Genomic DNA, 288,358 nt, shown 5'->3' with positions numbered 1-288,358 from the left:
ATACTTTTACTTCTCTCTCCCTCACATTTTATGTTAGTGATGTCACAATTTACATTGCTTTCATACTGTGTGTCCAATAACAAATTATTATAGTTTTAGTTATTTTTAATAAGTTTGTTTTTTAAACTTTTAAACTAGACTTGTAAATGAATTACACACCACCATTACAATATTAGGGAATCTGTCTTTGACTATATATTTATTTATTTATTTATCACTACAAGTAAGTTTTACACATTCGTATGTTTTTATGATGTTAATTGGCATCTTTTTATTTATGCTTGAAAAACACCTCTTTTTGTCTTTGACTTTTGACAATTAAATTATAAAAATTCTTAAGCTTAGCCCTTTTCAGTTTCAACTTATGTGGGGTCCTTTGGGCCTCATGAAGCTGGATGGCCATTTCCCTCCCCAAATTTGGGAAATTTTCAGCAATTATTGCTTTAATTAGATGTTCTGTCCCTTTCTCTTTCTCTTCTCCTTCTGGGATTTCCATAATGTGTATATTGTTTCTTTTGATGATGTCCCATGAGTTCTGTATGCTTTCTTCTGTCTTTTTTATTCTTTTTTCATTGTACTCCTCTGACTGGTTATCTTCAAATGACCTATCCTCTAGTTCACTGATTCTTTCTTCTATTTAGTTAAGTCTGATACTGAACCTCTCTATTGAATTCTTCAGTTCAGTCACTGTATTCATCAGCTCTAGGATTTCTGTTTGGGATTAGTTTTTTTATGGTTTCTATTTCCTGTTGAACTTCTCATTTTGTTTATGCATTATTTTCTTAATATTTTTTAGTTGTCTGTGTGTTCATATAGTTCATTGAACTTCTTTAAGAGGATTATTCTTTATTCTTTGTCAGATAGTTCATAGATCTCTATTTCTTTAGGGTCAGTTATTGGAACTTTATTAGTTTCCTTTGGTGCTGTCATGTTTACTTCATTCTTGATTCCTTGTGTTCATATCTGTGCATTGGAGTAAGTGGCCTCCTCTTCCAGACTTTACAGGTTCACTTTGGCATGGAAAGGCCTTCACCAATCAGCTCAGCTTGGGTTACTGGATGATCTGTGGGCAGGTGGGACTTGCTACTGGTGTCTTTAGTTGGGAGATGCCACTGCCCATACTGTAACATTGGGGGGTGTGCCACTGGCTGAGCTCTGTGGTTGGGTGGCTCTGCTGACTGGACTCCATGTTCAAGTAGGGCCACTGAGTGGGTTCCTTGATGGGGCAGGGCTGACTTTACTCTGCAGTCATTCAGGGCCACTAACTGGGCTCTGCAATCACCTCTAGTCGGATGAAGTTGTAGTCTGTGTTCCCTGGCATGGCAGTGCCACTGGTTAGATTCTGTGATGATGCAGGGTTTGGGCTCTGCAATTGCTTCTGGTTGGGTGGGGTCTCAGAACATGCTCCCTGACCAGATGGTGCCACTGGCTGGACCCCATGTTCAGTCAGGGATACAGGCAGGGCTTCAAAGTTGGATGGAATGCTCTATAGATCTCAATTAAGTCCTTCTGGTCTAATGTGTTATTTAAGGCCTGGGTTTTCTTACTGATTTTCTGTCTGGATGATCTGTCCATTGACATAAGTGGAATGTTAAAGTCCCCCATAATTATTGTGTTACTGTCAATTTCTCCTTTTATATCTGCTAACATTTGCCTTATATTTTGAGGCTCTCCTGTGTTGGGTGCATATATATTTACGATTGTTATAACTTCTTCTTGGATTGACCCCTTGATTATTACATAGTGTCCTTCTTTGTCTCTTTAAATATATCATGCCACTCTCTCCTGACCTGTGGAGTTTCTGCTGAAAAATCAGCTGATAACCTTATGGGGATTCCCTTGTATGTTTTTTGTTGCTTTTCTTTTGTTACTTTTAATATTTTCTCTTTGTATTTAATTTTTGTCAGTTTGATTAATATGTGTCTCAGCATGTTCCTCTTTGGGTTAATCCTTCCTGGGACTGTCTGCGCTTCCTGGACTTGGCTGACTGTTTCTTTTCCCATGTTAAGGAAGTTTTCAGCTATTATCTCTTCAAATATTTTTTCAGGCCCTTTCTCTCTCTTCTCCTTCTGGGACCCCTATAATGCAAATGTTGGTTCATTTAATGTTGTCCCAGAGGCCTCTTAAACTGTCCTCATTTCTTTTCATTCTTTTTTCTTTCTTCTGTTCCATGGCAGTGATTTGCTCCATTCTGTCTTCCAGCTCACTTACCCATTCTTATGCCTCACTTATTCTGCTGTTGGTTCCTTCTAGTGTATTTTTCATTTCAATTTTTGTATTCTTCAACTCTGCTTGATTCTCTGTATTTTCTAACTCTTTGTTAAAAACTTCTTATAACTTCTCACTCTGCATCCATTCTTTTTCCGAGATCTTGGATCATCTTTATGCTTGTTATTCTGAAGTCTTTTCTGGTAGATTGCCTATCTGTTTCACTTAGTTGTTCTTTTGAGGTTTTATCTTGTTCCTTCACCTGGAACATACTCCTCTACTGCCTCATTTTGTCTAAATTTCTGTGTTTGCAGACTCAGTTCCACAGGCTGCTGGATTGTAGTATTCTTGCTTTTTATGCCTGTCCCCTGGTGAGTGACACTGGTCTAGAGGCTTGTGCAGGCTTCCTGGTGGGAGAGGCAGGTGCCTGCCTACTGGTGGGTGGAGCTGGGTCTTCGCCCTTTGGTTGGTGGGGCTGTGTCATGTGTCTATAGCCTGCTGTGGGCTCAGGAGGTCTTTAGGCAGCCTGTCTGCTGATGGGTGAGGCTGTGTTCCTGCCCTGTTGGTTGTTTGGCCTGAGGTGTCCCAGTATTGAAGCCTACAGGCTGTTGGGTGTCTTGGTGCTGATGACCCAAGCAAGATATCTGCCTCCTTGACATTCACATAGCTGAACACTCCCCAAAGTCTCCACCACCAATGTCCATGTCCTCAGGGAGAGCCACAGTGACATCCTGCCTCCCCAGGAGGCCCACCAAGACCAGCAGGTAGGTCCGGCCCAGGCTCCTATGAAGTCACTGCCTTTGCCCTGTGTCCTGGTATGCACAAGACCTTGTGTGAGCTCCCCAAGAGTGGAGTGTCCACTTCCCCCAGTCCTGTGGAGCTCCTGCAACCAAGCCCTCCTGGCCTTCAAAATCAGATACTTTGGGGGATCCTCCCTCCGATGCCAGACCCCCAAGCTGGGGAGCCTGACATGGGGCTCAGAACGCTCACTCCTGTGGGAGAACTTCTGTGATATAATTAGTCTCCAGTTTGTGGATCGCCCACCCAGGGGGTATGGGATTTGATTATATCATGAATGCGTCCCTCCTACTGTCTTGTTGTGGTTTCTTCTTTATATCCTTGGATGTAGAATATCTTTTTGGCAGTTTCCAGTCTTTTTTATTGATGGCTATTCAGCAGTTAGTTGTGCTTTTGGTGTGCTCATGGAAGGAGGTGAGTCCAAGGTCCTTCTACTCTGCCTTCTTGGTTTTTGCCTCTCAGGGCTTCACAGTTGGATGGGACCTCAGGTGCTGCTCTGCAGTTAGATAGGGCTTCATGCTGTGCCTTGAAGTTGGGCAGGGCTGCAGGCTGGGATCTGTGGTTGAGAGGGCCCTCCAGCTATATACCTCAATTGGGTGGAGCTAGAGCCCATGCTCCACAGATGGGCAGGGTCACTGTCCAGGCTCCCTGCCTGGGCAAGGCTACAGGTTGTGTTCAGTAATCTAGCATAGCCATAGGCTGTGCTCTGTGGCTGGATATTACCACAGGCTGGGCTCCAAGGCTCCCTGGCTATGCAGGCCCAGACCAGAGGTCATATTAACAGTTGGGCAGGGCTGTTGGCTTTGATCCCTGCCCAAGCAGGGCTGCAGGATAGGTTACACAGCTGTCTGGGTTCTTTGACCAGTCAAAGAACTTTGGTCAAGCAGTCCTAGAAGCTATATTCAGCAATTGAGTGGTGCTGCAAATTTGATTCCCTACCTGGGTGGAACCATAGAATGGGCTCCATGGGCAGTACACCTCATTAACTAGGGACCCAAATCAGGTAGAACTGACAACAAACTTCTTTGGCTATATGGAGCTACTGGCTTGGTTCTCCAGATGGGCAGAGCCACTGGTTGGGATCTGGGAGGTAAGACCCAAGTGGGCCTCCTGGGAAGCATCCTGTAATGATCAGGGAGCTGGATGTCCACCTTATGAGGCTCTGTTTTTCACACTGGAGAAACTGAGGCCCAGAGAGTTTATCTTGATGCAGCACTGTGCTGGCCTGAGGGAGGGGCAATGCAGTCAGAGTGTAGCTGCTCCTCTTACCCTTCTAATGTGGTCCTTCTCAATCCCTGTGGTCCAGGGGAGAGGATTCAGCCTCACTCCTGGGTTCTGGGATTTTCACAATGCAGGCTTGTCTATGGATAGTGGATAGTTTGTCTTTCTGTGAGGGAAACTGAAGTCAGAATGACCTATGTTGTCATCTTGATAGTATCACTCTCTCTGAAGAAATATTTTCAATTCAATATACCATAAATATACTTTTTAGTCCTCAGGTCAATCCTGTATGAAGAGTGTATATTCTACAGTCCATTACAGACATAAAGTCCATGGAGAAATTTTTTATCTAATTTATAACTTCAGCCCATTATTCTAGATTAGGTAAAAACTGAGTTTGTTTTCTAGCCCTCTTCAATGAAATGCCCCACATAGCCAGTGATGTATACACATTATATAAGATTTTAAATTATCAATAAATTTGGTTGTGCTGTCAAAAAGTTGCTTATTAAGAGGCAGAACCTTTAATTAAGGCAAGGTTGCATTTGAAGACGATCACCACTAAATGCACCACCAAAGATCAGCTGGGAGGTGGTGAAGCCAATGCGCTACCTAGGAAACAGTATGGCTCCTACCAGCCGATTGCTCATGGAGTGAAGATTCTGAGTGGTTTTTGCAGCAGGAGAGACATGTCTCCAACAGCTCAACTCTATTTTCTTGACCAGTCTCCCCTGCAACCAGGGACTCACATTTATTAGGTTCCTTGGTTAGTTGAACCTTCCGGAGTCACAGAACATGTGTGGGCAACTAAGCAGCTCACACAGACATCAGACTCATGACCTGGGCCTAGGCAATGCTAAACAACTGGCAGAAAGGTAGCTGCCAGTGTTGGACATTAGATATGGTCACAGTGGACAGCAAGGCGTGGCTTAGGCAACCTCCCAGAACTGAAGGGCCCTCAGCCCATGCTGTGTTCTGTGGGCAGGATGTGTGTAGGGGCCCAGCAGCTGCTCTGTGCCAGCACAGGTGGAACAGCTGCAATGAATGGGCCAAAGAGCCACCTCAAAGGCACACTGTGCCCAACTTCAAACACATGGCCTTGCTCTGGACAGCTGAGAAACAGCAGCAGCAGTGGCAGCAGCAATAGCAACAAACGGACCGCCTGACCCCAGCCTTGGTGGGGAGGGACAGAATGACTCCCTATTGTGCAAAGCAAGCCAGCAGGTCTCACAAAGCTCTGTCAATAGCAGCTGCAACCACCAGCCAAAAGTTATCTTTACATGTGAATAATTTGGACAGAGCTTCTGGTCATGCAGGAGTTCTTTCTCAGCTCAGTCAGCATAAAAGACATCTCAAAAATTCCATCAGTATTTGTCATAGGTGTAAAGGCAATTCTGCTGTTCCTCTTCTACTCAGCTCTGTTAGAATTCTTTCCACATCTGCATGGTCCTATTTCATAGTTAACGATCACTGATAGGGCTCTAGCTCCGGTAGATGTCAACTTAAGTAGAGAGAGACTGGTTATATACCCTCCTTGAGTTCTCCTGCTGTGCAGCTCCATCTGACTGCGTTCTTGGTTCTTTCTCCAAAGCCAGTGTCTCCAGGAGGAATGGACATCATAGATAGATTCATGTGTATTGTCCCTCTCCCCACCTAATGGGGGGTGGTAAGAGTTTGTAGAAACAAGGCATACGGGCATCCCACCACCAAAAACTGATTTTGAATTTTACTAGCTCTTTCTAAATGCGTACCCACCCTGCATCTTTGTTGTTGTCATGTTAACTAACTCTCAGAACTCTATCCCTGGACAGCGAACTGGTTGATGTTAGCTGGAATGCTCACTATTATGCTCAAAAACCATCAGACAGTTTTCTCTCAGTCCCCCATACTGTGTTCTTCCCTGATGTCATTTCCAAGGGTACCAACCACAACTGTACTTTGGGACATATTTCTTTTTTTTTTTTTAATTAATTAATTTATTTATTTATTTTTGGCTGTGTTGGGTCTTCGTTGCTGCGCAGAGGCTTTCTCTAGTTGCAGTGAGCGGGGACCACTCTTCATTGTGGTGTGTGAGCTTCTCATTGCAGTGGCTTCTCTTGTTTCAGAGCACAAGCTCTACGCACATGGGCTTCAGTAGTTGTGGCACGTGGGCTCAGTAGTTGTGGTGCACCGGCTTAGTTGCTTTGCGGCATGTGGGATCTTCCTGGACCAGGGATTGAACCTGTGTCCCCTGCATTGGCAGGCGGATTCTTAACCACTGCTCCACCAGGGAAGTCCCTGGGACATTTCTTAAACTGAAGAACTGTTTTTCTAACTAATTCCAATTTTGACTATGATGGTGATCTTGAGATGCTCTATAGCAACATTTCCCAAATTTAGAGGCCTCCTCCCTGATGAACTTCAGGGGAAATTGAGTTGGCTCCCTTGTATACATAATCTTTTTTTTTTTTGCGGTACGCGGGCCCCTCACTGCTGTGGTCTCCCCCGTTGCGGAGCACAGGCTCCGGACGCGCAGGCTCAGCGGCCATGGCTCACAGGCCCAGCCGCTCCGCGGCACGTGGGATCCTCCTGGACCGGGGCACGAACCCACGTCCCCTGCATCGGCAGGCAGACTCCCAACCACTGCGCCACCAGGGAAGCCCTGTATACATAATCTTAATCACTACAAGTGAATGTTTAGAATAAGCTAATATACTAACTGCTTAGTGTTATTTAAAAAAAAAATAACACTAGATATTTGAAAAGGAAAAACTTTTCAGCTTCTCCCCAAGGGATTAAGAAAAAATGTATAAGCAAGAAACTTCTAGTACTACATATAGAACTTCAAATATTATTCCACAACTAGTTTCCTTATTCAGTTTTCATCACTGTATTTCTCATTGCTGATCCTTTTCCCTTTTAAAACTCAGGTATTTTTTACTGTCTTTATTTTAAACCCTCCCATCCCCCACCTTCTTTCCTCAGCCATAATATGCAACAATCCGAATGTTTCAGGAATAGCTTACTTTATCTCTATATTTGTGCCTAGTTCACTCTGGAAATCCTGAGCCCATTTTGTGAGGTACAGTTTAGTCTATTATTAGAACACAGAGATACAAAACAAACTTCTGTTCTTCAGAAGTTTTAGATGCAAAGAACAGGTCCCAAATAGTGAGAGTCAAGTGGTACCTCTTTGGTTTCTTCCTCCCTCCCTCCCTTCCTTTTATCTTTCTTCCTTCTTTTTTTCTTCCTTTCTTTTCTCCTTCTTTCTTTCTTTCTTTTCTTCTTTCTTTCTTTCCTTCCTTCCTTCTTTCTTTCTTTCTTTCCTTCTCTCTCTCTCTCTCTCTTTTTATAGTTGTGGCAAACTATACATAACATAAAAATTACCATTTTAAGGTGTACAATTCAATGGCATTAAGCATTTTCATAATGTTGTATAACCATCACTACTATCTACTTCCAGAACTGTTTGATCGTGTGAAGCAGAAACTCTATAACCACTAAACAGTAACTCCCCTCCCCCAAGTCCCTAATAATCTTGATTCTTTCTGTCTCTATAGGTTTGCCTATTCTAGGTATCTCATATAAGTGGAATTATAAAATATTTTTCTTTTTTGTGACATGCATATTTCATTTAGCATAATGTTTTCAAGATTCATCCATGTAGCATATATCAGAATTTCATTCCTTTTGATGAATAATATCCCACTGCACATATACCACATTTTGTTTATCCATTCATCCATGGACACTTGGGTTGTTTCTACCTTTTGGCTATTGTGAATAATGTTGTTATGTCTGATTGCTTTTTGAGCAGCTTAGATCTAACAGGTAACAAAGGTGTCTGTTTAGAATATTGAGGATTTTCTGAGAAATTTTTAACCTAATTCAAAGTATTCAGAGACTTTGGGTGTATGCAACTGCCTGTTAACTCAGTTCTATATGACCTTAAATTTCAAAAGCTAATTAAAAAAATCAGAGAACACCATAGAATTTATATCAAGGATTCTTAATGACAATCTCACAATCCCATGTTTTTATTTATTTATTTATTATCTTTAATTTTATTATTTTTTTTTGGCTGCGTTGGGTCTTCGTTGCTGTTCGCGGGCTTTCTCTAGTTGCAGCAAGCAGTGGCTACTCTTCACTGCTGTGTGCAGACTTCTCATTACAGTGGCTTCTCTTGTTGCAGAGCACGGGCTCTAGGTGCACAGGCTTCAGTAGTTGCAGATCGTGGGTTCAGTAGTTGTGGTGCATGGGCTCTAGGGCATGCAGGCTTCAGTAGTTGTGGTGCATGGCTCAGTAGTTTTGGCTTGCCGGCTCTAGAGCACAGGCTCAGGAGTTGTAGCACACGGGTGTAGTTGCTCCGCAGAATGTGGGATCTTCCTGGACCAGGGATCAAACCCGTGTGCCCTGCATGGCAAGTGGATTCTTGACCACTGAACCACCAGGGAAGTCCCTCCCATATCTTTTAGATGCACCCAATATTGTAGCAAGAAATATCCAGAGATTACACATAGGCCCAGAGTGTTTTATATGACAGTAGGTAAGAGGAAATCACTGTTTTGGCACAAATATCACATTTTTTTGTGTGAATTATCATTTACTGTACTTTATCCTCAATTCTGCATTCTGTTATAGCTGTAAAGTCACATCAGAGATGAAATACATATTCATTTTTAGAAATTATGGGAATCAAAACTAACCAAAATTACCAATAAAAATTATCCCTCTCTCAGTGGGAGTCATTAGATAAGAAAAGTTACTATTTCTCAACTCAGAGATTTTCTCCTCTAAAGCCATATCAGATTCCATCTGTAATAAGTATATAGGTGATTTTGTCACACTCCTGTCCACCTTCTTCACCTACCTTCTCTCTCTTTCCTTCCCCCCTGCACTCCCCTTCTCTTCTCCTCCATCCTGAACTCCTAACAAATGGGATGCTATGTATATTTGCCAGGATTTACTTACCTACCTGTGAATCTCCTTGTCCAAGAGATGTAGACATATCTACTTCTCATTCAAAGTTAGAACTATAACCTGGAAAGCTTTTTGCTGGGGCCCAGTCAAAGAAAAGTTCGTCTTTGTGAGAAAATGGAGAGTTTTCTGAGCAGTCTATGACCTCAGGCCTGTTGAGTATGTGGCTTTTGCTGGGAATGCAGCAAAATTTGTGCTGCAGATAATGTAAAAATGCGCTGAAAGTGGTGAAATAAGGGTAGTGGGTTCTCAAGCATGTACTTTTCCTGTGAGTTTAGGGAACTGAAGACAAAATGTGTTACAAATTGTCTCTCTCGTGGTGACAGTGGCATGACGTGGTCCTGTGAACCCTCATGCACTGGAATTAGCAGTGAAGCAGGTGGGCAGCGTGTATGAGGGAGGTTGGAGAGGAACAAAGCCAGTGATATCCAGAAGAGGTGTCTTATTCCAAAGCTATGCCTAATTTGGAAGTCACAGTTCTGGTCAAAATTCAGGGTCTTAATATATGTGTTCCCTACTCTGTGCCCAAACCTGGGACCATCACCTATCTGTATCCCCTGGCTCTTGACCCATACAGTATAATCATATACTAACTACAGTATACTAGCTAACATTTTGAGCTACAATGTTCCAGGCACTATTTTACAGCACTTCACAGTAATTCCACGAGAAGGTTATATTGTTTTCATACCCAGTTTTATTGATGAGACAGCTGAGGCTTGATGAGATTGAGATATCTGTGGTTACACAGCTCATGAAAGGCAAAGGTAAAATCCAAGCCAGACGTGTCTCCCCCCGGAGCCTACTCCTCCAGCCAACATGCTTCACTGTGGTGGAGGCACCATCTCTGTGGCTTGTTACAGCTTGAGGGCCATTGGCAATGGCTCCATGGGTGTCTTGAAACCGCCTCTCTCTGATGCCTCGTGTTGATGTCCCCCAATATATCTCACTTGCAGGGCAGCAGAATCTCTATTCTTGGGATCCTCATCCTTTGTGCATTCAAGGTCACACCCCATTTAAGTGAGAATCGTAATATACTCTGAGAAAGGCAAGCCACCATAACTCAACTCTGCAATCCAGAGTTATCTTGGGTACTCAAAGCTCCCTGCCTCTTGATTCAAAGTCAAAGTGAAACCTAGAATAAGCTTGTCCAATCAAATGATGAACCTACTCACCGGTGAGTATTCATTCTTGTTTTACACCAACATATTGCTGGCCTCGATTCTTGTCCGATGGATGTCAATCTTTGCAAGTGGTCTTGATCCTGAGGACTTCCTCTTAGTGCATCAGCCCGGATGGATTTCCTACTATGTGGAGCAACCCTACTAGGTTCTGTGAAGAGAACCCACACTGTGACAGCCCTGGCAGACCTCACTCACTCCAGTGTCTAGCACGTGGCATTTCTGGAATGAATGAATCCCTCATTCTAGAAATCACCTAAAAAAAAAAAAAACCTGGGTGTACAGCTGAATGGAGCCCTTGGGATGAGAGAAACTACACTTCTTAGAGGAAAAGAAAATGTATCAACTCTCTTGACCCCAAAGTCACTTTCTTTGGCCTGCTCCCAAGACTGTGCTACAACCAAAACCGACCACTTATGTCTCCCCCTCCGCCTTCCTTCCTTCCTGTCCAACTATTTGGACTATCTATCGAGTTGAAAAGCCCGTAGGAAGAACTTAAAAACCACTAAAGTTTCACCACACTCTTCATGCATGGAGTATTCTTAACTATGGAATAATGAAATGACGGCACAAAAACTGTTTCCCTGCGCTCACTTTCTAGAGCACAGGTTGTGGGTGCAGTTTCTGCCATGTGCACACATGCCTGTGTGTGTTTCTAAAGCAGGCACAATAACGTTATGACCTAATATATGCATTCCACACACTAAAGCAAGTGATTTTTGTCTCTACTTAGAGTTGGAGAGAGAAACATGCATCAGGGTTAAGGGTAGTCCTTTGACCTACAGCTCTGTGGGTGGCCTGAGTGGGGACAGGGCTCAAGTTCTGCCAGAAGATGGGGGGAATAAAGAGGAAGGTGGGAGCCTATGCTGAACTTAAGCTCAAGGCCCTCCAGAAAGAGGCCCCTGAAGTGTATTTCTTCCTCGGTTCATTAAGCTTGGACAGGGAATATGGGAAAATATGGGGCAAGCGAGCAGCCATTTTCCATTTTTTCTTACCTATGGCCATGGTGCAAGAATATGGTGGGAGCAGGGAGTCCATAAATAGTCTGGCTCTGGTTTAAAAGAGACAGTTCCTTTCACCATCACAGTGTTAGCATGTGCTAAAAATGACAATGCCATCCAGTGTCAATGGTTCCAGGGAGACCCTTCATTGCTAGTTACAGCAATAAACCCGCTGGTGGGTGGTCCCACTGCTGGCCGTCTTCATTATCATTTCATTGTGCTTGTGAGAGGCCCGGTGCACTTTGGAACTCTCAGGCATTTAAAAAGGCTTTCAGGCATTGGAGTGGCTTGACATTCATATTTATATATCACACTTGCAGGGCAGCAGAATCTCTATTCTTGGGATCTTCATCCTTTGTGCATTCAAGGTCACACCCCATTTAAGTGGGAATCATAATATACCCTGAGAAAGGCAAGCCACCATAACTCAACTCTGCAATCCAGAGTCCTCTTGGGTACTCAAAGCTCCCTGCCTCTTGATTCAAAGTCAAAGTGAAACCTAGAATAACCTTGTCCAATCAAAGTATTTGAGTTTACCTTAGAAACGATAATGTTTGGAAACTTGGGAAACTTTTTCTTTTTTTTTGCGGTACGCGGGCCTCTCACTATTGTGGCCTCTCACGTTGCAGAGCACAGGCTCCGGACGCGCAGGCTCAGCGGCCATGGCTCACAGGTCCAGCCGCTCCGCAGCATGTGGGATCTTCCCGGACCGGGACACGAACCCATGTCCCCTGCATCGGCAGGCGGACTCTCAACCACTGCGCCACCAGGGAAGCCCGACTGGGAAACTTTTTAAGTTGACTTGCCTCCTTTAAAAAATATCCTTCAATGGTGCATTTATAAGCAAAGTGGGCTTCTCTAAATCAGAAACCTGGGCATCATAGCCAACTTCTCTTCTCTCTTTATACTGTGGGTAATCAATTCCGGGCACTTCTATTCATGAAGTATCTATCTTTCAATCCCACACTTTCATCCTCACCCTAAACCTCTAGTATTGCTCCTCTCTCTTCTGTCCCTATACTGCTACCAGGATAAATTGTCTAAAATATAAGCCCAATCATACCAGGTTCCCCAGAGTAAATGTCAACTTTCTTAGTATAGCCTAGAGGGATCTTTGTTGCTCCGTCTCTGCCTACCTCAGCTTCTCCCAAGTGCCCACACCCACCCTCTCCTCCAGCCACATCTCTGAAAGGGCCTTGCTCCCCCACACATCCAAACCCCAGTGTCAGTTCTTCCTGGGCGTGAGGCATTTTCTCTTAATTTCTATTTCTCCTTGAAAACTCAGCTTCAGCATCTTTACTTACCCTGATGTATACCCCCATGACATACTGTGCACACCTCATAGACAGCATGGCCCACAGAACTGTCATTGTTGATTTGCTGGGTTGCGTTTCTCACTGATCATGAGCTCCTTGAGAACAGGAGCTGTATTTCTTCTTTCTCTGGATCCCCAGGGAGTCCACAAGCCTGACCCATAGGGAGAGGGCAAGTGGTTGTTGAATCAACTATGTTTTGCTAAATCACACTGGAAATAATCTTTCAAGGTGACAGCATACGTTAAGAGTCTGAACCCATCAGAGTGATAAATAGCTTCTTATCACCCCTTGACATCATATGAGGAACAACTGAAATTCTAAACAGGAGGCTGTGAGAGGTGGACTTGGGAGGACCCTTGAAAGGCTGGGGGAGGTGGGACAGGGGCACGTGCTGCTTCTCCTCCATGGCCCTCCCGGGCGCTGTTTGCTCCAGCACGTGTTGACTGGTTTGCTTGCTTTCATGGTTAGTTTCCCATTCCCTCCTGAGGAGATGGCGGTGGCATCGGGATCCTTCCCTCCACCCAGGCCACCGATGGTTCACCTGAGAATCTCATAGCAAATGGCAGAATGAGTCACAACACCTCCAGGGCCAGGAGGAGATATATTCAGAATTTATCCCTTAAATAGAGCTCCCCAGGGCTTCCCTGGTGGCACAGTGGTTGAGAGTCCACCTGCCGATGCAGGGAACACGGGTTCGTGCCCCAGTCCAGGAAGATCCCACATGCCGCGGAGCGGCTAGGCCCGTGAGCCATGGCCGCTGAGCCTGTGTGTCCGGAGCCTGTGCTCTGCAACGGGAGAGGCCACAACAGTGAGAGGCCCGCGTACCGCAAAAAACAAACAAACAAACAAAAAATAACAATAGAGCTCCCCAGCATTCACAGAAGTATTTTAGTTGATAACTTTGTGAAAAATGAAAAGGGGTTCTTCCTCCATTTCTGAGAGTGAGTTTGAGATTAGGTTGGAGAAAACATTCTGAGAAATGAGACTAGGGTAGAGTTCGCTGAAAGCCCCGATGGGCGATCTCCACACGCCCTGGGCCTCCCTCACTCTGTTCCTGACCTCCCAGGCACGCGGCACACTGCCGCCTGGCAGGCTTCCCTCGTGTTTAGGTGGCCTTTGTTTAAGCATCAGATGGATGTTTGCAAAATTATTTAAGTGATTTCCCACAATTTATTCCAAGCATTTACCGGAGTTGGCTTCAGGAATTTTAAGTACTGTGTAAACTACAGATCACTTCCCTAAATGCCCTATGTCCAGCATTAGTTTTACATTTTAAAAGATGGGACATGGCATAGTTATCAAACTACTGCCAACTCCCCAGAAAGGCCCTGGGTACACGGGAAATGCCTTCAAGGGCCCTCCTAGTGCTGTCCAGAGCGGCTGCCCCTCAGTGTGGCCCCCGACCTGTTCCTCCCTCCACCACTATATTCTCCTTAAGACCCTTCCCCAGACACCTTTTCTAGAATTCAAAGACACAACCTGAAAAAATCTGAGAATTTTTTGAAGCCCAAGGATATAAACTAAGCCTCTTACAAAATACGATTGTCCTCTTTCTCCAGTGCTGTAAGCAAGCTCTGACTCACTTCCCCTCCTGGATAGGATTTCCTCCTGCATGTACTCCCAGTGCAAAGGGATTCTTTGAATGCCTTTGCCATTACCCCTGCTTCTACAGTTTGTGTCTCTTAATATTCTTAGCCCTTGCTGAAGGTGTTTCTAGCCACATGACACCATCTCCATAGCTTTTGGCATTACCCATACTGGCCTCACTTCTGGGGTAGTCCCTGGGGATTAGTCACCCAGCATCTTCCATACGCTTCACTAGGCATAGATTAAGTTGTTCTATGTCTAAGGAATCTCCATCATCAGAACTCAGGCTCCCCCTAGCCTAGGCAGGCAGGCCTGCAGCAACCCCCAAACCGGGGAGAGTTCTGCATCTTTCAGGAAGTATCAATGACAATTGACCCTTCATGTCCACAGGGAATTGGTTCCAGGACCCACAAGATACCAAAATCTGCAGATACTCAAGTCTCCTAATAGAAAATGGTACTTGCTATTATATCTAATATATATAATACTATGGTATTTGCATATGACTTACACATATCCTCCTGTATACTTTAAATCATCTCTAGATTACTTATAATACCTGATATAATGTAAATGCTATGTAAATAGTTGTAAATATAATGTAAATGCTGTGTAAATGTAAATGCCATGTGAAGAGTTGCCAGTGTGCATCAAAGTTTGCTCTTTGGAACTTTCTGGAATTAAAAATATATATATTTTCCATCTGTGATTGGTTGAATTCATGGATGCTGAACTGACGGATATGAAGGGCCAACTGTACATTTAGTGTCAGTCTGAACGAAAGTTACAATTTAGAAAGTGAGCAAAGCAGACTTACAGGAGTACACAGGACAGACCAGTCTTAATCATGTACTTTAAGTATCCTCACGTGATCGAGACTGAACTAAACTGTAGACCCTACTAAAGCCTCTCAAGGAGGTAGTCACAGCTCTCCTACGTCTGTTCTTGACAATTAATCATCACGAAATACAAAAAATATCAATTATACATATATAGGTATGCCTATGATCTATTCATATTTCACCCTGAGCATTGCAGGGTAGTACATGCAGTGTATTTTGATGTTTTCATGAGTGTGAGAGTTTCTGGTGAGAATGATCCCATTAAAGAAGTAAGTTCATTTTATTAAATCTTACAACATTTTTCTGTGATAGATGAAAAGAAACATAATCTTAGCTTTTAGTTTGTCAGACATCTTACATTCTAATTGAGGAACACAGGGAACAAACACAAAAAACAAACAAATGTGATCATTTCAAGTAATTCTAAGTGCCCTGAGACAAAATAAGGCTCTATAGGAGAAAGCACCTGGGGATTGGGGTTGGCAGGCAGGGCACTACTTGAGCAAGGGCGTGAAGAAATCTCCGCCAAGGGGCCATTTGAGCTGAGGCCTGAATGAGGGGGAGACTGGCACACAAAGATCTGAGGGTCTGAAGAGTCCTCCAAGCTGTCAGGACAGCAGGAGCAATGGTCTTGAGATGAGAATGAGCGTGGCTGAAAGGCCAGTGAGGCTGGAGTGTAAAGAGCAACAGGAAGAGGGGTTTCAGGGGTGGTCAGAGGGGAAGGCAGGATCCAGATCGTGGTGGCCACTTTGAATTTCATTTTAAGCATAATTAAAAGACATAAGAGAGCTTTAGTGGGGGTCGGGGGTTGGGGGTGTGTGTGACATGAATCTGATTTATGCTTTAGTAAATTTACTTCTGCTTTGTGCAAGATAGACAATAGGGGTCAGGGAAGCAATTCAAATGAGAGATGATGGGGCCTTGGGCCATGATTGGAGATATAGTTTAGAAGTTGTACAATAGATTGGATGTAGAGCTTGAGGGAAGGAGAAGTATCAATAATGACTCCAAGGTTTATAGTCAGAGCAATTGAGTGTATCATGATGCCATATATAGAAAGGGAGAAAGTTTGGTCATGATGGAGAGGAAGTGATCTGAGAGAAGGAAGGAAAATCAAGTTCAATGTTGACACTGCTGATTGAGAGGTACCTGTTAGTCATATGAGTGAGGATGTTGAGATGAGTATTTGAATCTGGAGCTCAATGAGCTAGATAAATAAGTGCAATGGTCAACAGCAAAAAGGTAAGTCTTAAATCTATGAGACTGGATGAGATCACCTTGGGAGAATGTAGATGAATTAGAAAGTCAAGAACAGGGTCCTGGGGCACCCCAACACTTAAGGAGAAGTGGAGAGAAGGATGTATGAGAAGAGCCCAACACAGAGCCACTGGGGTATAGGAGCAGTCCCTTCCTCCAAATGCTGCTGAGAGCTCCCACAGGAGGAGGGCAGAAAGCTGACTCCTGGCTTTGGCATTGGCAACCTTGATCAAAGCCTTTCTAGTGTAATGAAGGGGACAAAAGTTTGGTTGGATTGGTTTTAAGTGACATTGAGATGTGAGGAAAGGGAAACGATAAGCCATAACAATCATTTCAAGGATTTTCCTCTAAAGGGAAGCACAGATGTGAGGCTGGACCCAGAATGGGAAGAGGTGTCAAGAGACTTTTCAACATGGATGCTATTGATTCTTGTTTGTTCACTGATGGAAGTGAATATAAGACATAGAGAGAAATTAAGGAAGAAAGACAGAGATGAAATAACTGCAGGAGCAAAGTCCTTGAGATAAGCACAAAGGATGAGATTCAGATCATAAATGAAGGACTTGGCCTTAGAAAGAAGCAGGTACACTTCCTTTTAAAAAGAAGCAAAGTGATTTCAGTTCAGTAGCTTTAAGCTCTTGAGTCCCAGCGAAGAATAAGTGGATAGGTAGGTTGAGCAAGTATTGGAATTTTAATAAGCATGCATGATCGAGGAAGAAAGAGGCACAGTTGTTAAGGGTATTTGCAAAGGAGTGTTTATGCTGCTGGGCCAGGAATCTCAGCTAAGAAAGGAAGTGAGAATATGTGTGTGTAGGAGGTGGTGGTGGTGGTGATGAATAGTGAAAAAGTGGAGGTGGGCCAATAGATTGTCAGTCATGCTAGTGTCACAGTACTATTTGAGGGGGATAATAGAACAGTAACAGGAAGGATAGCAGATGGTGGTCAAAGGGGAAGGTGCCTAAACTTGAGATTTTGGAAGTTGTTCAGTTGTTGTTAATGACAAGGTCTAACGTATGGCCATGAGTGTGTGTAGCCGACCTCTAGAGGAAAAGGTCTTTGGAGCAAAGGGGATCAAAGAAATAAGAGGCCCGGATGTTAGCTGGATCATCAACATAGAGGATGAAGTCACCATGAATGATGACAGTGGGAAGGGGGTCTGTAAGCAAGGTGCCCAAGCCGTCTCTGAATGACCGAGAGAACCTGGGAGGTCAGTAGGCTCAAGAAATGAGGAGCAGTGATGAGTAATGAAGTCTGACGATATTTATTTCAAAGTAGGGTTTTGAAGAAGAATAGAGGAAGCAGCAAAGAGAGCAAGGACACCCACTGCACCTCTAAAACTTGTGATATGTAGGGTGTAGAATAAAAATATCTTCCTCTTGCGAGAGCTTCAAGGAAAGCAGGATCCTCAGAACAACACCAGATGACAATGAAAGCAAAAAGGTGGTGGGAACTTTCAGATGGGGAAAGAGGAGAGGAAACTTCAACAAGTTACTTAATGTTTATTAATGTTCAGGGGGACAGCTAAGACGTACTCTGACCTTTTGCTCCAGTGTCCTCAGGGTTATTTGCCTGGGATCCACAAACCTTCACAGCATTCCACAGAGCTTGCCATGTTTGTGTTAAGTGAGTCCTAGGACTAAGGACCACACTATAGAGATGGTCTGTCTGGAGATCAAATGGCTCTGAAAGATCTGTAATTGTAAACGGTGCCACAAGGCTGCCTACAAAAGGTTATAATGTGGGACTCACATAACACATGCTGTAACCCAACTAAAGGATGCCTGCAATGAAGGGAAGGCCCTATGGAATGCTGGCCGTCCTGACAGCCCACTCTCTCTGTCCACACTTCTCTCCTGGAACTGATCCTGGTCACCTGAACTCAAATATCATGTTTTCAAAGGACTCAATAAGTAAAGGAAGAAACCCAGATGCTATTAGGTTTGAGGCCAGAAAAGTTAAATGTTCTAGGAAGGTTCTGAGCCATTTAGTAAAAGGACACTTCAGTCTTCAAGACCAGCCCCCCTTTTTGTTTTGTGGTATTTTTAGAGTAGTAATAGTCACTGCTCATGCCTAAATGAGGAATCTCAAGGTCATTATGCCTGGATCCTAATATCTGTGATAATAAGCATGTGAAACTAGCTACACTTCAATAATAAGTTGTAGGGAAGATTTCATAATATTTTATACTGACATAACATTTTCAACTGACAGAAAACAAGTGGCAGAATTCTGAGGAAGTATTTGCTCCTAGGTGGAGTATACAAAGTTTTAGTATAAAGGAAAATATTTTGTCCAAAAGTATTAGTTTAAAAATGGGCTTCAAATGGAAGTGATTTCAGTACTATGATTAAGCCTATATACATAATTGATTCTATTTTCTTGATTAAATTAATTGATACATTCAGGCAAATGACCTGTTAATTCTGTCAAATATTTGATTTTTTAAAAACTCTGCTCGACTTAAAGGATTTGATGACTTGAGTCCAAACATGCACATCATCTTGGTGGAGGTATCTACTTGCTTCATAGGGATGAAAACTTTAGTTTACATTCCTTAGATTAGACTGATTTAGAGGAATTGAGGGGGTTTGGTGATGTTTAATATACATTTATGAGAACAAATTTCTGCCATTACAGAAAGTGATAAGAAACCAGAAGTGGGAACCAATATAAAAGTAACAGCAACTGACATTTGCAATGATTTTAAAAAAGAGAGAAAAAAAGAATTGGTGAAGTTAACTAAGTAGTGATGATCTGAGAACAATGTTCTTTTGTCCAAGGTTAGCATAGATTTGAAAATCTGGTGGAGAACTCAACTGACACACAAGCGCTGCATTGCAGATTGCCCCCTTTAGTTAGTCATGTCTCTGTGGTAATGCTCTTATCGTTCTTTTGTGTCCTTTGTTACATGTGCAACCATAGACCACAGTAAATATCCATATTTGCTGACAGTGCCCTTTCCTACTCCTTGGTATATTAGAACTTACTTTTCTCACATCTCCAGAAGCTTTCAACTCAAGGAAAGCTTACAGATAATCTTGGTGATTAAAAGAGTTGTGAAATATAACGCCTGATAAATTCAGGGAAAGAAATTCTTCTTTTCCATGCCCCACAGGTATACTAAGAGGCATTCAAAGAGCCAGTGGAATTTAAGGATGAAGGAAAAGCCTGTGAAGTCTTCCAGGAAAACCCAGCTTTTCTGTAATAGAAACAGAATTTCATTCACCATTATTACAATTGCACAAAAAGGTATCCTAAGCCTTGATTAACTGCTTGCTGTCTGAATTCTTAGTGTTTTCTGAGAGCTATCTGCCATGACTTTTTAAAATCCCAATTAGAGTTTGTGAAAGAACTGTTCATTTTATTGGTAAGGCTTTGATATCTAAACATACATTTTACCTGCATATCTTTCTTATTTGAAGGCATACGAATAAATGTAAAATAACGGTTTTCTACTCTGGTTTGGTTTCATAGCATGAGGAGGCATGCCTACCTGAATTAGACATTTATAGGTTGAAATCCTATTTTTTTTTAACCTATGATATGGGGAAGATAACTCCTAAGTCAGGTTTCTTTTTTTGAGCCTCACCTGATATAAAGCATGAGCAGCCCCAAAATCACAGTAAGCACTCAATAAATGTAGGTATTACTAGCATTATTATCTGAAACCATCTGTCTCACTCTTGGGACAACCTTCCAACTGGTTTCTTGCTTCTTCTCTACAGAGTAGCCAGAGTGACTTTTTTAAACATATAAATTAGATCATGTCATTTCTCTACTTAAAACTTCCAGTGGCTGCCCATTGCTCTTAGAACAAACTGCGAGCTTTGCTGTGGCCCACAGTGCTGCAGCACCTCCGTGATCTGGCCCCTGCTTGCCTGTCTCATGGGGCTTCTTGCCATTCACTCTTCTCCTCACTCTCTGCTGTGGTATCTAATGTCTTTTTGTTCCTCAAATGTGCCAAGGTTATGCCCATTGCGGTGCCCTTGTATTTCCTCTTCCAGGTCACTGTTCTCCCAGATTAGCCGGCTCCTGTTCATTGTCATTTAGGTCTTAGATCTAATGTCGCTTCCTTGAATAATCCTTCCAATCAGTCTTAAGTAGCTCTCCTTCTACCCCACGAACACTTCATCCAGTGACTCTGTTTTATTTCCCTCATAGCACTATCACTACCTAAAATTATCTTCTTAACTGACTAGATAATTGTTTTATTGCCCAGCTTCCCCAGTAGAATATAAACTCCATGAGCAATATTTTCTCTTTAGCAAATAATAATTGTTCAATAAAAAGCTGCTAACAAGTGAATCAATGAAGGAGTGAAGGCACTCATGAAATTCTTATAATCCTTAAAACAAAAATATTATATTTTAATTAAGCTGTGGGTGTGTTTGTATGTGCAGGATATAAAGATTTTTAGTGGATTGTCATGGGTAAAAATATCAATGGTGACAGGGTTTCACAATTCTAAGAAAATTCAATAGCCTCTCCCAGGAGGCCAGAGCCTTAGGGAACACTAATGGGAGTGATCTGGCTTTGATATGTGTGCTTAGCTCAGACTAAATTAAGGCTTAATGTTCATCCTTCTTTCTAGGTATGGTAGAATCCCATACTTATATGGGCAATAATATGGAACAGAGGTGAAGATGAGAGGACCTCCATCACGTGTGTTTATTTCCTCAGCGTTTGATTCACTGAAAAGACAAAAGAAATGGGAGGTTTTACTGATCTGAGGAAGTCTGAGCTCTCCCATGTTTCTGTCTTTTCAGGTAACCACACAGCCTCATCCTGGGGGACAGGGAGATGATAAAACATAATTGGCCTCTTTCCAAACTCCTTAGAATAGAAGTTCATGGAAAGACACACGGACATGCGTAGACCCACCTTCAGAATGCCATGTCTGCTGTCCAAATACACATTGACCTCTGCCTTTTCAAAGGCAAAATTTGATCCATTAATGTTCTCCAGTGTTGGTTTCATAAAGCATTTGGATAGGCCCTTCTTCACAAATGAATAAAAATGAGTAAAGTCCTCAGAATCAAAGGAAAGCCAGGACTGGCTTCCAGAAGCACGAGGCAACCCAGAGAGTCCATCTGCAGCCAAACCATGCAACAGACCCAGACACAGCTTAGAGGCTGGCAACAAGTCTGCCTGCAGGATCTGCCAAGGAGCCAGATGCTGTTGCTTCCAAAGCTTGGCATCAGGGCCCCTGATTGCCATCCAACAAAGAGGAAAAATAGGAATGATATAATGTGGTGGGATAAAACACATCCCACCTCAACCTTTTTTATTACTCACTGGAAAAAAATATGGAAGATATTTATGGGAAAGTACCAATGTTTTTGGAAATATTGTACATACATTAGCTACAACACTATTTTTGCCAAATGGGAAATATATTTAAAATATGCAGTCTGCGTCTGTCTAAAAATAAATTGTCATCTTTTCTGATCAATGTATATGTCCAGGATATGGAAATGACTCTGCTAATTGAGGATGCTGTCAACTAGTGCACTTGTAAGTTACTAAGAAGTAAAGTTGTGAAGAAGTCTGTCTGTGTATGTGCATAAAATAGCAATTAATGTTGTTGTCATATGAAGTCAGTTTAAGAAAGATTGGGCTTTGAAAAAGAACTATCCAATGAAGGTGGAGTGTTGGATTTCATGGTTATATAAAGTATTAGGAGTTATGTTAGGTTGGATGAGATAAGATGTTTATGAAAAAGTAGAATGTGGTGAAGAATTGTGTTTGCCAAAGCTCCAGGGTGATATTAATAACCCACTATATATGACAAAGTACTGGTATACAGTGAAAATTCATTGTCATTCCTCTTCATCTGTTTAAATTAGCAAATTAATATCACTTTTGATAATCCTTGTGAAATTTCTATTGTTTTGAGAGTGACTCAGAATTCCACATCTAAAAATTAGAAAAACAAGGCAGTAAAGGGATTGTATCTTCTTTGTCAGGTGAGGTGAGGATGTAAACAATACCAGTGTGCTTCCACTTTTCCCTGGATTCACGCTCACCTGAAATTCCACCCTTGAAATCACTGCAGGCTTCGGCAGTACAAGCGGAGTTGATTCCAGGCTTCAGCTAAAATGCATATTGCCTCAGCACATTATCACAGACAAATTCGTCATCTTAGCTTATTTATTGACGGGCATTTGAAAACAAGGGACAATCTGTGGGTGAGCAAGGACACGGTGAGGGCATCAGGTAAGGCAATCCTGGAGCCCGTTACTGACTGAGGGGATGTAGGGGTCAGTGCTCTAACCACGTGCAACCCTGGGGAAAATTCACCCTCTTCACTGCTTGGCCAGGTTGGAGCATCATTTCATTTTCTGTCTCAAAACTGAGAATCTAGGACAAATACCTAAAAGAAACAAGTTTTTGGTATAAATTGCAGCTGTTTGCTTTCTGAGTTATCCATTTAAATGTAATTATTGCAACTCAAATATTATTTCTTAACCCAAGATGCTTGGGTTTCTCAAATGAATGAAAAATGACAATCAATTAGAATATGAACGATCATTCCAGACAGGAAAGACAAGGTTTTCCATTTTATTTTAATTTTTTTTGATATTTCATACTGCTTTCACACTTCACAGAAAGGAAAATAACCCAAAGAAATACAGCGTTTTTATGTAGAACCTCCTAAAGACCTTCTCAATTCCCTAGACCCTGTTTCAGAGAAAATCATTGCTTTGAAGGGAAGCCTGAAAAGGCTTGGGCTCAACTGCCTGCCCCATTCTTGGGAAAAATGTATACACACAGACACAAACACTTGTCCACTAGATCCCACACGTCCTTCAAATAAATACCCAGGGAGAAATTAGTAGACTCTTCTTAATTTTCAGATTTTGAAAGATCAGGCTATCAGGGCTCTCTTCCTTGTTGATCCTCCAATCAACCAGGATGTCGATTGCTGGAACAAGGCAAGTCTGTACCGATCTTTTACTCACTATAGTATTTACATGAAAACAATACCAGGTAAGGAAAACCTGAGAAAATGATTTTATCTCAAATTTGACCTTCTTACTATTTACTGATTCTCATTAGTTCCCCCAAAAAGTGGAAAAGAGGGTCAGACTATAATACCAGTAAAACCAAAGAGATTTTCAAAAGTTTATGTTCGATACATTTCCAAATTGAAGCAGGAGATCAGGTTTAGCTCAGGTTAAAAATGTTATGATATAAACACAAATTCATCACCGTTACAGTCTGCAAATTGTGCGTACATTCCAGAGGGTCAGGCAAAGGCCCATGATTTGTGTCACTGTAGAGAATGATAAATCACTGTTGAAGACATAACAAGCAGAACCACCGCCACCGTGTAATACATCATGATGCACCCCAATCTCTTCCAAACACTATTTACAGTTATCAGGGGTTGAGGACGGCAAAGCACAAATGGATATTAATCTTTACACTCCCAGCCCTCGGCCAACTCAGGGTTCCTGCCTCTTAGAGCCTGCCCATGATTTCCAACAATGTGATAAGCTCTAGTTATGTGCAGTCTGTCCACAAGGGATCAAATATAAATATTTCCAAAAAGAAAGTGTTTCAAATCTCATAAATCAAAGCCTGTGAGAACTCTGTCACTGTAGCATTCTGGAAGGGATTTGTGAGAATTTGTTCCAGAAAGGAGCTGCTGAAGTAAATGAATGAGGCCATGTTACGGGGAGAAGACGGGGGAGAGGTAAGGGTGGAGCCAGCCACGGGGAACTGCAGCAGAGAGGCTTTCCCACCACAGAGCTCTGGCACTTGAACTGGAACCTTTTCTCTAAAGGCTATAATGTAACTGCTATTTTATCTTTATATATCCTGGCTTCCTAACTACAGATTAAATGGGTGTTTGTCTCCCTGACATCCAACATATGGCCTCAGGTCAGGTCTATGTTCACACCTTCTTAGTCCTTATACTTATTTCTGAAGATTCCAAATCCCGCCCTATACCACATATATCAAAATGTACCCACATCCCACATTTGAAGGTATTTTTTTGCTACAAAAATAAAGTTTAGAATGATACTTTTGCTTTTGAAATTATATGGCTATGAATAATTTAAATCATGATTGGTGATGGCTTCCTGGCAGCTCCTGTGTCTACATAGGAATTCTTGTAAAGAGAAAATCTATACATTGTGTTCAAGTGTAGTGTAATTTTTATTAATACTAAATTTAGCGATTAAAGAAGTGGTGGTTATCATATCATGTTCTGCAAAATAAATATTTATTAATTTCATTTTTATAGTTCTCTTTTGAGACAATAAACTTTTCAGTTCTCAGATATTTTCTTGGCCCCTAAATGCCTTGTCGAGTGGTTAACGTTTGGAATTAGCTGTCCCAAATCCTGAAGAGCCAAAGCATAGCTTGAGGGGATTCCATCCATTAAACTCTGCATCCCTATGACCTGAGTTCCCCCAGATCTCCGGTTTCTCTGTAGGTCTCTGACAATAGAGCACACAAAACTCATTTTGGTGCCCAAGGAAATTATCTCATGGTGGAAGGGGATACCAGAGGGCAGTATGCAGGCCACTGTAGTGGTCTGTCATGAGGATGGCTCCAAAGAGTCAAAGAACAAGACAGGGGCTTCCCTGGTGGCGCAGTGGTTGAGAGTCTGCCTGCCGATGCAGGGGACGCGGGTTCGTGCCCCGGTCTGGGAAGATCCCACATGCCGTGGAGCAGCTGGGCCCGTGAGCCATGGCCGCTGAGCCTGCGCGTCCGGAGCCTGTGCTCCGCAACGGGAGAGGCCACAGCAGTGAGAGGCCCACGTACAGCGAAAAAAAAGAAAAGAAAAAGAACAAGACAGTCCCTTTTGTGTTGCCTATTTTTTGATATCCTTTTCAATAGACCTTTAACCTTGAGATGATAGCTTCTTCTGGCAGAGGCTTCATCTTTGTCTTTCTAGGCCCAAGACATGCTTCTGAATTTACACTCCGTCTATTGGCTCGGCAGTGAGTTTCCTTAGGATTTAGGCTCTAGGCACAACATTTCTAACCTTGGTAGAAACTAAGAGAATGTGCCAGCACCTCCTTCTCAGCTCAGTTCGGGGGAGTATCTCTCTGATTTGTCTCCCTAATTTATTCTACTTTCAGAACAGTGCAGAGAGATACAGCCTAAGATGTATATTTTAACTACCCCCTCAGTTAAAATAGGCAGAACTAGGAGTTCTTCCTTCTGCTTTTTTTTTTTTTTTTGTCTCTGGTCACACTGGTGGGCTCCACTCTCCTATTCTGTACTGTGGAGGCCCCACCTTGGATCAGGCCCATCTTTTTTGCCTTAGTCTGTTCATGTGGGCATGACTCTGATCATGCAGATTTACCTCTCTTGTCTTCCGGAGTGTTTTATTTTTCACAAAAACACCTCTGGCTTTGTATCAATCCACCCTGTGGGCATTGCCACACTCTACCCTGTAGCTATCTCACCTTTCCCCTCCCAGCACGCAGACCCACACTCACAAAGCTAGTTCGCAATGACCACATCACACTAAGCATTTTATTTATTTATTTTTATAAATTTATTTATTTTTGGCTGCGTTGGGTCTTCGTTGCTGCCCGCGGGCTTTCTCTAGTTGCGGCGAGCGGGGAATACTCTTCGTTGTGGTGCGCAGGCTTCTCATTGCGGTGGCTTCTCCTGTGGCAGAGCATGGGTTCTAAGCGCACGGGCTTCAGTAGTTGTGGCATGAGGGCTCAGTAGTTGCGGCTAACAGGCTCTAGAGCGCAGGTTCAGTAGTTGTGGTACATGGGCTTAGTTGTTCCGTGGCATGTGAGATCTTCCCGGACCAGGGCTCGAACCCATGTCCCCTGAATTGTCAGGCGTATTCTTAATCACTGTGCCACCAGGGAAGCCCATACTAAGCATTTTAAAGGCAACCCTCAATGATTTCTCCCTGGACTTTTTAAATACTCAAGACAACATTTTTATATTTTACTTTCTCTTGGTTTTCTTCCTATTTCCCTGGTCATTCCTAGCAAGTCTCTTATCGAGCTGTCATATTCTCAGGAGGCCCACCCTGATACCCTATTTACAACTGCAACCTTCACCCTCACCCCCACCCCCAGTATTTCTGTCCCTAAGATAGTTCTGTTTTTTATTCTTTAAAACACCTGCCACCTTTTAACCTACAGTGTAATATACTTATTTATTTTGATGTTTTATTACACAATTTAAAAATCTCCTCACCAGAATGTAAGCTTTATAAGGACAAGGATTTTTGTCTGTTTGATCTCTGATGTAACACAAACATCTAAAACATAGCATGGCACATAAGAGATATTCAACAAATATTTGTTGAACAAATAAACAATACTTCTTCCATCCCCTAAGGTGGGGGATTTGATAAAAATTTCTCCCAACTGGTGCTATAATCTCTTGATTAACAATTATAAACATACCCAAGGTATTTCATCTGAAAATCCTTTGGGATTCCCAGGTCCCTGACTTCCTGGTCAGACTGAAAATGCAGCCACCTCATTAGCTGTGTAAACATTGCAGATGGAAGAGAAGCCATCATCCAGGCAGGATTTAGGGGTGTGTGTTACCTGTGTCTCAGGTAACTAATGTATTGAACAAGCATACCCAATAGGTTTCTTATTTCTTTGGAGCACATTTTGTTTGTTTGTTTGTTTAATTAAGACTTCACTAATAGCAGGAATGACCACAACAAATGTAACAATACATTTATTTTTCTCAGAGTGCTCTTCAAATTGTGCCTCAAACAACTTACAAATATGGCTATCAAAGAGAAGTCAAACTAAAGAGTGGAAATTCCATCTATCTGGCTTTGCTTCAAAAGGCAGAACTAAGACCAATAGGGAGCTATCACAGAAAGGTGTTTGAGTATAAGGAAAAAAGTTCTAACAATTAGACCTATTAAGAAATGAAATGGTTGCCTTGAATATGGAGGGTTCCAGTTCCTGGAAGAGTTTACACAGGGACCAAACACCACATGTCATGGACCCTGTGAGAGCATTCCTGTAACAAGCGGAGGTGACCTTGGAGGTCCTTCCTGGGCTGAGAGTCTGTGAGATCATGGGTTAGAATGGTCACTTCCATCACTCACTTCTCTTAGAGGACAAGGAATGGAACGTTACCTTAGCAGGACAGTGGGTAAACTGAGGCACGAAAAAAATGAACACATTACCCACATTTTCAGAGTAAAAATTCATGAAAAGAGCACCCGTATTTCTGAATCCCATTTTCCCTTCACATCAGATGTAATTAGCTTTCAAAGTGAAAAGTATCAATCAAATGTGAAAGGCAAGGCAGAAATGTTTCCATATTCTTTCCAGTTGGGTTAAAAGGAAACAGCTCCTAGCAATCAAAATTCACTTCACAGAACTCAAAAGTAAGTTGAAATCGCCTGTGATGGATAATCAACAATTTTTAATTGCCTTTCAGAGTAGTCAACAGAGTTCCAATAGGGAGAGAATTGGGAACCGATAAAATGAGTATCAGAGGTGCTCACATGAACAGTGTAGACTCACAAGTTTAAAGCCTAAGAGACCGCTGTCTCTGGACATGGAAAAAGCGGATCTGAAAGCTTAGAATTATACCCAATACCACCAGCATGATGCTTCTCAGTTAGGTGTTTGTAATAGTAGGAATCCACAGTCCCGTCTACAAGCTCTTGAAAGAGTCATGAAAAATTATTTGTTTTGAACCTATCTATAAATTATACTTGTGTCCCACAAAGCGGTGCATCTAGGGAACCTTAAAATCAATTCCAAAATACCCAATACCACAGTTGCTGCTGCCACTCGCCTTGCTTCTCCTAGACATAGTGACAAGGGCTGGAAGATTCAAGGAGAGCTTTGTGTCTTCCAGGCTCCAAGAACTCTTTGTAATCTCCAAGACGGGAAAACAAGAAGTTGGGAGAGGCTGAAATTATATAGACTTTACTTTCAGAACTGGAAAGACCCAATAAGATTTCTTTATATTACTCTTTACATTCTAGATATTTCCAAGTGAATCAAACACCATGAGACTATGAGTTCCTTTAGAATTTTTCTCTAGGAAATCCCAAGTCTTAAAATTTTGAGGGGCATTCTTCTTATGAAGTAGAGGGATTATGATCTATAAGAAAGATATAAATTCTAAAGACAAAAAGATGCCATTAAAGAAACTCACTGCTTTGGAGATTTATCCCATAAAAGGTCCTAGGATTCCAAATTGAAAAGTCATATAAACCCATCACTGCAGTGTTGAGGAAAGGAGTTTTTCTCTTTCTATGTAATACACAATTGTGTTGAATAAAGGACTTCTTGGGTTCACACTACTTCTCCCTCCATCTCTGCTCCCTGAATGTTCTTCCTCCCCACATGGGCTAAGATGTAACTTGGCCAGACACCCTCAAGTGTTTGAGTGAGGTTTCTAAAATTTTTTTTAGTTTTCTACAATTTTTAAAGGTTACAGTTATTACAAAATATTGGCTATTTTCCCGGTGCTGTACAACACATCCTTGAGCCTATCTTACATAGTTTGTACCTCCCACTCCCTCTTCCCTATAGTGTCCCTCCATCCCTCCCCACTGGTAACCACTAGCTTGTTCTCTATATCTGTGAGTCTTCTTCTTTTTTGTTATATTCACTAGCTTGTTGTATTTTTAGATTCCACAAATAAGTGATATCACACAGTATTTGTCTTTTTCTGTCTGACTTTTATTTCACCTAACATAATGCCCTCTAAGTCCATCCATGTTGCTGCAAATGACAAAATTTCATTCTCTTTTTATGGCTAAGTAGTATTCCACTGCATATATATATATATATATATATATATATATATATATATATATATAATATATACCTCACATCCTCTTTATCCATGCAACTTCGGATGGACACTTAGGTTATTTCCATGTCCTGGCAATTGTAAATAATGCTGCTATGAACATGGTGCATATATCTTTTTGAATTAGTGTTTTTGCTTTTGTGATATGTATATCCAGGAGTGAAATTGCTGGGTTATATAGTAGTTCTATTTTTAGTTTTTTGAGAAACCTCCGTACTGTTTTCCACAGTGGCTGCACCAATTTACATTCCCACCAACAGTACACAAATATTCCCTTTTCTCCACATCCTTGAGTGAGTTTTCTTTTTTTTTTTTAACCCATTTGCCCTTGAGTTGGTAAGAGAGATGGTCCTGAGGAACAATTATCTACCTGTTTTAGTTCTTCAATCAACTATAAGATGAATCCCTTCTAAAATTAAGAGGTTTGCTGGAGGTAAATTGGAAAATTGATATGCATTTCCTTATCATTGGCCATCACCCCTCATTAGTGATTCTCTCTGAGCTAGTGAGTACTAATTGTCAGGGTTCTCTCTCCTCATTCTTTCTTTCCTCAAATGATCACTTTTTGTTCAAGTTCACAAAGTTGGCATCCTGTTTCTTTTTGCTCTTTGAAGGATGCAGCACAGGGGCTTGGCTGCTCTCAGTACCTTGAATTTTGGCACTTGGAAGACAAGGCTCTGTCCTGCAAACTATCAATCACTGGCACTGAACTGTGACCATTTCCTTACATGGAAGGTATGTTTGGAAAAGGGAAATATCTAGAAGAGATGTCAGCAAACTATGTCTCGTAGACCTTTTCTGACCTGCCACCTGATTTTTGCTTTGAATTTTATTTTATTTATTTTTTATAGTTCTTATTAGTTATCTATTTTATACATATTAGTGTATATATATAGTTATATACACTAATATGTATAAAATAGATAACTAAGTATATAGTTCTTGTTAGTTATCTATTTTATAGATATTAGTGTATATATATCAATCCCAATCTCCCAATTCACCCCCCAACCACCCCCCACCACCCACCACTTTCCCCCCTTGGTGTCCATATATTTGTTCTCTACATCTGTGTCTCAACTTCTGTCCTGGAAACCGGTGCATCTGTACCATTTTTCTAGGTTCCACATATATGAGTTAATATACGATATTTGTTTTTCTCTTTCTGACTTACTTCACTCTGTATGACAATCTGTAGATCCATCCACATCTCTACAAATTACCCAATTTCGTTCCTTTTTATGGCTGAGTAATATTCCATTGTATATATGTACCACATCTTCTTTATCCATTTGTCTAATGATGGGCATTTAGGTTGCTTCCAGGACATGGCTATTGTAAACAGTGCTGCAATAAACATTGGGGTGCATGTGTCTTTTTGAATTGTGGTTTTCTCTGGGTATATGCCCAGTAGTGGGATCGCTGGGTCATATGGTAATTCTATTTTTAATTTTTTAAGGAACCTCCATACTGTTATCCATAGTGGCTGTATCAATTTACATTCCCACCAACAGTGCAAGAGGGTTCCCTTTTCTCCACACCCTCTCCAGCATTTGTTGTTTGTAGATTTTCTGATGATGCCCATTCTAACTGGTGTGAGGTGATACCTCATTGTAGTTTTGACTTGCATTTCTGTAATAATTAGTGATGTTGAGCAGCTTTTCATGAGATTCTTGGCCATCTGTATGTCTTCTTTGGAGAAATGTCTATTTAGGTCTTCTGCCCATTTCTGGACTGGGTTGTTTGTTTATTTAATATTGGGCTGCATGAGCTATTTATATATTTTGGAGATTAATCCTTTGTCTGTTGATTCATTTACAAATATTTTCTCCCATTCTGAGGGTTGTCTTTTCTTCTTGTTTATGGTTTCCTTTGCTGTGCAAAAGCTTTTAAGTTTCATTAGGTCCCATTTGTTTATTTTTGTTTTTATTTCCATTACTCTAGGAGGTGGATCAAAAAAAATCTTGCTGTGATTTATGCCAAGGAGTGTTCTTCCTATGTTTGCCTCTAAGAGTTTTATAGTGTCTGGTCTCACATTTAGGTCTCTAATCCATTTTGACTTTATTTTTGTGTGTGGTGTTAGGGAGTGTTCTAATTTCATCCTTTTACATGTAGCTGTCCAGTTTTCCCAGCACCACTTATTGAAGAGACTGTCTTTTCTCCATTGTATATCTTTGCCTTCTTTGTCATAGATTAGTTGACCATAGGTGCATGGGTTTATCTCTGGGCTTTCTATCCTGTTCCATTCATCTATATTTCTGTTTTTGTACCAGTACCATATTGTCTTGATGACTGTAGCTTTGTAGTATAGTCTGAAGTCAGGGAGTCTGATTCTCCCAGCTCGGTTTTCTTCCCTCAAGACTGCTTTGGGTATTCGGAGGCTTTTTTGTCTCCACACAAATTTTAAGATTTTTGTTCTAGTTCTGTAAAAAATGTCATTGGCAATTTGATAGTGATTGCACTGAATCTGTAGATTGCTTTGGATAGTATAGTCACTTTCACTATATTGATTCTTCCAATCCAAGAACATGGTATATCTCTCCATCTGTTTGTATCATCTTTAATTTCTTTCATCAGTGTCTTATAGTTTTCTGCATACAGGTCTTTTGTGTCCCTAGGTCGGTTTATTCCTAGGTATTTTATTCTTTTTCTTGCAATGGTAAATGGGAGTGTTTCCTTAATTTCTCTTTCAGATTTTTCATCAATAGTGTATAGGAATGCAAGAGATTTCTGTGCATTAATTTTGTATCCTGCAACTTTACCAAATTTATTGATTAGCTCTAGTAGTTTTCTGGTGGCATCTTTAGGATTATCCACGTATAGTATCATGTCATCTGCAAACAGTGACAGTTTTACTTCTTCTTTTCCAATTTGCATTCCTATTATTTCTTTTTCTTCTCTGATTGCTATTGCTAGGTCTTCTAAAAATATGTTGAATAATAGTGGCGAGAGTGGACATCTTTGTCTTGTTCCTGATCTTAGAGGAAATGCTTTCAGTTTTCATCATTGAGAATGATGTTTGCTGTGGGTTTGTCATATATGGCCTTTATTATGTTGAGGTACGTTCCCTCTATGCCCACTTTCTGGAGAGTTTTTATCATAAATGGTGTTGAATTTTGTCAAAAGCTTTTTCTGTGTCTATTGAAATGATCATATGGTTTTTCTTCTTCAGTTTGTTAATATGGTATATCACATTGATTGGCTTTTGTATATTAAAGAATCCTTGCATCCCTAGGATAAATTCCACTTGATCATGATGTATGATCCTTTTAATGTGTTGTTGGATTCTGTTTGCTAGTATTTTGTTGAGGATTTTTGCATCATATTCATCAGTGACATTGGTCTGTAATTTCTTTTTTTTTTTGTAGTATCTTTATCTAGTTTTAGTATCAGGGTGATGGTGGCCTCACAGAATGAGTTTGGGAGTGTTCCTTCCTTTGCAAATTTTTGTAAGAGTTTGAGAAGGATGGGTGTTAGCTCTTCTCTGAATGTTTGATAGAATTCACCTGTGAAGCCACCTGGTCCTGGACTTTTGTTTGTTGGAAGATTTTTAATCACAGTTTCAATTTCATTACTTGTGATTGGTCTATTCATATTTTCTATTTCTTCCTGGTTCAGTCATGGAAGATTATCTCTTTCTAAGAATTTGTCCATTTCTTCCAGGTTGTCCATTTTCTGGCATAGACTTGCTTGTAGTAGTCTCTTAGGATGCTTTGTATTTCTGCGGTGTCTGTTGTAACTTCTCCTTTTTCATTTTGAATTTTATTGATTTGAGTCCTCTCCCTCTTTTTCTTGATGAATCTGGCTAAAGGTTTATCAATTCTGTTTATCTTCTCAAAGAACCAGCCTTTAGTTTTATTGATCTTTGCTGTTGTTTTCTTTGTTTCTATTTCATTTATTTCTGCTCTGATCTTTATGATTTCTTTCCTTCTACTAACTTTGGGTTTTTTGTTCTTCTTTCTCTAGTTCCTTTAGGTGTAAGGTTAGAGTGTTTATTTGAGATTTTTCTTGTTTCTTGAGGTAGGTTTGTATTGCTATAAACTTCCCTTTTAGAACTGCTTTTGCTCCATTCCATAGGTTTTGGATCGTTGTTTTTTCATTGTCATTTATCTCTAGGTATTTTTTGATTTCCTCTTTGATTTCTTCAGTGATCTCTTGGTTATTTAGTAATGTATTGTTTAGCCTCCATGTGTTCATGTTTTTTACATTTTTTTACCCATTTTGATCAATTATTATCTTGATAGTAATTGATTTCTATCTCATAGCATTGTGGTCAGAAAAGTTGCTTGAAATGATTTCAATTTTCTTAAATTTAGCAAGGCTTGATTTTTACTCAAGATGTGATCTATCCTGGAGAATGTTCCATGTGCACTTGAGAAGAAAGTGTAATCTGCTGTTTTTGGATGGAATGTCCTATAAATATCAATCAAGTTTATCTGTTCTATTGTGTCATTTAAAGCTTGTGTTTCCTTATTAATTTTCTGTCTGGATGATCTGTCCATTGGTGTAAGTGAGGTGTTAAAGTCCCCTACTATTATTGTGTTACTGTCAATTTCCTCTTTTTTAGCTGTTAGCAGTTGCCTTATGTATTGAGGTGTTCCTTTGTTGGGTGCATATATATTTATAATTGTTATAGCTTTTTGTTGGATTGATCCCTTGATCATTATGTAGTGTCCTTCCTTGTCTCTTGTAACATTCTTGTTTTGTTTTTGTTTTTTTTTAAGTAGAAGGAAGGATTATTTATTTATTTATTTTTGGCTGTGTTGGGTCTTCGTTTCATGTGAGGGCTTTCTCTAGTTGCAGCAAGTGGGGGCCACTCTTCATCGTGGTGTGGGAGCCACTCTTCATCACGGTGCATGGGCCTTTCACTGTTGCAGCCTCTCTTGTTGCGGGGCACAGGCTCCAGATGCCCAGGCTTAGTAGTTGTGGCTCACGGGCCTAGTTGCTTCATGACATGTGGGATCTTCCCAGACCAGGGCTCAAACCCATGTCCCCTGCATTGGCAGGCAGACTCTCAATCACTGCACTACCAGGGAAGCCCCAATATTCTTTATTATAAAGTCTATTTTATCTGATATGAGTGTTGTTACTCCAGCTTTTTTTTTGATTTCCATTTGCATGGAATATGCTTTTCCATCCCCTCACTTTCAGTCTGTATGTGTCCCTAGGTCTGAAGTGGGTCTCTTGTAGACAGCATATGTATGGGTCTTGTTTTTGTATCCATTCAGTGAGCCTGTGTCTTTTGGTTGGAGCATTTAATCCATTCACGTTTAAGGTAATTATTGATATGTATGTTCCTATTACCATTTTCTTAATTGTTATGGGTTTGTTTTTGTAGGTCCTTTTCTTCTCTTGTGTTTCCCACTTAGGGAAGTTCCTTTAGCATTTGTTGTAGAGCTGGTCTGGTGGTGCTGAATTCTCTTAGCTTTTGCTTGTCTGTAAAGCTTTTGATTTCTCCATCGAATCTGAATGAGATCCTTGCTGAGTAGAGTAATCTTGGTTGTAGGTTTTTCCCTTTCATCACTTTAACTATATTTTGCCACTCCTTTCTGGTTTGTAGAGTTTCTGCTGAGAAATCAGCTGTTAACCTTATGGGAGTTCCCTTGTATGTTATTTGTCATTTTTCCCTTGTTGCTTTCAATAATTTTTCTTTGTCTTTAATTTTGGTCAATTTGATTACTATGTGTCTCAGCGTGTTTCTCCTTGGGTTTATCCTGCCTGGGACTCTCTGCACTTCCTGGACTTAGGTGGCTATTTCCTTTCCCATGTTAGGGAAGTTTTCGACTATAATACCTTCAAATATTTTCTCCAGTCCTTTCTCCCTCTCTTCTCCTTCTGGGAACCCTATAACGTGAATGTTGTTGCGTTTAATGTTGTCCCAGAAGTCTCTTAGGCTGTCTTCATTTCTTTTCATTCTTTATTCTTTATTTTGTTCCATGGCTGTGAATTCAACCATTCTGTCTTCCAGGTCACTTATCCATTCTTCTGCCTTTGTTATTCTGCTATTGATTCCTTCTAGTGTAGTTTTCATTTCAGTTATTGTATTGTTTATCTCTGTTTGTTTGTTCTTTAATTCTTCTAGGTCTTTGTTAAACATTTCTTGCATCTTCTCGATCTTTGCCTCCATTGTTTTTCCGAGGTCCTGAATCATCTTCACTCTCATTAGTCTGAATTCTTTTTCTGGAAGGTTGCCTATCTCCACTTCATTTAGTTGTTTTTCTGGGGTTTTATCTTGTTCCTTCATCTGGTACAAAGTTCTCTGCCTTTTAATTTTGTCTATCTTTCTGTGAATGTCTTTTTTAATATAAATTTATGTATTTATTTATATTTGGCTGTGTTGGGTCTTCATTGCTGCGCATAGGCTTTCTCTAGTTGTGGTGAGCAGGGTCTACTCTTCGTTGTGGTGCATGGGCTTCTCATTGTGGTGGCTTCTCTTGTTGCAGAGTACAGCCTCCAGGCGTGCAGGCTTCTCTTTGTTGTGGCATGCGGGCTCAGTAGTTGTGGCTCATGGGCTTAGCTGCTCTGTGGCATGTGGGATCTTCCTGGACCAGGACTTGAACCTGTATCCTCTGTGTTGGCAAGCAGATTCTTAACAACTGTGGCACCAGGGAAGTCCCATAATGAAATTCCTTTTTAAAAAATGCTTCCTCCCAGCTAGTTGTTACCACCTGCTCCTCGCATTTCCTCCTTGCTGGTGGAAGGGCTGGTGTGCTGGCTTCCACGTCGTGTTCCTCTCTGAGGTCCTCAGGGACTAGGGCAGCTGGGAAAGCCTCAGGTAGAAGTCACCAGGGGAACCAGGGAACTGGACTCCCATCCACTCCAATTGCAACTCCTGTTACCTCTCTGAAGGCACAGAGAAGTATGAGGATGGTCACATCAGGGGACAGTTTTCTTGGGGAATATGAAGTAACTAGAATCAGCTCTCTCTTCTGACTCTAATAGTGGCTCACAGATCCTTGTTTAATTATTTACTTGCTGAAACTGATCTTTGCTTTTGACCTCCAAGATTAACAGTCTAGAAACTCCTAGAGGGAGGTACTGTTTCTTATCCATATTTGTGCTGTATATATGGTGCCTGGCACAGGGCTTGACATGCAGTTGGAGCCTAGTCATTGATGTCTGATTAATGGATGAATTAACAAATGAATAAGTTAATTGACTGGATATTGGGGTGGGGGATCCTTGAACATTTAGCCTCATCTTTTGTGTAAGACAAGGATGAAAACAGAAGGAAAGATAAGGGGACCCAGAATGGAGATGATTCTGAAAAGGAAAAATGGCATCCAGCAAAAGCCGGAACTAGCAGCAGCCCAAAGTGGCCCAACTGTGAACAGTCCAATTGTCCAACTCTGGGGCTCTCAGCGCCAAACCCCACTCTCCCTGCCGCCAGGCCTCCCCGGGCTCGATGTCAGAAGGCATGCTGCTGCCGGGAGCAGTCATGCGTGTTCCCTCAGCAGCCCAGGCCTCAAGGAGCCGTGCCAATCTACCTTCCATGAGCAGGGCCAAGTCGCTTCATCCAGCAACTCTCCAGACCCCTGTCCATCTCTGACACTTGGGGGATGGCAGCTCCCAGCCCACAGTGAGCAGTTTCAAAGAAAAATGCAAAAGCCATTTCTTTACTTTTGGCTCAGGTGGTCCCCAACTGTGTCAGGGCTACTAGATGACTATTGATGCATCTGAGTTATTAACAGTTTCTGCCTGTGCTTCTGTGTTTTGTAGGGCTGTCTCTTCTCTCTCAGGGACACCACACAGGCCCACGGCCTGTTGCAGGACCTGCTCTTGCAGCCTGGGCACTCCCTGTAATGCCAAACCATGGCACCCATTTCTGGGGTGCTGCCCGTTCCGCTCTTGCCCTTTGAGAACGCCCACTGTCATCTAGGGCTAGGCAGAAACCACACTTCCCCTGTTCATTCTCACTTATTCTGGTTCAGCTTTAAATGCTCTGTTCTTCTCTGTTCTGGGGTATTCAGGGCTAAACATTACAAAGCCTTCGGATATGCGGAACCAGTTCCTGTATCAGCCTGTCCTGCCTTTGTGGGGAGGCGTTCCCCTGATTTGGGGGAGGCAACTCTGACATTGTCTTCAAAGAAGCAAGCAGACTCTCCAGAAGCCACGTGATAACCATGAGCACATGCATCTTCACCTTATCTTGGAGATGTCTGGTTAGACGTTCAGGTCTAACGTCAGACCATCTGGGTTCCAATCTTGCCTCTGCAGCTAACCAGTGGGGTGACCTTGACCAAGTTATTATTTTGTCTGTACCTCAGTTTTCTCATCTGAAAAATGAAGATGAGGGTAATGCCTGCTTCATAGGGTTGCTGTGAGAATCAGATGAGTTAACATCTAACACATTAGTGCCTAAGCAATGTTAGTTATTATAACGATTCCTGGGCCACTACAGTGTCAGGGACCTGGTCCTAATCCTTGATGTTGGATGCTTATGGGAAATACTGGACATTCGGATCTTGGCTTTGCCTCTTGCTAGCTGTGTGATCGAGGAGAGAGCATGGCTGCTTTGCAGCCCATTTACCTCATCAGTAAATGCAACACCTATATCTACAAGTTGTTACAAGAGTCCAATGAGTAATGCAAATATAAATGCTCAGGAACCACATAAAGCTACACAATGTTACACGGTGTTTGGTGATTGGGTGATATAGTCTAGACAAGGTGATTGGTCTGTTCTTTCTTTAAAAGTCTCCTGGGAGAGAGATTCCAACACTTACCCCAGGAGCAGTCTGATGCTATGCTACCCTGATGGTGGGTAAGTTCCTTTTTTTTTTAAATTGAGTTGTAATTGACATATGACATTATTTTAGTTTCAAGTGTATAACATAATGATTCAATATTTGTATATTTTGTGAAATGTATATATGAAATGATCACCACGCAAGTCTAGTTAGCATCCATCACCATGCATATAGTTACAAAATATAAGTTCTTCTTTATGTTGCTTTAATTTCTCAAAAATGGCCCTATAAAGTATGGGCAAGAATTAGTCATCACCACTTCATAAGATAGGCTAAGAGGAAAGAGGCTGGCCAGGAGGCAGAAGGCCTGACTCTGGTCTAGGTGTCCAGTGAAATACCCATGTCCCTGGTGCCAGCTATTGAACTTTCCCTGACTGAAGTCTTCTCATCACTAAAGTGAGGACACTAAGGACATATTTGTTTATTCACTGTTGTTTGTTCAACACTGTTTATTGCACCCTCTTCCACAGTCCGCCCTGCATAGGGTACATAGTATGGTGGACAGATCCGATGAGGTGTTTACAGAAGAAGGGGAAACCTCTGGAGGGCTGCACCAGCTGCAACTCTGCAGGTCCAATGTTACCCACTTGGTCTACTTTGGAAGTAGACAAAGCTGCTTTTTCCTAAAGCTCCCACAAATTAAATTGCTTAGATTGCACATTTATGGACATCATCATAAACCCACAATTATAGACAAATCCAAACAATACATGGGTACAAATGGGTACCAAGGACCCTGGCAATGCCATTTTTAAGGTGTTTGTTTTTCTTCACTTTATCACTGCCTGCTCGTTGGTTGAATCCCAAAATGATCAACTCTGTGAGTGAGGGATTACATGATGTTCTCAGTAGATCTAGAATCCTGGGAAGGTACCACATTGCAAGAAATCTCTGGTTTGAGTGCTCTCTCCAGGGCCCTAACCCTTGCCCCTCCACGTGAAAAAAAAAACACCTTGCTGTATGTTTTCAGTCCTGTAGAGTGTGTGGGGAACTGCTTGTCCCCATTTGTCTCAATGGGAGCAGTGTGCCTGCATCTGCAGGCTTACCTGGCACAGGGGACTTTTCTGAGCAGTGAAGCATGGGACAGCCAGATCCCTCTGGAAATCATGTCATTCCTGCCCCCTGCCTGTCTGCATCCAGAAAGATCAACCAGGGGACCTGAGCCGTGATCAGTGCCTCACCTCCTACCCCTACTAACTCACCAACCACACCCTGAAGGTGAATTTTGGAAAACACCCAACACCTAGCAGAAGTAAGGAAGCCTTCGTGCCTTTAAATTCTGCATCTGGAGGTCACGACTTGTGTGTGGTTGTTTAACCGCCAGCAGCCCCTTTCTAGGCCGGTCTGCTGGGCAGCTGGTGTGTCACCAGCCATTTGCCAAATGCACAGGGTGCTATACACCTCACTAAATGACAAGTTGTGAGGAGAGGAATCAGGATATACGTGAGGGTGGTTGGAAAATATGAGTGTCTGGGAGAAAAGGCAACTAGAGCAAAAAAGCAATGGAAGAAGGCAGCCTTCCCAAAAGTAAATGAAAATGATAAAAACCTATGTTGATCCTTCATTTGCATAATGCTACCAACACTGTGTATCAGGGTTAGGTTTCTGTTTCTTGGAGAACCAAGTGGTAGTAGGTAGTAAGGACTGTGAAAGATTTATATTTTTGACCTGGTAATTGATGCTCTAAGAATATAACCTAGAGGAGTGACGCAAAAAAAAGGACTAGCACGAGAAGAAAAATTTTTAAAGATACATTAAAATATATATATATAAAATATATATAATATATATATTTATTTATATATATATTTATATAAATATATTTATTTATATATATACACACATATACGTACATATATATACATACGCACACATACATATATACACCTTGGGATAAAATTATAGATATAAATATATAGAGAGATATTTAACCCAAATATCCATAAATAGTGGAATGACCAAGGCCCTTAGATATCACCACAGTGACTTATTTGATGGCCACTTAAAGCGATACATATGGAGTCTATGCTAATATGTGGAAACATGTTTATAAATCACATTATGTGGACAATACAGAGCATATATGCACACATTGATGGAAGAAAATGTGTCCATGTACAATTTCAAGGCTTGGGGATAAATTTGGAACCATGGAAATTGTTGAAACTTAAAATTTGGGGTTTTTTTCTGTCAAATAAATAAAATTTATTTATTTGACAATAAAAATAAAAATTTTGAAGTTAAAAAGAGAAGTGAGGATGTGGTATAGTCAAAATAGAACATGGAGAGCCCTGAAAGTGATTAAGAGAAACAAAACTAAAGCTCAGATCACAATGGAGTTCGAATGAAGACCCTACTCTCCCCATCTACCTTCCCACCTCCCTCCATCACTGTCAGGCCGCCCACCTTGACTCCCTCTTCTTTTAAAGTGTTGCCTTCCTAACTCCTGCCTCATCTCCTCATGGGTTAGAAAGACTGAATGCCTGGAGCATTTCTGAGTTCTTCCCCAGTCTTTTCCAGGTCCCTTCTCCCAAGGCCAGGCACCGATGATGGAGGCCCTAGAGTTTCCAAGAGATTGCACCCTGCATTTCGCTGCTCCACCTCTTTCACGGCAAGCATGTGAAGGGAGGGAAGGCATATTCCACAGCCCCAGAGTCCAAATTTGCCACTGGCAGCAGGTCTCAGAGCCCCAGGTCCAACAGTGGGCTCCCCTGGCCCAGCCACGAAACATTTATAACCGCTCCAAGCAGTCCTCTGGCAGAGAAAAGCAAACTGTGAGCTCAGGAAGCTAATGACCTTGAAACTATCCATTTATCTTGGCCTTTCCCCTCTGTGTGAGATGCCACAAAAAGTGCCAGTCTCTCTCTTTCTCTCTGAAGAAGAATGGATGTAGCCAGAAAGCCACGCATGCTTCACCTTGGCTTTTCCTCCTGGGCCAAGCCCAGGGCTGGGCTACCAATGGGAACCAGAGGGGAAAGGGAATCATTCTGGATCATGCAAACCACCTTCCTGAATCCTCCACATAGGGGAGAGAGCTCACCTGAGTTCTGCTTCACAGCCTAATGTTCGTCAGCTTCTCCATAAATCTTCATAAAGAGACAATGCTGATTCCTACCAAACCTCCTGCTTGGAGCCAGAAGCTGGGGACACGTCTCCCAACTCGAGCTGTGCTGGCAGCCAGCGGTGGGCAACACAGCTCCCAGCTACCTCTGCCTTCCCACTGAGGAGAGGCGGGTGGCCACCCTAAGGAATTTGAGCGTCTGAAATCAATAGTTCTTCTGAGTTGCTCAGCATCTGCTTCGGTGGCTGCCCTCAGCCTGGCACAGGGACTCCAGCTCCCCGCTGGGTCCATCTGAAGCCAAGAGCTGGCACAGCGAGGTGCCCCTTTGTTTATGGTGTGGGCCACTTGGGTGTGAGATGTTTCCTCTTCTCTTTCCTGCAACTCTCAATTGGATTTGGGTTAAACAACAAATTCATGGACTGTGGCTGGGTTGAGAAGGCAACTTGTCTCAAGCTGGAACACAAGCAAACAAACCAACCAATCAAGACCAAAATCCACAAAGAAAAATACAATTACCGTGCATTTGAAAAAGGCAAAGCTGGTTTTAAGATCAGAAAGCTCCATTCCCCCAACATCTGTATCTTTCATTTTGTGAGATCTCCATTTTCTTGATAACTTACCTTTTCTTTTTCTCCCACCAAAGCTATATTTCTCTCCTTTAGCTGGATCACACCAGGGGCATGAATGTTCTTCTGGACCAGAACGTGCCAGGCCTCCTAGTTTCCTCCCAGAGGGCAAAGTGAAGGAAGGACACGGGGGGAAAACATCTTGAGGAGGGAGGAGGAGAACTAGGGGCTGATGTAATGTTCTCCCAGTCAAATTGCTAATTTGAGGCTCTTTCTCTTTAGGTTGTTTTTTTTTCTTCCCCCATGTTTGGCTTTAAGGATGAAAATGTATTATTTTCAGGTAAATCCACAGTGGCATTTAAAATTCCCAGGCTGCCTCGGTTACATGAAAAGGTAGTTTAGTTTGTTTTCTGCTGTATTAATGTGTGAAGTAGCTAAATTAATCCTTCCATATGATGTCTGAATAGGTTATTATAAGGTGCTTAGAGATTTGGCAGGCTAAGCCCCATCTTTCTTTCAAGATGTTAAGAAAATAAATGTAAATGCAGGAAACACTGCATGTGGGGCATCTGCTGTCCAACTTTACAATTTGAATGTCAGTGTAGAATTTAGGAAAAGTTAACCACAGGAACAAGGGCACAATCACTGGGCTTGATTCTTCCTCTGAACCTCCATTTAGTTACATTCAATCCTGAGGGACTTGAGACTGGATCGCTTTCCAGTTTACCAGCCCTGTTGTCTTAGTTAACACTCTTTTGTCTTCTGTCTAACAAAATCAACTTGACCTAGTTTGAACCAAGAGGGGAATTTTATTAAGAAGCTACTGGGATATCTCACAGAAGCCAAAGGCAGTGGGACTCCTCAAGGATCACGAAATAGGAACTGGAAGGAAACTGGAACTCCAGCTGTGCTTTTGCTCTTTCTCTGTGTTTGCTGTTTACTCTGCTTTCTCACTCTTCTCTGAAGGCTGGCTTTCTTTCATGCTGCTTTCACAGGGGGAGGATAGTAAACCCAGCTCCTGAGTTTTAAAATATTTCTTAATTCCATCCCACATGGAGGAAAATGCCAGCTCCTAAATAGAATTTTACTTTGCAATTGTATGGTTAGCACACCAGTGCTCTTTCTTGTCTCATTTGCACTGCTTGTCTGTTTGCTTTGTTCCTTTCTCAAAGCGTTCTGTTCTTGTTATATGAATTCCATACTTTTCACATCTCACTTAGTATGTTCTATTGTGTTTTATTCACTTTTCAATTTTTTCCTCTTAATTATCTCCCTTTTTTCAGGGTCAGTTTATTGTGTTTCATTCTGTTTTGTCTTGTTTTCACACTACTCATTTTATTCTGAGGTCTGGTTAGCTTTGCTTGTTTGTTTATAATTAAGAATGGGAGGGTGTCTTGACTTGTTTCTAGGTTGCTAGGTGGTTTTTTCTGCTGTTGTATGTATATGTCTGTTTTTCTGGTCTTTCATAAATAGGATTATTGGGACATTTGTAGATGTGAGCAGGGCTCAACAATTAGCAGAATAAGCAAATGAGGAGTTGGCAAGGAGGAGCACCAGGTTTGGGGCTAGGAGGGCCTCCGAATGCAAGCATGGAGAGGTCTTTACCCAGGGGCACCACGTCTGCTCCATCAACCCTAATTCCCTTAGCATGGGCCCCCTTTGTTTTGCTTATGTGTAGAGAACTAGGCTGCCTTCCTAGGGAGGGTGAAGAGAGAGGAATGGAGCTTGCCAACACAACAGGTACAGTCACTGAGTAAGTAGAATTGTGTACCTAGCAACTGAGCTTGCAGCATTTCCAGCTTTTGTGGGGCAATTTGCCTCTCTGTGTAGTAGTCTCCCGGCTTGTCTGGGTTGAGGCTTCCTCACTCTGTTTTGTCTGTTAATAGGCTTCCAAACTCTCTTTATATTCTAGAGAAATTTGTTGAAATATCTCACCTTCTGATGATTCTCTTCATATTTGTGGATTTATTCCTTTATATTCTATTGGACTCTCAGGAGAGGATAAAAACAAATACTTTGCTCATCCTGCCATCTTGAACAGGGAATTACTGAATCCAGGGTAGAGAATTTGATTGATCCATGTCAGATAATGTGTTCAGCCCTGTTCCAATAAATGGGGTGGGAAGAGCTCATGGTTTCTAAAGGCAACAATGTGGTGGAAGCGATTCTCATTGCGAGCTGGAAAGACTACTTGAAGGCAGCCACTGCACCATGAGAGTTAGGATTTGGGGTTTTGTTGTTATATTTGTGGGCTGTCTCTTTTTTCACCGCCTTATCCCAACAGAGCCTAGTCCCACGTAATTCCCTCATCATATCCTAAAGCAGGACTAGGTCCAGTGACAAGCTGGTAAATGTTTAACAACTGGCTCTCTTGGGGGAAAATTCCTGATTTACAGCATTTTCTGATTTCTGTGTGTAAATACTTGACTGATTTCAAGCTATCTTTATGACATCATTGAACACCAAGTTGGGAAGAAATGCACAAAATTGACTCTCGCAAGTGTGTGTAAGCCACCTCCAGCACACCACCAAGTAGGTCGGAAGCTATTGTGCAGTCTTAGCCAAAGCTTGGCCAACCAACAAAGTTGGTTAAATCCATTAAGATTCTTTGGCTAAAAGGAACAAATCCCAAACACAGTTTGATAAAGCAAAAAGACAGATTTACTGGAAAGAGCCTGGGATCGATCATGGAATCCAAGGAAGAGCTGAATGTCCAGGACTTGGGAAGAACCAAGATTGCTCTTGTGACTTCAGAAGCAGCATTTTCTGGACCTTCTCTCCAGAGTTCTCCCAGTTTTGTGACTTGACTCCTATTCCCAGCTTCGGACTCTAGTGGAAATTCCTAAGAGAGAATCTGATTACCCTCATTTAGGTGTCCTCACCTGGTAAAATGTAACTCTAATTTGAGTTGAGTGACAGTTAGCAAAAACATGCCTGCTTGGGGTACAGGACTTGCTATATCATTTGTAGAGTTCGATGCAAACTGAAAATATGGATTCCTTGTTCAAAAATTATCAAGAATTTCAAGATAGTGCAGCAGAGCATTAATCCAAGTGTAGGGCCCTTCTAAGCCCAGGGCCCGGTGAGACTTCACAGGTCATATGCCCATGAAGCTGGCCCTGACTGGGAGCTCACGCCTGTGGTCAAATTGTGGCTGCTGTCTTGGTTTCTCTCTTGGGGGATGTTGTAAGACATTACAACATCTCACCTGGGGGATGTTGTAAGGCAATTCCATGGAGAGCCCAGCTGGAAAGGGACTGAGGCTTGCCAGTCACCACATGAGTGAGTTTGGAAGTGTATAACTTGCCTTTCCCTCTCCCTGCCGCCATCCCAGCAAGGCTTCAGATGACACTACAGCCCTGGATGGTACTTCAACCTCATGAGAGACCTTGAAGCAAAGGCACCTCATGAATCCAAGCCTGGAATTCTGACACACAGAAACTACAAGATAATAAATCTTTTAAGCCACCAAGTTTTTGAGGGCACTTGCAAAAGGTAACTAATATAGTGTTATTCATTACTCTGATCTATTGAGGTATATTGTAATTTACACATGGGCAGTTGAGTGAGGTTATGGATTATATCATCTAGTTTTATCTAAATTCATCCTCATAAAAAAATGGACAAATTGTTTAAAAGATTCCTGCAAAGAAACTGGAGATTGAAGTTAATGCTGATAACACAAACAAACGGACCCCAAGAAAACGGCTTTTCATCAGACGTATTTAAAGGAAAAAAATAATCATGACTAACCAGATCTGTCAAGATGGTAACCAAAAAGTCAACATTTTTGAAATATGGGTTTACATCCACTTGAAATGTTAGTTTAAAATGTATAAAAATTATAAATAAGTAAATATTCACACATTTGTGTGAGCTCAACAATACCACACTGATAACTTGCAAGATCAAAAATGATTGGTGACTACCGTGCTTGGAATGGGAGTAGTGGAGAGCACCCAGTTCCCTGCTTTGAGGCCACCCAGTTACAGCACAATCACTGTAAGGGTGGGCGGTAGTCAGGTAGCAGGAACAGCCTGCGGCAGCAGTTTGAAATGAAAGGCCACTTAAAATGACCAGACTAGTATCCCCACAGTCCCACATGATGGAGACTTATTATTCTTATTTGATTATTCAAGGGAAGAGTAATCCCAGAAGACAGGAAATCCTTGGAAACACACAAATTATACATACAATTAAAAAAAATTTTGCTGTGATATTCATTCAGGAAAAAAACTTTAACATATGTACAGTTTAACACATAATAATAAAGTGAACCTATTGTAACTGCCACCTGGGTCAAGAATCAGAACGTTGCCAGCAGTCTGAAAGCTCTCCAGGCACCCTTCCTCAATCATATCACTCTTCCACTACCCTAGAAAGAGCTACTGTTCTGACTTTTGTAATAATCCTTTTATGGCTTTATTTGATAGTTTTACCACTTTGGTATGTCTCCATAAACGATATGGTTTGGTTTTCCCTGTTTTAAAATTTTATATGAATGGAAATCAGATTGTATGTATTCTTTCATTTTATATCTTTTGTTCAATGTTATTTGAGAGTCATTTGTGTTGCAAATAGCTGCATCTATTTTTATTGTTATATGGTCTTCTTTTGTATTAATATCCCAATTTATCCACTCTGTAGAAGAACATTTGGCTTATTTCCAATTTTGAATAAGTACAAGTAATTCTGCCTTGAACATTCTGGCATATATTATCCTGGTGTACACATACATGAGTTTCTGTAGGACACGTGTAGTGGTAGAGGCACTGAGTTATAAGCTGTATACATCTTCACCTGTAGTGGATAATGCTGGATTGTTTTCCAAAGCAGCTATACCAGTTTATACTCCACCCTCCTCTCCCAAAGTGTATGAGACTTCTCATTATTACACATCTTTGCCAATACTTGGTATTATCAAACTTTTTCATTCTTGCCAATCTGGTGGGTGTGTAGTGTTATCTCTTTGTGCTTTTAGTTTGCGTTTCCCTCATTACTAATAAAATGCTTTACCTATATTTATTGGCCATTTGGATTTATTCTCTTGTAATTTGTTGGGCTGTGCCCATTTTTCTTTTGGATTGAGTTTTTCTTATTGACATGGTGTAGTCTTTTAAATACATTGTCAATTTATTGTCAGTTATATATTACAAATATCATAACATGTAACATTTATATCTTCCTCTACCCTAAAGTTTGATCTTTTATTACTTTTATGGTATCCTTTGATAAACACAAGTTTTTATTTTAATGTAGCCAAATTAATAAACCTTTCATTTTTGGATCTTGTTTAAGGAGATATTGCTTATATTTCTTGTATGAAATTATTCTATACTATGATCTAAAGCTTGTAGTTTTACCTTCACATTTAGACCTTTAACCCACTTGGAATTCATCATTGAAAAGGCATTTCTTTCCTCACTGATCTGCCATTCACCTCTATCAAATATCAAGTGTCCACACATATGCATATCCTTTACTTGTTCTCTCTATTTTGCTCCATTGGTCTATTTGTCTATCTCTGTGCTAATACCACCTTGCCTCTACTATAACTTGAAACAGATTTGGAAGTAAGTCAGAAAGAGAAAAGCAAATATCGTATATTAACGCGTATATGTGGAACCTAGAAAAATGGTACAGATGAACCAGTATGCAGGGCAGAAATAGAGACACAGATGTAGAGAACAAATGTACGGACACCAAGGGGGGAAAGTGGCAGGGGTGGTGGTGGTGGTGGGATAAATTGGGAGATTGGGATTGACATATATACACTAATATGTATAAACTAGATAACTAATAAGAACCTGCTGTATAAAAAAATAAATAAAATAAAATTCAAAAATTCCAAAAGAAAAACAGATCTGGTGTCTGGTAGAGCAAGTCCTCTTACTTCATTATTTTTCTTCAGGAGAGTCAGGTATATTTTGTATTTACATCTAAGTTTTAGAATCAACTTGTCACATTCTACCAAAAAACCTTGCTTGGATTTTGACTAGGATTAAGATTACATGGAATCCACAAATCAGTTTGGGAAAATTAGTATCTTTCCAGTATTGGGTCTTCCCATCCATGAATATGGTATATTTCTCAATTTGTCTAGGTTTTCTTTAATATCTCTCAACATGGTTTTAAAATTTTGTCCGTAGAGGTCTTGCATATGTTTAAAAATTTTACATTAATTGCTTCATATTTTTATACATTTTGTTGCTGATTTATACAAATACAACTGAGTTTTGTATATTGCTATTGTATCCAGCTACTTTCGTAAAGCTCTTTATTAATTCTAATAATTTATCGGTAGGCTATTGTGGATTTCCTGTGAACATACTCTTACCTCCCACCCTCTTTTCCTTGCCTTTGTGCACTGTCTAGGGTCTCCAGTAGAATGTTCAATATTATAATTTTTATGCATATATCTTATACCTTTGCGATGCTATAAGCTCAATGAGGAGTGGATCACTGTGCAAAAGGGATGTTCAATAAGCGTTTGTTGAATTAATAATTGAATAAATGAGCTATTCCATCATCCAGATGGCTAACCATAGCAGATATCATAGGTTATCACAGAGGATGGGGACAAATCGAAAAACTATGTTAGGAATCCAAATCAGAACTGACAGGACAGAATACACTCCCGGAGCCCAAGACGAAGGTGCAGAGTACATAGATTAGCCTAGTAGAAGGACCTAAGCTTAGAACAGAAAGAGGGAGAGTGGCTAATTTTCTTAAACCTCAGGCATAGTGCTACGTGCTTTTAAATTCATAATTCTCCTCCCCAAACAAATTCCTTTTTTATTTTTATTTTTTGCGTGTGTTACTATGCCTCTATTGCTCTTATCTTAAAGCCCAAATCTTATATGATCTGGTTCCTGCCCACCTTTCCAGTCCTGGTCTTAAGACACTAACCCACCTTGCTATGCTAATCTCTCTGGCTTCTTTTCAGTTTCTAGCAAATACCAAGCTTCCTGGCCTATTAGTGCCTTGCATATCTTTTCCTTCTGCCTGGAATGCTCTTTCCACCATCTCTCCTGTCTGGCCTCTCTACTTATCTGTCAGATCTCTATTCCAATGTCACTTTCTCAGGGAAGCCTGTCCTTACTTTCAGCATATACTTTAGCTCCCCTACAAAGTGTATTCTTAAAGCATCTGTACTTTTCCTTAAAGGCTCTTAAAATAGCAAGTTAATCCCTGTGTCATCATTTGATTACCATCTCCCAGCTTGATTGTAATCTTCAAAAGGGTGATAACTGTGTCTAGCTTGTTCACTTCTGGATTCCCAAACACCTGGCCAGCATCTGGCACACACAAGGCAGGTGATAGTTACTCCCCAGACTGAAAACTGTAGATCTTCACTATTGGCTTTCCTTCATGCCACCAACTCTGAGTTTTTCCCATTGCTCCCAGGTGCTCTCAGATGCTCTCTCCTTGCTCCCAAAGCCTTGTGTCCTTAACTCTATTATGCCACTTAACCAGGTTTAACCCATTTTACCTCCACTTTATGCTCTCACCACCTGCACAAGTGCCAGGCCCATAGTAAGTGCTAATATACGTTAGCTTGAGAAATTAAATAAATGCAAATGAATAATAAATAATGAATAGACTGTGTATGTGTATACAACAAGTATTTGAGCCTTTCTTACCACGGGGCAGTCTCTTAAATGAAGCTAACTAATTGCAAGTTCTTTATGATAATTCAAGTAATTAACCTCCCTTTGAGAAGCTCTAAGATAGAAACACTTTATACTGAATTACAGTCAGTAGTGAATACTGTTACAGAGAGGGTCTGGTGTAGCGTATGCATATGTGGATGTGGATGTAATATTATATATATATTTCTTTCTAAAAAACTTACAAAAATAAAGAAAATGTCAAAGCCTTTTAAAGGGCGCGATCACGCTGAGTAATACAACCCTTCCTTGATTTTTACATTATTTCAGTATGAGATGTTTTTATGGCTCTTGCTAAAAATAAAAGACATTTCAGACTTTCTCAGTAAATGAAGCACTGCAGACTTTTCAGTTTTGTTGTTTCCCCTAAAATTAATATAATTAATTAAAATGCAACGTTAGTCTGATTTACAATCTGTGAGTCAATGAGTCACAGACTCTTTATGCTAATAGGGCAGTTTAGTTTTCTGAGCTGTTAACAAAAAACTGTGTCCCAGCACAGGGCCAAGCAGAACGTGAGTGACAGAGAGGCTCACAGAGAAAGACCTTCCTAACCTGACCGTAGTATACTTATATTGTGTTTGGAATAGAAGAGTCTAAGAATAATTTGGAAAGACAACTGCTTTTATCAAGTGTAAGAAATTAGTTGAACTGAATTTAAATGTAATTACAGGAGCAGCTGGTGAAGGCTAATTTCTGTTCATTTGCTTTCTCAGGAACTGCACCCCCATTCTGTTCCCTAGGAAAGGATCAGTTTTCAAGCTGTATATCACTGATACCAACTCTTTTTTTTTTTTAACATCTTTATTGGAGTATAATTGCTTTACAATAGTGTGTTAGTCTCTGCTTTATAACAAAGTGACTCAGTTATACATATACATATGTCCCCATATCTCTTCCCTCTTGCATCTCCCTCCCTCCCACCCTCCCTATCCCACCCCTCTAGGTGGTCACAAAGCACCGAGCTGATCTCCCTGTGCTATGCGGCTGCTTCCCACTAGCTATCCATTTTACGTTTGGTAGTGTATATATGTCCATGCCACTCTCTCACTTTGTCACCGCTTTCCCTTCTCCCTCCCCATATCCTCAAGTTCATTCCCTAGTAGGTCTGTGTCTTTATTCCCATCTTGCCCCTAGGTTCTTCATGACCTTTTTTTTTTCTTTCTTAGATTCCATATATATGTGTTAGCATGCGGTATTTGTTTTTCTCTTTCTGACTTACTTCACTCTGTATGACAGACTCTAGGTCCATCCACCTCACTACAAATAACTCAATTTCGTTTATTTTTATGGCTGAGTAATATTCCATTGTATATATGTGCCACATCTTCTTTATCCATTCATCTGTTGATGGACACTTAGGTTGCTTCCATGTCCTGGCTATTGTAAATAGAGCTGCAATGAACATTTTGTACATGACTCTTTTTGGATTATGGTTTTCTCAGGGTATATGCCCAGTAGTGGGATTGCTGGGTCGTGCAAATGAAGCAACTGACAAAGGATTAATCTCCAAAATTTACAAGCAGCTCATGCAGCTCAATATCAAAAAAAGCAAACAACCCAATCTAAAAATGGGCAGAAGACCTAAATAGACATTTCTCCAAAGAAGCTATACAGATTGCCAACAAACACATGAAAGAATGTTCAACATCATTAATCATTAGAGAAATGCAAATCAAAACTACAATGAGATATCATCTCACACCGGTCAGAATGGCCATCATCAAAAAATCTAGAAACAATGAATGCTGGAGAGGGTGTGGAGAAAAGGGAACCCTCTTGCACTGTTGGTGGGAATGTAAATTGATACAGCCACTATGGAGAACAGTATGGAGGTTCCTTAAAGAACTAAAGATACCAACTCTTATAGGCTGGTCTTCGGCTGGAGTCAGTGCCAGGAGCCACAGAGGAGATTACCCCTCTCCCGGTGTTTGCTGCCACTTGCTCCTCCCCTACCTTTGAAATGACACTGCCAGGTGTAAGTATCACATTGACCTTACTTTGAAAGTCTTGAACTCCGGTCCATTCTGATGGAATCTCTGTCTATATGGCACCTGATCCAGCATCCATGGTGCTTAGCTGCTTCTCCATGTTCAGAATGATGGATCCCACATGATGAGGAAAATTGTTGACTTCAAGAGCTGCTGACTCAAGTTCTTAAATGTCATCTACCTGGGCCAAATCGCTCACTTTACAGATCGGGAATGGAGACCCTGAGAGGGAGGTGGTCTGACTGCCCGTCCAGTGTTTCCTCCACCGCCCCATGCCACAAAACCACACCCCAAAAACGCTGTGCCCATTCCTTTCACATAGACTTAAAATTCTGCCCCTACCTCCAATCCAGGTCGATACACAAATCTGTGTATCCCCTCAAATGTGCTAAACTGAACACATAGGTGTTCAGGTCTTTATATTTGACCAGTCAAAATTGCCTTTCTTTGGGTCAAGGTTTTGCCCTTCTTAAAATATCAATCCTTCTGGAATATGTAAGACTCCTCCAGCATTTGCACCCAGTATAAGGAACTTACAAAATTATTTATAGGAGAAGAGATTTCCATAAACAGCAGGGAAGAATGAGGTAAGGAATCTGGAAAACTGGAGAGGTTTGAGGAAGCTGAACAAAGGAAGAAAGGCCGGGGACTCCACGTAAACGCTCAGCCCGTGCCACACCTGAGAGCCTAGCGAGCTCTCATTGAAACACCAGTGGCGCCTATGAAGTCACCGCTTCCCAGGGGTCATCCGGCTCCAGCTCTGGACTGGTGGCTCCAGCTAGGCCTGGGGTTTCCTTTCTCATGGGCAACTTTCCAGGAGCCTCCACACGACAGAAATACTGTTGCGAATTTTCTGGGTTTCTCCCTCGGAGAATCCCCAGATGACGGCATCCGGCCCACGAGGCTGCCCACAAGGCTGTTTTTGAGTTCCTTATTGCTCAAAGTGTGGTCCTCCAACCACAGCACACACCCCAAGTTTCCTGGTACTTGTCAGACTGCCAGGCACCTTCAGGCAGAAGCTGACTGACCCGGGGCAGGGCTCTGAGCTCTAACAGAACCTGCCCGGTAGAGAACATTCCCCACGGCCTTTACCCAGCTGGCCTCTTCACCCTCACTCACCTTGGTCTGTGTGCTTCTCCTTCCTCGGTCTGCATGCACGGCTACTCTGCCCATTCTCTCCCACCTGCTGGGCACGTCCCTGGGGTCAGAGCCTGGCCACTTCCCAGCAGCGCACGCACGTGAGCACTCAGAGGCCTGCGTCCTGCTGTTGCTGCAGGGACCCCCCATGCCCCTTGCCCCCCTCGGAAGAGTTCCCATGCTCCTGCAACTCTCTTGTCTGCAGGGCCCTATCTCCCCCATGCTGGTACAACTCTTTTTAGCCCTCGCGGGACAATTCCCAAGGGTCCTCCGATTGGCCCTTTATTTTTAGCCTTATTCCTGGATTGACTAACATAACACCTATAAGTGTTCTTCACCTTAGGCCCCAAGTCAGAATGTATTCTCCAGATATCTCAAGATTTGTTTGTGAAAACTTGGTCTCACAGGACTAAGAATCCAGACTTTATCCTGAGCCAAAGTTCCCAGTCTTGTTCTGAAAGGTTTGTTGCCTACAGCTTGGGGTTCCGATCAATGAAGTTCACAATTCCCTTTATGGGGACTTGACTATCCTTTTGCTCTGCCATGATTTGCATATCACAGGGCTTTTCTCAATTATTGGCCGGGATGGGAGGGGAAGGGAGGGCCCCAAAACATATGCGACTGTTGATAAATGTTAATAAAATCTGTGGGGGCAATTCCATCATTAACACTCACTCGTGCCTCAGCTCACGAAAGGGAGGGTGCTGGCTGAGTAATGGTAAAATCCTGGTCCAGTTCTCTGATTCTGTTCTCTGATTCTGATGTTATTTATAGCACCTGCTAGTCACTGAGGAGTAACTCGACTGTTGGGGTGTTTTAGGTTAAAAAAAAAAAAAGGCTGTGGTCTTTTCATCTTAGAGGGCTACTCAGCTGTAGAGCAGGTCTTACTGAAATCCTTCCTTCCCTGGTTCAGACCACAGAGCCCAATTTCCTGGCTAGGAGAGCTTGTAGCCTCCATCAGACAGCACTCTTACCCTCACACCTAACCTCCCCTTTTCTAGGCTATTATTCCTTATATGAAATTGTCTTTCTTTGTGAAGTCATTTGGTTCAACCCCTGCTAAATCTATTGTGACTCATATTCCTTCAGGAAGTGGCACACAAGAAAACAGATGGTGAGTGGGGGACCAAGGTGGGCGTGGAGTGGGGCTAGAGTTATGGTCTGCAGCACAACTGTGAGACACCTCAGGGTCAGCTGGAAGGTTCAGCTGGCCAGTGAACTTAAAGTTCAACTCTCAAAGGCCTGCAGGCGTCCAAGCTCCTGCATAGGACTAGACAGGAGGAGCCCTTTAGGACCAGACAAGAGAGAATTTTGTTCTCTGAGAATCAACTTGCAACTCAGCCCATGTGAGAGCTGTTCACCGAGGTGTCTCGGCCAGGTGGCAGATTTCTCCTGTTGTCCTGTAACTTGGCTTGAAGCGGAAGATGACCTGTGTCACCTGGCGCCCTGATAACAGAGAGCAAATTCCAGCAAAAGTGCCCATGCCTAGGCTGGCCATCTCGCACCCAGCAGGCAGCTCCCTGCCATCTGGCCACCTTAGAGAGCTCACAGCCGCTCTGCTCGTCGCCCACCTGGCTACGGCTGCTCCCAACCCCAGAGACAGGGACAGCATGGCCAACACTGGGCACAAACCAGGATTCGATTTACCTGCTCTCCTGCTCCAGGGACCAGGGACCAGGTCCCCTAATGCTATTGTGCCCTAGTTTTCCACAGAACTGATGCCCCATCCCTTGGGGTAAGAAATCTTTCAACCTTATTTACAAATATTGAAAAATTCGAAGCTCAAATGCATTTGTGGCATTCAGAGCACTAACTTTTGTCAGAGGATTTTAGCAGAGATTTCTGAAGGTATTAAGTGTAGAAAACAAGTACTGGGTAGATGGGAGTTCCAAGGGAAATCGTGTACCCCACATGTACATCTAGATGGTGTCTTTCTAATATAACGTTACAAAGAGGAGGTCCAGCAATAATATTGTCATGTTCCTTTAAAAAAGATTTTTAAAAAGACCAGGTAATAGCTTGTGATAATCCTACAAATCCGAGCACTTTATTTATTGCTTTATTTACACACTGACTTATTTTATGAGTGGATTACGAGAATTTATGTGATGAAATTAAAAATATCTAGAGATACATGGAAAATCAGAGACCAAATGCTTAGGATGGGAGGGAAAATCTGGCGTGCAGATATACGGATCAGAGCATTACTCAGATAACAGAGCTGAGCCACTAGTTAAGGATGGATGATTTCTGAACTCTCCTCGTCACTGGTGTTGGTGGCATCAACATCAACACCTGTGTGAGCAAGGCACTGGCTCTACATGGGCTAAGATGTGCTCGTGCCTGCAAGAAGCTCAGGGGTTTGGGGCAAACAGCAGGGATTCCTCCTCTGGACCCTTAGCCAAATGGGGCTGTGACACAAATTACTGGAGGAAAGAAGGCTGGGGTCAACAGCGTCTTGTCTGAGGTCAGAGTACACTTGGGAAATCATGCTAGCGACAGACTCTCTACCCGCTCTCTGTGCGGTGCTTCCCTCCACACACCTGTGTCCTGCCAGAAGCCCCAATTCTCTCTGGTTCAGGACCTCCCCAGGGACCTGTCTAGACATGCACAGAACAGCACCCAGAAACTGTTCCCTACCAGCTTTCCCTCGTCTATAAAAAGCTCAGCATTAGTAGCACATCTAAGGACTGAAGCGACTCCTGTTTTAATGTTTAACATCATCTTGCTGAGTATCTGCGTGGATTTGTTTATCTGGTGAAATCCGTCCCAAAAGGAAGGTTCAGTGTCTGATGATGGGGGAAGAATCCTGATGCAAGGGCAAAATCTTCACTCGGTGAGGCTTTGGGATCTCCAGAAGCAGCCGTAGGACATGAACCTCAGTGAGGGGAAGACTGAGACCGGGAATAGGAAGAATGGAAGGGAAAGTTTCCCCACCTAGCAATTTTGCTAATGCTGCTGTACTGATGGCAACAATGTCTGTCTAGGTTGGTTGTTGTCTTCACTTAAAATTAATACTATCTCGGGCTTCCCTGGTGGCACAGGGGTTGAGAGTCCGCCTGCCGATGCAGGGGACAGGGGTTCGTGCCCCAGTCCGGGAAGATCCCACACGCCGCGGAGCGGCTGGGCCCGTGAGCCATAGCCACTGAGCCTGCAAGTCCGGAGCCTGTGCTCCGCAAGGGGAGAGGCCACAACAGTGAGAGGCCCGCGTACCACAAAAAAAAAAAAATTAATACTATCTCATTATGTACCCATACATTGATTTGCTTTTCTCAAGTGAAATATTCTGCATTTGGTTGTGTCCCCATCTGTAGGCAATTTTAGAAAGAAGCACTGTCTTTCAGCACTCCAGCCTTATTCTGGATTTCTCTTGGTGGATCCTCACCCCTCAGCAGCCAAAGGTCTCATATTGTCCATTGGATATTCAATCTCTTCCTAATATAGAAGTTAAAAGCGTTCGTTATCTTTTTTTCCCGGTCTCAATAGTCATCAATTAAATTAGCTTAACATGACTCCCAATCTTTATTTACAAAAATGATACAGAGAATAAAATTTAAGAAAATACATACTCTCAGATCCAATTCTATACTCTTTTAGGTAATATTTAATTATTTTAGGCACTTAATTCAATGCTAGCTTTTTTTTTTAAATATTGTATTACTCAGAATTTTTCTTCTTGAGTCAAAATCCTGACGGAGAACAGTAAGTTCTATCTCTAGTTCTGTTCCCAGAGCTTGTCACTTCAAGGTCTCTTGGCATCAGGCTCCAGTTTGGAGCTTTTGCCTGTCCTTGGGTCTCACTTCAGCAGACCACGGGTCAGTGAGGGCAGGGGCCAGAAACACGGAAAGTGCTGAGCTCTTCTGTCATCAGAAAGCACCGAGCACAAATTCTGGCACAACCTCTCAGTCAGTGTCTTGCTGTTCTCATTGGCAAAAATTAGATTCATAACACCTACCACACGGGCACTTTATAAGGATTAAATAAAATAATATATGTGAAAAGCTTAGCAGGGTGCCTGGTACATAGTATTTAAACTAGTCACCAACTTCACCATTCTCCTGTTTATCATCACTTTCTCAGTCATCACCAACTCTTACAACTCTTTCAAGAAAAAGGTATGCTTTTCCTTTAAATTTCTCATCACCAGTGACCCTGTGGAAAGGTGAAGGATTTGGGGTCCATCCCGGCTGTCAGTCCTGGTTTTGCCATCTCGGACAATTTGCCTGGTCTCTCCAAGCCCCACCACTTCATGTGTAACGTGGGGATAACGGCTGTTTCCTCATGGCGCTGCTGGGAGGTTTAATGTGATGTGTGAACAAGGCATCTGGGTTTACTCAAGATCGGTTCCCCCACCTTTCATCATTTTTTCTTTCTCTGTGACAAAATAGTAGAAAAAAATCACATTCAAATGAGATGCCACACATCCACCTAAAAGCCTTGTAATGGCATAGGCAAAATATTTAGTCTCATTTCATCAGACTCTATTCTCTTTGGGCTCTGCTAGTTCACAATAGGTATTAATCACTTAATCATACAACCTAATTTATACTCAGCTGTTAATCAGTTAATGGCTCCTCCATAAGCATTTACATAATGTCTTTAGCCAGAAAAAACATGCACAGCCTCCCAGAGCCTCCTAAGAAGTGCCTCTGTGGTAACAGGGGCCAGCTTTAGGTGGATCTTCTTCCATAATCCCCCAGAAGCAGCCTCCCTGCCTGGGCCTGGGCCTGGGTTAGCTTGACTTGATGAGATCCCCATTAGTTTGCACACATCTGCTGAATCGCCTGCCCTTTGTTGGCTGCGTTTCTTCCCACACCCAGATGCACAGTACAATACACTCCCTGGCTACAGCTAATGCAAAGCTGGACTTGCGTCCTATTAGTGGACTGGGGCTGGTTGAAGAGACAGCAAGGAATAGGGAAACTTACATCTTCCAAACCTGGACACTTCTATCTGAGATAAATGCAAACCTGGACAGGGTGACACTGGGACAACGGGCACGAACCAGGGTAGATTGTCACTTTAGCAAGGGGTCTATATTCCTTGTAGAATAACTCTGAAAATCAAAGCTGAATGACATCCCATTGCACATTGTGGCCAGAACATCGGTGAGACGCAGGGTGCCCGTGTTGCACTGTTTTGACTGAATAGACAGCCACTATGAGCACCTGGGTGGCAGCTCAGCTTGGGTCAGTCACCGCGGAAGGGCTGTTAACCCTTTCAATGATGGAGGCTGGCTCAGTTCATTATCTAATCATGTTTCTAGACAACTGTTTTGGAAACAAGTCACGTCATGTTTTGAAGGAAGAGAGGTGGATGGAATCTAAAAGAAGGTAGGTCAAAGACTGACAGAGATGCCAGGGAATGATTGACAAGAAATGTGCGGGAAACTCTGAGAGGTTAAAAGATTCTGCCTACATCAAGTCATAAACTTCAGGTTAGTGTTGGGGCTGGGATGTCTGGCTGCAGCACACACTGGAAGAAGCCTCAGTCAGAGCAGCCACTGGTCTTCTAGCATGTCTGTGCTGAATAATGTTGACGTGAGGTGACTCAGCAATTGCTATAAAATGGATCTGGATTGGGAAAGCCGAGGACTTCTCTGGCCAGGTCAGATCCTGAAGGGTTAATTCAGAGTTTCACACAGTCTTTAGATTTGGTGCTGTTTCTGCTGCTGGGGCCACGGAAGAGGTAGCCAAGGGCCTGGTACGGTCTCCAAGCATTTCCAGCACACTGGCTTGGGAAGTAGGCTTTGGGTTCCAAGGATGGACGCCTGCATGGCTGGCCATCTGGTTTAATGCTCATCACACTAGCGTGGGATGCAGACAGGGAGCATAATTAGAGGCAGGATCAATAATCTGACAGAGGAGGAAGTTCACAGCTTCACAAATGAGCTCCTTAGCATTAACTAATTTATTCATTAACTCAATAATAATTTATTAAGGGCATATTATATGATGAACAATGTGGAAGGCTTGGTTGGACGATTGGAGAGAGGGAAGATACTATTATAAAGATATGTAAAAATATACCCCCTTCTCTTTATAAAACCCATACCAGGGGAGCAAGATAGCCATGCAGACATGTTATTAGAATACAACCTTAATAAATACTGTTTTTATAGGTGTGTAAAGAGTATTACAAGACTACTGGGAAATACACAGTTATCTGAGGAAGTCCATAAAGGTTTCACAGAGGAAGAACCTCTGTTTCTCCATCTGCAGAGTGGAAATAATAATGCCCACCTTGCAGAATTGTTATAAGACTTAGAGATAATGTATGTTAAGTGTTTGGCAAGAGAATGGGTACAAAATAAGTAGTGGCTTTATTAAATTAACCAGCTAGGGCTGTGAAGAAGGGCATTTCAGATAGAGGGTATACAGTGTGTAAAAACAGACATGTGAAAAGAAATAGTATGTTTTGGCATACTACTAATTTACATATCAGTTGGCATATTAGTAGTTTACTGCTTTGGGAAAGTAGGGCTTGAGAGGAAGAAATAATAGATGAGGCTGGACAGGTTGGCTGGGTCAGTTTATGATGGGCTAGTGTTGTTTTCAGTGAAGAGAAGGCCAGCATCCTTCAGGCTTACTTGTAATTGCTCTGCCGGGACTCTCTCTGAGTCTGGTTTCACAGGGGATTCCAGCTCAATCTGCCTCATTCTTCCTTCTCTGTCCATCATATCTTAAGAGCCACCATACCATTTCCACGGTTCCTATCCTCAGCTTAGCCATATGCCACCCCTCCTGATGCTTTAGCAGCCACATCTATTTAGAGATCTATTGAAAGTCATTTGTATCATTTCTCCTGCAGGTGCATTCTGTTCTAAGAATACCCAACGACAAAAATCAAACACGCAAACCAAGAATGACAGAGATCTTCACAATACCAAGAATTCATTGCTCTACGGACTTCAGTTTCTTCAAGAGTTAATTGGAAATAATAATGGCACCAACTTCATATGACTAAATGATGATTATGTGAGGCACATAGTAAGTGCTTGAACATGTTAGCTGTTATTATTATTGAGTTTATAAAATAATTTACCATTTAATACACTTGAGTACTTAATTATGTGCAAAGTGTCAAAAAATTCCTTCACAAACACACAATTCACCTACAACTTTTCAGGCAGATATATTCTGCAAAGAAGAAAGCACAAACATATGGGAGCAGTGTAATTTAATCATCACCTAATTAGCCAAACTATTTAAAATAGGCCTCACAACAAGCATCAAAACATTCTCACTTCTAAATGCCGGAAGCTGCGTCTTCCCGTAATTCTCTCCCTTGGAAAACTGTGAGTGGAGTGGCTCTTGGCTCCGTGCAGAGCTTCCTCTCTGTTACATTTAGTCCTCCCTGATTCTAGTCATTTCCTTGCTCTGTCATTAGATGAAGCAAGGACTGCTTCTGCCACCTTTCCTCATTCTCTTGATGTTTCCCCAGTACCGACTCTTCTTTGCATGGATGGGTGTGCCTGAGATGGTAATAATAAGAGCTAATACTTATTAAGACAAACTATGTGACAGAGACTATTTAAACATTCCACATTCAATCTTCCCAGTGAGATTGAAACCATCAGTGTGTCCATTCACTGGAAAGAGCCGGTGCTCTGAGTGGTTAAGTAACCTGCCCACTAGCTCTCAGCTAGAGAGATAGTGGTCTGGTCTTGGCAGGGCAGCCAAGACACACTTCCAGGCAGTCTGCCTCCTGCTTCCCTTAGAAAATCCAAGAAGAGTAGAAACCTTGGAGATAAGAAGAGGCAGTTGCTATGAGCTAACCCAGTTCTTACCTTTTGTCTCCCAATTAATCCAAAGCTTCTCTTATGGAGAACCCTATTTTCAGATTGTCCAGTAGTAAAATTATGGACACCAAAGCCAGGTAAATAAAAGATTTCGCTAAATAGATGACTTATAAAAATCTGTTATGACAAAAAAAAAAAGGCCAGAGAAACTTAAAACTGACAGTAAAAGAGACCACAGTCTTTAAAGATGAATCAAAAAGGAAAAAAGCTGTAAATACTGAGAAAACTCACCGAGACGAAAGTGCAGGAAGGTCGGCAGGAAAGTTCTATAGAGGATTAAAGTATTCGACAGACAACTGGACTAGATGATTTTTAAGGATGTTTCTAAACCCAGAGGTGCTATAATTCAACCATTAACATAATTGTTTAAATTCCCAGTTTTAATGTTTTTAGTTTCATGGAATAACTCACAGTAGATCAGCACAGTTTTGTGCTTCTATCTGCCTCCCAAATATTTCCACATCCAAATCCCACTGTGCCTCAATCTCTGTGCATCCCAAACCCAACATGTTGGCTCCACTGCCACCTTCTTTCTGTGTGCCTGATTTCAGTTAACGGCCTCACCATTGCCAGTCACCTCAATCTGATGGTCAGAGTCCTTCTCAACTGTTCCCACCTCTCAGGCTCCACATTCAACTGGTCAACAAGTACTATCAATATCTAAAATGTCTTCCCTAGCTCCTTCTTTCCAATCCTGCTGCCGCCCTATTGGTACAAGTAAATCATACTGCCGTATTTATTACAGACCAAAAGGTACAAAGATGAAAGTCATAGTCTTTCCCCTCAAAGAGCTCACTGGTAAAGGAGGTAGGCACATAAACAGATAACTCAAGATATTGTGGCAAGAAGCATAACGGAAGTAAAGTAAATGATACAATAGATCAATATATATAAAGTATCTTGTAACCTCTCACCTAGACACAAAACGTTCCTAGCCCACATGTCGTCTCTGTTGTACCCCCATCCAGTCCATTACGCACACTGCCGCCGTAACAATCTTCCTCTTTTTGTGTCACTTGGTGCACAGAAGCTTTGGATGGCTTACTCTTGCCTCTGGAGAAGTCAATGTTAAGGGCAGGTTTCTGAGTCCTGGTATATATACCAATTGTGGTTGAAGTGACAGGAGCTTATGAGCTTGTTCAGAGAAAGTATCCAGAGTGAGAAGAGAAACATATGAGAATGGAACCCTGGGAAAACAGTGGCATTATAAGATCTGCAGAACAGCTAGTAAGAGACTCAAGAAGAGTATTTACAGAGGTGGGGTGCAAACCAGAAAGGAGAAAATAGACAGGGATAATAGTGTAAACCAGACAATAGTAGCAAATGCTACTAAAATTTTATTCAAGAAGAGAACTGAAGGCAGGCTATTGATTGCCTATTGGTTCAAAAAAGCTAAATATGTCAGCTGATTGGCAGGATTAGAAATTGGGCTTCATTGGTTTGAGATTTGAATATGAAGTGCAGGAGGTACAGCAAGAAACGTAGTATCCTCTTCTAAGAAGGTTGGGAGTTGAAAATGATGTATTTAAAGCATTCTGTCTTGTTTTCAATTTTTTTTTTTTTCGCGGTACACGGGCCTCTCACCGCTGTGGCCTCTCCCGTTGCGGAGCACAGGCTCCGGACGCGCAGGCTCAGCGACCATGGCTCACGGGCCCAGCCGCTCCGCGGCATGTGGGATCCTCCCGGACCGGGGCACGAACCCGTGTCCCCTGCATCGGCAAGCGGACTCTCAACCACTGCGCCAGCAGGGAAGCCCCCTGTCTTGTATTCAATTTATTTGAGCCCAATAATTGTAATTGCTCTGCCGGTATTTGTTATTTAGATGCTGAGAGCAGAAACTGTCTTGTTTATCTTTAAATCCCTCTCACAAAACCCACAAAGTGTTCAATACATGTTTGTTTATTTAGGACAATGGTAATTTTCCTGTAATTAGTTCTTCTAAAATATTTGAAGTTGCTTGGAAATAGTTGCTTCCATCAAGGATTTCAAACATCGTTCATTCATCAGGGTTTTTTGGTTGCTGTTCTATTAGTTTGCATTCTCTGCAAAGAAACAGCTCGCGAAGCAAATATAAACTTTCACAGATCACATTTGAGTTATCAAAAATTCTGAACTTGTAGTGGACCAAATTAAGATTTATTTTTGTAATTTTGGCAGTCTATGAACTTGCAGTGTAAATCAACAAGAAAACAGGATTTACGTCTCCCCACCGCACCAGGAAACACCTTATAAGCAACTTTGATGGAAACTCCTATTACATAAAGCAAAGCGCCGCCAGTGTGCCATATTGGATGAGATATTGCAACTAACTTTCTCGCTGATCCTATTTCCTGGATGAACAGCGCCTGATACTAAATGGTCTCATTTTTAAAACTGCCTCAGCATACAGGTACCGGGGTTATGATTCTCCTGAAAGCACTAGATCCCCAGCCTGCCCACTGGCTCTGCACACAAAACCATTTATAATATGTAGCAGTAACATGATTGCATTTTCACACAGAGGAAATACATTACTATGTCCAATGAAAACATCCAAAGCTCCCTCCCGAGCCATTCTGAGAGCAACTCTCCAGCAGTTCTCCCTTAGGCTAGCCCCAGGATATTCTGGAACTCTAGTTATAATTCTGGCACCGGCCTCCTACGTCTATGAGTCTATGAAGTCTTCACCAAATCTTAGCGGGCGGAGAAGCGCAGATTCTCTGTAGCTGGCCTGAACCTTGCCAATTTCTCCCAACACCTCCTAAGCCTTTCCAAAATGGAGGGCTCTCCCAGCCTGCCCAGAGCCCGGGTCTATCAAGCCTTATCTGCTCTGCTGAGAACTGACATCCCAGGCTGAGATGCTGCCACTCCAGGTCCAGCCCACAGCGCCAGGCATTCAGCACCCGGGGTCTGTGCACACAGGCCCTTGCCGCTGGCACATCTGCATCTCTGGGGCAGAGGGGAGGCAGACAGAAAACACTCAAGGAAACATTAGGTCAGCAAGTCCCCTTATTCATGAACAGAGGGAAAGCAACAGAGCTGGAAGGGTAGACCCCGTCCCGACGGCGGGCATGGGGAACAAGTAGGACTCCCACCGTAGTGCCCCACACCTTCTCCGGGCTTCAGTGCAGGTCACAAAGTAGCACGGTGCCTCCATAACGTTAACATGTGATCTGAGTACCTAGGTGCAGAGCTTTCAGTCTCCGTGGAAGAAAGTCATCTTAACATGTCTCTTTTATGTTATGAATGCTGCCTTGACGCTCTGAAAAGTGGGTTAGCCCCTCAGGAGGAACACCTCAGCGCACACGCTTGCAAGCACTAAGGGTCCTAATCAAGCCAAACTCCTTCCTTGACCAAATACTCTCGGAAAAAGAAGTGTAAAGAGAGACATGGTCCTTGCTTAGCCTCTTGAGGGGATGCCAGGTTTTTAAATTGACATATAAAAAAGGTAATTACTTGGATCCATTGTAAACTTGAAAAGGCTTGATCCTGCTTCCTTTCAGCCAAAGAGGCACTTAGTCATTTCTTCTCCTTGTCCATCAAAACAGGCACTGCATCTAAGACATGGCCCAACTCAAATCCTGTAATTCCCTCTAAGTCTATGACAACCTTCCAAAATAAGCTTGTTAGCTTAAAATAGCCTTGTAAATAGCACTCACCAACTCACACGGAGCATACCTGAAAAAACTGCCGGGATTTAGCTCATCCTGGAGGAAAGAATGATGTACTTTCGGGCTACTGTTTTAGTAATCTTTACTTTAAAACATAAATTTTTATCTCTTTTTATTATAAGAATGAAACATGTCTGGTAGGGAAAATTTAGAAAATACAGCTAAGCAAAAATAAATAAATTAATGAATTAATTAAATGAACTGTAATCCCACAATGGAGATGTAACTTCTAACATTTTGTTTTGTATTCTTGCAGATCACGCTCTCTTTCTTCCTCAAGTCCATCCTCAAAATGGGATCATAATCCTTACTTGTGAGGCGATTTTAGAGGGTGAAATCTGTGACAAGAAATAACCATGGGCACATTGGACAGTTTTAGCTGCTGAAACCCAGCAAGCCTTGTGGAGCGTCGGGTCCTGCCCACTAGGTTCAAACCACAATGGCTTCATTGGGTTCTCAGCCACATGCTAATTCCATGCCACAGCTCTCAACACCGGGTGGGAGCGGGGAACTGGATAGCCAAGGACTTACTGGAAGTCAACATGTTTGTTCATCCTGGACCAGTAGCTGAGGCTGGGACAGGAGTGCCTTGCAAGGCGGATGGATAAAGAGTGAGGAGGGACCAGAACACAGAGGAGCGACCGGAACACAGAGGAGCAGGCAGGCGCTTGCCCTCTTCTCTGGGGAGAAACCCTGGGATTCTTTCTACCTGCGGAGGGCACGGTGGTCAGCGTCCCTTACGCTGTGCAGGGCTTGGGGTATGTCAGAAGAGGGTCCTTTTTCCAGCAGGTGAGTTATTTGTCATTTAACTAAAGGCATTAGGACTCCTTTCAGAAACATTTGATCGGCGCCCAGAATTTTAGCCTACAGTGTGGAGAAAGGAGGTCAATTTAAAGAAAGTTTTGATAAAACAACAGCAGCGGGCTTCCCTGGTGGCGCAGTGGTTGAGAGTCCGCCTGCAGGGGACACGGGTTCATGCCCGGGTCTGGGAAGATCCCACATGCCGCGGAGCGGCTGGGCCCGTGAGCCATGGCCGCTGAGCCTGCGCGTCCGGAGCCTGTGCTCCGCAACGGGAGGGGCCCCAACAGTGAGAGGCCCGTGTACCGCAAAAAAAAAACAAACAAAAAAAACAGCAGCAACAACAAAGCAGCCTCTTTAAGGGGCAAAGACCTGGGTAAGGTGTTTCTAGGGAGGGGACACTGACCCCATTTCCATTCTAGGGAAGGGACACTGACCTCATTGAATATGGATAAAAAAGCTCATGAAAGAAGCTAACCAAGCCCCGTCATTCACAAGCATGAAAGAGGGCCCCATGCGTCCTCATTCTGGCCACGAACCAAAGGCTCCATCAGCTTCGACACAATTAGTCCTATTAATATGGAGAGGCCTTAGGACTGCAGCAAATTCCTCTGGGCAGCCAACTTGCCTTAAATTATCTGCCAAGGCCTATCCAAGTGATGTTTGCACTAGAGTTGGAAAATATCAATACTTGGCCGGGGGTGGGGGTTGGGGTGGAGGGGAGTGGAACTCACATTTCCTGAGCTCTTGCTAACTACAGAGTATACCATATTTCTCTATGTCATCCTCACAAGAGCCCTAGGAGGCTCAGAATTACTGTTCCCATTTCACAGATGAGAGAGCTGAGGTTCAGACTGTTTAAGGGACTTGTCCAGGGTCCCACAAGACAGTGACAGGGTCGGCACTGGGAGCCCTGCCCACTGGTTCCAGAACTCATGCTCTTAACCTCCATACTGCTCTGATCTCAGCCCCCTTCACAGTGTTCTTTCTGCTATACCTTTGATTCTTTTTTCCTTTTCATAAGAAGAATGATGAGATTTTAGAGGTGATTACAACCAATGTGAAAGCTTAGTTTTTCATAGACTTACACGTCATGCAGGAAAGAATCTGAAGTCAGGATGGGGGTGATTTTTTGCATTCCTCTGCTGTAGCTTAATTAACAAGAAAACACAGTGCACGAAGACCGTGTAATACATTTAACATTTAATAATTATCCAACACTTAGCCAGTACTCCAAAAGACAGACAAACGGGAGAATCAAGAATGAAAAGGCAGGGATGAGAAGTGAGGCGTAGATGCGGCATTACAGGTTTGAGGGAGAAGATGAGGTTTGTTGTCCTGTGCATTCTTAGTGTCATTCCACTGCCCAAAGCATCACCAGCTAACACTGTTTCCCTTCAACTAAAAGAGTAGCGCTGCCCTGGGCAGGGAGCTGGCTGCCGAGCTCCCTGGGGGAGCCCTGTCCGAAGGACAGAGATTCCGATTGCGGTTTTCCAGGGGTGGGACCAATGGCCCTGGGCCATCTGTGCTCTCTGCTGGACCCCACAAGGCTTGACCGTAACAGCTGAGTGGGGCTAGGGTTGCAGCCTTCAGCACTCTGGAAAAAAACAGCTGCTGCGGTTCCTTTGCTCACTGGCCTGTTCTCCATTGGTGAGTGGGACATTACGGTCTTTGTTATTCACGCAGCAGTTGGAATCTCTGCCCATTTAAGGAAGGAAACCGCAGGGTAATCCAGCCCTGGCTGTGCCATTGACGAGTGACTCACTCCTTTCTGCCACATGAACTGTGGATGAACCCAGGGCCCCGGTGGCTCGGGCCCTTCTCAGACGTGGTCCATAGCCTGTACTCGGGTAGACTTAATGGATTCCTGAGGAATATGTGTGCTCTATATATTAAGTGAAATCAAGCTCTGTGCACCATAAACCATGCTTTTTGTTTGTTTTGTTAACATTAGAGAATAGGGAGGAAAAATTTCAGGTCTGGGAAAAGAACAAGAGCTCAGCCACATTGGTTTACCCTGAAAAGAATCCAAGTCAGTGCTCCCCCAGGGTCCTGGATGGTGGGGGTCTCATCCCAGGGGCCTCCTGGCCCAGAAAGGCCAAGGGCCAGCGCCGAGTAGAGCAGTCCTTGGAGCAAGGAAGCACCGGATTCCATCCTGCTCTGCTACTTACTGGTCACGTAACTCTGGGCAGCCAACTAATGTTTCCCGCCCTCAGTTTCTTCATCTGTAGAATGGCCCATTCTTGCTTCACAGAGGTGTCCTGAGAATAGGGTCTAGCACAGTGCCAGGGTGCATCCAAACTGACAATGTAGGTATATACACACGCATATGTGTACGTATGTGTATACCTTTGCATGCGTACTTGTGTGCATGTATGTATACATACATGCACACATATACAGATATGTGTATATATATTATATATATATATAAACCTATATAGATATCTACATATATGAAGTTTCTATTGTATAATGTATATATACACGTTCTGATTTGGGCCACCGAGTAGCTGGGACACTAGGCAGGGTTGGCAGAGGGCACACGGTACAAGGGAGTTTACTGTTGGCAGAGGAAGCAGTGTGATCCCCAGTGTCCACACCGAAAGAGCCCCCTAGGGGCAGCTGCAATGGAAAGAGCCCCCTAGGGGCAGCTGCAATGAAAAGAGCCCCCTAGGAGCAGCTGCAATGGTAGGAAGCTGATGTTTATCAGGTGGCTCCTTATCAGGGAAGCGCTGTCCTTTCATGCTGTTTTTGCTGTTTCTAAAAACAGAAACTAGAGGCTACAACTGTTGCCAAGATTCTTTAAGGGGAGACTCCGTTGGGATCCAGTAGCTAAAGGGCGCAAGCTACCACCTCAATAAGTTGCCCATGACCTCTGGCCAGAGGGCAGTGTGGAACCTGAGCCGGGAGGCGTCCTATGGGGCCCAGGGGCCAGTCCTATGTGGCCCAGGACAGACGCCCGCTTTCCTGGGCCTTTCTCTCCCTGACCCCAGGAGTTATGTTCCCAGGCCCTCAGGAGGAAAGCAACTTGAGCCAGAGCAGTCAAAAGAAGGAGGAGTGGGTTTTTTTCCTAGCAAACGACCCTGTCCCTACAATGCTACTAGCAGTCTTGTCCCACAACCCGGTACGTGACATAGCTCCCTGTGCAGCTGTCCTTAGTGATTTCTCACTACTTTCCACTTTTCTACTCTTCTTCTCTTGGTCTCCCATCTAGAGAGGAGGTTCCAGAAGCACAATGCCTGGTCGAAAGGAACTAGAGGAGCCAACAAGAGACTGGGTTCTTATGACCTCTGCTCAGTAGGGACTTTGGATCCCTTAACTCCAGAAAACCTCGGTGTCCCCTTTTGAAAATGAAAACAAGAGCACCCATTCTGTGGGTATCCAACGAGATTGCGTGTGTGTGTGTGTAAATCAATAAAACATTGCACACATGCACCTCTTCCAGGAATTTGCACACCTCAGGGACTCTAACAAGTCAGCTTATATTTTCATCACTACCACTGCAACAACATTAAAACACACAAAACCTGCATGCTATGGACTGAATTGTGTCCCTCTGACCACAATTCATATGTTGAAGCCCTAGCCCCCAGTGTGCTGGTATTTGGAGACGGGGCCTTTGGGAGGTGATTAGGTTGACATGAGTTCATGAAGGTGGAGCCCCATGATGGGATTAGCATCCTTGTAAGAAGAGACACCAGCTAGCTTGCTCTCTCTCCACCAGGTGAGGACGCAGCAAGGAGGCAGCCATCTGCAAGCCAGGAAGAGAACTCTCACCAGAACCTGACCATGTTGACACTTTGATCTTAGACTTCTAGCTTCCAGAAATGTGAGAAAATAAACTTCTGCTGTTTCACCCCCGTAGTCTGTGGCATTTTGTTATGGCAGCCCAGCAGACTGAGATACTACTGCACATCTCAGGCCTGTAACAGGCAGGCTTAGGATGCTGAAACAGCAATCTGGGGTCCATCTCTGCCCTCCTGGAGGACAGATTCCCAGCCTTGGAGTCAAGATACCAGTGGGCCAAGGGGTTTAGTTATCATGGGATGAACGCTGAAATTCTCAAAGGTTTTCAAAATCAATTTTGTTTTACTTTGGTTTTGAAATTTGAACGATTTCAGAAAGATATGGAACTTAAATGTAGGATGGATGTTGATAGAAATAACATACAATAATAGATGTTCTGCATAATGTAAAAGTGTATGCCATACAGCACTGTTTGGAGCATGCGGGCAGGTGCAGGTGGGAGAGACGTTTGGGGAGTAGCACAGAATGTCACAGTGCCGCAGAGCAGGAAATGACGGCACCCGGGCACACTGAGACATCAGCACATTTGCACTCACCCACCTTCACATCTAGTTAATGGATATTTCACAGTAAAGATGTTAATCCTTCTGGTCAATAGTTCCTAGCCAAATAATCAAAATAAAATAAATCACTCATCACAAGAAAAAAAATGTGTAACTGTATGGTGATAGATATTAACTAGACTTATTTTGGCGATGATTTTGGAATATATACAAATATCAAATCATTATGTTTACATCTGAAACTAATATAATGTTATAAATCAATTGTGTGTCAATAATGAATAGATAAATAAATAACTGTAATGGAATTTCCCCCCCTTTTTTCAGCAGCCATCTCTTTCTAGTCCTTTTGTCAGTGCTGTGGCATTAGAAGCCCTCCTCTGCCCCTCCCCACACAAGGTGGCATTGACCTTGCCCTTGAAGGAGAAGCCCTTGGCGGGGTTGAGTGGGGAGGCTCCAGTGTGGCTGGAATGAACCAAGGCACCCTTCCCAGGAGACCATGCGGCTATTGATTCCACCTGCCAAGTGTCTGGCAGGAGAGTGACCGCCTACCTCAAGGGATGCACAAAGTACCAACTGTGAGAGGTGCCGATCAGGCCACGCTGATCTGTTAGGGGACTACAGTGTGTGCCTTTGTGAGTGGAGGCCGAATGTGGCTCGGGTGGGAGGGAGGAGCTGGGAGACCGAGGCTGGGAGGAAGAATTATTACAGTAAGTGCTGTCTTTTTAGCCTGTCCCACAGCAAGGGACATGCAGCATTAGCTGCATTAAGAATCTTCATCAGGGCTTCCCTGGTGGCACAGTGGTTGAGAGTCCACCTGCCGATGCAGGGGACATGTGTTCGTGCCCCGGTCCGGGAAGATACCACGTGCCGCGGAGCAGCTGGGCCCGTGAGCCATGGCCGCTGAGCCTGCGCGTCCGGAGCCTGTTGCTCCGCAACGGGAGAGGCCACAACAGTGAGAGGCCCGTGTACCACAGAAAAAAAAAAAGAATCTTCATCAAATTGAAAATAGGCCAGAGGATGTCAGAAGCAGAATCACTATAGAAAAAAATTGCAGTCCTCTAGCACCTGCACCACGGTACCTGGGCAGAGCGAGAAGATCCCGCCAAAAAGGAAAAAGGAAAGAGAGGAAGTTCTTTTTTCTCAATTTGTTCATCTCCCATATTATCAAAAGTTTCTACGCTACCAGAGGTGTTTCCCGGGAAAAGAGAAATTCTGTAGGAACTCTATTTCCCTTAGGATATAGAGTGAAATATTCCCGACAAATCCAGCTTTGAGGAAGAAGGCCTGAGGCTCCATCTCAGATCCAGAGCTTTTCCCCCTGAGCTCCCCAGAAAGGCCTTGTGCTCATCCTGTTGTCTTGGATCAAAATGAGCAGAAACGAGCCCTGGTGGGGGGGAGTGGGATTGGGAAATGACAGAATTAAAGACCACTCACATTTGCAGTTCCTAGGTCTGGCTACAGAACTCCCCCCCCCACCCCACCGAGGAGTGAGTGGCCACTGCTTGCACACCGGGCTGCCCCAGGCAGGCCTGTGGCTCCTGAAGTCCCTCCTTGGTTCCATCACCACCGCCCCAAGGCCTCTGCCTAGGCTGGCTGCAGCTCTCATCCCTGGGGCTAGGACTGACTCTCTGTAGGACCTCTTACCCTGGCCTGCCTTGCCTGGAGGTACTAGTATGTTTGTTTTATTACCTCTTCTAAATGTTGAACTCCTTGAGAGCAGGGACTCTTATCTTAGGCATTTTGGGTTCCCCTGAAATTCTGAGCTGAGCGCCTTGTGAATGGCTGACATTCAAGACATGCGTTCAGTTGAAAAGGAATGGGAATATGGTACAGATATAGCCTCCAAGCTGCTCGCCCACCCATCTTGCACAAAATTACTGGGGGATGGAGTAAAACAGGATCCTGAGAAAGAGCTTACAAAGGAGCATGGAGTCCACTAACAAGCATCCTGGGGAAACAAGGTCTTAGGTTTCCCTGGGTTCCAGCACCCATGCTGCTTGTGAACACACAGCTCAGTGCGAGGGCCTGAGGTGGCAGCCCAATGCTGGAGGAACCAGCTGTCCCAAGGACCAGGAGGGGAAAGAGTGGAGGAAGGGGAAGGGGAAGGGGGCCGCTCCAGGGTGGAGACGCATCTTCCTGGGTATGAGGACTGGCAGAGACAGGGCTGGGCTGGGGAGAAGCATCACCTCCAGAAAAAAGAACTGCATTGGTGCCCAGATTGGGAGGAAGAGCTCTCCAGGCTGCTGGGGTCCAGAGTTTCCTGCGCTTTAACCAAGGAAGGAAAGAAGCCGTGTGAGGTGCTAACTTCCAGAAAGCGTCACTCCTATTGAAAATCCACTGGTGAAAGGTGGCTTCCTGCCCCACAGATGGAGAGAGCCCAGCTGCTGTGCTTCTTAACCAGGATCTTCCGTTTGCAGGGCTTGGTGGTAGGATCCCTGGGTTGTGTGGAGTGGAGGACACAGGTCTCTCTTATCCCACTCTCCGTGGAAACTGCAGGACAGCAGCACCTGTCCCACTGTCACAGGCCTGCCCCGCTCCCACTCTTTCTCCCAGCAAAGGGGACCTGGGCAGCCCGGCACAACACACAGAGGGCAGTTATGTCTGCCCTTAGGCCACAGTGAGAGAGACCATGCCGGGCAGGAAGGTTCCATTTCCAAGTAAAGGCAGAAATGCCTCCCAGGTGGCCCTTCCCTTAGATGATCTCTTTATATCTTCTAACCCCACCAGAAGGGGGAAAAGGGGAATTTAAAGAGGAGAAGGAAAAGTAGCAAGGTGGCATTTTTTTTTTTTTTTTTTTCGATACGTGGGCCTCTCACTGCTGTGGCCTCTCCCGTTGCGGAGCACAGGCTCCGGACACGCAGGCCCAGCGGCCACGGCTCACAGGCCCAGCCGCTCCGCGGCCTGTGGGATCCTCCCGGACTGGGGCACAAACCGGCGTCCCCTGCATCTGCAGGCGGATTCCCAATCACTGCACCACCAGGGAATCCCCACAAGGTGACATTTTTGAGTTTCATTGTCCACCGTCTCCTCCCTCCGCCACACACACTGTCACTTCATTACAAAGCAAATTGTGCTCCCTCAGACTCCTCAGGGCTGAGGTTTATCAAGAGCTTCCTAAAAACCCATGTAGAGCTGAGGGCTTAACGTCCCATTAAACCTTTATGCCACAGGGGATGCAATTCTGTTCACTGATTCCCTTAAAATCTAGAACGTGGGGCATAAACCTTACCTCAAAGGGGTAGGAGCCTTTCAGTGGGAGGTCTGGGTCCAGCTGTTACACACGAGATAAAGAGTGCCTTGCACACCCTCCAATCAGGTGATTTGGAGAAGCTCAGATAATGTGGGAATCATTGGAATACTGAAGTCGGCATGTTTACATAAGCGTAGGGAAAGGGAGATTAACATTCCTGAATCTCCAGTTCCCACGAAATGTCACACTCTCCCGCGAACATCCTCTTGCTGAATAAGGAGGAAGCAGCCAGAGGTTCTCTCGCCTGCCTTCCAGTTAAACTGAAACCAGACAAGGCAAGAGAATGGTGTGGAAGAGGGCTGTGAAAGGGAGCCTTGTCCCAGCTCCTAAGCCACGAAGGAGGAAGGTGAGGCCAGGCGGGGCTGCTGCTGGGGACAGACCCTCCTCTGCATCCCGAGCAGCTCCCAGCAGCAGCCCCGCCCCACCCTCCTCGCCACACTTGGGCCTGCCTGACTGTGGCCAGGAGATCAGACAGTGCCTCAGCACGGCATCCCCACATTAACTGCCCAAATAGAAACGCATCTGGTTGCTAAGTCGCGGCTCCACTGCTCGATTCTCCTTTCCACCCTACCCACAGCACCACTGGGACGCTGCTACTCATGCCCTGGTGCTGTTATGACAGCTCAGGGAAAGGAGAAAAATGGCAAGCATCTGTAGACTCGAGGGTCACAGAGCTTTTTATAGAGAGAAAAGAGGTAACATTGGTAAAGGCTAAGTGGAAATCCAGGCACTGGGTATAAATGCAAAATCAGTGGCCTGGATGGAAAGTCCTCTGAGGTTCCCGAGAGAGCCTGCCCCCAGAAGCCACCAACACTCTTTAGCCCTTCTTTTTTTTTAATTTAATTTAATTTATTTTATTTTCTAAAAATTGTTATTGGAGTATAGTTGATTTAAAATGTTGTGTTAGTTTTTGCTGTACAGCAAGTTGAATCAGTTATACATATATCCACTCTTTTTTAGATTCTTTTCCCATACAGATCATTATGGGAAATACTCAGAGCACTGAGTAGAGCTCCCTGTGCTATACAGTTGGTCCTTATTAGGTATCTATTTTATATATAGTGGTGTGTATATGTCAATACCAATCTCCCAATTTATTCCTCCTTCCCCCTTTCCCCCCTGGTAACCTTAAGTTTGTTTTCTACATCTGTGACTCTATTTCTGTTTTGTAGATAAGTTCATTTGTACCATTTTTTTAGATTCCACATATAAGTGATATCATATGATATCTGTCTTTCTCTGACTTACTTCACTCAGCATGACAATCTCTAGGTCCATCCATGTTGCTGCAAATGACTTTATTTTGTTCTTTTTTCTGTCTCCAACCCTTCTGATATTTAGGGGCATCTAAACAACACCTCTCAGATTGTCTCTCACTTCTGGAAGCCACACAAAATCTTTATGAATAGTGTCTATTCTAAATTGGAATCTGTGGTCCCCGTTGCTGAGGGCAGTGAGAATGAACTTGTACCTGAGGTAGCCATGGAAGCTCCCTGAGGAGGGAGGAAATGGAATGGGCCTGAGCTGACGAGTCGCCCATGATGGGATCTCTTAGCAGAGAGAACAATGCGACGCAAAGCCTGAGACATGAGACTGAGCGTGTTTTCCCGAGTTCACGTGAAGGCAGAGTAGTGAGGGGGGAAGAGCGTGGGGCTAGTTTGTGAGCAAATGATGGAGGGATTTAAATGCCCAGCTTCGGGTGTGGACTTGACATTTTAGGCCAGTGCTGGCCAGATGTTGTTCTGAAAACAGTGTTCTACCAGATGTTAACGGATGTTCCATGGCGGGGAAAGTTGTGCCGAAGGTCCACTCTCCACCCTCTTCTCTGCCTCCCTCTGTGCCCTGTAAGGCTGACTTCTAGCAACTGTATGGTTTGGATTCCTGTGCCCTTTGGTTCAGTGTTGGGTTCAGGTGATTGATAGGAAAATTGCCAGATGATTGGCGTGGCAGGAGAAAGAGGCAGGGCGCTTATTCCACCTTCATGTGGGTTGACAGTGGCCCGGTCTCGGGAGGTTTCGGCTCCCGTCAGGCAGTGGTTCTCAAGCCCATACCTGTCCTGGGCTCTGTTCTCTTCCTTATCCCAAGTTCCCTCTGTTGCTAGTCCCGCGGTACTCCATCTTCCCCTTGTTGGTTTCCTTAATCTGTTCACACTTTTGCTAAGAGTCCCTGCAATTACTTATTTGAATGAGCCATCTGTTTCCTGCCAGGATCCCAGTCAAATAAATTTGGGGGAAGTGCCTGAAAATTTGCAATGCTTATTAGCATCTTAAGGCTCCAAAAAGTCCTGCTGTAAAGCAACTCTTTAATTTTGTTTTGTCTACAAAATCCCTTTTTCATGGAATGCTTATTTAGTCTTACAGAATGTAAGAAAAGCTGCTACAAACTAATGGTCATTTGAGGAGAGGAGTGACATACACAAAGCAAAGCTTTAAGAAAATTAGTTTGACCAGTGGCAAGAGAGCATTGAAAAGAACAGAAGCAGGAAGATCTGGAAAGAGTACAGTAATAGTCTCAGTTTGAAGGTGTGATTTGGGTCATGAGAGTGGGATGGAGGGAACATGACAGCTGACATGCACGCTGTGTCCCTTCCGCCGGGCCAGTGGGGCTGGGCAACCACCCTTACCTCCAGTGAGAATGGAGCCACTGCTAATGGTAAGTTCCATGATTCAGCACCCGTGTTCTCTTTGAGAATTTTGATTAAGGGCACTTGGAGAATACTGTCTACTATCCCCCAAATTGACAGGACCCAGAAGTAGAATAAAATCCAACCATTAAATACATGCTACTTTCTCCCTGTGGTTGTGCAAGTCAAAAATAGGAGCATTTTCACTGAGAAATCTACAGATTTAAATAATCATGACGACATCATGAAAGAGGAATTGGGATGCCGAATTAGATGCTTTGGAGGACAATTAATAGGCCAGACCTTGGTCTCATGTTAATGTGGATCTGCTTTTTTCTCAAGAATCTCCTTGGTCAAAGGCCTGAATTTGTGAGGTTTTGTGTCAAAAGAACATTTGCCACATTCTCCAGCAAAATTTATTCAAGGGAAGAACACTGTTCCATTTGCCTGACTATCTACAAAGTCTAAAGACCAAGGTTGCCCCAGAATTTCCTCTTTTCCTTACTTAGGTGTTGCATCACGACCTGAGAGACCTTATCCACTTCTGCTTTCCTGCATTCACATTTCTGCTGCATACTTTTACCCCAGTTGAATCTTTCACAGAAATCCAGAGATGGAGCTGAGAACCCCAGGCCTCCGAATAGTCCATTGTTAAGGTGGTATAATCAATTCTCAGTTATTTGCAATGAGGAAAGGAAGCATTAGAGTTGATGGGAGAGGACTGCAGGAAGTCAGCTCAGCAGGACAGGACTCCCAAGGCAGAGAGTCCAGAGCCAGGGGCACACCCTGGCAGCAGGAAGAGCCCTCGGTCAGGATGAAAAGTGGAGGGAGGCCTTTCTGAGTAGTTTGGACTCAGTGCATGACAGCCTTCCCAGAGAAGAGCACATGGGTTTTCAGGACACACGATGACTGTCTCCAATACCCAGGGGCAGCGATGGTGCCGGGGGTGGTAGTGTGGGTAGCTAATTCTCTGTGGTGCTGAAGAGTGGACCTAGAATGAATGGTCAACTGATAGACTCGTGCTCAATTTTGATTGAACTGAAGGAATCTTCTGGTATCTGTGGCAACTCTCAGAGAGTTAATAATAATAATAGTACAGATCTGTCTATCACTGGCAGTTGCTTATAAATCAATTCTACCTGTATTTCAACAGAGAGCAGCCAAGCAAAAAGAGAGTAGAATTCTCCACTGATCTCAGATGCATAACATGGCCAACGCTAGAGCAGAAAACAAGACATACAAGCCCCCTTTGAGAAAAGTCTTTTATGCCTGAGTATGTTCAACGTGTTCGCTTGACACAGAAACTGAAGAGTGGTCCATTCCATCTTTCTCAGGGAAAGGATGAGTCACTTTCCAAATTCTGAATCTTCATGTTCTAAGAGGCTGGATGAAACCACAAATCTGATCCTCACAGAGCTTTCCTCACTGTGAGCTAATTAGTCAAGTGTATATGTGCCCACACACAAGTATTCTTTTTAAAAGAAGGAAAGATTGGGCTTTCCTGGTGGCGCAGTGGTTGAGAGTCCACCTGCCAATGCAGGGGACACGGGTTCAAGCCCTGGTCCGGGAAGAGCCCACATGCTGTGGAGCAACTAAGCCTGTGTGCCACAACTACTGAGCTTGCAAGCCACAACTACTGAAGTCCATGCACCTAGAGCCTGTCTTCCGCAACAAGAGAAGCCACCGCAATGAGTAGCCCGCTAGCTGCAACTAGAGAAAGCCTGTGCACAGCAACAAAGACCCAGCACAGCGAAAAATAAACAAATAAAACAAATAGAAAGAAGGAAAGATCTGTAAACGGACTTCTAGAGCTCTTCCTGGCTACTTACAGACCACAAAGACTATATTGGTCAGATGTAGAAGGCAAAGGATAAAGGGAGATTTAAGGGAGATTTAAGTCTCCCTTCCAAAAACAAAGCAATTTTTCTTGCAAACCTCCAGATCATGAGGTCTGAGTTGACATATCAGATGGTTGCTTAAACTTGGGCTGATTTCAGAGTAGGCTGGGGGGTGGGATAGATAACCTGCCATCAACCCTTCCTGTCTTGAGACTTCATGAGACTTCCCTGTCCCACCCCCAGCCCCATCTGCAAAGTGGCCAACAGGAAAGATAGCCCCTTGAGTTATGTAGAAATGGTCCAAAGGAAAATCGGAGGCAGCAACAGTGTAACTGCTGGGACAGATGACGAGGCAGCCCTTATGTCTTTCAATTTAGAAGTGCGACACTTTTGGAAGTTCATTTGTTTTCAGAGTAAAGCCCAATTTATAGATGTGGATCTTGAGGCTTATAGGGTAGAAAGATTACTAAAAGTTAAAGTGTGAACAAGCATCCAAGCCAAGAAGAGACAGGTGCCCTAAGAGCTAAGGTTGTGTTTAAAGGCAAATAGCCACTAGAGATCTTGAAAACAAGACAACTGGACCAGGATTTGTGTCCTGTGGGCACAACCAGCCATGGGTTAATGTTTTGTTTTCCCACCAGGTAAAGAAGCATTGTGTGGGGTGAGACTAAGTCAGCTAAGGTCACTACATGGTCTTCTGGCAACCTGAGTGTCCCTGTTCCCTTCCCAGGACTGAATTGTAAGCCAGCTGGAAGGTTGGCTGCTTGGAAGTCAAGACTGTAAACTAGGGGTCCCGGACTCTTGGTAGGAAGGAACAGCTTTATTCTTGAGTCTCTGCTGTCCTAAAGTGGCTGGGGGAGAGAGTACATGTGCCCATGTGTGCCAGGCCCGGCTGCATGCCCCACTGAGCAAGGATGTGTTTGGAAACTACTGATCCTTTCTAGGGCTCCACAGAAAACATCTCACTGTTTCCTTTTATGCAACCCAGAGTACCCCAAATAGTTCATTAATAGGAAAGGTGGGCTAAGCACCTTGTGTTTCCCTCTGGCTAGCTCATATCTTGGAAGGAACAAAAATCAACAGAGATCCGATATCCAGCTTGCCCAGAACAACGTTGGAGGAAGTTTTGGAGTGCGGCAGGAAAGGAATCCTTGCAGGTTTCATTGGATGGTGACGAAAAGGGAAGTGAAGGGGCCTTGTTCTACCCCATCAGAAACCAAAGTTTTCAGGGAAGGAGGGATGGGCTGGGGAAGTCTGGGTTAGCTCCCCTGCTTCCCTCTTCTCTGTGTCCTGTCACATCAGCAGAGGGGCTCTGCAGCCTATGACACAGAGCTGTTCTCTCTGTTTTCAAGAGCAGAGCAAAAATGTGCTAGAAAACATGGGCAGTATGTCTCATAAACAGGAACAGAGGAAGGGCAAGAGGAGAGAGAATGGTGATTAGCTGTCTGTGTCTTGCCAATTATTATAAGCTCTGTTTATGTTTTCAACAAGTGATTTTCCATTCCGGGTGGAGTGGCGTGTGAGGGTCACTGAGACAATCTCTTAGGTACCAGGAAAAATACAGACCCAAGCAGAAGCAGCCTTGCCACACTGGTGGGCTGGTGCCAAGAGAGCACTGATTCTCTTCTGGTGTGGGTTTTTCCCTCCTCTGGTATGGTACGTTAAAACATGCTTGTCACTCCCTTCAGCGCTGAATGGGAGGAGCTGGATGATGCCCACGTTCTGGATGGGTCCCTCAGTGGCCCACGTGTGTCTGAAATGGCACAATCAGGCGCTTCTCCCCCTGGCTGTGGAAATGTTGTCCTCACACCAAGTTTCTGCCCTTCAAGACACTTGCCCGGTTGATGGCAAAGCTGGGAATATTGTCTCCTCCTCAGGGAAGTCTCCCTTGATGCTCCATAGCACTTAATACAATTATAATCATCCAACTAATTGAGTTGTGTGCTTATCCATTTAGCATTTGCCTCTCGACCGTATAAGCACTTTGGAGGAGAACTCTATCGATCCACTTTATCACTTTATTTCCGGCTACTAGAACAGAGCCTGGTACACAGTAGGTGCTCAATACCTACTTATTGAATGAATGACTGACTGAATGAATGGCATTATCACCCAAAGAGACACTGGTGCTCGGAAAGAAAGGATACAGGCCCGTGGTCATGGTTATTCATTCATGCACATGAATTACTGTATGAGCTTGTTTAGCAATGCTGAATGGCATGGAAAGAGCAAAGGCAGAGGTATCCTACAGACTGAGATTCAAACCCCAGTCCTATCACTTGATGTTGAAAAAGTTCTAGTATCTCTGTTCCTCAGTTTTCTTATCTGTAAAGTGGGGAGAGTAATCACACCTACCTCAAAGACGTGCTGATTATAAAGTGTTTAGCACAGTGCCTGGCACATGACAGGTGCAAAATAAACATGCTTCCTTTCCTCATACTTCTCATACTTTGCAATGATGGCAGAGGGGTAGTGGAGAGGTTTCAGCCAGAGAGAGAGACCCTTCTGGGAAAGACATCTTAGCACACACAGGTCAAGCGTGAAAGAGGCCCAGCCGTGGATGGCTGCCCAACCTCCTCCTGCCCAGCCTCACTAGAGGGGGAGCCAGCTCCTTGAGAGAAATGGGACAGTGATGATGAGAGGAAAAAAGAAAAGAGAATGCTCATTCACCAAACAGTTTGCAACCTTCAGGAAGCACACTCAGAAAGATAGCATTAGCCCCATGTCCAAACACAGAGCTTGGCATGACCCCTGCCCCTGGGATTCCCATTGTTCTCTTCCTCCTTCAACCTCCTGCAGACATGGGAATTCCCATCTCCCAATCTCAGGAGATGGAGAGAAGTGTTGGGAGAAGTGGAGAGGGCCAGGAGTGATGTGGGGCTGGACACACGGCCACAGGTCCATCCTTTGAACATGCATGTTTCCTGTCCTTAAAATAGGGATGGTATGGAGGCAACCTAAGTGTCCATCAACAGAGGAATGGATGAGGAAGATGTGGTGTGTGTGTATGTATATGTGTGCGTATATATATACATACAATGAAATACTACTCAGCCATAAAGAAGTATGAAATTGTGCCATTTGCAACAACATGGATGGACTTGGAGGGTATTATGCTAAGTGAAATAAGTCATACAGAGAAAGACAAATACTGGATATTACTTATATGTGGAATCTACAAAATACAATAAATTAGTGAATATAACAAAAAAGGAACAGATTCACAGATTGAGAGAACAAACTCGTGGTTACCAGTGGAGAGAGGGGATACTGGACGGGCAAGATAGGGGAGGAGATTAAGAGGTACAAACTATTATGTATAAAATAAATAAGCTATTTGTATATTTTGGAGATTAATCCCTTGTTGGTCACTTTGTTTGCAAATATTTTCTTCCATTCTGTGGGTTATCTTTTTGTTTTGTTTATGGTTTCCTTTGCTGTGCAGAGCCTTTTAAGTTTAATTAGATCCCATTTGTTTATTTTTGTTTTTATTTTCATTACTCTAGGAGGTGGATCAAAAAAGATATTGTTGTGATTCATGTCAAAGAGGGTTCTGCCTATGTTTTCCTCTAAGAGTTTTATAGTGTCCGGCCTTACATTTAGGTATTTGATCCGTTTTGAGTTTATTTTTGGGTATGGTGTTACAGAGTGTTCTAATTTCATTCTTTTACATGTAGCTGTCCAGTTTTCCCAGAACCACTTAGACAATGGAATATTACTCAGCCATAAAAAAAGAATGAAATAATGCCATCTGCAGCAACATGGACAGACCTAGAGATTATCATACTAACTGAAGTAACTCAGACAGAGAAAGACAAATATCATATATTGCTTATATGTGGAATCTAAAAAAATGATACAGATGAACTTATTTACAAAGCAGAAATACAGCCACAGATGTAGAAAAACAAACTTACGTTTACCAGGGGGAAAGGCAGGAAGGAATTAATTGGGAGATTGACATATACACACTACTATATATAAAATAGATAACTAATAAGAACCTACTGCATAGCACAGGGAACTCTACTCAAGACTGTAATGACCTACATGGGAAAAGAATCTAAAAAACAGTGGATATATGCATATGCATAACTGATCACTTTGCTGTACAGCAGAAACTAACACAACATTGTAAATCAACTATACTCCAATAAAAATTTTTGAAAAAAGAAGAAAAATAAGCTATGAGGCTATATTGTCCAGCACAGAGAATATAGCTGATATTTTAGAATAACTATAAATGGAGTCTAACTTTTAAAAAACGTGAATCACTATGTTGTACACCTGAAACTTATATAATATTGTACACCAACTACACTTCATTTAAAAAAAAATTGAAAACAGGGATGGGAGAGGCAGAGGCAGTGAAGACAGCCTCCCACTCATCCACTCATTCAAGCCTTTGCTCCCATAGAAAAAGTCTATGCAGGCTTCTTGGGTGTAGGAAATGTACTGGTGGGCAAAGTGGACATGGCCCATGGCCTCCAGAGAGTCCTGTGGGGAAGAGAGATCTCCAGGTAACAGTCACAGCCATGGACAATCGCAAACTGGGGAGTTCAGGGTCAGGGCAAGAGGGGAGCGGAGGGGCTGGAGGTTGGAAGTGCAGGTCCAAACTCCCCTGCTTCGCCTTTCCTCAATGACTTTAGTTTTCTGAGTACACAGCCGTCTTCCTCCCCGAGGAAGGAAAAAGAGCAAAACACCAATTATCTGTGTCTGGGGGCACCCGGGGCCTGACCATCCACCCTGAGACACAGGACTGCTGGGCTTGCCTGACAGGGACAAGGGTCCAGGGCTCTGTCCCTGGAGCCCGGGGAGCACCTGCCCTGACCCGCCTTCCCAGGTGGAAATAGCAAGAACAGTGCTGGTTCCTGAGTGCTTTACACACTGTCTCATGGAATCCTTACCAAGGGCCCAAGGACCAGGTGTTCCATACTCCATCTATAGATTAGGAAACTGAGGCTGAGACAGGTTAAGAAAGTTGGCCAGATTTCACAATTACTCAGAGGTGGAGTCGGGACCTAAACCAACCGACCCAAGAGCCCAGGGGTCTAGTCTCCCTGGGCTCGCTCCTCATGACTGGCCTTCCTGGGGCTCTGGCCAGCTTGCTGGGGGTGCCCTGGTCACCCTGCTCCCCCTCCCATGCAGCCACAGCCCTCATCCCGCGACAGCACCTGGGCAGAGCCCCGGGACCCCCAGAGGCAAGCCTTGACTCCTACACTGAGCCCTCGGCCCAATGGCAGGAGTTGCCAGCACCCTCCTCCCTTTTGGCAGCAACAAGCGTGAGGGTTTCCCCCTCCTCTGGCCCATCCAGAGAAGCAGGGTGCTGCAGAGCAGCTGGCAAACACAGAACCAAACACCTGTGTGCCAGATATTACAGCTGCATGTGTGAAACACGATCTGTCTACAGCGCCTGTCACATGCCACGTCCAGTTGTTGTACTAGGGCAGGTTGGAAGGGGATCCATTGAAGAGGCCTTTCCGGGGCAGAATTTCAAAGCACAGGCACCCACCCCTTCCCTTCTCCCACCCCCAGCATTTTACTTGCTCCTCTCCCTTTCACTTGGCATTTCCGGCTGGGTTTGCCCTTCAGCAGCCCGAGCAGAGCAGTGACGGTGTGGAGTCTGCGCACTCCCGGCGGTAATAAAGGGGCTCCGTGTGCTCCCGGGGATAAGCGGCTGCACTTTGGCTCTGTACCCGCCCGGGGTAGTCACCGCATCCCCGAGGCTGCAGACATGCTCCACCCAAAGCCCAGCTCTTCTGCTTCACAGAGACCTGCTCATGTCCTGCCACAGTCGCTTTCAGGGCTTTGGTTGATATGTTCACATTTAGCCTGCGTACGAAAAAGAGAAAAGATAGGACATTTCACAGGCGCTAAAGAGGGCAGGGAGAGGGGGCAAAGAAGAGAGGAACGAATGGCTACTAACTTGCAGAGCGCCTTTCGCCAGAGGGAGACTGCACGGCGGTGGCAGTTTTCACCCACAACTGACTGACTCATTTACCCCAATGGAACAGACAGAGGGAATAGAATCCAAGATGGCAACGCACGCGTCACGTAGGTGCACCTGCCCTGAATGCCGTGAACTCCATGACACTTCAAACTCCTTAGGGGGTTGGCCCAGCTGAGAGATGGGACACGGTGATTGCACACAGCTGACACCTTTATCAAACCCAAGTGGATCGTCTTGCTTATTCATTGTCAGTCAACTAATATCTACTCAGTCAATCCTCACTGCACCTTACGCAGTAGTTTCTATACTATCCCCAATTCACAGATGAGAAAACCAAGGCTCAGGACATGAAGTACTTTGCAAAAGGGCACTCTGGGTAGTAAGTGGTAGAGTACGACCCGGGCTCATAACTTTCTGGGCCTCAAAGTGAATGAAAAGAGCAGGACTCTAGGCGGCTGCCTTCACAGTCGTCAAGTACCAGGCTCGGAGGAGGTAGGGGGCCAAATGTGGACCTGACCCGCCCCTGATGTACTGAAAGGAGAAACTGCGGACTCAGTTTCCAAAGTTCTTCTCACTTAGGCCTCTTTCTTCAACTTTCTTTTCAAATGAAAAAAAAAAAAGTTTTAATTCCAGAAATCATTTTACGTGGATCGAGAATTAGCTGTTGCTTGGCCACGTTGGCAAGAGTACAAAGAGACTGTATCTGTATCTGTATGGCCCATCGTTCCTCGTACTGCACGCCACTCCAGCATCAGCCTGTCGCCACTCGAGGTGGTACTTTCTTGGTTCTGTACTGTGCAGAATGCAATTTTCACTTGCCCCTGAAAAATCAATATGGAAAGGCTCTAATTCCCCAGATTTTGATTTTTCAATAAAAAAGGGAAAATGAAACTCTGCGGGATTGCAGCCAAAATGGTGCCCCTGAGCCAACTGCAGTCTGGAGAGAGACCCATCAAGTGTTTCAGAGAAAAGCACCAACTTTTGACGTTGCTCTCCTCAGATGACATGGCAACTAGGGAAGGAAGCAAATGGGGTGATGAGTCCACGTGAGATTTAGCAGCGCTCCTTCACAGGAAGACGTCTCACTCCAAAGAGATTTACTGCAAAACTCAGGCTGTCCTGGGGTGCTACTGATGGGCAATGTGGTAACAGGGAAAGAGCTTAACTTTGGCCTCAAGTTAAATGCATAAATGCATTAAAGCCCTGTCTCCATCGTGTAATAGCTACTTTCCACTTAGCAGCTCTGATCATCCCATTTCCTCAACCCAAAGGAGGACGAAGATTCAGAGCTGCTCACTGGGCTCTCAGGGAGCAGAAGAGACAATACGCGTGAAAGTGTCAGCGCAATGCCTGGCTCAGAGTGGACTTTCAATAGGGTTAGTTTCCCTCTGGCTGCCCCAGCCTCCTCTTTCCTTGTAACTTTATAACTGGGGCTGAACAGCTGACACCCTTCAGTACATGGTGTTGTCAGTGGAGGGCCACAGTGAGCTATTGAGTTACCCAGCCTGGGACCTCCCAACCCACCCATGCCGATGACAGACCTAAGAAAGATGTTACCACCCATCTCTAGAGACCCTCTAAAACAAGTCCACCAGGGTTTCTTGCCACCTCCTTCCGTGGCTTCTTGACAGTGAGTCAAAAAAAAGAAGAGGATCCCGCCCCCCAGTATGTGACCTGGTCGTGTAACGTGAGCCGACCCCCGTGCCCTCTGCCTGAGCCGAGGGCAGGTCCACCGGCAGAAGCTTGAGTCCCAGGCCTCTGGGGCACTGCCACATGATCCTGGGTGGGTTACGCAGCTTCTGGTTGCTTCTGACCCTCAGCTGTCCAACAGGTTAATAATAGTGAGGCACGCTTGGACCCAGTACAGCAGGGTTTTGCAAAGAGAAATCACCCTAACAAGTGCAATGATGGGACACATTGAGAGGAAATTAAAAAAAAAAAAAAAAAAGCCCACCTAGCACTGAAGTCTATTATTTCGAGGCTTTGCTCTCCGCCATGTCCTGAAACAAAATAAAGGAGATATTTAAGGTCACCGAGATAACACACACCTCCCCCGGGAGGTTCCTTGGTATATCTGCTAAAGATGGATCAGTCCTGTGCAGGGGCTTTTGCACCAACACCAGTAGCTTACAGACCTGTGACTTGGAGGCTGTGGGGTGCAGAAGGGCAGAGGGAAGAATGCAAGTAGAGGCTGGCTGCCTCGCACACTGGGTTTTACTTACTGGCCTGCCTGCCCCACCCCCAGGTCCATCAGGACTTTATCCAGCAGAAGAGGTGTAATTCTCCAGGAGCTGCAGTTATCAGAAAGTGAGGGGATGGAGTGAGAGAAAGGTACGAACAATTGAGGCCAGATACAATATAAAAGTGTTCTGAATTTTTCTAGGAAATCAAAAATAAGTACATAAGCCCTCCTCTACGCGTGGTAGATGGACTAAATAGAGCCTATTTGGTTGATGTTAAGGACTGGGTTTGGGGGCTTCCCTGGTGGCGCAGTGGTTGAGAGTCCGCCTGCCAATGCAGGGGACACAGGTTCGTGCCGCAGTCCGGGAAGATCCCACATGCCGTGGAGCGGCTGGGCCTGTGAGCCATGGCCGCTGAGCCTGTGCATCCGGAGCCTGTGCTCCTCAACGGGAGAGGCCACAACAGTGAGAGGCCCGCGTACCGCAACAACAACAACAAAAAAAAAACAACTGGATTTGGGGAGCCTTTAAGACAGTGTTTTCAGGGCTGGGCATGGGGAGGGAGATCGTTGATCAGTGGTGATGACAGATTTCCAGAGTGATAATGCCATGGGGGACTGATAGTTCAGCTGGGGCAAGAGCTTCCTGGAATGAGCCCACAGAGTAACTTATATACACAATCTCATCTAATAGCAAAGAGTCAGAAACAACCTAAATATGGATCAGTAGGGAACTGGCTACATACAGCAGAATACCATTATTCCTTTGAAGGCTGTTAAAAATGGTGTTTAAGATTTACATATCTTGACATAGAAGTGTGTCCTCAAAATACAGTATTGGGTGAAGAAAGTAGCTTCTATAAAACATATAATATGAGCCGTTTATGTAAAAGGGAATCCACGCATCAAGAGGTATCCTGAAAGATGATCGCCAAAATGTTACCTGTGGTGTTCATCAGAGGATGAGATCTTGAGTAACCATTTTTCTTTCTTCCTTGCTCTGTTCTGTATTATGTCTTTGTCTTACAAAGAGCATTTACTTAAAAAACAAAAGCATCATTAAAAATCCATCTCTATAAGAAGTAAATTTCACTTTTTCATCTTAGTGAAAATTCATGATTAAGCAGTGGGAAAGGCACTGAACGTTCTCTGATCTTCCAGGACATACCATGATTCAGAGAGAGTAAAGCTCTCTCTGATTTCCTAATATCATAAAAATACTGGAGAGAAGGAACATTGTGCAAGATGCCATCGAAACATCTCTCTTGACTCTAACAAATCTCTATTCTCAACCCTCTTGCAAAGAACATAACACATATCTCATAAGATCTATTTTTACATAGTCATTTCCCCCCTTTTTTCTTTAGTACTTTTTATTCAAATGTGTACAGGTATCCCCTGCTTTTCAAAAATTTGCTTTACACCACCTTGCTTTTACGAAAGGCTTACATTAGTATCTGTCTTCACTAATGGAAAGAAATCTGAAGAGGACTTTTGATTTTTATGAAAAGGCCCAAATCGAAAAAAGGGCTCAGTGTGTGTTTTGCAGTGAGCCATTATAGAGGCAAGATGCACCCGGAGCTGCACGTGCGGCACCCAAGCTCCTTCCTTGGGAACTACACTCTGCATCTCAGCATCAAGCTGCCAGAGCTCTGAACTGTGCCGGTGAGCATCTGCCCTTTATCTTGATTTATTTTGTGCATCCATTGGCAAGATGTGTCCTAAGGTAACTGCTTCTTCAATTTACAAGCCATTCCGGCTTTTGAAAGTTTTCACAGGAACGCTCTACTTTCAAATGGGGGTTGGGGGTATGGGGAACCTGCATTGAGCTTGTGTGGCAGGTAAGACCTTCTATCGGAAAGCCATCCCCTCATCTGCTGGCTGTGCTTTGCTGCCGGCCCATTAGTCAAAAGAGTCACGGAGACCACAGTGGAAGAAGGCACCCACCCATCTGAGTCGTTTTGTCCATGGAGCGAGTTGACCCTCGCTACAGGACACCGGAAGCTCTCATAATGAAGTGGGTTTGCAAAAGTGGTTCCTCCTCCGTGCTCATGTGCAAAACTCAAGAGACGTGTAGTCCTTGTTCTTTCAATATTTACTGAGTGCCCGCTGTGTGTTAGGATGGTGCTGGGTGCTGGGTCTACAGCAGCGAATGAAATAAAAGTCTCTGCCCTCAGGGAGCTTATATTCCAGTGGGAGAAGTCAGACAAGCAAACACACACATTTCAGAATGTACTAATGTACAAGCAAACACACACATTTCAGAATGTACATTTCAGAATGTACTAAGTGCTGAAAGACAAAGCAGGGTAGAGGGGGCAGAGTGACAGGGTGGCCGACGCTCTTTTAGATGAGATTCTCAGGAAAGTCCTTTCTGGTAAGATGGCCTCTGAACAGAGGCCTGAGGGAAGTGAGGGAGTGAGCCATGAGGACATCTGAAGGAAGAGCATTCCAGGCACGGGCACTGGAAGTGCGACGGCCCTGCAGGAGGGCTGGCGCAGTGTATGCCAGGAGCTACAAGCAAGTCAGTGTGGCTGGGACCCAGCAGCTAAGAGGAGAGGGAGTAACGGAGGGGAGCGATGGCTGAGAGATCAGGTCCTGCATATCTGCAGGCTCCTGGGAAGACTGGGATTACACCTGAGGGGAATGGAGAACCTTGGAAGAGCTTAAGCAGAGTTGCCTGAGTTAATATTGTGGAGGCTGCATTTTTATTCTTTTCAGAACCAGAGTAAAGAAGTTACCAAATAAATAAAATGAGGCATCATTTTTAAGAAAGAGACACAAATATGTATGCCACCCAAAAGTACTATGAACACTTCATGGGTTTCTTCCTTTGCATAATAATAATTAACCTCGTACAGATCTAATGTCTTTCCCCCAAAAGCATCATAAACTGTCGTCAGTGAATGGTGTTGGAGAACAGAACTTGTCACAAGGCAACAATAGGAGCTTTGAGCAAAGCAGTGAGTCCCTGTGGGTCACAGAGGACTGGTCCCTGCTTTGCCAGAGTTGCCGGCATTCCTCTCTCCTTTCTCTGTATCCAAGACGCACCCTGGGCATGTGCAAAGGATAAAAAGCTGCAGCTTTCTTTGATGAAGGTCAAAACCCACAGTTTTGTCATGTTTTATTTTCAGCACTAAATTAACTTAAATACAGTAAAAATAAAAGTATTAATAAAATGAAAAATAGCTAATATTTACGAGGTGTCTACCACGTGCTTTACAAATGTTTACAATTATTACTAACTTAATTCTTATAAGAAAACTTACATGCTATTATTACTCCCATCCCACTGTTCAGGAAACTAAGATCCAAAAACTTACAAAACCTTGCATACATTTGCACAGGTGGCTAGTGGCAGAGCTGGAATTCAAACCCATTTCTGTCTGAATGTAAATCCTGCGTTCTTAGCCAGCTGGCTACACTACAGAGTGGTTCACTAATGAATGTGCAGTGCTGGACTCAAACAGGGACATACAAGTATAAATCCTAGTTGCTTGAGAGCTGGAAGGTTAGTGGGAGCTGAGACCTACACAGAGAAAATACAAGGGTGGAGGGCATGCTGGATTGTGGCCCTGACTGCACGTGGCCGGCACAGAAGGAAGACTTTGAGGAATGGCGGTGGGGTGGGGGGGTGCAGACTTCAAGGGTTACATCCTTATTCAGCTGAGTTCCCAGCTCCAAGAATTCTGGGGCTTGGTGAGGTTGGCCCTTAGGTAGATTTTTCTAGCCAGCTGCCACCTACTGAGCATTCCTCTGGGCCAGGAACTCTGCTAGTGCTTGTGTGTGAGTACCTTTAACCTTCACTGTCCTCTGGGGCGGTCTCCCCATTTTACAGATGCATTAAGTAAGATGGCCAAGGTCTTACAGCTTATAGATGGAATGGCTAAGGCCCTATCCAGGTTGATTCAAAAGCCAGTGTCTTAGTCCTGATGCAACCTTCGTAAATTTCCAGGCCTTTGGAGTTAGAGTTTCCCCCTTTTCTCTCAGGACCCACTTTTATGTGCTACTCCTAAGGAGATGGCCCTTTTTTTTTTTTTTTCAGTACGCGGGCCTCTCACTGTTGCGGCCTCTCCCATTGCGGAGCACAGGCCCTGGACGCGCAGGCTCAGCGGCCATGGCTCACGGGCCCAGCCACTCCATGGCATGTGGGATCTTCCCGGACCGGGGCACGAACCCGTGTCCCCTGCATCGGTAGGCAGACTCTCAACCACTGCGCCACCAGGGAAGCCCAAGAGATGGCCCTTTTTACATGCATTGGCTCAAAGGAAAGCTGGCACCTAAAATTCCCATTCATGGATCTCACGGTAGGATAAGCATTGTGTGTGTGTGTATGTGAGAGAGAGAGAGAGAGAGAAAGAGGAAGAGAGAGGGGGAGAGACGGGTATTTTTAAAGAGAGAGGGTATGAGAGAGAGTTGGGGTAGGGCGGAGACTGCTCTAAGGGGCACTGAACGTCAGGGCAGAGTCTGCAGCCTCAGCTTCTACCCTCCAGCGTTGCACACAGAACACACAGGAGAGAGGCTTGAGGCTGCTATCACCATCTGAAGTCCTGCCACTGTTTATAGAACCACCTTGTAAAGTCACTCTCAGAACAAACCTTTTGCTCAAAGCAGCCACGCCCCCAGGCTGGGCAGTTGTGCCCCAGGCGGGGTTTCGCCCACGCCACGCGGGCAGCAGCTGTATCCAGGACCTCCGCAGACGGGCTCTCTGTCTCCTGCCCCGCTTCCCTCCCTTGGACCTCTTGCGGTTGGCCGCTCCTGGCAGGCGTCCACCCCAGCAGGCCGGTGTCACGTCGGGAAGCGTCAGTGCAGGCAGATGGGCTCAGCTCTCTAGGCTCATCCTGAGAGGGCTCATCCCCCCACCTCGGAGGCCGTGGGTGATGGGAAACCCAGCAAGAAGCTGGGCAGTGATGCTTCGGTCGTTCGGTCGTTCAGTCGCACAGCCAGGAAGTCGTGAGAGGGCCTTTCACCCTTGCACGGTCCTGGCCTGGGGGACAATGGCACTTTAACTTTCGTCCTTGGACACACATCCCACAATCATGTATTGAGCACCTACCAGTCCTACTTTGTTGTTGTTGTTTAAAAAAGAACGCAAGAGATGATATTTGTTGCCTCTTGGTAAATGTGAAAGGTTCTCTCTATTCGCGGTGGTGTGTGACATTGTTTGCTATGAGAGGGTATCTGGAAATGGTAATTTGTTTCAGTCAACCTAACTCAAACCGATCTGAAAACTTAAAAAGTTTCCTGCCCATCAGAGAATCTCACAGATACAATCACTCTTTGTGTAACATGGAATCCACGTGTCTCTGCCGTATGTATCAAGGGGCACCCTGAAGGATGTCCACCCAAATGTCACCTGTGGTTGTCTTTGGAGGACCAGACCTTGAGTAATTTTTTCCCCTTTTGTCCTTGTTCTCTTCTGTATTACTTGGGAAGAGACTAGGGAGAGAAAGACAACACACGGCTCTCTCCTCCTTGAGGAGAGACTAATCCAAAGATCACATCTGTACAAGAGCTCTGCGCCTTGCGAAGTGTTGTCATCTATTCACTGCTTTCAAAACTTTTCCACCAGAGCATTCCTGCAGGATCAGAGGAGAGTGAAGCTGAGTGCCTGACATAACCCACCAACAATGCCGAGTTCTTTGAGGACTTGTGCTTCTCCTTAAAATTCGTGCAAATTTTGCCTTATACTAGACAATATATTATTTAAGCATAAAAATGTTCTTGGCTATCTAAATATCATTAAGCAAAATTAATGGTCCAAGAAAATGCTCCAGGTTTATCCTGTGACTCTCCATGTGCCCAGGGTGGCTGTCAGGATTTCTAGGACAAGGGCCTCTCAGAGCAGCAAGGAGGTGGCAGCAGGTCCAGATCAGGGCTCCATAGACTTTCAGATTCTCTGCTAGTCTCTTCCCCCTGGGGTTCCCTGCCAAGGTGAGCTTAACATGGGCTTACTTGAAATGAATCAGAATTCTTACACTAGGATTGCTTGTGAAACAACTTGCAGGCTCCAAAAACTTCTGCTTCATCAATAATTCTACTCCAATCCCTGGTGAGATCCTATGGATATCCTGGACATGCCTTTGACCCCTTGGACTAGGATTTACACTTCTTGGCTTTTATTCTACTTTCTGGCTTTTTTTGGACCTGCGAAACCTGTTTGACTACTCCTACGACCACAGTGCTTAAGCCTTTATGACCCAGATGAACCAACTTGAGTAACAGCTGACACCGCTGACAGACACCATGACAACACATCACAGGCGCCATCGACCTTGGCTTTCCTCAAACTTACAGTCAACACGTAGCACCACTGTGCAGGCTTCCAGAAGGACTTGAGGAATAGTCACCTGCACTCTATCTTCAGGTGATACCCACCCCCCTTTGAGGCTATTCTCATGGTCAGTAAAGATGAAGAGTTTATCCATGTCCATAGAAACATTCTGGTATACTTTCTGGTTCTCATCTTGGATCTGACAACACGGTTTAACTGTTTAGGTTGAAAAAGACCAGCTCTGGCCCATTTACACTGGGGAATGAGTCGGGCCAGTTATCATGGACTTTGGACCAACCTTCACGCCAACGGAATGCACCTTAGGATGTTGTTGAGAATCTCAGGACAAGCACACCTCCCCGTGAAAGGTAAAGCAGCTGTGAAGGCCACTGAAATATACACGATGACATCTGATCTGTTCTTTATACTCTCCTCTACCTGACCTGTGGGCAAAGTCATGCTATATGAATTAAGGTAATATGACCTTATTCTGGGTGCCCCTTACAGAAAGGCTTTGGCAGCAATGGAGAGAGCAAAGAAACTAAGCAGAAATACTGCAGTCACCTTGCTTTTTTTCATTAAGATGGTAAGAACAGAAGGATGAAGTAGCACAGTGTCAAAAGCACAGAACTTCTGCTCCTCACACACTTGAAATATTATTGATATCTGGAATTACCTGATCTGAAAAGGAAGAAAAAGAAACAGTAAAATTTTCCTTTTTATTGGATTTTTAGGGCTGAAAATGTGCTGTTTGCTAGAAAAAGCAGCTAATAAGTTGCTAAGTGACTTTGGGTCAGGTTTTCTGGAAGAACTTTTCTTTGGATCAGTACCATTTATGAATGAATTTGTCTAAAAGTTATAGAAAACGATAGCAGCTTAAAGAAGTAGGCTTTATTCCTCTCACAGGACAAGGTTCGGAGGTGACAGTCCAGGGCAGGTACAGTACCTCAGTGATGCTCCCAGAGACCAGATCTCTTCCTTCTTTCTGCTTCTCACTCCGTTCTTACCCTGGTCAGGCTTCCATACTCATCTGCTGACTGTCACCTGTGTCTTTGACATCTGCATCCTGGGGGTGAGGTGGGGCACAAAGTGTAAAAGAGGCTTTCTCTTGGTAAAGCTCAGCCTTTTCATTTAAAAAAAGACACACTCCCAAGGACTTCTTCCCACTTCTCATGGGCCCAACTGTGCTATGTGGACTCCACCAGCTGTCATGAAGAATGAGAGTGTTGCTGGTGAGCCATATGGCTACCCCAAATCAAATTGGGGCTCTCTAAGACAGGAAGTCTGAGGAAGTCCTAGATGGTAGGTGAACAGATAGAAGGACCTGGCAAGGACCTGGCAAGGAATTTTGGTACCTGTATATAAGTCAAGATCCATCCTACCAAAAACTTCAGTGGCTGTCCACAACTAGGTTCACAGCCAATCTGTGGCTACAGTGATATGACATCTTACCAAAAGCAAGAGTCCCAAGGACTATGACGCCTGTAGCCTCGAATGAGGGAAAGAATGAGATTACATGTATCTTCTTCTTCCATTCTAATGGTGCTTAACGAAATCATTACCAGACTTTATCAATAAGGCAGTTCATTTGTATGGCTCATGTTTAAACATATAGCTTTCACTTATGGCTAAGTAAAGGAAGCAATTCCTTTTCTCTCTCATTCACTCAGACTATTACAGAAGGCTATTTAAATCCCCTTTTCCCAATGATTTAAACAACTGGCTCTACCTCTCAGCACTTTCTCCCAGTTCTCAATCATTTGAAAAATCTGTACTATCTTGACCTGCTTAAAGAATTTTCTGGAACTATGCCCTGGCATTGCTTGTCATCCTCTTGTTTGAGGAGGTTCCTGCCCAGAACTAGTTGACTCAGTAGACTTCTGAACAATGTCAATAGGCTAGGTTTAAAATTAAATATTCATATCTTTCAAAGTCCTTGGTGGCGTCTACAAACACTATTTTACAAATTAGTCAAAGCTCATGACCTGCTAATAGCTGGTGGCATTATTTTAATCTTATGGATTACTGTACAATATTACTTATAAATCCAAGTCGTGGGGTTTATAAGTGCTGTGTTACTTGTTAAATAATAGCTTTACATAATCAAATTGTATTTGGCTTATGCTTGATTATGACCTTCAGATCATATAAAAAAGCTCCTCTGCATAACCAGTTGTTTTTCTCTCTTGAACCTGGGATTCATGGGGTTTTATTTTAAGTACATGAACTCCAAGGCAAGAGAAAACATGTCTATTAAAAAAAGGGGTGATGAAAACTGAGTTCCTTCTGCTAAAACTAAATAAGCCAGGCAGTTAAGAACACCTAGCAGGAAACACATGGCCGTCTTGTATTAAGATTCACCCTCTCCTTCAATTTGTTAATATGGTTTATCACATTGATTGATTTGCATATATTGAAGAATCCTTGCATTCCTGGGATAAACCCCACTTGATCATGGTATATGATCCTTTTAATGTGCTGTTGGATTCTGTTTGCTAGTATTTTGTTGAGGATTTTTGAATCTACGTTCATCAGTGATATTGACCTGTAGTTTTCTTTCTTTGTGACATCCTTGTCTGGTTTTGGTATCAAGGTGATGGTGGTCTCGTAGAATGAGTTTGGGAGTGTCCCACCCTCTGCTATATTTTGGAAGAGTTTGAGAAGGATAGGTGTTATCTCTTCTCTAAATGTTTGATAGAATTCGCCTGTGAAGCCATCTGGTCCTGGGCTTTTGTTTGCTGGAAGATTTTTAATCTCAATTTCAGTGCTTGTGATTGGTCTGTTTATATTGAAGATGTGGCACATATATACAAAGGAATATTACTCAGCCATAAAAAGAAACGAAATTGAGCTATTTGTAATGAGGTGGATAGACCTAGAGTCTGTCATACAGAGTGAAGTAAGTCAGAAAGAGGAAGACAAATACCGTATGCTAACACATATATATGGAATCTAAGAAAAAAAAATGTCATGAAGAACCTAGGGGTAAGACAGGAATAAAGACACAGACCTACTAGAGAATGGACTTGAGGATATGGGGAGGGGGAAGGGTAAGCTGTGACAAAGCGAGAGAGAGGCATGGACATATATACACTACCAAACGTAAAATAGGTAGCTAGTGGGAAGCAGCCACATAGCACAGGGAGATCAGCTCGGTGCTTTGTGACCGCCTGGAGGGGTGGGAGGGAGGGAGATGCAAGAGGGAAGAGATATGGGAACATATGTATATGTATAACTGATTCACTTTGTTATAAAGCAGAAACTAACACACCATTGTAAAGCATTTATACTCTAATAAAGATGTAAAAAAAAAAAAAAAGATTCACCCTCAACTTGTAGTTGCAGCGTTTCTTCATTACATTATAATGTGATTCACTCATTCTTAGGGAAGGACAGTCTTTCCCAGAACAAATGAAAATATCTTCACAAAGGTGTAAATGTAAGAAAACAGCATATTTGAAAGACTGGCTATTCACTGCCCTAGAGAGAAGAGGAACCAGGAGCACGTGGTGAAAACCAGCTTTGAGTCCAAGTAGCCTTGTTCCAGAGCCCATGGCCTTTGCTCCTGGGCATCATGGGGCTGGGGCCCGACCCTGCAACACCACAGGCCAACACTCTGACCAGAGGGGTCCCTGCATATTTCGTAGACGGATGGGGAGAGCCCTCACCCCTGTTCCTAGGAGAAGGGGAAGAGTTGTTTGAACTGGGAAGCCCAGGGCACCCAAGCCAGAACAGTGAACAGTGGCTCCCACCCAGCAACACGTGGGATTGAAGGAGAAATAGAGGAGCAGCCCCAGCACAAAAGCTAAGTGTAAAATGTCCAGTCGATGAAGTTGCTTTCGCATGTGCGAGCAACAGGGCTATAAAAAGAACTTTTCAGCTTTTCAGTCAAACCTTTGTGGTATCTCCACCCAAGAAGCAGTCTCAAAATTAAACTCTCCACTTCTTATTTAGGGCCAGTTTTCATTTGAACGTGTCCTTATTTACTTCCTCTCAGGTCAGAGTGATTCTGCCCTCAGCCACCAGCCATGTTCAGCTGGACAACCCAACGTACCCTCAGAGCTCCAGAAATCTTTTTTAAAAGAGAAGCTCCATCACCAGCCTGTATTTCAGAAGTAGCAATCATATATCCAGCCAAAGCGAAATTAAGAAATTTGCATGTCATTTATTAATATCTTTCCTGTCTGTCAAGCGCCCTTCAAAAACATGTTTTCCTCCTTTGGAAAGAAGCAAATTGGAATGAACACAGTCACACAAAGGACCTCAGACCAGGCTATGTTTTTCCAGGGGGACAAGAGGGACAGTGGCCAACAGTACGTCCCCCTCCCTATCCTAACACCTGGAACATTCTTTCCTACCTACAGCCACTCATATCTTGGCTTCAGAATGGTCTCCTCCCCAGCAGTGTATTTTGAAATCAAAAGGGCCATTTGAAATACTCCAGGAGGCCTGGGTGTTAGACTACGGACTTGTTGATTTGTTAGGTGGGACAATGATACTGTGCTTCTGGAAGAAATTGTCCTTATGTTTCAGAGATACACAGTGAAGCATGTAGGGATGAAATGTAATATTTCTAAGTTACTTTAAAACACTTTAGTGAAATTGTTTTTAAATAGATTAAATAAATATGGCAAAATGTTAACCACTGTCATATCCAGGAAATGGGTTGGTAAGCATCCATTACACATTTCTCTCCACTGTTTTGTGTGTATGAACACTTTCATAACAACAAGAACAAAAAAAAAAACCAAGAACTCCCAGGTGGAACTTGCCCGAAAGCTCCTTGACCTCCTGCATCAGACCAGCTCTCCCTTCCTCTGCCACCCATGGCCTCCTGTGCTGCTGACCTCACTGTTAAGCTCTGAGGCAGGGTTGCCAAGGACCTGGACATTCACAGCCAGAAGGGAGGTCAATGGTGATTGTAACTAACATTCAGGGCACTTTCTCCATGTGCCAGGCACCATTCGAAGCACTTTTTATGGATTACATCACTGAATACTCATGGCAGCCCTATGCAGACACTAAAGTAGCTACTCTGACCCTGTTTTAACTGAGGTAGAAACTGACACCCAGAGGCGTTAACATGGCCAAGGCCACGCAGCTAGTAAGTGGCACAGTCAGAATTTCAACCCAGGCAGTTAATTATTTGGGTAAAGTGCCTCACTTGGCTACTTATCAGAAGTCATAGAAAGGTGTTTTAAGGTGTACATTTTACTACCTTACATGAAATTGATAAAATTTTAGGGACTTCCCTGGTAGCGCAGTCGTTAAGAATCCACCTGCCAATGAAGGCGACACGGGTTCGAGCCCTGGTCTGGGAAGATCCACATGCCGCGGAGCAACTAAGCCCGTGTGCCACAACTACTGAGCCTGTGCTCTAGAGCCCACGAGCCACAAATACAGAAGCCCACACGCCTAGAGCCCGTGCTCCATGACAAGAGAAGCCACCACAATGCGAAGCCCACACACCGCAACAAAGAGTAGCCCCCGTTCACTGCAACTACAGAAAGCCTGCACACAGCAACGAAGACCCAATGCAGCCAAAAATAAATAAATAAAAATTTTAAAAAATTGATTAAATTCTAGCAGCTCTCTTTCTACGTAAATAAAAGTAAATTTCAATTGTTCTTTTTTGCATTTCCCTCAGAGGCCTTCAGTGCCTGGTACTTAACAGACACATGATAACTGTTTATTGATTGATTTGCTACATGGTAATCACCTGGAAGAGAGGGTCAAGGACGGCACCAGGCTGATAGCAGTCCTGAAATCCATAGCCTTTGGTACCTCTGTCCCCATCACTCAAGACGGGCAGGGGATAACCCTCCTCAGAGGCATTCTGAATCCAGTTGCCATGCTGACCTTGGCTTCTTCCTGCCTGACTGAATCGCTACAAGAAGTGACAATGAAGAATGGGGTGCACATTTACACGTGTACCTGTGGAACCTGGTTGAAATCCAACATACATACATACATGCATACATCCATCTCTATCTACCTGTCTATCTATCAGCATGTGTATAATTTTGATCATTAGAAACCAGGGAAAAGCCAGCATCTTTTATAGTAAAGTGATTTATCTAGACATGATGAAGTTTGAATTCATCTCTGCTCCCTTATATTAGGAAAAAACACTGCAGTGGGACTTTGAGTTAGGCAACGGTATAGCAAAGATCAGAATAGGAAAGTCAGATTGCTGTGCGTAATCATGTAAAAGGTTGTTTAATGGTGGGCACATTCTCTCCTTACTTTCTTAAAAATGGGTTTAGATTATATGGTCTCTGAAAATTATTTTCTGCTCTTAGTTGATATGTTTTTAAGTTTATTTTCCAAGTACTGGCTCACAGGAAATTGGGAGCAGACAATAGGAGGATGTAGGAGGCTGAACATCACTTTGGGCAGCACGACTCCCGAAAGAGACCAGACAGGAGTTGCTGAAGCCCGTTTTGACCTTCTACCAAAGCCCCACAGGTAGGAATATCCAAGACTGAATGGCCTGGTCATTTTACGGTGAAGGCTGTTCCACGAGAAGCACAAAGCTAAGGCCAGAGTCCTCAGGTAGCAGGTGGAGTCCCATCAGTGGGACAGTGTATTTGCTCTCACTTTCATCCACATTGGGCAGAAGTCTGTCCTGACATGGGAGGGAGCACCTAAAAGGTGGGCTTTGGACTGAGGGAAGGTGGTCACTCATTCCCTGGCTCCTGAGGAGTGAAGTGCAGACTCTGGGCAGGAGGGAAAGGCTCAAGCATTCTCCCAGTGCATTGAGGTAAGAACTCATTTACCACTGGCGGGAGAACAAGAGAGAGATTTCCAGGGAAAGGGTTCTTGATGGAAGGCCGTGGCTTCTGACAGTGACAAAGCACAGCACAGGTCAGAGGACCGCATATGCATTCCCGGGGCTTGCCAGGGAGGTGCCCTTGCTGAAACACCAGTCTTCTCTGGCCGTGCAACTGGTCTACTACTTTCTGTGTGACCTCACAACCTGGGAAGTGGTGGGAATTTGACAGCATTAGCCTCCATGCCCAGCCATTCAAAATCATGCGCCTGAGTACTTGAAGTACTCAGCAGCCTTCAAGCGCTTTAAAACACTTATTTCTGTTGCTTTTTCATGAGTACTTCAAATCACTGGTAATCAGAGATATGCAAATTAAAACAACAGTGTCATAGCCTTTTCCTACTATCAGGTTTGCAAAAGTTTAAAAGAATAACAGCCAGTGTTTACATATGTTGAATTACTCTTTTGTCCTACCCCAAGTCCTAAACAATGCCCGAGAGGGAGAAATAGAAGAACTAGTCCATAGTTACAGTCTTTTACGTAATAATCATGTCCTCGGCATCAATGAATATAAACATCATCAGGGCTGTGAGCACTTTGGAATAGAAAACCATCTGATTCATGCATTTATTAATTAACTCATTCATTCAGGAAATATGCGTTGAACATCTAAGAAGCACAAAGAGTGAGCAAAGAAAGTAGAAACATATCTAACACTGAGTTATGGGGAACCCTGAGCCAGGTTGTTAGATGAAATATTCTGTGAGGTTGGGTAACAAGATTCCCTTTTTACAGAGGAAGAGAGGGTAAGTCAGTCGCCTATGGTCATCCAGCTAATGAAAACTTTGCTAGAGGCTTTATGAGACAGAAATATGCAGGATGTCCCCCTGCCCTTTTGGGCTTCCCCAAAGGGGAAGGGGGGGTTGTGGAACTAGCACCCAGATAACCCCAACACGAACACTCAGAGTCCTGAACCTGGAGTCATTCGGGCCATGCAGACTCCAGGGAATTTGAGAGGAGATGATTCTGGTGCAGGTGAAGCTGTGCCCAAGAGGCTTCTCAGAGAAACATTTGAACTGAACCTTTTAGGGATGGGTCACGTTAACAAACAGTTGAGGGCAGGGAAGTGAGAGGAGCAGAATGTCCTAGGGGGAGTGATTTGCTTGGGCACATCAGTAAAGAAGAAAGGGCCAAGGTATTCTTAGGAAAAACTGCCAGTGAAGAAACAAATAAGCAAACAGACCCAAACACAGATCTTCACGGCCCTTCAAAAATTCTGGTGGAGGGCTTCCCTGGTGGCGCAGTGGTTGACAGTCCGCCTGCCGATGCAGAGGACGCGGGTTCGTGCCCCGGTCCGGGAAGATCCCACATGCCGCGGAGCGGCTGGGCCCGTGAGCCATGGCCGCTGAGCCTGCGCGTCTGGAGCCTGTGCTCTGCAACGGGAGAGGCCACAGCAGTGAGAGGCCTGCGTACCGCAAAAAAAAAAAAAAAAAATTCTGGTGGAGTGCAATTGGTTATAATTCACAAAAGAGATACTCAAAAGGCCCTAAGAATGAGGCTCAGCCAACAGCCAATGAGTGTGTCCACCAGACTTGAGGATGTGAGTCCTGGGTTTGGAAAAGAGTTCAGGACACAGGTATAGTTTGGGGATAGTCTTATAGTCTTTCCAGTGGGAAAGACTTCCAGTTTTCCATGAAGGGAAGAGATTGTACAGAGTAAAGGGAAGATGGATAGCATCCTACATGCTTGTTCCCAAATGCGGCTAAGGGAGTGATGGAGACAGAGGCTGGAGGGGAAAGCGGTTACCTAAAGCTGGCATTTTTAACTCCCTCCAGTGCATGGTATCCTGACTGACCCAGATGAGGTGCTCAACAACTATGTAGAATGAACAAAGGAAAAATTAATGGAAGCCAGGAACCCAAATACTTGTTGCAAGTGAGCACAGACCCAGTACTAAAAATAACAAAAGGGAATAAAGCGATTTCTCTAAGAGAATCACGAACTCAAGTCCCCCAAGACCTGTTGGGTTGTGCACAGGAAGAGGTTATTTACAAGAGGAGCCTCGGGGACCTTAAAGAATGAGTGTGGGTGCCAGAACCTTCTTCCTAACGTGATCAAGACCAATAACTACATATTGTGAACCGTACATTTGTTCAGGACTCCACATTTCGATGAAACCTCAGAGTGTGTCCAATTATCTCAAGGACGTATGTCATGAAATTCTCAAGACTGAGTTAATGTTAATTCATATTCATCATATGTGAATGGAAACAGATGCTGACCGTGCAGCATCTTGAAGGAAAGTATCATACAAAACTGAACAAAGGTTAGGGGACAATAACAGCTACTGTGAATTAAGTGCTTTCCATGCTCTGCGAAGGGAGCTAAGTGCTTTAACATCCGGAGTTGATACCTCCTCCGTGCCAGGTGCTTGGGAAAAGACACGTGCTCTGCCATCTCATTTCATACACATTTTCTCATCTAATCCTCACAATGATCCTTTGCTAACCCTATTTTATAGTTGAGGAGACTGAAGTTATGTAATTTGCCCAATATCACGCATCTATAAGTGGCAAAGAAAGGACTCAAACCCAGTGGGTCTGATTCTGGAGACTATGTCCTTACCCCACGCTCTAGGACTTGGTAGGACTCTGCATGCAAAAGCATCTCCCGAGGTCTCTGGACTGTGTGGCAACCTGAGCAGATACACACATGGGAAGGACACTGTTTGGAAGACCCATCCCTGAAGGGAAAGCATAGCCTGGAGACTCGGAGAAATCTGCTCTCCATCACTTTGGATTATAGCCTGCGTTGCATTCCAGTGTTGTGTTTCCAAGGCCTCATGGCCTCGAGACAGACAGCAGGAAGCAATTCCAGTCTTTGGTCCAGACCTTGAGTCCTCTAAAACTTTCTATCTAATTACACTTCCATTGGCTTTCATCTCTGCAGCACTTCTTACAGAAATACTCGATTTAAAATAAGTAAATGAGAGAGGAACTGATTGAGTTGACTGAGAATTTACCTAATTTCCGCATCCAACTCCTATGACTAATGTGCTGGGGAAAGGGCAAAGTCTGTCTAGGTATGATTGTGTTTTGCCTGAAGTCTTGTGCATGAAGTGGCTCTATTTGCAACTAGATAGGATCTAAATTTCAGACTCATTCTAATGACTGACAGTAGTATTCAATATTTTGTTTTAAAAAGGTTTATGTTAAAAAAAGAGAGAGAGCAAAGTCATGTCAGCTTTTGCCTGCACTATAATAGCCCTGGAATTGACATTCTTGCCTTGAAGCTTTCTTCTCTTCTCTGTAGAAGCCACTGAAGGCACCTCCGCAGACTTGGACCACCCAGGTTCCCGGTGCTGTGCTCAGGGAACTCAAGGGGTGCCTTGTTCAAAAGGTGAGTAGAATCAGCATCACTTCCTTCACTCAGCATACCTCTGACCTCAGGCTGCGGTACGGTGTCTGCATCCCTGCCTGGGGCACCAGTGCGGTGCCCAGGCCTGCTTCCTTCCTTGTGGTGTTAGCCTGGGCATGCTGGTTGCCTGTTCCAATCATGCTGCCATGTGTAGACCCTTCTCAAAGTCCTTTTAGGAAAGCTCCTTCAGAGCCATTGGCCAGCCTTTCTCCTTTGGCCCACCTGTTTCCAAATTCAATGTACGTGAGACTCATCAAAGGATCTTGCTGAACTACAGGCTCTGATTCAGTAGGGCTGGGATAGATCTGGAGAATCTGCATTTCTAACAAGCTCCCAGGGCTGGTTTTGTGAACAATTAAAGATTAATCAGTGTCAAGAATGCTGAGCAAAGCAGATGAGACAGCCACTAGCCACTACTATTTTTGTCTTCCCAGAGCATGTGCCTTGCCTGCACTTTTTTTTTTTTTCCTAGTAACAAATCTTTCCCTCCAAGCCACAGCAATGGACACGTGGCTCAGTCTGGGACAATCAGAGTCCTGCCTGGGAATGATGTAAGAACAAGGGTGGGAATGGGGAAGGGGAAGTTATTGGGGAGCAGGCCTTCCTTTCCCTGAGGTTGCTAAACTGGGATGACGTAGTCTTGGGGTTGCTGGTAGCCTTCCTTCTTGGCACATTCAGGAAGCCATCTGTAGTGTTACATAATGAGTTGAACCAACAGAGAGAACTGAAAGAGGCAGAGATCTGATGATACAATTTAAACCCCTGGATCCAGCCATACCTGATGCTGGTGCACTCCAACCTTTCCTATTATGTGAGCCAATAAATTTGCTTTTTCATTTAAATTGAGTTAATTCCTGTCACTTGCAAATAAAAGTGGGTAAGGCAATTTGGGGTCAAAAACAAAGTATATAATGATGATGGTTTCATGGAGTGACTTCAAAAACAATTCCTAAAGGCCAGTTCCTGAAATGTTTAAGCAAGGGCAGTTTCTCTGGAATAACTGTTTAGCCTCCCCTGGCCACCAGGAGAAGGATAGCATTCATTTAGAATGTTTTAAACTGATCTTATAACTAACTTCCTTTTGACATCTCCTGGGAACCCAAAATTCTCTGGAATGAAGTGAAGTTAAGCTTCTCTGGAATGGATGAAGTTACTTAAACCATCTCTGTACCCTGGATAGCAGAGACCAGGGAAGAAGAGGTACTGCCAGCAGAGCCTTGAAAATGTGATCAAGTATGGCTCTCCTAAGGGCCTGATATCCAAGGACAGATCATGCTATAAAAGAAACCCGAGAGCCTTCCCCAGGGAATGTTTGGATCATACCTTTCACGATGGTATTAAAACATTTTGCAGAAGCTCCACATGGGCAGTTGTTTCTTCCTGGATTTTTAGCTATATAAGAAAGCTTAGTTAACACAGGATCTTGATACAAAACCAGATTCATAAATGGCTTCATTTCCAGTTATAGCCCTTGATGTCATCTCTCCAAGAGTCATCATCCCAGCCCCTTAGGGACTTACTGAGACCTCAGGATCTGAGCTAACATGCAGATCCGTGAAAAGCAAAGGGCATGCATGCAAAATAGATTGAGACATATATGTGAGTTGTTGGAAGATGAGCAAGTCTGTGGTGAGTAAAGAGGGAAGAGGGAGTTCCTGCTTTTCTCTGTGACTTCCCTGTCTCAGATAATGGCAGCACCACCCTTCTGAGCATCCATGTTCAAAACCTCAGAGTCCTATTGACTCTTATTTCCCCTTTTTATTTTCTTCCTCATCGCCTGCATGAGACTGACCCTATCCCATTGTCTACTTCTCTACGTTCCCTTCTCTGTGTCAATGGCATTGTAGATATTCTCCTCAACTCTATCTTTCACACTCCTATCAGATCCAGTAAAAAATTTCAAGGACTTATTATTGACTCACCCCTGTGGCAAACTGTATTTTCCAAAGAGTCGATAACAAAAGCTCCCGTTTCATGTGTTCTTACAATGTGATCTTGACATTCCTCCCATCAAAAGGTGGAGCCCGTTGCCTCCTCTTGAACTTGGAGGGGTTTGAGACCCAGCAGAAATGATGTTATGTGACTCCCAAGGTTAGGACAAGAAAAGGGTTACAGTTTTTGCCTGGTTCTCTTGGGAAACTTGCTTTCAGACCCATGGTTGCCATATAGTAAAGGCCGCTGTACTCCTAATATGAGGGCCTCACTGGGCGGGGAATGTGAGTGAAGATACCTGCGCAGGATTTCTTCCCTCAGCCTTTGAATTCTCCCAGTTGAGGTCATAACACCATGGAGCTGTGCTTTTTTTTTTTAATTCCTGACCTACAGAAGCTGTGAGCACAGTGAAATGGCTGTTTTAAACTGCTAAGTTTGGGTGTAATTCGTTCTACAGCCGATAGATAACCGATATTTTATTTTCAAATTCCTTAATCTTCACAGAGAACCTGTATCAGTCATCTGGCTCCAACTTTCAAGAACCTACTTACAAGAGAGGTGAGGTTTCAGGAACTGTCAGAGAGGAAGATAGGCACTGATCTCACAAGGGGAATCCGGGAATCCCTATGCATTTTTTTTCAGCACCTACTGTGTCCAAGTGCATCACAGCCCTTATCATATCCAAATCTTCGCCATCATGGCCATGAGGTAGGCATTAGTTATCTTCTTTAAGAGATGCAGGTATTGAAGCTCAGAGTGGAAACATAAATTTCTCTGATTTCCTGGATGTCAGTGGCAAAACAGGAATCCAAACCCAGGACCTGATGGCACCAAAGCCCTTACAGTCCTCACATGCTTCCCAAAGAGCTGAACCTAAGAAAGAAGACACAGATGAGCAGTTGGCACAACCTTGTACTCCTGCCTTTCCCAGGACATTACTGAAATAACTTCCCTCTTTGGAGTAAAGAAAAACAAAGCAGTCTGGTTTGGCCAGAGAAAGCCCCCAGCAACAATGTCGAACAAGCCAGGAGTAATTTGTTTCTATTCTTCTCCATGTGACTGCCGGAGGTTATCCTGGCTTTTATTAGCCAAACTTCCCCTTTTCAAAAGATAATTCTTTGAAATCTTCTGGGAAATTAACATGGCTCAATCTGGCTCTGGGCTGGCCACCACATGCTCTCAGAATTAAGAGAACCTGGGTTTTTAACTCCTTGTAGTCACATACATGTGCACACAAAATTGAATGTGCCTCTATATTGTGTTAACAGGCTATAAAGAGACAGTCTACACTGAACCAGCCATTATGTTCAGCTTTATCCTGGAAAAAGAATTTGATCTAGATTTGTTCCAATTAAAGAGTTCTACACAATGTACTGATTTAGTTATAATTCAAACTCACTAGAAATTTTTTATTTAAGAAATGTTATGAACCAATTAATATACACATTAGATCATTTAAATGTGCTGTCTTTTTTCAAATATTGCTTAAGGAAATTCATTAGGAAGAAGTAATATAAAATAACTATAGAAGAAATTTTAAATTCCAATTCTACTCTGTATTATAGTCAATTACATAAAAAAGGTTCATAATGTTTCTTCACTTTTATTTTCTATTTGGGAATTTTTGAGATTTTTTTTGAGTTTCATAAGAAATATAAAAAAGTGACACAATGTAGGCAACTAATTTCTTGTTCTTTCAACATTTCCACATCTATGTTTCTGGCAGTTAAACATTTGTTTTTCTCTGGGAAGTTTAGTGGAGCAGAGCAGGCTGGAAAAAAAGCCCACTGCTTATCCTCCATGCACCCCTCTCCTCCAGGACCACCCTTACAGGGAACACTTATGGACTTTGCAACCGATACCTCCTTTCCCAGGCAAAGGTCCCTGAGAGATAATGCAGGAAATCCTTTGGGAGCTGTGAGTAGAAGGTGTCTTCTATTATCACCCAGGCCCAGCATCAAGGCCATATCCAGAACTACATGACCATAAGGGTGACACTGACTGGAAGAAGGATAAAGAGCTATTCAAGAACAGGATAGAACTCTGATCAAGCCAGTGCAGTGAGTTCATGTGGTGTCTCACACCCCTTTCCTGCAAAGACATAGCAATGTCAGGTAAGAAACAAAACAAAGGCAAAATAACTGGCCTCAAAATAATCACCCCGTAATAGAAACAAAAAGTGGTGAGCAGGGCTTCCCTGGTGGCGCAGTGGTTGAGAGTCCGCCTGCCGATGCAGGGGGCGCGGGTTCGTGCCCTGGTCCGGGAAGATCCCACATGCCGCGGAGCGGCTGGGCCCGTGAGCCATGGCCGCTGAGCCTGCGCGTCCGGAGCCTGTGCTCCGCAACGGGAGAGGCCACAACAGTGAGAGGCCCGCGTATCAAAAAAAAAAAAAAAAAAAAGTGGTGAGCAGCAGCTGAAACCACAGGTCTGCAGGTAGCGATGATCCAGAATTTCACTCCTGCAGAATGAGGGTGCTCCATGTGAAAGGGGAACTAGAGTCATTTTCATTGGGAAAGGCAAGAGCTGGGATGAAAGGAATCTGAAAAATTAAGCTGCTGACAAACTGGGGTTTTGGCTAGGGAGACAGGAAGACAAGGAAAAGGTTTTGTGACAAAGAACCTCAATCAAATTTAGTGAATAAGATATCCCCAATATTACAATGAAAAGAAAGCCTTGAAATAGTAGAAATGGCTAAGGACTAGAGGCCTGGATCACAATGGCTCTGAACAACTGTAAAATCACTATAGGGAGAGGAAAATATGGGAGGGGTGGGGTGGAGAGAGAGAGAGAAAACATAAACAAAAATTTCCTACTAACAATAAGGATACAAACCAAAATCCCCAACCAAAGAAGAAATCTAATGAGAATGAAATCAAGGATATAAATGTGAATTCATTTATGATTAAATCAGTCTTATGGAACAGCCTAGAAAAGACTTTTTTAAATTTAAAAATACATGTTTATAATGCAAAAAGACACAAATTATATAATAATTTTCATTTTAAGAGACCAGGAAAATATGAAGAGGGAAGAAATAAAAGAAGAACAGGTATATATGAGAAAAGTTAACTTTCCAAGGCCAGGATACAAAAATATATTCATTAAAAAAAAACTCAATAAATAAGATCAATTCTAGACTGGACAGTATAAAAAATGCTAATTAGAAGGAAATACGGAATAATTCACCAGTAAGACACAGAAAAAAGTATACACACACACACACACACACACACACACACACACACATATATATATAGAGAGAGAGAGAGAGATCTATCTATCTATCTATATATATAGAGAGAGAAAGAGAGAGAGGGCTGTTCTCCAACACTCTAGAATAAATATACATCTAGACTCATCATAGTGAAACTGTAGAACCACACAGATAAAGAGAAAAGATAAAAAGGAAAATTATTCACAAAGAAATAACAATTAGACACTCAGCAAATTTCAAATCAGCCCTGATAAAGGTCAGAAGACAATGGAGTAATATCTTGAAAGTGCTGAGGAAAATTAAGCATCAACAAGAAATGTATACTGAACTCTACTACCATTTAACAATGAAAGTGATATAAAGTTTTTTTTCAGATATACAAAGATTAACTGCTTACACCCCTACAGATTCTCACTGTAAGATATTCTTTAGCAAGAAAGAAGAAAATGAAACTAAACCCAAAGATAAACTATGGTATGCAAGCAAGAAAAATAAGTGGTGAGTATGGAAATGGATAGAATATCAATTATAACTATGGAGAATGAAAAAATACAACTAAAATCTAATTTTTTATTAAAAAGTAAAGCTAGAGTTGTTTACCATTATACCAAAAATGGAGGTAGGTGTGATTGTGATCAATAGATATTTGAGGAATTCCAAACCAGCAAGAGAAACAAAGTTGGGGCAATCAACTTCCCAAGAGGAATTAGGGGGAATGCAAAAAAAATACTAAGAAAAAGATTGGAAAACATAAGTCACAATATATCACAAAAATGAAATCTGATTAAAGTCAACAAAAAAAGATTATCAGGTTGGAATTTTTTAGCCATATATAAAAGGTTAATTCATCAGGAAAATTTAACAGTTTTAAATTTATATATAGCTTATAACATAGACCAAAAATGTACAAAGCAAAAACTGACATAACTAAAGGAGAAACAGGCAAATCCAAAGTCATAGAGAGATATTAACACACCTCTCTCATTAGCTGATAGATTAAGAAGATGAAAAAAATTGCTAAGAATATAAAACAATTGAATAATATGATGAACAAACTTGAACTATTTGGCTTATTTCGAATATTGCACCTAAGAACTGAAGTACACATGCTTTTCAAGTACACCTGCACCCTTTACCAATATTACCATAAAGAAAGTCTCAAAAAATGTGAAAGCATAGAAGTCATATAAAGTATATTATCTGACTGTAGTAAAATTAAACTAGATATCAGTTACATAAAACTAGATATCCCTACATATATTTAGAAATTAAGTAATAAACTGCTACATTATTTGAGTCAAAGAAGAAATCTTAACAGAAATTAGAAAGTATTTTGAAATTATGATGAATACTATATATCAAAGCTCATGGAAAGCTGCTAAAGTTGTGTTTAAAAGAAAATTTATAGCCTTAAAAGTATATATTAGAAAAGAAGAAAGGCTGAAAATCACTGTTCTTAGTATCAATCTTAAGAAGTTAAGAAAAGAAAAAGAGTGGCAAATTAAGTCCAAAGAAAGCAAAAAGAAGAAAATCAAAACAGAAAAATAAGAGTTAATAAAATGGGAAGCAAAGATATAAAAGAGAAACAGCAAGACCAAAGTTGGTTGTTTAAAAGGTAATAAAATTAATAAATCCATAGTAAGACTAATCAAGGAAAAAAAGAGAGAAGGCACAAATAAAAATATCAGGAATGAAAAAGGGGACAAAACTCTATATCCTCATATATTTAAGAGATAATAGAATAATATTATGAACAACTTATGACAAGAAACTAGAAAATTAGATTAAATGACAGTTAAAAAAACATTTGCTAAATGGATACAAAAACAAAGAAAATCTAGTCTTTTATCTATTCAATTGAATCCCAAATTTAAAAACTTCTCTCTCCTTCAGGAGTAAATTCTTTATAAAATTTAATGAAGAAATAGTACCAATTGTTTACAACTCTTTCAGGGAATGGAAAAAAAAGAGAATACTTCCCAACTTTTTAAAACTGAGAAAGATCTTTACCAAGAAGAAAATTATAGGGCCAAGTTCTTTCATAAACACATGTTTTCTTTTTAAAAGAAAACCAATAAAATCCAATGACATATATTGAAGATAAAATGATAAAATGTCATGTCATAGTGGTTTATTCTAAGAATGCGAGATTGGTTTAACATTCACATATAGGAACAGTCATGGATCAGTGTTTAATTTCCTGATTTGATTATTGAACTCCAGTTATATATGAGAATGTTTTTGTTCTTAGTAAATATACACTGAAGTATTTAGGGGTAAAGTTTTATAATATCTCCAATCTAGTATAGAATGGTTCTAGAAAAAATAAGTAACATATATGTATATGTATATATATATATATGTATGTGAATATATAGAATGATAAAGCAAATTAGGCAAAATGTAAACAACTGGTAAATATGGGTAAAGAGTTATGAGTATTCCTTGTACAAATCAATTTTTATGTAAGTTTTAAATCACACCAAAATTTAAAGTTACAAGTAAAAAATCAATTTAATTCACCTGTAAACAGAATAAAGGAGAAAAAACATACAATTATTTCAATAAATGTAGAAAATAATTTTATAAGATTCAATAACCATTCATGATAAAAATTCTTAGAAACTTAGAAATAAAAGGACAAATAAAAGGTATCTACCAAAAAACCTATAGGAAACATCACACTTAATGGAAAAAAATGTTGAAACTTCTTCGCTGGGGTCAGCAATGAGAGAAGGATGCTACTGTCACAACTTATATTCAACAGGACTTTCAGCAAAAAACAGACTACTTTAGAGGAACAAGAAAATGCCTGCTCACTACAGGCTTCTTATTCCCTAAAAGCAAACAGGATAGAGCTAAACTGAGTTAGCCTTTGCAAATCTGACACCAGATGAGTGACTGCATCTCTCCCAGGTGAAGTGGATGAAGGAAGAAAGTATTCTTGGGGAAAATTCTTCCTCACAGAAATCCCGATCAAAGGACAAGTTTCCCTCTAACAATGTTCAAGACCCTGTGAAGAAAGTTACAGAATATTATCAAAAGGCATAAAAGAAAGCCTGAATAAATGGAGAATTAGACCACATTCATGGATGAGAAGATCACATATCATAAATATGTCAATTATGCACAGATTCTCCACAGTTCTCTGTATCTGGTGGTTTAGATCAAACTTGACACACTGATCAAAAAGTGCACATGGAAGAACAAAAGGCCAAGAACAGCTACAATTTTGAAAACTAAGAACGAGGAACAGCAACAAGCCTATCAAATATTAAAAGTGTTTATTAACCTACTGTACTTAAGAGAATGTGGTAGCAGCACAAGGGGCAAAATAAATAAATAAATAAAACAGAAAAGGAACAGACAGAGGCTGAGAAACAGACCCAGGCATATCTGTAAACTTGATATATGACACAACTGGCATTTTGAATCTGTAAGGAAAAAATAAAGTTTTTTGGGGTTTTTTTTTTTGCGGTACGCGGGCCTCTCACTGCCGTGGCCTCTCCCATTGCGGAGCACAGGCTCCGGACGCACAGACCCAGTGGCCATGGCTCACGGGCCCAGCCGCTCCGTGGCATGTGGGATCTTCCCGGACCAGGGCACGAACCCATGTCCCCTGCATCGGCAGGCGGACTCTCAACCACTGCACCACCAGGGAAGCCCTAAACTGTTTAATAAATGGTACTGGGTCAATAGGTTTTCTCATCTGGAAAAACAAAATAAAAGTAGATCCTTAATATAATTTTTTTTAAAGTAATTACACATGGATTAAATACCTAAGTGAAAAAAATATCAAAACTTTTAGAAGAAAATAGAAGGGAATAGTTTTACGTTTTCAGAGTAGGAAGGATTTTCAAACTAGGTACAAAAAAAACAAATCATAAAGAAAAAGATTGATAAATTTGACTATGTTGTTATTAATAACTTTTATCTAAAAAAGACATCTTAAGCAAAGTAAAAAGGCAAATTGCAGACTGTGCTGACTGAGGGAAGATATTTGTGATCTGTACAAGTGAAAAAGGATGCAAATCTAGAATATATGAAGAACTCTTACAAGTCAGTAAGAAAAACAAGCAATCTAGTTGAAAAAATGGACAAAAGATGTGGATGTGCCTTTCACACGAGGATACCCAGCGGCTAATGAAAAGATGCTTGACCAAGCTGGTAATCAGGAAATTGCCAATTAAATCAGCACTGAAATACCATTTCTCACCAACCAGATTGGCAAACAGAAGAAAGCTAACAACATTAAGTGCTGGTGAAGAGGGAGAGAAAAGAAATGGGGCCTTTCACATGCTGCAGCGGGAGTGAACATTGGTACCAGCCCTTTGAAGGGTAGCGCTAGTGTGTTAGAGACACACACCTGATTCAGGAATCCCACTCCTACAGATGCACAGAGATGTACTGCTTGTTACGGGGGAAAAACGGAGACAGCTTAAACCCATCAACAAGATAATGGATAAATAAACTGTGGTTCAACAGAACACTATACAGTAATTAAAATGAATAAACTAGAGCTATATACACTAACACAGAGAATGCTCAAAGACATCATGTTGAATTTAAAAAAAAGAGAAGAAAAACAGGCTGCCTGATGATATGTACAGTATGCTAACAGGTAGATACAGCTTTAAACATGAAAACCAGCATTATATGTTATTATGGATAGAAATAACATTAAAATATTCATGGAAATGATAACAAATTCAGAATAAGCTGTCACCTCTGAGCCAACAGAAATAGAATGTGAAAGGATGCACAGAGGGCTTCACCTGTTTTTTTCTTAAAAAAAAAAAGATCTGAAACAAATAAGTCAGAGTTGAAATCAAAGTGCTCTGATCAAATCTGCTTATTCTCACAAAGAAACAGAAATTCCACATGATATATATTCATTGCTTTTCAAAAAAATTTTAGCAGTAAAATTTTTTTAAAGGAACAACCTAGAATGGACACCTGTGAGAGTGGCTAAAACAAGATGCAGTGACAACCCCATGTGCTGATGGAGACATGGGGAAACTGAGGCACTCACACACTATGGGCACCAACTCTTATTCTTTCTCCCCTTCACATCCTCGCCGTCCTGTGGGATGCGCTTGTGTATCATTGTGGTTTCGGACAGGTGAAGTCTGGCATCACTGTGTGTGTCTAGTGGCCATTTGGCTTTCCTCCTTTGTAAAATGTCTTTAGTCCATTTTCTTGTTGGTTTATCTGGTTGGTCATGTGTCTCTTCTTGATTTGTAGGATTTTTTTGGCTTGTTTTTTATAATTACTGGATGAGTCCTTATCATCTCCCATTCTGTGTGTCCACATTTTACTCTTATGTGTGTATTTAAAAAGAAGAAGAAGGGCTCTTCTCACCAGCTTTTGCATGCATAGAATATCTCTGGAAGGATGCCCAAGAACATGGTAGGGGGGACTGCTTCTGAAGAGGGAAGGTAAAGTACCAGGGGAAAGGATGTGTGGGAGGTGCACTTTTCTCTACATTCTTTTGCACTCCTTTTTTGGAAAATCATTACTACTATTTCCATGTAGTTCAAATTTTAAGGCAAAGCCTACTATACCTAAGCAAACGCAAGCTTTTCCTCTAATCATTTCGCAAAGGAGATGCCTGCCCAAGTCAGACGTTTCCCCATGCAGCCCACGCCCCCTTGTCCTCTAAGTACAGGAGTGAGTCCACTCTGCCTTCTAACTGCGAGGCAGGAGAGCAAAGTAGTGCTGAGAGCAACCTCCACAGCCAGACTACCTGGCTGTCCCCCAGCTCCTCTGCTGCTACTTGTATAACTGAGCAAAGTTCCTTACCCTCTCTAGGCCTTGGCTAAGGAACAGAGATTCCTACAATGGTCGGCAGCCTCTAAGTCAGTAGGCCCCCAATGCTCCCGCCTCCGGTGGCAGAGGTGATGGGATCTCACTTCCAAGGTGAGGTGCAAAAGGCCTGTGGCTTCTATCTGGACACATCTTCTCTTGCTTGCTTGCTCTAAAGGAAGTCAGTTCTCATGTTGTATCCCACGTTGGGAGCTGCCCTGTGGAAAGGCCCTCAGAGCGAGGAATTAATGCTTCCAGCCACCAGCCAGTGAGTGAGCTTGGAAATAGGTCCTCCCCCAGGCAAGACTTGATGCAGCCTGGTGAGACCCCTGGCCAGAGAAACCTAGCTAAGTCATGCGCAGATTCCTGCCCCAGAGAAATTGTAAAATAATAAATGCTTGTTGTTTTAAACCTCTTTTTAAAAATGGGGGGGCATGGGCGGGGACAGAAAGGCTAGGCAATGTTTCTCCTGAAAAATTTATCGATCATCTACAAGAGGCCAGACAGAACAAGTGATCGTACAGAATCCCTTCCATTGCTGGGCTCCTAAGAAGTTCTCAAAATAATACAGTAAGCCCTTAGTTTTAAACAAAATGCTTCAGGAAATTGGTGGTTTGCTGAATTTGATTTCCTGGTTAATTGGAAGAACCTTTTTTATAGAATCATGGGGCTTAAACATACCTCATAGATATAATACAAGTGAAGAGGCTGAAGCTGAGAATAAGTAGCTTCTGAAAGTTCTGAAGCTTTCGCGTGGCAAACCCTAGAACAGCGCCTGTCACACAGTAAATAATTGTTGAAAGAAGGAAGGAAGAAGAGCATTGGGCAAAGAGGAAGGAAGGAAGGTAGAGGTGCTCACCCTCCTCATGGCTTTGAACTGCTGAAACTCCTGGTCCTGGCCTCGGTGCTAGGAAAGCTCAGAGTTGGATGTGAGCAGACCTGAATTCAAGCCCCAGTTCACACTTAGTTGTGTGACCTTGGGTGGCCCCTTGACCGCACCGCTTACACCTTATGCCTCACCTGCTCGGGTGTAAAATGTAAAAGATAATAACTTCCTGTGTCATGGAGTCACCTTGAGACGCAAGTACGATTCCGTACAGGAACGCACTTTCTAACCGTGGAGGAGCGAACACATTTTGCCATCCTTATCTTTAGAAAGTACTGTCCACTGTGCCGACTTGGAAAGCAGACTATAAACTAAAACATGCCCCCACCCCAATACATGGGAAAGAGTTGCTGTTGGGTAAATCAGCTGCTTGGGGGAGGGAAATCCATGTGGATCCTCATCTCACACCATTCACTGACACACAAAATTTAGATGAATTTAAAAGTCAAGTGTAAATTACAGTACATGTATAATGTGTACTATCATGCAATTAAAAAGAATAAGGTTCAGCTATATACGCTGGCATGGAAAGAACTCCAAGAGCTAGCGTTGTGTGAAGAAAACCAGGCTGTAGAATGCTCTTGTATACATATGTGAGTGTGCATTTTACTTATGTAAAAATAAACGCCACATACACGTGCACATGCATATGCCACAAATTTAAAGAAAGTCTGAAGAATTCACACATCAATTGTTAACACTAGTTGCCTCTGGAGAAGGTAATGGGACTGGGTGTAAATGTGGCATTTTAATTTCTCATGAAAATTATATATATATACAGACACATATATGCTAGTTGAATTTTTAAATGGGTGTGTACTAATTTCAAATTTTTAAAACGAAAAATAATATTTTAAAACTTAAATGTAAAGAATAAAACCTTTAAAACTAATACATGAATATTTGGTCTCTGTAGGAGAAAAACTTTGAAAGCAATGTAAAAAATCATGAAACTATTTCTAGAATTAACCACATTAATTGCTCCTTTTGTCAAAAAAATCAAAAGGTAAACCAAAACTGGGTAATTTAACACCAAATATGACAAAGAGTTAATCCTTTCTATTATAAAGTGGTCAAAATGATTAAATTTAAAAAATAAAATCACTACCTCCCCGCAAAAAACATCCCTGACCCTCCAAGCATTCAGCCTCAGGCTCTTTTGAAATTATCATCCCATGTCCTCATTTTACAGACATAAAACTGATACAAAGACGGTAAGTCTGTTATGGGGGGTTGGGGGGGAAATCACAGCCCCTCCCGGCAGGCAACCAGACCTCCTGAAAGGGGAGGCTGAGGTGGGCCGTCCCCTCAGTTCAGAAATTTACCACCCACCGCCTCCATCTCTTCCCCTGACGAAATCCGAAAGCAATGCGTCTTCCCCATCTTGTCAGAACCCAAAGTCCCCCTCTCTCTCTATTCCAGGTTCCCCTTGAGGATGAACTGAGGTCTGGTCCCCAAGTGGAGAGGTCCAGGTGTAAAGACGTCTTGGGAGTTGGTCACACGGGGCGGCCCTGGATCAGGGGTTCGGAACGCCCCGTCCTCACTGCGGACGCAGCTGTGGCAATTCCACGCGAACTGTTGCCACCACCCTTCAGGCCTGCACGCCGACAACACGCAGCGGCTCCGGCTGCCCTCCTCCCCTAACGGGATGGGGCTCCGGGATGGCCCGGGCCGGGCCCAGGAGGAGACTTGAAACTGCCCCAAGTGAGCCCATCTCTCCAAAGTCACGTGGCAGGGGCCGCAGCTCCCGGCAGCCCACAACAGTGCTGGCCTGAAGACCCCTAAACTTGCCACCCATTCGGAGAAAGAATATATCTTTGAGGTATACTGAATGGCATTTGAATGGCATTTTTTGTTTGCATCTGTGACTTTCCTCTGCCCACCAGGGTAGAAGGTGGGAACTTGGAAGGAACTCGGAGCCCCGCCCCCAGACGTCTTCTCCCACACCCAGCATCCCCAGCAGGGGCTGCAGCCTGGGGAGGTTGCTGGCGATGGGGAGGCCCACCACCCGCGCCTGACGTCGTCGTTCTCCCTAAAGGGGAAATCCTGCACCTAATAGCTGAGAGCTTGGGTCAAGCCAAGGTGGGACGGCTCCCGCAGACAGTTATTTTTAAAAAGAACATTAGGTAAACATTTACAATGAAAAGATCTTGTCATCCCATCAAAAACTCATTTAACATTCAACAAACATTTACTGATCGCTAAGGGAAGAGCGGGAGTTAAACATGTACGGATTATGAATATGCCCTCCCTCCTTGCCCTGGAACAGGTGATTATTCCTAAGAATTGAACATTCAGTGTGGTACAGGGGAAACTCTGCTGCTTACTAGAATAGACTCATTATTTAATCTTTCTGAGGATGTATCTGTACAACTGGCATAGTAGTAAAAATCCCCCAGGATCTTGTGAGGATTAAATGAGATGATGAAGGACAGTGCCTGGCATCCCACAGCCCCAGGCACACCATAGACAAAGAAGGGCTCAGGTTCTGATCCCTGTTCCTCCGCCTCAGTTTCCTCAACTCTGAGGTTTGTTATTTTGTCGCCTTGACTGACCTCCCTCAGGGGCTCAAATTGCATGATACAGCCACACAAGACACCCACACAAATCAATCGCCTAATTAGGACTATCAAGTCTCTGACTGAAAAAAATTAATTCTGTGTATTAAGGTGGGTGGGGACACCTGAATGTCAATATACTCTTCAAAGGCAAATGAAGAAGAGTACATTGCTTAGATCTGGAATGTGCTACAGAAGAGTAAATCAGAGACCAAGTCTTCTCTTGCAGAAGGTCAGCAAACTTTGGCCCAAGGGCCAAATCCGTCCCACCCGCCCACCCCCCCAGCCTGTTTTTGTAAGTAAAGTTATATTGCATCACAGCCGTGATCATTCATCTACAAATCCTCTTAGGCTACTTTCATGCCAGAACCACACAACTGAGTCGTTGTGACAGAGAATGTATGGCCCACAAAACCTAAAATGTTTACAATCTGGCCATTTACAGAAAAAAAAAAAAAAATTGTCGGCCTCTGTTCTACTGAACACCTTCTATTCCTCTTTCACAAATATCCCTAAATCTGAGGCTGAATGCTGGTAATTAAACTTTTTAGCTCCAGAGTCAGTTAAGGTTTACAAGGCCTGGTGGTTGGAATTGAGACTCAAATGAATCTGAGGGTTGGAATCAAGAGGTCTCTCTTCCGATTGCATCTGGCTTGTTACTGTGTGGCCCTGAAGCAATCTGTAAATTAGAATAAGGCTTTAAAATAATTCTGAGGGTTTTAAGATGCAAGGAAGCAATATGGAGTAGAAGCAGCACTAACCTGAAAGTTGGCAGCTGTGTTCTGGCCCCTGGTTGGCCACCAATTAGGTGTGTGATTGGGGCCATCGCTGCCCTTCTGGGAGTGGCTACTTTACTTGTAAAATAAGGGGCTCGTCAGTTTGTCAACCATCTTTGAACTACTCCTGGGAGGGAACTCGCCAGCACAGACATGGAAGTTTTGGACCGTGTCATCTCTAAGATGCCTTTCCAACTTTAAAGTAAAGTGAGACTTGACACTGTGAGACCGTGGCTTTGGGGAAGGTTAATTGAGAAGCAGTGAATTTACATGTATGGGGTGCTTCCAGTTCTACCATGTCTTAATGACATTCACTGTGGTAGTAATTCATCGAGCTTACCTCTTTCCAAATAGATGCTGTACTAGTGTAAGTCCAGTCCACCTGTAGAGAGAGACGGTAGCCCCCAGACAGCTTTGGACAGGCCCTTCACCTTGAATTATGTGGCAGTAGCGGGGATATGCAGATAGGCCCTCTGAATTATGCCTTCTAGATGGGCATCCACATGAGTTTACCTACCTTAAACTAGCACCGACAGACACAGGAAGGATGGCTTTATCCCTAAAGTATCCCATGTAGCAAAAGGATCCTAAGGATGCTGCCAAGAATCTTGGGATAATTGGGGCCTGACAGCAAATAAATCCTGCAGCATCAGGACCGCTTTCCCTATCCCAGAGCTCCTGAATGAGGACCACCTTCCAAAAGCTCCGAATCCAAAGTCTGTTTATCCCCTTTGTGGAAAGCCCATCGTCCTGGACTGCATGCCCTGCGCTGCTCGCCTCTAATACCCAGGCAGGCCAGCGACCCCAGTTGGCAGCACAGAGCCACATGGACGGCAGTCAAACAACACCCAGATGAAAACTGCAGCTGATGGCCCAGGCTTTTGGGTCAGTGGCTGCTGTGCACAGCTCTCTCCCTGCCTCCTGAAGTTCAAATGCCAGCCTGATTTCTATCTGGAAGCCTCCCAGCCCAAACATGGAACAAAAGTTCCCTCTGACAAGCCCATTCCCGGTTCCAAAGTATGTTTTTATGTTTGTTGGCAAATAGAACTGTCACCAGCAACAATAACAACACTGTTTCCCCTCGACTGAAGCTACTTCATTTCTTCATATTTGTGCCAGGGCTGGAGCTGGACAGATGAATAATGTAGGCTCGGCGACTGGCCCGAGCCCTGACCTCGTGCCTCCAAAAGCAAACACAGTGGTGAAAATGGAGACTTGTTTGTTTGAACTCTCATTGCCTAACTTAAAAAAGAAAAAGAAAAAAGAAAAACACACCTCCCACCATCCCATTTCTTCAGTGTAGGCACTAAAGTTTTACTGTTTTGTTTTGGTTTTCTGTTTTCATTTCTCACTTTTTGAAATAAGGAACTACAGCCCTCTACTGGTGCAAGGGACGGAGCCAATTCCCCAATCGTCAAGGCTACCCTACCATCTTGTGGCCGTCTTCAGGATGTGCAAATTTAGATAAAATCAACTTCTAAGAATCGTAAAACACAGGTTGTTTGAAGGAATCTTCCAAATATTTATACAGGCTTTCATTTAAGACATCTCGAGAAGATAGATTGGATTGTTCAGGGAAAACATAGATTGATATGGAGTCAGAATGTTGTTCTGTAGCTCAGCGCCCATCATCTATTTGTGGCATCATGCTTGAGCAAATCTTCTCATTTTTATGAACCTGTTTTCTCATCTGTAAAGTGGAGGTCATAATAAATGTTTGATCCTTAGAGTTTTGTGAAGCTTAAATAAGACTGCATAGAAAAAGCGACTTGTAAACTTTATACACAAATACACACAAATATATTAAAAAATCTCTAAAGAAGTAGATTATCTCATTATATTGGTAAGACTTTTCTGAGACTCACAGCTTGTTTTGCTGCCTAACCTCCTATAAATTAAAGCCTGAGCCTTAGGTTAAGAGGGAGAAGGACTTCACACCGTTCCCGGCTTTCCTAAATGCACAGACGGTCAAATTCCTTAGCTTTCACTTTCCTGATTTAAGTAAAACCAGTTTCTTCGGCCTTTTTTCATAGGGCCAGCGAGATCATGAGGAACGAGGAACACAGATGAACCTTTGGAGGTTAAGCTCTACTTACCCGGAATCGCAAAGCGCCCATTAGTACTGAGGCCTGAGTATTTGGCTACCTCCTCTTCTGGAAAAAGCCCAAGCCAGAGGCAGCCGCTGAGGAAGCACCCATAGAAGCCTGCGCGGCACAGGGCTGACGCAGGATGACTCATCAAACACAAGATGGGTTTGGCCGCTGCTTCTGTGCAGCTGTTTGGAGGAAGCCAAGAATTTCTGGTGCCTTGCTCTGGACTTGGTGAACAAACCCAAATGTTGCAGTCCTCACCTCATGCTAAATTTCAACCCTGCCTGGGTTGGTGGACCAGCCAGTGCTGGGTCTACTGATAAAAATGTCCAAAACGCTAGCCTGAGCTCAGAGGTTACCCACCCATAGGCTGGCCCCTTTCGTCCTCCAGTTACACAGTTTATCACTCGTCTCACTGATGCAGGAAGAAGGCTTAGGGCACATTTGGCAGCAAGATCAATAGTTTTGCAAAGAGAAAATAGCATGCCTGCCAAAGGGACATCAAATCCTTGGATGAGTGGTGAGGAACGATGACTCAGATTTCTAGGCCTTCTGCCCCCCCCTCCCAAGGCTGGGCTCTGCTTCCACCTGTTTCCAAACTTTGTTCGTCTAGGCCTGTCCTCAGGCAGCCACCGTGAGACTCCTGAAAGTCACGAGTGAGCCAGTGTGTTAGCGGGAGACGGGAACAGAGGAGGGAAGCAGGCTGTGGCTCCAGGAGGATCCCGTGGCAGATCAGGGGGACGGAAGGGAAAGGTCACGCCCCTACCCTGCAGAATGAGGGTCTCCTTCCCAAGGCCTCAGAATGCCGTGGCAGAACTCCACAGTCAGAGAGGTCGCTTATCCCCACCTAACCCTCATGGGGCTGCCCCAGAATCTTCCAGAGACCAGCCTGTGGACAGAGCCTGCGGCTTGCTCAGCTACCTCTGAGGAGGTGCTTCTTCCTCCTGCTGTCACTGGGAGGGGGTAGCAGTCAGGGTCTTCCCTCCGGAAGGTACGAGAGGGGAAGATTTTTGTTCAGAGTTTTTCCGCACCGTATAAACTACTTACATCAGCCAAACGAGAGTAGGAATCAAAGGTACGGTGGCCAAACTTTCTGAGCTGAAGTTCATATGATCTGACAAGGCGAAGGTGATTGTTGGCCCAATGAGACTGCTGACAGAATTATTTGTTTTCTGGGATGTGTTGAAGAAGATGGACCTTGTAATTTCAAGCATGTGGGTTTGGGTACCAGTCACGTGCAAGAGACTTCAGAAGGTCAGAGTGTGGGGTGTCACAATGCGTGCAGGACTGGGTTCTCTCACGTTCACACAGTCAGCCGTGATGGGCAACAGTGGAAGCGGGGGCACTGCCAGCTTCAAACACGAACCAGTGAATTCGTGTATTTGGATAAATACACTTATTTTTAGGATTTTTAAAAAGATTTATTTAGGATACACTTATTCATATCCCAGTGGTTAAAATACCTGTCCTGTATACCACATCTTACAAAAGTTTAAGGAGAAGAAGTAGAGGAAAGGTGGTACATGTGGTATAATAAAGATTTTGATTGACCTTTGTCCCTGGTTGCTGGTGGGAAGCCTCTAAACCCTTGGACTTTCTGGAGTCATAGGAGTCTTGTTATTCATGGTGGCCCCTAAGGCTACCCCTGAGTTTATGCTAATGAGGTGACTCGTGGTGGGTTCCTAGGTAGTTTCAGGATGGGGGCTTGTGTCTCATTCCTTCCACCTTTCCCCTTCATCCCCAGGACAAATTCCAAGCCGTGCAAACCGGCTGTTGAGGGTACTGCCTTCCCCAGGTTTGAAGAGTCTGGGCGGGGGAGACTTCCTTGGTGGTCCAGTGGTTAAGACTTTGCCTTCCAATGCAGGGGGTGCTGGTTCAATCCCTGTTCAGGAAGCTAGGGTCCCACATGTCTCTTGGCCAAAAAACCAAAACATAAAACAGAAGCAATATTGTATTCAATAAAGACTTAAAAAAAAAAAAAAAAGAGTCTGGAGGGGGAAGGACCAACATGTGATTAGAGAGTTGGACCTTTGAGACATGTGATGTTAGCCCAGCCTCTGGGGAGGGGAGATGGGGTTCAATCACTGCAGCCAATGATTCAGTGAATCATCCCTGCATAACTAAATCCCAATAAAAACTCTGGCCACCAGAGGCTTGGGCAGGCTTCCCTGAGGGGTGCTCACATATCGACATGCCGCCACAGTAACGCATCCTGAGGACCCCAGAAGAGTACGTTCAGGACCCTCCCGGGCCTCGCCCTGGCTGGTCCTGATTTGCATCCTTTACAATGAACTGTATCATACCTACAGCACTTCCCTGAGTTCTGAGAGTCATTGTAGCAAGTTGTGAAACCTGAGGTAGTGCTGGGAACCCTCTGGATTTTAGCCAGTTGGTGAGAGTGCAGGGCCTGGGAACCCCCAAGCCTGCAGCTGGTGCCTGAAGTGAGTGAAGTCGGGTGGAGGAGTGTGCCTTGATTTGGGAGTTGCTTTGCACTGTGGAAGGAATCATAGAGAACCCTGGGGAAATTCACAAGGTGCACTTGTATGGGCCCTAATGTTTGTTCATGCTGCCTCCCTCACTATGCAGGAGGCATCCAGTAATGTGTGTGGGTTGAATGAATGAGTTAATTATGTAACAGAGGGTTCACTGCCCACTGCCCAGCGCGGGGTGTGGATCATGCCTCACCTGACCCCCCAAATCAGCCCCATTCCCACCTGTACTCTTCTAAGTGTCATTTGTGTCCTGGAGCTTACAGGTGCCCTGGGAGGCTCTCTCTGTCCATCTGTCTATCTGTCTGTGTCTTCATCTTTACACTCAAATCCCCCTATGAGAACTCTCATTAGCTTGTTTTCACCCAGAATCTGGGCCAGAAGAAGAACTTAGTGGCACTTTATACCAAAGTCCAAAACTAATAACACAAAACTAGAGAACTAGTTTTCTTCCCTGGAAAGGGAAAGGAACTTTTTAGAAGAATCTGCTATGTTTGAAGAGACCCTTCCTTTGAACTGGAAGTTTATTTATTTATTTTTTTTTTGAGATAGACTTGACATATAACATTGTAACTAGTTTTAGGTGTACAACATAATTATTTGGTAATATGTATAAATTGTGAAATGATTACCAGAATAAGTTTAGTTAACATCCTTCACCACAAGTTCACACAGCTACAATTTTGTGTGTGTGGTGAGAACTTTTAAGCTCTACTCTCCTAGCAACTTTCAAATATACAATGCAGTATTATTAACTTTAGTCACCACACCGTACACTACGTCTCAGAATTTATTTATAACTGGAAGTTTATACCTTTTGACCTCCTTCATCCATTTCCCCTACTTCCTAGACCCCACCTCTGGTGACCACCAATCTGTTCTCTGTATCTATGAGTTTGGCTTTTTATAGATTCCACTTATAAGTGATATCATACAGTATTTGTCTTTCTCTGTCTGATTTATTTCACTTAGCATAATGCCCTCAAGGTCCATCCATGCTGTTGCAAATGGTAGGTTTCCCTTCTTTTTTATGGCTGGATAATATTCCATTGAATATATATACCATATCTTCTTTATTCATCCATCCATCGGTGGACACTTAGGTTGTTTCCATGTCTTGGCTATTGTAAATAATGCAGCAATGAACGTGGGGCTGCAGATATCATACCCAGACGTGAAATTGCTGGATCATATGGTCGTTCTATTTTTAATATTTTGAGGAACATCCATACTGTTTTCCATAATGACTGCACCAATTTACATTCCTACCAATAGTGCACGTGGGTTCCCTGTTCTCCACATCCTTGCCTATCTTTTTGATGATAGCCATTCTGACAGGTGTGAGGTGATATCTCCTGTGGTTTTGATTTGCATTTCCCTGATGATTAGTGATGCAGAGCACCTTTCATGTGAACTGGGAGTTTAGACTGTTCTACTGGGAGACTTGTTTATGATAACCACCAGAACACATGCCTTACATCTCCCTCCCACCCACAAATCCCTAAACAATATATATATATATATATATATATATATATATATATTTTTTTTTTTTTTTTTTTGCGGTACGCGGGCCTCTCACTGTTGTGGCCTCTCCCGTTGCGGAGCACAGGCTCCGAACGTGCAGGCTCAGCGGCCATGGCTCATGGGCCCAGCCGCTCCGCGGCATGTGGGATCCTCCTGGACCGGGGCGTGAACCCGCGTCCCCTGCATCGGCAGGCGGACTCCCAACCACTGCGCCACCAGGGAAGCCCTAAACAATATTTTTTAAAAAGACATTTTTTAAATCACGAGAGCACAGGAAACCAAGAAGGGAGTGCTCTTAATGATCTAGAAATTATGTCAAATCCTCAAAACCCAGATGGCAGGCAAGGATGTGATTAAAAGAGGAAGCTACAGCCCAAGGCACAAAGGACAGAGGACAGCTCCACAGAGGTGGAGCCCCCTGCTGGTGCTTCAGGCCAAGCACAAAGAGCAGGTCTGGGGAGCTGTCACTGTGGCTGGCTTGGGGTAGGCTTGGGGGGCTCATGAGCTGGGACATTTGGGCTGGAAAGGCGCACCCCTGAAAAGAAGGGAGTCCTCCGAGCTGACACACCACCTCAGCCCACCTCCTTCCCTGCAGTCCCTGGGCCCAGGGGTGCAGGCAGGCCATGAGGAAGTCTTGAGTGCAGTTATGAGCCCCACCAGGAGATGCCAACTACTTGAGAAAACACTGACCCCATGGAAAAGAGACACCAAACTCAGCTAACAGAACGGATACTGGTGGACTCCAAGGCAGCAGCCTTCAGGGGAGAGTAAGGGGCTGGGGGGCTGACCCATACAGAAAAGACCCAGGGAGGCTTGCTGCCTGCACTTTGCACCGGTAACTCCCTATGTTTCCACAGAGCCTTTCCTGCCCGATCCAGCTGGGCTCCTTTGCCATTTCCCCCACAATGGCCTCAGAATGCTCACATCCTCAGGGCCTGCAGGCTCCACCATTTCTTCTTGGATGGGGTCCTCATCATGTGTCTTTCCCCTGGGATTTGGACTGGGCCCCAGCCTTCCAGTGGGTTTTTCCTTAAAAACTTCTACTGGTCTCACAGGGCCTCTCGTGTCTGGAAACACATCTGAACCTTAATAAATACCTTCTGAGTTGAGTGACCTCACCGAGGACACCAATGTGCCCCTTGAGCTCCATCCCTGCTAACACAGCCTCCAAAAGGTTCATTCTGCCAGCCTTCCCCGTTTTGCAGCTGAGGGACTGAATTCATGCTTTTCTAGAGGTTCGTTTTTAATTGTTAAGCTTATTATGATGAAATATCTACCCATTCCGTAGTTCATATCCATTTTAATACTTATATCAGTCATAAAAGTAACAGATTTCTAGAAGCATCTAAAGTTGGTCCTAAGGCTGCACTAAAAGGTGGTCCTTCTGGAGAGAGGATTTGACGCTCACCTGCAACATGACATATTGTTGGGTCACCTGGGCAAGGGAGGGGAGGGGGACTGGGGGTAAGTGGTGGGGGTTAGGAGGAGACTAGAGTCTCTTCTGACTTTAAGTTTTCTATAATCATTTCTAATGGATGATTCTCAGGTTATTTATAGGCAGATGGAACCCCCAGGACTAGGCCATTGGGCTAAGTCAGCTGTTCACATTAAAATTGTGACTCTGGAGTCTGGCAACATAAACAAATACTTGTGGTGTTATTTATATTCTTTTTTTTTTTTTTGGAAACTAAGAGCTGTTTTTTTAGTTTTCGTTTTTGGTAATTTTATTGAGTACTGTTGATGTACAACATTATGTAATTTTCAGGTGTACAACGTAGTGATTCACAATTTTTAAAGGTTATATTCCATTTATAGTTATTATAAAATATTGGCTATATTCCCTGAGTTGTACAACATATCCTTGCAGCATATTTATTTTATACATAGTAGTTTGTACCTCTTAATCCCCTATGCCTATGATCTTCCCCCTCCCCTCTCCCCATGGTAACCACTAGTTTGTTCTCTGTATCTGTGAGTCTGTTCCTTTTTTGTTATATTCACCAGTTTGTTTTATTTTTTAGATTCCACATATAAGTGATATCACACAGTATTTGTCTTTCTCTGTCTGACTTATTTCACTTAGCATAATTCCCTCCAACTCTGTCCATGTTATTGCAAATGGCAAAATTTCATTCTTTTTTATGGCTGAGTAGTATTCCATTGTTTGAGATATATATATACACACATACATACATATCACATCTTCTTTACCCATTCTTCTGTTGATGGATACAACAGAATGGATACAATTCTGTTGATATATACCCAGGAGTGGAATTGCTTGGTCATATGGCAGCTCTATTTTTAGTTTTTTCAGCAACCTCCAGTGCTGTCTACCACAGTGGCTGTACCAATTCACATTCACACCAACAGTGTATGAGGCTTCCCTTTTCTCCACAGCGTCACCAACATTTGTTATTTGTGTTCTTTTTGATGATAGCCATTCTGACTGGTGTGAGGTGTTATCTCATTCTTGTTTTAATTTGCATTTCTATGATGATTAACAATGTTGGGCATCTTTTCATGTGCCTATTGGCCATCTGTTTGTCTTTGGAAAAACGTCTATTCAGGTCATCTGCCTATTTTTTAAATCTTTTTTTTTTTTTTCATATTAAGTTGTATGAGCTGTTTATATATTTTGGATATTAACCCCTTATTGGTCAGATCATTTGCAAATGTTTTCTACCATCCAGTAGGTTGTTTTTTTTGTTTTGTCTATGGTTTCCTTTGCTATGCAAAAGCCTTTAAGTTTAATTAGGTTTCTTTTCTTTTTTCTTTTTTTTTTTTTTTTGCTTTTATTTCCTTTGATTTAAAAGACAGATCCAAAAAACACATTGCTATGATATATGTCAAAGAGTGTTCTGCCCATGTTTTTCTCTAGGGGTTTTATGGTTTCCAGTCTTACATTTAGGTCTTTAATCCATTTTGAGGTTTTTTTGTTTTGTATATGGCTTTAGAAAATGTTCTAATTTCATTCTTTTACATGTGGCTGTCCAGTTTTCCCAGCACCACTTATTGAAGAGGATGTCTTTTCTCAGTTGTATATTCTTGCCTCCTTTATTGTAGACTGATCATGCGTGCATGGGTTTATTTCTGGGCTTTCTATCCTGTTCCATTGATCTCTGTGTCTGTTTTTGTGCCAATACCATGCTGTTTTGATTACTGTAGCTTTGTAGTGTAGTCTGAAGTCAGGGAGTATGATTCTTCCAGCTTGGTTCTTCTTTTGCAAAATGATTTTTGCTATTCAGGATCTTTTGTGTTTCCATATAAATTTTAAAATTACTTGTTTTAGTCCTGTGTTATTTATATTCTGGTCCCACATCTAATTCTTGGCCTTAAACACATTTCAATGCCCACTTTTCATACCGTTCAACCCAGATTCCCCTGCTACATTCCAACTTCTTCCACGTGTGAGAATTCAATGCTGGCACTAGAATTCCTCTTAGGGTGAGAACTGCCTTTGTTAAGAAGGTTGCTTAGACAGAAGATGAGCCCACCCTTAAGGGCCTGTGTATCAGGTGGCCTCATGCCATGCCTGTGACAACAAGGTCACAGCACTGCATGACAGAAGGGAAGGGCTGGGCCAGGATGAGCAGAACAGGGAAGGAGGGAAAGGACCACCAAGTGGCACCATCAGGGACCCCCACAATCTTCAGCAATGGATTCTAAACACATCATTCTTTCGTGTGAATGATTTTCTCTTGTGAAAACCAGAGAAGGATCTGAGTCCCTTGTCAGGGTAAATGTGGTCCAGGACCAAGGCAGCCCAGGGGGAAGGCCAGACCCAGGGAAGAGGAGGCCGGGAGACCCAGGCCCCCATCAATTAGCAGCAACCTTGAAGATGTCTTCAGCTTCCACCAGCTTCAGAATTGGCAGTTTTTGGACCATTTCACCTGTTCAGTCTCAGTTGATGTCTGAGATGTGGGTAGGAATTTGTGTGCATGGATGATAATCACAGAATTACATATAATGTTGGAAACCTGAATATGCAACTATAGGAATCTGGTTAAAGAAGTAGAGGGAGAGCTAAATGAGGAAACAATTTGCAGCCATTAAAAATTATGTTTTCAAAGTCTATTTAATGACATGGAGAAGCTCCTGCTCTAATGTCAGAAAACAAAAAAATGCAAAATGTCATTCTTGGTATTAGTTCGAGTTTGTGTTTTGTTTTGTTTTAAGATATTTATTTATTTATTTATTTAGGTTGCACCAGGTCTTAGTTGCTGCACTCAAACTCTTAGTTGCGGCATGAGAACTTCTTAGTTACGACATGCTTGCGGGATCTAGTTCTCTGACCAGGGGTCGAACCTGGGCCCCATGCATTGGGAGCACAGAGTCTTACCCACTGAACCACGAGGAAAGTCCCCGTGTTTTGTTTTAATAAGTGATCTTTGAAGAAAAAACGACTAAAATTTTAATACAGATTGTTTCAGAGTTTGTGGGATTATAAGTGACTTGTCTTTTCTTTGTTTTATTTCTACATGATTTTCAAATTCTCCATAATGAGCAAAATAATGTCATCATCAGGAAAAATCGTCGTCACTTTTGAAGCGTGGGAGTGGAGTTTGTATTGAGTGGCTTACTTGGCAGACACAGGAGAGATGAGAAAGAGGGACGTGCCTTTAAGTGATGTTTGGTCTTGATTTATTTTTACTGGTTTAGGTGGAGACAGCATTCGTTTAGCAGAGGTGAGAAGGGATCTAACCACTTTTAGGGGATCTTCAGTGTTGTCAGAAAAAAAAAAAAAAAGACCGAAAAGAGGAAAAAAACAGAGGGAAGAGATAGGAAATGGAGAAAAAATATATTTAGGCTCCCTTCTGAGATGGGCTTTGAACTAGCAGATGATTTCTTCTTATTTCACTTTTGTGAAATGCTGGAGAGAACATGCGTGTGCACGTATGTGCAACCGTGTGCTTGTGTGTGATGGCACCACCTTTCTGTGTCCTACATGAATTACCTTGTGTAAGCAAGGACAAATTCTCCAAGACCTTGACTACTGCCCCCTGTCCCACTAACTGCACAAAACTGAGGAAACCTCATCGTCATACAGAGAAGATTGTAATAGAATAATTTCAAATCTCTCTGCTGCCAGGTTGAGCAGCACAAAGCCAGGATGACATGTTACCATCTCAAAAATGTTTGAGGAAGCAGTTATATGAGACATTCTGGGTCAGCCAGTTAATGCATCAGCAGTGTGTCCCCTCCCTGGCCCTGGCATCTAAGAGACAAAGCTCATCTTCTTGCCATCAGCTTGCAGTCCCAAAACATCCCACAACTAAGTCGGAGACCATGACGTGACTTAGCAGGAAGTATAAGCTATGCAACTTGTGCCCGCACAGCCCTGGCCAACCCGTGCTGTCTCTCAGGGCACCAGCCCCTCACCTGTGTGATGAGAGCTCTGTGCTGGGCATTTCCACAGTGCCTGTAAGCACTGACAAGCTAGGGTTCTTTCTCGACAGAAAGAGAGTGTGTGTGTGTATGTATGTGTGTCCGATGTGCTTATTTGCCCAAATGGAAGACAACCAAGAGTGTGGGTGACAGTTTCAATGATATTTAACGCTAAGAGGGAAATGGAAGGAAATATCACTTGTTGAGTGACTCCTGAGATTCTGGGACTATTCTAGGTATTGTTGTCATGTTACCTCATTGAGTTCTTACAATGACCCCCATTAGTCTATGATGTTATTGCACATTTTGCAGTTTGGGGAACTGAAGCTCAGGTGTAAAGTGACTTACTCCAGATCATCCGACCACAGGTGAGAAGCAACACACGGGATCACTCCGAGGCTGTGGACTGATAATTCAGTGAACTTGAGGGACCCTCCCCTTCAAGAGGGGCCTTTGCTGTTGTGGGCTGGTTAGGTGCCCCCCGGCCTGGTTGCGGTGGTCATACTAGGCCGAGCTGCCACCACTCCTACCACCAGGCTTGTCACCCCAGCTCCTGACGATGCCCATCATGGGGCAGTGGCTGCCAATGGGGCCTTGAGGTTGAAGGAAGATTGATTACAGCCCATGGGCTCCCTGGAAGGTCGTCTTGTTTTGCTTATGAAATGTGTGTCCAGAGACTGGGCTGAAGGGTAGTTACCTGAAAGGCACACTCAGGACTATGTTAACCAGAGCCGTCACCATGCCTGGCTGTGTGCCAGAACTAACACACCACCTCCCTGCTCAGGGTCAGGGCTCCCCCAGGGTGGGTGCACCTCCCACCTCCCACCCCCAAGGCACTGGGGGAGACTTTGAGGTTAAGCCAAGCTTTCAATTATGGCCCTAAATGCCATCTCTAAGACCATCTTCTGGTTAGGAGCAGAGTACAAGCAAGGACCCGAAAGACCAGAGTTCCACTCACCAGTTCTATTCTATCCACCAGGCCACAGCACCTCTCGAAGTTACCTTTATTGGGGAGAAAGAAAATTCCAAAAGTTTGGCATATGCTGAACCATTTAGGGACACTAAGTTATACTGAAAAGAGGAAACACGTAGGAAATGACTGGTTGTTCTGTTGCTATTTAGCTGTGAGGCTTTGGGCAAGCCACCAATACTCTCCGAGCCTGAGTTCCCACCTGTATAAAATGAAGGGATTAGGAAAGGTGATGTCTTAGCCCTCACCCTTCTGGAAAGCCTGTGCTTGGCCCCAGACCATCAGCTCTAAGAGGGCACATCTCAATTCTAGAGCCTGGATCTTGTGGAGTGGCTCTGCGTTCACCTTTCTCGACTTTTCCGAGTTTCCTCCCTGCTGGCATCATCAAATGCGGGCCTCCTCCCGTCGATGTGTGTGGCTCGGTGATGGCAACAGAGCCTGGGAGGAGAGCCGGATGCCAGCCGCCACCTTCCAAGAGGCCCCGTCTTGCCCGACTCCTGCCTGGGCTGCCCGCTGACCTCGCCCCACAGCTGCAGCCATCGTGCAGTCCTCCTGGCAACCCTCACCAGGCTCGCAGGTGTGGCCCGCCACCAGCTCTCCCGCGCTGGTCTCTCAGACGCCTCCTGATGCCTTTGCCACTGGGAATACTGGCACCAGCTCTTCAGAGCGCATCCTGCTGTCGTGCTCTGGAGACTTCAAAGGTGCCTCACGCAGGATAAGTCCCACAGGGTGGATAATCTCAGCCCATTTCACAGATGGGGAACTGTGGCCTAGAGACTGCCTTGTCTTCCAAGAGGGAACAGAACAACATATCAGCCAGGGCAGAAATAATAAAGCTTCGGCACTCTCCCAGAGCAATATAAGCTTTCGTAATCGGTCATGCGTATTTTACCTTTTGAAACTTTGTTGGATTTATATATAGCCTCCATCTTGTCCCTCTGAACTCGGCAGGGCTCACCATCAGTCACTGGGCTGAACACCTGGAACTCTGTGGGGATTATCATTAGAAGGATGCGAGGCCAGGTGTGGTTTTGGACCAGAGGCCTATTGGAAGAGGGAGGATTTCTCACTTTCCAAGTTTGCTCTGCTCAAGTTAAGACAATTAACCTCCTTTCCCCTTCAAACAACTATTCTCTGCAGCTCTCTTCTAGCAAAGATCCGAAGCCAAAGACACAGCGCCAGAAGTGGACTCTCTGCCCTTCAAAACCTTCAGATGAAAAGGCGGATTAGACGGCCCTGGGGGCTTCTTCCTGCCACTGCTGCCCTCTTTTCTCCACTAATTTCACCACTTCCCTCTGGATCTTAAACCTCCTGAGAGCAGGGATTTTCTCCACTGCTGGGGTCATGAAGAAATTGTAGCCAAAGGGAGTTTGGGCACAGTTAGCCCCCATGTTGGGACCCACACTCACCTCTCAAGAGTTTGCCAGGCCTGCCCGCAGGGAGGGAAGGACAGATGGCAAGGTTATTCCCACCCACTTGGGGTCTTAGCTCTCTTAACTGATGTAGCTGTCAGCATGTTATTCTCCTTCTTGGCCTGCAACGTCTCCCAGGACACACACACACACACACACACACACACACACACACTCAAAAACTCTTGGTAATATTAATATTTTCAGGAAATCAGAAAATTTCTTATATTATACTTATATTATATTACATAGCTAGCATGAATTGAATGCTTATTCCATTCTGGGCACTGTGCTAGGTGATTTTCATGCCCTAATGACTTCATTTAATCCTCACAATAATCCTGTGAAGAGGTATGCGGGGTGAATCTAAGGCTTGTGAACTGAGGTGAATAAGCCATGTCTCCCAGCCAGGGAAGGGTGAAGCCACGACTCGAACCCCAGTCTCACCTGACAAGTGACTCTGCCAGCCATCATCTGAGATCCTCTCCATGATGTGGGGCAGTCAACTGCAGGAGTCAAGGTGTTGCTGGTCCATAGAGGCAGTCCTGGCCAGCCCCTTGGCACTTACATGCCCAAGAGAGAAACTCACCCTCACCCATTTCACAAAGGTTGGCCTTTTCCTGAGCTTACAGGGAGGGATGGTGATGGCCCACCACCCTCTGGAAACACTGCCCAGTGCAAGGCTTTCAGAAAATGGGAAATAATTCATCACAGAAAATTAACTGATCATCTTGCAGAAAAGATCTAACTTGGTCATTTCAAACTTGGCAACACATAAGACGACTGGGGAGACTTTTTAAAACTTGCAGACCAGTCTATACCCCATACCAATTAAATCAGCTTTACATTGAACCCAACCAGAATTTTTAATAATTTTTTTTCAAACAAGTACAAATGAACAAAAAAGTTGGAAGTTGCTATGGACTGAATGTGTCCCCCAAAATTCATCTGTTGAAACCCTAACCCACAGTGTGATGGTATCAGGAGGAGGGGCCTTTGGAGTAATTAGGTCATGAGGGTGGAGCTTTAGGAATGGGATTAGTGCCCTTATAAGAAGAGGCACGTGGACTTGCTTCCTCTCTCTGTTCTCTGCCATGTGATGATACAGCCACCTGCAAACCAGAAAGCAGGCCTTCGCGAAGAACCCAACCATGCGGGCACCCTGACCTTGGACTTCCAGCCTCCAGAACTGTGAGAAACAGATTTCTTTTGTTTAAGCTGCCAAGTCTGTGGTATCTTGTTATAGCAGCCCAAACTGCCTAAGGTACAAACACAATACAAAAAAGCTCTTTCCTGAACCAACTGAGAGTAATTTGCCAACCTAGCGTGCCACCTTCCCCAAACATTTTAGTGTCTATTTCCCCCAAACAAAGACATTCTCCTATATAACCTCAATAAAAAACCACAAATCAGGAAATTAACATTGTTATATCTCTACTAACTAATCCTCAGATTTCAAGTTTCACTAATTGTCCTAATAACATTCTTTACAGATAAGGGTCCAATTCAGAATCATGAGTTGCAGTTATCGGTCAGGTGGCTTTAGTCTCCCTCAGTCTGGAAAGTTCCTCAGCCTTTCCTTGACTTTCAGACCTTGACACTTTTGAAGATTATTTTGTAGAATGTCCCTCAATTTGGGTTTGTTCAACATTTCCTTATGAGGGGATTTAGTTTATTCATCTTTGACAAGAATATCACAGAAACGATGCTATGTTCTCATTGTATCCTGTTGGGTGGCCCACTGTGTTTATTTGTCGTGTTACTGATGGCATCCACTTTGATCACTTAATTAAGATGGTGTCTGCCAGGCTTCTCTACTGTAAAAGTACTCTTTTTCCTTTTGTAAATTAATTAGTATTTTGTGATGAGAGACAAGAGGTGAGTTGTATATTGGGAGACTGACCAGCTAACACTTACTTTTACATCTCCCCAGATGATCCCAGAGTGCAAGCAATTTTGAGAATCAGTGGCCTAATTCTTTCCTGTGAATAAGGCAACAGCAAAGATATGGGGTCTTTGTTTGTTTGTTTTCTAATATTTATTTATTTAATTTATTTTTTTGGCTGCGTTGGGTCTTAGTTGCGGCACACGGAATCCTTCGTTGCAACCCGCGGGCTTCTCTCTAGTTGTGGCATGCAGGTTTTCTCTCTTTAGTTGTAGTGCACAGGCTCCAGCGCACATGGGCTCTGTAGTTTGCAGCACGTAGGCTCTCTTGTTGAGGCCTACGAGCTCAATAATTGTGGCATGCAGGCTTAGTTGCCCCGCGGCATGTGGGATCTTAGTTCCCCAACCAGGGATCAAACCCATGTCCCCTGCATTGGAAGGCAGGTTCTTCACCACTGGACCACCAGGGAAGTCCCAACATGGGGTCTTTGTGGCATGAGTTAATGATAATAAGAGCTAACATGCATTAGCTAAAACTTATTGAGGCCTGTGTTCCATCCACTGTGCTAGTTACTTTATATGCATCATCCCCATCGTTATAGAAGCTAACAGTTATTTTTGATTCATTTAATAAATTCTTATTGAGCACTAACTGTGGGCCAAACACTCTTCTAGGTGCTGGAGATACAGCTGTGCACAAGAGACACAAAATCCCTTTTCTGATGGAGCCTAAACTCTACTGGAATGCCGTGTACCAAACACTGTGCTAATTACTTTATATTCACAGTAATTATGACAATGAGAATAACTTGCCTCTATTGAGCACTATGGGCCAGACCCTTAGATCAGCCTCACGACAACACTGTGAAGCAGGCACTTATGAACTTAAGTCAGGGAAAGAAAGGCTATACGGTACATATAATAGAAATGCAGTTAGCACAGCACTTGATACATCAATTACGTTCCCTTCAGTCCTAGCGAAGATGATGATGGCCATTAGGATTTTGGGAGAAGCATACTGAGTTAACAAAATGCCCCTTTATGTTCATCAAGTTGGCAAAAATTAGAGAGTTGGACAATATCAAAGGCTGGCAAGGGTGTGGGGAAACATGACCTTTGAGCATTGTTGGTTCAAATGTTGCTGGTGAGCCATTTTGAAGGGTGTTTTCTATGTGTATCCCTGGAACCCAGGAAAGCCAGCCTTGAGTTTATACACTGGAGAAATCATCACAAGTTCACAAAGAAATATGTATAAAGAGGTTCATACAGAGCTGGATGTGTCACGGAGTTGGAAGCAACCTAGGGCCCCTTCCCAGGGAAATGAACAAGCAACATATGTTGTACGTATTTGGTGAAATACTTTGCAGTAGACAGAAGAAATTACCCAGACTACATAAAACATGTATAAATCTCAAAATCATAATGTTAAGCCCAAAATGTAAGAAACAGAATATTTATAGTACAATATTTATAAGAGTTTTAAAACAGCATACAAAACAACACCGTAGGGCTTCCCTGGTGGTGCAGTGGCTGGTAATCTGCCTGCTAATGCAGGGGACACGGGTTCGAGCCCTGGTCTGGGAGGATCCTGTATGCCGCGGAGCAACTAGGCCCGTGAGCCATGACTACTGAGCCTGCGCGTCTGGAGCCTGTGCTCCACAACAAGAGAGGCCGCGATGGTGAGAGGTACGCGCACTGCGATGAAGTGTGGCCCCCACTTGCCACAACTAGAGAAAGCCCTCGCACAGAAACGAAGACCCAACACAGCAAAAATGAATAAATTAATTGATAAACTCCTACCCCCAACATCAAAAACAAAAAATCAAAAAAACCCACACCACATACACCTTAAATATATATAATTAAAAAAAACAACAACACTGTATATTATCAAGGGAGTGTCCACACGTGGGTGTGGTGGAAGGGGGAGTGGAAGGAGTTGCAGTAAATATATGTCTAGGTATGAAAAGAGGGGCAGGGAAGGAGGAGGGTAATGGGATTGCAGCTGGGGGACTAAGGGAGAAAATAGTAACTAATTAAACATAGAAGAGTCTTGTAAGGACAATTCCTTTCATTCTATGAATTCATGAATGTGATCAATTTGATTCCGTGCCTGATTTGATTCTGCCTGGAAGCAGAATAAAAGAGGGGCAGTGTAAGAAGGTCTTTCAAAAAACATCATATGAGCACTCCAGAAAGAGCTCCCTTACACCCAACCCTCTTGAAACCAATCCTCATGGAAGAAGCAGGGTCTCTGAAACAGACTGACATCCTTTTGCACCAAACTGACCTAATGGAAACAGGCCTGTGTCAGTGTTCACCCTGAACCACCCAGCACCCCCTGGACTTTGATACCTGTTTTCCACGGTGCCCTTCTCCAGTGACAAAGGGCCATGGAAAGAGAAGAGAGTTGCCCAGATCAGGAAACTTAAGCTTGGGTCTTGGCTCTGCAACTTACTGGCTGTGTGAGCTTGATCAGGATGTTTACCTTCTTCAAATATTTCCTCGTCTCTCAAAATGGGAATCACACCAGCTACCTGAAAGGGCTGTCTGGAGAAATAAACAAGATTCTGCATGAAGGAACATGGCTGTGGCCTCCCTCCCTCCCTCTAGAGAACCTCAGAGGGACCTGGAGTCTCTTGTCCACAATTCTAAACATCCGACAGACGACGGGCACTGCCTGGTCATGGTTGGCAAGCGATTGGGCTGCTCTCCCTCCGTCTCCCCACTCTGGGCCCCACGGAGGGCAAAGAACAGCCATCCACACAGGGCGCAGTGGTGTCTCGACCTGCCTGGACCTGAGGTAGGTGTGGGCAGCACGCTCCCGGAGGAGGACTGTGCAGGGTGGCAGCTCCCTGGTGGCCTACTTGGCCCCATGCCCAGTGTTTTCCGAGCTGTCCCAAGTGACTGACTGGGCATTTTCTCTCCTGCATTTCCATTGCAGTAAATGGCACTGGTTTTTACCCAGTCATCAAAACCCTGTTCTGGAAGACCTCTTGGGGTCTTCCTCCTCCCTTACCCCAAGTCTATTCACCAGCTCAGTCCTGTCCATTCTTCCACCAGATGCCTCTCCCAGCCGCCCGGCCCCATCCCTGGGTACACGTGAACTGCCCAGGCTCTCAGCATCTTTTCTCCAGGAAGCCTGCCGTAATGTCCTGTTTTATCTCCCTGCGTCACCCCCACCCCCCATCCTCCAGGCCACCGCAAGAGGGAACCTTCAGACATGCAGTCTAATGTCTTCACTCCTACTCCAAATTCTTAAAGGTTGGTCTAGACAAGCTCAGTTCATATCACTGCCTTCACTCTCCCCCTGCCCCAGTCTCACTGCATTTCTTCCCCTGGGAACTTGCCCAGCCCCTCAGCTCCCCAGGGCCTCTGCCCCTCCCGTCCATCAGGTGCACACTCTCCTCACCTTTGTGCGGCTGGTCCTCCGTGGCTTTTGGAGCTCAGCTCTGCTCTGCAGACTGGACTTTCCTGATCACTCTGTCTAAGGCCTCTTTGCCACCCACACTGATTCCCATGGATTCCCCTCCTCATGGCCTTTAGAGCACTTATCACAACCCTAGTTTGCTTGCTGGCTTCTTTAGTTTCTTATTTAAGGACGTTCTTCCTCCAGAACCTAGTAGGGTGCCTGAGACATAATCAATCCTTGTGCTGGGTTGTGCAGGGTCTCCTCAAAATTCATGTCCACCCAGGACCTCAGAATGTGATCTTGCCTGGAAATAGTCTTTGCAGATGTAATTATGATAAGAATTGAGATGAAATCATACTGGATTGGGGTAGGTCCCAAATCCAATGAGTCTCCTTATAAGGGACAGAAAATGACACACGGAGGCACAAAGAAGGCCATGTGAAGACAGAGGTTGGCGTTGTGCTGTCACACACCAGAAATAACTGGGGCCCTCAGAAGCTGGAAGAGGTGGGAAGGATTCTTCTCTATAGCCTTCGGAGGGAGCGTGGCCTTGCTGACACCTTGATTTCAAGCTCTGGCCTCTAGAACTATAGAAAATAAATTTCTGTTGTTGTAAACCACCAAACTTGTGGTAATTTGTTACAGCAGCCCTAGGAAACTAATACAGTCCTCAATAAATATTTGCAGAATGGAGAGGTAAAGACCTACAGGATATATCAATACATCTACACCCCTAAGCCCAGCAGGCAATATCAGCGGAACTTCTGGCCTTCCACCTCGCCCCTGCCCCCCCCAACCCCCCCCACCCCCCCCACCCCGCCGTCTCATCTCCCAGGTGGAACTGCTTGTGCCCTCATATCATTGACATATAACATATGATTTGACACCTGTGAAACCCTGGGTAATGGTTAGTCAAATCCAATTTCACCTGCCTTCACTAATCAAAGTCGTTTTAAGACTTGCACATCCTCTAAGCAACACGTAGCCCAAACAATAAGATGTTTGCCCATGTTGTTTTCTAGGAGCTTGGAGTGTCTAGCTGGTTGAAGCCGAGCTGGTTGAGACTGGGTAGAACCACTGATGCTTCAACTGGGCATGTGCAAGTGTCCACTTGGCGCCCCTGTGAATGTGCAGAGGCCTGTATGAAGCCTAGTTACAGCGCAAAGAATGATTACCACACCTTTATCCAATCACCTCTCCCTTGCTTCCAATGCCTCAGGCTGCCCTGCTTCTCTATTTCTTGTCCTGTAAATACTCCGAGACCCTTGCCTCTGGGGAGGTGAATTTGAGATGTGTTCTCCCGTCTCCTCACATGGCTGCCTCGCGAATAAGCCCTCTCTTTGCTGCAAACCTCGGTGTCTGTGTTTTGGTTTGCTGTGTGCTGGGCAAAAGGAACCTGGTTCGGTAACACTTGTCTATATCTGAGCTGAGATTTTTAACCCACACTGGGTCTGGTGAGTCTTTGTATTCATTTTCTAATGACTGTAACAAATTATCATAAATTTAGCAGCTTTAAACTACACATATCTGTTATCTTATAGTTCTGTTGGTTAGAAGTCCAACTCAGGTCTCACTGGATGGAAATCAATCATTGGCTGGGCTAATCCTTTCTGAGTCTCTAGGAGAGAATCCATTTCCTCGCCTTTTCCTGTATTTCTTGCCTCATGACCCCTCTTCATCTTCACAGCCAGCAGTGTCCGGTTGAGTCCTCCCCACATTGTATCCCTCCGACACCAACGCTCCTGCCTCCCTCTTCTACTTCCAAGGACCCACCCAGATAATCCAGAATAATCTCCCTATTTTAAAGTCAGCTGATTAATAACCTTAATCACACCTGCCACCTTAATTCCCCTCTGCCATGTAAGGTAACATGTTCACAGGTTCCAGGGACTAGGGGTTGGACGTCCTCAGGAAGCCATTCATTATTCTGTCTACCATACCCGGGAAACCAGATAAAATGGGAATGTCAACTACAACCTCCAGGCAACTTTACTTATGTTAACATTGTCACCTGGGGCTTCCCTGGTGGCACAGTTGTTGAGAGTCCGCCTGCCGATGCAGGGGACACAGGTTCATGCCCCGGTCCGGGAGGATCCTGCATGCCGCGGGGCGGCTGGGCCCGTGAGCCATGGCCACTGAGCCTGCGCGTACAGAGCCTGTGCTCTGCGGTGAAAGAGGCCACAGCGGTGAGAGGCCCGAGTACCACAAAAAAAAAAAAAAAAAAAAAGGACTGGGAGAAGCTATGAACTGATTATAAACACCTGAGTTGGATGTCATATTTTGGGCAAGGGGAGAATCCCTTTCCTTGCCTTTCGCAGTTTCTAGAGGTCGCCCACATGTCTTTAAGTTGAGCGGTGTTGCATCTCTGACTCAGCTTCTGTCATCACATGTCTGTCTGACCACAGCTGGGAAGGGACCACTCTTCTGCCTACGAAAGCCTTCTAATACCTCATGTGCCTCTGCAGTCCAGATGTGGAGGTGCCCGACCAGGGCTCGTGCACACTGTTGCCTCTGAGAAGATTTTAAGGTATGTTCCCCTCCCTGCACTGGGTGTCAGTCTGGGCTCCTGGGCAACCATGGCCTCTGACCATCCTCCGTGCCTGAAATTACCTGTAGAGGAGGTAGCTCCCTGGAACGCCAGGTTTACATGCCGGTGCTCAGTGGAAGGAGAGTCTCTTATGACTCCAATGGTAGCAATATCCACAAGGCTCCCTCTGACCTTTCATCCAGATTCCCAGATTACAGAGCTGTGTTCCAAGGCACGGGGAGCTGACCTAAACTCCGCACAGAGCTTCGGTGGTCTCCTACCTTATCCCTAACACACCGTTCCTGCCCCACCTATCAGAGCTGCCTTGGCTGTAAGGGCGTCACTTGTGTCATGAATCTGTTTTCTTGACAAGTTGTTTGGTGTCTGACCGTTTGTTCCCTGGTCCTAAACACCCACTCACCATTGGCCTCCTGTTTCTATCACTGTTTGTAGGTAACTAACACATCCCTGGGCCTCACGCCCCTCCTTTCCTTATATCCATAGCTCTCCCGAGCCGTTGCAGCCCTGAATAGCACCCCAACCCCAGGACTCTGGAATCCCAGGAATCCCTCCACGCACCAACCCATTCGATCACTTCTTCAACAAGTATTTCTGAGTATGAAATCACAACCAGACACTGCACAGGAAAACAGAGTGGGCACAAATCCAACATGGAGCTTACAGGCTGGTGGGGGGAAGGTTGTTAAACTAACATGAGAAACATAGACTCACAAATGGTGAGCAGCTGTATGAAGCCAGTAAAGGATGCCACAAGAAAAGGGAAGAATGGGGTTTAACTTAGACAGTGGGTAAGGAGAAAGAGACGGCATTTCCAAGGAAAAGACATTGACACTGAGACAGCAGATTGTGTATAAATTGGTGGGAAAAGAGAGAGAAAAGCAAGTGCAAAGGGCCAGATCCCACGGGATTTTTCAACCAGGTTAAGTGTCTTGGATTTCATCCTAAGGACAGGAAAGCCACTGTGGGGTTATTAAGCCAAGGAGAGGAAGAAACATTATCTGATTTATATTTTACAAAGATCACTAGAGCTGTTGATTGGAGAGCAGATTACTGGGGGCACTAGTGGGACCAGGGGTCCCTTCTGTAACCCCAGAATAATGGGAGGTGACTTCATGGCTGCATTTATGAATTTTGTGCGTTCTTCCATTTTCATCTTGCTTTGTGATAGTGTTGAAAAGCACTAAGTTTCTTCCCAGGTTAAAAAAAAGCAGGGACAGAGGTATTAACCCACTTCCCACTAACGGTCTAAACAGCTGCTGAAACACCTCTGGCTGCCATACAGATCCCAAGCAAGACGGGAACAGCTGCAGCCATCTTTTCTGACCCAGTGAATCGCAATTTCAGTGGGTTGGTGCCAACCCATGTAACTGGCAAGAACCCAGTTGGGGTCTTCTGAATGGACAACAGGCCAAAGGGGCAAACAAAGGCTCTAGAGGAGGAACGTGGCACAGCTGCGAGTTTGCTCAACCAGTGAATTTATTTGGATGGCTTCACAACTAAATCTGTGTTTTACGCAACGGGGGAGCCTCTTAAACTCCACGAAATCATTTTCAGGATTTAGAAGCACCTTTCTGACCTTTTCTCAGGACTTATCTGTGACCTTCTGGTCACAGAGACACTGAACTGGGATGTCTTCAGCCTGGACCCTGGTGTGATCTCCCTCATCTAGACTCACACACGCCCAGCTCCCAGAGCGCAACAGTCCTCCTCACTGCAAAACAGGGTCCCAACCGGAGGTATGAGCTGCCTTCTCGCCTGTAAGTCAGGTCACAGACACGGCACTGTTGGAGACTGGCTTTGCCAGATAGAGGCTCTGGTTGGCTCTCCTGTCCCACCCATGAGCACCATGGAGCCCAGCAGGGTCTTAATGATCATCTACTGGTTATTAATCATGGCTGCATATTAGAACTTTAAAATTATCCATATGACATTCTGGAAAAGGCAGGACTGTGGACACAGTAAAAAGATCAGTGTTGCCAGGAGTTCAAGGGGAGGTAAGAATGAACAGGTGGAGCACAGAGGATTTTTAGGGTGAAACTACTTTGTATGATGCTATGATGATGGATACCCATCATTACACATTTGTCCAAACACATAGAATGTACAACACCAAGAGTGAACCATGATGGAAACCATGGACTCTGGGTGATTATGACATTTTGCCTCTGTAGGTCCATTAGTTGCAGCAAATGCATCACCTGGTGGGGAGTGTTAATGGCGGGGGAGGCTATGCACCTGTGCAGGCAGGATATGGGAAATCTCTGTATGTTCATTGCAGTTTTGCTGTGAACCTAAAACTTCCCCCCAAAATAAAGTCTATTTTTTAAAAAGTAATTTAAAAACTATTCATGCTTAGTATATGGTATATTAGGCCACAAAAAGGAATGAAGTATTGACACATGGTACAACATGGATGAACCTTGAAAACATTATGCTAAGGGAAAGAAGCCAACCTCAAAGGACCATATATTATAGGATTCCATTTATGAAATGTCCAGAAGAGGCAAATCTTTAGAGACAGAAAGTAGATTACTAGTTGCCTAGGGCTTAGTTGAGGGGGAAACAAGGACTGCTAATAGGCACATGGGTTTTTTTGGGGGGGTGAAAACATGTTGTAAAATTAGATAGAGGTGATGATTATACAACGCTGTATGTATCCTAAAACCCACTGAACTGTACAATTTCAAAGGGTGGATTTTTTGGCATATGAACTATATCTCCATAAAGTTGTTTAAATACATCCATGCCTGCACCCTGCCCTACCCCAGTGACTTCAGAATGTCTCGGGGGGTGAAGCCCAGACAGCAGTGGATTTTTAAAACTCCCTAGATGATTCTAATGTATAGTAAAGGCTGAGAACCGCTGGTCTAGCCTAATCCTCTAGTCAGCAGCTGAGGACACTGGGGTCAGATTGTTGTAGTGACTCTCCCCGGCGCTTAGCAGAGTCAGCATTAGGACCCAGGCTCCTGAACCAGCTCTCCTCTGTGCTCAGTCTCTCGGCTGAATACAAAACTCAGACCAGGGTCTGCTTGGCACTCCAGATACCATGCTCTCTGGCTTCCCCGACTCCCACAGTGGCTCTTAAATCAGTCTCTTTCCAAAGTATCCAAGCTGCCTCATTTGTCAATATTTCTCTTCTAACCCACTGCTACCTCCTTAGCTCTTCAAGTGATTTTGAGTCGTTTCTCCAGCCGCCCTTTGGACTTCACAGCTGCCACATCTCCCTATTCTGAAGGCCAACTTTCCTGTTATGAATTTGTGTGTACATTTAACAGACGAAGTCATTTCTGTCTTCAGTTGAAAGGTTCTATCCGTTCAATCTTTACAGTCAGGGAGGAGAAGTTATTCATCACAAGGATCCTGGACCCTTTTGGCAATCAAGTGTAATTGGTGGTTCATAATTCCCATTTTGAGCTAGATGGCTGTTTAAACTTTGAGGGATCTTCACTGCAAGTTAATATCCAGGGTAAGAATATAAAAAGCTTGTATCTGATGTTATTTTTAGGAATGTCTACTGTTAGGAAATGAGAAATATGTTGCAGGCAAGGCTTTATCAGATAGCTTAAAAGGAAAAATAAAAAGGCAACATCAAGCATTTTCAAAAAGAGGGTTTTAAAAAGTTTCTTTTTAATGTACATTTTTGTGTATAATTTGGTCAATGAAACATATGGACTTTTGTGTTTTCTGAGCACTAAGACACTTGTAATACTTTCTCATCTGGAGAAAGTAAAAGGAAAGGTTATTTTCATTTACATTTGTATCCTTCCTCCCCTTTTACACTTTAGATTTTAAGGGTCAAGGGTCTTCTCATTCATCTCTGTATCTGTCCCTCCTCACATCCACCATTGGAATTGGGCACAGAATTGGGCTCAACAAATATGTTTTGAACAATCCCAGAGCAGTGACCCTCAAATTGAGACAAGAAAGTAGGCGATGGGCTTAGAAATAGCACAATCAATATATTTCTTATTGTTATGTTACAAACTACCTCCACTCAACAAATGTGTACTGAGCTCCTACTCTGTACCAGGCACTGTTGTAGGATAAAGCTGGACAAAACTGACAAATCTCTGGGGACAATTTCATTCCACCGAAAGTAAACCTCCCCATGTAAGCTGGTGGGGACATGAGGAATAAATGCTGGGGAGACTCAGAGAGATAAAAATACAGATACTTGGGCTTCCCTGGTGGCGCCATGGTTGAGAGTCCGCCTGCCGATGCAGGGGACGCGGGTTCGTGCCCCAGTCCGGGAGGATCCCACATGCCGCGGAGTGGCTGGGCCCGTGAGCCATGGCCGCTGAGCCTGCGCGTCCGGAGCCTGTGCTCCACAACGGGAGAGACCACAGCAGTAAGAGGCCCGCATACCGCAAAAAAATTAAATAAATAAATACAGACACTTGCACCATTCCGCCCACTCCTCCACACTAACTTCATGGTTCCCTTTTCCTCTGGAAACAGGTGAGACCAGAAAGAAACGTCAAGGAAAAAAATCCTAGCATCTGAACGGTCATGTGAAGTTCACATCACACGTCCACATAATTTACATCACTTAATCTCACAACACTGTGGAATACATGGCATTATTCCCCTTCCATAGGTAAAGAAGGCAAGACTCAGGGAGGACATGCAGTGTGCCCACAATCACACAGCAGATAAAAAACAGAGCTAGGGCTCAATTCCCCAGGTCACCAGCATCCCGGTCTTGTGTCTTCACACTTTATCACAGTTTCTCAAGGAAGCAAGGAAGCCTAGGGGAGCTGGAGGGATGGGGAGAGGTAGTATATCTTGGCCTCTAACACTGGAACATTGCTCTCAGAAGTTGGAGTGACAGCAAATATGGCTGCAAAAGCAGGCCGGGGCCTAGCCACACAGACCTTGAAGGATGGCTTTGCACCCATCCGGTGGAGAGTGTGCACTTAGGCCAGTTGTCCCAACATAATTATTAGTAGTACCCTTTCACTATCAGAAGTGTCAGTTTGCTATTTCTTCCCCTACCAACACTGGAAAACCCAGAGGCAGTCGAGCGAGCGAAGGAGCTGGAGCGAGAGGAAAGATCGGAGCTTCCCAACGGCTGCTGGTCAGACCTCAGCTTTGAATCAGCTGGAAGACAAAGCTCTGCCTTTACATTCAAAACTGAGACTAGGGACTTCCCTGGTGGCGCAGTGGTTAAGAATTCGCCTGCCAATGCAGAGGACACGCGTTCGAACCCTGGTCCGGGAAGATCCCACATGCCGCAGAGCAACAAAGTCTGTGCACCACAACTACTGAGCCTGCGCTCTAGAGCCTGTGAGCCACAACTACTGAGCCTATGCGCCACAACTACTGAGCCTGCGCTCTAGAGCCCGTGAGCCACAGCTATGGAGACTGTGTGCCACAACTACTGAAGCCCGCGTGCCTGGAGCCCGTGCTCCACAATAGGAGAGGCCACCGCAATGAGAAGCCAGCGCACCGCAAGGAAGAGTAGCCTCTCGCCGCAACTACAGAAAGCCCGTGTGCAGCAACGAAGACCCAACACAACCAAAAATAAATAAATAAATAGTTGATTCTTTAAATAAAAAAAAAAAAAAGCTGAGATTATTCCAATTCCTGAAAACTTGGGACTTTCGTGACTGAAGAAGTTATAGGCCCTGCCCAAGAGATTGTCCAGGAGCTGGAAAAGAATATCTGATCAAATGTATTCGAGTAGAGTGATAGGAAATAAAATGTTTCTTCTCGTCATAAAACAGCAAGAACCTAGGAAAGGATGGTTTATAATAAGGAGGTTTTTGAGTTACTTTAGTAATAAAACCACCCAGGACGATAAAGTATATGGCCACTGCTATGGTCTGAATGTTTGTGTCCCCCCAGAATGTACATGTTGAAATCCTAACCCCCAATGTGATAGTATTAGGAGATGGGGCCTTTGGGAGGTAATTAGGTCATGAGGGTGGAGCCCTCATGAGTGGGATTTGTGTCCTTGCAGAAGAGGCCCCTGAGAGCCCCTCGCCCCTTCTGCCACGCGAGGACACAGTGAGAAGGCATCCGCTATGAACCAGGAAGTGGGGTCTCACCAGACTCAACCATGCTGGTGCTTTAATCTTGGACTTCCAGCTCCAGAGCTGTGAGAAATAAGTTTCTGTTGTTTATAAGCTGCCCAGTCTGTGCTATTTTGCTGCAGCAGCTAGAACACACTAAGACGGCCACTCTGTCTCTCAGCGTGGAGGTTTAATAAGATGCCGGCAACTGACCTAACCCTATTTCACTGGCTCTTGCCCTGACACCCTTAATTAGAGGCTATCTGACTTTGCAAAATCCTCTCAAGTGTTTGTGGGGTCCTTGGGGTTTGCTTTACATGTTCACAGGGTCCCCTCGTGTTCTTCGGTCCTGGCCCTTTACTATTTGCTGCCCACGAAGGCCGGTGAGGGTTGCTACAAGGCGCTGTTGCAGCTGTTGTGGCACGCCTGGAGGTGTACACCCCCTCCTCACTCTGCGTGGCATTTCATTACCCACCTAGTGAGTTCTGAGTCCTGGTGAAAGCAGGGCCCGCCTCTCCTGCCTGCAGTGCCCCTCTGCAAAGACACAAAGAGGTGGTCATCAGGGATTCCTCCGCATGCTCATTGTTTCTGTGGCTTCAACTCTTTTCCCCAGACTTAAACAGCCTCCTCCCCTCTACTCCAACCTCTTCCATCATCCTGCTTGCTCAGACAAGACTGAATCTCAGCTTGATCTCAAGCCCAGACCACTGACAGTTTGGCTTCATTCGCAGACAGCAGGAAACCTCTGATGGGCTTTGAGCAGAGAAGAAACCTCATCATTGGGAAGATTCTTCTTGGCAGTAGTTTCTCAAATAAACTGGGTGAGGGCTTCCCTGGTGGCGCAGTGGTTGAGAGTCCGCCTGCCGATGCAGGGGACACGGGTTCGTGCCCTGGTCCGGGAAGATCCCACATGCCGCGGAGCGGCTGGGCCCGTGAGCCATGGCCGCTGAGCCTGCGCGTCCAGAGCCTGTGCCCCACAACGGGAGAGGCCACAACAGTGAGAGGCCTGCGTACCGCAAAAAAAAAAAAAAAAAAAAAATGAACTGGGTGGGTGGACAGATTCTTCTTGGCAGCAGTTCCTCAAATGAACTGGGTGGGAGGAGAAACTATTCTCGCTTCTAACCCAGGGCAGATTCAGTTCAGGAGGGCGGCACTCTGGTGCCACCTGGAGGCATCCAGCCTCAATTACAGAAGCAGTTTACTGAGAGCTGAGTTCTGAAGCCAAATCTGCACGTCAGAATGTCACAGAGGGACTTTTTAGTGCTGCTGGGAAATCGGCCTGTTTGTTTGGACTAGGCCAAAAAGAACAGAGCCTCAAGGAGGTGGCTATGCTAGAGACTCTAGGAGTGACCTAGGCCTCCATGCCTTCCCACAGTGGAGGCTGATTTATAAGGAGATTCTTGCATTACTTTAGTACTGAAACTTCCCAGCATGGGCTGGAGTGTCACCCCCAACCCCTTACAACAGATTTGCAAATCAGCATCTTTGCCAAAATAAAGGGTGATCATTGCTCAGAGGAAGGAAGAGGACTCATTCTTGTTTCAAGTGACACCTTCCAGGTTCCTGGTCTCACTTCCTTTAGAAGTCCTCCCCAACCCTGCAAAGAGAAAGTGTCTCTTGGACAAAGAGAGTAGAGAGGCTGCTGCAGGGAGGGTGGCAGCCAGAGCCGGCCCTGTGAGCCTGCATAGGTTTTCCCAGTAACTTTTTCCCCTAATGACCCTGTGATTTATAACACACCCCGGGAAATAAGTAATGAATAGAGGATACTAGGAATTGTATTGAAGCTGTTTTGGGAATTAAGACTAGACTTAAATCTTTGAATGCTAGATTCTTTCTGCCAGAATCCACTTAATTACATACTTCAGTATATAATTCTTGTAATATTGTGTAATTTGTTTCTCTTCTGTCAAAACAATTTCTATTCCTTATCGATTTTCTCCAGGTTACTGAGTCATGGAAGTTTATTATGGCTACGATTTCTCTTGCCATTAGCTCTATCTCCTTCCTAATATCTCATGTTTTCTTAAGAAAGTGTTTCACTGTAAACAAACAAGGTCATTTCTCTGAGTCTTTGCCAAGACTGCACTGGACTTTTGCTTCTGGACAAATGGAAACTTACAAGCAGCCCAAGACCAGCCATCTTGATTTGTACAAAGAGAAAGAGAAAGCTAGTTTACTCAATACTCAAACAGCATTATGAGATTTATATTTCCATGTGTATTACAAAGGTGATGAAATAGATGCTCAGAGAAAACTTTGCCCAAGGACACAAAGCTAGAATGTGGACAGGGTAGAATTTTAAATTCGAGGGTGGCCTGACGTCAGATCCACCGACGACACAAGAATATAGGCAGAGGAAGCCCCAAAGTGCTAAGGACGGCAGTGTGAGTCCTGCAGTCAGAAGGAGAATGGGTTGGGTCTCAGGGCCTGTGGGGAGAGGCTGTGTTGAGGGGACCCCAGTGTTGGTGGTCCAAGAGGAGAGGTGCTGGGGAAAAGGAAAGGCTGGGCCCAGGAGGCATAGCAGTCAGATTTGGGGTGGCCCCAATGCAAATGGCGAAGAGGAGGCGCCGGGAAAGAATGTTGCCCCCAGGACTTTCTGAAAAGGCTTATCTCTGCCACTGTAGTTCTTTCTGCCTCTTTCTTCTCTTTTTTCTTCTCTCTCTTCTCACGCCAGCCCACTTTCTCTTTCTATTTGGCTTTGCTTAATTGTGAAGATCATGGGGGAGCCGGGGGAAATTCAGGCCTCTCTTCTTCTGACTGATTATACCATAATGCCTTTCACTTCCTCCTTTCATTAAGGGCAAAATATGTGCTATAAAATCAAAGTTCACATTCTGTAACTGGCTTCCAGGAGAGTTATCTTTTCCATGTTTTTCTTTTAAACTGCTTTCAAGCTTTCTCTTCCCTCCGTTCCTCTCTCGGAGACCTCGGTGTCTAAGGGCTGAACTGTACCGGGGTGGCTCTGGGAGGGGTCCACATGGAGGCAGTGATGAGCTTGGAATGGGTTACACTGAGCAAATAAGTAACTTGAGCAAGTGAGTAAGTGTAGAGAGGACAATGGGAGCCAGGCTGGAGAGATGACAGGAAGTGAAAAGGGAAGGTTGAAAAGGAACTTGAGGTATTGGATTGTAACTGGAAGTATAGTATAAATTCATTGTTTTTAAATATATATATCAACATAAAATATAAATCTATATACATAGATATAGATGATATATAGAGATAGAGATGCACACAGATATAGTTATATATGTGTGGGGGGGATTATATATATACACAAACAAATTCTAGCTCTATCAGCTGAGAGGTGACAGAAATAATAACATCCCAGTAGCAATGAGCACATGGAACATCTAACACTGGTTTCTAAATACCGTTCTTTACTAAAAGGACCAGGAATGGCTGATTCCAAAGATAGAACAGAAACAAGGTGAGTCTGGAATATCTTCTTATGCCAGAAAGTAAGGAGATGCTTAAAGAATGACTAGGACATATTTAAAGGACACAGGAGCCAGCTGAAGGAGATCCCACTGGCTAACCACTGGCTAAATCTCCACATTTGTTGTGGAGACAACCTCCACATCAAAATGATATGATAATATCTTACTTTCAATTATTAAGTAAAATAGGAATCTTTATTGAAAATAAATGAATAAATAAGGTAATGGGATATGTGTGTGAAAGCTCTTTCTTATAGTAGGCTGTCAAGTGATAAATGTAGAAAAAACGGTGGAAATAGGAAACCATCATATGACACCATCATGCTGATGATTTATTCAGGAAGGGTTGGTCAACAACGAATGTTAAAGCTGATGAGTGGAGGTTGGGAAGGACCAGGATGTTGGCATCATCTCAGAAAACCTCCCCACAAAATGCTTACCATTACAAAAGAGAAAGGTAGTAACTTGATGGGGGAGAAATCTGGACGATGCCAACATGACCAAGCATTCAACATCAATGTCACCATTGGTGGGACAGGGTGACATCGTGTGCTGTAACATGAAAAGCCCAGCATCCCGTCTGTGGTGTTGCTACCAAGAATGCATGGCGAGGTCTGACCAAAAGGAAATGTCAAATAGAAACAGGTCTAAGGTCATCTTACAGAACAAAAGGCCTATACTCTTTAAAACTGAAGGACATTAATGACAGAAAGACTCTGAGAAATTATTCCATGTTGAAGGAGATTGAAGTGATGTAGCAAGTAAAGGTACTGTGTGTCCCAGGATTGACTGGATCTTGGACCAGAAAGAGAAGAGAGCTAGCTGAGCTGGCAAATTTTGAAGGAGGTCTGTGGACTGGGTGCTCTTGTTGCACCATTTTTGGCTCCTCATTTGGAGGGTTTGCGTTAGCTTCCTAGGGCTGCCATCAAAAATTACCACAAGTGAGTGGCTTAAAATGACAGAAATCTTTTCTCTGGAGCCTAGAAGTTCAAAATCGAGGTGTCAGTCAGTTAAGGTTGGTTCCTTCTGGAAACTGAGGGAGTAACTGTCCCATGCGTTTCTCCTAGCTTCTGATGGGTGCCGGCAGTCCCTGGCATTTCCTGGTTTTGGGCAGCGTCACTTCAATCTCTGCTTCCGTCTTCATATGGCCTTCTCCTCTGTATGTCTCTGGGTCCCTTTTTGTCCTCTCCTCTTGTTATAAGGGCATCAGTCCACTGGATTTAGGGTCCACCCTAAACCCAGGTGATCTCATCTTGAGATCCTTAATTACATCCACAAAGACCCTATTTCGAAATAAGACTACATTCTGAGGTTTCCGTTGGACATACATTTTGAGGGAGTGCTATTCAACCCACAAGAGGGTTGTATCCAGAAACACACACTGGAGTATTTAGGGGTGACAGGGCGTTGTGATTGCAACTTGCTCTTAAATGGTTCTGATAATGATAAGAGGGGACTCAAGAATTCTTTGGGTACTATTCTCACAACTTTCTATACACTTGAAATTATTTCAAAGTAAATCATTTCAATTTCTTTAAACCTGCTTTTGAAATTATTTGAAGGTTTTCATGGGGGAAATATTCAGGAGAGAATAAGACAAGATGTTTGAACTTCCACAGTTTCTGCCACCATTTGTCATCTTGTTTGAGGGTCACAAAGATTGGGGACTACCCTCCTTGACTGGGTAGGAAGGAGTGTGAGAACCCGCCCTCCTCTCAATGCCTTGCATTTTCACATGTTCAGCATTCTTCGAGGGCTTTAAATATTGTTTTGGGGTGGATGAGATCAATTTTCAGAGGGAACTGATTTGGAATTTGGCTATTCCAAAGAGGATTTGTTCAAGCTAAATGTAGGAGTGAGAGTAGGGGCTCATCTGGTTGACACGGCCCAGTGCTGTGCCCCCAGGGCCGGGCACCCAGGCATCATTTTAAGGATCACCCGTTGCTGTATATGCTGCATGCCTTCAATTTTTATTTTTAATTTAACTTTAGACTCATGTTTAGCCTTTTCACTCCTACTCTGTCTTTCCTGATTTTCCTTTCTTTTCATTCCTATCAAAGAAAGAGAAATGCAATTCCTTTCTGCCCATTACACATGTTTCCGCTCTCAGGCTAAAATCTGTCTCCGCAGGTTTTCAACCTTTTAATCTAGCTGATAAAAGGGTTTCACCTTTTATTTTTCTTCTTTAAATCTCAGATATTTTATCCTTTATTGTTTTCATTACCTTTCAGATTTAGTGGGTTGTTTATTATATTTTATAAATTTTACTGTTTTTATTTTTCTTATATTTACTTTTTTACCTTTAATCTTTTGAACTTCCATTGTCCCTTTATTAGCCTGCCCTAATTTTCCTTCTTTTCCTTTTCTTCCTTCTCTCATACAATGACTGTCTTTGACAATGATTGTTAAGAGGATGGTCCCTAGGGTGTGAGGCATTTAGAGCGATGACACTGGAGGTTATCTTCTCCAGCCATTTCTTCAGCCTCCAGTCAGGTTCCCACCGTAGCCCTCCCAGAATCTTTGATCTGCCTTCGGAAACTTCATCCATTCCAGGGCTATAATTCTCTTGGAAATCTTGTTGTTAATATCTCACATAATCCAGTCCTCTGTGTTTGAAAATCAGTGATCTTCAATATCTAGTCAAAGTTTGTTGAGTGAAACGTGCTGGTGACCTGTGACACGTCACAAACCAGAAGGATGTGGTCAAGGAGGTCACCGCAGCCTGACCTGGACGTGGTTGACCCATTTGGCCCTGAGCCTTGGATAGGAATTCTGCAGAGGCACAGTTATCAGGCCCCTAGCAAGACTTGTTTCCCTATGTGTTTCCAACATGCTTATTTCCAAGTTGTGCTACCTCCCTTCCAGGCTGGCCATGAAAGGTTGCTGGGTGTGTGGTCCTTCAGGCTCCCTTCCCTCCTTAGGACAGTCCTGGAAAAACTGGCCAATATGGAGATTATTCTAAATGAATTTTCTAAATAACCACATAGTTCTCTCCAAGGTGAACTTCTATTGTTAGGATCCATTCCATATGTCCCAGATGCACTTGGAGGATCATAACAAGAGACAAATGGGAGTCTCATTTTTCTCTCCAGATCATGAGGCATCTTTCATTCCCTACCCCTAAGTCTCTGTCTCTGACTTTCGTTATTTCCTCAAGGATGGAATATTGGTTTTGCTTTACTATTTGGCTAATCCAGGGAAGAAGCGGAGAGTTTCAAAGACTTCCTCTCTTCCTTCTTAACTACAGTAGCTATTATCCCGGAAGCCAAGGAACCAATGTGGGGGTGAAGCCAACACCAAGTATGTTCATCACGATTGCATATCCAGGCTCTGGAGAAAGGACCACCAGATGGTTCAGTGAGCCCGGTGGGCTTACGTAAGCCAGACTCAGGCCAGAATTCCATTTTTTACCTGGCCCCAATATGCCTCCACTCAAACAGGGGTGCCACGATCATGCTTCTTGACTCTGAGGATGATCAATGTCATTATCCAAGAAAATAACTACAAAAATCATTGAAGAAAGACGGGGACAAACATTACTACATACAATTGTGATGTTGCGGGGGTTTTCCTTGACAGAGCCCAGCTCTTCTTCAATCAATGGGTCTGAAAACGAACTCAGGTCCAGAAAATGGACAAGGGATTGTGACTTTTAATTATGGCAGCTGCCCCTGTCCATCCTTTATTTTTTTGGTTGTAAATAATGCCCGTGTTTGGTGCCCACCTATAGTGTCTTAGGAACACATGTTCTGTTTACCATCTCCATAACTCTAAGTAGGCTTGGTCCTTTAGCTGACCAACTGACCTGGCCACTCACTGTGCCACCTTCCTTTTGACAGTTAGGTGTAACCTCTTGGTCTCTATTATTTCAGGATCTTATCTTTCTCATTGAAACCGCAATCTCAGGGACTGTCGTTCTCTTATGGTATCACCTGACATCAGCCCTGGCCTTCTGAGTACAGCCACCACTGAACTTTTCAACAATGTTGGTGTCCCTCTCCTCAGCTCATTCCTTATCACTTCAGTAAGTGGAGTGTCCTCCAGACACCCACCTCCTACCTCCTATAGCATGTAGTCACTGGGGTGGGTTTTCCAGTCTTACACTCTATAGATATACTATGGCCCACCTCTCTGACCCTTTTGATCTTTTCTGCCACTTCTTGCTTCAATAGTTCTGGCACATCTACTTGATTTAACACGGGCCATTGTTTTCTCCAGCCTTCTGGGAGCTATATTTGCTCTGTCTCCTGGGATCCTGGCCAGAATGTTAAATCTTATATCCCAGAAGAATGCTTCCAAATCTATAAAATTTCCCTTGTCCAACTTTATTTTCCACCTGTATAGTAAAAATATACCGAGAATTTGTTTAAACAAGTTTGGTAAGACAACAGACGTGAAAATGGTTGTTACGAAGGAAGACGTTTATACTCACAGATATCCAGACACAGGAGACACATCTCCCATGCAGGGAAACGTGGGGAAGGAGGAGAGATGGTCATGAATCAAAAGAATGAGGGGGGGCTTCCCTGGTGGCGCAGTGGTTGAGAGTCCGCCTGCCGATGCAGGGGGGACACGGGTTCGTGACCCGGTCCGGGAGGATCCCATATGCCACGGAGCGGCTGGGCCCATGAGCTGTGGCCGCTGATCCTGCGCGTCCGGAGCCTGTGCTCCGCAACGGGAGAGGCCGCAACAGTGAGAGACCCGCGTACCGCAAAAAAAAAAAAAAAAAAAAAAGGAATGAGAGGGAGAGCACGGCCTACAGCCTTTTGGGGGTTTTCTTGGAAAGGAATAAGTGAGGCAGGTACTCTGAATAGGTTTAGGATTGGATAGTGTGAATAATTTCCGCAGGCTCTGGACTATAAGAGTGGTCCACAGTTGTCTTGTACCTGGCCGTGGGGTGACTCACAGCAGGGGAAATATCGGCTTGGTGTGTGAGAGTCTGTTTAAGGAGACAGTTGAGGGATATGGGCTTGGGATTTGCTGGTGTGCGTATGAAAAGCCCACTTGCAGGGGAGTCATGTGCTCTCTCTAGGAATTAGCTAGCTGTGGGAGTAGCACTCTCTTCAGGATCAAGGCCCCAAATGCCAGAGGATCAACAATACAGAAAATAAGAACCTAGAGTCAATACAGCCCTTGCTCTCCCACCCTATCCCCCACTCTCTGACTCAGCACTCTCAGAGCCCAGCCTCTCTGTACACTGCGGGCCTCCTCCAATGGATGTCGGCCGGGCCCTGCAGCTCCTTCAGTGTATAGTTCCTTTTCTCCCCTAGCAGGTCCAGCACTTTCCCAGCTGGGGAATGGTGTCTCTTCATGCTAGTTATTGGCCTAATATTCAAGAGGGCAGGTGAGGGCAGACCCTGACGAAGGGTCATGCAAGGGAATAGCCTCTACAGTGTCTTCAAGCCTGTGGGTAGATGTGAGGCCTTCATATGGAGGAGGGAGCCAATTCTGGGGGCTCAGAGCATTCAGGGAATCAGGATTTTCAAGTGCATCCCCCTGCTATCTCTACTTCATATTTTCAGATCCCCTTCACTACTAATGAGAGTCCTGACCTGGACAGAGCAAACCTACCTAGGCTGAGTGTTCAACCCTCTGCTACTCTTACAATTAAATCCTGGGCTGATCCTCAGTTTTTTCTGCCCTTTGGCTACAGGAGCTAGAGATTCCTTTACATGCTGCCAAGAAGGCCTCTCACTTTTATACCTACCTTGTAATCTGTACAGTCACTGTCAGCCTTTCATTCTCCAAAGCATCAATTGCCCCCCTGCAAATCATCCAAATCCACTGTTGTTCTAATTCCTTCCTCCCCCACCACCCTTTTTTTTTTTTTCGGTACGCGGGCCTCTCACTGTCGTGGCCTCTCCCGTTACGGAGCACAGGCTCCGGACGCGCAGGCTCAGCGGCCATGGCTCACGGGCCCAGCCACTCCGCGGCATGTGGGATCTTCCCGGACCGGGGCACGAACCCGTGTTCCCTGCATCGGCAGGCAGACTCTCAACCACTGCGCCTCCAGGGAAGCCCACTCTATGTTTGTTAAATGTCTAATACTTTTCACCTACTAGTGTATCTCCTTCCACTGGTATGCCATCCAACTTCACTACCAGCCAAAGTTTTAACAATTGCACTGCTACCTTTTACCGGTGCTAAGCTGTGTCCCAACTACCAGCAGTTATGAAGTCAACTTTGCCAGCTGGACAGCAGGTGGTTCAGCTGCAGAATCCCATCTTAGCATCTGCTTGTTGCACTATTGTTGGTAGCAACAGTTACAGGTTGATTCCCTGGGAAACAAACTGTGAGATGGAGATCAGCCCGCAGGAAACTTATTAGAGAATGTTCTTGGGATTAACATCCCTGGAGAAAGAGAGGGAAGTGGCTGAAAGGAGAAGTTGGACCGTGCTGTGGTCTCAACAAAACCTCAGCTGACCCCATGGGGAGCTTTAATACTGGGATGTCCCTTCAGAGTTGTCATGATTTGGGGCAAGGCGTCTGAGCCTTTATACCCCCACAAGGGACAGTCATTTGATACAGGGTGTCCCAGGAAGAGGACATGACCTTGGGCAAGATGGCCCTTCGCAGCCAAGGGTAATTTCTGGAGAAGGCTGACAGCTGAGGGCTCTCAGCCAGCAGCACCCCCAGAGTCCTTCAGATCTGCAGGGGTATGGGGAAGGAGACTGGAACATCCTGCTTCTTGCAATGTGGACATGATTTATCTTAATGTGCTCATTTGCCCCATCAAGGTGCATGCTGTCTTCTTGGACATATGGTCTCTCTTTTATGATTATTTAACCTTTATTTACATTTCCTTCTCCATGATAGAATTAGTTAACTTTGGGACGTTAAATACCTGGATTTGTGATGGGTCTAAAAGGCAAGGAACAAGAATGAGAGCATCATTTTTCCATGGGTAATGTTTCTAGAGCAAAGTGACACTACATTAACATCTCACCTGTGTAGATATGCTAATCACTTAATAAGTTATTTGCTATTTGAGGTTCTGAAAGTAAGCAAAAAGTGAATGAAACCACCCTTCAACCATTCTGGTTCATTTTTTAAAACCAGTTTTGTGGGGAGAAGTAGTTCCTTCTTGACACAGAGAACATTTATTAGAAAACATTTCTCAATGCAAGAGGATCATTGTCTAGGCGCTGAAGGTATTTTTCACCAGAAGTCTTGCCACAAAGGAATTTGGCCTATGTTTCCATAGCCACTGATTGGTGTCAAGGTTGCTCAGTTTCTCTGGAACTAGGCCATCTCAGGTGTGAATAAAAAGGAACTCTTTCAAATTCAGACTAAACTCATGGACTGGGGGGCCAGCAGGGGGGTCTCTGTGACTCCCAAGACTGAAATGATACATGTATGGTAACCATAGTACATTCATGGTCCAAGGAATTCCAGTGCATGCCATTCGGGTGATGTACCAGAGCTGCTCTGAGGCAGTAGGTAGGACAGCCCAAAGAGGAGGCCTGGGTTTGTGGGGTTCTTTTTTTTATCATTTTGCTTTTATGTCAGAAGAAAAATAAATCAAGTTTTCCATTAAGTTTTATTATTCATATCAACAGAGTAACAATAATAAAATATGTTTGGGTTTTTCTTGTTGCACCCCAACCCCCAGGCACGCACACACACACACACACACACACACCAGCGTTCTTAACAGTAAAAGGACATTGGTTTTTGGAGATAGAGAAGTGAAGGGAAGCCCAGGTTGTGAGTTGGATATGGGCCCCATTTACACATTATTATGCCTTGGAAGCACAGAGATAGTTGTTTTTAGTGTGGCAAGATTAAGCAAATGAAAATGCAGATGCCCAGTTAAATTTGAATTTCAGATAAATGACAAATAATTTTTAGTACAAGTATATCCCAAATATTGCATGGTACCCTATAAATGATGTCCCAAATAGTGCATGGCATCCTGTATTATATCTGGCAACCTTATTGTATTTTCAAGTGAAAACTGTTGGGTTATGCTAGGGGATTTGCGAGGTGAGTAGGACCAACAATGTGGTTGCCCATGACAATAAGAAGGGCAATGAGCCCAAAAAAACATGAAAGGAGAAGTGACAAATAGGAAACTAAAACTGAATTAGACAGCCAAACAAGATTGGACTGCCCAACTAAATAAAAATAAAATTTTAATGGAGCTTACATGCCAAAATAGACCAATAGATTTGGCTTGGCAGGCAACTGAGACAAAGTGCAAATAACTGCTACAACGAACACGTTCTGGCTTGCAGTCCAAGAGGAGTAGGTGTGTGGCGTGATGGCGGTTGCCATGTTTATTTCCAAAGAGAGATGAATGTTAATGTTGACCTGTGGTTTTAGAATTTTAAAAGGTAGGTCAAGCCTCCATTGTGATTGACTTACTTTCCGTGGGGAGGTCTGGAAAAAAAATCCATTAGCTATGGTCAAACCAGAGCAACAAAGCATCCCAGTGATTCTTTGGGGGTCCTTGTACACTGCAGATCAGTGCCAAGGGGCAAGTGCCCACAGGTCTCTCAGGGCAACACATTCTGTCTCTGCTTGCCCATTCAGGTAATTAAGGGGCCTTGTCCATAAAGCTATAAGAATTAAAACTGTGTACAACAGTTACAGGATTGAGAGATGAAAGAAATAGTATTGAAAGTCTTTCTCACTTCTGTGATGTAATCATATCATAAAAGTAAAGCATAAAGTGTTCAATCAATGAGAGTGCGACAACTGGCTCATCGTTTGAAAGAAGATAATTAAAATCCATTCCCTTGAGGAGGATTAACATAATCATCTTTTACTTGGTCATCTAAACTCAGAGCAGTTATCTTCTTCTTTAAAAAATGTACCCTCCAAACTGGCATTGGGTCCTAGAAGTGATTTCTAGAGGGTCCACTTTGCCCGACATGTCTTCCTAACTAGATACCGGGCCACTTCTAGGCTTGATGCTTCATGAGCAGGGCAGTGACTCTGTGAAGTGGGCAGATGAGGAGGAGAACATAAAAGAAGTGTGTAGAAATGACAGCCCTGAAGAAAACAATCATGAAATTCAACCTACAAACCTTCAGACACTTAAACTTGACTTCCTAAGCCAGTACGTATATAACCATTGCATATTCAAATATAACAAGGGTTTCCCTGATTTCTAAAACCCTCAAAGGCTCAATGGTGTCCCCAGCTCTGACAAATTTCTAATGAGAAAATGATATATGAAAGTGCTATTAAAAAATAAAAGATACGGGCTTCCCTGGTGGCACAGTGGTTGAGAGTCCGCCTGCCGATGCAGGGGACACGGGTTCGTGCCCCGGTCCGGGAAGATCCCACATGCCACAGGGCGGCTGGGCCCGTGAGCCATGGCCGCTGAGCCTACGCATCCAGAGCCTGTGCTCCGCAACGGGAGAGGCCACAGCGGTGAGAGGCCCGCGTACCGCAAAAAAATAAAAAAATTAAAAATTTAAAAATTTAAAAAAGATATATTACACCTCAGCTTTTATTGTTTGCAAATCTCTACCCCACTATCACATTTAATCGCAGACATTCAATACATAAAAGAGTATGGAAACTGATTCAGCAGTTAAGCTCTGTGACCTTGACGGGTCACTGCTGTTTCCTTGGCTTCTGTCTCTCTTAACACATAAGTGAGGCACCAGGGGCTCTCTGAGGTTGCTTCTAACATGTGATTCTGTGATTCTATGATCACTAAAAGTGCATTGTCTGATGGTCTAGTCGACATTTAGACAAGGCTGCTCCATCTCTTTATTTAAAACATTGTCAGTATCATTAACATCCTTGGGTAATGTTCTTGGGTCTAGGAAAATCAAAAATAAAAACCTTGACAGGAATAACCTTGATCTTTCTTCACTGGATTTTCTCTGTCCCTGGTTGGACTTTTTGGTTTTTGGAAGGAATTCAAAAAAACAGAGGTAGTATTTGTACAAAACCACAGCTTTTATATCAATAATCAGAAAAAAAACAGTCTTTCACTCGATTCTCTTCCTTTTTCCTCTTGCAATGAGGCCTGTTGAACTAGTTTGCCCAGCTTTGGAATAATTAGTAAATTTTTTATTGTTTCTTAAGAAGATATTCAAAGAGTGGTGCCAGGACAGACTGGGAAAGACAGTACAAGACCAATTTGAGTGTAAAGAATATCCAGTGAACCAACTCTGCTACAAACACAATAACCATTTACAAGTGAACCATACAGAGATCATGAATCAGAGATGACATATAACTACAGAAGTACATTTAGTTTATTCAAACATTTCCTTGGTGACTTAAAAAACAAGGTTTGTTTTCTGGTTGGAGAACATAGCACAGCTATGACTCAATCCTGACTCAAAGCTCCCTGACCAGTCGACTTTCAGGAGAGAGAAAACAATTCAGTCTGGTTAACTAGGAGTCACATTGAGCCGGATTCCAGAAACCTGATAAAGCAGCTTCCCCGCCCCACAGAAAATGTCGCTTTCCTTCACCATTTCTTTATTTCTTTTTCTTTTTGTTAAATAAATCCATTTTGGAGGAATTTGGGGAAAGTTTCAAAGTTGAGCAAAGTATGCTCTCTGTGCCTCAATTTCCAAACCTGTAAAAATAAACATTCTAATATATGTGAAGTACTGAGAATAGTGCCTGGAATAAAACAACTGTTCAACCAATGTTTGCCATAATTATTAATTATTATTATTATTTTACTGAAAGTCTTGCCTCAGTCTCTCTGGTCTCACTTCCCTCTGCCTTCCACTCCTACACGTTCCATGTCCTACACGTTGGCCACCCTAAATGACCTACATCCTTGTTGTTATAGGTTAAATTGTCTGTCTCAATAGAGATATTATATTTCTTGCCATATACATTATACGGGCATTATAAGTGACAACCCTATTTTCAAGGACATATTTTTTTAAAACTAACCTTCTGAATTATTTACAAGGTAATCAGTACATGAAGGAAAAGTAAATATATCAGTAAACTTAGCCAAGCAAGCAACAAATATAATGTAATATACATACTATGTAATATTATATATTATACATTTACATAATATATGAGTCAATTCTTCCACAGGAAGCCACAGTGCATTTGAATGGCATATGTTTGCTGTGATGCTTTGTGCAGCCACACTTGGCCAGAAGAAGCAGGATCTTCTCTATTTTTTTTTATCTTCCAAGTAAGAAGCAGACTTGTGGGTTTCATTTTGTATTATAGCAAGATTCCCTTCATTTTATCTAGGGGTATTTTTCATCTAGTTTGTGTTTCAGTATTTCTTGGACTCACAAAGGGGAATACAGAGGAGATACAGTGAGATTATATAAACTCACTTTCATCATGAAGTCAGTCCTTTCAATTTATGTCTTAAAGGTGACCATTTCCTTTTCTCAGTATCCAAGAGTCACCACTGATCATTCTAGACTTACTGATACTCCTCTTACCTGGCTGATCAACAATCCAATGTAATAAGCATTTGTTGGGGGTACTTTGGAGATAGAGTGGGAAAACGTGTTTGACTCATGAGCAAGTACAATAATCTCCTTCTGGGAAGGAGTTGATGTGGAAACTGGAGGTCTGCTGTCTCCCAGATCTGGACAAATGGCACCACCCCTCAGACCAGAAACTTCAGTGAGTATTACCCTTGATTCCTTTCTCGCTCTCGTGACTATCCAATCAGTCCCAGAGTTGTGTGGATTCTACCTCTGGGTATACCTCCAGCCTGTCTCCTTTCCTGTCTTTATTATCACTTCCCTAGCTCACATCACCTTCAGTTCTCACTTATATAACAAAACCATTTACGCAAGGGCCTCCTTGCTGCCAGTTGTCTACAAACCACTTTCCACACAAGAAAATACAAGCTTAATCACGTTGATCAAGTGCTTAGACGTGCCAGGGACTGTGGAAACCACATCACTCATTTAACCCTCAGTGAAGTAGATACTGTTATTATTTCCTTTTTACAGGTGAGAAAACTACTAAGAACTTAAGGAACTTTCCAAAGTTTCACAGCTGGGGACAAAACCAGGGTTCACGTCCAGTCTGGCTCCCAGACTCGATTAAGCACTGCATATACCACCACTTGAATAACTCTCCTTCCAAATAAAATCCTATCTCGGTAATGTGGCAGACAGAGGTCCTCAAAGCCTGCCCCCTGGCTGCTGTATCCTCATTTCCCGAGTGCCCTTCTGCCTCTACTTCCCCAGACTGAATAACTTGCTGTCCCGCTCACCAGCCTCTATGCCTCTGCACCTGCTGCTCACACAGCCTGAGATACGCTTTCTTCCTCTCCTGCCGGCCTCCCTCTATCATCAGGACTGATGCGTATTGAACATTAACTTGACGGCAGGTATATTCATTATCCCATGTATTCATTGCAGTAAGATGCCCTTATCTCCGTTTTATAGATGAAAGCTGAGCTTTGAGAGGGTAAACAGATTTCCCATGGCCCACAGCTAATGAGTCAAACCAGATTTGCTGTGGCAAGCTCTTGCTCAATCACTTTAAAAGTGTCTTTTTTTTTTTTGCGGTACGCCAGCCTCTCACTGTCGTGGCCTCTCCCGTTGCAGAGCACAGGCTCCGGACGCGCAGGCTCAGCGGCCATGGCTCACGGGCCCAGCCGCTCCAAGGCATGTGGGATCTTCCCGGACCGGGGCACGAACCCGTGTCCCCTGCATCGGCAGGCGGACTCTCAACCACTGTGCCACCAGGGAAGCCCAAAAGTGTCTTTTTTTTTTAATTAAGGTATTACATACAAAAATATTCATCATCCTTAAGTGTGCAGTTTGATAAGATTTGGTAATGATATGAAAGCCTGTAACTACCACCACTGTTAAGACAGACAGTAGTTCTCTCACTTTAAAATCTTCCTTGTGTCATCTTTATAGTTGATCCCTTCTCCCCACCCTCAAGCAACCACTGATCTACTTTCTCTCACTGTACTAAAATCATACAATATGTAGTGTTTTGTCTTCTATGTTTGACTTCTTTCACTCAGTCTCATGTCCTTGAAATTCATCCAATACTGTTCCATGTACTAATTTTTTTTTTTTTTGCTGAGTGGTATTCTATAGTATGGATATACCACAATTGTTTATCCATTCACCAACTGATGGATATTTGAGTTGTTTCCAGTGTTTGGCCATTAAGAATTATGCAGCTATGAATATTCATATACACATCTTTGCATGGAATATGTTGTCATTTATCTCGAATAAATAGCTAGGAGTGGAGTTACAAGGTCATATGATAAGTCTATGTTTAATTAACAAGAGATCACCATACTATTTTCCATTTATCATCCCCACCAGAATTTTACTTCTTTTCAAATATATTACTTTTTATTTATTTTTCTTGTCTAATTATGCTGCCAAGGACATTCAAAACAATGTTAAATAGAAGTGGTGAAAGCAGATGTCCTGGCCTGCTCCTGATCTCAGGCAGAATGCACTGACATTTGCTGCAGGTTTTTGCATACATACTCTTAATCAGATTGAAGAAGTTTCCTTGTATTCCGGTTTCCTATCTGGTTTCTCCTGAAAGGGTGTTGAAATATGTCACATGCTTTTTCTGCCTTTATTGAAATGATCATATAGTTTTTCTTCTTTATTCTATTAGTAGTGTGAATTTCATTGATCCATTTTTAGTTGTTAAATCAATCTTGCATTCCCAGGATAAATACCACTTATCCATTTTATATATTGTTGGATTCAATTTGGTAATACTTTTGAGGATTTTCATGTCTATGTTCATGAGGAACTGGTCTGAAGTTTTCTTGTGATCTCTTTGTCTGGGTTTGGAATCTAGGTAAGAATCACGTTAAGAGAAAACTCTGGTGTTTTTCAAATGTTTCCTTTTCCCAGCAACCTGCCAGAAGCATGTGGGGATCTTTCTCTGATATTCACAGAACTGTGGGACCCCTTTATGACTGGGTCCCCTGGAGTTTGTATCTCTCCTACTAGTCCACACTGAGCCCTCAGTAATTCGTCAGTTACAGTTCAGGTTTTGCTGCTCCGGCACTGGTTCTCGTGAAGTGTGTGCTCATGAGTTTCTGCACCAGTGAGCTGTGATTCTCCGTATTCACCTTCTGCCTCTCCAGTTTTGGAGGCAGCAGGCTGCCCTGTGACTTCACGTCTCTTATGAATCTAAGAAGAGTTGTCGCTTTCTCAGTTTGTTCAGGTTTTCACTAGTCACAGTGGAGTGAGTGGCGGTTTCCAAGCACATTACATGTGGGTCCAGAAACCCGAAGTCCTTAACTGATTATTCTTACTTTTGGTCACACCCTGAACTCAGCTTACGCATTCTCTGGGCAGTGTTCTCTGGCTTTAATGCCTGGGATGAATGTGCCCTCTGCTTGTTCTCCCAGCACCATGTGCTCCTTCTAGCCTAACAATTCATTCATTCCTCCGTCCAATAAACATATCAAACAACCACTCCCCTAAGCACTGAAAGAGCCATTAGGAATTTAAAAAATCTCCTCTCTCAAAAAGCCTAGAGCCTAGTGGGGGGAAATTAGGCAATTACTATGATATTTATGGCACATGACCCAACCTTTACTGGTCATTAAAAGCTTTCCAGTGGACAGGAATATAGGAGCCCCGAGGAGTATGATGAGTTAGCCAGGTGGAGAGAGCTTATTTTTTTCTATGTCTGTTAGTTAGATTCTAACTTCTGCAGTACAAGGTCCACATTTCATTCCTATTTGTAATCCCAATACTCAATAATTGCTTAAGGAAGCAAATAAGTGAAATTTAATAACTGGAAAATGAAGGAAAGGGCATATCAGTTTAGAGCAATAAAAGCACTGAAACAAGCTTTATGATGTGTTCGGGGAACTGCAAATAGTCTGGGGTGATTGGAGCATGGTGTCTGTGAAGAGCTGGCCTTAGATGAGACTGTGGCTGGCTGATGGAGGACCGGGAATGTCAGATGAAGGAGTTTGGTCTTTATTCAGCAGACAATGAAGGACTCAAAAACGATGTTGAAATGACAGCAGCAGGTCAGTTAACAGAAGCAGCCATCTCTAAGCACCCACTGCTTCTTGTAAGGAGTGACCATGAGCAAGTAATTTTCACAGTCGACTACCTAAATTCCATATCTGCAGCTAGAAAGCATTTAAAAAATAATACTCTTAGCTTCACAAATGAAAAATGGATGAACTCTGCAAATATTTAAAATCCTTGATGCCCTAGACAAGCCGCATTCTTCTGCTTGACTGATGAGGGCCACACCTGTTCCCCAGGATCACCTCTCCCGGGGCGCCAGCAGCAAGGCACACCCCAGCCCTGGGAGCCCCCCGTGGTCAGCTGGGAGTGCCAGTCTCCAGAGGTGAAGGGAAAGCTCTGAAGCAGCGGAAGTTTCCTTGTCTATGAAATGGGTAGGGTTTCCTTGGATACTTTCTCATTGCCAGGAGGCAATGTGGGAGCCCGAGGAGAAAAGAGCAGGACAGGACCATACTCCTCACATGAACATGTACCCCAGCTTTCCTTGGCATTTGAGATCCCACATCTTCAGCTGTTGAAGGCCCCCCAATGTACCCCCTGGAATGGATTCTGCTAATGGAGCTCTACCACTGAATTAAAATTTTCGATTACATCACTGTGAATAATTAACTTGAGGACCTTTCTTAAAGCAAAGAATAAAACACTGCAGGAAATACAGAATGGGATTAAAGAAGAGGAGAGGTAATCTGCTGTACTTTGATGCGTCTAAGTAGTTTTTTAAATCTGAGATTCACAGGGGCAAGAACAAGCATGGGTGGCTGATAGGATAAATGTAACTCCATGTTTTGTTCTGTTTGCTCAGGGTACTGGAAGTCAGTAAAGTTCCCATTAGAAATCTGTTTTCTCTGGAAAAACTGGAAGACTGGGTACACTGGGCCCACTTTCCCACAACAGCAGCAACACTGCAGAGCTGGGCAGCAGCCGGCCCTGCCGGGGGAGGCACCCTCCACGGGCTCCTGACCACTCCCACTCGCTTCTGCCTATCTGATTGGCTCCTTGCTTCCAGGCTCCTGAGTCTTCTGACCACTGTTTTGGAGATTCTTTAACTCTTCTCAAACCTTCTACTTCCTCTCCTGGTCTCTTTCCAAGTTCTTCACTCACAACAGGCAAACGTGGTTTTCCTGTCTTGAGAATCTCATTAAATTACTTCCACAAAACACCTTAGAGAGAACACTTAGGGGGCTCAGGGAGCTCACCAGCCTTCCCATGGGTTATGAGAAAGTAAAAGACGAGGTCAAGAGATGAGGATTTGCTTAGATCTGCCTGCAGCCTGTTTTGTAACCACAGTATACTTGGTAACTAGCACCATGCCCAGCACACACTAGGTGCTCCAGTAAGAAGTTCTGAATGAATGAACAAACCTTACTTTGGTCTTGGGCAGTTTCCTTGGAGACCAAATGGTCTCCAAGGTTCATCCAGCTCTACTTTTTGTGATTCTGTAAGGGCAAGGGAGATTTTTGGGTGGCTTCATAGGGCCGAATGACAGCATGATGGGCAGGGACCCTAAAGTCTGCCTAATATTAATTTCAGTTGACTGGAGCCTGTAAACATTTGTTGCTTCTGTGTTAAATCTGGATATACAAGATTTACAAGGTGCAGAGTCTGCCTTCCCTGTGTGGCAAACTCCTGCAACTAGAGAATAAGAAAATCAGTTATTAAGACAGCGGGGCTCACTGGGATGAACCCCTGGCCCTTCCTCTGTCTTGCACCCCCAGTGCCACCACCACCTTGTGCTCTTTCGTCTTCTGCCCTCCCCTCTAGGGAACTACTAGCAACTCTCTGAGACACAGCATCACCGCCTCCTGGCTAAGCATGTCTGCTGGTGGTTAGATGAGTGATCCTCTGTAATTATGTGGGATACAAATGGAGAGGCTAAAATGCTCATTCTTCTGGGAGAGGCAAGCCAAACCTCAGATTACATTAGGATCCAGATGATAAACATTAGTTCCTTTCCTGGATGCTGACCTTGGTGGGACAAGTGAGGAAGAAAGCCAGGTAAGGCCATGGAGGATTAGGGCCCATTATCGGCAAGGTCAGGGAGGCTCCTGTCTGTAACTCTCAACTCTCTTGTGAAGGTACTTATGGCATCAACTCTACTGTTATGTAATTTCATCTCTAAATTATTATATTGTATTGAAAATTCTGTCTTTCTGGAAGAGAGGTCAGAGTTCAATCAGACAAGAGAAGCAATTGTCCCAGCCAAGCCGGCTAAGGTGGGTGGCTCGCAGCCACAGGGCCCGGTGCCTCACTCAGTTCTCTCCTCCACCGCAGTCATAATCTCTCTGATGCAAGGACTGAGACAAGAGGGCTTGCCAAGGGGAAGCCCAGACCCAGGGCCTCGCAGCTGGCTTTCTGACGTGGGCACCTGCCCAGCCCCACACTCAGCATCTCCCCTTCCCCCCAGCTAAGCCATGCAGTGTCACGCGAAGGTCCAAGGACTCACTCTGACCTGAAGCAGGAGGGCTCCAAACCCAACTCCCAGACTCAACATGAAGTCTGCGGTACTTGCTGTCCACGTTGGTCTGGTCCTAGAGATGCTAACTGAGCATCATGGCTTTGTTCCTAGACTGAGTCTCCCTCCTCCAACACATGGTCTACTTCTTATCATAAGCTCCTGAATTTTTTTATTTTTCTGGCATCTGCCCAGAACATCCCCCCACAACCACCACCCATGCCTCCCGGATCTGAGCTGGGTCCCCTTCTGGGAAGAGGAAGGTGAGCTAGCATTTGCCGGGTGGCTTCTGTGTGCCCGCGTTATCCCTTTGACATGCATTATCCCTTTCTATCCTCACAGCCGTTGTGCAAAGTTGACCTAGTCCCCAAATGCAAATGAAGAGCATTGAAGCCACTGAAACTCAGAGACAGTAAAGACATTTCCCAAGGTCACCTGGCTCAGAAATGGAGGAGCAGAGGTTGAAGCACGGTCAGTTTGGCTTGCAAGCTTTCTGTCCTTACCACTCCACCCTGGGGCCTCCCAGGGAGTGAAGCACAGCTTTAAATGCAGCTGAGTCTAGCCCCACCTGCCAGGGCCCTCCCTGACACCCAGCAACTTCCAAGCGCTGCTCACCTTAGATTTGCCACAGCTCTGTCCTCTCCCCTGTTTGGGGTCCCTCCCTGTGGTACCTTGACCTCGTGCTGTCAACCAGCTTTTGGGAAAAGAGCAAACTCTGGAGTCACATCTGGGCTTGGCCACTTCATAGCCTGCTCTGTGATCCTTAGCAAGTTTCTTAGCTGCTCTGAGCCTCAGTTTCCTTGTATGTAATGTGTGATGATAAAACTCACCTCGGAGCCTTCCCTGGTGGCGCAGTGGTTGAGAGTCCATCTGCCGATGCAGGGGACACGGGTTCGTGCCCCGGTCCAGGAAGATCCCACATGCCGCGGAGCGGCTGAGCCTATGAGCCATGGCCGCTGAGCCTGCGCGTCCGGAGCCTGTGCTCCGCAATGGGAGAGGCCACAACAGTGAGAGGCCCGCATACCTCAAAAAAAAAAAAAAAAACTCACCTCGGGGTGTGGTTGTACAGATGTGAATCTGACTGCCCTTTAAAATCCTAAATTTAAAGGCTTGTTTCTCTATCCATGAGTCTGGACTCATTGTTTTAAAATCTTTGTTTTAAAGCTGAGTTTATAAAAAAGAAAAAAAAATGACACTTGCAGAGGGTTTCACAGATGATATTGCTATTAAAATCACTGAACTGTATTGTATACAAAATGGGATATAATAATGTCATTCGGGCATTTATTAAGAATGCAGCCATTAGGCAACAAAGGCAGAGGAAAATTGTGGTGTTCTGTAAGCATATTTTATAACAATGCCTCTTTTCAAGAGGGGCCTCTGCAACCACTGCTGACAATTTTCTTTAGGCTCCATCAGTGTTTTTCGTTGTTTAAAGACACACATTAATTTAAAGTCTCCTCCCATTCTCTGTGCAAATTACAGCATTCAGATAAGTGGCAGCTGCCATAATTAAGACACAGTTAATTGCCTACCTCCTTAATTGCAATGATAGGATTTTGACAGTTCGGTAAATAAGACTTGTTTGGTTTCCTCTGGCAACTTCAGCCCTGTCTCCCACCACAAGCACTGAGTCACCCAATTCCAGGACAATGGCTGTGGTCCAAGGGAGCCGAGGTGGGAGAGGAATCGTGATTTACCTGCAGTTCCTTCTCTTCCTGCTGGAACCTCCCAACACCACCTATTCCGTTGCCCAATAAAATCCTCCCAGGAGTTTTCTCCACATTAGTCCGTCATTGCATGAGACTACAAGATAGGAAACCTCAGAAGCAGGAGGACTGGGTTGTGGGCCAATGATGTGCTGTCACTGATGGGCACAGGAGGACACGATGCTGTTGGATGAGGAAACAGAAGCCCAGAGTGTTTAAATACACCCAAAGTCAGAGCGCTGCTGAGTGCCAACCCAGGTCTTCTGACCCAGTATACCCACTGTACTCAAAGGATGCTCGAAGGAGGCAGGGGAAAATGATAGTTCAAAGCAAGACTTTGGGGTCATGCAGACCTGGGTTCAGAGACTACCTTTACCTTTACTGCTTGTGTAGCCATGGGTGAGTTACTAAATGTTTTCAGGCCTCATTTGCTTCCATTGTAAAATGAATTTTGCATTACCCACCTCGTATCATTGTAAGAATTAAGAAAAATAATCTTAGAAACTACTTTATAACATGTCAGGCTTGTGGTAAGTGCTCAACAAATGGAAGTTACAGAGCAAGTATGACTCTTATTCCAAAACTTACGTAAACAAATTTTTTTGCATTTCTTTCTTTTCAATAAATTTAATTTTGACTGTGGCCTACGTTCCAGGTTCCCATCTGAGGCATTTCTCTCTAGGGTCTTGTCACTTTCCAATGACATCGTAGCAAAGAGCCAAAGTCCAAGTAATTAGCATCAGAAACACCGGACTTAGTGTTCAAAGCCTCGTAGGAGGCAAGGAAAAATATCTGCCCTCGTCTGTCATGCTCAGTGGAGCTGCAAAGAAAGGAGGAGAAACAAAACAAGTTTCCACAATAAAACAGTACAAATACTCATATCCTACCATGGTTACTATCAGCTCTAAAAACATGACTGTAAACTCTGATTGCGTTGCGACAACCAAGTTATTAGTCAATCCTTGCTTGCTACAGGCCACATTAGACTTGGGAACTAAAAAAGGATGTTAGTCACCATAATATCTGGCTCTTTCCCAGTGCCACTGTTTTTGTACTCAAATTCCTGTCCTTTCCTAAGTATAAAGTGAAAGAAGTATTAGTATATAATACGTAACACTTTTCAAAGAATGAATGAATGAAGAGGAGTGAGTGGGTGGGAAAATCCTATTGAAAAACAAGATTGCCTTTAAGGAAGATGGATCTTGTCCTACTCAGCACGTATTTGGGTTTGGCTGTGCAGAGATGGGCTTTAAAAAGACAGAAGCTCAGTGTGCTTTCACCTAAACAAAGTCCAAAGTCAAGGGTTGTTTTGGTGGCTCCACAATCAGGAGGGAGTGAGCTTCTTCGAACTTACTGTTCCACCATCCTAGACGCCTGGCTTCCATCATGGGGTCCCAGGGCTGCTCAAATCCCTGCATCTTATCTCCATTTTTATCCAATAGCAAGGAGAAGGCCATAGCTCTTTCTTTAAAGATATTTTCCAGGGCTTCCCTGGTGGTGCAGTTGTGGAGAGTCCGCCTGCTGATGCAGGGGACATGGGTTCGTGCCCCGGTCCAGGAGGATCTCACATGCCACGGAGTGGCTGGGCCCGTGAGCCATGGCCGCTGAGCCTGAGCGTCCGGAGCCTGTGCTCCGCAACGGGAGAGGCCACAACAGTGAGAAGCCCGCGTACCGCAAAAAAAAAAAAAAAAAAAAAAAAAGATATTTTCCAGAGACAGCACAAAACACTTCCACTTGCACTTACTTGGCCAGAATTAGACGCATGGCCACACGAAGGTGCACAAACATTCACCTGGCCACCCAGCCTTCTGACACTGGTGCAGACCTCACTGGGCACTATAATTCTCACTGAGTCAGAGGCCACTGGAGGCCGTGATCCCAAGGCAGGTACCCCTCATCCCCTCATATACACCACAGCTCTCAGCCTGCTCAACACTTACCTAATGAGCAAACCTAAATGTTGCCAGCCAATCAGCAGCCTCGGACACTGATTTTTCTAATATGAGACAGAAGCAGTACTTGCTCTTTTCGCTTAAAAAACTCTACTACATTTCTCCTCCCCCAAACCTCATCCCCAGAGCCTAGAACTGTGCTGGATCGGGTTCCTTGCCGGAGAGAACAAGTTTTCCACTTTGTGCTCCAGCTGTAGTCTCTGAATCTTGATATATACTTTCTTGAACAAATGAAAGGGAGACTGAGAAATTATATGGTTCTTGGTTGAGTCAATCCTGACCTGTGCTAAAAATGGAGGATTTCATTACTGAGGAAGAAGGACAGAATGGATATTGGGGGACAAATAGCAGAGTCTATAATACTCATAATTTGAAGAAGCTGGAATTTAAAGTGAAAATGACATAAGAACGTAACCACCCCCTGCTACCTCTCTAGCCCCAAATTTGCTGAAATCTTGAGAGGGCTTTGGACTTCCTCATGTAATGGTATTGTGGGCTGGATGCAATCTCATCTAGATTCTAAGTGGCCAGATGACCAAGTCACATCTGGGTCTGAGTGATGCCACCAGGTGTATGCATGTGTCACTACACAGCCAGCAACAGCAGCACACTTGAGCCCAAGATATCAGCAAAGCATTTGCTTCTTTAACTCCCCCAAACTACAGTCCATTAAAAAGAGCACTGAGGGGCTTCCCTGGTGGCGCAGTGGTTGAGAGTCTGCCTGCCGATGCAGGGGACACGGGTTCATGCCCTGCCCTGGTCTGGGAAGATCCCACATGCTGCGGAGCGGCTGGGCCCGTGAGCCATGGCCGCTGAGCCTGCGCGTCCGGAGCCTGTGCTCTGCAACGGGAGAGGCCACAACAGTGAGAGGCTGGCGTACCGCAAAAAAAAAAAAAAAAAAAAAAAAGCACTGAACTTGGAGTCAGGAGTTCAGAACTGAATTAGGAATCAGAGCTCATTCATCTAGTGAGTGATTTTGTGTAGGTACCAGAGCAGAAATATCAACAGTAATTAATGCCTGATGAGATGTTACCATGTACCAGGTACATGCTACACATTTTATATGTATTCTTTATTCTCCACAAAAATCCTATGCTATATATGATATTATTATTGCCACTTTTCAAACAAAAGGAAACTTGAAAGAGATTAAGAAATGACCAATGGAACCGGTAAAGTAGCACAGTGAGAATTTGAACCCAAGGCTTTGAAAGGCCAGATTTCTTGCTCTTAACTAAATGCTGCTTCTTACAAAGAGAAGATACATGGGCTTCCCTGGTGGCGCAGTGGTTAAGAATCTGCCTGCCAATGCAGGGGACACAGGTTCGAGCCCTGGTCCGGGAAGATCCCACATGCTGCGGAGCGACAAAGCCCGTGCACCACAACTACTGAGCCTGCGCTCTAGAGCCCGTGCTCCACAACAAAAGAAGCCACTGCAGTGAGAAGCCCACGCACCGCAACAAAGAGTAGCCCCCGCTCGCTGCAACTAGAGAAAGCCCACGTGCAGCAACAAAGACCCAACTCAGCCAATAAATAAATAAACAAGACATTATTAAGCAAGACTAATCCATTAAGAAAAAAATTTGACTCTAATGAAAAAAAAAGAGAAGATACATGCCGACATCAGGCGTACATGGGCTGAGACACAAGTAGACAGTACATAGTGACCAGGTATGTACAAGGTCAGGTGGGTGGGGGAGGCTCCCTAGATGAAGAATGAATCGCAGTCAGCCAGACAGACAAAGCAGAAGAAGTGTTCTAGATCCAGTGGCAGCACATGTGACAGCACGGCCTTCGTCGACCACAAAGTGGCTGCTGGGCTCCAGACATGTGTTCTCCATCAGGAAGAAAGGAAGGGCTGGGTGGGAAAAGGTGTCTTCTTGATTGGCGAGAAAAATATTGCTCAGCAATGCGCAGCAGCCTTTGTTATGTCCCACTGGCCTGACCATGTCACAAGCCCACTCCAAGCTGTGAGGAAGGACAGAAAAGTCACCATTGGCTGTGGTCAGTCATGAATCATCCACTGGGCCTGGGCCCATTGCCACCCTAAGAGAACTGGGGTTCTGTTAGCCAAGAAGGAAGGGGGATGGGAGGTGGGGCAGGCAGCCCCTAGGCTCGAGTCACCATCCTTCGCACCGAAGTCGAGGGGGAGGTGAGGACAGCATAATGATAGGAAGAACTGAAACCATTTAGTGAGATACTAGAGGTGAGAGCTGAGAGAGCAGAATTCTTAGGTGATTCCCAGATTTACGGCCTGGGTGATTGGCCCTTCAGTGACTAAATTAATCAGGGAGCAGAGGGTTATAGCTGGAAGGCAAACTAACAAGATGTATTGTCCTAGTCAGCTCGGACCACCATAATAAAGTACCACAGACAGGGCAGCTTAAACAGCAGAAATTTATTTCTCACAGCTCTGGAAGCTGGAAAGTCCAAGATCAAGGTGCTAGCTGATTTGTTTCTTGTTGAGAGCACTCTTCCTGATTTGCCTTCTCACTGTGTCCTTACATGGCTTTTCCTCCATGCACCTCTCTCCCTCTCACTCTCTCTTCATCTTCTTAGGAGGACATTATACTCATCACGGGGGCCTCACCTTCAAGATCTAATCTAACCCTTAATTACCTCCCAAAGGCCCCAACCCCAAATACCATCACATTGAGGAACAGGGCTTCAACATTTACATTTTTGAGGTGACACGTTCATTCAATCTGCAAGATGCATAAAATGATTTTATGACTCAGGAGACATTCTATTGCTTTGGGATTCTTCACAGACTTTCCTTTCTCTTGGTCTGTTGGGACAGTCAAACAAATAAAACAAGTAACAGCATTTTTACAGAGTTCCCTGGCAGTCCACTGGTTAGGATTCTGGACTTTCACTGCTGGGGGCCCGGGTTCAATCCCTGGTCAGGGAACTAAGATCCCACAAGTCAAAAAAAAAAAGCATTTTTACTTAAGCCTCATGTAACAGTAAATTGTCATCATCAGGTAAATAGAAAGCAGTTGGAGTGGTTGCCTGATCCTATTTCCCCAGTGGCTGGGGACATGCTATGTGATCCTAACCCCTGACAGATGGGCTCTGTCATTGTCATATCAATTTCAGTGCCCAGGGGAACAGGAACCCCTGCTTCTCGGGTCCCAAGACCTGTCCTGTTGCCTGCCTTCCTGAAGCTTGGTGATTCTCATCCTTCTTTCAATTTTGTAATCTACTCTAAGAAATTAATTTTTTAATCAAGTTAATAGTAATCACTTTTGTAACCTAAAACCGAAATAACTTTATCTAACTTCTTGGTCAGGTCTTTTTTTTTAAATCACTTTATTGAGCTATGATTGACATACATCTCGGTCAGGTATTTAAAAGTATACAATACGCCACAATATCCCATATGTGGTATTCTTGCCAAAAATGTTTAAAATCCAATTATGAGAAAAAAGAGAAAAAATAGATGGTGAGACATTTTATGAGATAGCTAATGTGGACCCTTAAAACAAGTTGTTATCATAAAAAGCCAACAAAATTCTGAGGGAATCTGTTATAGATTAGCAGAGACCAGAGACATAACAACCAAATGTAATGTGTTAACTTTGATTGGATTTTGAATCATTAAAAAAAAATCAGCTTTCAAAAACATTTCTGAGTCAACTTGGACTGTATATGAGATGATACTATAGAATTTTTAGTGTCACTTTTCTTAGGTGAGACAACATACTGGGGTTAATAGTGTTGACCTGAAATAAATAGACACCAGTTATTTCTCCAGCAAAGATGGTTTATTCAAGATCAACGGGAATTGCATTTCCGGGTCCGCAACCATGGCGGACCACATGAGTCCCCCCCATAACAAGGGAAGGAGAACGCTTTTAAAGAGGGGAAAAAGCGTTTATACAGTAAACAAAGTGTCCATGGCTTTCATTGGCTGAGTCCTTGCCAGGAAAGAAGAGGAGCTTTTCTTTTTCCTCTGCTGGGCTCTGCTATCTTAGCACAGCATGAGGGCTTCCCCTTCCTAGTGCCTAGACTCTAATTGAGATTTCTGTTCATTCTTTTAACAATAGAAAATATCGTTATTCTTAGGAAACACATGCGGAAATGTTTAAAGTGTCATGATGTCTACTTTCAAATGACTCAGAAAAAAAATTATATAACTTCATAAATTATTAACAACTGCTCTAACTAGGTGAAAGGTACATAGATGCTCATTGTATTATTCTTTCAACTTTTCAATGAGTTTGAAATTTTTCTAAATAAAATATCTGAAAAAGTGTCCAATATGCAATTGTCCTAAAGGACTGATTCATGAGTCAGAATGAAACATCCAAGTCTCAGTAGTTTTTGAGGTCTATACGGTCCTATATAGTTATAACTGACCTTTGCAAACTAACGAACTGCTACCACAGGCATTATCTCCTATAATCCTGATGTGAATGACCCTTACGTGGTAGGTGGTGTTGCCCTACTTTCTAGCCAAGGTGCAGAGCTGACCGGCAGACCTGCAGTTCTGGCCTGTGTTTGACTCTAACCCTCCTAGGTTTTCCTCACTCCCAGCGGCCAGTGCAGTAATGAGCACCTGGTAGGTTCTCCTTGAACATTCATGTAGTATTTGTCTGATAAAGAGAAATTTTTAAACTGTTAATGAGGAGTATTGTGTTAGATAGTTCTTAAAATTTTAGATTTTTTAGTTAGATTTTATGGCACCAGTAAGTTGAGAATAGTTTTTTTGATCAGGGAAGAAACTTTTTCTTTTTTTCTTTCTTTTCTTCTTTTAAGCCTTCTTTTAATGGAATACTTTTTAGTCACCACTTCCTCTTCCCCTCCCCAGTACTGGACTGGAAGCCGAAGGAGAATGCAGGGATTGTGGTTTTTAAAGGGAGAGACCTTCTAGCTTGGGGTTGGCCTCTCACGTAGAGTTTCCTGGGAAACACACTCTGTGAGAGAAATTTGCTTGGGGGAAGTTTTTAGAGTGTGCTCCTGTAGCAACACATACAAGGGAGTGAAGGAAACAGGGTCTGACAAAGGGATAAGCTGAACTGTGTGTCACTTGCATCAGAGGCCTCAGCCAATGCCATGGAGAGCTCCAAAGCTAGAATGGAACTTCAGAGACATCCCAAACTGGGGTTAGGAGCCCGGGCTTCTGTACACCCATGTCAACCAGCCACTGGATGTGGGCTGCCCTGGGAAGAATGTGTAGTCTGGGCAAAGGCAACTCTTTTTAGTCGAGGGAAATTCTTGGGGTGGGACTGAATGCTTTCAGTTGGGGCTCCAGCAGGTGCAGTCTGGGTCGGCTGCAGAGCCCTTTTACAGTCTGGACCAGGATCCAGTCCAAGATCATGTATTACTTTTACTTGTCTTATCTCTTTAGGCTCTTAATCTAGAAGAGCTTCTTAGCTTTTCTTTATCTTCCTTCATTTTATCATTTTTAAAGAGTTCAGGCCAGTTATTTTGTGGAAATATTTAAGCTTATCTAAACTTTCCTTATGATTAGAATTCAGTTTATATTCTTTTGACTCACAGTTTTTTTCCTCTCTAAGCAGATCTAGCACTTTCCCTGCTGGCTACATTGTTACCTGGTCTAAGTATTTTCTGGTGGCCAGAAGAGGAAAAATGGGTAGATTCTGAAGAGGGAAGCTGGCCTCTGCATTTCTTCAAGCAAGAGAGGAACAGAAACCCTTAAAAGAGAGGAGTGGACCACTTCTGCAGGCCCAGAAATTCAGATGAGTCTGAGTTTTCAAGGTTCCCAAATGCATTGACTCTTTTTCCTCATCCCAAATCTTAGGTTGCCCCTCCTTTCCAACAGTGGCCCTGACACTGGCATAGGAAACTTGTTGGAACTATTCTCTGGGGCTTCACTTCTATTACACTTAAGTCCTGAGACTGATTCTCATCGGTTTCTGCCCTCCTACCACAGCAAATGAGGGTCTTTCTATATGCTGCAGAGGGGAGTCCTCTGATTTCACATTTTGCCTAAATTAATGCTTCATCACCCTCAGATGTTCACTCTCTTACTGCAAAACACAGTGGTAGGGCTTCCCTGGTGGCGCAGTGCTTAAGAATCCACCTGCCAATGCAGGGGACACGGGTTTAAGCCCCGGTCCTGGATGATCCCACATGCCATGAAGCAACTAAGCGCGTGCGCCACAACTGCTGAGCCTGCACTCTAGAGCCCGCGTGCCGCAACTACTGAAGCCCATGCCCCTAGAGCCCGTGCTCTGCAACAAGAGAAGCCACTGCAATGAGAAGCCTGCGCACCGCCACGAAGAGTAGCCCCCTCTCAACTAGAGAAAGCCCGCGCGCAGCAACGAAGACCCAATGCAGCCAAAAATAAATAAATTTTTTTAAATCTTTAAAAAAAAACACACACACACAGTGGTACTCATCCAGAGCCATCCAATTTCATTACTCTCATAATTACTTCTTCCTCCAATTTCTCCAACGCCTGAGAAATTGCACCTGCCACTGGATTCCTTTCCTCTCATATCCTGTAAGTGGAAGTCTTGACAATTGCTCTGCTACAGAATGCCAGGGGCTCTCCCCTCTCCACCTGCCACCAGTGGCGATGTCCTCACCAATAGTCCACCAGTGGATGAGGGAATTCCAAAATTCATTTCAGCGTCTGTTTCCTCAGACAACTTCCAGAACCAGCTCTTTTAAATCAGGTTCACTGGGAAACAGACTCTGCAACAGAGAATTGTATGGGAGTGGTTTATTGGGAAAGAGTCTCAGGAACTAGCTCTGTAATGGAACAAAGTGAGTCGAATTGGGCAGAGGGAGAAACTGAACTCAGACACAGCAATTCAACCTCAGCTAGTTGGCTCCACAGGGACCATTAGAGCTGGGCAGGCCCTTCAGAGTTTTCCAAACTGAGCCCAGGTGTCCTCACATTGACAAGCCATTGGAGGTAGCCTGCCTACTGATGGGAGCTTAAAGTCTGGAAGACAGCCTTCTTGGTCAAGGGCAATTGTTGGAGGGAGATTCAGTTGAAAGTTATCAAGAGGCAACATACAGTCTACGCAGATGTAAAAATGCCTCCCATCCTCCATCTCCTGAAGGGGAGAACTTCGGTAGGACACCACATTCTCCACTCCAGGGATCCTCACCCTCTTTGTGGCTAAAGGCTCATCCACTTGAAAGGCACCTTTAGAACAGAGTGGTATAGAAAGCCAGCAAGGGGAACAGAGGAATGGCAGGAGAACCTACCCAGTAGGGCTGGCTCCATAGTCAGGGTGGCAAGGAAAGGGGATGTAACAGGAAAGTAGGTGAGGAATACTCAGCACAGTTGCTCTGTCCTAGAATAAAGTGTGGGTCACTAGAAGTCAAGGCTTCTTTTGTGCCGACCCTTATGGGAATCTAAATATACCATGGCACCCTACCCTCAATAATAACTAATATATTTAACAAGGTCAGCAATTAATAGTAGTGTCCTTGGATTGAAGGATTTCTAATTAATATTCCTAATTATGTTTTTCTATGTTATCTGAATTATGAGAACAAGTATTATTTAAAAGTAATATTTAGATGTTCTGTGCAGGTGAGGAAGGAAGGTCTCAGAACTCTCTGATGTCACCAGGGAAGAAGTGTGAGATTAAGTGGAGAGATGACTGAAGATAAGATGTGGGTATTATAAGAGAAGGTGATTGCTTCCCTGGATAGTGGTTAGGGTGATCTAGCAATATTTTGCCATTGAAGAGAGTCAAATGACAATATGACATGTTGTCATAGCTGATAGACTATGATAGGCTGATAGGAATGATAGTCCGATAGCTTTATGACCAGATTTTATAGGACAATCTCACTAACAATCTTCTAAAAGGAAGCATTAGCTTGTCATTTACAAGAAACCCAGTGGGGGCAGGTGTGAGAATTTGGAGGTCATTTTAAAGCTGAACAGAATGAAAAACTATGTATAGAGGTCAATAAGCTTGGCACAAGCTTGAAGAAATTTATATCAGTGAGCATCTTTATGCAAAAGCAGTCCCTATTGTTTTTTTTTTGTTTGTTTGGGGTTTTTTTTAACCCTGACAGAGTCCTTTATTACTAAACTTTGAAAATATATTTAGAAAGCATATTTGGAGTATAGATTTTCTTTCTTTTTTTTCACAACTCACATACACACACTGTATTTTATTTTTACAAGAGATAAATCAACTGACACCAAGCATTGTAAATGGATGACCACAACAAAAGCAACAATGATTGCAATTACCAAACATGAAACACACTCATACTATGTCATGATATTGACCTTCAGTCCAGGAATCCTCCACTGTAACAGCTCCTTTACTTTGCAGTGAAAATTGATTTGTATATTTTTTGCCTCTGAGTCCTTGTGGGATTTTTTTTAATTCAAACAGAAAGTCACAAAAATTATAATCATTTTCATCAGTTCACTCAGTCCCACGTAATTAATTTTTTTCATCTTGATCTTTTGTTAGCACTTTTATGAATTCCTCAGTTTTCCATTAGAGTTCTGAAAATGCTTATTCATTCGGTTCAGCAGTATAGTCAGTTACCAGAAACCTGTACTTGTCAGAGTCTTTCCCATGAACTCCTTGAAGATGAAACCCTTTTATAGGAACAGTTTTGCAAAAGCCTCAGAGTACACACAGAACTGTCTGTAAATGACAAAAGACTTAAAAATGACCACGGTTAAAGATTTGATGAAAGTTCATAGTAATGCAATTGACAAGGAAATTTAGTTATTTCTGAGATATATATTTTAAAGTAACAACTAGAATTATGACTTATAACATTATACCAGAACATATAAGATTTTTAGAAATTTCATGTAATGTCTGAAACATTTATATTAACATATTTCCATACAGATAACCCAAAGAAAGTTTACTATTAGTTGTTTTTTTTGCTTGTTTGTTTTTTTATACTGAAGGACTTTATTAGTCATCAATTTTATACACATCAGTGTATACATGTCAATCCCAATCGCCCAATTCAGCACACCGCCATCCCCACCCCACCATGGTTTTCCCCCTTGGTGTCCATTCGTTTGTTCTCTACATCTGTGTCTCAACTTCTGCCCTGCACACTGGTTCATCTGTACCATTTTTCTACGTTCCACATACATGCATTAATATACAATATTTGTTTTTCTCTTTCTGACTTACTGCACTCTGTATGATAGTCTCTAGATCCATCCACGTCTCAACAAATGACTCAATTTCATTCCTATTTATGGCTGAGTAATATTCCATTGTACATACGTACCACAACTTCTTTATCCATTCATCTGTCGATGGGCATTTAGGTTCTTTCCATGACCTGGCTATTGTAAATAGTGCTGCAGTGAACATCGGGGTGCATGTGTCTTTTTGAATTATGGTTTTCTCTGGGTATATGCCCAGTAGTGGGATTGCTGGATCATACGGTAACTCTATTTTTAGTTTTTAGTTTTTTGGGGTTTTTTTTGCAGTACGCAGGCCTCTCACTGCTGCGGCCTCTCCCATCACGGAGCACAGGGCCCAGATGCGCAGGCCCAGCGGCCATGGCCCACAGGCCCAGCCTCTCCACGGCACGTGGGATCCTCTCAGACCCAGACACGAACCCGCGCCCCCCGCATCAGCAGGCAGACTCTCAACCACTGTGCCACCAGGGAAGCCCTATTTTTAGTTTTTTAAGGAACCTCCATACTGTTCTCCATAGTGGCTGTATCAATTTACATTCCCACCAACAGTGCAAGAGGGTTCCCTTTTCTCCACACCCTCTCCAGCATTTGTTGTTTGTGGATTTTCTGATGATGCCCATTCTAACTGGTGTGAGGTGATACTTCATTGTAGTTTTGATTTGCATTTCTCTAATAATTAGTGATGTTGAGCTGCTTTTCATGTGCTTCTTGGCCATCTGTATGTCTTCTTTGGAGAAATTTAGTTCTATTTAGTCTATTTAGTTCTTCTGCACATTTTTGGATTGGGTTGTTTGTTTCATTAATATTGAGTTGCATAAACTGTTTATATATTTTGGAGATTAATCCTTTGTCCGTTGATTCATTTGCAAATATTTTCTACCACTCTGAGGGTTGTCTTTTCGTCTTGTTTATGGTTTCTTTTCCTGTGCAAAAGCTTTAAAGTTTCATTACATCCAATTTGTTTATTTTTATTTCCATTACTCTAGGAGGTGGGTCAAAAAAGATCTTGCTGTGATTTATGTCAAAGAGTGTTCTTCCTATGCTTTCCTCTAAGAGTTTTATAGTGTCCGGTCTTAACATTTAGCTCTCAAATCCATTTTGAGTTTAGTTTTGTGTATGGTGTTAGGGAGTGTTCTAATTTCATTCTTTTACATGTAGCTGTCCAGTTTTCCCAGCACTGCTTATTGAAGAGACTGTCTTTTCTCCATTGTAAATCTTTGCCTCCTTTGTCATACATTACTTGACCATAGGTGCATGGGTTTATATCTGGGTTTTCTGTCTTGTTCCATTGATCTATGTTTCTGTTTTTATGCCAGTACCATATTATCTTGACTGCTATAGCTTTATAGTAAGTCTGAAATCAGGGAGTCTGATTCCTCCAGCTCCGTTTTTTCCCCTCAAGACTGCTTTGGCTATTCGGGGTCTTTTGTGTCTCCATACAAAATTGAGATGATTTTTCTAGTTCTGTAAAAAATGCCATTGGTAATTTGACAGGGATTGCATTGAATCTGTAGATTGCTTTGGGAAGTATAGTCATTTTCACTATATTGATTCTTCCAATCCAAGAACATGGTATATCTCTCCATCTGTTGGTATCATCTTTAATTTCTTTCATCAGTGTCTTATAGTTTTCTGCATACAGGTCTTTTGTTTCCTTAGGTAGGTTTATTCCTAGGTATTTTATTCTTTTTGTTGCAGTGGTAAATGGGAGTGTTTCCATAATTTCTCTTTCACATTTCTCATCATTAGTGGACAGGAATGCAAGAGATTTCTGCACATTAATTTTGTATCTTGCAACTTTACCAGATTCATTGATTAGCTCTAGTAGTTTTCTGGTGGCATCTTTAGGATTCTCCATGTATAGTATCATGTCATCTGCAAACAGTGACAACTTTACTTCTTCTTTTCCAATTTGTATTCCTTTTATTTCTTTTTCTTCTCTGATTGCCATGGCTGTGACTTCCAAAACTATGTTAAATCATAGTGGCGAGAGTGGACCTCCTTGTCTTATTCCTGATCTTAGAGGAAATGCTTTCAGTTTTTCACCATTGAGAAAGATGTTTGCTGTGGGTTTGTCATATATGGCCTTTATTATGTTGAGGTAGGTTTCCTCTATGCCCACTTTCTGGAGAGGTTTTATCATAAGTCAGTGTTGAATTTTGTCAAAAGCTTTTTCTGCATCTATTGAGATGATCATATGGTTTTTATTCTTCAGTTTGTTAATATGGTGTGTGACATTGATTGATTTTCATATATTGAAGAATCCTTGCATCCCTGGGATAAATCCCACTTGATCATGGTGTATGATCCTTTTGATGTGTTGTTGGATTCTGTTTGCTAGTATTTTGTTCAGGATTTTTGCATCTATATTCATCAGTGATATTGGTCTGTAATTTTCTTTTTTGTAGTATCTTTGTCTGGTTTTGGTATCAGGGTGATGGTGGCCTCATAGAATGAGTTTGGGAGTGTTCCTTCCACTGCAATTTTTTGGAAGAGTTTGAAAAGGATGGGTGTTAGCTCTTCTCTAAATGTTTGATGGAATTCACCTGTGAAGACATCTGGTCCTGGACTTTTGTTTGTTGGAAGATTTTTAATCACATTTTCGATTTCATTACTTGTGATTGGTCTGTTCATATTTTCTGTTTCTTCCTGGTTCAGTCTTGGAAGGTTATACCTTTCTAAGAATTTGTCCATTTCTTCCAGGGTGTCCATTTTATTGGCATAGACTTGCTTGTAGTAGTCTCTTAGGATGCTTTGTATTTCTGCAGTGTCTGTTGTAACTTCTCATTTTTCATTTCTAATTTTATTGTTCTGAGTCCTCTCCCGCTTTTTCTTGATGAGTCTGGCTAATGGTTTATCAATTTTGTTTATCTTCTCAAAGAACCAGATTTTAGTTTTATTGATCTTTGCTATTGTTTTCTTTGTTTCTATTTCATTTATTTCTGCTCTGATCTTTATGATTTCTTTCCTTCTGCTAACTTTGGGTTTTGTTTGTTCTTCTTTCTCTAGTTCCTGTAGATGTAAGGTTAGATTGTTTACTTGAGATTGTTCTTGTTTCTTGAGGTAGGCTTGTATAGCTATAAACTTCCCTCTTAGAACTGCTTTTGCTGCCTCCCATAGGTTTTGGATCATCGTGTTTTCATTGTCATTTGTCTCTAGGTATTTTTTGATTTCCTCTTTGATTTCTTCAGTGATCTCTTGGGTATTCAGTAACGTATTGTTTAGCCTCCATGTGTTTGTGTTTTTTACATTTTTTCCCTGTAATTGATTTCTATTCTCATAGCGCTGTGGTCAGAAAAGATGCTTGATATGATTTCCATTTCCTAAATTTACTGAGGCTTGATTTGTGACCCAAGATGTGATCTATCCTGGAGAATATTCCATGTGAACTTGAGAAGAAACTGTAATCTGCTGTTTTTGGATGGAATGTCCTATAAATATCAATTAAATCTATCTGGTCTAATGTGTCATTTAAAGCCTCTGTTTCCTTATTTATTTTCATTTTGGATGATCTGTCCATTGGTGTAAGTGAGGTGTTAAAGTCCCCCACTATTATTGCGTTACTGTCGATTTCCTCTTTTATAGCTGTTAGCAGTTGCCTATGTATTGAGGTGCTCCTATGTTGGGTGCATATATATTTATAATTGTTATATCTTCTTCTTGGATTGATCCCTTGATTATTATATAGTGTCCTTCCTTGTTTCTTATAACATTTTTTATTTTAAAGTCTATTTTATCTGATATGAGTATAGCTATTCCAGCTTTCTTTTGATTTCCATTTGCATGGAATATCTTTTTCCATCCCCTCACTTTCAGTATGTATGCGTCCCTAGGTCTGAAGTGGGTCTCTTGTTGACAGAATATATATGGATCTTGTTTTTGTATCCATTCAGCAAGCCTGTGTCTTTTGGTTGGAGCATTTAATCCATTCATGTTTAAGGTAATTATCAATATGTATGTTCCTATGACCATTTTCTTAATTGTTTTGGGTTTGTTTTTGTAGATCCTTTTCTTCTCTTGTGTTTCCCACTTAGAGAAGTTCCTTTAGCATTTGTTGTAGAGCTGGTTTGGTGGCACTGAATTCTCTTAGCTTTTGCTTGTCTATAAAGCTTTTGATTTCTCCCTCGAATCTGAATGAGATCCTTGCTGGGTAGAGTAATCTTGGTTGTACGTTCTTCCCTTTCATCACTTTAACCATATCTTGCCACTGCCTTCTGGCTTGTGGAGTTTCTGCTGAGAAATCAGCTGTTAACCTTATGGGAGTTCCCTTGTATGTTATTTGTCATTTTTCCCTTGCTGTTTTCAATAATTTTTCTTTGTCTTTAATTTTTGTCAGTTTGATTACTATGTGTCTCAGCATGTTTCTCCTTGGGTTAATCCTGTATGGGACTCACTGCGCTTCCTGGACTTGGGTGGCTATTTCCTTTCCCAAGTAACGGAAGTTTTCGACTATAATCTCTTCAAATATACTCTCTGGTCCTTTCTCTCTCTCTCTTCTCCTTCTGGACCCCTATAATATGAATGTTGTTGCGTTTAATGTTGTCCCAGAGGTCTCTTAGGCTGTCTTCATTTCTTTTCATTCTTTTTTCTTTATTCTGTTCCACAGCAGTGAATTCCACCATTCTGTCTTCCAGGTAACTTATCCGTTCTTCTGCCTCAGTTATTTTGCTATTGATTCCTTCTAGTGTAGTGTTCATTTCAGTTATTGTATTGTTCATCTCTGTTTGTTTGTTCTTTAATTCTTCTAGGTCTTTGTTAAACATTTCTTGCATCTTCTCGATCTTTGCCTCCATTTTTTTTTCTGAGGTCCTGGATCATCTTCACTATCATTATTCTGAATTCTTTTTCTGGAAGGTTGCCTATCTCCACTTCATTTAGTTGTTTTTCTGGGGTTTTATCTTGTTCCTTCATCTGGTATGTAGCCCTCTGCCTTTCCATCTTGTCTATCTTTCTTTGAACGTGGTTTTTGTTCCACATGCTGCAGGATTGTGGTTCTTCTTGCTTCTGCTCTCTGCCCTCTGGTGGATGAGGCTATCTAAGAGGCTTGTGCAAGCTTCCTGATGGGAGGGACTGGTGGTGGGTAGAGCTGCATGTTGCTCTGGTGGGCAGAGCTCAGTAAAACTTTAATCCACTTGACTGTTGATGGGTGGGGCTTGGTTCCCTCCCTGTTGGGTGTTTGGCCTAAGCCAACCCAACACTGAAGCCTACCTGGGCTCTTTGGTGGGGCTAATGACAAACTCTGGGAGGGCTCATGCCAAGGATTACTTCCCAGAACTTCTGCTGCCAGTGTTCTTGTCCCCATGGTGAGCCACCGCCACCCCCTGCCTCTGCAGGAGACCCTCCACCACTAGCAGGTAGGCCTGGTTCAGTCTCCCCTGGGGTCACTGCTCCTTCCCCTGGGTCCTGATGTGCACACTACTTTGTGTGTGCCCTCCAAAAATGGAGTCTCTGTTTCCCCCAGTCCTGTTGAAGTCCTGTAATCAATTCCCACTAGGCTTCAAAGTCTGATTCTCTAGGAATTCCTCCTCCCGTTGCCAGACCCCCAGGTTGGGAAGCTTGATGTGGGGCTCAGAACCTTCACTCCAGTGGGTGGACTTCTGTGGTATAAGTGTTCTCCAGTCTGTGAGTCACCCAGCCAGCCATTATGGGATTTGATTTTACTGTGATTGCGCCCCTCCTACCGTCTCATTTTGGCTTCTCCTTTGGCTTTGGTTGTGGGATATCTTCTCTGGTGAGTTCCAGTGTCTTCCTGTTGATGATTGTCCAGCAGCTAGTTGTGATTCCGGTGTTCTCACAAGAGGGAGTGAGAACACATCTTTCTACTCCACCATCTTGGTTCCTCTAGTCCCTATTGTTTAGTGGAATTTATGATGACTAATCCATGTGACCTCTTATACTGTGGAGATTAGTCATCATAATTTTTGCTTTGACCCTTTAATTAAATGTTTTTAAATTTACTTAGGTTATACTTTTATATTTTAGATATATGGCATATATATTATGATCCTAGTTTTCTAAAATTATTTTGGTTTATAAAGCTATCTAACTCTTGATGGCAATCTGTCTGTATGTTTAAAATGATATCAAAACTTTTATATGCACTGGGAAACCAAAAAAAGAAAAGAAAAGAAAAGAAAATCATCAATCCACAAAGGTAGACACAAAGAAAAGAAAGAAACAGAGAACTACAAAAACAAGCAGAAAACGATCAACACAATGGCAATAAGTAAATATCTATCAATAATCACTTCAAATGTAAATGGACTAAATGCTCCAATTAAAGGACATAGGGTGGCTGAGAGGATAAAAAGACCCATCTATATGCTGCCTACAAGAGGTTCATTTTAGGCCTCAAGACACACTCAGACTGAAAGCGAAGGGATGGAAAAAGATATTCCACACAAATGGAAATGAAAAGAAAGCTGGGGTAGCAGTACTCATATCAGACAAACTATACTTTAAAACAAAGACTGTAACAAAAGACAAAGGGCATTACATAATAATAAAGGGGTCAATCCAAGAAAAAGATGTAACATTCATAGATATTTATGCACCCAAATAGGAGTACCTAAATACATACAGCAAATATTAACAGACATAAAGGGAGAAATTGACAATAGTATAATAATTGTAGAGGACTTTAGCACCCCTCTTACACCCATGAACAGATCATCCAGACAGAAAATCAATAAGGAAATATTAGCTTTAAATGACACACTAGACCAGACAAACTTAATAGATCTATACAGAACATTCCATCAAAAAACTACAGAATACACATTCTTTTCAAGTGCACGTGGAACATTCTCCAGGATAGACTACGTATTAAGCAATAAGACAAGTCTCAATAAATTTAAGAAGACTGAAATCATATCAAGCATCTTTTCTGACCACAATTGTATGAAACTAGAAATCAATTACAAGAAGAAAACTGGAAAAAACACAAGCATGTGGAAACTAAACATAATACTAAACAACCAATGGGTCAATGAAGAAATCAAAGAAGAAATTTAAAAATACCTTGAGACAAATAAAAATGGAGACACAATTTTCCAAAATCTATGGGATGCAGCAAAATCTGTAGTCAGAGGAAAGTTCATAGTGATAAATGCCTATAAGACACAAGAAAAATCCCTAATATAATCTAACTTTACACCAAGTGAAACTAGAAAGAAGAAGAAACAAAGGCCAAAATTAGTAGAAGGAAGGAAATAATAAAGATCAGAGTGGAATTAAACAAAGACTTAAAGAAAAACAGAAAAGATCAATGAAACTAAGAGCTGCTTCTTTGAAAAAGGTAAACAAAATTAATAAAACTTTAGTCAGACTCACAGAGAAAAAAAAGAGAGCGGGCCCAAATAAATAAAATCAAATGTAAGGGAAGATACAGCCAACACCACAGAAATACAAAGAATCATAAAAGACTACTACAAACAATTACATACAAACAAAATTAGACAACTTAGAAGAAACAGATAAATTCTTAGAAATATACAATCTCTGTATCAGGAAGAAATAGAAAATCTGAACAGACAAATTACTGGTAATAAAATTAAATAATGATTTCAAAATTAAAAGCTTTTATTAATAATTAAAAAAATTAAATCAGTAATCAAAAACTTTCAAAAGACAAAAGCCCGGGTTCAGATGACTTCACAGATAAATTCTACCAATCATGTAAAGAAGAGTTAATATCTATCCTTCTCAAATTATTCCAAAAAATATTGAAAAGGAAGGAACACTTCCAAACTCATTTTACAAGACCAGCATACCATGATACCAAAATCAGACAGAGACAATCCAAAATAAATAAATAAATACAGCCAATAACCCTGATGAACATAGATGCAAAAACCCCTGACAAAATATTTGCAAACCAAATTCAACAATATAGTAAAAGGATCATATACCATGATCAAGTGGGATTTACTCCAGGTATGTAAGAATGGTTCAGTATTCACAAATCAATTAATGTGATACACCACATTAATAAAATGAAAGAAAAAAGTCATGTGATCATCTCGATAGATGCCCAAAAAGCATCTGACAAAACTTCAACACCATTTATAATAAAACTCTCAACAAAGTGTATACAAATCATAGGATCATCTCTATAGGTGATCTGACAAAATTCAACATCCATTTATAATAAAAGCTCTCAACAAAATGGTATAGAGGGAACACACCTCAACATAATAAAGGCTATATATGACAAACCCACAGCTAACATCATACTCAATTGTGAAAGCTGAAAGCTTTTCCTTTAAGATCAAGAATAAGACAAGAATGCCCACTCTCACCACTTTTATTCAACATAGTGTTAGTAGTCCTAGCTATAACAAGCAGACAACAAAAAGAATGAAAGTCATCCTAATTGGGGAAAAGAAGTAAAACTGTCACTATTTGCAGGTGGCATGATACTATATATGGAAAACTGTAAAGTCTCCACCAAAAACTCTATTAGAACTAATAAATGCATTCAGTAAAGTTGCAGGATACAAAATCAATATAAAGAAATCTGTTGCTTTCCTATACACTGATAATGAACTGTCAGAAAGAGAAAGCAAGATGGACTTCCCTGGTGGTCCATGGGTAAGACTACGCACTCCCAATGCAGGGGGCCCAGGTTTGATCCCTGGTCAGGGAACTAGATCCCGCATGCATGCTGCAACTAAGAGTTCGAATGCCACAACTGAAGATCCTGCATGCCACAACTGTGACCCGGTGCAGTCTAAATAAATAAATTTTAAAAAAGAAAGAAAGAAAGAAAGAGAAAGCAAGAAAACAATCCCATTTAAAATTGCATTAAAAAGAATAAAATATCTGGGAATAAACAACCAAGGGTGCAGGAGACCTATACTCTGAAAACGATAAAACATTGATGGAGGAATTTGAAAATAATATAAAGCAATAGAAAGATATTGGATTGGAAGAATGAATATTGTTAAAATGTCCATACTACCCAAAGCAATCTATAGATTCAATCCAATCCTTATCAAAACACCAATGGCATTTTTCACAGACCTAAAACAAGCAATCCTAAAATTTGTGGGTAACTGCAAAAGACCATGAATAGCCAAAGCCATTTTGAGAAAGAAGAACAAAGCTGGAGGTGTTACACTCCGTGATTTCATACTATACTACAAAGCTATGATAATCAAAACCACATGGCACTGGACAAAAAACAGACAGATAGATCAATGGAACAGAATACAGAGCTCAGAAATAAACCCATCAACATCACTAATCACCAGGGAAATGCAAATCAAAACCGTAATGAAATATCACCTCATAGCTCTCAGAATGACTACAGGCATACCTCGGAGATATTGCAGGTTTAGTCTTAATCTACAACAGAGAAGACAAGAATACACAATGGGGAAGAGATAGTCTCTTCAATAAATGGTTTTTGGAAAATTGGATAGCTACCTACAAAAGAATAAAACTAGACCACTTTCTCACACCATATTCCAAAATAAACTCAGGGCTTCCCTGCTGGTGCAGTGGGTAAGAATCTGCCTGCCAAGGCAGGGGACATGGGTTCGAGCCCTGGTCAGGGAAGATCCCACATGCACAGAGCAACTATCCCTTGCACCACACTACTGAGCCTGCACTCTAGAGCCCACGTGTCACAACTATTGAAGCCCACGTGCCTAGAGCCTTGCTTCACAACAAGAGAAGATACCACAATGAGAAGCCCACGCACCACAACAAAGAGTAGCCCCTGCTCGACACAACTAAAGAAAGCCCGTGTGCAGCAACAAAGACCCAATCAGCCATAAATAAATAAATAAATAAATAAAAACTCGAAGTGGATTAAATATTAAATGTGAGACCAGAAATCATAAAACTCCTAGAAGAAAACATAGTAGCATGCTCTTTGATATAAGTATTAGCAATATTTTTCTGGATCCTCAGGCGAGGGCAACAAAAGCAAAAATACACAAATGAGACTAAATTAAACTAAAAAGTTTTTGCACAGTGAAAGAAACCATCAACAAAATGTAAAGGCAACCTACTGAATGGGAGAAGTTGTGTGCAAATGATATGTTTGATAAGGGGTTAATACCCAAATTATATAAAGAATTCATACAACTCAATAGCAAAATAAACTAGCAGTCTGAGTAGAAAATGGGCAGATGACCTGAATAGATATTTTTCCAAAGAGGACATACAGATGGCCAATTAAATGCCTCCTATGATACCTTCAGTACTAACAGGATAGAGCCTAATCTAGTCTTGGACCAAGCAGAGCTAGACTCATTTGTCCCTCTTGCCAGCCCCTACTTTCTCAATTTTAGCTTGCAAAGGGTAGTGCTTGCAATACAGCACCTCTCAGGTCTTTGACCTTACGTTGTCTTTGGAATAATCTTTATAGAAAAGAAAATTCTAGTGATTAACTAGTCCAGGTTACTTGCCCACATGGTTTTCCTTTCCACACCAATTTTTATCCTTTCTTTCATGTGCAGCTGGGCTGTCATAGAGACCAAAGATCTCTACTTTTTATAAGTCTGAGACCTGAAAGGCATTACCAAGCAAAACTTTCTAACCCATAGTGCATCACAATACCCTTTGAGCGATGCAAAAGGATCAAGTCCCACAACTCTGCAGTGAGCCTTTACAACACCAGGAGACAGCTGAAATAACTGCTGTCCTCAGAGGACTGCTTTTAAGAACAAGGAGGTCTCTACTCACTGCAGCCTAAGCAGGTAACACCAGTTACTGCCTGTACTTCTCTTTCGTGCCCCGGGCCGGGAGGATCCCACATGCCGCGGAGCTGATGGGCCCGTGGGCCATGGCCGCTGGGCCTGCGCGTCCGGAGCCTGTGCTCCGCAACGGGAGAGGCCACAACAGTGAGAGGCCTGCGTACCGCACAAAAAAAAAAAAAAAAAAAAAAGAAACGTGGTTCCAAGATCCAGGAGCTTACATAATTTTAACTGAGAGGAAAGACACTGTATGAAACTCATGTCTTATTCTTTGAAGAATCTCTAGAGAATCTAATTCAAGGCCTGGCACAAAATTGCCACTCATTAAACATTTTCTTAAATGATGAATAAATGAGTTCAGAAACCAATGAACCAATGAGAACCAAAATGCGTAATAGAAATAATCAAGGGCTCTGTGAATTCAGGGGCAGGCAATGGACCATTTGGAACTCATAGTGCTAGGAAGAGATTGTAAAGGACCTGAATAAAGCCCTGAAGAATGGGTGGAGTTTAGACTAGAAAAAGAGGAAGGAAAAAGCATTCAGGCAGCAGAATTCATGGTAGGATTTTGGGGGTTGGGTGCAGGGGTGTGGAAGGGGAAGAGAGCAAGTGGGTAACTCACCTTCCTGAACTGGGAACACTGGCTTCCTGAGGAAACAGAAGCAACAGGGGACTGTCAAAGTAACTCAGTTACTGAAAACCATTTTCTAAATGTCCTCTTATGACACACATGCTCAAAAGCAGCTGGGAGACATTGCCCTAGCCACAGAGCAATCGGCAGTCAGCGAGGCTGCTGTCATACTCCTAGGCAGGGTGGGTCATATGAATTCTGAGAAAGCCATCCACCCCCTTGCCTTCTCTGCACTGTCAGATTACTAGGGCATGGCTTTCCACAGGGGCCCAACTTCTCCCAGTGCAACGAGTACTGATGCCACACCTCCAAGGAAAGGGGACACCCAGGACTCTGGTGTTATAAACTACATTTAGAAAATAAATTGTTGCCATTTGTACGCCAGTTTAAATGCCACTCCCTAACTATTCCTCAAATTTTCCAAAAATTACCAGATAAATAATATCAGAGTCTTGGGACCCTGACTCTAATATCCTGCCTCTGCCCCTTCTTTGGGCAGATTAATTAAATGATAACTTGCTAGTTATCATTTACTTAAGGTTCACAAGCTAATTAACTTACCGGGTAATTGCTGTTGGTTCCACTTGACGTTGTAAGACTTTAACAAATATTATTTTTAACTCTCTTTCCTACCATAAAAAGTAGGTGTCAACATTTAAAATCTTTTTCTAAACCTCAGAAAGCCCATCTCCAAAAGGAGAGCTTCTCACAAGTTTCCTATCAGGGAAAATGTCCTGAAGCAAATGTGACTTATCCATTCTTAAAGCCTTTTCCTTTAGAATTCTGAAAGAGGCAAGGAGGGATGCAGCCCCTCAACTACCTGAAAGCTAACTTAAAGGATTCTGTTTTAGCAGTTACTGAGCTTTAATTTTACATTGATCGTGCAACTCTATGATTAATATCTGACTTCAACTTCTCTACCACATAAGCAACATGAGAGCAGAACCACATACCTTTTGCTAAATGCTTTTTCCCTAGTGCCTGGTACAATGCCAAGCAAAGGTAGTTGATCAATAAATGTTTGCTGAGTAAATCAATGAATCAGTGGCACTCGAGGAGAAGGCGGATGGAGTCAGGCACATCTGGATTTTTTTGTTTACTGGCTATGTGACCTTAAACATGTAATTTAACATCTTCTACAAATTCAGGATAATAACAAACAACTCTCAGGACTCTTGTGAGGACTGAATGAAAGAGCATACGTAAAATATCTGGTTGTCAGCTGAGGACTAGTTGTTTTTCCATCCCCTTTCTACCAGAATGTGATTGCTCTTTTTCAAAATTATCTTAGCTATTTTATTTCCCTTGCATTTCCAAATAAACTTTAGAACAGGCTTGTCTATATCTACAAAAAATTCCTGCTAATTTGTTCAACCAAACAAATCAGATCAATTTGGGGAGAATTGTCATCATTACTACGTTGAGTCTTCCAATCCATGAACACAGTGTCTCTCAGGTCTTTGATTTCTTTCATCAGGATTTTGTGCTTTTCAGCATACATAGCCTGTAAATGTCTCGTTAGCTTTATACATAATGTTCCTTTTTCCTTTTTTTGAGCTATTGTAAATAGTAGTGTTTTAAATCTTGGTTTTAATTTTTTACTTAAAGTATAGAAATATAATTTTTTTATGTGTTGACTTTGTATCCTATGATCTTGTTAAACAGAGTTATTCGTTTAGGAAATTTATCTGTAGATTCCTTGAGATTTTCTACACAATTATGTCATTTACAAATAAGGATAGTTTTCTTTCCTTCCCATCTGTATGCTTTTATTTCATTTTCTTGCCTTATTGCACTGAGTCAGACTTCCAGCAGCATGTTGAATAGGAGTGGTGAGAGTAACATCCTTGCTTTGTTCCTAATTTCAAGAAGAAATCAGGCTTTCACCATTAAATGTCATGTTAGCTGTAGGTTTTTATGGATGTTCCTTATCAGGTTGAGAAATTTCCTTCATGGCTTGCTAAGAAATATTGCCATAAATAAGCAGAATTTATAAGGTTTTTGACTATGTTACTGTATTTTATAAAATTTTGATTTGATCCATAATATATTCTATAATACCAAAAAGTTGCTGAGAAAGTTGGCAAAATAAATCTTATATATTTTTTCCCGAAGTCAGCATGTTGAATATTAACTTTGAGGAAGTTTGCTGGAATGTACATCTTTTATTCATTTACCTTAGTTCACCTTCTGAAATCAGTATAATAAAAATTCTATTATTAAATTTTAATGTCTGTGCCCTAGGAGTCTAACCATAGTGATTTAGGGTCCAGCCTTATTAACTGAAAGTGGCTAAAATCCTCGTAAGTAAGAGCCATGAAGATGCCCAAACCTTGACTCACTTCTAGGAATGTATCCTAAGAAATGAATTCAATAGAATCAAACATATAGATGTTCAGTATGACCAAAATGTCCAACATCAGCGTACTGGGTTTCATAAATTATGGCACATTCAGTTACTCAGTAAATATTTATTAAATGTCTACCGTGTATCAGTTATTATCTTTGGCCCTAGAGGTACAGCAGTGAACACAACAGACAAAGCTCCCTGCCCTCATGGTGATTACTTTCTAATGGGGAAGGCAGACATAAACAAGATACCTAAGTAAACATACAGTATGGCAGATGGTAATGAGTGTTGTGCAGAAAAATCAAGCATAGAGCATGGATAAGGAGTCCAGGGGTGGAAGTGGAGACGATACTGTTTAAATAGAGTGATGGGTGGGCCTCACCAAACAACACAAAAGAACACTAAATATTAGAATTAATAATACTTTGTGGCGATGTGGAAAATTTTTCATGAAATATTGTTAAATGAAAACCCAAAACTATAAAATAGAATGTCTACTGAGTTTTCAAGTTTTTAAGTATAAAGCTGAGTATGTATACATAAAATATAAAAAATGAAAATAGTTTTTTATGGGTGGTTTTAATATTATTTTATAGCATTATTTACCCTGAGCACATTGTATTTCAGTTTAAAAAAAGAAAAACGTTTAAGGTTTCCCAAGATTAATATGAGATTGAATGAAATGTAGGGTGAAGGTACAGATAGAACTCCTGTTTGCGCTGGAAGAATTTTACTAAGGGCACATCAGAAGGAGAATCTTCTATTAAGGCAACTAAAAAATTATCTATTTTAAAGGAGATAAAAGTTATGTTGTTCATGGTGCCTCTAACAACAGTTGTGCAGTGTTGGCTGTGAGTATAGAAATGATGGCAAGTTTAACATGTGCTCGTAAGTGAGTCACATTCAGATTTGGTACGTGACTCTACTTTTTAAGATTAAAATAAAATGCACTGACATATCTTACTGCAAACTACATTTTCTTACGTGTTCAAGAGATGATAGCTAACCACACAAAATGTGATCTGGTACCCTATACACATGGTAGAGGCATCCTCTAAAGGTGCAGAATGGCAGTGTCACCCACCCAGACAAGGTCTCCTGATTATTCTGGAAGCTTAGGCTTAGACTCAAAGAGGGCTATTCATGTGCTCCTCTGAAAGGGTTTCTCTGGCGTAGCCAAGTTACAGCCACCCAGGACTGGTGTTCTCTGTGGTGCTGATTCAGAATTTCTAGGCACTGAGCAATCACTCTATCATCAAAGGCACACTAGGTGTTTTCTTTGTTAGGAGCACAAATGTCCTAAATATCTTGCATTCTTCTCTCCAGCATGTCACTTCTAGTAAAATGAAATCCCAGCAGTCATGTTTCTGAGTTTAAGGGAGAACTCAATTGTGTTTACTCAGATTTTCTCTGTCATTCTTTCTTCCATCTTTTTTTTTTTTTTAACTAAGCACACCAGTGCTAAAAGTAAAAACACACTTTGTAATTAACAGGCTCTGTTGGATAGCCAAACTGTTCTGTTATAATCTTGTTTGAAAATTTTCAAGTTGCTTGAAAAACATGGAGGTGAAATAAAGCAGCCAGCTGGCCTGTGGACAGTAAGTTAACAAGTTATAAAAAGAAGAGAGAGAAGCATCACACTCTTTTTTCCAATCCTTTCTCCCTCCTGGTTACTGCTTCTTTTGGGCTGTCCCAGTTTTGTTTTGGCTGATGGTCTGGGTGCTCCATGGTTGTTGTGATATAGCATAGTCGTTAAGATAAATGTTTCTGGAGCCAGAGGATTCTAACCATGGTTCCTGAGAAGTTATTCTACTTCTCAGAATCTCAGTTTTCTTGTCAGTAATGTAGTGATAAACACTTCACAGGGTTTCTGGGAGTCTAATATGAGTTCATGCATGGTACCTGACACATTATACGTGCTCATAAGTAGAAACGCATATACTGATGCTTTTTAGGTTAGAAAACACTCACACATGCATTTCTACCTCAATTCTCCAGAAAGATATTGTATTCATCCATATACTTAGTGGGTGCCTGAGTCTGTTCAGGCTGTTATAACAAATTTCAGAGGCTGGGTGACTCGTAAACAGTAGAAGTTTCTTTCTCACAGTTCTGGAGGCTAGAAGTTCGAGGTCAGGGTGCCAGCATGGTCGGGCTCTGGTGAGACCCCCTTCCAGGTTGCAGGCTGCCGACTTCTTGTATCGTCACATGGCAGAACGAGGCCCAGGGAGCACTCTGGGGTCTCTTTCATAAGAACACTAGTTCCATTCATGAGGGCTCCACACCCATAATGTAATTACCTCCCAAAGCCTCCCCCTCCAAATACCACCACATTGGAATTAGGGTTTCAACATATGAATTTCAGGGGGACACAAATTTTCAGTCCACTCCCTTGGGGAAATGATTTGCCACAGGTCACACGGGTCTCAGTCCAACGTTCTCCTGCTACACCATGTTTATGCAGAGGCCCAACTGTCTTTGTATATACATAGTATATACACATAGTACAAAATTCATAAGGTACACAGAAGGTAAACTGTAAAAAAGTAAGGCTTTCTCCTACCTCTGTCCCCCAGGCATTCAGTTTCCTCCCCATTGTAGACTCTTTCTCAACTAAATACTTAGATGCAGTGGTTTTTCTGTGGCAAGTCCTCTCCAGTAGATAATCAGATGCAATATGAAATTTTAGACTGGAAACATCATATATTACATGTTTAAATCCAGGGCCAGTATAGGAAACAGAAAGAGTTTGATGTAGATAATGAGGTGCTTACAAAATCATTGGAAAGGTTGGAGGGTTAGGCTCTGGGGAAGGCCTCCAGGAAGCTTCTAGAACACCTTCACAAAACTGACCCATCATGGAAGCAGCTACCTGTGCCCTGATCAGGAAACTGCTTCCAGGCAATTGAGTTTAAGAACCTAGTCCCTGCAGCCCCCTCTCCACACTCACGAAGCTGGTGTTTGAACACTAGAACACAGCATTCAGCACTGCCTTCAACACAATTGCCTTCTGACACCCTCAAAGCTGGAGATTGGACAGGGGCATTCTGCTGAAAAAAAAAAAAAAAAAAAAAAAAAACCACATCGTCATAACCGCCTTGCCGGTAGAACAAGTCAAAGCAGCAGGAAACAGCCTCTGTCTTGTTTTCATCTTCCAAATCTCACTCAATTACATCTGAATGGAGGATCCTAATTCATATCCAGAACTCTAGTTGTGAGGGAGTATGGAAGATGCAGTGCTTAGCCTGCGAGCTCATGCAGTAGGAAGGCACCCTGAGAAGGGTGAGAAAGGAGGCTACGTGCCCAACTTGCACAGTACTTTCTATTTTTAAAGAAAAGCATGTCTATATGTATTGGCTTATGCGTTCCATTTCTTTTTGTTTGAGTCTATTTCCTTCCCTAAATAGTCTAGCAGAAGCTATGATGGTCCTATGATGGTCCTTCAAGACAGACCTTGTAGTACTAGATAGCTCATGCCTGGAAATGTATATAAACTTGCAATATGAAACTTCACTCTAATTTCTTTTTCAGAATCCTATCCATCATGACTGCCATCCAGCTACGAGAATTTATTGACCGCCACCCAGGGATCCCACCCAGGTAATGTTCTTCCAAATACAGACGCCTCCCGAGCTGCAGCAAGTTGGACAGACACCTAGGAAACTGGAATTGCTCCCCCTGCTGCTTGCTCCCTGATTAAGAGATAACTGCTGCCAGAGGTTCTAGGGAAGATTCTTTGGGTTTAGAGGAAGTTGTAAAAAAAAAAAAAAAAAAAATCCCACATTCATGGCAGAATCCAAGCAAGCAGGCAATTCCAAATTCCCAAAAGATTGGAAGGATGTTGGTTTCTGCTTGGGAAGAGCTTTAGTAAGGAACCCAAGCCCATATTTCAGAGGGGACCCGTTTACTCTTCTTGGGATAAAACAAACCATTCTCATGCTTTTGCAACATGGGATGCAACCGCACAGACGGAAACTTAGTAGTTTCACTCTTTCTCTGAGTTCATCGATGGCCCTAGAATAAAACGTAAATGGGACCAAAGCCCTCTGTTGCATAAAACCCTTGTTTTATTGAACTGAAAGCAGCCTCCAGTTACACTGCCGGGTCTATTTCTCTTCCTATTCCTTTGGTACAGGACGTCTACTTCCTGTCTGCCCACAGTGAGAGAATCACAGAGTTCACACAAAAATAACTCTGAACTCTTCGGAAAAGAAGTCATCACACAAACACAAAGATGACTCTGGATGGGACATGGAGTTTAGAGAACTGGGTTTGATTCATGCCTCTGGCATTTATCAGCTGAGTGATATTTAGAAAGTCTACTTAACCTCTCTGAGCCTCGGTCTCCTTTTCTGTAATGGGGTGTTAATAATGTTTACCTGGCAAGGTGACTGTGAGAATTAGATGAGATCATCTCTGCAAAGATGCTTTGTAATGCATGAAGCCCAACACTGACAGGAGGGCTGCATCGTCACTGTGACACAGGCTACCTCATTCTCTAGAGGGGTCCTCCCCTGTGCATGTTGGATTTTGCCTGCAGGTAAGCTCAGAGCCTGCTCCGGTTACATTCACCCTTCCAGGGGACGGGTTTGCTCTTGTCTGGACTGAACGTGTCACCTCAAAGAGCCAAGCTGTCAGGGACTGGTAAATACTGTGTGGTGGAGTCAGACACACCTGGACTCCTACTCCCACCCAGGGAGAAGGAAAGGCCTTTCTACAGCTGACTCAAGAATCTGTAAGCCAAGTCAATAAAATGGGTCTGAGCAGAGTCCAGGGCGGGGCTCCTGGGCCAGGTCTGGAGGCCAGCCCAGCTTTCCTACCCATTAATCGATTTTGCGTAACACCCAGCCCCACCTTGGGAGAGGCCGGGTACTGTGCAGCCTCTGGGAATACTGACTGCCACGCCAGGCCAGGCATTGCCACTTAGGAGGTACAAATTCTTTTCCAAACAACCGACATTTTGACCTGTTAATCGAGAGCTTTCTCCCGTTTGAGGTGAAGGCCACATGGGGTAACTTGGAAAGTCTACCCAAAGAGTTGGAGGAAAAATGTATCATGCCTTCATTTCTCAAAACTCTCCACGTCTCCACCCAGCCCTCCCTCCAACTGCTACCTGCTTACACACTTTCCCATTCTCTCCACTCCAAAACCTACCCAGGGAGACTCCCGAGGGACTTGGGGTGGGCATGTTACCTGGTACTGGTGAGGGGCTTCTCCATTCTCAGACGGCTTGCACAGACCGCTTCTAGGAGCAGTGCCTGGGCTGCTTACCTGGACTCGTGCCAGGGAGGAGCCCAGAGTCAAAACACAGCCTAGTGCAAACAGTATAGCAACTGTGAGATACCAGTGTCATTCTGGAACTCCACCTGGATGCTTAACAAAGTATAACGTGGCCGTAGGGTAATCTTTCCAAGGTAGTGCTTGGAAACTGGATGGGCGCCTAAGAAAGCTGTATCGCCCACTCCTGTGCACTCAGAAATGTCATTTATTCTCTATTACAGTGCCAGTTATTCTTCTTATGACCTAATCCCCTGCTGTTATTTACTATTCAGGGATCAGTCATATTATTCCAGACGCAGGGCAGGTCTAGACAGCCTGTGGTTTTTATGAAAATTAGAGCTCCCTGAGGTCCTGTTTGCATAGACAGACAGACCCGCCCTGCTTAGAGCACTTGCCTTTTGCACGAGCTAGACAGCAAGGTCCCCACTGGCCCCCACACACTCCACACTGATCCCAACTCTGTCAAAGTCATGGCTCCTATAATTCCCCTCACCTGGAACCTCTTCCCCATTCTATTTACTTGCCCAAGTCCTAGACACCCCTCCCTCTTTTGTACCCCACTGACCCTTTATTCAGATCACAATTTCAGCACATAAAGAGCATTATGAGGACAAGGCCTGCTTCCTGGTCACCTTTGTATCTGCAGAACCTAGCAGTGCGCAGAGTACGTTACGTACATTCAGTAAATGCTGGTTGGAATGGAGGCATAGTTTAAGTTTCCATTCACCATCTGACACATGTTTGGCAAGCTACTTCATGCAGACCTATGCACTACTTTCTACTGACTCTTCTTGAATTCTTCTGGCACCTACCAAGTGCTCAGAACCTGTGGAGGTCCCAAAAGACCCCACATACCACAGACTCTAGAGTCATCCTCTCAACAGGGGTCACCTTCCTGTGTTCTGTTTCCTGGAGAATGGCAGCCTCCTTCCCAATGCCTGAAGCCTCGGCCTTGTCTTGGACCCCTCCTTCTTTTTCACTCTCAACACTGTCTTTTAACAGTGACCTCAGTCAGGCCTCTCCTCTCATCCACATTTCCACCACAAAGTCCAGAGCTTCCCCACATAGTACATTACTATGATCGTCTCCTGACCAGTCTTTCTACTTCTAGTCAGATTGGCCTCAAATTTGTTTTCCATACGGCCACCAGCAAAATCTTTCTAAAATAAAAATTGCATTTGTCACAAATCTTAAAGATTCCCTATTACCTACCTCAGTGGTTCTCAACCTTTCAGACAAACCCTCCCTTTGTTTATAACAAATATTTTGCAATGTCCCTGCTACTCTTCTGAAATAAAATCTGTAAATAACATAATCCAACAACACGTAATTTTAAAATATCAATATAATGCTATAACCATAATCCAAAAGGAAAGTAATTAATTATAAAAGAAGATTTATTTCGAAATGTAAGATCTGGGGCTTCCCTGGTGGCGCAGTGGTTGAGAGTCTGCCTGCCGATTTCAGGGTATGCGGGTTCGTGCCCCTGTCCGGGAAGATCCCACATGCCGCGGAGCGGCTGGGCCCGTGAGCCATGGCCGCTGAGTCTGCGCGTCCGGAGCCTGTGCTCCGCAACGGGAGAGGCCGCAACAGTGAGAGGCCCGCGTACCGCAAAAAAAAAAAAAAAAAAGTAAGATCTGGACACCACTAGCCCTCAGCCCCTCCCCCTGACACCACTGTGTTTCAGCTGCACACACCCAGCTCACCTCACGTCTCAGAAGACTCCCCCTCCCTCTCCACCTCGTTCACTCATGCTTGCGCTTACCAAACTTCCTCACAACCCAGCCCTCCCAGGCAGGGCTACAGCCCCTCCTCTAGGTTTACAAGCACCTTGTGCTTTGACCTTCACAGTACTTCTTCATTTTTAGCCCCTATATACTTATCAGAGTTTTTTTAAACATTGTGAAAGTTTGTAAAAATATCTAAAGTAGAAAAAATAGTATAAGGAACCCCCATTTATCCATTTCCATCTTTCAACAATTATCAACATTTGCCCCACTGGTTTTATATATTCTCTTATTTGTTTTTTTCTGATATTGTGAACCTAATACCTGACATGTCAAGTATTTCTTTATGAATCCTGAAAACTAAATCCTGAAAAATGGATGACAAAAGACACTCCTATCAAGAGATTCCAAAGGTTTTATGAGCTTTGTGCCAGGAACTGGGGATAAAGACTGAATGTATTTTTTATGATACCACAGCTGGTTTTCTTCTGTAAAGAACTAATCATAATAATTGCTTTTCTCTCACCCCCTCACTGTTCCCACTAGTATATTCATTGCTCATCAAGGAAAGGACCTCCATGGCTATTACCCTGGGCAGCTTGCAAGAGTTCATTATGCTTAGAGTGTGAAGATTATCTCCCAGGTGAGACACCTTCCTAAATCTTAATGTTGAAAAATTTCACTAAAGTTAGAATAATAAATGAAAAAAGGGGAATCACAATTTGTAATGATAATAATAACAATTATTATTGTTTAGTGGATGGAAAAATTTGGAAGGAAATGCAGCAAAATGTTAAACATGGTTTTTCATGAATAGTGAGATTATTGATATTTGTATTTCGTTTTTTATCTTTTTCTCTATTTTCCAGATTTTTTGTAATGAACATATATCACTTTTATAATTAGCAGTAAATATAAAATTTTATTAAATCATCAAAGAAATTTAAGAAACACCATGAGTTTAGCATTTTCACTCAGTCAAATAACAATCTTCTTGAGAGTCAGTTTCCTTCTCAATAAAATTACAAATTTGGTCTAAATGGTTTCTGCAGGTGATTTTAACAAAAAGGGGAAAAAAGTAGGTATCTCAATGCTATTTTCTAGTTTTGGGAGGCTGGAAACCACAGCAGTTAACAACAGCAATTTGAGTAACTTATGAAATGTTTGATCTTAGGCAGTTTTCATTCCTTCTGAGTATCAGTGACTTATCTGTTAAATAAAATAATTGATATAATATTTTAAAACATGGTAAGCACTCAAAATATGATTGCTGGGGCTTCCCTGGTGGCGCAGTGGTTGAGAGTCCGCCTGCCGATGCAGGAGACACGGGATCGTGCCCTGGTCCGGGAGAATCCCACATTCCGCAGAACGGCTGGGCCCGTGAGCCACAGCCACTGAGCCTGCACGTCCGGAGCCTGTGCTCCGCAACGGAAGAGGCCACAACAGTGAGAGGCCCACATACCGCAAAAAAAAAAATATATGATTGCTATTATTTTGAGTTCATCATCTAGTATATTTTACAAACTTCTTTTCTTCTCTTAATTGCCTTTGATGTAGTCAACTCCTGATTATTCTCCAAGAAAAGAAAAGGGAGCCATGGCAACTATAAAGCAGCACACAGTCTGAACTTAATAGATGATCAGTCTGGAAATAGCTTCAGGTTTTTAAATTCTGATTCAGTTTAATAAACAAGATGTAGCCCAGAGAAGTGACATGTCTTGCCTGAGGTGTAGTTGGTTGGTGTAAAAGCTGGGACGTGAGTTGATCCAATTTTCTGATTGCTGTTCAAGGCTCTTTGTTCTAACTCAAATACATTCTTACATCAAACTCTTGTTAGGACCATGTTCTCTGCCAGAGGATAAACAAGGAAGGAAACAACAGAACTCCACTGACAGAAGCCAGCTCCACAGGGCACTCTCCACGTGTGTTCTGTGGACTCTGACCGTTCCCCCAACTCCAGTGCCTCACCCTCGTCCTAACACAGGACACTCGGGCAAAGGGAACCTTGAGTCTGACAAGACTTGTGCCTGTCCAAGATTAGTCTTAAGGGGAAAACTTAGTGAAAATGTCAATCAATGACTTTATTAAACTTCTGGTTAAGAATAAGAATAAGGGGGCTTCCCTGGTGGTGCAGTGGTTGAGGGTCCACCTGCCAATGCAGGGGACACAGGTTCGTGCCCCGGTCTGGGAAGATCCCACATGCCGCAGAGCGGCTAGGCCCGTGAGCCATAGCCACTGAGCCTGCGTGTCCGGAGCCAAGTAGGCACACCACAATCAGGTTTTTACCCAAGTATATAAACATAATGTGTTATGATTAAACAGTGTCAGTCATCACATTTCAGTGTGATTAATCATGGTTATACAATCAAGTTAGATGACGTCCTACTCAGAATGATTGGATTTAGATATTCTTAAATCTCACCCAATATTTAATATTTTTCACATCTCTAGCAGCTCACCTCATCTACTTTACAGTTTAAAATACATGTTTATTAAAACATTTAGAAACGCTGATAATCAAAAAAATTTTTTAATTATCCATAATGTCATTACCCAGAGATAAATAATCATGTAGAATCTTCCAGATCTACACAAAATAGAATGAGATGGTATTTTGAAACACTTTTTTTCCCAGTTTTACTGAGATATAGTTTACATATAACATTGTATTAGTTTAAGGTATACAACATAATGATTTTTATATATGTACATATTGCAAAAAGATTACCATAAGTTTATTAATACCCATCACCACATATAGTTACAATTTTTTTCTTGTGATAAGAACTTTTAAGATCTATTTCTTTCAGCAACTTTCAAATATAGTATATAGCATTGTTGACAATAGTCACCATGCAGTACATTACATTCCCAGAACTTATTTTATATCTGAAATTTTGTACCTTTTGACCATCTTCGCCCATTTCCGCCACCCCCCAAACCTCACCTTTGGCAATCACTATTCTGTTTCCTGTTTTTATGAATTCAGTTTTTTTAGATTCCACATATAAGTGAGAACATACAGTATTTGTATTTCTCTGCCTGACTTATTTCACTTAGCATAATACCCTCAAGTTCCATCCATGTTGTCACAAATGGCAGGCTTTTCTTCTTTTTTTTTGGTGGCTTTATTTTTTTTTAACATCTTTATTGGAGTATAATTGCTTTACAGTCAGTTTCTGCTTTATAACAAAGTGAATCAGCTATACATATATCCCCTTATCTCCTCCCTCTTATGTCTCCCTCCCACCCACCCTATCCCACCCCTCTTGGTGGTCACAAAGCACCAAGCTGCTCTCCCTGCGCTATGTGGCTGCTTCCCACTAGCTATCTATTTTACATTTGGTAGTGTATATATGTCCATGCCACTCTCTCACTTCATCCCAGCTTACCCTTCCCCCTCCCCGTGTCCTCAAGTTCATTCTCTACATCTGCGTCTTTATTCCTGTCCTGCCCCTAGGTTCTTCAGAACCGTTTTTTTTTTTTTTTTTTTTTTTTAGATTCCATATATATGTGTTAGCATACAGTATTTGTTTTCTCTTTCTGACTTACTACACTCTGTATGACAGACTCTAGGTCCATCCACCTCACTACAAATAACTCAATTTCGTTTCTTTTTATGACGAATATTCCATTGTATATATGTGCCACATCTTCTTTATCCATTCATCTGTCAATGGACACTAGGGTTGCTTCCATGTCCTGGCTATTCTAAATAGTGCTGCAATGAATATTGTGGTACATGACTCTTTTTGAATTATGGTTTTCTCAGGGTATATGACCAGTAGTGGGATTGCTGGGTCATAAGGTAGTTCTATTTTTCATTTTTTAAGGAACCTCCATACTGTTCTCCATAGTGGCTGTATCAATTTACATTCCCGCCAACAGTGCAAGAGGGTTCCCTTTTCTCCACACCCTCTCCAGCATTTATTGTTTGTAGATTTTTTTTTTACATCTTTATTGGAGTATAATTGCTTTACAGTGGTGTGTTAGTTTCTGCTTTTTAACAAAGTGAATCAGTTATACATATACATATGTTCCCATATCTCTTCCCTCTTGCGTCTCCCTCCCTCCCTGTTTGTAGAATTTTTGATGATGGCCATTCTGACTGGTGAGAGGTGATACCTCATTGTATTTTTAATTTGCATTTCTCTGATAATTAGTGATGTTGAGCATCTTTTCATGTGTTTGTTAGCCATCTGTATATCTTCTTTGGAGAAATGTCTATTTAGGTCTTCTGCCCATTTTTGGATTAGGTTGTTTGTTTTTTTGATATTGAGCTGCATGAGCTGCTTGTAAATTTTGGAGATTAATCCTCTGTCAGTTGCTTCAATTGCAAATATTTTCTCCATTCTGAGCGTTGTCTTTTCAACTTGTTTATGGTTTCCTTTGCTGTGAAAAAGTTTTTAAGTTTCATTAGGTAGGTCCCATTTCTTTATTTTTGTTTTTATGTCCATTTCTCTAAGAGGTAGGTCAAAAAGGATCTTGCTGTGAGTTATGTCATAGAGTGTTCTGCCTATGTTTTCCTCTAAGAGTTTGATATTGCCTGGCCTTACATTTAGGTCTTTAATCCATTTTGAGTTTATTTTTGTGTATGGTGTTAGGGAGTGTTCTAATTTCATTCTTTTACATGTAGCTGTCCAGTTTTCCCAGTACCAATTATTGAAGAGGCTGTCTTTTCTCCATTGTATATTCTTGCCTCTTTTATCAAAGATAAGGTGACCATAGGTTCGTGGGTTTATCTCTGGGCTTTCTATCCTGTTCCATTGATCTATATTTCTCTTTTTGTGCCAGTGCCATACTGTCTTGATTACTGTAGCTTTGCAGTATAGTCTGAAGTCAGGGAGCCTGATTTCTCCAGCTCCATTTTTATTTCTTAAGATTGCTTTGGCTATTGGGGGTCTTTTGTGTTTCCATACAAACTGTGAAATTTTTTGTTCTAGTTTTGTGAAAAATGTCATTGGTAGTTTGATAGGGATTGCATTGAATCTGTAGATTGTTTTAGGTAGTATAGTCATTTCCACAATGTTGATTCTTCCAGTCCAAGAACATGGTATATCTCTCCATCTGTTTGTATCATCTTTAATTTCTTTCATCAGTGTCATAGTTTTCTGCATACAGGTCTTTTGTCTCCTTAAGTAGGTTTATTCCTAGCTATTTTATTCTTTTTGTTGCAATGGTAAATGTGAGTGTTTCCTTCATTCCTCTTTCAGATTTTTCATCATTAGTGTATAGGAATGGGAGAGATTTCTGTGCATTAATTTTGTATCCTGCTACTTTACCGAATTCATTGATTAGCTCCAGTAGTTTTCTGGTAGCATCTTTAGGAGTCTCTATGTATAGTATCATGTCATCTGCAAACAGTGAGCATCACTTCTTTTCTGATTTGGATTCCTTTTATTTCTTTTACTTCTCTGATTTATGTGGCTAAAACTTCCAAAACTGTTGAATAATAGTGCTGAGAGTGGACAACATTGTCTTGTTCCTGATCTTAATGGAAATGGTTTCAGTTTTTCACCATTGAGAACGATGTTGGTTATGGGTTTGTCATATATGGCCTTTATTATGCTGAGGTAAGTTCGCTCTATGCCTACTTTCTGGAGGGTTTCTATCATAGATGGGTGGTGAATTTGTTGAAAGCTTTTTCTGCATCTGTTGAGATGATCATATGGTTTTTCTCCTTCAATTTGTTAATATGGTGTATCACATTGATTGATTTGTGTATATAGAAGAACCCTTGCATTCCTGGGATAAATACCAATTGATCATGGTCTATGATCCTTTTAATGTGCTGTTGGATTCTGTTTGCTAGTATTTTGTTGAGGATTTTTGCAACTGCGTTCATCATTGTTATTGGCCTGTAGTTTTCTTTCTTTGTGATATATGTGTCTGGTTTTGGTATCAGGGTGATGGTGGCCTCATTGAATGAGTTTGGGAGTGTTCCTCCCTCTGCTATATTTTGGAAGAGTTTGAGAAGGATAGGTGTTAACTCCTCTCTAAATATTTGATAGAATTCGCCTGTGTAGCCATCTGGTCCTGGGCTTTTGTTTGTTGGAAAATTTTTTATCACAGTCTCTTTTTCAGTGCTTGTGACTGGTCTGTTTATATTTTCTCTTTCTTCCTGGTTCAGTCTCGTAAGGTTGTGCTTTGCTAAGAATTTGTCCATTTCTTCCAGGTTGTCCATTTTATTGGCATATAATTGCTTGTAATAATCTCTCATGATCCTTTGTATTTCTGCAGTGTCAGTTGTTAGTTCTCCTTTTTCATTTCTAATTCTATTGATTTGAGTCTTCTCCCTTTTTTCTTGATGAGTCTGGCTAATGGCTTATCAATTTTGTTTATCTTCTCAAAGAACCAGCTTTTAGTTTTATTGATCTTTGCTATTGTTTCCTTCATTTCTTTTTCATTTATTTCTGATCTGATCTTTATGATTTCTTCCCTTCCACTAACTTTGGGGGTTTTTTGTTCTTCTTTCTCTAATTGCTTTAGGCGTAAGGTTAAGTTGTTTATTTGAGATGTTTCTTGTTTCTTGAGGTCAGATTGTATTGTTATAAACTTCCCTCTTAGAACTGCTTTTGCTGCATCCCATGTTTTGGGTCGTCGTGTTTTCATTGTCATTTGTTTCTAGGTATTTTTTGATTTCCTCTTTGATTTCTTCAGTGTAATCTCAATTATTAAGTAGTGTATTGTTTACCCTCCATGTGTTTGTATTTTTTACAGATTTTTTCCTGTAACTAATATCTAGTCTCATAGCATTGTGGTTGGAAAAGATACTTGATTAATTTCAATTTTCTTAAGTTTACTGAGGTTTGATTTGGGACCCAAGATATGATCTATCCTGGAGAATGTTCCATGAGCACTTGAGAAGAAAGTGTATTCTGCTGTTTTTGGATGGAATGTCCTGTAAATATCAATTAACTCCATCTTGTTTAATGTATCATTTAAACCTTGTGTTTCCTTATTTATCTTCATTCTGGATGATCTGTCCTTTGGTGAAAGTGGGGTGTTAAAGTCTCCTGCTATGATTATGTTACTGTCTATTTCCCCTTTTATGGCTCTTAGCATTTGCCTTATGTATTGTGGTGCTCCTATGTTGGAGCACCTCAATGCTCCAGCAATTGTATCTTCTTGGATTGACCCCTTGATCATTATCTAGTGTCCTTTTTTGTCTTTTGTAATAGTCTTTATTTTAAAGCCTATTTTGTCTAATATGAGAGTTGCTACTCCAGCTTTCTTTTGATTTCCATTTGCATGGAATATCTTTTTCCATCCCCTCACTTTCAGTCTGTATGTGTCCCTAGGTCTGAAGTGGGTCTCTTGCAGACAGCATATATACAGGTCTTGTTTTTGTATCCATTCAGCCAGTCGATGTCTTTGGGTGGGAGCATTTAAACCATTTACATTTAAGGTAGTTATCAATATGTATGTTCGTATTCCCATTTTCTTAATTGTTTTGGGTTTGTTAATGTAGGTCTTTTCCTTATCTTGTGTTTTCTGCCTAGAGAAGTTCCTTTAGCATTTGTTGTAATACTGGTTTGGTGGTGCTGAATTTTCTTAGCTTTTGCTTGTCTGTAAAGTTTTTAATTTCTCCATCAAATCTGAATGAGATCCTTGCTGGTAGAGTAATCTTGGTTGTAGGTTTTTCCCTTTCATCACTTTAAATATGTCCTTCCACTCCCTTGTGGCTTGCAGAGTTTCTGCTGGAAGATCAGCTGTTAACCTTATGAGGATTCCTTTGTATGTTATTTGTTGTTTTACCCCCTTGCTGCTTTTAATATTTTTTATTTGTTTTTAATTTTTGATATTTTGATTAATATGTGCCTTGGCATGTTTCTTCTTGGATTTCTCCTGTATGGGACTCTCTGTGTTTCCTGGACTTGATTGACTATTTCCTTTCCCATATTAGGGAAGTTTTCAACTATAATCTCTTCAAATATTTTCTCAGTCCCTTTCTTTTTCTCTTCATCTTCTGAGACCCCTATAATTCGAATGTTGGTGTGTTTGATGTTGCCCCAGAGACCTCTGAGACTGTCCTCAATTCTTTTCATTCTTTTTCCTTTATTCTGCTCTGCAGTAGTTATTTCCACTATGTTATCTTCCAGGTCACTTATCTGTTCTTATGCTTCAGTTATTCTGCTATTGATTCCTTCCAGAGAATTTTTAATTTCATTTATTGTGTTGTTCATCATTGTTTATTTGCTCTTTAGTTCTTCTAGGTCCTTGTTAAATGTTTCATGTATTTTCTCCATTCTATTTCCAAGATTTTGGATCATGTTTACTATCATTACTCTGAATTCTTTTTAAGGTAGACTGCCTATTTCCTCTTCATTTGTTTGGCTTGGTGGGTTTTTACCCTGCTCCTTCATCTGCTGTGTATTTCTCTGTCTTCTCATTTTGCTTAACTTACTGTGTTTGGGGTCTCCTTTTCTCAAGCTGCAGGTTCGTAGTTCCCTTTGTTTTTGGTGTCTGCCCCTAGTGGCTAAGGTTGGTTCAGTAGATTGTGTAGGCTTCCTGGTAGAGGGGACTGGTGCCTGTGTTCTGGTGGATGAGGCTGGATCTTGTCTTTCTGGTGGACAGGACCGCGTCCGGTGGTGTGTTTTAGGGTGTCTGTGACCTTATTATGATTTTAGGCAGCCTCTCTGCTAATGGGTGGGGTTGTGTTCCTGTCTTGGTAGTTGTTTGGCATAGGGTGTCCAGCAGTGGAGCTTGCTGGTCATTGAGGCGAGTTGAGTCTTAGCATTGAGATGGAGATCTCTGGGAGAGCTTTCTTTGTTTGATATTACCTTGAGCTGGGAGGTCTCTGGTGGACCAATGTCCTCTACTCGGCTCTCCCACCTCAGAGGGACAGCCCTGACACCTGGCCGGAACATCAAGACCCTGTCAGCCACACTGCTCAGAAGAAAAGGGAGAAAGAAAGAAAGAAAGAAAGAAAGAAAGAAAGAAAGAAAGAAAGAAAGAAAGAAAGAAAGAAAGAAGGAAGGAAGGAAGGAAGGAAGGAAGGAAGGAAGGAAGGAAGGAAGAAAGAAAGAAAAGAAAGAAAGAAAGAAAGAAAGAAAGAAAGAAAGAAAGAAGGAAAGAAGGAAAAAAGAAAGAAAGAAGGAAAGAAAGAGAGAGAGAAAGAAAATTATTAAATTAAAAAATTATTAAAAAGTAAAAAAGAAAAAAGAAAGAAGAGAGCAATCAAACCAAAAAACAAATCCACCAATCATAACAAGCACTGAAAGCGATACTAAAAAAAAAAAAAAAAATGGACAGACAGAATTCTAGGACAAATGGTAAAAGCAAAGCTACACAGACAAAATCACACAAAGAAGCATACAGATACACACTCACAAAAAGAGAAAAAGGAAAAACCTATACGTATCTATATATTAAAAAAGAAAGGAAGAGAGCAACCAAATCTATAAACAAATCTACCAATGATAGTAATCTCTAAATACTAAACTAAGATAAACATAAAACCAGAAACAAATTAGATGCAGAAAGCAAACCCCAAGTCTACAGTTGCTCCTAAAGTCCACCACCTCAATTTTGGAATGACTCGCTGTCTATTCAGATATTCCAGAGATGCAGGGTACATCAAGTTGATTGTGGAGATTTAATCTGCTCCTGAGGCTGCTGGGAGAGATTTCCCTTTCTCTTCTTTGTTTGCACAGCTGCTGGGGTTCAGGTTTGGATTTGGCCCTGCCTCTGCGTGTAGGTCACCTGAGAGCATCTATTCTTTGCTCAGACAGGACGGGGTTAAAGGAGCAGCTGATTAGGGGGCTCTGGCTCACTGAGGCCGGGGGGAGGGAGGGGTAGGTGATGCAGGGCAAGCTTGCGTCGGCAGATGTCAGCGTGACATTGTACCAGCCTGAGGCACGCCGTGTGCTCTCCTGGGGAAGTTGTCCCTGGATCACAAGACCCTGGCAGTGGCGGGTGCACAGCCTCCTGGGAGGGGAGGTGTGGATAGTGACCTGTGCTTGCACACAGGCTTCTTGGTGGCTGCAGCAGCAGCCTTAGCATCTCATGCCCGTCTCTGGTGTCCGTGCTGATAGCCGCGGCTCGCGCCTGTCTCTGGAGCTCGTTTAGGCGGTGCTCTGAATCCTCTCTCCTCGTGCACCCCAAAACAATGGTTTCTTGCCTCTTAGGCAGTTCTAAGCTTTTTCCTGGACTCCTTCCCGGCTAGCTGTGATGCACTAGCCCCCTTCAGGCTGTGTTCACATGGCCAACTCCAGCCCTCTCCTTGGGATCCAGCCTCCGAAGCCGGAGCCTCAGGTCCCAGCCCCCACCTGCCCTGGCGAGTGAGCAGACAAGCCTCTCAGGCTGGTGAGTGCTGGTCGGCACCGATCCTCTGTGCAGGAATCTCTCCTCTTTGCCCTCTGCATCACTGTTGCCGCACTCTCCTCGGTAGCTCCAAACCTTCCACCCCCGCCACCCACCGTCTCCACCAGTGAAGGGGCTTCCTAGTGTGTGGAAACTTTTCCTCCTTCACAGCTCCCTCCCAGAGGTGCACGTCCCATCCCTATCCTTTTGTCTCTGTTTTGCCTTTTTTCTTCTGCCCTACCCAAGTATGTGGGGAGTTTCTTGCCTTTTGGGAAGCCTGAGGTCTTCTGCCAGCATTCAGTAGGTGTTCTGTAGGAGTTGTTTCACATGGAGATGTATTTCTGATGTATTTGTGGGGAGGAAGGTGATCTCCACATCTTACTCCTCCACCATCTTGAAGGTCTCTCCAGGCTTTTCTTCTTTTTTAGGCTGAATAGTATTTCACAGTATATATATATATATATATATATATATATATATATACACACGCACACACACACACAATGAATACTCTTATATTTAATTATTATATTTAATATTGATTAATTATTATAATTGATATTAATATATCATACATAGTCCACATATTTTTTATCTATTCATTTGTCAATGGACACTTAGGTTGTTTCAATGTGTTGGCCATTGTAAATAATGCTGCAATGAACATGGGAGTGCTGATATCTTTTCGAAATAGTGATTTTGTTTCCTTTGGATAAATACCCAGAAGTGGAATTGCTGGATCATATGCTGGTTCTATTTTTAGTTTTTTGAGGAATCTCCATACTGTTTTCCATAGTGCCTGTAAACAGTGCATGAGGATTTCTTTTTCTCCACATCCTTGCTAACACCTGCTATCTGTATCATTTTTTTTTTTTTTTTTTTTTTTTTGCAGTACGCAGGCCTCTCACTGTTGTGGCCTCTCCCGTTGCGGAGCACAGGCTCCAGACGCGCAGGCTCAGCGGCCATGGCTCACGGGCCCAGCCGCTCTGCGGCACGTGGGATCCTCCCGGACAGGTGCACGAACCCGTGTCCCCTGCATTGGCAGGCGGACTCTCAACCACTGCGCCACAAGGGAAGCCCTATTTGTAGTCTTTTTGGTGATAGCCACTCTGACAGGTGTGAGGTGATATCTCATTGTGGTTTTGATTTGCATTTCTCTAATGATTAGTGATACTGAGCACATTTTCACATACCTGTTGGCCATCTACAAGTCTTCTGTGGAAAAAAAAGTCTATTCAGTCTCTCTGCCCATTTTTTAATTGAATAGGTTTTTTTGGTTTGTTTTGTATTCCTTTCAGGGTTTTTTTTTTTTTTGGTTATTGAGTAGTATGAATTCTTTACATATTTTGGATATTAACTCCTTATCAGATATATGATTGATAATTATTTTTTCCCATTCTGTAGGTTGCTGTTTCATTTTGTTGATGGTTTCCTTTGCTGTGCAGAAGCTTTTTAGTTTGATATTTATTTATTTTTGTTGTTGTTGTTGCCTGTTTTTGGTGTCAAATCCAAAAAAATCATTGCCAACACTGCTGTCAAAAGCTTACTCCCTGTGTTTTCTTCTAAGAGTTTTATGATTTCAGGTCTTACATTAAAATCTTTAACCCATTTTGTGAATGGTATAAGATAGGGATCTGGTTTCATTCTGTTGAATGTGGCTGTCCAATTTTCCCAGCACACTTTACTGAAGAGACTATTCTTTTCCCATTGTATACTTTGGCTCATTTGTCATAAATTAATTGACTGTATATGCTTTGGTTTATTTATGGGCTCACTATTCTGTTCCATTAATCTATGTATCCATTTATATGCCAATACTATACTAGTTTTGATGATTATAGCTTTGTAATACAGTTTAAAATCAGGAAATGTGATATCTCCAGCCTTGTTCTTCTTCCTCAGGACTGCTTTGGCTATCTGGGGTCTTTGGTGATTCCATACAAATTTTAGAATTGTTTGTTTGATTTCTATGAAAACATGCCATTGGAATTTTGATAGGCATTGCATTGAATCTGTAGATTGCTTTGATAGTGTGGAAATTTTTACAATATTAATACTTCCAATGTATGAGCATGGAATATCTTTCCATTTATTTGTGTTTTCTTCCATTTCTTTCATCAGTGTCTTATATCTACAGTATACAGGTCTTTCACCTCCTTGGTTAAATTTATTTCTGAGTATTTTGTTGTCTTGATGAAATTGAAAATGGGATTGTTTTCTTAATTTCTCTGCCAGATAATTCTTTATTAGTGTATAGAAGAAACACAATAGATATTTTTATATTAATTTTGTATCCTGCAAATTTACTGAACTTATTTATTAGTTCTAACAGCTATTTGATAACATTTTTAGGGTTTTTTATATATAAGATCATGTGATCTGCAAATAAATGCAGTTTTATTTCTTCCTTTCCTATTTGGATGTGTTTTATTTCTTTTTCTTGCCTAATTACTCTGGATAGGACTTTCAATACTATGTTGAATAAAAGTGGAGACAGTGGACATCCTTGTCTGGTTCCTGATCTTAGAGGAAAAGCATGTCATCATTGAGTATGATGTGAGCTGTGGGCTTGACATATACGGCCTTTATTATGTTGGAGTATGTTCCCTCTATACCCAGTTTGTTGAAAGTTTTAATCATAAATGGATGCTGAATTTTGTCAAATGCTTCTTGTGTATCTGTCAAAATGATAACATGATTTTTCTCTTTTATTCTGTTAATGTGTTGTATCACATTGATTGATTTGTGAATGTTGAACCATCCTTGTATCCCTGGAATAAACCCCACTTGATCATGGTGTATGAGCCTTTTAATGTTTTGTTGAATTCTGTTTGCTAATATTTTGTTGATTGAAACCATTTTTTGTATAACAGCTTTATTGAGATAATTCATACTATACAATTCATCCATTTAAAGTGTACAATTCAATTGAAATCTTTCTTTAAATATAATATATTGTGGACTTTTTTTCCATCTCAAATATTATAATTCTACAGCATCACTTTAATGGTGGCATGGTATTTCTGTATATCTCTGTATCATTGTCTAAATAATTCCCTATATTTTTCCACATGAAAGTTGTTTCCACTCCTTTTATTATCATAAAAATACTTTGACAAGCATTCTTAGAGCTAAGTCTTTGTCGATATTCCTAAATTCTGGGTTTCTAGGACAAAATATATACACAGTTTAAAGGTTTAATACATATCACCAAAGTCTTCTCAAACAAGTTGCAACAGTGAATGTATACTCCCACAAGTATGTGAAGATATTCCACCACAACATTTTGATTCTTCTTTACCTTTTCCTTCATAGGGTTCTCATTTGAGTGGAGGGTGCAAGAAGGTTGTAACCAATTTCAGGTTCATCAAACACCAATATGCACCATAATGGTTTTCTTTCTGGTCAAAAGAAAGCATTAGTTCCTTGAGGGAACCAAATATCCACAGAAAAGTTACATTGCAAAAGGGCATTGGGAAGATCTGGAGTATGGGAAGTAGCCATGCGTAGGCAGATCCAGAGGAAGTTTTGATGCAGGTCACCTTCTGTGACCTGTGATTGGGAGGGAGGAGGTATGTTAAAGGGAAGAACAGGGTCTGGAATCCTTGAACCATCTACTGATAATTTTGCTAGGGCTAGCCTTGGAGTTATGGAGTCTTGCCAATACTATCTTTGTAGCCTCCTGGCCACTTTTAGGGAATGGATTTCAGCTGATAAGAAAGTGGAATGCTTTTCTTCTACTGGATGGGTATTCAGCAAGCTGTTTTTATTTTCATTTAGACCTCTCATAGACTTGGAAATTCCACGTAAGAGAAAAAGTCAGTATCAGCCTCAATTAGACCAACAAACTCTCATTCAATACGTTTGTTTTCGAAGACATTCAAAGCCTGCCGAACCATGGTATAAAGAAACTACGTACCAAAGAGACTATTCTTTGCCACTTTACAAGATGGGTAAGTCAGATCAAGTGTCCTTACTCTCTGAGAGCAAAACCTTGCCTGGGCCACAGATGAGCATCTCCCATGGGCTTGCTGTCTCAGGGAGTATGTCTGGGACCAGTCACATTGTGGGGGAGGGGGATGCATGTGTGTCTGGGTGCAGGAAGAAGGATTTAGAGAGCTGCCCCCAGACCACTTCCTCCTTTCCTCCTCCCCTAGCTCCTTGTACAGGAGACTTTAAGACTGAAAATTCATAAATGTCCTTGGTAGGAAGCAAACTTGAGTCTGACCACTCCTCAGAGCACTTTATCACTTGACAAATTTGTTATTGTGCCTAAACATATTGTTAGAGGAATTTTTCCCCCTCATTCTCCTATTTTAAATGGATTTCTGACAATTATTTGATAACTGGAGGTGTGTTTCAAAAATTCTAAATTCCCTATGTAGTATTTCTCCATGCTGCAGCCTGTGTGAGAGTACTAAGGGGCCGAGGCCCCCCACAGATATGACCCTGGGGGGTACACATGGACATGACCTGAAACATTACCTGTATTTCTGTAGTCACTGACACTTTGGATTTTAGTCACGGAATGGATTCCTTTGTTGACAGACTTTCTAAATGAGTAAACCCCAATATTTCTGAGGCTCTGACAGTGTGGCAGGCACATATTTTGTTCTTCTAACAGCTCTCTGAGGTAAATGCTATTATTTCTTGGTCACTGTAAATAGTGACCAAGTTGCAGAGACAGTTAATTAACTAGCCCCAAATCACAGTACCTAGGAGAAGCAGAATTCAGCCCCAGGCCAAGCTCTGTGCTGGACCTTTAAGCTATATTGCCTCTGTCACAGCTGAGAATCACTTGTACTACTATTTATTCAACAGTTTTCTTTAAAGCGAGCCACTTTTTATCTTAAAATTAAAAATAAGAAAACTAGTAGAAGGATGGTGGGGAGGAATGGGAAGAATCTGCCCTCCTTCTTGTCTCTCCTGAGAAAAGAGCTGCAGCCTGGATGGGATGCCAGAGCAGGGCTGGGACTCAGGTCCTGAGGGGACAGCAAATGACAACAATCAGAAAGAGTGGGGACCCAGCAGGACCAGGCAGATCCTGGGGAGTTGAGCCAGGCATAGGGGTGGTAATGGATGAAGCTGGGATTGGGGCCAGAGATTGACTGGAGGAGTGTGGGATAAGGGCAAACCTGGTTTCTGGGAGGTGAGAGAAGGTTGGAGCCTGAGAAGAGAGTGAGCTGAGGGAATGGGGAGGAGGGTGAGAGCTGAGATTAAGTCATTTGGAGGAGGGTGGTAGGAGTTAGGGTCCCACAGGCAGGGGACCTTAGGAGGGTTATGTTGTTGGTTTTTTGTCACATCTTTATTGGAGTATAATTGCTTTATAATGTTGTGTTAGTTTCTGCTGTATAACAAAGTGAATCAGCCATACGTATACACATATCCCCATATCCCCTCCCTCTTGTAGGAAGGTCATGTTAAAGGGAGCCAGCCGTGGGGTGGGGGGCACTGCGGGGGCTGAGGAGAGCTTGGAAAGAAGGGGTGGTCCGGAAGTGTTAGTGGGGCTCCTGTCCCTGTAGAACAGCCGAAGCAGTTTCTTGAGACTGAGTGTGAAATCTGTTTTCCTTTGTATGAGGGACTCTAGGTGGCCTCTAGTTTCCAAAGTGATAGTAAACACTTCTTTACAATTCCTCTGCTATGCGGAAGTCTTGTCAGGCAGACACAAAAGGTTTCTCCCTTGCTTATTTTAGAAGACAATTCCTAATTCTTTCCAAACCTATAGAACAAAGTTAACGTCTAGCAGAGCAAATACCTGGGCTAGGTGCCATGGGAGGAGGTAAAAGTCCAGACTATGAACTCAGCATCAGGGAGCTCACAAGCTAATTGGGAAGATGAGGCAACAGTCAACCTATCAGAGAGTGACTAAGTACCAAGTAGAGCAGCAGGAGTTGAAAGATGACGTCACTGGGGCCTAGAAGAGCCAGGAAAGCAGCATGCACTAGTGGGGACTAAGCTCGGTCTTGACAGATGAGATGTGCCTGGGAAAGAAGAAACAGGGCGACATACCAGAGGCAGCGGATGAGAAGAAGGTTGAGAGGTGTGTGAGGTCTGGGAGAGCAGCGGGGAATCCAGCTATGAGGACCTGGCTGACTGGGCAAGGCAGAACGAGGAAGTGGGAAGGAAAATGTGGACAGTCAGAGGAGCTGCAGGAGTCTGGAAAGTTGAATTTGGACAATCAGAACCGTTGTAGGATCAGAGTCCAGGAAGCGACCCGGTCAGCTTCAGAGGATGTTAGTCTGTCAGGCTGCTTAGCATGGGTGGGAGAAGACACAACTGGCAGGTGAGAAGAGCAGCTGGGAGGTCATGGCAGAACCGCGGGATGGAGTAGCGAGAGGCAGTGATCAGAATCCAGGCCTTGGAGGGCTACAGGCCTGGCAGATTCTAGCTGTGTGGTGTTGGGCAAGACACTTGACTTTTCTGAACCTTTTTGTGTCTGTAAAATAGAGACTCAAGTCTACGTTTTAGGATACTTGCTAGAATTGAAAGTATCTGTCATGTGCCCCAAACTGTGCTAAGTGATTTACTCATACATGTGTCACACTCAGCGTTGCCGTGAGTTGTATTGCCCCCATGAAGTAGGTATTGTTATTAACCTCATTTAGCAGAAGAGGAAACGGAGGCTTAGAGACTTAGAAACCTACTCAAGCAAGCAACTGGTAAGTCATCAGTCTAGGTCATGTCTGGAGATGTCACACTCCCAGACCTTGCTCTTAAAGTGAACTGAGGAAGTTTCATGGGAAATGGGAAGAAAACTCGTATGGCAAAGCATCAGGAGAGAGAAACGACAGTACTGGTAGAGAATTCACAGGAGAGAAATTAAAGCTAATTGCACAGCCTCCCACTTCTACTGCAAGATTGTTGGTGCCTCTGATATAAATAATGGTTTTAGGCAGAAGAAGTGTCAAGTTGGGATCTGTATACAATTGAAAATATGGTACTGGAAAGTGTAGGCTAGGCAACACGAGAAGACAGAATTGGCTAGTGCCCTACTTAGTGAGGTTTGAAGCCTGACTGATTCAAGAGAAAATTTATGTTGAAATATTCATTGCTCCATTCATTGACTCATTGATTGTGTGTATGTTAGTTATCTATTGTGCGGAAACAAATCATTCCAAAACTTAGTGACTTAAAACATCAATGATGATGCTTTTTATCTCTCATGGTTTTGGTGGGTTAGGATTTGAGGACTGCTCAGGTGGGCCGCTCTGGCTTAGAGTCTTTCTCAAGGTAACATTCAGTGTCAGTGAGCGCTTCATCCTCTGAAGGCTCAGCTGGGGCTAGAGCACCCACCCTCAAGGTGACTCACTCGCATAGTTGTCAGGTATGACTACTCACAGGGTTGTCGCAGGCTGGCTGGGGACTGAGGCCTCAATGCTTTTCCAGGTGGGCCTCTCCAGGCTGAGCGTCCTGATGGCATGGCAGTTAGCTTCCCCTAGAATGAGTAATCTGAGATAAAGTTGGGAACTGCAATGCCTTTTATGGCTTAGGTTCAAAAGTCTTAGGTTCAAAAGTCACACAACACTCAGCCCTGAAGCAGTGTGGCAGGAAAGGACCCAAGGCACGGATACCAGGGGGTGAGAATCACTGGGGTCCATCTTGGAAGCTGGCAATCATAAGATGACAGTCATTGATTGAGCACCTGGTACAAACTAGACACTGTGCTGTCTGCTGGGGGTGCAGTGACCGGGATAGACAAGACGTCTGCTTTCATGGAGCTGACATTCTGGTGGGGAATGTGGAGCGTAACCGAGTACTGCTTTTTTTTCAATTTTAGATTGCAGTAGTGCTATAAGGGAAGTAAACAGAGTGGCGAGTGTAGCCAGGGGATGTTACTTTTAACAGTGCAGTCAGGGAAAACCCCTATGCAGTTTTCGCTGAGCCCTGCAAAATAAGAAAAAATCATGTAAAGAGCATTTCAGGAAAAAGAAACAGTAAGTGCTGAAGCCTGAAAGCTGGAAAGGGCTTGGCATGTTTGAGGAACAGAAAGGAGGCCAGTGTAGTTTGGTGGGTAGTCAGTGAGGGTGAGAGTGGTAAGATGTTTGGATTCTATTCCAAGAACAATGGAAAGACTTGGAATAAATTTGAACAGAGGAGTGGCATATCATTCGTATTTTAAAAAGATCAGTCTGCCTGCCATTAAGACACTGTTTGGAGAGGAACAAGAGGGAGGGCTTGCAGACCAGTGAGGAAACTGTTTAGTAGTTGAGACCAGAGGTGATGGTGGTTCAGACCAGCAGGGAAGATGAAAAGGGACAAATGGGTTCCAGAGATATTTTGGAGCTTACATCAGTTGAACTCACTGATAGATCTGATGTCAAGCACATTTTCATTCATTCATACATATTCCTTCAGTAACTAATTTGAGAGCCTAACTATATGCCAATCAGTGTGCAAGGTTTCATCAACACCATGCGAAGCAGAAATAGACACAAAGTTTCTATATTCAAGGAGCTTCAGTGGGGAACCAGCATAGAAATAAGCATAAAATTTCACCTGTCATAAATCCTATGAAGCAGAATTTATGTGGTGCTATAGGAGCATATAACAGGTCAGAGAAAGGATAAGTTGAGAGCTGAAAGATGAGCTAAAAGTTAACTAGGCAAGGAACAGGGGAAGAGCTTCACAGAGAGTGCAGCATATGCAAAGGCACTGTGGTAAGAGCATGACATGTTTGAAGAACTAAAAAAAAAAAAATGAGTGTGGGGGCTTCCCTGGTGACGCAGTGGTTGAGAGTCCGCCTGCTGATGCAGGGGACACGGGTTTGTGGCCCAGTCCGGGAAGATCCCACATGCTGTGGAGCGGCTAGGCCCGTGAGCCATGGCCGCTGAGCCTGCGCGTCTGGAGCCTGTGCTCCGCAACAGGAGAAGCCACAGCAGTGAGAGGCCCACGTATCGCAAAAAAAATGAGTGTGTTGGAGGCCACAGAGGTCAAGAAGGATATGGCTAAAGAGATGGCAAGGTCAGAACAAGGAGGGCTTTACAGGCCATTTTCGGGTTTGGGGTCTCTAGCCTGAGATTAATGGGAAACTTTTGAAAAGTTTTAAAGAGGGTGGAGGTGACACGATTAAAATTGCATTTTGAAAAGATGACTCCAACTGTGAGGAAGAAAAAGGGGGTGGGATGGGGAGTAGAGTAGGGCAAAGATTGAATACAAAGGGTCAGGAGGCAATTACAGGGGTTAGGCTGATGGTTTTTAACCTCAGCTACATCACTTCTAAAAATCCAGGTGCCCAGGATATACCCAATACCAATTAAGTCAGAATCTCCTGGTGGGAGGGAGAAGGTCCCAGGCATCAATAATTTGTAAAACTTCCAGATAATTCCATTGTGCAGCCAAGTTAGGAACCAGTGCTATAGACAACTGATGATGGGAGGCAGTGGTACCGACCAGGGTTCTTGGCCTTCCCCAATCAGTAGAAATTGACTAGAGGCCAGACCAGAAATTCAGGCAAGGCTTTATTGGGGCTCCTGTGCCCACCGGCCACAGGAGGGACCAAAAACAAGCAACACATTCCCTTGCTGGTTCCCCGACGTGGTGCGCGAGCTAGTTCCTTATATGGGGTGAGGGTAGGGGTGTGTCCAGGGGGCCGCAGGCGTGCCTTAAGTGTTTTTCCCACCCCTTTGGTGGTGATGTGTGCAGGGGGCATGTCCAATACCCTGCTTTTGCTCTCGGCTCTTCAGAAGTGGCAGTGGGATTTTTTTTGGTCTCTTTGTATCTTGTTGTCCATAATTTGCCCCAACTGTGCCTGCACGCAGTTATTTTTAGTCCCTTATAGTCCCTTTGTATTTTGTTGCTTGAGGAGAAGTTCGTCCAGGTGCAATCACTGCAGCAAAGGGTCCCAGGTTCCAGCCTGTCTCACCTCCCCCTGAGAGACTCTACGCCTTTATTCTTTTTTTTTTTTTAATAAATTTATTTATTTTTGGCTGCACTGGGTCTTCGTCGCTGGGCGCGGGCTTTCTCTAGGTGCAGCGAGCAGGGGCTACTCTTCACGGCAGTGGGCGGGCTTCTCATCGCGGTGGATTCTCTTGTTGCGGAGCACAGGCTCTAGGCGGGAGATTCAGTAGTTGTGGCTCACAGGATCTAGAGCGTGGGCTCAGTAGTTGTGGCTCACGGGCTTAGTTGCTCCGCGGCATGTGGGATCTTCCCTGACCAGGGTTCAAACGCATGTCCCCTGCATTGGCAGGCGGATTCTTAACGACTGCGCCACCAGGGAAGCCCTACACCTTTATTCTTAAGGGGTAAGGGGCCGAAGTTCTATTCTTCTGAAATTTCTTCCTGCTGGACAGGGGCCGCAGACCCTAGCCTACCCTAGAGGTGTATATGTCCCTCACTGACTGTCCCAAGGAGCTGTAGGGACCTGGGCCACTCTCTGCTGGAATGGTTTGAATTCCTTGTGCCATCATGAGACTTACTTCAAACTGTTGGAGCCTAGATGACACAAATTTAACCAAAAGGTTAAACAAACCAGGGCTTAAAAGGAAGAGAACAACAATAGCCATTAAAGGGTTTAGAAAGGAAAGGAACCAGGTTAACTTTGGGAGGGTTTCCTTAACTGTTGACCACACAGGGGAGGCTATGTCATCCCTGCCAAGAAGCCATTCTGTTTGGGTGTATACTTTGTTAACCTCAGGGTTAAAGTTTAACATGTTGCTCTATTTTTAGAATGGAAGGTCTGGACCTGTTGGTCCCAGCTCTCCTTCTTGAACCAAAAATTCTTAGTCACAGGTTTACAACAGCAGGGAAGACAACGGAGTAGTAGATAAAATACAGCATAAATCAGTATGATTGAAAAGAAAAGGGTTATGAGAAAATGAAAACCTCCTGCCAGAAAGTTTTTTATACCTTGTGGAATCCAAGAGAATAAACTAGATAAGCAGTTTTCAATTTCCCCAACCATATTGAATAGCAAGAATTGGTGATTCATTGTCTGCTGAACCCAGGTGGCTTGTTGTCGAATTTCCTCAATGTTGGTTTCTACCTGGGAAGAGGTGTTGACATATGTGCAAAACAAGAAGTATTGGCAATTGCATACACCCCTCTTTGTTCTGCCAATAGATGATCGAGGGCCAATCAGTTGTCAAGTACCACCTTGGGCAGGGACTCTAGATCCCTCCCCAGATGGAGAGAATCATGTAGTCCTTTAATAATTTTACACTGCTCAGAAAGGGATATGAGCAGTTTTTCATGTATGTGCCACCAGCCATCTGTTCTCTTAGTTCTCCCTTTGTCTCGTGCCCTGGTCTCCTTAGAAGTTGAGTATCTAGGTATAACGTTAGAAGGGGTAAGGGATGGGATTAAAGCCATTTCTGTTCTGGGCATCAGGGCTGTTTCTATGCCTCCCAATCTGCCCTGTTGTTCTCTTGGGTAATTTGAGATTTTTCCTTTTGGTGCCCGCAGCAGCGAATGACTGCTACTAGTTTTGGTTTTGAGCCGCTTCTATGAGATGTAAAATCTCAGCTCCGTATTTCACAGGGGAGTTTTTTGCATTTAAAAGTCCTCTTCTTCCCAGATAGCTGCCTAGACATGTAAAACAAGGAAGGCATATTTTGAGTCTGTATATATGTTTATAATTTTTCCTTCCCCTAAGGTTAAGGATCAAGTTAGTTCTATTACCTCAGCCTTCTGGGCTGAGGTGTTAGGTGGCAAAGGTTTTGCTTCTGTAACGCTATAAACACTCACAATAGCATACCCTGTCCTACTGACTCCATCTTTAATGAAACTACTGCCATCAGTAAATCATGCTTTCTCAGGGTTTTCTATGGCCTGGATTGTTAAATCAGGCCTACAGGCATAAACCAGGTCAAGGGTCTTAAGGCAGGAATGTGTTAGTTCTGGGCTTTCTGCGGGCATCAGTGTAGCCGGGTTGAGGGTGTGGCAACTTTTGAGAGTTAGCTCTGGGGAGTCAAGGAGTAAAGCCTGGTACTTAGTAAGGTGGCCTCCAGTTAGCCAATGGTGGCCTTTAATCTCCAGAATCCCTTGTACTTGATGAGGGGTCTGGACTTCCAGCGGCTGTCCAAAGGTAAGCTTGCTAGCTTCTTCCACTAATAAAGCAGTGGCAGCTACCACCCAGAGGCAGCCAGGCCAACCTCGGGCGATGGAATCTAGTTGTTTGGAAACATAGCCTCTAGGCTGAGGGGCTTCTCCTAGCTTTTGTACAAGGAGCCCCCAGAGCTGTCCCCTGCTTTTCAGCTATGTACAAGGTAAATGGCTTTTTTAAATTAGGGAGACCCAGAGCAGGATCTCTGGTGAGGGCCTGTTTGATATTATTAAAAGCCTTTTCTTGTTTCCCCCATCCAAAGTAATGGTTCTGTATCTGGGCCTTTAGTGGCTTCATATAGAGGCTTAGCCATTAGTCCAAATCCTGGGATCCAAATTCTGCAAAATCCTGCCATGCCTAAGGGAGTACAAAGATTCTTTTTTTGTCTTTGCAGCACTTAGGCCTAATATAGCTTGTTTTCTATCTGGAGATAACTGTTTACTTCCAGGGTTTATAATATATCCCAGATATTTAACTTGTTGTTGTTTTGAAATTTGTGCCTTTTTCTGGGATATCCTGTAACCCCAGGCCCCAAGGAAATTAAGGACTTCTATGGTATTCTGATCTGAGGCCTCCATGGTGTGGCTGCATATTAATATATCATCCACATACTGTAGAATAGCCTCTTCTTTTAGGTGTATTTCCCTTAGTTCTTTTCCTAGGGCCTGGGTGAACAATTGTGGACTGTCCCAAAACCCCTGAGGCAATACTGTCCAGGTATATTGTTGCATTTGGCCCAAGTGAGGGTTGAAGGCAAACAGATCCTGTAATGAGGGATGAACTGGGGTGCAAAAGCAGGCATCCTTGAGGTCAAGCACAGTAAACCATTTGGCATCTCCAGGTTTCTGGACTATATATTGTAAGGATTGTCTACAAGGGGATGCATAGGGACCACTGTATCATTTACTGCTCTAAGGTCTTGTACCATTCAATATTCCCCATTTGGCTTAACAACTGGCAGAATAGGGGTTTTGCATGGAGGCTGACAGGGCACTAAGAGGCCATGTTTTAAGAATTTATTTATGAGGGGTTGCAAACCCTTTTTTGCTTCCAACTTTATGTGATAGTACTTTCTCTTGTTAGGATGAGCGACTTCTGGCTTAAGGCTAATTTTTATAGGTTGGGCATTTATAGCCTTCCCAGGGATTCCTTTGTCCCAAACTGCAGGGTTTAGTGTAGAATATGGCTGGGAATTAGACCCCTGTTCTTCCAGCTGATTTGTCTTAGAGCCAAGAAAAGGGGCTGCTTGGGGCCTCCTAATTGTAATATGGCTCCAAGGGAGGCCAGAAGGTCTCTCTCCTGTAGTGGGGTAGGACACTCAAGCCCAACTGAAAAGCTGCGTGAGATCAAACGCTGTTCACATTGGCAAGTGAGAGGCCCAGTAAAGTAATGGGTGTGAGGCTTTCTGTCAACACCAGTCACTGTACAGCTTTTAGAGGAGAGAAGCCCAGTGTGAGAGATCAGGACAGAGTAAGTGGCTCCCGTAACAATTAAAAAATTGATTTTCTTACCTGCCATGTTAAGGACCACCAGGGCTCCTCAAAGGAGATAGACATCTTGTGAAGGGGAGCTGCCAGAACCCCCGGGCCACCTCAGTCATCCAGCATGGCCGCATTGGGAGTGGGAGTCCCCACTTCGCCTTTGGGATAGGGGAAAGTCTCACTTCCAATGACCTGTTTGTTTACAGACTGCGCATGGACCAGGGGGCTTTTTTTTTTTTTTTTGGCACTTTTGGGCCCAGTGGTCAGTTGACTTACATTTGAAGTGTTCCCCCTTGCGGGATAGATGGTTAAATTTCCTTGGCCCCCTTAGGTTGCCTTGAGGTTACACGGCATGACAGACAGCAACAGCTATCAGTTTAGCATGAGCCCTGGCCTGCCTGTTTTCACCTTGGGTTCTCTCTTCTTCCTCAGCTTGATCTCGATTATTAAGTACCCCAAAGGCCACCTCTAGGAGTTGGGGCATAGGGGTTTGTGGGCCTAATTGTAGCTTCTGGAGTTGCCGCCTAATATCAGGAGCGTACTGGCTGATAAAATGTTGTCCCAGCAGGGATTGACCCTTGGGGATGGACAGCTGAATATTAGTAAATTTTCTAAAAGCCTCCATAAGCCGTCCCTGAAAGAGGGCTGGATTTTCTTTTTCTTCTTGGGTCACTCTTTTAACCTTTTCATAGTTAACTGGCTTTTTTTTTTTTTTTTAAATTTATTTATTTTTGGCTGTGTTGGGTCTTCATTTCTGTGCGAGGGCTTTCTCCAGTTCTGGCGAGCGGGGGCCACTCTTCATCACGGCGTGTGGGCCTCTCACTGTCGCAGCCTCTCCCGTTGCGGAGCACAGGCTCCAGACGCGCAAGCTCAGTAGTTGTGGCTCACGGGCTTAGTTGCTCCACGGCATGTGGGATCTTCCCAGACCAGGGCTCGAACCCGTGTCCCCTGCATTGGCAGGCAGACTGCCAACCACTGTGCCACTAGGGAAGCCCTTAACTGGCTTTTTGATATACTTTCTCATCCCTTCTAATACCCATTGGATCATGTGATTTCTGGCTTCTGTTCCCTCCCAGGAATTATCATTCTAATGGGGCTCCTGATTTGGGAATGCATCTCCTCCCATAACAAAAAGTTCGTGATGGTCCCTGGCAAGCTGGTCAGTGCGCCCCTGGGCTGCTGCCCAAATTCTCTGTCTCTCCTCAGGGGTACAGCAAGTAGATAGGACTATCTGGACATCCTTCCAAGTTAAATCAAAGGCCAGAGTTAGGGCCTGAAACCCTTCAGCAAACTTTGACTAGGGTCTTCAAAAAATCAGCCAGTCTCTGTTTGCATTGGGCTAAGTCAGTTAAAGAGAAGGGCACATGTATTCTGATTGTCCCTTCACCTTTTGCCACTTCCCTAAGAGGGCTTATTTTTCCTGATCCTGGGTGCTAGGAAGTTCCACTGTGAGTTACCTCAGAGAGACTAGTCTCTCCTTTCTTGGGTAATGGAGGGTATAAAGGGACATAGGGAGGTGGAGTTTGGGATTTGTCAGAGAGATTTGGAGAAGTAGGTGCCTCTGGGGAAGTAGGTGGCTCTGGAGAGGTAGGTGGCTCTGGAGAAGCAGTGGAGACTTGGTTTCCCCCCTGAGAACTGGGGAAGATTAGAAGGGGATCATCTAAAATGTTGGGAGTGTTTTCTGATTCCCCAGGCTTTTGATTACAGGAGCCACATAGAGCGAGGTTTTGGTAAAGGACAATGAAGGCTTGAACATAGGGAACCTCAGTTCATTTTCCCATCTTGCAACAGTAAAGATCCAACTGCAAGATGATATTGTAATATAGGGACCCATTTTCAGGCCATTTTTATCCATCCCCACAACTTATATAAAGGCCAGGCAGTGTTACAGCAAAGTGTAAGTTTTCCCCGTTTTAGCCCATCTAGTTTTTAAAATTTCCAATTTTTAAGAATACATTCCAGAGGTGTTTCTTCCGGCTTAGAAGAGGGTCCTTCCATGTTGAGTAGCCTGCAACCAAGAAAGAGCACTCCTAGATATGAAGTCTGGTGTCCTGGAGACATTTTACCAGGAGGCCTTTGTCAGAAGGGGTTTGGAGTGTCTTCCAAATTCCCTTCTTACCTAATGGGATTTTGAGCGTCCTCTACTTTCCCATCAATTCCTAACCAGACATCTCTGGTCGACCCAGTCCCTCATGCAAGGGTTCAGTGCCAGCACGTTGCCAGGGCTCTCCTTGAGGGGGATCTGTTATCTATAAAGCTTATGTCTTATAACAAGTTTCCCTAGGTTGGGGTGTATTCCTCAAGAATGAGCTTCTATAAAGCCTAGGATGTGGGCTGCTTGGAAGTGGCCAGCCCAATAGGTAGTCTGTAACTAGGTCTGGGCTGCCAAGGCCTGGAGTGAAGGGGGTCCTAGAGGTGCAAAAAGGAACTCCTGGAGGAATTGGAGTTGGGCGTAATGAAAAATGCCACGGGAGTCAGGACCTGAGGGCCTTGAGGTGGGAGTATTCCCACAGGGGATTTCTGGACATAGAGTAAGGTGAGAGACTAGACAGCAGAAGAACCCAAAACCCTTTCCCCTACCTGTTTGGTGGTTACGATAAAACTGGGGAGAGCCTGATGATTCCATTTGACACAGGCAACAGCGAGTTTGGACAATGTTTTCCATGTAATTTAACATACCAATTGAACCCAATTAGTTTAGGATCTCTCTTTGGGTTGCTCCAAGGGCCATTGGAAGCACCCCAAAGTTAGCTGGAGGTCAAAAGAACTTGATATTTGGGAAGTCTGTCAAAAATTTCAAAGTTTTAAAACAGCCAATCAGATAGAATCATAGGTCACCATGAAAAAATTATTCCTTGAGCTAAGGTGAAAGAAAAGATTGCAAAAGTAAATACAGATCACTTAAAGGCACAGAAACTCACACAATCTGTTATCAAAAGCAGCATTCCAGGAAAACTTTGCTCTCTTATGAGAGAGAGAAACCAAATCCAGTCTTGCATCCGCCTACTCTTAATAAAATCCATTTACCTAACTGAATTTAATCCAACCTTAGAAAATCCTGAGCACATACAAAATTCTCTTCTCAGTGTTCCTTTTCCACAAACCTTCTGCAAATTTCTGTAGCCATATTTTGTCCCTTATTTTTTCCCATTCAGAAACAACCAGCTCTAGGACCCCTTTTTTCCTTTCAACAAAATGTATTTCCACTCCTCATACCTTCTTTTCTGAAAACACACATCCTATTTTCCTTAAGCCACCATGAACTGTCTTTTACATTAGCATTCTATAGATTGGTAGAGAACATCTCAAGGTGGCACCAAACATCTTTAGTTTCTCTCACAAGAAGACAAAAGTAGGTAAATTTAGACATGTTTAACAATTAATGTTCCAAAAGTTTATCTTATCTGAAATGGCCTGGATATTCAATGAATTCTTAACATTTAACTTAATTTTGTTTCAAGTTACCAAAATTTGGAGAGACTATTTTAGATGGACATTACCAAAACATAATTATTCCTATAGAGTTTAACAAAAAGCTCTTATCTCAGTTACATTTACTTAAAAGTTTAATCATATCAGGTTATTTTCCCTGTTGACAAATTTCATAACAGAAACAATATGCATTTATTGACTTTCAATAGCCCTAGGTACAATGAAAGTATTGTAATTAATGTTGATGTCTCTAAAGACAGGTCTGTATTAATTAAAACCACAAGCTTAAGCTAGCTCTAATACCAAATATTAATTCAGTATTAAATATTTCCCAGATCACGCGAACCTGAAATGTATTCTAGTGAGCTTCTTTTATATTTCTGAGAATGTATATAAGCACTCAATTTCTTTTAAGCAAATTAAATACAGCTCATTTACAAGTTAATTTTTACATAAAGACAGACAGAACCAGAGATTTCACAGTTTTTCTGCTTGAATTTAAAATGCCTCTTTTTTTTTTTTCCTCAGTCTGGAGAACTACAGATGGATCAGGTAGTTCCTGAGAGCCCAGGCAGAATAGTTACATTGCAAAGGCAGAAGAGAGATGCAAGCTCCTCTCCTTTTTTTTTTGGTTTGTTTGTTTGTCTGGTTTTTTTTGCGGTACGCGGGCCTCTCACTGTTGTGGCCTCTCCCGTTGCGGAGCACAGGCTCCGGACGCACAAGCTCAGCGGCCATGGCTCACGGGCCCAGCCGCTCCGCGGCATGTGGGATCTTCCCGGACCGGGACACGAACCCGCGTCCCCTGCATTGGCAGGCAGACTCTCAACCACTGCACCACCAGGGAAGCCCAAGGTGTAAGGTTTTTTTTTATCTTATCCATTGACCAGTCTTTGTGATCAGATTTTAAGGGCAGAGCTTATGTCTAGATTAGCAATGATTTGCATTTCATGTGCAGTTCTTATCTCTTTTGGGAATAGTTGAAGAACAGATTATGTATAGATTACGATAGATCATGGTTATTGCCTAAGAAATTCTTCCTCAGTAAAATTCTTTCTCAGCACATAGGATTCACTTATTTATTTCGGAAATATTTATTAAGCATTGACTATGTGCAAGACACAGTAGAAGAGATGAAGACTTTGTCCTCAGAGAATTAATAGCCTGGAAGGGTTAGATGGCCCCTCAGATGAAAATTGCCCTTGTTTTATGCACCCTGGTGCCAAATAATTCAAAAACCTCATTCTTCCAAAATAAAATATATTCTTTCAGTAGCAGTGTGACCCTTAGACTCTCTGACCTTCAGTTTTCTCATGTGCAAAAAGGATAAAAATAGTATCTACCTAATAGAATTGAGATACCCGTATAATTTAGCATTGTGCCTGTACATAACATTAAGAAACCTCCAAAAAGCAGAACTGTTGGTGACTGTAGACAAGGGGTTACAAGACATGAGGGAACTCCATTGGGTATTTAGGGACGTAACAACTGCAGTTTGACACAAAGATGATACAAAGTGGCCTGTTTATAATGTAGGGCTTAAAGGGTTGAGGGGGTTGTCTAGAATTAGAATGTAAGCATGCAAATTTATATATTTCATTTTATTTACACTTTGGAATAATCCAATAATATGCTTCTTAATCAGAGATTGAACCACAGAAATAACCTTCTAAATCCTTTTTTTCCACATCTTTTAAATACATTCCTTTGTCTTAAATCCTGTAAATTATTTTGTTATTGCACACAATTGTTGTTGAAAGGACAGTGTGTTAAAATTAAGTAGTCTTAAAATAAATCATTAATTTGTTTTACATTCCAGATGGGGACCAGAAATTAGCCACAGCTTCATCGAATCCTAGACCACTTAATTCACTGCCAGAGCATTACTGTTGTGAAGAGAGGTGGCTTTGAAAGAAAGGCTTTTAAACTAAAGTAACCATGGCATTTGAACAAAATAACATTTGGCATTCTTAAGTGGCTCTTTTAGACTGAAATAATGGTAACAGAACTATATATATCCAGATGGCTACAATCCTAAAATATTTACATGTCGCAAATTCTTTTCAGATTAAGTTGGTCAGCCTAGGGCAGGGAATCAAGATCAGCCTTAAGAAGACTTGTCACCTGTTCTTAAGAATGTTCTTAAGACTACTTTGTACTTCGGCCACTTATCCTTTTGGACTGTTTCAATGCTATTTCTACTGAAGGCCTTATCTGACCTTTTCCAAATTTAGGTTAGGTTAGGTTAATTTAGGTTAATTTAGGTTAGGTTAATTTAGGTTAGGTTCTCCTTCACAGCACTCTGGTTCTTTTCCATCCTGGCATATGTGTGTTCAGCATGCTGTCCTAACTACAATAAACTTTAGAAAGACTGTGTACTTGTCACCCACATACCTAATACCTGGCATACATACTTGCTCAACAAAGATTATTTTAATACAGTTGTCTATGATTTTAAAGACTGAACTGTATCTGAAGAACAGATCCTCTCAACCAGTTTAATCAGCAAACAGCTCACTTTTAAAGAGAAACAGGAGAATCACTCAAAATGGTCAAAAATATGTAAATGTGTATCAACATCAATAGGAAGGTTACACTCTTTTGGTACAAAAATAAGACCACTCCTGACTTGAAGAGGGGGTTCTTTACGTTTGCTTCTGAACCATTACTAAAAATGTGTGTCAATAATGCAATGCTTATAGCCAAGATAATGGACTTTAAAAACTAATTATTAATAAAAATATATCTAGTGAAGATAAAAGACATTTAGATCCTTTCAAAGATTCTGTTTTTGATCTCTCCTCACCTTACCCCCACAGACTATAAAGATAAAACTCTTTCTTACATATACTAGTCGTATTACTATTACTTCTCTTATCAGAACAAAAATACAATACACAAAACATACTAGAAATAGTTGGTTCTTTTTAATCAGCTATTGATGGTATAATAAAATAAATTTAAGTGGCACCTAATTTAAACATTTAAAATAGTTCATTGAAGGATAATCTACAACACAATATGTTAAGCCAAACAGTCAAAATAACACCTCTTTTTTTTTTTTTCAAGAAGAAATAAAGGCATGATCAACATTATGACCAACAATTTGGGTTCATTTGGACACTTATAGATGACTCTGTAGGCATACTGGCAGGCACGATGCTGAAATACAATCCACTTGACTTATAAATAATGGTAAGATAAAAAAAGAAAGCTATACATTTCAGAATTCTCTGAAATTAAAAAAAAATATCCACCAAATATCACAACAGATCTTTTAATGACTAATTTTTTTTTAACATTACAATTGCTGTTTTAGGGAACACTTTGTCTCTTTGAACATTTAACTAAATGTTCAATGCGTTAAATAATTTACAGAGAGAAATAAGTTTTGTGTTCTGTACAAATTAAAGGACCCATGAATATAACCCCCTCCCACCACCAAAGCTCAAATTTGCAATGGTCTCAGCAGAAAATAAACAGTTCACAATTTAAACAGAATTGATAGCATTACAAACGTTTACAGGACTCCTCTCTTATTTTTTTTGAACAACGAAGATTACAATGACAGAACTGAATGATCAGAATGTAAAAATATTTGTGCAAAACTGCATTAATTGTTCTTACCATTCAATAGAGGTAAAACCTATGAACACACAATAACAATAATGAAGAAAAACTACATTGAAAGCAATTCTGTTAGATTTCAAACAACATTGATCATAGTATTACTAAACATTAAAAGAAAATGTGGCAACATGAGCAGCAGAAGCAACAAATGATTCGGCAATTAATGCCAGCTGAGGAAGCTGACGCTGGAAAATGCCGAAGTGCATCTCCACACCAGCCATCCATCTTACAAGACTGGAAACAGCTGTAGGGCTTAAAACTCACTTCAGTGTCTTTATTCTTGAAATTTGTAGATCATAAATGAAATATTTAACAAAGTCCTTTCCCCCCCTCTCAAGGAGTGTTTCTTGCATCACTGGAAATCCTTAAAAGAGTTGAATCATAGACTCTCTGGATTTACCTACACCAATCCATTTAACTGGGAGAGGAAAAAAAAAATGGTATAAGAATAGTATTAATTCATTTACAATGTTCAATCTTTGAGATTAAAAGATCCCACACTTTTCTCAATGTCACCATTCACTTTTCCCCACTGTGTCTTTTGCTATCTTTTTTTCTCTATTAGCAGATTATGCCAATTTCTAAACGGAATGTGCAGTCAACATTCAGCACAGGGTAGTCTGCCTTACCATTTCCTGTTTTCATTGCACAATATTTACAACTATTCAATTTCTAATGATTAGTATAGTAAAATACTGGCCCAAACCAGCAGAGACCTAAAGAACCTAAAGGTTCTTTAATCAGAGACCTAACTTGATTAAAGAACCTTTCATCAAGTTCCTAATTAACTAGAAAAGATAAGCATCTTTGATAAATGGATGATACTAAGAGGCCACTGAAGTACCACTCTAACTTTCATAACTCACAAAAAGTAGAAATATCTGGAAAAGAATACTGTTTTCACTTGCACAGCCTGAGAACTTGGCTACTGTACCAGTCTAGGGGAATCTCTAATTGTCTGCACCACATGGGTAAACCTTTATGGCATTTTACAGATGTCATTGTTAAATTCATTGTTGTTTATATTTCAAAAGATGTTGACTAAGTGCAGTGAGCAAACATGCTTACAAGATTTGATCTCAAGCTGGGAAAGACAGCTAGCAATAAGGAAAAACAAGATTCATGTTTGGAGATGAACCACAAATATAACGAACAATACAAAATCAGATTAAGTGCATAACAGATTTTATACAGAGGATACTTCCCACTCACTTCACTTTTTGTCTCTGAAATCTCTAACAGTGCAAAAAAAAAAAGGAAAAAGGAAAAAAGCAATGTTTTAAAAGAAAGATTTCACATAATGAGTCATAGCCATAACTTGGTTATGCCTAACTCCTTGGCCAGCTTACATTTGTTTTTTAATAAAGAGTTTTATTCTTATATTTTTTAAAATTGGATTTCCTATTTTATGTACCTATTATTTCCTAATATCTGGTCAAGAAACTCCCCCAACTCTCAAGGGTGGCTTAACCCGAAATGAAAAATACCAAAAACCATTTCTGGTGGTGGTAAAGACAAAAAGGATTTGTTATTAAGAGGGAGAAAGGAATAAGAATCAGTGTCAGAGGGTAAAAAACAGACTGACAGAGAATTAAAAGCAGGGTCAAAAAGGGCGAGAGGTAATCTCTTATCTTCAGGCACATGAAGGATTAGAGAAAGATGATTATATTTACTCTAGGGAATAAAATTATTTTATATTTTCCTGGGCATTTGTGCAAATCGTGAGCACTCTATAAAGTAATAATCTGTTTTTTATCCTATTTCAAAAGTAGACAGTTAAGTCAAAAGTAGAAAAAGATAGTTCTTCATAAAATATTTATATTTACCTGGAATTTGAAGCTCATCTTCAATAAATCGAACATAATTTTGTGCATTAATAGGTAGTTCTTTAAAAGCCCTTGCATTTGATATGTCTGTGTTCCATCCTGGGAGAGTCTTATATTGAACTTCAACTTTATTTAAGACTTCTTGGTTTGCTGAAAGTTAAAGGAATAAGTATATTTGTCCATGGTGTACACTGCCTATTGTCAAACAACTTTTTGATATATCATAGGTTCACAATCTCTTATACTTAGAGCCAGATACGTTTTGGAATTTAGAATTTTTCAGAATTTAGAGAGGTAAAACAGTGCACCATCTAGTATTTTATAATCAAACATATTTCTGCAGCAACAGGATTATTCACTCTAAGTGGGTAGATCATTAGTTCTAATAACATCAGTTCAAGTCAGGTTTTGCCATCAAATAGTTTTGGTGCCAAATTCACAACTTTCAATTTTTAGAGCTTTTTAGATTTCCACACTATGGATTAGGGATTGTGGATCTGTATAATGGCAGCAATCTCACAGAAAAGGTTTGCATATTTGCCCTCACCTGGGAAATCTATTGTTTTTGTGAATGTATACACAGGCTTTGCTGGAAATTTTCTTCATTATCTCACCTAACCAGTTTCTCTGTATTCCCTAATAGAAACCGAAAGGATGCTAAAACAAGAACAGTTTCTTTGACGAGAGACAGTATGGTGGATGCTATGGTACACTGTCCAGATTTCCCTCTTTAGGATTCAGACACTCATTCCCCAGCTATGGGAGTACTGCCTGCTGAGAACTCACAGTTCAGAATCTCCCCAGCTGTCTCCCTGGAGCAGCCCATATCCAATGACTTGTCAGTGTTGGGATACAAAGGACCTGACTACTTACCTTAATTAGGGACCACTCTGAAAAACTATTCTAGCCCCAGAGCTCCCCTATGGGATCAGCTAAGGGCTTTTCATGGAACTTCTCTGCAGTTCAACTTCTCCCTCTGCTTAATCCCGCTTCTTCTCTCACTCCCTTACAGATTGCTCAGAGCACTTGCAAACAAACTACCTACATGTACATCTCTATATCAGAGAGTCTGTTTCCCAGGGGACCGAAAGTAAGACAGTTGGTGCCAGGAGTGGTATAAGGAAGAAGGCTCTAAAATGGGAACTTGAAGCTGGATCATTGGCTAGCTGGCTGGCAAGGAGGATCGCTAGTGGCAGACAGAGTATGGATAATCTCGGGCATGTTATAGTAGGGCAACTGTTAAAACTTTCATGGGAGGTGAACTGGGATGCCACGGTAGGAAGTAAAGCACTCGCAATACCTGAAGCACTGAGAAATGAGCACAATGGAACAATGGAATTGAAGGGCTCTAGATGAATGCCATTCATGAACTGGAGAAAGACAATGAAAGATTACTGAAAACACCTAGAGAGAATCTCACCTCCTACAGCAGAGAGCAGGAAAAGCTGAGGATCAGGCTTAGGACTTAGTCATACAGACAGCAGAGCTCCAGAGAAAGCTGAATTCTCAAATCCAGCAAATCTGATATGACAAGGCCAGATCCTGTTTGAGAAAAAAGTGGGACCCTGAGACTTTGGATGAGACATCCGGGTTGAACCCCTAAATTCGCCGATGGCCTGCAGAATGGCCTACTACTTTCTGTTGAAGACGAAGGCCTCCCTTTGCGTGAGGATGATGCAGAAGCCTCTGCCATGCAAGGCAGCTTGTGGCCCTGTCAGGGCCTACCTCTATCTCCCCTCCTGACCAGCAAACAATATCTAGGGTCAAGGTACAACGTAAGTTGGCCAAGGATGCACGGGGCCTGCTAAAGGAGGAGATGGACTACATTCTGAAGGATCTGCAGGACTGAGCCAAGATTTACCAGCAGGAGCCAAAGAAGTATGTATGGAACTGGATCCTCAAGGTACTGGATCAAGGGGTCCTGCGAGTGGTGGGATAAAAAGTTCAGTAAGAGAGTATATTGATATGGAAGTTCTCTCCTATGATCCACGATACAAACGTGATGAAAACATACTGCTAGGAATGTTCTTGGACGCTTAGAGAAAGTGATGAACCATACTCGGTCAGAACTGTTTGTGAGAGATGATAGAAGAAGGAATCAAAAGACCCAGAGGGGCTTCTCCTTCCAGCCATGATGGAGTACATGGTTCTAGACTAACTTTTCCAGCATAAATAACTGTAAAACTGGACAAAATATACGACAACTCATTCCAGGCAGTGGTCAATAAGCAGCACAAACTGTGGTTTCCAAGAGAAAGAAAACTCGTAAGCAATTTCCAAAACTACTCAACTCTCTGCCTAGGGACAATTTCCTGATCAATGAAAGTCAGGACCCTGGAGTCAGTAGAGAATGGTGGTCCCACTGACCTGAGAAGGCAGATATCAGATTTCAGGGAAGCTGAAGTAGCTAGAATCCTCAAGGTTAAGCGTCAGACAGGAGGGAGCTACACAGACAGAGAGGGTACCTTCCCCAGAAGTCTGTGTGAAAGTCCTGTGGCTAAAGTTCAACCATACATGCAAAGAATGGGACCGTGGGAGGCTTACCAGATAGCAGTTGTCACAGAGTTGAGTGGGACAAAGATTCTAGAGGTCAAGCAGTGCTGGTAAAAGGGAAGGAACAGGGTACACTGGAGCTCCAGCACTGCCAGATTGGAGAGATCTCTTTATACCTTGTTAACTCTCCTGGCATCCAGCTGAGACAACAGAAAGGCTGTTCATTAAAAGTAAAAACCATACTTTAGATTGAAATCTACTACAGACTCCCCCCTCAACACCCCAACAAAGCCTAAAACCAAGCTCTGCCAAGATCCACAGAGGAGACAATTTGGAGACTGTATCACACTAGGTTAGAGATTTGGGAAACACCTTGGGCTCTCCACATAACTATACTAACAAAGCATAAAACCAAGCTATATAAGGTTCAGGATGATCAGCCAGTAATTCAGCTGTCCCCTAAAACAAGAACTAATACTCTTCAGAGTAAGACAACAGAATCCAAGTCTCTACAACACATTACCCACAATGTCCAATATTCAACCCAAAGTCATTAGACACAGAAACAGTGATCCACAATCAAGGAAAAGAATAGTCAAGGGAAACCAAACTGGAGATGGTCCAGATGTTAGCTAACAAATAATGACTTTGAACATGTTTCTAAGAACTTGCAGCTCTCCTCAATTCCCAAGGACTGGTCACAAAACCTACCAGCCTACCAAGTTCCATTAAGCTAGTCAATATTCCTTCATTTGACATATTTCTAGTCTTATAGGATGACTAAACAATTTAACAGTTTCTATTTCTGGAAGCTGGAAACATTTATGGAAATTCCTGAGTAATTGAAGAAATCATACAACTAAAGATACGCCTGAAAAAAAACATTGCCTCAAGTAGGAAATCTCCCTACATCCATCCACTTTAGACACAGAATAGAAGTCAGAAAAAAATCATTCCTGTGGCTTGAAGGACATAGTGGGTTAATGAATTAAGAGCCTGCTTACCCTGACAAGCAGGGCTCTTTTCTCCTGTCTCACATTTCTCAAGGAAGGGAGGAATGCCTACAGAGAGGTTAGTTTCAAAATAGGGACGGTAAGATTCCGGAGCAGCATAACTGGGCTCAGTGGTACCATGTTTCTTCTTTCCTATTTTAAGTTTGAGCACATGCTTGCTGCGACCCAGCACCCAAATGCATAGCAGCTATGAAACAAATGCTAGTAAGTGAATGTACCTGCACTATTCACAAAGGGCATATCAAGTCTGTAGCTATATATCATAAGTTATACAGAAGAGCTTTATGAATTGCTCTAATACATACACCTAATAATACTCTTTATACACAGCCTAAAAAAAAGAGTACCTGGGAAATGAGGTATAATTTCACCATCTAACTTGTATGCAACTCCAACTTTGATTTCCGTAAACATGTCCAAAATATCCAATTTGGTAAGTGCCAACCTAATTTTGGAAGAAAAGGCGACGTTAAAATAGCAAATTCTTAAAGGCCCTAACAACCAACTTGATAAGGGAGTAAAGGAAAATTCATACAAAGTTAACAGTTCCAAAGCAATTCTGAAAACTGGTTAGGATTATATTTTAAAGCATGCCACACATAAAACACTACAGGGCAATATACTGATGTAATTTTTCCTCATAATAAAAACAATGACTTAACTGATCTACTAGTGGGTTACTTTTCTAATAATTATAGTAGATTTTCACTCTTTGATAGATCCACATCCTCTTGCTTAGTTTCTCAGGATCAACCAACACATATCCACAGAGGGCTGCCTGAAGTAAAGGATGCATCTTATGGCTGTGGGACACAGCAAAACTGACTCTTCCACATGGATGACAAGATACATGTACATTTACACATATGCTATCAATCCTCATTTCTTCACTCTCCTTACCATCAACTCCACCCTTCTGGTCAGAAATTGTCAAAGGAGAGTGAGGAAACCACATCAAGGACCTCTTCATGATACATCAAAATCTCCCAATAAACTGACTGAAAAACAGAGTTTTACAGGAAAATCTATAGAAATTAGATAAAACACTAGGTTTGAGATTCTTGCCCACAGATTACTTTTTTATCCTTTATTCTGTTATTTGCTAGAAATTAAGTGTAATTAATACAAACATGAATACATTTTTACACTTACTTATGTGTACGTGTTAATAACAACCTACGGAGCATTTTTAGTGTGCCATGCAGCATGCTATATGCTCTCATCTAGTTTTCAAAATACCCTTTTGAAGTAGATAGTACTATTATCTAGATTTTAAAGGTGATGAAAAAGGCACAGAAAGATCAACTTGCCCAAAGTCACACAGCATAACGCATGGATGTGAGATTTGAATCCAGAAGTCAGACGTCTCTCAAGCTCATCCACTAAACCACTGTTATACTGCCTCCCCTCTGCATATATACTCTATGTTACTCCATCTATCTACCTACCTACCTTTCTACCTGTCTTACTTCCCTCTATATTTATACGCATGTAAGGGTATCACGATTCTTTTCTCCCAACCTTGGATATCCAGGAAAAAAACCTGGGGTCCCTCTCCTTATGTACCCTTCCCCTGTATCTTGGTCCACTTCTACCCTGAACTGCAATTTCATTTGGAGTCTAAAGAGTGAAATTTTTCTATTAGTGCACTACCTCTAGTGTGCACTCCACAAAATTTAACCTGTGGTCATGAATTGTCATTTATGAAATAAATGTTTCTAAGAATACTCACGCAGTAAATCCATTAATCATATGAGCATATTTGAGCAAAACAAGGTCCAACCAGCCACACCGTCTTTTCCTTCCAGTAGTTACACCAAACTCTCTACCCCTTGTTTGTAATAATTCTCCAATTTCCTAAGGAACAGAAAATAAAACCTTAGGACTAGAATAGCAATGCTCTAAATCTAGTAGAATTATACGAGAGATCATATAACAAGTCTAAGTTTCTTAGAGATAAACATCTTTCAGAAAATAAGTAAGTTGAAGATAGAATTCCATAGATGATAGATTTTATGTGAGGGAGGCATTATTTGAGATAGATCCGCTTTTGGCTTCACTTTTTACCACTATTTTAAAACCAAGAACATTTTTTATGTTATGTTACATTAAATGCTGCATATTAAAAACTAAGTTGTTAGTATTTATTAAAATAGATAAGTTAGGTCAATTTGTTCTAAGGACTTTAGTTTGATGACTTCCCTGAAAACCATAAGGCAAACTCTCACCTAGTAGTTGCTATCACAGTGTCCTTTTGAAGAGAATTGAGGTTGAAAATAATGCTCAAAGTTCTAAGCTACAGCCACTCCCTACAACCTAATTTTCCCATCTATGATCTATCTGTTCCTTAATTTACACCTTTCTGATTAAAGCCATCATTTCATTACCTCACGTATTCTGACATAATTACAATTAATAGGTTGCTCTGTCAGGTTTGAATTCCAGCCTTGTCTATCTGTGTGGCCTTGGGCAAGTTACTTCAGCTCTCCATGCCTCAGTTTCCCCATGTGTAGAATGGGGATGGTAATAGCACCCAGCTCCCAGAGTTGCTGTGAGGACCCAAAGAGCTTCTAAGTTTACAGCAATTAAACAGTGCCTGGCCCAAAGTCACCACCAAGTAAGTGTCGGCTATGATTAGACAATGTCTGGAGATCATTTTCCTCAATCGACTCCTAATAAGCTCTTGGTGAAAGATAGTTGTTATTTTTAGCTTCTTTCTCCTCTACCATCTTAATCCCCTTCATAAACCCACCTGTCACTTAGCCTTGCAATTACAATTACCTTTAAGCACCCACTAATCCCTCCCCTTTTGTTGTCAATCTGCTGCCACTAACAATAAAGGTGTATATAATTTTCTTTAATGTTGCTCTGATTACTCTTGCAAATTAAGTGAAATGCACAGAAGATAATAATTCATTAAGGGGAAAAAAAGCATGATTTTTTTATTTTAAAACTTCTAAATTAGATTTACTGAGAAATAGGCTCACATTGTCTTGCTCTGTAGGAAAGGCACCAATACCAACTCTAGTTGTATAAGCCTTCACAACTCCATACACTTCTCCAACATTTTGAGGGGGCATACCCAAGCCAGTACAAACACCTCCAACTGTACAGTTCGAAGAGGTTACAAAAGGGTAAGTTCCTAAAAATAGAAACAAATAGTAAAATATACACAAATGATAGACATTATTTTAAAAATTCTGCATTTGAGTATATTCTAGGTATTTGAGAATATAACTGTAACCGCCCTTTCAAAGCCTCGATGTTTTATTCCTGATTCCTTTTGTCTGTAGAGAGATAAAAACATAGGTGGTTAAGCTACAGCTGTAGTGCTTATACTAGAGAGGCTCCTTGAGTACATGTAATTACTCAGCTCTGTCTGGTAGGCACTCACCTAATAGGCTGCTAAATAATTTAATGCCAAAACTCTGGTGTTATTCTACTATGCAGACTTATATATATTTTAACACTCTCCTGTTAGTTTAAAGCAAATTTATTTTACTCCCCTGATACAAATATTAAGGTGTGCCAGCAACCTGGAGTGACAACAGTACACTAAGAATTTTGTGGTATTCAGCATTTTCTGACCTTTTTATCTGTCTTCAGGGAATAATCCCAGAAACGACAAGAGTAAGCAAAGAGTGGTGTACTTCCCCCCCTCCCCAAACCCTGGCCCCAAGATCCTCTTCATACTTAAACTATTCACTATGCTAATTAGACACTGCTTTCTTTCCAGATTGGATAGGCATATTATGGTATCAAAAATACATATCTACTATACAGAAATACACTTTAATTGGCTTACTTGGAGTCAAAAGCCAATGAAATGCCAGTAAGAGCTGAGAGCAATCAGATTTATCCTGAAAGATCATGTTTAGATGAAAAGGCCAACGAATTAGGCCAAGAAAGGCAGCAGTTTGAAGACGATAGCATTAACTTTTTGAAGATGGAGGAAATGCTCTAAATCCACTCAGAATCTCACGTCCAGGGAGTCAATTAAACAGACTTCCATAGATCTTAGAATGTGCATGTTTAATAACAATGTATATTAGCTTTTGATTTTTTAAAAAAGGCTGAATTAAAGGTCCTTTCAAAGGATTCATCTAATCATCTTACAGTTCCAAGGAAATGAGGTCTGGAATTGAACCATAAACCAAACAACAAAAAAAAATCAGTTTATAAAAACCCAAACCTACTGACCCAAATAGTGATTTCATTTTTCTACGGAATTGCAGAACTTAACACAAAATATTCCTTTTTTAAAAAAAGGGTTAGTATAAGATGACAAACTTTCATCATTCCTGAATATACAAGCAAAAAAGCTTATTTCAAAATCCTTTAATGCTAACGTTAATTATTTATATCTTAAGCAATTTAGGACTCAGTTAAGCTCCCCATAAGTCATATCTCACTTACCAAAATCAATATCTAGTAGTGCTGCATTCGCACCTTCTACCAAGATTTTCTTTGGTGGCCCATGTAGAGCCTCGTATAGGAAATAAACTCCATCTCTCACCATTGGTTTAATCCTTTCCATATAACTCTATATACAAAGACAAAAACCAAGTTCAACGTATACTAATAAATTTACAATGAAACCAATACGAGTAAAAATTACCTGACTTTGACAGTGAAAACTGACCAATGCAAAGTAGAAAGGGATTGGTGACGGTGCTCACCCTACTGCAACATTTGGATTGGCTTTGGTCTCTCATGCTGATTCTCCAGAACCAGAAAAGAGATACTATTTCAAGAAAAGTAGAGATACAATGAAATTCAAAGGTTCTATTTTTTTTTTTTTTTTTTTGCGGTACGCGGGCCTCTCACTGTTGTGGCCTCTCCCGTTGCGGAGCACAGGTTCCGGACACGCAGGCCCAGCGGCCATGGCTCACGGGCCCAGCCACTCCGTGGCACGTGGGATCTTCCCAGACCAGGGCACGAACCCATGTCCCCTGCATCGGCAGGCGGACTCTCAACCACTGTGCCACCAGGGAAGCCCCAAAGGTTCTATTTTAACCTCACTGCAAATAATGATGACAATCTTCCAAATAGCCAAGTACTCATACTTCATAAACCAGCTTTCAGGAAAATAAACAAGAACTGAATATATTACATTATGCTTTTATATTTTGTAGGTATTAGAAAAGCAGAAGTTATAGCCCATATAACCATAAGCTGCATCAAGGTTTTTCTCAAAATGTGGTGAAGGCCACAAGTGACACTGCCAAGCACGTAAGTATCAATAATTGACTACTAATATTCTCTTATTCTTTTCCCATTGTATTCCATTACAGTAAAATACCTTAGCAGTATTACTAGTAGATAATATCAAATACTAACATACACACAAACATGATAAAACTTTCTCAAAACACGTTTAAAGTATTAATAATACTGCTTCATTTTAGGAATTCAATTAAAAATATAATATAAACAAGAGTTTCCCCAAAGCTTATAGTATAACTACAATAAAATCTAGTTTCAACCATGTTTAAATATTTAGCCAGACTAGTATGGAAATTCCAGGATCCACTCATGAACTCACCTGAGTATGTTATACCTATTGATGAAAATATAATTCCCCCCTTGGCCCTAGTCCCCAATCTCATGCTTCTTCCTGTTTTAGTCCTTTTTTTTAATGCCTGAAATGACCGTACTATTCATCACAACCCTTGCTCCTTAAAGTCTTGGTTCAACATATAGTAGTCCCCCCCTTATCCTAGGGGGATAGGTTCCAAGACCCCCAGGGGATGCCTGAAACCGCAGACAGTACCAAACTGTATACATACTGTGTTTTTTCCTATACATACATACCTATGATAATGTTTAATTTACAAATTAGGCACAGTAAGAGATTAACAACAATAACCAATAATAAAATAGAAAAATTATGACAATATACTGTAATAAAAGTTATATAAATATGGCCTCTCTCTCCCTCAAAATATCTTACTGTACAAATTTAATGTCTTTTTCATCCTAGGCACTTATCATGCATTGTTATACTTATGCAGTTTGATGTTCAACAGCAAAACTAGCATAAATTTCTTCTTCCTTCTTCACAATTTCATAGAAGAAGATTCATTCTTACTGTAGACCTTACCAACTCAGCATATGATTTTTTCTCTTTCCTGATTAAGTTGAGAACTTTCACCTTTTCACTTAAAGGAAGCACTGTATGGCTTCTCTTTGGTGTATCCAAATTGCCAGCATCACAACTCTTGTGCTTTGGGGCCGTTAGTAAGTAAAATAAGGGTCACTTGAATATAAGCACTGTGATACTATGACAGTCAATCTGATAAGTGAAATGGCTGCTAAATGACTAATGGGTGGGATGCATTGGACAAAGGGATGACTGACATCTTGGGCAGGATGGAGCAGAAGAGCAAGAGATTTCATCACACTACTCAGAAATTCTCAAATTTAAAACTTATGAGTTGTTTTGCAGTTGACCATGGGAAACTGAAACCATGAAAAGTGAAACCAAGGATAAGGGGGAAATATTGTTTATCACCTATTAAGAATCTTTTTACCTAATTCTGGTCATTATTATTCACCTAATTTACTTTCATTCAGAACATGTATAAAATATAATTGAAAAGATATACCTGTACTTTAGCACGTAAATATTTCCAAGTTGCTAGTAATAAATTTAAAATATTTGTTGCATGACAGAATGAAAACAAAATGGCAGTCTATTCCAAGCAACAATCCATACACTGAAATCCAAATACTTAACATTTATAATGTTCCTTGGAGGTCATTTTTTTTTTAGAAATTCAGTGAGTGGCTAGACCTAAGGCCTGCAACAATTCTAAAATGACATATCAGGTATGTAAATTCCTATTCAGTTCTGGAATTGATGTCATACTTATTTAAGAGTGACAATCAGACACACGAGAAGCAGCTTGAAACTCACCAAAGATTTTGGAAGAATGGAAGGGTGGAGAGGATAGGCAACTTGACTACTGGCTAACTCAGGCACCAACTGTGGGCCTGATCTTTGGCCAATTACCTTACTTGTCTCTTAAGAGTACAGTGCTAAAGAAATTGACCCTACGGGGTAACAGTCCTAAATGGGCTGGTTAGTTTTAAAAGTTATCATCTCGTACTTGTCCCTTTGTTGATCTATCCCCCAAATTCCTATGAATGATTTTTATATGATACAAAGCTAGTCTTTTTTTCTGCTCAAAAATTATTCAATAGCTAAACTCCCTATCACTGCATATAAGGCCAGCATAAGACCTATGATTTGCTCCCTACTTGTCTAATTTTATTTTCAGGTACTTTATTCTTGCTCCCTGCTCCCCACTCAATATTTTGTTTAAGCTACATCATGTAAAGTTACTCAAACATGCCACATCCTTTTAGGCTATATGTTTTTAAACTTAAAATTACAAATTCACTTCACCATTTCTTACCTATAATACTTTATACATATCTGTGTGGCACTTACTAACCACATGTTCTTCAACCTTATATTTTCAGTTCCTAATACAAAGACTGAATGAATGAAAGATCTAGATGCCAATTTGGCAAACGAGTTTTAAAAAGGACATTATAAATATCAGAAAGCATTACCTTGAGTTTTTGTAATTCACCTTCAATGTCTATTTCCAGCGTGGGGTATATAGATTTGTACTGGTTAGCCAAAACTTTGAACCTGAAAATTACAGATAAATCAAGACCTCAGCTCTGTTTAAAAATATTCTGAATAATTTCATTTGATTCAAATGGTTTCTGGAGATAAGTGGTCTTAATAACAATCCCCAAACTGAAGTTACACTCTGAGAAATAGAATCTAATAAAGAAGATCAGTCATATGAATAAATGATACACTCAAAATATTTTTTACTGATAGGGATATCAACAATATAATTAAGGTGAGGGGTGGGAGGAGGAGGGAATGACTGAAATCTGTAACCACAAGACTTAAATCGAATTAACTATATTGTACTGCATGAAAGACAAAAGGGGACGGTCTAAAATGACGCTTTTAAGAGAGACAGAGGCAGGCGTTAGCAATTTGTCTCCAATATTCTTAGTGGAGGTGTCCCAACAGTGCAGACAGACAAACTGCTGACTGAAAATCGATACAGCGAGTGATCTCTGATGCCATCTGTTATTAGATGTGACCAGCTAACGCCTCATCACTGAGTCACCATACAGTTTTCGGATGATTATCAGGTTTCCCATGGAGATTTTTTCTACAGAGATTAAGTGTCAATGGGGCATTTCTATTTTTCAAGGTGAGCTTGATACGCAATAGTTCACCAGTACCTGAGAGCCTAATTATTTCCCGGTGGGAGGACACAACAGAGTCTTTGGACCTGAAAATCCGAGGACCCTAGGCTGTGGTGACCCCACCACAGCACTGCCACATCCCCCTGGAAGCATCTCTATTTCTCAGTAAAACATTCCAAACTCCAATCCTTAAATATAATTTTGGCTTTGTCTTTTTGTGGTACTGATATGATATCAACATCATGTTGTTTTCGTGAAGTTAATTTCAAATTAAGGACCAATTCAAATGTAATAAAAAAACTTTAATATTTCAAATGAAACAAAAAAGCCAACTACCACTACTCAACTGATTTTTATCAATTTGCATATTGGGTTTTAAAAATCCTAAAAATCCATTTTGAAATGCAAGGTAGTTACCTCTCAGAGAAGCCATCAAAGTCAGAAACAAGATCACACATCCTGAGTCCACTCCGAGCAGCTTTGGAAGAATAAACTGGGCCAATGCCCTTTTTTGTGGTACCCAAACTTTAAAATAAATCAAAACAAGCTCTGAGTTAGAAAAGAAAGATGCAGTTCTTATGGTCAGATCAACACAAAGAATGAAATTTTTATGCTATTTCCTTTAAGTTTATTTTCACAGTCTTATTGATTTTCTCTGAAATCTAAAAAGGATATCCTAATAGTTATTTTTCTTAAACTTCTGGCTTAGAATTTAAACAAAAAAGACTAGATATGCTTAAACTGCACATACACACACACACAAAAACATACTTTTTTCCTGCTTGTTCTTGTCTCTGTTGTTCCTGGATACCATCGGCCGCTTGATGAAAATCAAATACTGAGGGGGAAAAAACAAAATCATTTGTTGCTGAGACAAAAGTAATACAGGAAAGCAACATATATTGCATTTTAAATTACTGAAGTTATAAATTCCTTAAGCCTAATTTCTTTATGACAAGTTGAATGGATACATTTTAAAAAGCAACAATGGTGGGAGTGAAGATTATAATGCTAACTGGTATATTAATATGAAAATATGCCTGATCATTCATTTCTATATATTGCAATCTATTCTATTTTAAAAAATGAGTCCTTAAGAGAGTAATTCTGGAGTACCCTACCCTACAATTCTATAAATCTCAGTTTACTAAGATATCCTCTTGAAGTTCTGGGCTCCAGAAATCTAGGGATTATGTTAATTATCTCCCTCTTCCTCACTGGTCCCAAGCTTCCATCACCTCTCACTAAAGCTGTAGCCTCCTAATGAGTGTACCTATTTCCACTCTTGGACACCTCTAATTCCTACCTTTTAATGCAGCCACAGTCATCTTTCCAACACACAGATATATCACCACTGTTGTCTTTAAAACTCAGTATCTTTCTAATGCTTAAAAGGAAAAGACAAAACTATTTTACATGTGCTCCTTGTATAGTCTGCCCTTTCATCTTACACTATGCTCTGCCCCCTTTCTGCCCTCCCATACCATCATATAGGCATTCTTTTAAGTCCTTGGCTCCAAGGCATATGATTTTCCTGTCTGAATACGCCTCTATGCCTTCTCTCTCTTCTCTCTCCCTCTTCTTCTCCCCTTCCCTCTCTGTACTCTCTTCCCCGAGACTACACGAATTTACATTCCCACCAACAGTGCACAAGGGTTTCCTTTTCTCCACATCCTCACCAACACTTGTTATCTCTTTTTTTTTTTTTTTTTGCGGTACGCGGGCCTCTCACTGTTGTGGCCTCTCCCGTTGCGGAACACAGGCTTTGGACGCGCAGGCTCAGCGGCCATGGCTCACGGGCCTAGCCGCTCCGCGGCATGTGGGATTTTCCCGGACCGGGGCACGAACCCATGTTCCCTGCATCGGCAGGCGGACTCTCAACCACTGCGCCACCAGGGAAGCCCATATCTCTTGTCTTTTTGATGACATTCTGCCAAGTGTGATTACCTCATTGTGATTTTGGTTTGTACTTTCCTAACGATTAGTGATGTTGAGCAACTCTTCATGTACCTGTTGGTGATCTTTAATGTCTTCTGTGGAAAAATGTATGTTCAGTTCCTGTCCTTTTTTAAATTGTTTTTTTTTCTCTTGTGTTGTATGAGTTCTTTATATATTTTAGATATTAACCCCGTATCAGATATATGATTTGCAACTATTTCTCCATTCTGTAGCTTGCCTTTTCATATTGTTGATGGTTACCCTTGCTGTACAGAAGTTTTTTAGTTTGATGTAATCCCATTTGATTATTTTTGCTTTTGTTGCCTTTCCTTTCAGTGTTAAATAAAAAAAATCATTACGAAGACCAGTGTTATGGAGTTTACCACCTATGTTTTCTTCTAGTTTTATGGTTTCAGGTCTTAGATTCAAGTCTTTAATCTCATTTTGAGTTAGTTTTCGTGTATAGCCTAAGATAGTGGTCCAGTTTCATTCTTTTGCATGTAGCACTCTAATTCTCCCAACACCATTTATTGAAAAGACTGTCCCTTCCCCATTGTATATTCTTGGCTCCTTTGTTGTAAATTAATTGAATACATATGTGTGGGTTTATTTTGGAGCCCCTTATTCCATTCCATTGATCTGTGTGTCTGTTTTTATGCCAAAGCCATACTGTTTTTTAAATGACTATAGCTTTGTAATATAATTTGAAATCAGGAAGCATAATGCCTGCAGCTTTATTCTTTCTCAAGATTGCTTTGGCTATTTTGGGTCTTTTGTGGTTCCACAAAAACTTCACAACTGTTTGTTCTATTTCTGTGGAAAATGCCATTGGAATTGCACTGAATTCCAATGTAACTGAACACACTGAATTCCAAATGCACTGCATCTGTACAGTGCTTTGGGTGGTACGAACATTTTAACAACATTAATTCTTCCAATCCATAAGCATGGAATATCTTTCCATTTATTGGTTTCTTCTTCAGTATCCTTCATCACTGTCTTATAGTTTTCAGTGTACAGGTCTTTCACCTCCTTGGTTAACAGAGTACCCTTTTCAGGTACTAGAAGGCTCTGTATAATAAGGTACATGCTGATTAAAGGAGTAAAATATGTGTATACCATTTGTGCCACACCTTCTATATTACGTGGTATGTTAAAATGTTTACTTTTTTCTATGACATGGATTCTAAACCTTGGCCAATAGATCGCTATTATATACTATAACGATTAGTTCATCACGATGTTCCTATTTTGGTGCCCAGCCTAGCCTTTCTCATCTACGTTTGAGAGGCCAGAATAGTTCTTAAGAGCTGTTTCACTAAACTCAGACTTTGCAAATCAGTTAGGACAAAATTGAGACCTTGGAGTACGCCATTTCTTTTGAATAAAAAAGCATTTGCATTTCAGCATGTTTTATTTTTTATGTTCAAAGAAGTTACAGAGGCAACTGGCAAATCACAAATAGTTGTTGGAAAGCAGGTGAGCCAAGTATATTGCCGTAGAGCTAATGTTTTCTTAGGTTTTTCTAGGTTCCAGGAAGCTAAGAGTACAATCAGAATCATCACTTTCATGAAGCTTCATCATGGCGTGGAGCCTTAATACCACCACAACTACTGTTTTTGAAAGAACAGTCTTTGTCTAAAGTTGCTCGAATATCTCTTCCATTCTCTACAGCCTAGATACTGAAAACACAAAATGCCACCTTGGGGATTCAGTCTAATTTTTTTAATTAAAGATAATTGTATACCTTCAGTAATTAAGTTTTATTAACACCACCTTATTATTTTTTAATTATCAGAGTTAAGTTTTATTAACACTATTTTTATACTGTATTAAAGTGCCCAGTGTGAGCCTCAGGACATGTAATATCCACTTTGCTTGCTTCTCACACCTTCTCAGGTCTTTTTTCTTTTAAGTTTTTTTTTTTCCTTTTAATATGACCACTTTAAGTCACAATACAGTATTGTAATCTATAACCTCAAGATTGTACAGCATATCTCTAGACCTTATTCATCTTGCATCTCCTTCAGGTTTTTACTCAAATGTCATCTTCTCAGTGAAACCTCCCTGGCCACTTTATCTAAAATTATAGTTCCCCACCCACCTCCTCCAAATGCCTGACACTACCGGTCTCCTTTCTCTAATTTACTTTTTCTCCTCAGAACGTATCACTATATACCATGGTACATTACATACCTGTGCTCCCTACTATAGCTCCATTAAGGGACTTTTATCTTTTCTACTGCTGAATCCTCAGTGCCCAACACCACACCTGATATAGAGTAGGCTTCCGATAGCTGTTGAATCAAAGGACAGACACCCAGCAAACCTTGGATTTCAAATGCTTAAAAAAATTTTAAACTCTCAGTCATTTCTCAGGTCTCTTTTCCTCAATAAACATCTCATATTAAAATTTTGTTATGAGATTCAATGGGAAGGGGCACAATCATGATGCAATAGATAGTTCTTTGCATACTTGCTTAAGTATGCTAATGTAAAGAATTGGCCAACAACTTAGTCATTTTTAAATTTCTTTAAAGGAAAATTGATTGTTTAAAGCAAAAATATTAGCAATGTATTGTGGAGTTTATAACAGTGTAGACATGAAATGTATGACAATAATAACACAAAGGACTTTACAAGGAAATGCAAGCATTTTGTTGTAAGGACCTTAGGTTAAATGTTACATTATTTTAAGGTAGATCATGAGAAATTTAAAGATGCAGACTATAAACCCTAGAGCAACTTCCAAAATTCATAAAACAAGAGGTATAGCTCATAAGCTAATAGTGGAGATAATATTTAAAATATCAAATCCCAAAGAAATCAGGAAAGAAGAAAAAAAAACAAATAGAAAACAATGGGCAGATATAAATTCAACCATACTGCTAATTAGCTGTACTAGAAGTAAATGGTCAAAATATTCCAATTAAAAGGCACATTGTCACAATGAATAAAAAGCAAGGCCCAAATACATCTTGTCGACAATAAATGAGCCATAAATATAAAGATATAAATAGATTAAAGATTATTAGAGGATGGAAAAAGATACACTAATCTTAAGAAAGCTCTAGTGGCTATATTAATATCAAAGTAGACTTCAGAATAAGAAATATCACCATAAATAAAGAGGACATTTCATAATGATGAAAGAGCTAATTCATCAAAAACATAATTTTAAAAATACATGCACCTAACAGCTTCAAAGCACACAAAGCAAAAACTTACAGAGTTGAAAAGAAATTAATAGACAAATCCACAATTATTGTTGGAGGTTTTTAACATGCCTCTCAGTAGCTGACAGAGCAAGTAAATAGAAAATCACTTAGGATACAGACGATCTGAACGATGCTATCTTCCAATTTGATTTAATTGACATTTAAAGAACACTACTCAACAAGAACAGAGCACATATTCTAAATGCATGTAGAACATTAATCAAAACAGGCCACATAATGGGTCATAAAACAAATCTCAACAAATTTTAAAAGGCTAAGATTGTACAGAGTATATTCTGTCTACCACAAAATTCAATTAGAAATAAATAATAGAGAGAAATCAGGAAAATCTTCCAATATTTAGAAACATAAACATCATATTTAACTCATGGATTAAATGGAAATCACAAAAAAATTACAAAGTATTTTCAACTGAATGGAAATAAACATACAAAATGTCAGTGTTTGGAAATGCAATTAAAATAGTGTTAGAGAGACATGTATAACTTTAAATGCTTATATTAAAAAAAGTCTAAAATAAATAATCTAATAAGCGTCTAAAGAGGCTAAAAAAAAAAAAGAGAGAGCAAATTAAACCCAAAGAAAGTAGAAAGAATGGACTAATAAAGAGCTGAAACCAATGAAATAGTATTCTTTGGGGAAAAAACTCAAAATCAATAAAATGGAGAAAGCTCTAGTTAGACTGATCAAGAGAAAATGAGAGAAGATACAAATTACCAATACCAGGAATAAAAGAAAGGACATCACTGCAAACTCTACAGAAATTAAAAGGATAATATACAAACATTAAAAACCTTATGCCAATAATTTGACAAGTTGGATGAAATGAATACAGTCCTTGAAAAAACATAAATTACCAAAACTGACACAAAAAGAAACAGAAAAACCTGAATCTCTCCATATCTGTTAAAGAAGTGGAATTTATAACTAAAAACATCCCCTCAAAGATTCTAGCCAACATTTAAAAGGAAATAATACCAACCCTACATGTACTCTTTCAGAAAAATGAAGGCACTAAAACTAAAAAACTACAGGACAGTATGCCTCCAGATGAAAAAGTAGTACATCTTGGCCAAGTGGTGTAGGGCACCTAAGTTAGGTGCTGGGCATATTTATGAATAAAACAGCTAAAACTCTTTCCCACATGGGCACAGCCTTGTGTGAGACATTGTTACCGATGGGGGGACTAATGCCTGGAAGACAAATAACTTGCCAGAGGACACAAACACAACATTTGGATCCAGATCCCTAAAATTCTAAACCCTGTAATTGTATTATACTATACTCCATATCACCCATCATACTTTGTACTGACAATCTCAGGATTTTATGGAAATTTTTTAAATCCTTGGAACGAATTAATATTTTTAAGCATCTATATACCAGACTAGGTTTTGTGCTCAGTACTGAAATGAGAGTTCTAATGCCATAATTACCATGGCACTTAGAGAACTGTCCTTTCAGTCCTATGGTAAGAGAGTCCCTGAAGCAAAAATGTGAAGTGGTTACATAGCAATGATTCTCAGCAATTTTCTAGTTAGTTTGATTTGATTTTTTGATAACATTATTTACTTCTTTTCACCATTTCAGAATTGACTGTACTAAAAATACATGTTTCTTATAGACATTTTAATAACACATGTTTTAAAGAATACATATATTATTATACATATTACTACTAATATCTAAATTTTAGTCAGAGCTATCCTCTCTGGGCTCAGTTCTCCTCTAACTACTTCTCCTCTAAGAAATACTTTCCTTTAAGAATATCAATTTATGGAAAAGGAAAAACCATTATTAAATAAATATAATACATTTTAAAATTTAAAAATTAATTCACATTTGTTATAATTTAAACCACATTACTTTCCTATTATTCTGGTCCTTTGACCCCTTTGTATTAGTATTTTCTTTGGTTTTTGTACTCTAAAGGAATTAAGTAACTTGCTTAACCACTGTGCTACTTTCAAGAATGCAAACTGTCAAGTGACAGACCCAAAGCATTTATAATGAAAAAAGGTGGCGAATCCAGGCTGGAACACAGGTATCTCTCTTAACACCATGTTCTTTCAACAGATTGATATCATCAGCATATATTTACATCTACACATGGCCGAACTACTTACCTGATTATGTGCATTAATGTTATAAGTTACTCAAAGAGTACATACTAGGTATTATCCTACTTTGCAATCCTAAATTGTGGTATTCTGATATTGAATTTCACATAGCAGATGACAGAGGACCATTACAAAGTTCTGAAGATAAGTAGCGGCTTTCATCATTTATTCACAAGACAGAGGCAATGAATACCAAAAGGCCATACATAAAAACTAGAAAGTTAAAGATGACTCATGTTAACAAAATAAAATATATATAAGGTTAATGATTAGTGAGTGTAAGCAGATAAAAAACACTACAAAAGAGGGCTTCCCTGGTGGCGCAGTGGTTGAGAGTCCACACCTGCCAATGCAGGGGACACGGGTTTGTGCCCCGGTCCAGGAAGATCCCACATGCCGCAGAGCGGCTGGGCCCGTGAGCCATGGCCACTGGACCTGCGCGTCCGGAGCCTGTGCTCCGCAACAGGAGAGGCCAAAAAAACACTACAAAAGTAATGCACAAAAATATAATTTTCATTATATACCTAAGAGACTGTCAGTAAGAAAAATAATACAATATTGCTTCCTATATTACAGCCCTATAGTGATGATATGTAAAAGTTTAAAAGTACTAAGGTAATAACCAAAAAATATTTTAAACTATATAGGTGACAGGCTGAGTATGATTCTCTTTTTTAATCAGAAGCTTAAAATGGCCAACAAACATGACAGATTTATAACCTCCTTCCTCATAAAAGCAAAATGAAACCTTTTTGTCCTCATCCAAATTACATGTTATTATTTGGGACTGCAAAGCTTCCTACTTTCTTTTTTTGTCTAGTTATGCATCTACGCTATTACTCTGGAAATATAAATTGCAGTTTTGCTAAAAAATAAAAAACTTTGAGCTCTTCAAAGAAAAGGTTCAGTTTAAACACAAGTATAATTAATAGTTAATATTTTCATACTTTAAATAGGTGAAATACAAATGACTCACAGCCTACTTTGTTTTATGGAAAATACAGAAGTATGTATTCTTTACATGTTATCTAGTCACACTAACAACTAGCAAAGTCTTCAGTATGGGAATACCAATCTACTCATGGACAACACATACGATAATATGAACTAATATAAAAGTGTTTTGCAATGGTAATCACAAATTGTTCTTTTCAGATTTTATAGATTAAGAAGCCTATGGCAAACTATGAAGTGAAAAGGGAGTTTTCACATAAAAGCTGTATGTCAATCCAGTACAGTTTACTTCAAATAAGTTATTTTATTGATTTCCTATGCATAGTATTCAAATCTGTGATTGTTATTTGGATGTACTTAAGAAAATTTTGATGGGGTTGCCTCTTAAATGGAGGTCAATGCTAAAACTACAGCAGCTACTGCCTCAGGAGACATACATATTTAAAGACAATTTAAGAGTTCTAATCAATCCCAGAAGTTCTTACATGGTTTATAGTTCTTTCTCTTTCCTGGCTATTGCCTCTTAATCATGTCACTGGTAATTAAAAATGCTATCACTTCAGAGATAGTATAATAACAGGGAAACAAACTTCAAATATACTGGTGGTGGTTGAAATTAATTTTAGAATCCAGTTTGTTGTAACCAATGGAGGAGAAGGCTAGTCTGAATAAAATCTGCATCATTTAAAAAGCAGTATTATTACATTTTAGGTACAATGAATCACTCTAAAGACTTGCCTGATGGGAGACCTACTTTTACATGAGTATTAATATGTGCAAATAAAAGCTCTTTGTATTTTAATGTGGCTTATTTTTTAATAGAAGTAGCGATGTCTCATGAAATACTACTTAAATTATTCATCTGATTAGCTAATTCTTCAGAAATAGGTGAATTTTAACCTAGCCCTTATTAAAAACAAAAGAAAAAAATGAATAAGATTCCATGTATCTGAACCCAATTATTACAATTCATCCTACTTAGTGTTCAGTAAAATTAAAGACAAATTGGCTACTAAATGCTTTCATGTGATGTTTCTGATAAAAAGACAGTTATAAATAAATGTATTACGTCCCCCTTACCAATATGAGCTCGGTCAGATATGATAAGCCTTTTTTCCCAGCCTTCCAGACCTAGAGGGAAGGAAAAAAAGATACATTTAATTGTACATTTTGTATAATTTTTAGACTTAATTTCCTTAGAAATACACTGTTTAAAAGTCTTTTTCACCTAAGTAGTCATTTTAGCATCTTTTCTTCTGCATAGGAAATATGTTTAATAAGAATTTTCTCACCTGTCATTCATTATACAAAGTCATTCACAAATTCCTTCTAAATGTTTTGCTCTAAAAAGCTCCAAACTCAAGCCAGCCATAGCCACATAAAATACTTTCAGGAATCCAAAACAGAAATGGTAGGAAATATCATTTTGTTGGGGCAGGGGGTGGGGGTGGGTGGGATGTGAGGGAGTGGGGGTGAAGTTCAAAGCAAGGGGAGAATTTTGAGAAAAGGGAGTTAATTTGGGGTATGGCACCCTTTCCCAAAAGACAATTATAAAAAGTGTGATTAGGGCTTCCCTGGTGGTGCAGTGGTTGAGAGTCTGCCTGCCGATGCAGGGGACACGGCTTCGTGCCCCGGTCTGGGAAGATCCCACATGCCGCGGAGCGGCTATGCCCGTGAGCCATGGCCGCTGAGCCTGCGCATCCGGAGCCTGTGCTCCGCAACGGGAGAAGCCACAACAGTGAGAGGCCCACGTACCGCAAAAAAAAAAAAAAAAAAGTGTGATTAAACAAAAAAATAAAATGTTCTAATTCCTCCAAAGTACTATCAATTACTGCACTTATCACACTGAATTATAAGAAGATACATGTGTCTCCCCATTTAAGTGTGAATGCCTGAGAGTAGGGGCTATGAATTTTCATAGTATGGGGTCTGTCATCCAATAAATGTTCAAGAAAAATGATTGTTGAATGAATAAATAAATGAATCTAAATATTCTTCTTTAAAGAGAGTAACTTAGTAGGCTATATGCATTCTAAGGATAAGCCACTGAGCCCTATTTTCAAAATTAGTATTTGAATATTAAAAATTAGTTGTTAATTTTGATAATATCCAAAGATTTGTTTTACAAATATTCCTTATAGATTAAAGAAGTTATTAAGCCTCCCGCTCTATAGCTGTTTTTGACATGTAACACATATTCTAAAGTTTGCTTAGGGAATATTATAACAAAATATTACAAAGAAACTCAATAAAGTAGATTCAGCTGGGTTAGATAGGCCAGAAGGAAAAAGAGTAGGGCAAAATTGTAAAGGGGATGAAGGACAGCAGAGAGCAGCAAGGGAACCTCAAGGTGACCAATTAAAAAGGCAGACACAACACACAGGTAAAAGAGCAGGGAAGACAACAGAGATAATAGCAAGACAGGATTCTGTGAAGTCAGATTTAGTTGTTAGGAACACTTGAGGATGGATTGCTACTTTTAAATGTGAAAAATAAACTTTAACGATGTAATAGAATTTAATTCTTTAAATATGAGCTAAGGGAGAACTACACTAATGCTTTTCCTCAATTGTGTTTCATTTGCATTGCCACATTCCCCTCAAACCCTAGCAAGGTAGCCTAACTGAATGTAAACAGACTTCCAAAAATCCAGAAGAGATTAGAAAAGGCAGGAAATCAAGTCTTTTTTTTAAAGATGGAAGTGGATACATTGCATAGAAGAAGCATTTCCCTCCTTTGGAGGCAGGGACCTAAAAAACCTCTTTTGTCCCTAGGTTGTAGTAACCAAGGGAGTTCCAGATCCTCTAGGAAATGAGACTAAAAGTGCACAAAATGGGCTACAGTGGCTCTCTGCCTGCCTTAAGCTAATTTTTGGCTTGTGTAGAAGTGTATGCTAACGAGCACAAATGACAATATGAACTCGTGAATTTCCTAGAGTTTTGCCACCAGCATATAGTAATTCTAGCTACCTAGAGTTTGCAGATGACCAATGTGTAAAAAATCAGGACTTACACAATGACCTTGTTATGTTTGTCTTTTGTTTAGAACACTGATGATAATGAATAAAATTTAATAACTGACATTAAAAATTTTGTCCTACAATAATCTGCAATGTTAAAGTAGAAGACAAAAATGTTAAGTTTTTCTGGAATGAGAGCCCAATAATACTTCATTAAAAAACAACAACAACAACAAAAAAACTGGCTGCCAGACAAAGCAGACTCATTCTTTCATACCTTTTCCTTTTTGAACATTTTTTTCTGCTTCCTCAAACAACCCAGGTAGATGAATTACCACACCATTTCCTAAAAAACAAAAACCACAAATAAGCAAATCCCAAACTTAAACATCTATATCTATAATATAGACATACATCTTCAATAACCCTTTATCTAGAATAGTAGAAGAGTGAGGCACTTTGATTAGGACATTCTAATTTATCAGGGAGTTACCACAGAAATGGTTCCAAGTTTTAAACGGTAGTATAATGTAAATACATAATAGAACATAATACACAGAATACAAAACACTAAAACTACACTCAATATAACTTGAAATTTCTTTGAAACAAAGTGAAACTATTATTTTGAAAGAAACTAGTTATATAGTTTTAGGCAAACTGAACCAGATCACAGTCTTTCAAACTGGGGACTCAAACCTATTAGTGGCCATAAAATCAATTTATTGGGTTGTGATGAGCATTTTTAAAAATAAAAGACTAGAAGAGAAAATATCAGATTGCATCTTATAAGCGTTCAGAACCAATCAATGAAACACAGACCTCTTGTATTTCTTACTATGCTTCACAGTGTTTGGAAAACTGATTTGATGATCTAACACTTTGTTATACAATTAAGATTGCCAATGATCAGAAATAAATGCAAAGTAATCATTCCAAAAAAGTTATTAGTGCTAAATGATCTAAATGAGTTGTAAAACAGCCAAAGTTAGGTATATTCCAGAAGGTACCACTGTCAAGATTAATAAGCAATAAATGAATCATTTGATTAGAGATTAAATAAGTTTAGATTATGAAAAATAAACACTATTATCAACTGGGGAAAAAAAGTCCCTAAATTCAGTTTATATACTTACCAATGAATGCCGTAACATTAGGATTAATTATTCCACTAGGTAAAAGGTGAAAATCATACTCCACAGAATCTACAACAACTGTATGGCCAGCATTATTTCCTCCCTGAAATACAAGATTGGGAAAAATGAACCTGACAATAAATATGACAAGTAATATATCTCCTTCCAAAGTGAATTAATGATCTCCTGCTAAAACGTCAATAAGGCAACCCAAGTATTTGCCTTATTGTGAATACTTATTCTTTACAGGCTTTACAATAGTTTGTCTATCCTCTCTCCTTTCCCTACTTGAATGGTTATTCCTAACAGGATCTGGAAATTGGAGAGTTCAGGTTTCTGGAAGATAGGAAGACGTATCCCTTTTTATTTTATTTTATTATTATTATTTTTTGGCTGGGTTGGGTCTTCTCTTCATTGCTGCATGCGGGCTTTCTCTAGTTAAGGCGAGCGGGGGCTACTCTTGTTGGGATGTGTAAGCTTCTCATTGCGGTGGCTTCTCTTGTTGCGGAGCATGGGCTCTAGGCGTGCGGCTTCAGTAGTTGTGGCACGTGGGCTCAGTAATTGTGGCTCGTGGGCTCTGGAGCGCAGGCTCAGTAGTTGTGGTGCACAGGCTTAGTTGCTCCGCGGAATGTGGAATCTTCCCAGATCAGGGCTCGAACCTGTGTCCCCTGAATTGGGAGGCAGATTCTTAACCACTGCGCCAACAGGGAAGTCCCATATCCCTTTTTAAAAGAGAGAAAAAAGCGAACAAAGTACAGGGAACAATTAGTTTGTTATTCTGTTTCCGGCACTATGTGGAACATGTAGCAATCTAATTAATTTTCCATGATATTTATCTTAAAAAATCCTTAAAATAGAAAAATCTATCCAGTTACCCTAACTTGATATAAATATTCATATAATTCTCATTGTCCTAAGAGTGTGTCAAGCAACTTTGTGACCTAAAATTATTATTCTTACATGGACTTATCAACGAGGATATCTCCCAAGTAAATCCCTCAAATATTGGTTATCCTGGAGAATGATTTTTAAATTTTAAAATCAGTCTCATGAGTTTGGTTAGTGACCGATTCCTTGAATCTGCTCATCTCTGGCTAAAGTAATACACTGGGTCAAGGAACCTCTAAAGCTGAGAATCATAGCATAAACCCATGGTGAAACTTCCACTCTATGAAACAAAATGTGAAGTTGAATTATAAAAATTAGGTACAAAGGAGACTGAATATGAAGTGACCAGATAATATTACTAAGTTTAAAAAGCATGGGGAAAAGACACAAATCAATTTGATTATGTTTAAACTTCTACACAATACTAACAAAAGTTTTAAAATAAACAACAAACTAAGAATATATTTGAACAAATAAAAGGTTTAACAACATCTTTGTGGGACATTTAAAAAAAAAATCAAAACGGTATCTGCTGAGGATGACTAGTTTAACTTGATCACAAGGCTATTTGACAAATGTATTTTACTTACTTTTACCATCATCATCATGAATTCACAAAAATGCCAGAAAAATAGGTCCTGCAAAAAAATCTTCAAAAAAGCAAATACTTATTTACACTGTGTTTTGCACTGTACAGAGCAAAGAATTCCTTGCTTAAAGACTAGTGTATGTCGTGTAAATTAAAAAAAAAACAAAAACAAAAAAAAGACTTGGTGGTGGTGGCCTATAGTCCACAAGATAACAGGCAGATGACAAGACACAGGAAGGACAGAAGTGGTAGTGTTAAGCAATACCTCCTTCACTTGATACCATCAAGGCAACAGGTGAATATTTTTCACTATTTATTTTTTGTAGGCAACATCTGCGTATGATACAAAAGGCACAGAAGGATGCACAATAAAAAGTGAAGTCCTTCCCATACTCCACCCTCCCCTTCCCTGCTACAAGGCTGCTGTTACCACCAGCTTTTTGTGTCCTTCCCTAAGTAATTTTGCATATACAAACACATTTATACATTGTTTTATTCCACCTATACAAATGGTAGGAAAGATACACACCTGGGCAGCTTGCTTTTTTACTTAACAAATCTTGGAGCTCCTTCCATAACCTTGTAAACAGAACATCTCATCCTTTGAACAGCTGCACTACATTCCTTTTTATATGGACACATAATTTATTAAACTGGTCCCAAAGAAAGACATTCAGATTGTTTCCAACCTTTTGTCATTATTAACAATGTTGCAATACACTTCCTGGTACACACTTTACTATTATTTCACACTTGGCAGGTTTATCACCAATCCTGACAGAATCTTAAAACATAGAATATATTGATCTTAACTTAGTCTTTTTTAAATAACTCACAGGACAATTCTTACTTGGTTTTTACAGTTTTCCTTTTACTCTATCCCTCATACCAATATTTGCCTTTTTATCACAACTTTTTATGATTTAGGAAACATCCCCCAACTTTTCAGGAAAAATCTTTTCAGAGTATGAAAATTTTCAGAGTATGAAATTCAGAGTATAAAATTTCCTCAAATCCTAGGAAAGTGTTAATTTGTTATTATAACTATTTACTCTAAATTGTTATAACACTAAATTTAATGAATTTGTATTAAATTGTTAATAGTATTGGTGACTTTGAGACAAACAACCAATAAAGCATTATTATTTAAGCAGAACCAGTTTTCTTTTTAATCCATCATTTGCTTAATATAAAAAACAATCTACTCTGTAATTTTGATGTAGACCTTTAAAGTAAGTCTCCTTTACACAGTTATTTTTACAGATATACTAATCATTTGGTGAAATAATTTACACAAAGTTATTTTTACAGATATACTAGTCATTTGGTGAAATATTAACTCGGTTGTTCTTGTGTGTAACAAAGCCTACTACTCTCTTAGATAATATCTTACCAAGACAGGAAGTAATGATGGAAAGATAGTGGCTGATATGTTTGTTTGTTTGAGGCAGGTGGTTGTGATTGGCGATAAATGACTTGAGGGCGATAAATTGCTTTAATTCTTTGAGTCCTTCCAAGTTTACATACAGGTGGTGGTTCAGGCTGGAAAAGTTCAGCTGCAGAAGGCTTGAAATCACACTTTAGTGAACAGCTTGCTCACTCAAACATTAACCAAGATTTTTCAATAACCAATGCCTTATTAAGGATTACTATATGGTTTAAATCCCATTTAAATTGTTTGACTGAGTAGGAAAATATGGTTAAATAAACCCAAGAATAACCCTAAAATTTTCCTATTAAGGAGTTAGGGGAGAAAATGTAAGTGCTTATTAGTATATTCAGTCACTAGTGCCCTAAGAGGGAGTTGGGGTATAATAGCTTCTAATCTTGAAACACTCACTGTGCAGAAAACAGTCCTGAGGTGAACTGAGAAGGAGCTACTCACAAGGAATTTCTTGACAAATTAAATCTACATATATAAAATAAGTTTGAGTATAGGGTCATTTCACCAAAAGCCCCTGATGAAGCTTCAAATTTGAAGTGCCTACTTGGACGCTAACCTAAAATACTTATAAATTGTGTGGAATATACAAAATTCTTCTTGGGAGCTCAGGAAATTGTCCTGAAACAGAGGTCCATGGAAAGATCACATGTTATTAGCAGATAGCAAAACAAAGAAGTTTCAATAGGACCACCACTGCCAGCCTCACCCAACCACCAATACCCTCTACGAAGTTACAAGGGCAGATACAGTCCTCCCTCCATATCCACAGGAGATTGGTTCCAGGACTCCCACAGATACCAAAATCCACAAATGTTTAAATCCCTTGTATAAAGTAGTGTGGTATTTGCATACAAGCTACGTGCATCCTCAAGTATACTTTAAATCATCTCTAGATTACTTATAATACCTAATACGACGTAAATGCTATGTAAATAGTCGCCAGCATGGCAAATTCAAGTTTTGCATTTTGGAACTTTCTGGAATTTTTTTTCAAATATTTTCGATTGGTGGTTGGTTGAATCCTTGGATGCAGACCCCAGGGATATGGAGGGCCAACTGTACTCTGAACTGCAGGCTCCCACATTTGTGATGGAATGCTTCTCACATGGGCAACTCTATGTAGTATGTACCAAGATAAGTAGCAAGGACATACCTGTTTAATTATGCTTAACAATTCTCCTAAGTAGCACTGGGAAGGCCAGATAAATGATGGGAGCTAAATATATCCTTATTTCTACTGATACTTTCAACAGACTCCGCAAAGCAAATTTGGTAAACTATCCTCCCAGATACAATATTAATCACATACTAATAGTTATATGTAACTACCTCTTGCTGCTTTGCTAAATTCCCATAACACTTATGATCCCAGTCATTCATGCAGCATTTAACAAATATCTCTAATTATCATAGCTGTATATTTTATACTACCTAACTAAAAAAACAAATATGTTCAATTAATTGTTATACAAACAAGGGGCTGTGGAATAGTAATTAATGTTGTTTTCCAGATCAATTATTATCAATAGAGAAAATATTTCTCAATGAATCTCAGATGTCTTAATTTTTGAACATTTTTAATTTTAAAATATCCCATCTAAAACCCCAAGAAACAAACCAACCAGTGGAGCCCAAAAGTGGCTGCATAGTGTGTGGCAAGTCTCTTTGAGGAAAAACCTAAGTTTATAATGCCTTATATGATATTTTTTCTTATATTAAATAACAAGAACAAATGTAAAATTCAGTGGGGATAGATGTGAGATGATCTTTAAGTACAAGGGCTCACTACTTCTTTGCTTCCCCTGCAGTGACCAATAAAGTTCTATGACATTGTTAGTACTTCTTTGATATGGACTGATTAATTTTAGGAAACAAAACTCTACAAGTCTGAGACAATAAAGCCATTCTATAGCCTCCCAAAAAAGAATAAATGCAAATTAATAGTATTAAAGTAAAGAATATATCAAAAAAAAGAAATCCAGTCATCCAATCAGCACTCACCACAATCACAAAAACATCCCCTAATCTGGTGTTTATTTTACCTATTTTCTTTGACCATTATTCTTACATTAATATTGAATGTAAATATTAAATAAGCTTCCTAATGACCAGGAAAAAACTGTATCTCATTGAAATAAATTAGAACATTATGATGGGGGCGGGGGGAGCAGAACTAAAATTCTGTATTCTCAAAGATGAAGAGCAAAGTTTCTTGTATATACTCTTAGTTTTTAAAAACCAATACAGCTAACTCTCATTATTTTAATTATAGTTAAAATAATAATAACCTATTTAACACCAAACATTCTTCCCTCTAGAAAAGCACTAGAAGTCTACAGTGATATTAGAAAACAGTTTACAAATGAGAATCACCCTGAATTAATGTTTCCTCATTTCTTAATTTTCCCATATGAAATTAACTGTAGGTCAGCTATACCTTTTGTATGTTCAGACCCTCTGCCTCCCTACCCCCTCACCCCTTACTTTGTAAATCATAGTAATCATCCCCCATGGCCACAGTAATTGATCCAGACAGAGAAACCTGATCCAAGCTTGAGCCAATCAAGCTCCTCTCTCTTGGGAATTTGATTTTCAGAGTCAGAGATGGCTATCACCTAAGGGAGCATCCTAAAGGGAAAGGCTGCCAGTTCTGGCTGCTGAGATCCCAGAAGCTGTCTGCCTTTGTCTCAGGCCACTCTAAGGTTTAGCCATCTTGGTATTCCTTTAAACATACTGGCATTTTGCTTAAGACAATCTCTTTCCATTGCTTGCAGACAAAGAATCCAAATGATTCACAAAACAAACTCATTGCAACACGGTATGTATACAGCTGGCTCTCTAAGTTCACATCTTGTGCTAGTAATAACTGAATATAAAATGATTAACTTATGTACACCTGAAACTAACTGTAAATCAACTATACTTCAATTAAAAAATGATTAACTTCTAAATTTTAATATTTATACTGTCAAGAACAAACCTCTAAAACATGGTACTGCAGGATACAGGGATGATATAATATTATTTAATATTTAGTTATTTTGTAACTGTTCTCTTAAATATCACATAAGGCATTACAGACTTATGTTTTTCCTCAGAGACTTGCCACACAATACGAAGCCACTTTTGGGCTCCACTGGTTGGTTTGTTTCTTGGGGTTTTAGACAGTATATTTCAAAATAATAGTATTTAATTCTTTTATATTGTTTCCATGTGTACTTTTTTCCCCCCAATTTAATTTTAAACTTAAGAAAGTCAGAAGACAAGTGTTTTAAAGTTTCTTTCCACCACTCCTCAGAACCAGAGGCTGTCAAGCCCAACTCTAGAATAAAAGTTTGGATCAGGAAATGTTGATATGTGTAAGTTTCTAATTAAGAAGGTCCAGGAGAGATTTTTTTAAAAAAAGAAAAAGAAAAGAAAAGAAAAGAAGAAATTTAAACTGGAACAAAATGACATTAGTCTGCAAAAGTAACTCCTGAGTCTTAACTTCTTAGTTTGCTCCTAGGTCTTCCTCTTCCCCAAATCACTCCGGCAACTAAGTGAGTTTCTGCTGGGAGAGGAGATGAAGGCAGTGTTACAACCTGAAACAATGATGTCTCTTTTTAGCAATAGTGTTGTGGGCTAACAATTTCATGCACATAGCCAAGAGGCATTTCTCGGGCCACTTAGGCCTCTAAAATAGTATGTGTCTTCTCTTTGTCTTCTTTTTGCTCTGAATACATGAACACTGTACAGTAATCACAGAGCTCAAAATGAACATCAATCAAGAAGTCAGAGTAAACACTATGGATTACAGCAGAGCACAGCAATGCCTCAGACCCCATGACTTTGAACTATTCCAGCAATCAAGAAAGTATTCCCACTTCCTACCTAGTCTTCAAGCTTCTTAGAAACCTAACAATCTTTTGAGCTGGTGCTTATTACCTGTGCTGTTTTTCTTGGTAAACACTGAAAGGCCTGTGTCCCTTTCCTGATGAAACACTTCACTCTTTGCCAAAACTAAAACATATCAATCTACAGCAATAAAGCAATTATAAACAAGGATGACTGTTCTTTTATAAAAACATTCATATAATTGCAATTAGCTTATGATTTCAAAGTAGAGCAGGTTTAAGTTACTAGCAGTAAGTTGATCAAATTAAACTATTCAACAGTAACCAGACACACTAGATAGGAAAACATATACAGGGTATCTGAATTTCTTTTTAGCAAAGACATCCAAGTATACTGCTCAGTTATCTCTTAAAGGCTTACGGTATCTGCTTTACCTTACAGTATTATGGTTACCTTCCAGTTTCATACACAGATAAATGTCACACAAATGACAAAAATCTTAAGTACCCTGTATTTTTTACCTTAAATCACCATTATAAAACAACTTCTCACAATGAAAATGGAACGAGGCATTGCCTTGGAGGATCTCAGGTTCCTAATTAAGAAGCTCTAGACTCTAGGTACCAAACTCTAATATACACACTTACTAAACAACGGTCAGAGATGACCAGGGTCATAGTCAGGAAGATCAGACATGCAAGCAAAAAATGCATAAACCAATAATGTTGTGCAGCTCTCTAAATGCTTGATAAAAATTCACTTAATCATTACATTTATGGAGGTATTTTCTTAAAACACATTGAAATTGAACTGCAGATTTCAAGTCAAAAAAGTTTTCTCTCATGAATAAAATTCTTCCTTTAAAACGGTGTTTAAAAGCTGGACACAAAAATCCCATTTTTAAAAATTTCATGGGACCTCTTATTCTTTAAAGAGGAATTTTATTATATTGAATTAAATATAATTAAGTTGGTCCAATGTAAAGAACCATTCCGTCTTGGAGCCAGAGTAGCCATGGGAACTGTCCTCTATTTACTGTTCTTTTCTTTTTTTCTTTCTTTCTTTCTTTCTTTCTTTCTTTCTTTTCTTTCTTTCTTTCTTTCCTTTCTTTCTTTCCTTTCTTTCTTTCTTTCTCTTTCTTTCGTTCTTTCGTTCTTTCTTTCTTGACTGAAGTATAGTTGATTTACAGTGTTGTGTTAGTTTCAGGTGTACAGCAAAGTGATTCAGTTATACATACATATTTTTTTAAAAAATAAATATTTACTTATTTATTTTTGGCTGCGTTGGGTCTTCATTGCTGCACATGGGCTCTGTCTAGTTGCGGCAAGCGGGGGCTACTCTTTGGTGCGGTACACGGTCTTCTCATTGCGGTGGCTTCTCTTGTTGCGGAGCACATTCTCTAGGTGAACGGGCTTCAGTAGTTGTGGCTCGTGGGCTCCAGAGAGCAGGCTCAGTAGTTGTGGCACACAGACTTAGTTGCTCCGTGGCATGTAGGATCTTCCCAGACCAGGGACGAACCCATGTCCCCTGCATTGGCAGGCGGATTATTAACCACTGTGACACCGGGGAAGTCCCATACATATATATTTTTTTCAGATTCTTTTCCCCTTATAGGTTATTACAAAATATTGAGTATAGTTCCCTGTGCTATACATACTTACTGTTCTTTTCAATTGCTTTCCCCAGACAATACTGAATACCTCAATATCCCTTTGACGTTAGATAAAAGTATTCTAACATCACCAGTCTTCACTTATTGGTATGTAGCTCAACCACATTAATCTTTGGTGTCAAAATCTGACCTAGTCCCCAAAAGATACTATAAGTAGATTTGTATTCAGTTACAGTAAGTAAGCTATTAACTATATTATCAATTTACCAGTTCACTCTAGATTTGTTCTAGGCAAAAGTTTTTCCTAGAGATACTTAAAACTAACAAACTAACCCACCCGTTCTCACCAAAATTAAAGAAACAGAATAATATCGATCTGATACTGAGATGACCTCATATAATTTAAAAAATATATGCCTCAAAAATAGAGATAATGAGTTTAAATAGTGAACAACTTGAGACATCCTCATTGACCAAACTTTGAGATCTACTACCCTCAACAAGGAAAAACTATTTACTAGAATCACAGGGCATTCAACTGAAATTTGCTGAGGAAATACACAAAAAATGATACAATTATCAGTTATCTATTTTCTCATAGATACAAGAAATAAGTCTAAAATAAACTAGTAAGCCTTTGAACATAATGGTACATGAAAAATACTAGCTAAAAATACTACCTAACAAATGTTAATCCAAGGAAAGTTGGGGATTCCACATTAAACTCATGCCAATAGTCAATTAAATTGTCTAGGGGTATGTTAAGATAATACAGGAAAGGGCTAAACTACTGAATTCACAGAAATTTCTAAGGGTGATCCAGGTCACCCAATAAATATTTGTTGAGTATTTACTTCCTCTCTGCCTCACACAGTACTAGATGCTATGGAAGAAAGCAAAAAAGGAACAAGTCCTCTTTTTGAGAAAACGTACATTCTAGTAGGGAAAACACAGTAATCTGAGAAAGCAGGAGTTAACCAAGTACACCACACACTGGTATACACTTATGTAGGCACCTGGGAAATACTACACATAAAAAACAATCCTGATAGGAGACACAGAAATAGCAGTTGTTATAACACTGGAAGAATGGCTTACCTTAAATGCTAATTCTCCACCATCTTCAAAATTATGGGAAGTGGTTTAGAAGATAATTTTAGCTGTATAAGGTCAAGGCATTAAAAAACACTGAAATTATTCTCTTTTAAATTATCTTTCAACCTTTCTGATTATTTCAAGGAGAACGCCTCAGTTGTGGCTGGTATGTCTTTTACATTTCTCTATCACTTGCTAATAGCTGGTTTCAGAGCCTTCAGCAAATACCAGCATCTAGCTATAAATTAACATTTTTTTTCATTGTGTTTACTTTTATGGCCAACTTTATATAGCAAGTGACAGGATATACTTTCCCTTTGTAATTAATTTTAGTTAATATTTTCTCTTTATATTAACTTTAAAGCCCTGGGGAAAAAACACAAAGAAATACTCTTCTACCTATTCCTGATTACAGGCAACTTCATGCCTGTAGTTGTAGCTGAGACTACCAAGCTTTACTTTCTCCAGAACAATAAATAAGCCCATGCTTAAGGTCTGGTATAAAGTACAATAGTTAAAATCTCTGTAGTTTCTACTCAACAAAATAAAGAAAATAAAGAATAATAGTTTATGTTGAGAGTATCTGGGGAGAAAAAAAAACAGTAATATTCTCCTAATAAAACTATTTTTGTGTTGCCAGGAAGGAGCCTTCCTATTCCCATACTTTAACCCTTCGAAAAACCTGTACTAGTCCCCTTCTCTATCCCCACCCTGGGAAATACTTGTTTAAGAAACAGTTGTCCACTAGACTATAAGCTCCCTGTGGGCACAAGCCCTGCCTTTTTCAGCTTTTAACTCTGGGGCTAAGTGGTCCCCTGTAGATATTCATTATGTGATTGTTGGATGAATGAACTGTGCCAGGAATTGGTCCTATACTTAATTCTTCTTCTCTTTTTCTTAAAAGACCTATCGATTTAAAATTAAGTCATCCTTTCATGCAAGTCCTACACACTTATTTAAGGATCTAGTGTATCTAACAAGTTATAAGTAACTTCCTATAAATCTTGAATCTAAAATACAGGTCTTAAGTGCTATGATGATGAAAATGCCACTAGCTTTGCATATATTCTTTCCAAACAGGCATTTTATATATTAAAATATATAGTTAAATGCAGTGTGAGCTTTTCTTTTTAAAAAAACTGTATTTTTACTGGAAAAAATTCCCTATTTTATGATTCCATTAGAGATACATTATGTGTATACCACTTCTGGAGAAAGACTGTATAAAACCTGAGATTATGGCATGAATATGACAAAAATATACTGCTTAAACTCTAACAAAGTGCATATTATTTTCAATAATACACAAAATTTGAATAATCAAACATGGCAATTCAAGCTCAAAATGTCTTTCCTAAAGTTGACTTTTCCCAGCTCTCTATACATACTTATTAAGAATTTCATCATTCCATAACCATCAATTTTATAAGTCAGGAGAACTTCACTAAGTAGATGTCAGCTTACTAGGACTGACCAGATGATATAAAGTTACCAAGGTGAATCACAAGGGATATTCTTAAGTCTATTCATTACTTATCTGCCTGCACTAACAAGACATAAGAATCCTTCTAATGATGAGCTCTTAAAAGGCACTAGAAGAATACAACACTTTTTAAATTATATAAGGAAGGTAGTAAGTCAAAACTTTCCCGGTGAGTAAAGTCTGCCTAACAAGTCTGCTCAAATGTTTCTTCTCTAACTTCAGCTAACATTTTGTTTGTTTGTTTGTTTTGCGGTGCGCGGGCCTCTCACTGTTGCGGTCTCTCCCATTGCGGAGCACAGGCTCCGGACACGCAGGCTCAGCGGCCATGGCTCACGGGCCCAGCCGCTCCGCGGCATGTGGGATCTTCCCAGACCGGGGCACGAACCCGTGTCCCCTGCATCGGCAGACGGTCTCTCAACCACTGCGCCACCAGGGAAGCCCTCAGCTAACATTTTAAAGCCAAACTTGGCTCCTTCTCAGTCACTTCTCTCTAGACTTTCCAAGGGCATCAGATCAGATTGGTCCATGACCTCCTTCAAGACTACTTTTTACAGTAACACAGTAGCACCTTCTCCAATCAACAAACTAATTCTACTACGTTTCAAAGGGATGTTAAAACTGAGGATCTTTCAGAATAAAGGAAAAATGGTCACATTCCCAAAACCTTCTTACAAGCCATAATGTAGCTGAACCTGAGCACTACTATTTCTGTGTAAGGAAGATGTCAGAAATGACAGTGAAGTAAATAAACAGGTCTCAGCCTCTCTCCCCTCCTACCCAGAAAGAGTTAGGTATATTTTCATACTTATTTCCCCACAGCACAGCCAGATCTGATTTTAAGACAAAAGGAAGGTGAAGGCCAGCCTTCTGGAGCAGCTCCTAAGGCAGTGTGAGACAACCCCTTTAGGGGTGTTATTAAGTAAGGTATGCGTGTTGCCAGAGGGGTGGAGGAATAGAAGGCTGGAAGGGAGGTGCTGGTGGTGGTGCTAGTGGTAATACTAAGAGGCAACTGGTGCAGCAACTGTCTTAACCAAGGAACGGGTAGGATGGATTTCTGCACGCAAAAAACAAGATTTTTATTTAACTTTTGATGTGCCTACGATTACCTTTTCTGCACGCTCAAATGGTACTCAATTTTAGGTAGAAAACTTCCAATCAAGTGGGCCTATGAACTTGTTAGAATGTACACAGCATCATTATATTGTGCCAGGTAAGTTCACGAAGAAGAAGCATTCTTGCAACCTAAACAGACAGTGGTTAACTTCAGATATTACACTACCATTCGTTTTGAAAGTAGTTATTGCTCAACTATTTCGAATTTTAAAATTGGTAACAGTTATCTAAGAGCCTTTACAAAGGCCTAGCCTCTAGGCTGCTTCAAAGCAAACGACAAATAGGAAGAAAGCTTACAGTGAAAACCACGTGTCTCCCGATAGGAAGTACCTTACCATTCCATTTCCCGAAAGTTCACTCTAGATGTGAGCGTAACACTGTAAATATTTCTAAATACTAGATTTGACACTCGTGTATTTCACTTGCCTCAATCGTAAAAGAGCTGGGTGGGATTCCCACCTCTGGGACCAACATGTAAAATTAATCTCCCCTTAGTATACCGGGTACCGAGTAAAAAAACCGGGGACACTAAACAGTCATCAAACAGCCCTAAGCCCCGGAGGTGGGTTCTCATGTCAACAAAGTGGCCCGGAGGTGGCAAAGCTCTGCAAGCTCGGGGCCTGCAGGTGGGGGAGTGGTGAGTCTGGATTTCAGGGCGTTTCGGCCCACTTGGTCTCCCTGAGCGGATGGGTGATGATGGGGAAGGTTTTGCGGCCCCGTAGGGTCTCCGCCCGGAGTCGCCAGCAGGCCTCGGGCGGTAGCTCCTCAAATTCGAACAGTAACCCACCTCCACCCCGGCCTCAGTCCTGGGTTTGAGCACTTGTCCCCAGACCGAGAACTGCAACTCCCCAGGCATCGCGCATCTCAAAGGCTCCCCGTCAAGCCGCATCTTCCTCCTGAGCCACCCCGAGCCCTCAGCCCAAGGCCCCAGTGCAGGGGTCTCCGACCTCCCGCCATTTCTCCACGTCGCCGCAGCTCATAATAAGAGGAAAGAACCTCAAGGTGACACCTTATTTTGGACGGTGGATGCGAGTTCTGGGCCCGAGCTCAGGGGTCGGCTTCCCATCAGAGCCCGGCCGCCTCACCTGGCAGCGGCACACGATGTCTGCGTCCTGCGCCAGCAGATCCACCACCTTCCCCTTGCCTTCGTCGCCCCACTGCGCGCCGAGCACCACCGTCACCCGGTTCCCTCCGGGCCGCGCCCTGGGGCGGCCGCAGTCGCCGTTGGGCAAGGAGGATGCCGCCGGGTTGGTCTCTGCGAACGCCATGGCTCCAGAGACGCGAGGAGAGCCCGAAGGGGACGCGGGCGGGCGGGACTGCGCCAACTGAACTGCTCCGCGGCCGCCAGCCACATGCGGAGGAAGAAGGAGCCAGAGCCAGCCCGCCCCCGCCCCGCCTGCCGGGTCGCCACCCTCCCGCCAGGCCCGCCCCGCGCTCCCGCCGCCCTCGGCGCGGGGGGAATCAGGACCTCCCGGAGGACGCCGGCCTCGGCAGCACCGCCCCTCAGGAAAAGACCACGCCCCTTCCACGGCCGGGCGCGCCCCTCCAGGGCGAACCGGGCGAGCGGAAAGGGGCGGGGGCGGGGCTTCGAGCGCGCTTCAGCCTCAACGCCCCGCCCACCCCCCTTCCTCCCGCTTTTCAAACTGGAGAGGCGGGGAGGTGTGTGCCTGTGCGTCAGACTACAACTCCCGGCAGCGCTCTGGCGGAAGCGACGTATACCAGTGATTTGGTGTCTGCCATCTGCACGTTTCAGTCTCTGAAAATGTTCATATTTAAATAATTTGTAATTTGTTTTTATTAAGGGATGAGATAGTGTGTACAAAATACAAAGGGTGCAATTTCAAAATACAAATGGGATGAAACTGAAACGTACTATAGATTTATAATTTGGAAAGTAAAGCTCTGGAAGTAAGAACAGAGATGGGAACAGGCAAACTCGAAAGTAAAGCAGTAATGTAGAGGACATTAGGCCTGAAAATGTAGAGAACACGTAGAGTCCTATACCTTCTCATTTTACGTATTAGTAACAGAAGTTCAGAGAGAAGGAATGAATTGCCCATGTCATACAATATATGCCGAATACTATAATGCACTTTTAATTCCCACAACCATATGAGGTAGGTAATACTATCTTATCCTTATTTTACAGGGTTTAAAAGTTAGTAAACTTCCTCCAGTGAGGGATGAATTGGTACCTAGATGGTCTGAGTCCAGAGCCCAGGTCCTTTCTGTAGTGTTTAGTGTTTCAGTTGTCGCTAGATTCCCAAGTATACTGTGAAAATAAATTAAGCTCATTTTAAGTGGAGTCAGGAAGCCCCAACGGGGTAGCTGTCGTGCAGGTACCACTCCTAGCAGATTGCATAACCAGAGGAACAAGGAAGATAAGAATATTACTCTTCTTCTGGGATAAGGGAAGACATTTTTCACATAGGAATTTTATCTCCTGCTTTTAAAAAAAAGAAGGCAGATTCCTCCCTGCCCCAGCAACAATGCTCTAACCTTTGAAATATTTTTGCCACTTTAGTTAAATGAATAAATATTATTTTATAATGATCTGTGATCCAATTTAGTCATGTCCAAAATTTTTGATATTTTTGAAAAACTTCCCCAAAATCAAACTATAAATGAAGTCTTTTTGACCTTAAACTAACTTTGGGATTTTTTTGGAGGGCCTCTGGAGCATCTTGAAGGATCTGTTCTCTCTCTTTATTAAAAAGGAGATATTAAACTAATTAGGCTTATTTGGGAAATTACATGGGAAGCATTGCCAAGTAAATAATACTAAGCCTTCTTTATATTGCATCTGTATATGTTTCAGAAATTATGACATTCCTAGAAATCTTGATATGTTCTGGTGTATTATCATTCATAATTCTAGTTATTATCTTAAAATGTGTGTCATAGAACTTACCAAATTCCCATGTCAATTCCATAATAATGGACTCTTATTGGATCTTTAATAACAGACATTTAAGTCTTTTGTCATTCACAGAGTTACTGTTTTACTCTGATGCTTTGCAAGAATATTCCTATAAAAATGCTTCGTCTTCAAGGAGATTCCTGGAAAAGACCCTAACAAATACTCTAGAACAGGGGTCCCCAACCCCCCAGGCTGCACAGTGGGAGGTGAGCAGCAGGGGAGCCTGCGAAACTTCATCTGCCGCTCCCCATTGCTCACGTTACCGCCTGAAGCATCCTCCCCACCCAACTCCAGTCCATGAGAAAAAAATTGTCTTCCACAAAACCAGTCCCTGGTGCCAAAAAGGTTGGGGACCACTGCTCTAGAATGCAGGTTTCTGATAACTTTAAGTTCATAACACTGAACTGGGTAAAAGTTTCTAAAACTTTAATGGAAAATTGATTGATTCATAAAGCTGCTAACCCAAGATCAAGATCAACAAGATTTAAAGGAGGCTGAATGAATAAATGAGGATGATTATAATTTTTATGATTTTTTATGCTAGTTCCCTAATGTTTTACTTTTCTGAATGAAGTCTTTTTGAGGATGATTATAATTTTTATGACTTCTTATGTTAGTCCCCTAATGTTTACTTTTCCAGATTTAAGGAAACGTTTTCTCTTAAGCATCTGTGACTTACAGCAATTGTAAACAAAGATGAAATATTTATCTTTTCCTACCTGATCCTTCCAGAATTCGGAAGCTCTTAAATATTTTTTCCTGACAGTACAGTTAGTTATTTACTTGAATTCAGTGAGAACCTGTTCTTCTTATAATAGGATACAATTGGAAATACTGACTACATTGCCAAGGCTTTGACTGGAATGTAATATTTGAGAGCTACACAGACTCAGATATGACCAATTTTAAGGAACTTCTTGGAAAAATAAGCCTGATACCTTGCTTGTAAGTTTCCAGCAAAGTAATCTTAAAAAGAGCTTATATGGTCAATCACTATTCTTACTGCATTTATGTAAATAATCAAGCCAAATTTAATACAAACAAATTAGTTTTACTATGATTATTTTTGATAAAAGGGGGATAGTTATGGAGAGAGAAATTATGTTTGCAGCTTTGTAGATATTAGATTCTTGTCCCGTTAATTTTCTTTAAGGTTTTGTTATATATCTATAAGCTGGACAGGATCCTAAAGTCTTGTTTCCCTAATATCTGACTACAAATCTCCAAACTAATGTTTCCAGTTTTCTCCAACCCTTCTGATTTGGAGTCAATAAGAACAAAGGTTGCCTTTGAATTTCCTTGGAAAGGACTACACCTAGGTCCCCCTCACTACCCAGATACAACAAAACATCAAAGAGACTCAAACCTTGGGTAAACATCTCACAGCTAAAGAAGACTCCACCTGGCATCCCATCCTATAACAAGCACTGGAGACTGCTGAATCAGACTGATCAGGAATTGAAGGAAACAGCTGAAGGACACATCTTTCTTCCCAAAAATGACTGGACCAGGCCTGTGTACCTTTTTCCTCTATTACTTCTTGCCTTATCCTCTCCCTCTTCTTGGAAAGACAGTGCTCTTATCTGCATTTTCAATCTGTTACAAAAGGGGGACACTTACCTAATTGTTGTGTTTGCCACCAGAAACTTCAATCCATTCATGACAATGGTGACCCTTTAGTCCATCCTGTAACAAATTTTTTCGCTTGTCCCAAGTGCTACTGCTAATTTCACTCGGCAACCCCTTGGCATCAGCTACAGAGTAAGATGTTTGAAGCCTTCCATTGGCCCACTCCATTAAGCCTCCTTAAAAGAGAACTTCCAGGAGGCCTACCTGACTCTGAGTTTGCCTCCAAAGGGAGAGCCTTTCTCCTCTGGGTCGGAATAAGTTCCAGTGAATGCATGATTAAAAATCTTTCCGAACATTAGGAGAGCTAGTCAATTCCACAGCCAAAGCAATAGCAACCTAACAAGGATCACTTGACTCATTAGCTAAAGTATCAATAGTTTTGGAAAATCGCATAGCCCTTGATTACCTACTTGCTGAACAAGAAGGCATTTTTTTCAATAGCAAATACCACCAGTTACACATAGTTAAATGCCTCTGGAGAGACAAAAACTCAATTATACAAGATCAGGGAACTAGCCCACTGGTTACAACAAATTTCACCTGATCACCCCCACCCTCTTTTTTTAACCTATTTATCATTACCTTCAGATTTAGGCTCCTGGTTCAGAACCATCATGCAAACTGAACTTGTCTTATTACTTTTAACTGTGCTTTGCATAATCATTTTAAGCTTTGTGCCCGTGAAATCTTTGTAAAAATGACATATACCCAATGTAACTGAACAGAACCCTATGGGGCCTTTTGGGGACAGACCCCCTCACCCCCACACACACACTCTCCCTGGCATGTCCTCCACCTGCCTCTCATCTGTAGGAAAACTTTAGCCTCTTAGGTCTTCCCTGAGTTCCAAAGAATGAATTTAATCAAAGAAGTGAGAAAATGCATAAAGAAAGGAAAACACTCAAGCAAGACAAAATAATAATAGTAGCCATTAAACAAAGTCAAGGACCTTTAGTTCTTCCTCAAGGGCTATAGCTAATATTCTGAGCCATATCCTTTGAGCTATTTTGCAGATAATGAAATCCCCACCAGGTGGATGAAGTTAACTTCTGCTGCCCACAAGCACATAGACCCCAGACCATTTGGGAACCAGAAGGTTGATGATGTTGACTCCCAATTACCTCACTACCAACCAATCAGAAGAATGTCCATGAGCTGAGCATGCACCCCACAACTCCCCTCCATCACCCTGTCTTTAAAGACCTTTTCCTGAAAGCCATCAGGAAGTTTGGGTCTATTAAGCATTAGCTGTCTGGACTCCTTGCTTGGTGCTCTGCAATAAGCACTGCACTTTCCTTCATCACAACCTGTTGTCTGTAGATTGGCTTTACTGTGCATGGGTGAGTGGATCCAAGTTTGTTTCAGTAACACAAAAAGGGTGATACTAGCTCAGCACTTTAAAATGATCTCCAATGTTTATGGCCTTGATAAGATAAAGACTTTAGATGGGAAATGCCTGAGAGTTATCCCTCCTACTTTTCTTTTTCCCTCAAATGTGGCCTCAGTGGTTTCCAGTCTGCACTTTCCCTCCAACGTGGGGCAGGACAACCAGGAAAGCTCCTTCCTGGAGGGACAAAACCTCTAAATGGGGAAAAGGTACGCATGCCTCTCACTGCTGTGGCCTCCCCTGCTGCGGAGCACAGGCTCCGGACGCGCAGGCTCAGCGGGCATGGCTCACAGGCCCAGCCGCTCCGGGGCATGCAGGATCCTCCCAGACCAGGGTATGAACCCGTGTCCCCTGCATCAGCAGGCAGACTCCCAACCACTGCGCCACCAGGGAAGCCTGGAAAACCTGACTCTTGATCAGCAATGCTTTCCAGGAAAGATAGTGATCAAAGAGGGAAACGTGAAAATGAAAGAAACCTCATCTTAAATGGAGTCAGGAAGCCCTAAGGAGGGAGCTCTCACCCACCTGCCACTTGTTGCAGCCTGCATAACCAGCGGCAAGAAGGAAGAATGTTACTTTTCTTCTGGTATAAGGGAGGACGTTTTTCACAGAGCAGTTTTATCTCCTGCTTTCAAGAAAAAGGAAGATCCTTCCCTGACCCAGCAACAATGCACTAACTACCACTTGCAGCCAATGAGAAACTGCCACAACCTCAGACTCTGGCTCTTCTCCAATGAACTTTCGTTCAAAACAACACTAGCAATTTCTTCCTAACACCTAATAAAAGCAAGTCCCTCTCCTTTGTTCTCTGGAGTTGTCCATGATTCACCATAGCTTGCCTGTCCTGAATTGCAATTCTCTACTACTCCCAAATAAAACCATTTTGCTGGTAAAATAACTGACTGTTTTATTTTTCAGGTTGACAGGTGATATAGAGATAAAGAAGGAAAAGTTAAAAATAAAAATCTAGGGAATTCCCTGGCAGTCCAGTGATTAGGACTCAGCACTTCCACTGCTGGGGACCCAGGTTCAATCCCTGGTTGAGAACTTCAGGGCCCAAAACAAACAACAAACAAACAAAAAAATAAGTCTAAACTTGGAAGCAGTTTAGATAATAGAAATAAATCCAAATACCTTGTAAAAGGACTAATTTTAATTGGTGTGATGTAAAGAAGCATATTTACATCAAGAGCGGAGGGTTTGTGTAATTTCCATAAAATAACACTAGGATGTCACTGTTTCAAATGTATTTATAATCCCTTGGTTAGAGTGCACTCTGTTCAGTGGAGTGGTGGAAGGACGTTTTTAACTGGTCAGCTCTACTAGAGGGTGGAATGGATGCCTAATCAGGAGAGGCAAGGAAGAGAGATGGTCTTGAGTTTGACTTTTTGAGCTTATGGCCAAGTAGCTTCATTTTAATCATTGATATGCCCACCTTCAGTAGGACACAACATTTGAGTTTTGTTTGGGGCAGTGACAGGCAATGAATAACCATGTCTTAGCTTTGTATGTACGAGGGTTTTCACAGTATTGATATTTACTTGAATATTCACGCACACACTCACATCTTATCCCTTGACCAGAGGCATCCACTTTAGAGCTGGCAGCCTCATAAAACCCAAGGGTTGAGACCAAAGAATACTTTTCAGAGTTCGAAAGTTAACCTCTCACCCTGGACTTAAACCACTTTTGCCACCTCAGCATTAAGTTTAAAAATATTTCAGGATACTTTCAAATGACATGGCTAGAGTCTTGAGGAAAAACAGCTGCAGGAATGCAGGGGGCACTGGCGAGTGACACAGTAACTTTAAGTCTTCATGTGCTCTATCACCAGAAAGTCATTTACAGCTGCAGGTCTAAGGCAAGAATTCAAGTCTCCAGGCCTGACCCGCATAAGCTGGGTGCAGTCACCTTTCCACTAGAAAGTGAGACTAGGAGATGACAGATGCTTGGGTTCCTCTGGAATGTGCTGCACAAATAGTAAGGGTAATCACTGTGGTGTGCCCAATCATTTTATAAAGCCAAGCACTAATTAACCCTCCCAAATTAGGAAATGGAATAATTTTTATGTTAAGTATTTAGAAGTAAAACCTCATTTTAGACAGCTGACAAACAGCTTGGAGAGAGGGAAAATGTGTGTATGCCCTTTAGCATGGAAAAATAGCAAACCACCTCCGGGATGGGGGACATAGGAGCAACATCTATGTACTGCCTAAAATGCTGCTCTGATCACATCACTCCTCTGATCAAAGACCCTCAATGGTTCCCCAGAGTCAGTGGAATTATGTGCAAATGCTTCAGAGTAGCATTCAAGACCCTAGCCTGCTTTATCATCTCCACCACACAAGGCCTCTTGGATCTGCTTCAGCCAGCCTGGACCCCTTGCTCTTTTGGAAATCTGAGACACCTGAACAGGAACAGTTGCCCCACCCCCACACCAGTCAAGGGTAATACTTCAATTACCTGCACCTGCGATGCTCTCGCCCACACCTGTCTGCCCACCCCTCCCCCACCCTAGCCACATTTTGTCCCTCCTTCGAACCTCCCAGCACCTGGTTCTCATCACAGCATCTCTCTTTCTCTGGTGTTTGTGGACCTCAAGTCTGCATCGCCCTCCAAGGTTTATGCGCTTTTCCCACCAGGCCCGCGGTGTTGCCCGGGTAAAGACCGAAAAAAAAAGCAGAATGAGGCATCCCCTGAAAGCTTCAACTTCTCAGACCCAGCATACGCCACCAGAGAAGAGGGTCAAGCTGGCCGGAGGACTCGAACCCCTGAGGCTTTCTCTCCCTTGGGCTTTGCAAACCTCCCAGGGACCGGCCAAGGCGGAGATATTTCGCAGGCGGCCGCCCAGTAGCGGAGAGACAGGCGGGCGCGGGTGGGGGCCTGGCAGCGAGAGAGGCGCGCGGGGGTGGCCCCCTCCCAACTGGAGGCCGGCTAAGGGGCAAAGCCGGCGGCTCGGCCGGGACTCTAAACCGCAGGGTGGGGTGCGGCTGGGGACTCGTGGCGCGCCCGCACTCCAGGGGCCCTCCGCAGCTTCCACCTCTCCGAGAGACCACGGTGAGGAGACGCCGGCATCCCGGGCGCGGGGGACGTTGGGAGACTTGGCGGCGACGGTGGGCTGCGCGGAAAGGGGGGGCGAACGGGGCGTCAGAGCCCAGCTGTCCTCCGCGCCTTCCCGTCGGCGTGGCGGGAGACCCGGGTCCGCGCGTTTCCCCAGCCACGGGCGGGGGGCGGTGCTGCCTGCCTCGGACACCACGCCCCTTCGGGGGCGGGGACCAGGACGGCGGGGAGCCTCCAGCAGGTTCGCTCGGGTTCTGAGGCTGGGTGGCCGGACTCGAGCCGGAGGTCTAAGGCGCATGACGTTTGGTCCGTACCTGACCAGGGGTGTCAGTGAGCTTTGTCCCACCTCTGTCCTGTTGCGGTGCCCAAGGACGCTAAGTCCCTCAGTTAAAAGGGAGAAGTCAGGGTGTGTACACAGACCCCGGCGCCTCCCGGGAATCTCGGGATCCCCACCTCTGGGCAGAACCCCTGTGGAGGCTCTGAGGCTGTCTTGGAGGACAGTTCCTAACTAAACTGAACTGTGAAACTGTTGCCGATGTTCTAGAAGACCCCCACTGCATCTGGGAAGGTCTAGACTGGGTTGGGTTGAAGGACCAGAAGCCGAGAGAGTCTGTCCATCACAGGAGTTACCTCAATGAGGAGAGTGGACGGGTGAGGTGAGTTTTCTGCTTTCATTGTGACCCTCAAGCAATTATCTGGGTTAACCCATCTGTACTGAGGGGGCCAGGACAAGTGTCCAGAGTAGGTGCATATTCCCCCAAAAGGGGAGGGTGCAGATGAGCTTTCAAAGCGCTCTAACTCCAGAGTCTGTGCCTCCGTTAAGCCACAGACCTGAACTCCATCTTCTGCCCACTTCAGGGTGTGGAGGACACCAAGTCCCGGCCTTGGAGACTCGTTCTCCTAGGGGTCTAGGGCTAGAAGCTCCAGGGTGCCCTATCTTGGCATGCAGGGGCTCTGCGCCTTCTAGAATCATCCCAACCAGCAAGACAGGGCACTAGGCAGTGGGGTTTGGCTGCTTGGTATTGACTTTCTCTAGAAGATCTAGGCTTTAGCCATCTTTGTTCTCAAGCCCTGGGTAAATGAAGAGAAAATGAGGGCCTTAAAGTGTGGGAAGGCCTGGGAAGGGAACCCAATAAAGGGAACCAGGTAATGCACTGCTAGGCTTCAGGCTCCAGGGAGGACAGAGAAAGGGGTGCTCCCAGGGAAGTCTTTTAAAGCCCCCGGCCCTCCGCAGACCGTGCCACAGCTCTGCTTCCCTTTACAGCATGAGTGTATCTCTATCCCTGTGGGCCAGGCTGCGGTGCAGATGGGTAGTGCCCACTGGGAGCTCTACTGCCTGGAGCACGACATCCAGCCCAGTGGCACTGTGCCCAGCAACAAGGCACTGGGGAGCTGCGCTGACCCCTTTCAACACCATCAGTAAGACAGGGCTGGCAAGCACGTGTCTGGGACTGTCTTTGTGGACCTGGAGCCTTCTGTCATAGGTGAGTGGGCACTTGGTGGGTTCCCCACCCCCAGCCCATATTTTTGCCATCCCCCAAATCAGCTGGGAGCACTGCTTAGGGGAAAAACTCTTGGAATGCAGGCACTCACCAGCCAAGAAGAACAATAAGGTCTGTTGCTTTTGTCTAGACTCTATCTTCAGGAGGGGTCCTGCGGGCTTCTTGTGCTGAGAGGGAGATTAGTCAGAGAGCTCTGCCTGGGAAACCACTAGATGTTTGAGTCAGGGGTCAGACCTAGAAAGAAGACTACAGAAAAGAGTGGATATTAAAGCAGAAACTTTAAACTTCCCTTTCCCTACCCTCAGGCTCTCAGGGATAACATTGCCTAAGGAACTGGGTGCTGAGTTTAACCGAAATGGGCCCCTTAATAGGATGTGGACCTGTGTGAACTTGGCTGTTGTTGGCTCTCAAGGGGTTCTCTGCTTCCTCCTTTCTGCGTCTGGATTTCCTCGGTTTCTTGTTCCTGAAAATGTCACCCCTCCCCCATCTTCCTAAAGATGTTGTTATAGATGTTGAACTGTGGCCTGGGTTTTCTGCATTAGTCTGTGTTCTTATTCCAGTCAAAAGTCAAATGAGATTCCCCTGAACACACCACTGATTCCTTACTAAGCAGAATGAAGTGGCTGTGATGAGAGGGAAGGGACTGGAAAAGGGACCCCCTAACTTTCCCCCTCACAGCCCAAGTAGGACTGGGCTTTACAAGTGGGCCTCAGGCCCTGATCTTCGGTTCTACGTGGGGGAGCTCAGCAGCAAAGGTCCTAGTGCCTGTGTGGAGGAGACCTTTCCTCCGCACAGGATGGGGTAAGAACTGGCAGGTTTAGGCAGCTCTTCTACCCTGAGCAACTGATATCTGGCGAGGAAGATGCTGCCAGCAACTCTGCCCAAGGCCACTACACTGTGGGGAAGGAGATCCTCGATCTGGCGCTGGAGTGGATCCAAAAACTGGTGAGCAGACCAAGTGCCCTTGGCACCTGGGAGGCTGGACTTGTGTGGAAGAAAGGGGAACCACAGGCCTATGGCTGGTGCTGGTTCCTCTGGCCTGTCTATCCACTTGCTTCCCCTAGGGGGAGCTGCGTGTCCTGGGTGTGGATCTAGGGTTAGAAGTCTGAGTAACTTGCTCTGCCCTGAGCCTGTGGACTCTGGCTTCTGCCCTGCTGGTTGTTGCTTTGCCACGCCTGATTGTCTGATCCAAACCTTTTTTGATTTTTGATCCATCTCTAGCCCCAGCAGGTGGGAGGAAGCTGCCTCAGAAGCTCGGCTTGTTGTTCTTGGACTCCTAAGCAGGGCTTTCCGGCTGGGAGAGGCTCCTCTTAGCTTTTAGCCACTTTTCCAGTTTATCCTATCCCTTGCCTGAGGCCAGGAGAGCCAGGACCAAGGCCAGCTAGGAGCCAGTACTTTGGCACTGGCCCTCTAAAGGGATTGTCCAGACATACTCTCTGCTGCTCAAAGACTGAGGACTTGCGGGTGACCTGAGGAATGGGATTCTGTGTGAAAATATGACAAAGCACCCCTTAAGCTTAGACCTTTCTTAAAAAGGAGAATTTCTTTTAGTTGTCAATTTACATAAAGCCTACTTATTTTATTTTTTGCTTTTAAAATTTTTTATTGTATATAATGTATATTTATTGTATATAATATATATAATTGTATACAACATATTAGTTTCAGGTATAGGACATAATGATTTGATATATGTAATATTGCAAATGAAGAACTTTTATATTGTTACTACTCATGTGTCTGGTATAGTCTGACGCTTTTCTAGTCCAAGGAACAACTACATCAGAATCACCAAGGGTACTTGTTAAACCTGCAGGTTCCTGGGTTCCAGTCTGAGGTGGGGCCTGGATACCACCACCACCAGCCCCAGTCCCACTCTCCTGCAACTAGGTGGCAGAGCTACAAAGCTGAGAGGGCTCAGCTCTCTGACTACAGATCTGATGTCCACCTGACCCTCATCTCCCCTCCCCTCACCCCTGACACTTCACACACACAGCACTGCCCTTCTAGGTCATCTGTCTCCCCAGAACTCCAAGCCCCTTGTAGGTATTCTCTTCTCACATCTATAGAGGTAAAGCAACAGAGCATGAGAGAACTTTCTGGAGTGATGGAAATGTCTATATTTTGATTGGTTTGATAGTTCTATAGGTATATACATTTGTCAAAGCATTCACTGTATGTATAATAATATGTATACAGTTAAGTATAAATTATGCTTCAAAGTTTTGTGTTTTTGAAGTATAGAAGTGAATACAGTTGTAGTTAGGTCACAATAGTTTTGTAGACAGGAAAGAGTCCTGTCAGGAGAAGAGGGCTGGGGACAGATGATAATGCCATCTGCATCCTTAACAGTGTTATCTCCTACCCTAGACAGACCAGTGTACTGGGCTTCAGGGTTTCTTGATCTTCCATAGTTTTAAGGAGGACACTGGCCCAGACTTCACCTCTCTGCTGATGGAACAGCTTTCTGTTGACTGTGGCAAGAAATCCAAGTTGGAGGGCTTCCCTGGTGGCACAGTGGTTGAGAGTCCGCCTGCCGATGCAGGGGACACGGGTTCGTGCCCCGGTCTGGGAAGATCCCGCATGCCACGGAGCGGCTGGGCCCATGAGCCATGGCCGTGGAGCCTGCACGTCCGGAGCCTGTGCTCCGCAGTGGGAGAGGCCACAACAGTGAGAGGCCTGCGTACCTCAAAAAAAAAAAAGAAATCCAAGTTGGAGTTTACTATCTACCCAGCCTCTCAAGTGTCCAAAGCAGTTGGTAACTCCATCCTTACCACCCATACCACCCTGGAGCACTTGGACTATGCCTTCATGGTAGACAATGAGGCCATCTATGATATCTGTCACTGTAACCTGGACATCAAGTGCCCTACCTACACCAACCTCAACTGGCTCAAGGACCAGATTGTCCTCCATCATTGCCTCTCTGCATTTTGATAGTGCCCTCAATGTGGACCTCACAGAGTTCCAGACCAATCTGGTGCCCTACCTCTGCATCCACTTTCTGTTGATGACCTGCTCACACTTTGTCTCAAATGAGAAGGGTTATCATGAGCAGCTCTTGGTGTCAGGGATCACCAATGCCTGCTTAAACCCTCCAATTAGATGGGTCAGGTGTGACCCTCACCATGGCAAATACATGGCCTGCTCTGCCATGGAGATGTGGTACCCAAGGATGTGAATGCCACCATTGCCACTCTCAAGACCAGGTGTATCATCTGGTTTGTGGGCTGGTGTCCCATGTGTTTCAAGGCAAGTTAGGGATAAAGGGAGGGATTAGCATGTGTCCTGTGTAACCACTGAGAGGGGAGTTTCCTTTAGAGCTGCAGGCATTGAAACATGCACTAGGGATTGGGAGAATCAGGCAAATAACAGCGTTAGAGTCTGTCTTTAACTCTTTTAAATTAATTAATTATTTTTGGCTGCATTGGGTCTTCGTTGCTGTGCGCGGGCTTTCTCTTCTTGTGGTGAGTGGGGGCTACTCTTCGTTGCGGTGTGTGGGCTTCTCATTGCGGTGGCTTCTCTTGTTGTGGAGTGTGGGCTCTAGGGCGCTCAGGCTTCAGTAGTTGTGTCTCGTGGGCTCTAGAGCGCAGGCTCAGTAGTTGTGGCGCACGGGCTTAGTTGCTCCGTGGCATGTGGGATCTTCCCAGACCAGGGCTCGAACCCATGTCCTCTGCATTGGCAGGTGGCTTCTCAACCACTGCACCACCAGAGAAGCCTGGTTGTCTTTAACTCAATAGATCTCAACTTGTCTAGAGCCCAGGCCTTTGGTCTGTACACCAGGTTCAATTCTATTGGAAAACTCGCCTTTATGAAAGGAAAGTATGTTTCATGTTTCTTAGCCAGGTATATAGGCATTCCCTAGGCTTGCCAGTCAGATTGGGGGCAGTGCTTTCATTGTTCATGTGTGCCAGGGACATACCCATTTAATATGGCTCCTCCTCAGAAGGGAGTGCTTTTGGAAGCACAGAAAGGCCTGCCATTCAGATAATGGGCAAAACAGGGGTCAGAAGGTGTATGAATACTGTCTCTTCCTTTTGAGTAATTTGTTTATGCCCCACCCTTTCATCAGTTCACATTCCCAGAGGGTACTGGGCATATGGCCTAGTTTAAGTTTTATAGGTTTTGTTTCAGGGTGAGACTAGAAAGATTAAAGGTGACAGCTGTGGCATTTAGAAATTATACAGCTTTCCTGCCCCATTACACTGCTGCAGACATGACCGCAATGCGAGGGGAGGAAGGGACTCCTGGTCATAAAGATAATAGCAGCTTGCTAGTGTGGAAGAGTTGTCCTGTAGCTCCGAACAAAGGGGTAGGGAATCTGGGAGGCTGACTTCCTTTCTCAGCTCCATGTTAGGAAAGCTTCAGCTATTCAAAGGAAGAATAGGTTGCCTTCAGGAATTGCTAGTAAGCTTGCTTTCCTTGGAAGCATTAAGGGGAAGTTGACCTTGTTTTTGTTTTTTAAACACTGAATGTCAAACACATTTGCACTGAATATCATGAAGGAACTGGCCTTGCCAAGATCTGAGGGCAGAGCAGACTTAATCTTGTCTGAAGAAGCCAAGAAGGCCAGTGTGGCTGGGGCAGAATGAGCCAGGGGGAGATTAGGAACAGCTAGGGCCTTATGGACCATAGTCAGGATAGCAGTGAAGCCAAGTTACCACGGCAACCAGCCAAAGTTCCTCTTTCAAGTCTCTTAAGAATCAGGGCATGGACCAGAGGCAGCACAGGAGCCTCCCAGCATCCTAGTCTGTAATTTAATGACAGGGTTCCTTGTTTGTTCTCATTCCAAGAAACTGCTAGGGAGCAGTTATAAAGTATAAGTAGAATGAGGGTGATGATATAACTGGGCCAGTTCAGTTTTTGTATTCTTTATGTTCTCTTCCACTGCAGCTTTTCCTGCCCTTCCATGAGAAAGAAGCCAACTCTAGCCGATGGCAGCAATCTTGATGGCGAACTTCCCTAGGAGCACTGGCTGGTGATGACATGTTCATCTTTCAGAACATGGGCTTCACTAAGGATGTGGGCAACAGGTTTCTGGTCTGTTCAGACTGTGAAATTGGACCAATTGGCTGGCATTGCCTCAATGACAAGAACAGTTTCTATGTGGCCATGGAACGGGTTTCCCATGAGTAACTGAGGGGAAGGGAATCAGCTCCACACCCAGCTGTGACAGCTGCTCCTCACAAGAACTGGCATTTAACCTGGTATAACTGCAGCTGCCTTCTCTGTACTAATATAAATTATGAGTATCAACATGTCCAGTTGAACATGCAGAGAGCTAATCCTGCTTCCTCAAAGCCTCGAGTGCATGCCTCTTGCTTAGTTTGCTTTGCATCACAACATTTCTTAATTTCCCTTTCCCCCCCCAGTTTTAGGTCCCCGGGGTACTTTCACAAGCTAATTCTCCTGCCTGGTATTCTGCCTGGGCTCTCTTTTATCCAGGAGTTCCCTTGTTTCTCGCTCTAGAACGGTGGTATTCAACCTTTTAGCCACAGTGACATACGAGAAGTGATGCTCATGTGCTGATAGTTGAAACTCCACCTTTTTCCTCTCTCATTCAAGAACACATACGAGTGTCTGAGAATGACTTCTTCGTATGGCTAACTTTATCTACAGCAATTTATTCTTTTTAAAAGTAAAGCATTTACAAACCAGTATGTAACTGCTAATCAGAAACACATTACCTTGGACACATTTCTTGGAATCAGAATGGAGGGTGTGAGATATAGAAGGGATAGGCCTTTGCCATATTATACATGAGTTTATAGGTTTGTCTTATCTGGACAAGTGACTCTTCATTTGCTCTTAGGAGAGACTCCTTTAATGGATAGTGTCATCATTTACTGAACGTACTGGGCATGGTCCTCTCTGAGTTTGGGTTCATTTGGAATCTCTATACCAACCCAGAATACAAACTTTCCATCAAATGCCTCTATTTATAGCTGTAGGGCTGCTCTAACAGTTTGATGTTAGCAGCAGTTTGATGTTCAATATTATTTTCAGTTGTTCTGTCATTTGTCTTCTGAAATGACTCACCATCTTAGAGGGAATCTATATAACCAGGTTTTAGGTATCCTCCCATCATCTCTACCTCTAAGATTCAGTAGACCTAGAATTGAAGTGACGACTAAATAGAGACAATCTGCTGTCCATTCCTTTGCATTTGTTTTCTGGTTGCTTCCTCCTTCCTCTCCACAGAGCTTACTCTAAGTGTCCCCCAATTAAAGTATGGGCCTTTTGCAACCAGCCTACTCCCCTAGAAAGGCAGCTTCCTTCCGCAATCATAGCCTCAATGAGCTCTAGTAGAAAATGAGAGAACTGTTGTCCACGATTATGGCATTTGCAGGAAAACAAGAACAAAAACGAGAATTATCCACTCAGGTCATAAGGAGCAAAACCAAGCAGATGCCTCTAGGTGCATATGGTCCCTCGTATCACAAGCCAAAACCTAGGCAAAGCATTTTTTAAATTAGGCTTTGACTTTTCTTTCCAATTTTTAAACACAGAGATAATACACATTCATTTCAGATAAATACAAAAATGGGTATAGAAATGTTTTTAATCACTCATATTTCCACCATCCAAAGATTGCCAATGGTTATATGGTGTACATAGTTCTCAGTGTTTTTCTATATGTACTGTATATAAACATGCATGGTCTTTTAAAACAAATATGAGATCACACTCTTTTATAACTTGCTTTTTCCATTTAACAAAATACTTCCCATGTCAGTAGATATCCATCTATATACACTATTGTTTTTAGTATTCCATTGTATTTCTGTACTATAATTTATTTAAACGATCCACTATTAGATTGTCTCCAGTTTCTTATAAACAACGTGATATAACGTGCAACCTTATAGTTAAATCTGTTTACACATTCTTAATTATTTCCTTGGCTACATCATTAAAAGTGGAATTGCAGGGTATGCACATTTTCAAGGCTTTGCTGTATTGACACATACTCCTCAAAAACAGCTGTGCTAATTTATTCTCCTCTAGCAGAAGAGAGCATTTCTCTGAACCCTTCCTAACATTGTGTATTATCATTAAAAGAATATTTTGCCACCTTGATAGAAAAAAATCTCATTGTGTAATTCGTTAATTTTATTTCTAATGAAAAGTTATATACTTACTGGTCATTTATATTTTTTTTGAGAATTGCCAGACATCATTGCCCCAATAGCCAAAAATATTGAGCTGTTATTCTGCTTTTTCAGTTTTATCTGAAAGAAATAAAGGCATTTAAGCAGTCGAAATTAGACTCTTGCATGTCCTTGGGAAGAATATATAATTTGAAAAAGCAGAAGAGAGCTGAAGCCTGAACTTTAGGGTTTGTCTTGAGATATGTCAACTAATTAATTAGTCACTTAGTTCTGCTATAAGGTGAGAATGTCATCTCTTCATTCCCCTCACATGTAATAGGCTCTCAATAAAGATGTGTGAATCAGTTAAGTGCTATTTGCTATAGGTAGACAGAGGTAACCCATGCTTGCTGCTATGAGTATAGAAACCTTCCTGTTAGGGAGAGCAATTGATTTTTCCAAGGCCTAATGGTTTCTACAAAACTCTTTTTTAACACAGAATCAAAGATGGACAATGGCATACTGACATTTTACATATTGTTACCATGCTGTGTATGAATGAGGCTACTCCAGTAACTAACAAATAACTAATGAGGATTTCTGCTCTTCTAATGGTGGATAGGTAATTTGGACTGACCATCCCACTGAGGGCAACTAGGAAGGCTGGACAAAATATTTTAAAAATCCGAAGGAATCAGAGCTCACATGAGTTTGAAGAATTATTGGACCAGGACCATTGAGAAGGTGGAGGCCCTGGGAGGTGGGCTTAATGTTACAGGCCACTGTTCTAGCACTTGTCAAACTTGGAGGAGGCAGTTCAGAGGCTGATGTGTGATTCTGACAGCCTTCCAGAAGTAGGGGCCAGAGTCTGTCAAAGGGGAGTAGACCTGGTGAAGGCCCCTCACTTTGGTTTGTGGCCCTCAGGCCTTTGCACCCTAGGAATAGGGGTGAACCAGAAGTAGGGAAGAAAAAGGCTCTTGAAGGGAATTCCAGCTCAGCTTCCAATGATCCCAGTCCTTAAAATTGGATTAAGGTGATCCTAAAGTGGGAGTTTCCCCAAAGCCTTGGCATAAGCAAACAAAAACCCTCTCTAGAGGAAAATGTCATCATTCTAAACTTCGAATTGTTTCTACAAACAGTTTTGCTACTAAAATATCCTGAATACGATAAAACACAACCAAGCATATGAAACAACAGAAAACCAGTAAAAAGACAATGGAAACAGGCCCAAAGAGGATGGACACATTGGAGCTTTCAGACATAGACTATCAAATAACTCCTTATTCTGTTCAATAGACTATCAAATAACTCCTTATTCTGTTTAAGGAGATATACAAGTTTTGAGAATTTCAGCAGGTACCTGAACATGTGAAAAAACAAGTTAATTCTGGAATTTAAAAAAGTCCAATAACCAAAATCAAGAATTCAGTGGAAGGAATAACAGATTTGCAAGACTGCACCCAAAACCTTATATAATATTACTGAGAAAAATTAAAAGAAAACAAATTTATGGGGCCATAAAACCAGAGTCCACAGTCTAAATGCATTCAAAACAGCATCTGATTTACTGAGATTCAGGAGTCAGTGAGCTAAGAATGGTTTTCACCTTTTTAAATGGTTATATAAGTACATAATATCCTCAATTTTGCCTCTGAGAGGCAAAACCTAAACTATTTATTATCTGGTCCTTTAGGAAAGAAGTTTGACTCCTCCTGACTAATATTGTAAATATGTCAACTTTTCCCCAAACTGATGTATAAATTTAATAAAATCCCAATAAAACCCCAACAGCTTTTGTGTGTGTGTGTGAAATTCAACAGACTGATTCTAAAAGTTACATGAAAATGCAAAGGACTAAGAATAGCTAAAGAAGCCAGGGAGAAAAACAAGATGGGAGAATTCTTCTATTAGATATCACAGTTTGTCACATGGATAGAAGATTAATGGAACCAAATAGCTCAGAAACAGACCCATGTATATGGATGCTTGGTTCATGACAAAAGTGGGAGTAATGAGTTTGGGGAGGGGGGCATAAGAAGCTCTTAGGCAATGCTGATAATGTTCTACTTTTTAAACATTTGCATAGTGGTTATGTAATAAGTTGTTAAGAATTGTACATGTCTTTTGTGCACTTTTCTGAATATATGTTTTTATAATAAAAAGGCTTTTAGAAGAATGTAACCAATGAATGGTCCTATATAAAGCTCACATTCCTAAACGTTAGTTCTTATACCCTTCATAATTAGATTACATTTCTTTTCTATTATCTCCTAAACCTGTATACATTTAAAAATTAAACCCTTGATTCTGCTTGCTCATCTCTAAGGAAGGTAAGTTCCGTTTAGTGTAGGGACCAAGAATATCCTGTTTACTATTACATGTTTGGTGCCTGGCCCAATGTCTGCCACATTTTCATAGTTTGATAAATACTTGTTAAGGGAATTTAAACTCCATTGGATGCTATATTACTTTAATGGGACTGAAGTATTCATGCAAATTTTTATTTTTTTAAATAAATTTATTTTATTTTTGGCTGTGTTGGGTCTTTGTTGCTGCACGCGGGCTTTCTCTAGTTGCAGAGAGCGGAGGCTACTCTTTGTTTTGGTGCATGGGCTTCTCATTGTGGTGGCTTCTCTTGTTGCAGAGCATGGGTTCTGGGTGTGCAGGCTTCAGTAGTTGTGGCATGCGGGTTCAGTAGTTGTGGCTCATGGGCTCTAGAGCGCAGGCTCAGTAGTTGTGGCGCATGGGCTTAGTTGCTCCACGGCCCATGGGATCTTCCCGGACCAGGGCTCAAACCCATGTCCCCTGCATTGGCAGGCAGATTCTTAACCACTGTGCCACCAAGGAAGCCCTCATGCAAATTTTTTTTTTTTTTAAAGGGCTTCCAATGCTTGGCTTATTTATTTATTTATTTATTTATTTATTTATTTATTTATTTATTTATGGCTGTGTTGGGTCTTCGTTTCTGTGCGAGGGCTTTCTCTAGTTGTGGCAAGCGGGGGCCACTTTTCATCGCGGTGCGCGGGCCTCTCACTATTGTGGCCTCTCTTGTTGCGGAGCACAGGCTCCAGACGCACAGGCTCAGTAGCTGTGGCCCAGTTGCTCCACGGCATGTGGGATCCTCCCAGACCAGGGCTCGAACCCGTGTCCCCTGCATTAGCAGGCAGATTCTCAACCACTGCACCACCAGGGAAGCCCCATGCAAATTTTTTAAATGGAGTTAGGGATTAGAGTGAATTATATTTCTGATGCAGGAATAGCGGGTTAGAAATTAGGTACTGCACTTTTTTCTAATGCCTTTTGACAAAGAATGAAAACAGATGTGATACAGGATCATGCAGCGTGTATATCAGTGTGACTATGACTATGGCTAAGTCTGCAGAAAATAAAGGTGACAACTTCAATTAACTTCAGCGGTGCCAATCTTTCAATTGTGATCAAGGATTCCTGGACTATGTGTCTA

At 42.3% G+C, this 288,358-nt stretch overlaps 3 protein-coding genes and 1 long non-coding RNA gene across 4 annotated transcripts; 3 read left to right on the top strand and 1 right to left on the bottom strand.

The window, feature by feature from the left end:
- Positions 1 to 157,560: 157,560 nt before the first annotated feature.
- On the top strand, positions 157,561 to 228,760 carry SPMIP3 (sperm microtubule inner protein 3). Its single transcript, XM_089907874.1, is given in 5 exon segments — positions 157,561 to 194,716; positions 194,966 to 195,034; positions 198,988 to 199,084; positions 212,507 to 212,699; positions 227,516 to 228,760. Coding segments are annotated over 4 exon segments (438 nt in total). The 5' UTR covers positions 157,561 to 194,716; positions 194,966 to 194,978; the 3' UTR covers positions 227,608 to 228,760.
- On the bottom strand, positions 228,602 to 268,665 carry ADSS2 (adenylosuccinate synthase 2). The gene is made up of 13 exons (XM_022579422.3): positions 268,392 to 268,665; positions 255,249 to 255,351; positions 254,390 to 254,458; positions 252,234 to 252,284; positions 243,674 to 243,740; positions 243,320 to 243,427; positions 242,240 to 242,321; positions 239,075 to 239,201; positions 237,646 to 237,800; positions 236,391 to 236,515; positions 235,006 to 235,103; positions 231,153 to 231,302; positions 228,602 to 229,744 (listed from the first exon to the last, which is right to left on the bottom strand). Exons 1-13 carry the CDS (start codon positions 268,572 to 268,574, stop codon positions 229,692 to 229,694), a joined length of 1,371 nt encoding a protein of 456 aa, XP_022435130.1. The 5' UTR covers positions 268,575 to 268,665; the 3' UTR covers positions 228,602 to 229,691.
- Positions 268,666 to 276,554: 7,889 nt separating this feature from the next.
- Positions 276,555 to 288,137, top strand: LOC149750445 (uncharacterized). The gene is made up of 3 exons (XR_016392205.1): positions 276,555 to 276,958; positions 277,567 to 277,786; positions 282,698 to 288,137. It is a non-coding gene; the product is annotated as an uncharacterized LOC149750445 (long non-coding RNA).
- LOC149750446 (tubulin alpha-8 chain-like) lies at positions 277,895 to 281,883 on the top strand. Its single transcript, XM_089907854.1, is given in 3 exon segments — positions 277,895 to 280,710; positions 280,712 to 280,953; positions 280,956 to 281,883. Coding segments are annotated over 3 exon segments (804 nt in total). The 5' UTR covers positions 277,895 to 280,258; the 3' UTR covers positions 281,066 to 281,883.
- Positions 288,138 to 288,358: the final 221 nt, after the last annotated feature.

Source organism: Delphinapterus leucas, chromosome 1 (assembly GCF_059928025.1).
Source record: "Delphinapterus leucas isolate spDelLeu-1000000601 "Yukka" chromosome 1, BTC_Dleu_Yukka2, whole genome shotgun sequence".
NCBI classification, from domain to species: domain Eukaryota; kingdom Metazoa; phylum Chordata; class Mammalia; order Artiodactyla; family Monodontidae; genus Delphinapterus; species Delphinapterus leucas.
The sequence above is the reverse complement of the archived record's forward strand: the minus strand, read 5'-3'. Positions and strand labels throughout refer to the sequence as shown.

What these genes read in the sequence shown, in the direction of transcription:
- ADSS2 (XM_022579422.3), bottom strand. Translation starts at nt 268,574, where the DNA reads ATGGCGTTCGCAGAGACCAACCCGGCGGCATCCTCCTTGCCCAACGGC. An exon ending in AAATGTTCAAAAAGGAAAAG is followed by an intron (nt 252,285 to 254,389) that starts GTATGAAAGAAT and finishes CCTTCCCTCTAG; the next exon opens with GTCTGGAAGGCTGGGAAAAA. An exon ending in TTTGATGGCTTCTCTGAGAG is followed by an intron (nt 242,322 to 243,319) that starts GTAACTACCTTG and finishes TGTAATTTTCAG; the next exon opens with GTTCAAAGTTTTGGCTAACC.